General features: G+C 36.8%; 2 protein-coding genes, 1 long non-coding RNA gene and 1 other non-coding gene across 12 annotated transcripts; 2 read left to right on the forward strand and 2 right to left on the reverse strand.

Annotated features, from left to right (window-relative positions):
• Positions 1-383: 383 nt before the first annotated feature.
• MTF2 (metal response element binding transcription factor 2) lies at positions 384-60504 on the forward strand. Its single transcript, XM_056819092.1, has 16 exons — positions 384-590; positions 713-742; positions 20304-20502; positions 21217-21298; positions 24768-24863; positions 25261-25361; positions 25789-25937; positions 36430-36525; positions 37573-37641; positions 40474-40597; positions 50176-50243; positions 50669-50839; positions 54427-54535; positions 54647-54699; positions 54796-54900; positions 55833-60504. Exons 2-16 carry the CDS (start codon positions 738-740, stop codon positions 56188-56190), a joined length of 1785 nt encoding a protein of 594 aa, XP_056675070.1. The 5' UTR covers positions 384-590; positions 713-737; the 3' UTR covers positions 56191-60504.
• A 14907-nt stretch (positions 60505-75411) lies between these two features.
• Positions 75412-99054, reverse strand: LOC107650989 (uncharacterized). The gene is made up of 3 exons (XR_008916734.1): positions 81211-99054; positions 80978-81075; positions 75412-75448 (listed from the first exon to the last, which is right to left on the reverse strand). It is a non-coding gene; the product is annotated as an uncharacterized LOC107650989 (transcript).
• Positions 99020-219069, forward strand: CCDC18 (coiled-coil domain containing 18). Of its 9 annotated transcripts, XR_008916731.1 has the most exons (30): positions 99020-99700; positions 102409-102546; positions 103856-104015; positions 105049-105219; positions 105740-105846; positions 108864-108992; positions 118115-118211; positions 125339-125460; positions 126619-126910; positions 129694-129818; positions 129943-130103; positions 134388-134611; positions 136349-136459; positions 136982-137113; positions 153050-153184; positions 153333-153410; positions 163347-163463; positions 170577-170744; positions 175074-175216; positions 186008-186171; positions 187688-187901; positions 189889-189988; positions 190632-190748; positions 192567-192710; positions 194727-194930; positions 196060-196197; positions 203337-203537; positions 208337-208804; positions 209206-209335; positions 218538-219069. XR_008916731.1 is itself a non-coding variant. In XM_056819088.1 (29 exons), exons 1-29 carry the CDS (start codon positions 99279-99281, stop codon positions 218550-218552), a joined length of 4797 nt encoding a protein of 1598 aa, XP_056675066.1. In that variant the 5' UTR covers positions 99020-99278; the 3' UTR covers positions 218553-219069. The 9 variants fall into 9 exon arrangements, 6 of the variants coding, with proteins under 6 accessions (XP_056675066.1, XP_056675064.1, XP_056675065.1 ...); XR_008916732.1 differs by lacking the exons at positions 209206-209335; positions 218538-219069 and adding an exon at positions 207943-208078 and having other exon boundaries at positions 208337-208472; XM_056819088.1 differs by lacking the exon at positions 209206-209335.
• On the reverse strand, positions 185958-186718 carry LOC130457491 (uncharacterized). The gene is made up of 2 exons (XR_008916735.1): positions 186313-186718; positions 185958-186074 (listed from the first exon to the last, which is right to left on the reverse strand). It is a non-coding gene; the product is annotated as an uncharacterized LOC130457491 (long non-coding RNA).
• Positions 219070-288358: the final 69289 nt, after the last annotated feature.

The following is a 288358-nucleotide window of genomic DNA, read 5'->3' on the forward strand; positions in this document are numbered from 1 at the left end:
CGGTGAGCAGGCCTGGGGTCCTAACCCTAGGCAAGGGAAGTAGGGGAAGGCCTCCAGTCTTTTGTAAAACTCTGAGAGTTTGCCTTCGAGGAATGAGGGATGAGGCTTTAGGAAATTGGGTCTGTGGATGCTGTTCCGAAAAGAACCACAACAAAAAGAAAGGCTTGACCGAGAGGTCGGAGGAGATTGCTATTCCATATCACCGGCCCCGGGACCGCCCGGTAACAACTGCACGAGCTTCCCTGACTGCACTATTGTGTTAGTGCCGGCGGCGGAGGAATCCTATTCTTGTCGACCGAGTACTTAAAAGAGTCCTTCTTTGTTCACCCACGGCCAGAGCCGAAGGGCGCCGCGTCCTTCCGCGGCCGCCTCGAACACCCGCCCCCCCTGCGGCCCTGGAGAGCTGCCATTCGGCGCAAGGACTCCTTCGCGCTCCCACAATGCACCGGCACTCCGCGGGAAACCAAAATGGCGAAGGGCTGTAGCGAAGTGGGGTCGTGTTGGAGGCGGGTGTGAGCACCCCAGTCCACGTCCCCCTCAACCTTCTTCTCAAACCCCAGTCCTCAGGACGTTGGCCTGTGTTTACTTGTGTGTGTAGCCCGGTGGGGCGGGTGCCCGGCGAGGGCTCGGAATCTGAGGGGGGGGAAACGCCCAGGGGGACGCGATTTTGTTTTATTTTATTTTATTTTATTTTTATTTTTCCTGTATGAAGCGGTTGGCACCACTGAAGTGACCGAATGAGGTGAGAGACCCTGGACTGGGACCCGCTGCTTCCGGAGCACGGAGGACTAGGAGAAGGGAAGGGGGGGAGGGCAGGATAAAGGGGAAAGATGGACGCTGGGGTGGGGGTGGGGGAGATGGTGCGTTGAGTATGAGGGGTGCGATGAGGGTGGGTGGAAAAGAGCTAGGGGAGACGGGGGGGATCTGGAGAAAACCTTGACGGGTGGGGGCAGTTAGGGTCGAGAGAGTGGAGGGGCAGGAAGGAACCTGGGGGCGGGAGACGGTTGGAGGGGCAGGATGAAACCTAGTGACGAGGAGGTGGGGAGCCCTATTGGGGGAGGGGTAGTTTGCTACCCCAGGTGGGGGTGGTGTGGGAGAACAGCGAACGGACAGGAAGGGACCTTAGGAGGGCGCAAAGTGAAGAGACAGGCAAGAGAAGCAAGAAAGAATTGGGGTTTTGGAGGTGGGAGAAAGGAGGCAGCAAAAACTGTCGGGGAAATGGAAAGAGCAGTTAGGTCTCAAGAGGAATGGGGATGGGCTAGGACGCCCGATTAAGTGAGAAAAAGCAGAATTGGATCTTGTGAAGTTTTATTGACTTTATTTCCTTAAATGTGGTTTTCCATACATGCTTGGTAGGCAGTATTATGTATTACTGCCCAGATGGGGCTTGGGAATGTTTTTTAAAAATTGTTTTTGCAACTGAGGATGTTGTTAAGGAATTTCAGTCATAAATTCCAAGTCCTTATGTAAATTATTGACAGAACCAGGCAGAGAAGATTCAGACCTCCCGATTTCCAGTCTACTGTTCTTGTAGGTTTGGCTTTTGTAGTTGGAAGGGACATTCTGGAATATTGGGGGTAATTAGAAAAAGAATGAGGTGGGAACAATAGGAACGAGTATGTGTGGGTTTGAGAAATTTTGCTTTGGTTATTCCTGTTAGAAGTCATCTGACTAAAATGGAAAAAATACTGATATTCTTTATGCATAATATAGCATAAAATGTGGTCAATACTTAGCTAGAAATATGTAAATATTGTCTAATATTACTTTACTCCATATCCTTAGTAGCAGCAGCTTTTCCCTTTAGATTAATTCCATGTGAATTTCTTATTTAGCTTACTCTAATAGACTGGTTTTAATTTTCGGAATACTTTATTAGCAGAATGCAAAGAAAATTACATTAAAAATGTCTTTTCATTCTGATAAAATGCATATTATGTATTGTGAACTTTTTTTAAAAAAGGTTCCACTATTCTTTAAAGGGAACTGAAGTGACAACTTCGAACCCTGTAGTTGTGAATAGGAAACAGTTTTACATTTCTGAATATAAAGTATTCTATTTTCTGCTTGAGACTTGGAACATTGTTTGCATTGTAAACACTTGGAATGATAGCCTAAAAACAGTGCAAGGTGAAAATTTCAGAATATTAAAGTAAAAATGCTTGAAGTTATATAATGATTCCTTTGCCTAAAGAGTTTTTTTTCAAAGTACTGAAAGCTACCCAAAATAATTTATTTGGTTACTCACCTGCTTCTTGACCTGTATTCATAAATGCTTTTAACATTAAAGGAAATAAGTAATATGAACTTGAGTTCTGATCCTGCTTCTGATATACACTGATGATGTGACCCTAGTCAAGTCACTTCTCAGTGTCTCTAGAAACTATTTCTAAGCTACTAAGTTGCAAAACAGTTGCAGATCTATTTTGGTAGAGGGAACACTGGAAATACCTGTACCAGTGAAATTGCAGATCTAGACACTCCTTTTCCCACCTTACATACCCCCCAACCATATCTGTATAGACACAGATATAAATGTAGGGCTAATGAGAACTTTAGGTGCATTGTCTAGTTCAACTCACTTATTTTACAGATTTGGAAAGCTGAATAAACTTAACAGTCTTCACTAAGATAATATATTAAAAACCACATGGACCTCCCTCTCTCCCCCAAGAATTGCTCTTCCTTTCTATTCGCCTTGCCCCACCTCCCCAGGTCTTTCAATTTTTCTATGAACTCTATTCTTTGGGTTTTTTTAAATTCTTAATTTTTAAATTTAAGGATGTGGTCTTTGTCATGCTTTGTATTTCTCCATGATGAATTTTTGATAATATATCTACCCAAATATTTATGGACTGAAAGGACTGCTTTTATTCATATTTTTAAGACAGGATCTCTTAGAATTGATTTAATTTGACTTGACCATACAACTTTCATTTGAGGTAGAAAGGGAACAGATAGTGATAATTCAGTTTAAAGAGACAAATTTAAATTTTGAGAAACTGATTTTGTCAAACTCTTTAGGTAGTAGTGCTCGAAATAAGACCTCCTGAAAATGATCTTTGTTTAACTAAGCTAGAATACTTTCCCTAAAACTAATATACTAATGAATTTCTTTCTACTTGATTTTAGGATAGATACTTTTTGAAGTAGAATAGACTATAAAAATGTCTGGAACATACTGCTGAAGAAAGATATTTATCTATGGACTTGACACATATAGTAAAGTACATCCATTTAATGTTTTTAATTAGCCATTTTTTCTCTTTTCCATAGTCTGTGCTTTCTGTTATATCTATGAAAATTAACAGTAGACTGATGAGTAGCCACTTACGGACCAGCAGAAAATTATTGATAAAATCTGTTGTGAGATTTTTCCTTTAGCAGAAAATGATTTTAAACTTGATTTTCCATTTCTATAATTTTTTCTTTTTCTTTTGTTAGTTTTAAAACAAAAAACCCAAGACAGTGATCAACTTGAAATTCATAGGTTTAAAGAGACATAACAGTAACTGACTGATTTACCTAAAACTCGGATTTGCCCAAGTTATTAATAGAGTGATCATGGTAGTCCACTATTCAATAAAGTTTCTTCATCACTACTACTTTTTATTTTAGAATGGATACTAAATATTGAATGTAAAGTAAAAGCAGTATGGGTTAGGCAGTTGAAGTTAAATGACTTGCCCAAGGTCACACAGCTAGAATATTCTGAAGTCACAGGTCCTCTAGCTGCATTTTCTCCAATACTTCTAAGATCAAAAGTAATAACAAATGTAAATTATTCTATTTGGAATTTGAATCCTTAAAAAACCCAACTTGTCTCAATTTGTTCTTTCTAGCCTGTTGACCTGCTTCTAGAGGGGAATAATACCATTCTTCAGCTCCCGGCCCTTGTTCCCTACCCTGAAATGCCTATGGTCCTGGCCTACCTTGAGGCCAAATCCCTTTGGACAATGACAACTTACCAAAACTCATTCCTTAAAAATGAATAAACTCTCATTTGGTCATATCTTCCCCACCTTAGTGATTCTAAATAACTAGGTGTGTCATCATTCAAACCTCTGGTACTTTATTTCCTTTACCCTCAACCCAGAATGCTTCTCCATAACCAGCAAATTTATTTTCATCTTACCTTTTCTTTTCCCACTTCCATCTTCTAGTTCTCACTGAGACCTTACTCCCTTCTCATGACAGTCACCTTAACCTCTTGTTCAGCATTAGCTTTACTTTCACTCATACCATCTCCAACCCCTTTACTTTCTAGAGGTGGAGGGATTGGGACCCTTATTGTTCTCCATTGCCACTTTGAGGTTCTCCCTCTACTACGGTCATTCAGGGACTTCTCCTTTGATGTTCACTAGTTCCATATATACCACCTATTGCCAACTGACCTCCAGCACATTTCCCTTCTTAATGAATTCAGTGCTTGATTTATAGTTTCTCCCTCCTCAACTCCTACTCCTCTTACTAGGGGATGTATACACACACTTCTTCAAACATCCCAGCCTTGTAGTTCCTCAATTTATTTTATATGATCTACTTCACCCTCATCTCGGCTACACAAACTTGTTTATATCTTTGATCACCTACAGATGCACCACTTATATTTTCATGAACTCTTAAATTTCATCTGTTTACAGTCTAGTTCATTATACTTCTCTGCCTTGTAACTCCAAACCCTGTTCTTCATCCATACCATGACTTCCAGTCCTTTCACTTCTCAGTCCCTTCTCAAATTATCACCCTTTTGATAGCAAAAGTCTCCTTTCCCATCTTATTCCCTTGGCACACTAGTTTAACTCTGTACTGTCTCATGAGTCACTTGCCCTGTCAAGCCTCAACTTTGGATCTCTCCCAGTATCTTCTCCCTTTGTAGCTTCAGAATCAAACTGGAGAAAATCATGAAATTTTCGACTGTCTACATTTGTTACATTATCTCAACTGGACCCACATTGCTACTACATCTTCCTAATCAACTCATATCCCAGTGACCACATCAGCCCTGTTAAATCTTATTTCTCCACAAACCTCCCATGCCTTCACCTTCTCCCAATGATCTGAAAAGCTTACCTAATATTTTACTGAAAATTGAAACCATTTGCTGAGAGCTTCCTCTTTTCCCTTCTCATTTCTCATCTCCTAGATGCCTTCTGCCAGTCTCCTCTTTCATTCCTGTATTACATAATGAGGTGGTCCCTTTATGCTTGTGAAATCACCTTCTCCAGCAATTTACCTCATCTTATTTCTACTCTCTCACAGATCTTGTGTCTCTATCCACTATTTTCCTACTGAATTATGCCCATGCCTTCCCCATCCTTAAAAAATCGTTACTGATCTGACCATCCCCATCCACTATCTTTCACATTAGGTCCCTCCATTTCCTTAACTTACTCTCTTTAAGCTTTTACACTCTGCTCTTGGACTTCATCATTCAACTGAAAGTACTCTCCACAAAGTTAACGGTGATCTCTTAATTGCAAAAATCTAATGACCTTTTCTCAATCCTCATTCTTCTTGATCTCTCTGTAACCTTAGACATTGTCAATCAATCTTTTCTCCTTTCTAGTTTTTTTTTGGTGGTGGTGGTGGTTGTAACACCATTCTCTTCTGGTTCTCCCACCAGCCTGACTATTCCTTCAGAGTCTCATTTGTAGTTTCTTCACGTCACATGGATGTTCCTCAAAGTTCTTGTTCTGGGCCTCCTTTTCTTTTCTATCTGATTTCATTTGGCTTTCTTTCACAGACTGAATTGTCATGTTTATGCTAATGATTCTCGGATCTACCTATCTAGCTCTAACATCTTTACTGATTTCTAGTCTCACATTTCCAATTGCCTATTAGACATCTCAAACTGAATATCCTTCAGACATCTTAAACTCAACATGCCCACAATTGAATTCATTTTTCTGTCTCCATACTTTTTCCTATTTCTTTCCTTCCCTATTACAATTGAGGGCAGCATTATCCATTCTCTAATTTCTCCAGGTTTGCAACCCTCTTCCTCAACTCTTCATTCCTACCTCTTCAAACTCAATCTGCTTGTTGATTTAACCTTTCCTAGCATCTCTCATATATGCTCACTTCTCTTCTCTGATACTGGCACTAACCTGGTGCAGGCCTTCATTTCTTTCCTGGATTATTGTAATAACCTGCTAGTTGGTCTTTTCACTACAAGTCTCTATCCATTTGAGTCCATCCCTTAGCTATCAGTGATCTTTCTAAAATCTAGTTTTGATCAGATCAGCTTCTCACTCTCTCTCATCCCAATTCAAGAAATTGCAACAGTTCCTTATCATCTCTAGGATCAAATATAAAATCCTCTGTTTGGCATTCAAAACCCTTCATAGTCTGCTTCTTATACCCTCAACCCCTCCTCACTTCCACTGTCCAGTGACATGGGTTTCTTTGCCATTACTTGAACTCTTGACATAATCCCACTGATCCATTGGTTGTTTCCTGTGCCTGAAAGCTTTCCTTCATCTCTGCTTTCTGGCTTTCTTTTAAGTCCAAGCTAAAATTTCACCTTTATACAGAAATTATTTCCCAGTCTCTCTTAATTCTAGTGACTTCACTCTGTTTATCATCTCTAATTTATCCTGTGTCTGTTTGTATATAGTTGTAATGTCTCCTTTGTTATGCTATGAACTAATAAATATTTATTAACTGACAGGTTTCTTCATACATTTTAAGCCAAAGCTGGACACTTCCTACTGTTCTTCACATACAGCTTTCCATTTCAGGTCTCTGTGCTTTTGCAGTGGTTATCCTTCATGCTTGGAATATATTCCCTCCTCTCCTTTGCCTCTAAACATGCCCATTTTCTTTTCAGGTGCAATTCAAGTGCCACCTAAATGAAGCCTTTCTGTATCTACCCCTTTCTACCATGGCAGCTATTTCCTACCCCCAAAAAGAATTAATTACTTTGCCACAGGATGTCCCTCAGAAGTCTCAATGCAGTTTTGTTTGATGTTAGTTTTCTTTTTTTGTTTCTATTTATTTTCAGTTTTAAGCTTTAATAACAAGATTTGTGTACACCTATATATGTAGTACATGACTGGTGATAAGAGGGTAAGTTCCTTGAGGATAGGTTCCATATCCCCTTTCTCCTTGGGTCTTCAGTGTTTGGAATAGTCCCTAGAGAATGGTAGGGACTCAATAAATACTTGTTGATTGATTGGGATTGTTAAGTGTGTTATGTGAGGAGTTTCTTTACATGATTGATAAAGATAGGGAAAATATTTTTATTGGGAAAATTGAGTAACAACAGTACAGATATTGCCTTAAGAGTATAAGAAGTTCAAAGGAGCAGAGGTTGATAGAATCAGTTTGTCAACCTTCTGTCATTTAGTAGCAGAAAGGTTAAAGTTTTGCCTCTTGTTTCTTCCATTTCACCATTGTTGGTGTTACTTATGATGAAGAATTGGTAACAATAATCTTTCAGGGTTTCTCTTTTAGACCAAAGGAGTAAAAGAGGAACATGGAAAATGAGAGTAGTGTAGTGGCCATAGTTTGCCAGGGTGCATAAATTGTTCTTTACCACTGGAAGCTTGTTTGCCCTATATCTGGAGAAGTCCTTTAGCTAAAATACCAAAGGTTAGACTGTAGCTAAATTGGTACAGCAGAAACCCTAGGTATATCCTGGGGTTATGACAAGATCCTATTTTGAGAACCAGAGTATTAGGGGCTGACTTGGAATTTTGGAAGGCCTAAAAACAGTAGGAATCTTTCTTTTCTCAACTTCAGGTAGAGAGAATATCACATTGGAATTAGCGGAGTAATTTGGTCCTTATTCTACTACTTACTGTCATTGAACTAGTCATTGAAACTTGGGAGCTGAGACAAGTCATTTAATCACTCTTTTCCTTAGTCTCCTTCTTTGTCAATTGGGGTAATAATTCTTCCTACCTCACAGAATTGTGAAGGTAACATGAGATAAGAAACTGCTTTGGAAACTTGAGTAGAACCCTCCTTTGTTGATCTTCAGTGTTAGATAGAATGACGCTCATCTTTTTTTTGTTGTTGTTGTTCCCAGTTGTATGTAATCTTGGGATTGATGCAGTGGCTTGCCAGAAATGATAGGGTGGTTTATCTTTTTTTCCCTCCTACCATCAGGATTGTAATAAATGCCTTTGAAGTTTTCAAACAATTAATTAAAATTTTTTTCTGACAGAACTTGTGACTATCAGGTTTAGAGTATTGTTGGGGTCTTAGAGTTAAAAATATAACTTATAAAATTTCCTCAGAACCTAATAGTTATTTAGTGAAGAATGTAATTGATTGGTATTAATTGTTCTTTTAGTTTCTTATATTTGTTTGTAAATGTTTTAAAATTTTTTCTAAAACCATGAAACTTAAAAGATTTGATAAAATAACATTCATTTCAACAGGACTAGAAGAAATAAACCTAAATTGGAGATTATTTTCATACTTGGATATTTCATTTGTGTTTATAATTTGGTATTGGAACTTGTTTCCTAGATATTTGTTTTATAATTTATCTTGGTGTAGTTATTTTTTTTTATTATTTCACACTTCTTAATTATCCATAATGAGTATTGACAAAAGGAAAAAAACTCAGAGGGATATTATTTTACTCATGTTCTGTTGAGATGATGATAATCAACTGATTCTGTATCATCGCAGTGTTTATCGATAAATTGATGCCAAATTTTCAGTTATATGATCATTTTTGACTGTCGGTTCTTTGTGGTAGAATTGCATACATTATACACTACTGAAAGATGTCTTGGATTAGTTGTGTATGTTTGTTCAGTTTTTTTCTTCTAACCTCTTAGTTACATTTCTATTCCGTACAAAGAATTCAATTATAGCTAAAATTATGAAATAAAAATTTAGCCAGTCATTATGCCTTTAAATTACCTTACAAATGCTTACAAGTATTTCTGTCAAACTGTTAAATATTTAACAGTTTACCTTTAATAGCTCAAAATTGATGGTTTTATACAGTTAGAGTACTCAGGGTATAACAAAATTATAAAATAAATGGATTTCTGAGTTCAAAACATAATCTTAAGTTATTAGTTTTATGTATTATTTTAAACTTTCCATAAACATTTACTTAAAACCTACTGGTTTTATATCTTTAAAGCCTGTGTTCAAAGTATGTTATATATAGCCTTTGCAAAGGTTCTTTGGATCCATTCCTGTTACATGGAGCCAAAAGGTTACACATCTGAACTTTCTATCTTTTCCCCCCACAACCTCCTCCTTTCCTATATCTTCCCAGTCACCCAGGCTTTCAGCCTAGGTATCATCCCTCCACTCCTTGATCTTTCTTGCACATCCCCCTCCTGCAATATCCAGTCTGTTCAATTCTACCGTCTTAATATCTCTTGTATGTGCCCCCTTCTCCAAAACTATCACCAAACCTAGTACAGGCCCTCATCACCTCATCCCTGGATTATGGCTCTTGTTTACTGGTTGATATCCCTACCATAAGTGTCATCCAGTTTGTCTTTTATGATACAAAAGTGATCATAGAGTAAAAGTCTGACCATATCAGCTCCTAGTCAGTAATAGAAGGCTGTGACTCTACAGTAATCTAGTGGCTTCTTATTCTTCCAGAATCAAATATTAGATCACTCTGTTAGGCCATGACAACCTAGCTCCTTCCTATCTTTCCAGTCTATCTTACACCTGACTCTTCTCCATATAGTCTACAGTGTCACTGGCCTTGTTGCTGCTTCTTAAACACGACACTTCATCTCCTGACTGCCTTTTTGCCTGCCATTTCCATGCTTAGAATCTATTCTTTCCTCATCTCTTGTCTTCTCTGACTTCATTCAAGCCCCTACTAAAATCCCATCACCTGTAATAAGGCTTTCAAGATCTACTTCAGTGCTAGTGCATTTCCTCTGAAAATGCCTCAAATTTTACTTATTTTACTTATATAGTCATTTCCATATTTTTCCTCTATTAAATTATAAATTCCTTGATGGCAGGGAGTTTGCCCCACCCTCTTTTTTTTTTTTGTATCCATGGTGCTTATCACCTTGCCTGACTCAGAATAAGGGTTTAATTAACTCTTGTTAACTTGATCTTATCTACATATTTCTTCCTTTAGAGTTTTTCTTTTTGTTCCCAGCAATTTCTCAAAGATACTGGTAAATATAAACTATAATGTGCAAGTGGTTTTCTTATTGAATGTTCCATTATTTGCTGCATAAGCATGTTTTAATTGTGGCAAGTTTTTTAAACAATGTGTTTATAGGTTTGGAAGTTTTTGTGGCAACAATTTTAAGCAAAAGTATCATTTAAAAATTACTTTTTAATAAAATAATGGAACATCCTGTGTTTGCTACCACTGTTTGTTTGCTTTTTTAATCTGAACTTTAAGCACTTCAAAGTTATATGTAATGTTCTGAAATGTGTGAAAGCCACTGGAACTAAAACTGAAAATAACTTGGTCATTGTTTAATAAAATGGCAGTTCTCATGCTGTATTTGATCCTTTGGGTTTCTGGATCCTGATGTGTCTGAGAAGGAAATGTAACTCTACTGGGTAAAATTTATCTCTGGCTTGGGTTTCAGCCCAAAGCGGAAGTTCACTTTTTGAAGTAAAAAGAAATGTCACATCATTAAGAACTACGTTTAGCCTAATAGTCAAAGACTGAACTCAGTAAGAACAAAATACATTTGATGTGAAGAAACTCAGTTACCATTCTGCCATTATGATGCATATTAAAGTTTAATGGAGGATAAGATTTACATTAAACTTAAATTGTCCTAGCTTCCCTTTTTGTGAAGAAGAAATTCCTACTCTTTACACAAACTAACTTAGTAAGAGATTATTGGGTGTCTTTACTGAAAATATAATCATATATACTAATATTTAAACTTCATGATTGTACTTAAGAATAGATTTTGTTCCAAAAAATCATTTGTTAATTTGAATAGATATATCTAGTTTCTCCATGGAGAAACTAGAGAATTTTTTTTTGCATCGTTTAAAGAATTCCATAACATTCCACTCACATGACCCTTAGTTTTCTTCTCATTAGAAAAAAAAAAAAGCACTATTGTTTGAGTTGATAGTGATGGGTAGGGGAGTCAATACATATATATCCCCTAATTGTGGGGGTAAGGGTGGAACCTTGGGGTAAAGCTGACTCCAGAGCAAGTGTAGATAAGAAGTACAATTTTGTCTTCCACTTTCCCCTGACCTTTAGCCAAAAATAAGGAGGGGTTGGTTTTGGAACTGTCCTAGTGGGGATACTCAACCAATAATAGAAAATGGTTATGTCTCCTGGGCACTAAAAACTTGTTTCCTGGGTTGAGTTCTGGGTTACCAGTTATTGAAGATGAGTCCCCTGACCAAGGCCTCCTTATTACTATTGAAGTAATTGTGTCTATTTTAATGGGATTTGGTAGTGTTTTTAGCATAAATGAGTCTTAATTTGGGGGCTCAGGGACACATAAAATTTTTTCCATTAATCTTTAGAGTATTTGTGTTTTCAGCTTCTGAGAACTGGACCTAGATGACATTTTTCAGAAATGAATATTGCAAGGGGGCAACTGGGTGGTTCAGTGGATTGAGAGTCATGGGAGATGGGAGAGATGGGAGGTTCTAATCTGGCCTCAGACACTTGGAGAAGGGATAGTGGTGATGTAGAGAAAGAGGGAATGGGGTTAAGAGAGTGAAGAGATCTTTCTTCTCCATCCTTCTGTGGGAAGATAGCCAAATTCTGTCCTTGAAAAGGGAGTATGTCTCCCCAGAGAATGTTTTCTGGGAGGTGGAGGAAAGAAGACTAGAGAGGGAAATGCCTTAGTGAGATGACAAGATGCCCCCCCTCAGAGGAGCCCAGGGCCTCTGAGGTCCAATTTATCCTTGAGAGGCAAGATGATTTCTTAAGCCTCTGCTTCCCCCAGGGGCATCAACTGCCAAGGAAAGATGTCAGTTCCTTGGGTCAGGCAATCTTGAATCCCTAGGTTCTAGAAGTCAATCCCCTTTTGGGGAGAGGTGTGACCTCCCAAAGTCTTCAATCCTCTCAACTATATTGTTTAGAGTCTGACTTAGATCTAAATCTTGAATATCAGTTAATTTATTGGGATTCAAGCAGGGAAGGGGTGGCAAGGATGTCAGGTAGGAAAGTGGGTAAACAGGAAAGCCCTACAATTACCCCTTCTAGCCCTCCAAAGTCTAGGGGTTCAAGGCTTCTCAGCCTTGATCCCTCTTTTTTGCTGCCTTTTAGTCCCTACTCTTAAGCTAACTAAAACTTGAATATAGGAGTCCAGGGACAGGTAAGGTAGAGACAAGAGAGAGAAATCCTTGGAAGGGATCTGTGGATGACTCCCTTCAAAAGTTTCAATCCACAACCCACCGAGGACTTTAGACTGCTGTCACTGAGAGTTGAGTGGAGGTATTCAGGGGTTCAAAAAGGACAGTAGATCTCCAAAGAAATAGGTTTCTCCTTAGCTTCAGGGAATCCACCTCTCTTCTTCCCCAAGCTAGAAGTGATTTGCCAGTTGGATCTCCAAGTCTCTGTTCCTTCTTTAGAACTCTCAGCTTTTTTTCTTCCCCTTCCTGTGCTTTTCTTTCAGCAGGTCTCTTCAAGAGATGATCTCTTGTCCATGTAAAATCTTCTCTTACACAATTCATTTAACCCCCACTTCCTAGCCCCTACTGCTCTTCTGCCTTGAAACCAATACACACAGCGTTAATTCTAAGACAGAAGGTAAGGATTAAAAAAAATATTACATTGTTAGGCAGAGGAAGATTGTAGTGGCAACTGTACCCTATTTCACACAGCCATAATGCTCCCCACCCCAGAAAAGGAAAGAAAACAAATCCAAACTACTAACCAGCACTGGTAAGTGGCAACAAAGTGTGTATGTGGGTAGGTTTTAAAAACATTACGTCACAGTAATATTTGAGACTAGCTATTGATGTCAACATATAGCAATAGAATATACTTATTGAGTATTGAAAATTTAACAAACATCTTAGGCAGAAGCTGGCTCCAGCATCCTCTTGATGAGGAGGTAGTACAACCCGCAAAGGATAGAGCAGATGCTGAAGCCAATAGCCCAGTGAGAGTGCTTTCCTCCCACCATTCAAATCTCTTATCAAATATACCATACCTCAGGGAAATGGTGGACAAAGATGTCCCTCAGGCAGGAAGCCACCTGGGCCAGGAACAAGCTTGCTTCTAATATCTATTATGACCATTTCTCTTACTGTGGAATGGTTATAACAGTTCACATCTCCTAATAGTGTCCTAGTGAGTTTTCCTTTCCTCTTGGAATGGACTTTAGAGGTCATCAAGTTTAACCTATATCTTAACAAAAATTCATTCTATAATAAACATATTTGACAAATAATCAAGGCCTTTTTTTTCTTGTCTCTAACAAAAGCAACACACTACTTCCCAAGCTGGCAATTAGAATATTTGAAAAGTTATGTGAAAGAGTATTAGACTTAACTCTATATCTGGAGCAGGTGGGAGTTATAGGGAGAGAAATTTCACCCAACTTTGAGGGGAAAGCGGAAAAATTAAAGCCATCCTATAATGTAATAGGCTACACATTTTTTGTTGGTAGTGAGTTTCCGGTTATTGGAGATCTTAAAACAGGCTAGATTGCATTTGGGGATGCTGTAAAGGTGATTCATGCTGCATGTGGGTTTTTGGACAAGGTCAGTTCTAAGGTATCATCTAGTACTCAAAATTCTACATTTCTAATTAATATAAAGGGTTATCTCGGCATTTGAGACCCTGAAGCAGATTTTTCTTGCAAAAAAAAATGGCTTTCCATCTTAATTTGAGACCTTAATTTTCTCTTTAATTGTTGATTGTTAAATTGATTGTTATATCTCATCACTAAAGTCTTTTCTTAATCCATCAGTATTGATAAAAAATTGGTGATGACCTAATAAATTCTGTGTGAAATAATCTCCTTGCTGTAGATGTAAATATTTACAGCCAAAACATAGATTAAAAAGTGATAACATACATTTTTTGTTCACAGAAGAGAAATCAATAAAATAAAATATTTATTCAAATTCACATATTAAGAAATGTCAGTTTAATTTCCTTTGGAAAATTGAATGGGAAACTAATAATCCATAAAGCAATCCTATCAACTTGTCTTGCTTTGAAACCAAGTTCCACTAGATCATACCTCTCCTAATCAATTAGTACTAATGAATTTAATCAAATTAATATTTGGTCTCAATGGATTGTCATTTCTGTTTCTTCTAATGGGTTTTCAATACTTGTAGTTATCTATTAATAGTAATTATTTTTCATTACCCCATATGAAGCAATGTGGTGCAGTGGAAAAACCATTAATTTTTTAATTGTCATCCTTTCTATATCTGTAGTTCCTTGTTTGTAAAATAAGTATAACTTCTGTAGCACATAACCCATAGGATTCTGAAGATCAGATGAGATAAAGCACTTTTGAAAATTTAGAGGATTATGCAAATGTCATTATGATATGTAAACAACATTTCTTATTTTTTGAGAGAATTCATTAGAAGTAAAACTTTTATTGTTTTAGTTGTCCAATTCTATGTTCATGCAGAGGGTTTCAATTTTTGTGAAGATGTCTCTAGCCAGTTTCTCCCAGTGCTATGACAATGACTGGTTTTTCTTTTTCTTTTTTCTTTCTTTTTTTTTAAAAGGCCTTACTTGCTGTCTTAGAATTGATACTAATTATTAGTTTCAAGGCAGAAGAGTGGTAAGGGCTAGGCAATTGAGTTCAAGTGAGTTACCCAGGGTCACACAGCTGATTCTGATATTTCTAACGAGCAATTTTAATTCTATTTTCAACCCAACTTGAAATAAAAAGAGGTAATACTCTTCTTTTTTTTTTTTTAAACCCTTACCTTCCATCTTGGAGTCAATACTGTGTATTGGCTCCAAGGCAGAAGAGTGGTAAGGGCTAGGCAATGGGGGTCAAGTGACTTGCCCAGGGTCACACAGCTGGGAAGTGTCTGAGGCCAAATTTGAACCTAGGACCTCCCATCTCTAGGCCTAGCTCTCAACACACTGAGCTACCCAGCTGCCCCCAATACTCTTCTTTTTACAAATCAGTGTGATAGTTTTACATGAATACAACCCAACCCAGTTTATCATAGGCTTTTGTGGACAGAAATGCCATTCATCATTTAAAAGGCAATAATAAGTATTTTGATCTAATACCATTACTTTTGTGCTGCCAATAACAATATACAATTAATGGCAATTAATTAGTGGTTGACAAAGTTTTTTGAAATTATATTTAACTCATTACCCAACATCTATCTTTAGTTATTAGTTGAAATAAAGGTCAAAGTATGTATCATAATTTGTATAGATGAAAACTACAGATTATTTGTTCTTTTAAATGCAATATACTGAGAAAATCCAAGGAAGAAGAAACTCTAGGAGAAAAAGAGTATTTGTTTAACATCATCATACTCTTAGGAAGGTCAAGAAGAATGAGAACTAATTAAAAGCCATTGAATTTAGCTATTAAGAGAGTGTTGGTAGCCTGAGAAATAATAGTTTAAATTGAATAATGAAATTAGGTTGCAAGAGATTGACAAGTGATTGGAAGGTTAGGAAATGGTAACAATGAATATAAATATCTTTTTTTTCCAGGAGTTTGTGCAAGGAGAGGAGAGATGTGAGGGGATGACAAGAACAAATGAAAAAAAATTAAGATTTAGGGAAACCTGACCATGTTTACAGGTGGTAGGAAAGGAGCCAGGTGGATAAGGAGACATTGTACAGAAAGAGAAGGAATGATTGAACTGCCATTAGAAAAAGGAGGGAAGGGAATCAAATTGCAGATGTTTTGGGATGAGAAGTTATTCTTGACCAGAAGGCCCCACTCATTCTCAGACTAAAGCCAGAGAGAGAGAGAGAGAGAGAGAGAAAGAGAGAAAGAGAACACATCAGATGGCAAAGAAGGGCTTTGATGTGGAGTTACAGAACAGCTTATAATGGATGGCCTTTATTTTCCTAGTAAAGTATGAAGTGAGATCCTTTTTCTGAAAAAGAGAACTCTGGTTATGTTGGTGGTATGAGGAGAAAGGAGGTTTGGAATACTTATTGTCAAGAGTGATATAGTCAAATCATAAAAGAGCAAAAGGATTGCTATACAGTAGTAAAAGCTCTGTTAAGATTAGATAAAGCCATATAACTGTTGTATTATGAAATAGCCCATCTTGTCCATAAAATTATTGTGAGACTTTGTCAAAAGCCTTTCTGAAATCTGGCTACAATATCTCACATTGTGCTTCTAGCAGTCTAGCAACTTTATTTATTTATTTTTTAAGGAAATTAGTCTAACAAGTTATTTTTTAATTTCAGCTTTGTAGTTCTAAAACTGCCCTATCTATTCTTGGTGAAACCATATTGTCTTTTAATATTTACTGCTTTTCTTTCTAAAGGCTCACAAATGCTTTTTAAAAATAGTATGTTCAAGAATTTTGCCCAGAAATTAAGCTATACTAGAGTTGTAGATTTCCATCATCTACGCTCTTGGAAAATTGGAATAGATCTTGGGTATTCCTGTCCCATTCTCTGTTTTTTAAGAGATTACTAATTATGATTGTAATGTAATTACTGCACTGTAAGAATTATTTTTTTCCATTTGAATTAGTTTATTTAGTTAATTTAGAACATTATTCCTTGGTTACAATAATTACAGTATTTCCCTCCCTCCCCTCTATCCATCCTTCCCTCAGCCAACGCACAATTTCATTCGGTATTACTTGTGTCCTTGATCAGAATGTATTTTTTTGTGTTGTTGATATTTGCACTAGAATGTTCATTTAGTCTACATCCCCAACCATATCACTTCTATCCATATATTCAAACAGTTGTTTTCCTTCGGTGTTTTTACTCCCACAGTGTTTCTTCTGAATGTGGATAGTGGTTTTTCTCGGAGATTCCTCCTAGTTGTTCAGGATCTCTGCATTGCCACTAATGGAGAAGTCCATTACATTTGATTGTACCACAGTGTATCAATCTCTGTGTACAAGGATCTCCTGGTTCTGCTCCTCTCACTCTGCATCAATTCCTGGAGGTTGCTCCAGTCCCCATGGAATCCCTCCACTTTATTATTCCTTTGAGCAGAGTAGTATTCCATCACCAACAGATACCACAATTTATTCAGCCATTCCCCAATTGAAGGGCATCCCCTCATTTTCCAATTTTTTGCCACCACAAAGAGCGCAGCTATGAATATTTTTTTATATGTCTTTTTCCTTATTATCTATTTGGGGTACAAACCCAGCATGCACTGTAAAAATTATAAGCAGGTTAAAAGATTAATTCCCTTTTTTTAAATTAAATTAATTTTTTTTTAAATTTTAAATTAAAGATTAATTCCCATTTAAAAAATGGGAAAACTTGCATGAAATTATGATGAAACAAGCAGAACCCAGAGAACATTATCTTCAGCAGAAATGTTGTTTGAAGATTGATGTATCTACCTCCAGAGAAAGAACTGATAAATAGAAACAAGACATAGTTTTATATATACAAATATCATTTTGTCAAATAATGCCTTCTCTAATATGGGGAGGAGAGGGAGACATCTGGGAATTTTAATAGAACAAACTAGTAAAAATTATTATTTTCTTCCCTGGGATGAAGTTCATCTGGTCTTGGGGTCAGTTTTATAATATCTCTTCATTCTAATCTTATCACATTCCCAACAATATTACAGGACCATATCACTTTTATATCTGTCCTCCATTATTTGCTTATGCTCCCATCTCTTATAAATGTCTTATAAAATTTGTATTATTAATAACACTAAAAAGAATCTGAATGCAGATTAAATGCAATGATCAATCTTAATTCCAGAGGATAAATAATGAGACATACTTCTTATCTTATCTCTTAATAGAGAGGTGCAAGAATCACAGATATAGATTATTGTGTAAGCTCTAGATATGCTTACTCTGTTGGTTGTTTATGCTTAACTCATTATTACAAGGTAAGTTTGGTAGTGACAGCAGTATGTTAAAGAAATGATGATGGCAGAAATGGAAGAAATTAATAAAACTTTCTAATGGAATCTGTTAATAATGGTTTATGTTCTGTAATACATAGAGAAATTAGCAATATCTTTTATGAGAGATGATTTTGAGTGGTTGAATCAGGGCCAGCCCTCTACAAAATCAGAAGAGACAAGTTTATTTTGGCACTAACCCATGTCCCCTTATAGTGCTGCTTTTCCCCCTTAAATTCTTCTAATCCTTTGTTCCATTCTTCCTCTCAGCTGGTTGTTAAATCCTGCTGTGATATTAACTTTTCATGGCATATTTGCATCTTAGAAGTAAGGTTAGCATTGGGTGGGCAGACTTGTAAAGAGAAAGGCTTACATTAAATGAGGGAATCCAAGGTTCAAGGGAAAGGTGAAAGCATTTATTAAACCCTATTATGTGCTAGGCACTATACTAAGTACCTCACAGATTCAAATTTGACCCTTTCAACAGTCCTTTGAGGTAGGTGCAATTGTGATCCCTTTTTTACATTTGGGGAAACCAAGGCAGACAGCAGTGAAGATGACTTGCCCAGGATTATACAGCTAGAAAATATCTGAGAGGCACATCCTTCATAACAGGTCCACCTCTTTATCTAGTGTCACCTTGTTGTTTTGAAAAGTCATGACCCCATTACACAGTTTTCTTGGCAAACACACGAATGATTTGCCATTTCATTCTCTAGAAGATTAAGGCATATAGGTTAACTGACTTGCCTACTGTTACACAATTAGAAAGAGTCTGAGGTCATATTTGAACTCAGGTCTTCTGACTCCATAACCAGTACTCTATTAAGTGAGCCAACTTACTACTTTTGTCACCTGCAATCATCTTTCTGTATAAAGAATGACCTCTGTCTATGCCACCATGATTTTGCAGGGACCAAAGGATAGTTGGCATGTATGTCTTTCTCAGTTATCTCCCCATCCTTTTTCCCCCATACCTATTGTGGCCAAAGTGAATACATAAATATATATGATTAATGAATGATCCCTGATTCTTATTCTACCTGGAGGGTAGATAAAAATAAGAGAAGTGGGGAAGGGAATAAGCATATTATGTGCTAGATACTGTGCTAAGGAATTTACTTATTTGGACTTCATAACAATCCTGGAAGGTAATTATTTATTAGCATCCTCCTTTTACAGTTGAGGAAATTTGGGCAAACAGAAGTTAAATGCCTTGCTCAGAGTCATGGAGCTAGTAGGTGTCTGAGGTCACATTTGAACCTAGGTTTTCTGGATTCCAGGCTATGTTCTATATCTGCCACCTAGTTGCCTCAGGTACCTAGGCAGATAAGTATTCTGTTTTGCTTTTTTTTTCACCTGTTTGTTTGTAGATCTGAGTCTCCTTCTACCATTTGGGTGGTATTTTTATTTATATATTTTTCCCTTTTAAACCCTTACCTTCTGTCTTAGAAGCCACACTATGTATTAGTTCCAAGGCAGAAGAAGGGTAAGGGTTAGGCAATGAGGGTTAAGTGTCTTGTCCAGGGTCACACAGCCAGGAAGTGTCTGAGGCCAGATTTGAACCTAGGACTTCTGTCTCTAAGCCTGGCTCTCAATCCTCTGAGCCACCCAGCTGCCCCCAGTAGTATTTTTATTGATCATTTTAGAACATCAGATTGTGGGCCCTGAGCCTGGTCATTTAGGTTGTTTATGTAGTTGAGCCTATGACAGAGCTGGTTGTAAATCTCAAATACATTTGTTAGTATAAATATACATAGAAGATATACTATATAGGAGATACACTACATATTGTTTTTTCCTTTGGCAATGTAGTATAATCATAACTCACAACAGCATGTTCAAAAAACATAGTATGCATTGTTCAAATAAGGACAACCTGATTTGACACAGGGTATACTGCTGGGCTGGTGGTCAGAAACCCTATATTTGACCTTGGCCTCACTACTAACTAGCTAGGTATTTCTTGAGCAAGTCACTTAGTTTGCCACCTATAAAATGGATATAATTCTTTTTTTTTTTTAAACCCTTACCTTCCATCTTGGAGTCAATACTGTGTATTGGCTCCAAGTCAGAAGAGTGGTAAGGGCTAGGCAATGGGGGGTCAAGTGACTTGCCCAGGGTCACACAGCTGGGAAGTGTCTGAGGCCAAATTTGAACTTAGGACCTCCCGTCTCTAGGCCTGGCTCTCAATCCACTGAGCTACCCAGCTGCCCCCTGGATATAATTCTTGTACTATTTGCCTCAGAATTATTGTGAGTGCTTTGTATCTGTAGGATGTGGCTATTTATTGGTGTTTTTTTTTTTTCATGGCTTTTGTTTCCTAAACAGAGACTCTACAGGGGCGTGTAATTCATTGGTCCATAAGCGGTCTCCTTTACGTCGAAACCAAAAGACACCAACATCCTTGACCAAACTGTCTTTACAGGATGGACAAAAAACCAAAAAGCCAGCATGTAAATTTGAAGAAGGTCAGGATGTCCTAGCTAGATGGTCAGATGGCTTATTTTATCTTGGAACTATCAAAAAGGCAAGTTATTTAAGATAGTCCTCTGTTATCACAACTTAAATTTTAACAAAATTATATCCTAGATTTGTCTTTGTGGTTATAATTTGTTTTTGTTTTATTTGTTTTTTTTTTAATTGAAAAATTTTATTTAGTTAATTTAGAATATTTTCCCATGGTTGCATGATTCATATGTGCGCCCCCCCCCCCCCCAGCAATTTCACTGGGTTTTACATGTGTCATTGATCAAGACCTATTTCCATATTATCAGTGATCAAGCAGTTGTTTTTCTTCTGTGTTTCTACTTTCACTGTTCTTTCTCTGGTTGTGAATAGAATTCTTTCTCATAAGTCCCTCAGAGTTGTCCTGGATTATTGCATTGCTGCTAGTTGAGAAGTCCATCACATTCTCTTGTGCCACAGTGTATCAGTCTCTGTGTACAATGTTCTCCTGGTTCTGCTCCTCTCACTGCGTCAATTCCTGGAGGTCTTTCCAGTTCACATGGAATTTTTCCAGTTCACTATTCCTTTCAGCACAATAGTATTCCATTACCAACAGATATCACAATTTGTTCCACCATTCCCCAATCAAAGGGCATCCCCTCTTTTTCCATTTTTTTTTGCCACCACAAAGATCACAGCTATAAATATTTTTGTACAAGTCTTTTTCCTTATTTCTTTGGGGTATAAATTGTGGTTGTAATTTTTAAAGAGGCCATCTTAAATTTTTTTTTTACAGATAAACATATTGAAACAGAGCTGCTTCATCATATTTGAAGATAGTTCTAAATCCTGGGTTCTCTGGAAGGACATACAAACAGGCAGGTGTTACTTTCCTTGAAAGTAACTTATGTTGAAATTTTTTTATATTGATGTTTTTTGAAATTCTCTCTGTCCCTCAAATGTGGATATTAAAAACCATAACCTAGTTTTGGATGCTGTCATATCTCATTGGTGTTGAAAGATCATTTGTATCATAAAAATTGGATCTTTGTCAGTGGAGTCATCATGTGATAGAGATTGGAAGCATTCCTGACATAAGAGGGAAAATGCTGTTAGATAAAAAAGTGGACATTTACATGAACTGTCATAAATGTTTTTATAGACTATTATATCCTATTAATCATATTTAGAACTTCTTGAGGCTTGGAAATATAGGATTTCTCTGTTTTATAATAGAAAATATATAGAAATAAAATTATGGTAGAATATTATTTTTGTTACTTTTTGATGAAATTAACAATTAGATTTGGATTGGTGTCAGAATAAACTCAGGGTATCCCTTGCTTTAATATAATATAAAAAAAAAGTTTTCCCCATTAACATGCATTTTAATAGCAAATACTTCTTTCATGGATGTTGGCATCCTTCTTTCAGCTACCCTTGAAATCTGGCTAGTAGACCTTTATAGGGTTTATTCTCTGGAAAGTCTTTTAAATGTAAAAACAATGTTGAAACCTCCTTATCAAAATTCTAAGTCTCCTAATAGCTTAATGAAGCTTCATTTCTGGATTTTTTAATCAGATAACTTAATAAAAAAAGACTCAAGAATCAAAGGTGTTAGTTTATTTAGAACTTTGATATAGAGCTTTCTTCTATTAAAATACTTTCTATAGAGAGTCAAAAGCTGATTGATTTGAAACATTGCTTCTGCTATCTTGCTTCCAGGGTCTATTTCACCAGTTCTTTTAAAAGTTTAACAACTAGCACTATAGGGAATAATTTTCCCTGCATAATGGTTTCTTTATTAGAAAAATAAACTTAGCTTTTGAGCTCTGTTTTTGGGGCCCCAAGTCATAATTGCATAAGTTACTAGAGCCTTCCATTTCTTGGTTTCTTGGGACATTTCCCTGCACTGAGCACAGTTACAGTAAATGTTAGATGTTTAATAAATGCTTGTTAAGTGATTAAAGAAAATATAAAAGTTCAGTCACCTTCTATGTAATTGGATTACTTATTTATCAGATACTCAAAAGCTTAAATTCTAAAGAAGTAACCATTCTGTAATTAATCTTTTCAGAGGGATGGTGGCAGACTTTGAAGGTGGGACTGAGGAGGCAGTAAGAACAGGCTAAGCCAAAGGATTTAAAAGAACAGCAGAGCTCCAACAACAATGACTTTAGTAGGCCAAATCATCTCTAATCCCAAAAGATTAATGATTAGATTTAGGCTTGCAAATTTGGATTTTGAACTGTCTTTCTTCAGTTTACTTATACTTCAGAACAGAAATTCTCAAACTTTTGGATTTAGGACTCTTTTACACTCTTAAAAATTGAAGACCTAAAAGAACTTCACTCATGTAGGTTATGTAAGTGTTGCTGTATTAGAAATTAAAACACATTTTTAAAATGTCATTTAATTTAAAAATAACTAATAAATGCATTACATATTAACATAAAGGACAGTTTTATAAAGATTTTATTTTACCAATTACACATAATAATTTTCCACATAAGTTTTCTCAAGTTATATGATCCAAATTGTCTCCTTCCCTCCCAGAGTTCCCCAGAGGTGGTTAGCAATTTGATCTGGGTTATACATGTATTCTCATGTGAAACACATTTCTGTATTGCTCATTTTTTAAAGAGAATACTCACATAAAACCATAATCTCCAAATGAAAACCGAAATTAAAGTGAAAATCACATGTTTTGATGTGCATTCCAACTCCCAACAGTTGAAAGAAAATGTTTTTTAATGAAAATATATTTTACAAAATTATTGAGAAGTAGCATCAAGAACTTTTTGCCATTTAAAAAATGTCTGGTTTAAAGAAGACAAATGGATTCTCATACTTGCTTTTTTATTCAGTTTGTTGCAGTATGTTGTTTTAGTTGAAGTATGTAAAGAAAATCTGGCCTTTGCATAGATATGTAATTGGAAAAGGAAAGAGCATTTTACTAGCCAAGTAATGTCTTAGTATTCTGACAATAGTTTTGGTCTTGTGGACCCTCTGAAAGATTTTGGGAAGTTCCAGGAGCTCCCCTGAGAACCACTACCCCAGAAACCTACTATCACATGTGACTTGCTTTTAGATTGTGCTGTCAAATGTGATTCTTATCTCGATTCATTCCTTTGAATTTGGTGACTCCTCCTTACTACTACCCAGACAGTAAAAGAGTATAATTGTCTAGTGTTTAAGTAGTAGTGGTAAGTAGCAAGAAAAGGAGGAAAGCTCCTTTCCAATAGAACCCCATTGACAAGAAGGCCCTGTTTAACAGCCAATTCTATGGTATTTTGTTCATCTCCTCTGCTTAGCTTCACTGCTATTGCTACCACCAAAAATGTCAAAGGATGTGTGTATAATTGTGGTTCAAGTTTTTGGTGCTCATGGTAGCCCCCAGAACCGGAAGGTGTGAAATTAATGATCAGGAATAAAGATGGATACATTTTAATGAATAGAGACTGAAACTATAGGTTCCCACAAGCCATGGATCTATCTTCTGATGCCAACATAAAACTTAAAAGAATAATTAGGACATATAAAAAAGTTCCTTTGAGATGATTTACCTAATAAGAGCTTATGAAGGTTAGGTATCATGATGATGATGACCTTTCCTCTTATATACCCTCTAGACATTTTCTGTTTGGTTTGGTGATTAGTTTTGGAGTTTAGGCATACTCATCTCTGGAGGGTGTATATAACATGATTGAGAAATGTCATGATTAAGAGAAATGAAAACACCCATATGTAAAGCTCCTGATATGAGCAGAGGATTGTGCTAGGCACTGGGTAGGTAGATAAAAGATTTAGGTAAGAGATCATTTCTGTTCTCATTGAGTTTTAGACAGTTATAGTCCAGTAAGGAGATAGATCATAAAACAAATGACAAAGATACATAATATACATGTTAAGTACATTTTAAAAGTTGCAATTCAAGGTCTTATTGAGGTCCATGGGAAAAGGTACAGAATTAGAAGAGGAGGCATCATTTGAACTAGGCTTTTAAAGATTGTGCAGGAATTCAGTAGGTAAAAAAGGAAGCATATTTATGGCATAGGAAACAATGTGAGCAAGGCACAAAAGTGAGAACATAATTGCTGCTTCATAGCAGAATAAGGAAAAGTATGAAGATCTTGACTTTAACTGTTGACTTCTCTTTCTGACATGCTGATGTGATATAAGACCCTGCAGTTAAAGAAAGCCATTTTCCTACAGTATTATGTAATGCAAATTTACTCTATCAAAAAAACATTCTCACTACAAGCCATTCTCTGGAATGGAAATGACTTAGATGAAGCCTTTATGTATCACAGTTTTTAATTAAAGAATATTTTCAATTATCTTCAGGAGCCACTGGAAGTGGGGAAATGGTCTGTACAATATGTCAGGAAGAGTATTCAGAAGCTCCTAATGAAATGGTTATATGTGATAAGTGTGGGCAAGGTAAGTAGGATATAATTTCCTTCTTAGTCTTAAGACATTTCTCTGTATATAAGGAATAGTAAATACTTTGATGCATTGATAATTTGAGGTCCTATAGAATTTACATTACAGCTAACATTAAATTATAATATGAAATATTATGAATAAATTTAATTTTATAATTTCATTTATTAGCTCTTGAAATATAGAATATATTTTGACAAGAAACTGAATTCTGTATTCATCTTATTTAAGAACCATTTTGACATTTATAGTATGCTTTTATAGAAAAAAGAAAAGTATTATTGAGGAATATAAACATTGTTAGCGAGATAATTTTATTTTGAAATGTATCCTTGAAATTTTGGTGAATCACTTGTCCATATTTGGACATCTAATTTGTTTTTTCAAAATTTAGGGTATCATCAGTTATGCCATACACCTAATATTGATTCCAGTGTGATAGACTCTGATGAAAAATGGCTCTGTCGACAATGTGTTTTTGCAACAACAACAAAGGTATATTTTTAAGATTTTTGTCTTATGACCCTAAATAAAATTTGTAAATTTTTCTACCTTAATTTTTGTCTATATGTGACTTGTTGTGGAAAGTGATGAATAACCAAAGCGTTTAGAAACAAGATGTATTCCTTATAATTTTTATAAGTATTACTAGACTATATCAGCCCTACTATTTTTGATAGTGATTTTGAAGTTAAGTTAGTAATAAAAAAAAAAGAAGAAAGAAGAACTTAATGAATGTTGGAACTGAATTTTTAATGGCAAGAAGCAACAAGGAAAATTTTTTAATAATAGTTCTAAAACTATTTAAAATAGAAACTTTTGAGACATATTGCAGGTCATTGATTGTAAATGGTGTTTAAAATTTAGCCTTCCTTGTTAGTTAATTGTCTCTCTCTTTTTTTCCCCCCCAAACTTCACATAGAGGGGTGGTGCGCTTAAGAAAGGACCAAATGCCAAAGCGTTACAAGTCATGAAGCAGACTTTACCCTACAGTGTGGCAGACCTAGAATGGGATCCAGGTCATAAAACCAATGCTCAGCAATGCTACTGCTACTGTGGAGGCCCTGGAGAGTAAGTAGATAACATTTTCTATTCATTTAGTTGACATGTCCCATAAATCCTTATTTAGTGGAAATTTAAAGGGCTTACAAATAATAGTAATGTTGACTTAATAAGATAACTTTAAGGGGAGGAATTTACTGTCTCCAATTAGATCTAAGATTTTCCTGGTCCTCAAGTTCTTGGTGAATGTCAACCTCATTGTTGTTGGCCCTCTAGCAACTAATAGTGTTAGGATGGGTAAAAAACAGTTATTAGTGTGGATATGTGGGAATAAGGTGAACTTGTTACAAATCAAATTAAATTTTACTACTCTTAACAGATGGTGGTGGAGGAGGGATTAGTCATGTTTTATAAGTAATTAAATTAAACATTTATTTGAGCACCTAATATGCTCAAGATACTGCAATAGCAGTGCAAGGTGAGTTGAATAAAATCATATTCAGGTATAAATCATTAAGAAGTTGTCTTTCTGCATTTTAACTGAAAGAATTTTCTAGCCAGGTGTTTGATAATAGAAAGAGGAGTTAACTTTTAAAATCAGGTTTGTTAATAAATGAACACATGATATCTAAATCTTAGCATTAGATCAGGATTCTGAACTCCAAATTGCTGGTTTTACTTCTAATCCCCACATATTTAGGATATTCACTAAGTTATTATAAGAGGTACTTGATCAGGTAGAATTTTGAAGGAAAGGAGAGAAGCTATTCCAATTTCTGAACAACTAGATTATAAACTGATAGTAGGATGGAGATTCTATGCTGTATTCTCATAGTGCCTATTTTTAAATGATCTGAAGCCAACAGATAAATATAAGAAGACATTGTGTTTATTGATCTTTTCTATATCTAACTTAAACTGTCTTCCACCTTTCATATAGGGTTTATCAAAGGCAGACTGATAGGTAGTTAATAACCCTCATCTGAGTATGGCAGAAATTAGGACGTTTGAACTAAACAGAACATTTATCCAAGGAAACATACCATTAAAATGAACAAAACATAGTATCATTTACTATACATAGAGGTAATGGTATAATAGAGAAAGGTCTGTAATGTATTCTTGACTAGGGATCAGAATACTTGGATTCCTTAGTTCAGGTCTAACCATGTTGCTTTTGCTCTAGTGACTCCCTAATATCTCCAGCATAGAATATGAAACCCCCCTGTTTGGTGTTAAAAACCATTAACAACTCAGTCCCTACTTACCTTTCCATCCTCATAATTATTCTCCATTCACTATGGACCTTCTATATTGACCTTTCTGTTATTCCTTATACACAACAATTCCCATCTCCATTCCTTGGTATTGAGTATCCCCACTTCCTCTTCATATCATCCCTGATTTTCTCCTAAGATTCACCTTAAACAGAGTCAGCTAGGTGGCTCAGTGGATTGATAGCCAGATCTACAGATGGGAGGTTCTGGGTACAGATTTGGCCTCAGACACTTCCTAGCTGTGTAACTCGGGCAAGTCATTTAACCCCAATTACCTATCCCTTACCAGTTTTCTGTTTTGAAACAGGTACTTAGTATCAATTCTAAGATAGAAGACAAGGATTTAAAAAAAGGATCCATTTTAAGCACCATCCTCTGTCCAAAGTCTTCATTGGTTCCCAACTCACTTCCACCACCCCCAGAAGTTAGTGCCCTCTCTCTCTAAAGTACTTTACATTTGTTTTATATATACTTACATATGTACATCTCCCCCGGGGAGAATGAATGCTCTTTGAAATCAGAGGTGTTTTTATTTTATCATTGTATCTCAGCACCTAATATGTAATGCTTTTACATTGATTAATTACTGGTTTTGACTCCACCATTTATCACGTGTATGACCTTGAGCAAATAACTTCTGAAATACAGCTTTCTCATCTATCTTTAAGGATCATTACAATCAAGTCAGATGTACATGTAAACATTTGAAAACTTTAAAAGACCATGCAAATCTTAAATGATATTTTAAATGATAACACCAAGGTCTCATGGGCAGGTAATTTTTAAGGGAGTAAAAGCTACATACAAGACTATAATACCAAATAGAAGCAGCAAACTCTGTTTCACCTTAATATCTAAATTATCCTTGACTGAAAACTAGACATAGAACCATGAAATATTTTCATAGAAGAGATATTTCAGGAGTTAGAAGTATTGTTCATCTGAGTACAATCTTCCTTCAAATGAAAAAATTATTTCTACATCATCTTTGATTATCATCTAGCTATTGCTTAAATACCTGAAATGAGGAATTCACAAGATAGTCTATTTCATTTTTGAGTGTCATTGTTAGAAATCTCTTTCTTATATTAAAACCTAGCCTTTCTCTAACATTTGTTAATTGTTCCCCGTTCTGCATTTTAAATTTATAAAAAAATCTAATCTCTATTAGAGTAAAAAAACCCTTCTGGTATTTAAAGATAGTTGTAATTCATCTTATAATTTTATGTTTTCTGAATTGAACATTATCTATTCCTTATTTGTCATGTGTCAGAGTTTTTAGATGATCATCCCTTTTCTTTTCCAGTTTTTAATGTCCTTTTAGATTGAAGTATATAGAATGCAACACTCTGAATTGGTCTGACTGATAATTGATTTTGCCTTTCTTGCTTAGACTTTGTTTTTATTAATGCAACCAGAAATTTGTTATGTTTATCATATAATATAGGCTTTTATTAGAGTGAAAACAACTGAATCCCTAAGCATTTTTTCCTATGACCTACTGTTAAGTCAGATCTCCCCAGCTTATACTGTATAGTTGATTTGTTTTTAGAAAATCAAGATGTAGGAGATATATTTATTCCTCTTAAATTCCATTCCTTTTTTTTAGTTCACCATTGTTATTTTTATTTACTGGATAATTTAATGCCATCACCAAATTATTAGTAAAATTTTGGATAGAATAAGGCCAAAGTACTAAGCAAACTATGCTAACCTACCACTAATCTTGGTTTGAAACTACCAGTAAAAGAAATTATAAAAATAAATAAACCTATTTAGAATAGTTCTAAAAAACAAACTTCTAAAGCCAAAGTTCATATGTCAACTAATTTGATAACAATTATTTTGAACATTTAAATGCATGTGCACAGTAATTTCTAATCTTCAAATGGAGCTCTCTCTCATTAGTTTGTAATCCAGTCCATCAGTGTCTGCCATCTGTGTGAGTTTTTTGCATTTCCTCCAAAAATTCCCAACATATTGGATGCCCTCCTAACTTTCTCCTGCATCATAAAGATGCCAGTAGAACACTGTATTTGTCCTACCTTGACCTTCCACAGTACCAGCCTCTCTCCTTTTTCTGTTGTACACTTCCCTATTGGCCCTTACTGCTAGTTTTTTTTTAAGGAACAAAGCAGCCCACTTGCTGCCAGTAAGGAAAAGCAGCCAGCTTACTGCCTGCAAGGTAATTTTCAGCTGTTTTTTTTTTTTAATTTATTTTAAGGAGAAAGAGAAAAAAAAAATTGAACTTATATTGTCAGCAACTGTGAATTATAGACTTAAAACAAACTATTAAAAAGCTGACTTGAGGATAGTAACAAAAATAAAGGAAAAGTAAAGAAAATTTAGGAAGATTGAGGGTACTTGGCACAATCTTTGTGGTCAGCCAGAATGTAAGGGGTTAATATAAAAGGTTGGACTAGATTATTTAAGAGTAGGATCGCCAGGATTTTAATCAATTCAAAAATGATTGTTTTTAGCAATTTATTTATAAAATGTAGAAAGTGAAAGTAAAATCAGAGAGAGGATAGGGTAAGATATCTAAGCTAACACACTTAAGTATTTTGCTCGGACCCCTGGCTCATCCTAGGCAGGGTTAATTAATCCTTAGCTGGAGGGATGAGGACCTGGGGATGCACAAAGCCTCTCTCAAGATGGGAGGCCTCTCCTGAGGCTAGTCCCTTCAGAAAATCCAGGAAAGGAGTCAGCCTTTTTCATTCATCCCACATGGTAGTTCTAAGGGAAAAATCCAAGAGCAGTCTGAGGTCCCTAGCTGGACCTCCTTCAAGATCAAGTTCAGTGTGAAAGACACCTTCACAAGGAAGTTCTTGGCATTTTTAGGCAATTCCTTTTTGTCACTTCCTGTGACTTCCTTCCATTTTACATGTACTAATTACAGCTAAAGTTTTGCTAGGGGGCAGTCAGTCAATTCTGATTTGTCACCCACTATTACACATGTGGGTCACAGACCTCCCCCACTCAAGTGTAAAAGGGGTCTATATGCTTCTGGTGATTAAATCTAAAAATGGGCAGGGGAGAGTTAATCCCATCTTCACATATATGTCAGTGATGGCAAACCTTTTAGAGACCAGTGCTGTGCCCCACCCCCAGACTGCCTATAGTGTCTCATCCCCATCTCCTTACCCCAGACAGGAGAGAGAAATGAAGGGGAGTGGTCTGAGTGTTTCACTCAGGGGTGGTAGTAAGCACAGAGTGGTGGGGAAGCATGATGGAGAGGGGGAGGAAAGCAACTCTGCCAGAGTCTCTCTGCCTTTCTAGTAACTAACTCTGCTGGGGACAGTGCATGTGCCCACAGAGAGGTCTCTGGGTGCATGCCATTCAATAGGTTTGCCGTAATGGATATATGTTATACCTTCTCTTTGAAGTTACTTGTTTTAATTATGTTATAATCTGTTCCCCCTCACCACGTGCCTCTCCATTACCCTCCCTAGAATACTCATTTGTTATATTTAGTGACTGGTATTCCATAGTGTTACAGCCATACAATAACACTGGTAGAATGTTTCCTTAAAAAAAGGTTGACCTTAGTTTCTTGGAGAAGCTTGGGGTCATGAAAACATAATTTTCTAAAGGCAGTCTCTTCAGCTTGTAAAGGTTAAAATTTTGGGGAAACTGAGGCAGGTAGAAATTAGTTTCTCTCTGCAAGGAGTATTATATTTTTAGAGGTTTATTAAAGGTTAAGGATTAAAGAAAATACAGAATAAGAAAACACGTGTCTAGTCCCAGAGAGGCCTAGACACAACCTCATCTACATTATCAAAAGAGCCGTGCCTGCTTGCAAGTGGAAACAGGAAAGAAGACCGCAAAAGCCTTTCCAATCAGGTTAAATACCCCTTCTCGATCTCGACCCAGGTGAGAATTCAGTGATATTACAAAGCATTCTGGGGAAGTGGAGCAAGGACTTCTGGGGACTGAAGTCCTGGATTCAAGTCCATTTTTACATCCCCCCCCCCTTTTGATACTCTTGGGAAGAAGGAATTCCCCAAAGGATCATAAAAACATAATCAATTTAAAGATTACAATGATTTGAGGATAAGAGAAAAAAACCCCCAATAATTGCTGGATGCATTGACAAAAAGCCAGTTAGGGGGCAGTCCCCTTTGGCATGAAAGTATACATACAAATAAATGTTCAATCAACCTACACCCAAAGTTCAATGTGGATTTCTTGTGGTCTGGAGGCTTCTTCATGGTGTCTTCTCCAACAGTTCAGTTTCTGGATTCAGAGAGGTAGCATCTTTCTTTACCTAAAATTATTCTCAAAAGGAATTTAAACTTTGCAATTTAAATAATGATATTTTTTACATTCCCCGTTAAGAGGGTGATTGAAAAATACAGGCTCACTTAGGGATGCATGGCTGAGGGATGAGGTATATAAATCAATTGGCAAGAGAAATTAAAAAAATCAGAAAAATGCAAATAAAAAAGAAAAATTTCTGGGTGAAAATATAGACTATCAAAGTCTTATATGTGTAAAAATTCCAAGTAAAAAGAAAAATAAATCCTTGAATCAGGGCCCAATTAAAATGATCTAAGCAATGATGCATTTACCCAGTCAGTAGCCAGGACTACAGAAAGTTACCACACTATGAAAGGCAGAAAAGGGGACCAGATTATATGAGCCAAGGTTTCGGGGCTTTTCAGAGTGAGAGTGGACACAAGGAAAGCCTATGTTGTAAGAAATGTTAAACACAGTAACCTCGAGTCTTCACACTAGGTTCAAAATCTTTGCATTGGCCTAGAAGTGCATCAATTCATCCTGGATTGGCTTTTCTTTGGCTCCGTGCAATGGCTCTTTTGTGTATATCTTGTCATGGAATCAGACAGAATCATTAAGCAAAGTCCCATAGTTTTTAAAAAAATAATTAGTGGCATCATTTTTATAGTCACAAGCTTTTGGGGCATGCATTAGCAAATATATCTTAAACTTATAGTACTTCAAAATCAAAAGGTTAAAGAAAATCTTAATGCTGGTGACATGTACTTCAAATATAAAAAGGAGAGAAAAAATAAACTGAAAAAGTATATTGCACATGCGAGAAAAATATAATAAAAGAGTTTTAAAAATTAAAAAATGTAGCTTATAATCATTGACACTGTGTCAGCTAAGGGAATATAGAATGCAAGGCTTTCTCACCAAAAATGAGATCCATTTCCTCTTCATATCTGGCCATGCTCCACTGTAACTATGGCAAATGAATTGAACAAGGTAACATTTTTCATTTTTAAAGAACAGTATTACAAATATGTAGATATCAATATCCCCAAAATTCTCAATAGCCCAATTACAATAGCAAACAAACACACTATCATATTTCACATAAGTTGCTGTATGGCATTTTTAAAAAACCTATGAATTGATGGATATTTGTCACAAGTTTTTACAATCATAGCAAATCTTTCAACCTTGGTATTTAACATATTTTTAAACAAAGTAAAACTCATCTTGGGTTAAGAACATAATCAAGAAATCTATATATCATTCTGGTGGAAGTAGTGAGCTGAAGAGTATAAATGAAAGGTGCTCCTTTTTTGGAGGCTTTTTTAGGGGTACAAATGCCCTGAGATTAACTGCCCCAACTTCATTCACATATTTAGAAATGCGGGAAGGTTGGGGGTTATAAAATGTATTTCACTTCAGCTAGAATTGGCCTTACACCTCGTGTTAGGGGCAGGCAAAAATAACCAGAGATTGTTTAAAAAATTCCAAAAATCATATTAAAAAAACCCCTTAAAATCAGTTGAGATATTTAGCACATTAAATTTTCCAAAGGTTGTTATACAATTATAACCAGTTCTGAAGTCCATCTATCCTCTATGTGACAATTTACAAAGTCAAAAATAGAAAGGCTGTTTTTTCATATATGGGCTTAATTACAATGATCTCAATATGGTTATAGGGAAAAGCAACAGAATTTTAAAACTCAGTACATTAAATGAACAGTATAACAGAATAATATTGAATCCAGTAATATATGAACTTAAAATCACAAAGTTATATCTTAAACAAAACAATCAGGAAAATGCAATAGAAATACAGAGATTTTTTTTAAATATACCATTGGAGTCTGAAATGCCTTAAAATATATAACCTCTAGTCTCTTCAAAGTTCCTTGGGTTTTGTTTTTTTTTTGTTTTTAATTATCCATTTAGGTGCCTATTGTCGGAAGGCAGATTGATAAAGGATAGGCAATGGAGGTTAAGGGACCCATCCAGGGCCCCACAGCTGGGGAGTATCTGAGGCCAGATTTTAACCCAGGGCCACCTGTCTTTAGGCCTGGCTCTCAGTTTGCTGAGCCACCCAGTTGCCCCTTCAAAGTTAAAGTTGAATCTTTGAGCTGAATCTTTCTTCTGGCATGCAGGTGAAATCAATGAAATTACCAGAACAGTCAAAAGGTATCCTTTTAAATAGCCCATTGCTTTTAAGTTCCTGTTTGGAAAAGTCTGTTTCTTCTCCTCTCCCTTTTCTCTATCCCCTCCTACATGACTATCTGCCCACGTGGAGCCAATTCCCCCCCCCCCCCCCCCCCCCCCCCCCCCCCCCGTTTGTTACCAGCTGGTAGAAATGAGTCCTGCTTGATGAGCGGATCTGCTCCAAGGCTAGAGTTTGCTGGGGCCTGTGGTGGGTCACCAGGTGATAGAGATCTGGGTTGAATCAGGTGGGCCAGGTGAGCAAAAGATCAGGCGAGGCAGCCGCCAGAGAAATAGGCAGGCAGAACAAAGCAGCAGGGAACCAGGTGAGCGGCAAACATCTGGAGCAGGGGCTGCAGGCAGGAACTGATCAAGATGGTTTTCTTAAAAAGCATCTTGGAGAAATGTGGAATTAAAGATCAGTAAACAAAAGAATCAGAAGATTGAGAGTATTTTGTTTTCCCGTTAGGTCGCCAACTGTAAAGATACTACCCAAGCGATTGTCTGTGCTGTCTGATGATGAAGTCTTATATTTGTCTTTCCAACTGTATGTTGTAATGTGGACAATACAGTCATATCCGTTGCTGCAATGTAGAATCCATTGATAAAATGGAAGAGAAGGAGAGTTAAAAAAGGAGAAGATGCTTTTTCTTGTACAATAGCACCTTCTAGGTATGGAGTAGTTCTTTAGAATAAGGATGATAGGACTTAGAAGTTTTTAGTAAGAAAGTACAAGGTTGTGAGAGTTCATTAACATAATTATACCAACCAGAGTATTTCTATAAAATGTCAAACAGAAAAAAATCTTGTCACAAAGGTTATATGCTTTACTCTTACAAAGGAATGCAGAACCAGACAGGGACTTAGAATTATAAATAAGCTATTGATTTAATTGCTTTAGTTTTTACTTTTTCTTAGGTTATGGTAGGCAACAGATTAGAAGTAGGTGTGTCAACTCTCAAGCAGTCTGGGACCACCTGATAATGTAGGGTCTGAGGAATAGAAAGCTATATACTTCAGTAGCTCCTGAGGGCAGAGTAATCTCTTAAGTACAGTGATTTGGGATGATAACCTTGGTCTTTGTGCTCTGGAATAGTATGTTCCTGTAGGAACCAAAAGATTGGTAGATGATTAGTCACTTAAAGAGTCATCTAATAAGAGAGAAAACCAGAGGCTCACTCCATGTGAAACACGGTATTCATTTGATTGAATGCTTACAAAAACATACAGCATACAAGCTCATATGTGCACACTCACACACGTGCACACACTCCCTCCCTCTGCCATTTTTCTCTAAGGCCAAGTAATGGGATTGCTTCAACAAGTCAAGTGTCCTTCCTTCCTCTTTCCTTTTCTTTTTTTCTTTCCTTTACCTTCTATCTTAGAGTCAATAATGAGTGTTGGTTCCAAAGCAGAAGAGTGGCGAGGACTAAGCAATGAGAGAGTTCAATGATTTGCCTAGGGTCACACAGCTAGGAAGTATCTGAGGTCAGATTTGAACCTGGGACTTCCTGTTTTTCAATCCATTGAGCCACCTACCTGCCCCCAGATATTCTATTTTGCTGTGCTGATGGAAGAACCTGAAGTGATAAGGGAGTACAACTAGTCTCCAACTTACATGAGAATTTGTTCCTGGAGAAAAAAGGCTGTGTAGCTAGGTTCTAATGAATGCAAATAATCCCTTGAAGTGGTCACATGTATTCAAGTTCACAAATATGTTACGTTATAATAAAATACAGTAATTGATTCTAGCCCATTGGAAATATACAGTGCAAATTTGAATAATGCAACCTTTTCAAGGGATTCTTTAGGTGTTCCAATCTTAATTTAGTTGTAAATGGTCATTTGATTGCCAAACTAGTCCATACAGATGCTTTAAATTCTCAACCTACACTGTAGTAGAAATATAGAACTGACTTAAGTTTTGGGCCAGTCAAAGTACCTTCGAGTAAAAAGAAAAAAGTGTGTGCAAGAAGAAGGAAGAGGAGGAGACAGATCTCTTAGCCTTTCTTAGGTCTAGGGAAACCTTTAAAGTAGTTTTCTATCTTTGTCACTCTTTTTGTGTATTCTAAACTTCTAGTGCCTTATTCCCTCAAGATACTAGCTCATTTATGCTACCCTAACTCCCAAAGTGCTTTGTGTTTCAAAATTGCAAATCTTCTCTACCTAGATAGAAATTCTTAGTTCTTTAGTGATATTGGGGGAAGGAAGAGAATGTCAAACTAATTTATACTAATTTGGAAATGGCAAGATACCCCACTATCACCACCACTAGCATTTAAGAGGCACCACCTATATTTTAAAAATAGGAGGCTTCTAAATGGTGAGTACACTTGGGAAGTTATTAAAGATACCCTTGTTATAGGTCAGCTCTTTCAGGGAATCTATATAAAATATTATTACATTTTCATGTTTTTTTTTAAAAAGCTGCTTACCTTTCTTTACATGTAACCCTGCATCTAAAAGCTTTATATTTTTTATAATTCTTCCATAACTGCCAAAGCTCATATACACTGCTTAGGCAGTGGCTAAAATTTGTATGCACTGGTGTTTTAAGTTTTTCTGAAGTTGAAGATTACTTAATAGTTACATAGTTAGGAGAACCTTACATGTCACCGGTAGAAAAGGGAAAGGAAGAATTTTTAAAAATCTTCAGTATTAACAAAAATTCAAGAATTTTATGGCAAGTGCTAAGTTGAATACAGAAATAAAAAATGTACTTTGTTTTCACTGACAGATCCAAAAAATGGATTTTTTTCTAAAATCAACAAAATCTTTTATGGTTTATGAAGAATTTTTTAAAAAGATATTAATATAAGGGTAATAATTTCAATGTATCCTTTTCTTTTGAAGCTGGTATTTAAAAATGTTGCAGTGCTGCAAATGTAAGCAGTGGTTTCATGAGGCTTGTGTGCAATGCCTTCAAAAGCCAATGTTATTTGGTGACAGGTAAGGCATTCAAACTTTACTGCTTTTCCTTATTTTTAAAACATTTTAATATGCTTAATATTTGTGCTATTTTAGATTCCTACAATTAACTCAGAATATTGACTTTTAAGAATTGGAATTTAACATGTTTAAATTTGTCTGGAATTTAACATTTAAAATCATGTATGTAAGATCTTTATCATATTGCTTACCATCTCAGGAAGTGGGGAAAGAGGGAGAGAATTTTCAACTCAAAGATTTTTTTAAATGACTGTTAAAAGGGCAGCTACATGGCTCAGGAAATTGGAAGCCAGGCCTAGAGACATGAGGTTCTGGGTTCAAATTTGATCTCAGACATTTTCTAGCTGTGTGATGCTGGGAAAATCACTTAAATCTTATTGCCTAGCTCTTAATTCTCTTCTACCTTGGAACCAATACGCAATATTGATTCTAAGATGGAAGTTAGGAGTTATAAAAAAGAATATTTAAAATTGTTTTTACATATAATTGGGGAAAAATAAAATGTTACTTAAAAATTGAAAGAGGAGATCTATGCTATGCTTTAAAATTTGAAACATTTTACTTTGATAGATATTGTTGAAGATGTAAGTAGAATTTGGTTCATCATAACTTGGGGAACTTTTTAGTGTTCAGTTAAAACTCATATACACATAAATTATAGGATATTCGATTCTCAGAACTGAACACCTCATTTTAGCTAAACTTCATTTTATATGTAATCAAAGTGAGGCCTATGGATGTGAAATGACTTGTCTGAGGGCACAGGAACAGAACTGGGGCCAAGTCTGAAGTTTCCCAATTCTAAAGTCGGGAGACATTTTTACTCCATCCTGTTGTGGGCTTCTCTCTTCCTATTTCTTCCCATGGGGTGTGATCAGTTTAAATTTTCCAGATCAATCATATACATTCATTTAACCAAAGGTGTGTTTTCACAACAAGTGAGTCTTCTTGATTATATTGGTTTACCTTAATGAAATATTGGAGTATTGTGTATGTGTGCATACATGTGCCTTGTTTATCTAGAGTATATTTGATTTTTTTTCTTAGATTTTATACATTCATTTGCTCTGTCTGTAGTTCTGGACCGGAATACCTCAAACGTCTGCCCTTACAATGGTAAGTTCCGGCATTTCAAAAAACTTTTTACCTCCTATGCATTTAAATGAAATATTTAATGTATTTAAATAAAAATTAGCTTCTTTAGAAACCTCTCTTCCTCCTACTTCCTTATAGATAGTTTCACCATTAATATTCACCAATAATATAATATTCATTTTCTTTTGATCAGAGAACTCACTTTATTATGTAGTTATCTTCTACGTGCTTTATTTTCTAAAAGTTTTCATATTCAAATGACCTTTTTTTTCCTTGGGATAACAGGTAGTACAATATAAACAATTCTATATTTAAAATATCCCCTCATAACTTTTATTTAGCATTCACTTTCTACTATAATTCCTGGGGAATGGAAAGGAAGAATAATTTTGGGAATTATCACTCCATTTATAGATTAGTTTACTAATTCAGTCATAAAAAATTTTTTTTAAACCTGTATCTTCTGTCTTGGAATCAATACTTTGTATTGGTTCCAAGGCAGAAGAGTAGTAATGGCTAGGCAATGGGGGTTAAGTGACTTGCCCAGGGCCACACAGCTGGGAAGTGTCTAAGGCCAGATTTTAACCTAGGATCTTCTGTCTCTAGGTTTGGCTCTCAATCTACTGAGCCACACAGATGGCCCCCTTCACAAAAATTTTAAGTGCCTACTGTGTACAGGGTTAGCTAGGTGGCACAGTAAAGTGCTGGACCTGGAGTCAAGAAGACTAATCCTCCTGAATTCAGATATGATTTCAAACCCTGGGCAAGTCACTTAATCCCTTTTTGTCTTCGTTTCCTCATCTATAAAATGAATTGGAGAAGGAAATGGCAAACCACTCCTATATCTTTGCTATGAAAACACCAAATGAGGTCACAAAAAGTTGAACACAATTGAAAATGACTGAATAACATGTACCAGGAACTGCTAAGCTTTGGAAACATAAAGAGGCCAAAGATAGTCCCTGTTCTTGAGGAGTTTACAATCTAATAGGGGAGACAAAAAGCAAACAAATATGTACAAATTAAATAAACGATAAATAGTAAATATAATTTATTGAGAGAAAGCACTAAAATTAAGTGTCAAGAAATGCTTCCTCAACGAGGTGGGATTTTAATTGGGACTTGAAGGAAAACAGGAACTGGAATGAGGAGAAAGAGTATTCTAAGCATGACAGACAAGAGAAAATGTCTTTAACCAAAAAATGGGGTGTCTTGTTTTAGTAACAGCAAGGAGACTCTTGTTACTTGGTCAGAGAATACCTGTGTTTAAGGTGTATGAAGACTTAAAAAGGAGCAAGTTAAGGGTAGGTTATAAAGCACTTTGGACACCAAATGAAGTAGTTTGTATTTCATCCTGGAGGTGATAGGGAGCCACTGACGTTTATTAATGAGGACAGATGGGTGATATGGTCAGACCTGTACTTAAGGAAAATTACTTTGATTCCTCAATGGAGGATGGTTTGGTGTGGAAAGAGACTTGAGGCAGGTGGCCCTATCTGCAGACTATTACAGTAGTACAGACAGGAGGTGATAAGAGTTTTCACCAGTGATTGTAGTGTCAGAGGAGAGAAGGGAGCACATTTGAGAAATATTATAAAGGTGAATTCAACAGGCCTTGGCATCTGATTGGATATTGGGGTGGAGGAGGCAGGGGAAGTGGAGATGGTAAGGACAGGGGAAGTGGAGATGGTAAGGATATGTGGATGACACCTAAGTTAAAAGACTAGGAGAATGTGGTGCCCTTGACAACAATAGGAAAATTTGTAAGAGAAGAGGGTTTAGGGAGAGAGATAATAACTTTCATGTTGAGTTTAAGATGTTTATTGGATATTCAGTTTGAGATGTCAGGAATGCAGTTGGAGATGAAAGATTGAAGGTCAACAGAAGGGTGAGGGCTTGATAGGTTTGAAAATCATCATGGAGAGATGAAAATTAAATCCAGGGGAGCTGATAAGATCATAGGAGGGCCTAGGCCAAAGCCATCTCATAAGGACATCACATCCACAGTTAGTGATGAAGATCCAGGAAAGGAGACTGAGAAGGAGGCATCAGATAGAGGAAGAGAGCCAGGGAAGAGTGGTGTCTTGTATACCTAGAAATAAGAGAGAATTGATCAACAGTGTTAAAGGCTGCAGTGAGATCAAGAAGAATCAAGATTGAAAAAAAGGATTTAGCAATTAGATCATTGGTAACTTTGGAGAGGAAAATTTTGGTAAAATGATGAGGTCAGAAGTTGAATTGTAGGAAGAAAAAAAAGAGGAGAGGAGGTGTGATACCTATTGTAGACAGACTTTTCAAGGAGAGAAACTAACTATATTTATAGCAAATAGCCAACAAACCTGCTTGTACCAAAAACTTTTAAGAGATTTGATTACTTTGTAGTAATATTAGCATTCCAAAATCAGTCTGGTACCTGGTCTCCGTGGATTAAGGATGTTAAAAAAATCTTTGGCTGTACTTTTTATATAGGGCAAATTTTCTTAAACTGAATTGCAAGCATCACCCAAATTCTTTTTTATCATATAAAAATTCCATTTTATAGTAAATTGTTTGATATAAGTTTAATTTTCCACTAGAACTCCACAATCTTTTTGTTCTGTATTAATTTTTGTGTTACTGGCCTTTGTTTTGATGAATTACAGAATTTCAGCATTGAAAGGGACCTCAGATCAAAGGCCATCTCATCCAATTCATGAAAGAGGATATCCTATACAATATACCTGGCAAATCATGACACTTGACCTTTTTATGTCATCCTATGATTTTTAATTACTTGTTTGTGAAAGAAGATGTATGCAATTTCTGAGAACCAAAAGTTTGTCTTCATATGTTTTGACAATTTCTGAATTACAGGGTAGATATAGCACACCTTTGCCTTTATAACCTAAGTGTTATTCACAAGAAGAAATATTTTGATTCTGAACTTGAACTTATGACGTACATTAATGAAAACTGGGATAGATTGCACCCTGGAGAGGTAGGTGGCATTATTCTCTCTTTGTGCTGTTTTGGTTAATTAAAGCAACTCTGACATAGTTATAAGTATATAAGCTTGTTTGAGACCTCTGTGCCTTTAGAGTCTGCAAACCTAAAGTAAAACCTATTTTTGAATCTGGGGAGAAACCACTCTGGTAAGAATGCAAGTGGTCCTGTTTGTCTGCTATTGCTTGTTTATTATAAAAGGTAGGTACAGTGTTCAAAGAAACTGGAGCAATTTAGAAGCGAGAAAGCCTTCCTAGTTCCATTTTATACACCAAAGGCTGAAAATAGTGGTTGTAAAGGATGGACTTGGGGAAATTTTTAGTTTGGGATAATAACTGAAATTTATATAGTGGTTTTAAAATTTGCAAGTACAATCCTCACAATAACTAAGTTAGGTGGGGCAATTTTTACTATTCCTCACATTATAGTTGAGGAAATAACTCCGGAAAATTGAAGAGATTTGCCATAGCTCTCATAGGTAGTGAGATGATAGACTTTGAACCCAGACCTCTTGACTCTAAGTTCATGAGTTCTCTTGTGCCAGCTTGTCTCCAAATAGTATATATACTCTTGGCCTTGCCCCTTTTTTCTTCCAGTATAATAATTTTTCAAATTTAATTTGAGCAAGCAAAACTACAAATTAGGCTTTACTTCTTACCGTGACCCCCTAGTAGATTTGACCAGAATGAAAAAACACTGTTTACAGGTCAGAATAAGACATGTTAGTGAAGTTGACAGAAGTGAAGATTGTCAGAAATTCTTACATTTTTATTTGTCTCTTTCATTTGGGGGCAGAGTATGATGTTTAAGGATATTAAATTAATTTTAGCTTATTTTTTCCAGATCAAGGAATAGAATATTATTCCTCATTGCTAAGTGATTTAGCTTAATGTAAAGTATCTAGAAATTTATTTGTTCACTTTAGCCTTGCATCATTTGAAATTTTAAGATGTAAATTAATGTGTACTAATTTAAAAGGAATGAAAAATGTATTATTTATTGATGGTCTGTAGATAATTGGAAAAATTTAAAGGTAAATCCAAATCATACCATATAGAGTAATGTGTTAAAGCAAATGTTTGAAAATGGGTTTTTAATATGAAATTTGAATACAAAAAGTAGTTTATTTGAAAAAAACGATCTTTAAATAGCTTGATGGTTAAAAAGAGCCAAGTAGATTAAATTTCACTTAATTCTCTTTTGATCACGTGTGTAATGTTTTATGTAGGTATAATGTTTACTCTTGTGTTCCATTTTATATTTCATGTGAGCGTCTTCATATATGTTTTCACAAACATTTTTTCATATTTCATTCTGTTATTTGCTTAGTCACTTTATAGTTGAGTGGTTCAGTTTTCTGTTTTTTAACTGTTAAGAAGTGTTCATGTGAGTATCTTTATATAGATTACTTTTTTATCTTTAGATTTTTTCCTTTTTGGGTTAGACTTTGAAATTTTTATATTGTTTGATATATTGCCAGATTCTTCTCCACAAAGTTTAACCCAGTCTACTGTACCACCAGTAAAGTATAAGAATAGAAATTTTGCCACATTGCCACAAACAGTAGTTTTTATATTTTAAGGGAGACAATGCAGGTTGCGGCAGTTTAGCAGGTATTTTTTGTGTTATCTTCAAGTTTTTCTTCATTCATTTTATTCAGTGGCTAGTGGGGTAGATTTTTCATGAGGTGATAAACTCTGCATTTCCTCAGGTGTATTGTCCACTGATGTTTTGTTAATCTACTACAATAAGTAACATTATTAGTAGTAAAAAAAAAAAAGGATATGAATCACCTTTAATGTTGCTTCCTTCATTGGATAAAATTTGAGGGAACAATTTAGAGTAATTCATCTGATATTTTAAATAATAATTATTAAAATAGAAAAAAGATTACAATGATAATTATGATCTCTTCTTTCATTAGAATTTTGTATATCTAGAAAACAGTGTAATATGTTCATTTAAAAATACTTTGCTTCTTCTAGGGGCTGGTACTTTTCAGCACTACTGCAGATACATCTAGATTTGACCTACATAGGATCTACCTGTTAGTACTCTTATTCTTTAAAGTGATAAATTTCTTCAGTGATAACTTGCATTACCACTACAACCTCAGATTTAAGACTGAGCTTTTCAACTGATTTTAGTTGTTATGTTATAGATATTATGGATTAGATTTCATTCTGTGATAAAGAGTATAAAATTAATTTAAGTTGGATGATAGTCTATAGAAAGTTGTGTGAATTTCTGTAAGTTAATTTTCTAGTTAAGGGCTATCAAACTATTTTGTCTTTTGTTTCAGCTTTGCTTTTAATATATATGCATTTTGCTTCTTCAATGAGATTATATTTTCTGTTTTTGTAATTTTCAAATATCAGTTTCTTTTTGATCATTAAATAATGTATGGTAAAATGTTTAAAAAGTATTTAGAGCAGTGACCAAAGCTCTTTCGAGACAGAAAATTTTTGGCATCTTAAATGTTTCATTTAATTGAGCCACTGCATTTTGGGTATATAATGTTTCAGATCTTAGTCTAATCAAAGACTAAGCAAAAAACCTTTTATTTTACATCTTGATATTGAAGATCATTCTAAAATCTGTCAATATACTTTATTACATTAGCCATTATGGAATATCTTATAATGATCTAATTACCAAATAAATTGAAAGCCTCCAATTGTTTTTTCATGATGTCATGAATAGTTTAATATATATTTTAATGATAAGTGGTTTGATAGCTATAGAAGAGTATTGTCTTAGGTACTTTAAATATTTTCATATACTGATTATGGACATTAATTGTTGTTAGGTTGAATTGTAGGTGGCATAGGAGATAGGACTGAATGTATACTACTCCAGGACATATCCAGAATTCCCTTTTAAAAACAAACCCTGCAAAACTTGAATCTCTGATGTTATTTTTGTTATGGTTTTACTTAAACACTAAATTTATTCCCCTTCTCTCTCTCTTAAAAACCCTAAAGCAAGCAATCAGTTAATTGGTTTAACATAGGACTTGCCTCTTTCTGGCTTTAGAGTACGGTAAAGAGACATACATAAATTGATTGGTACATATCCTGAAGTAGCTTGATGTAGAGGATTTGGGTTCAAATTCTAATTTCTTACTCAAATTCAAATTTTTTACTCAAGTTCTAACTCTTATCTTTATGACTTTAGGTAAGTCACTTTTATCTCACATCCCAAATACCTAAAACCTAGATAATTACTAAAATTTAATAACTTACAATAGCATAATTTCTCTCATTTTTAAAATTCCTGGCTTCAAAGCTGTTTAAATATGTGGGATAATATAATTTCCAAATCATGTTTAACATTTATGGCTGGAGGAGACCCAGGGGTCACCTAGACTAAGTACCAAACTTTATTAATGAGAAAATATCAAAGAGGAGATGTGACTGAATCAAGGCCAAAGGCAGGATTTAAATTCAGGTTATATAATTCCAAATTTTGTGGGTTTTTCTTACTATCATGCTACCTCTCTTAATTGGTTTCATCTAAATGAATTTTTAATGTATTAAAAATTCTTTAAGGAGTTTTTGTTTTGTCACAAAACAAAATGAATGCATAGTTTACATAGTATGTGTAGCCTCTTAAATAGCTGAGGAAAATCTAAAAATTACTATAGAATAATAACCCTTATCGAAACAAATCATGTAGAATTTATACATAAACTATTTTTCTCTTATTTTTAATATTTAATATTTTTTAAAAAATTAATTTGTATTTGTAAAGTTAAATATAAATGAAGTACTTTGAGCAGAATTCTAGCCATATTTTAGGGTAGGGATAGTTGATACAATATCCTTTACCATCATGAATCTAATATTTTGGCTCATGGCTTGGTGTCAGAATGAGAGATTGTTTTATGATCTAAATAGGGACATAATCAGGCATCCAGAGTTGGAAGGAACCATCTAGTCCTATTCTTCTTATAAATTCTTTGCTAAAGTAGTTTGCTTCTGTAATGAACAGGTTATCAAATAAACTAAGGATGTTTAGTCAATAAATTAAAATCATTAAAAACTGAAGCCTGTTGGCAGGTATAAAGCATTAGTTTTTTTTTTAAGCCCTTACCTTCCATTTTAATGCTGTGTATGCATTCCAAGGTAGAAAGAGTGGTACAGGCCAGGCAGTGATGGTGTTGGGGGGGTAATAAGGGGTGGGAGGTTAGTGACTTGCAATGGGTCATATCACTAGGAATTATCTGAGGCCAGAGGGTAGGAGGTTAGTGACTTGCCAAAGGTCACATCACTAGGAAGTATCTGAGATTAGTTTTGAACCCAAGACCTCCCATCTTTAGGCCTAGCTATCTATCCTCTGAGCTACATAGCTACCCTAAGTATCAATTTTTAAAAAACAGTAATACAAAAGCAATCCCCTAAACAGCCTTTTCAGCTTTATTTGTACAAGAAGAATACAGAGTTTCTAAGATTTGTGCAAGTCATTGATAAATTTTGATGAATCAGAGAGAACACTGAAATTATCAAAATGATGGAGGTAGAGAACATATTTCAGTTTCTCGACTATGTGATTCTTCATTCATGGTGGCTTCAGCAACTTTATAAAAGAGAAGGTGCTTTTAATAGACAAAATAACTTTTTGACTAAAACTATAAAATGAACTACATTCTATAGTCAAGCTATATTTAATATAGGAATAGATGCATGGAACATAGTCCCTCATTGCCATCCAAAACTTTTAGGACATTGTGCCATCATTTAGTATCATCAGGCAGTTATTTCAAAGTAAAAAGCAGTGCTCAAAAATAATTCTCTTTCTACCATCTGGTATTAATTTATAAGACCTTAAAGTATCACATAGATGAAAAATAAATTATCTGTAAATTTTTGAAGAAGAAGAAAACCATAATAAAACTGCAAAACCAAGTACTGAGAGAAGTAAAGTAAGCATTGTGGAGCTATCATTCGATAACTTTCAAGTGAAAATAATATGAAATCTGGTAGGAAATATCTAGCCTTAGATATCAAAATATTAACTCATTAAGTGTGTATAACAGAGTGAATTGGAGATAGCACTAAAATTTTATGGGATAGGAATTAAGGAGTTAATCAGTATGGTTTCTTATTTTAAAGAAGATGAGAGAGAATAGAATTGAATTTAAAGAAGATATACCTATATAGGGATACACAAACTTTAAAGTAATTGAATATACATGTGGACAGGTTATACTTGGGTTAGAATAATGGATGAAAGAAACAAAATGATATTGTTGCAGGATTATACTATAGAATGCTTAGCTAAACTGTTGAAGATGCTTTCTTGATATAGATGAGAAAATGCGAAGGAGAGAAAGCTATAATAATGATGAAGAGACCTCACCTGTAATATCAATTTACTTTTGCATAGCGTGTGTAAAATGCTTTCATGTATATTTTCTTATTTGACCCTCACTACAAAAGCATAAGTTAGACAAGTTGAGTGGTAGTGTTCCCATTTCATAGATGAATAGTTGGAAGGCCAGAAAATTAAATGTCTTATCCAAGGTTTTACATAGCAATTAAATGAGACTTGGGAAGTAGAAGTAAAGATTTAATATTTTTAATCTAAGACCTATCCCATGAAACTATGCTACTTTTATTCTGACATTTATAAGAAATCTGATTCTTCTAAATTCAGAGTATTTGACAAATTCTTGATTTGCCCTGTTTGCCACTCTGATCTCTGAAAAGAAACTGCTATTCTGAATTTACTTCTCACTGACCAGTAAAAAGAAAATGGCCATAGCATTATGAAAATGACAGAAAGCTTGGATGAAAAGGACCATATTACTCTGATTTCATATTGACAAGCACATATGTAAATGTCAAAGAAAAAAATAAATATGATCCTGTTAATTACATGACTAGGACCATGTAAAAAGGGAACATTGATAGAAAGGACTAAAAATAGAAATTAATCATATATCAAGCCAGTGGAAAAGGTTGGAGGTGGGAGGGTCAAGGAATAGAGTAGCTAAAGAAATCAGTGTAGCTGCATTGGGAGATATTTTGAATGCAAATTTTTAAAAGACATATACAGAAAGTAGGAGGATGGGCAACCACAAGGCTTATATAAAAGTAAATATCAGCTTGGTAGGAAAATGGCAAAAGTTAAGATGTTAAGTTGAGCCTTAAATTCTAAAGACCATCAGAAAAGCATTTGAAGTCATGTTTGGATCAAGAAAATACAGAAGAAATGCAGAACTATTGCAGAAGGCAAAACTCTTCTGTTATTTCTGTTTGTCTTTTCTAGCAAGAATAGCCTTTGTGGGAACAACATAAAAAATTAGGAGCCTTCCATTCCAGTAAGGCTGTGGAATGCTCAATGCACTCCAGTTTGCAAGGTCTCTGAGAAATCATAACTTAGAAATTCCCAGATACATAGCAAGCTCCCTAGCATGAGAAAAGCAAACTTTTCCCCCTCCCCCAATACTAGACGTCCTGCCAAGAAAACTACTGATGCAGGAGTTCTGAGAGAAGAACATACAGTATTGGGTCATACATTGATATGCTGACATGTATTTTATTATCCTGCAGAAAACATTGCTTAGAGTCACTAAGGCAATCTACATCCATTGTTTCCATCTTGTAAATCATTATTGACCATTGTTCCTGCAAAAGGCTTACCTAATCCAGTCTATGTCATTTTCCTTATAAATTGTGCCCCCAAATCAATAAACTTTGTCATCGACCAACAAGAGGATGTCTGCATGTCAGATCTGTCAGTCTGGCAGCTCAATCCTCCAGTAACCCCAAAAATCATTTTTCTCATCCCAGTTTGATGACCCACAAATAATTTGTTGAGCAGGACTTAACAAGCCTTCAGACTGGAAAGTATAGAACAATTCTGCAGTTTAGTCTTAAATAATGGATGGAGTATTATGAGACTTAGTCCATGATATTTCAGGCCTATTTCTCCATCATCACTTCTATATGATTTCAACTTCTACCCTTTTGGAGAAAGAAATTATTATTCTAGAGTGTTTTAAGTGATGATATTACGGAGCATTTAATCATTTTCTATCTAAGCCTAATGAAATAACTTCTTATGGAGGTGAGAAAACTTGTAGATATAATTTTAGAGCTAATGTTCATCTTTGAGAAACCTTGGGAAATAGAAGAGGTACCAGAAAACCAGAAACAAATGCCACAATTTCCAAAAAGATGAGCTAAAAATTGAGGATTATAGGCAAATATGCTTAATTTTGATACCCCACAAACATTTTGTACTGATTTTTAAACATGTGAATGTTGAAATAGTTATGAGAGTCAACGTGATTTCAGTAAGAACAAGCCATGACAAATAAACCTTACTATCCTTTTCATTAAAAATACCAGTTGATACATCCTGTAAATAAAGTATATCTTGATTTCAATAAAGTCAATCAGTGTTTCTCGTGAAAGTTCTGTGGGTAGTGAAATGTGGCCTGGAAGACAGATGCTAGGAGAATGGAGAGCTTAGTGAATGCTCCAAGAATATTGTTTAATGCCTGGGTGTTCACTAAGACAGTGGTTTCTAAGACATAGCTGCAGGACAGTGGCCTCTCACCTGACCTATTCACTGTTTTTATCAGCACTTAAGTGAAGATAAAAGCATGCTTATTGTGCTTATTACAGAACCCAGAAGAATAGTTGATTAGATAGATAACAATCACAATTTTAAATGCTACCTACAAGCTGGAATGTTAAGCTGAACACAAAATGATGACATTTAACAAGAATAAATAAAAAATTCTGCATTTAATCTTAATTTCAGTTCTTCAAGTATGATACTTGGGAAATGTGCTTTGGCAAATTCATATGAAATTGGCCGTAAGTTTAATATGAATGTTTGATGCAGCAGCTAAATATGATTACTCAAATATGTTAGTTTCCAAATATCTGAAGGGCTTTTCCTTTTGAGAGTAAGCTCATTTTGCATTGCTTCTGAAGGTAAATTAAGAACCAGTGCATGTAAATCTCAAGAAGACAGATTTTGATTCATCAGAAGGGGGGAAAACCCTAATAACTAGAGCTGTAGCACATTAGAAAAGTCAGTGCTTGATAGATGGATGTGGACTCAACGCACACACCATTCATTGAATTTGTTGAATAGTGCAATTAATTCTTTTCCTCCTTGGAGTTGATATCGATATTCCTAAAGTACAATTTTGACCACACTATCCCCCTACTCAGGAAGTTTATTTTCTCTTTATATTTGGCATGTAAGTCACTGCAATTTATCTTTAGCTTGAACCTTATAGTGATTTCACATTATTCTATCCCATGTATACTCTACGACTCAAGCCAAACTGCCCTACTTTATATTTTCTATACATGCTATTCTATTTTCCACCTGCATACTTTTGAAAAGGCTGTCCCTTATGCCAGGAACACATCTATCTCTGCCTCTGGAAATACCTAACTTCTCAGATCAACTTCCTAAATAAGAGTTCTTTAGCATTTCCAACAATTTTTTTCCTCAACCTCAAGATTATTTTGTATTTGTCATACATTACTGTACATTTTGCTTACCCCCCCCCCCCCTCCCCACACACACACACTGCGTCCAGTAAAAACCATAAGCTCCATCCAGCAGGAACTGTTGTTTTTGGCTTTGTAGCCCTGGTATCTAACACAATATCTTCTAGGCTTTTAAAACATGTTTGAATTGATTTTGATCCTAACATCATCTGCCGAAGATTCTTCTAGTTAGAAGTTGGACTAGATGACCTAAGATCTTATCCCTTTTATCCCCCGCTTAAGAAGATAACACCTCTCCACTGATCTTTCACACATCAGTATCAGTTTATTTCACTCTTGGGAATTTCTAACTTATGTCAAATGAAATACTTGAAAGTTTTGATGTAGATTGAACTACATGATGTAAATATAGCAGCTTTATTGAACACTGATGTACTTTTTCTGTGTTTTTCGGAATGATACTTCTATAAGACTTTATACTTAAAATATGTGCTTGGTTACATCAGTTTGAATCTATGCATTGGCTTAGCAACTAAGAGTTCTTTGGTGGGCCCCAACACTAAAACACTGAGAAAGAGGCAGTAAATGATCTTTTGAGAGTCCAAGTCAAGCTATATATTCAGCCTTTTCCAGAATGAAACATTCAAGTTTTTTTTTTTTAACTTTTCACTTTAAGAATTTTTCTGTAATTCTTCAGTAGGAGCCACATTTGTCTGTGGTTTGAAATAGCCTCAAAACTTCTACATCTGAAGACATTTTCAAAAATTATAGAGGCTAATATTTCTTATCAGTGTATTCAAGAGATGTTGAATAATAAAATGGTATCAATATTTGTCTACTTTTCCCATTTAGTTGCTTTTCTTCTGGTATTCTAAGGTTATTTCTATTAAAGTCCATAACTAAAGGCAAGGCAGTAAAATACATAGTCAGACATTTTCATGATAGGCACTAAAATAATTTTTATAAGAACTCTTTTCCTCTGACTATAGGACTGTTTTTAAAACCATAAATCTAATTAATATCCAAAGCACCTGTATATTCTTAGATGCTGAAATTGTAGTATGTTAAATTGTTTCTTGATACTTCACAGCTGGCAGACACACCAAAATCTGAAAGATATGAGCATGTTCTGGAGGCATTAAATGATTACAAGACCATGTAAGTTGATTTATTTTATGTATCCCCATGTGGGACACACTTAGTAAGTATAAGGATTGAGGGCATTGGTTTAAGAGCTGTGGGGTTTAGAAGCATTATTTAAAGTAGAGGTACATTCCATTTTGAACTTTTGTCAGCCCTATTCTTTCCAGGTATCCTAAGCCTTAAGGCAAAAGTGATGGCCTTTAATGACATTAGTATTAGAATAGAATTAGAATAGAATAGAATAGAAATTAGTAGCAGTGGATAAAGTTATTAATATTAACTATTAGGTGGTGATATGGATACTGTATATTCTTGCAAAGATATCAAAATTTCATCATTTTCTCAGGATGGTGACATTTCTTGAAAAGTTTTCAAAATGTCACTTGAAATGATTTTTAAAACTCTATAAATTTTTTAAATTTCCTTTTTAATTAATGTAGGTTTATGTCAGGAAAAGAAATAAAGAAGAAGAAACATTTATTTGGGTTGAGAATTCGTGTTCCTCCTGTGCCACCAAATGTGGCTTTTAAAGCAGAGAAAGAGCCTGAAGGAACATCTCATGAATTCAAAATTAAAGGCAGAAAAGCATCTAAACCTATACCTGATCCAAGGTAAAATTTTTTCTTTGATCTAAACTTTTTCCTTTACTCATACACATTATTAACTCATTAACAAGTTTAGTTGGTAAATAAATAAGGTCTGGCATGTTTTGTACATTAAAATGGGTATTATCTTCATAGACTATTTTTGGCTTTTTGATATCATAATTTAGTCCTTTAAAAAAACTTATGAAGCCATTTCTAGAGCCTCAGTTATTTGGTTTGAGTTAATGTTACTTGGGAAGCCCCTTTACAGAAGCTTCTTCTGTAAAGACAACACTATTTTATTACTTATTTTAACCTAATCTATTTTACTGCTGTCCTATTCCCAGTCTCTTCCTTCTTACCCCACAACCCCTCCAATTTGTTATTCTCTCTCCTTAATTTTGGAATCTTGTTTAATTTCTTTTTATTTAATTTTCTAAATTTTCTCTTTTCCCCCTTTAGTTCCTCTCTTCCCCATAAATTTATTTTTTCTCTTATTTTCTGCATTTTTTGTAAAAAGGATTTCCTTTCCTTTTTTCCTTAGTTATTTTTCTTCCCTTTCTGTTTAGTCTATTTTTTTTTATTCTTAGCCCTTATCCTTTTTTTTCTTTAGTCTGTATTCTTTATGGAGTTAAAACTTCTAAGGTACATATTTATTGCCTTGTAGAGATTGCCTCCTGCTTCCCCTTTTTTTGATTGTACACTACTCTCAGAAATATCAATATCAGCATGTGATGGAGAAGATAAAAAGTTGCCCGATGGGAGGAATTTTTCTATCTCTAATAGATTATGTTTTTCCCCTATTCCAAGAAATGTCTGAATCTTTGCCTTCCAATTCTGGGAGTCAGTTGCCCCCCAGAAGCTCTAATTCTCCTCTTGTTTTAGGAGTGGTTTCCCTAAGTACCAAATCTCTGGAGTCTGTAAGGTCCCTATCTCCATTTATAAAATACTTTCTTTTTCCTGTGGTAGCATTCTTCAATTAGACTCCCACTTCTGAAACCAAATTTCCCTCTTGGTCAACCTTTCAATTTCAGTCCTCGATTTTGAATTCTTAACCATTCACCTGTAGACCTTCTTCCTAAAAGGCTAAATGAGTTATTTTCCCCTTTTACTTTTGATTTGGTTGGGCTATAACACATAATCATCACCTGACTTTTTCCTCCCTCTCATGCACACTCCCATTCTGTAAGTTAGTCTCACCAAAAAACCCCACAAAAAACATTGGTTCATTTTTATGATGGAGTTTTGTGAGATTTAGTCCATGATGTTTCAGTCCTTTTTCACCATTAGAACTTCTTTGATTTCTGCTTTTACTCTGACTCCTTGTTTACTTTTATTTTTTTGTTTTTTTTTGTTTTTATTTCTTCCTTGTTTACTTTTAGAAGAGTATTATTTTACTGTTCTTATTATGAACCCATAACTGTCTTTATCATTTTAGTTTTCCCTTTTTTCTGATGTAATTTTATCTGGGCCTTTCTTGGTTGCTATATTTTGTTTACCTTTTGTGTATGTATACTGTCTGTGGGGTTTTCCTTAATGGACTTCCCTGATTAGCAGGGTCCCACAAGGGAAGGGGCTCACCTTTGTGATGGGACTCTAGGAGAGGTAGGAACCGAGAACCAGGGTGGAGAATGAAAGACACAGACAAGTCAGTGGTTGGATAGGGCAGGCAATCCCTATGATACTCCCTCTGATAGGAGAGTATGAGTACAAAGGAACAGGAGGTGGAGGAGGAGATTAAGGTAGGAAATGCAGGCCGAGATGGTTACAGCCTCAGGGAAGGAGAAGGTTAAGAGGAGAGAGAGACAGTCATCAAGGAGCCAAGTAGAGCTCCATGAAGGGGAGAAAGGCCAAGAGGCAAGAGGAAGTTCATGGGTTTGCCTCTGAATTTATTCCTGTCCTGCCTGGGCGGTACTCCCAAGGACGTAGTACCCACATCACAAAGTGTAGACAATTAAGATTGGGTGGCAAGGTAGAGGGAACACCTTTGGGCGTGTAGATTGCAAACCTCGATTTCCTGGGGAATTGAGTCCGAGCATGTTAATGAGTTTGTCTTAGCCAAGGGCCGCATGGCCAGTTCAAGGTTACATTCACAAGCCTCATTGGTATAACCTTATGCTTGGAGACACAGTAGCCATACAGTCATTTATATTTCATAGATGTGAATATGCTTGGGATGCTACACTGTCTGTGATGATGGCAAAACAGTTCGTTTCATGTCTGGTTTTCCTTGTAGGAATGTTTCAAAAACTTCTTTTTTATAGGTTATCTATCTTTTATTCCATTAATAATTAGGCTTAGGTTTGAAGGGTTTGTCAACTTAGTTTGCATTTTACTTCAAAGAAAAGAGTTTCCTTTGCTTTTTGGAGCACATTATTCCATTCCTTTATTTAGTTTCTGATAGGTGTTATATACATTTCAGTTACTATAATGTTATTTTCTCAAGCATCAGTCTTATTCTCCTTTTGTCCGTAACATAACAAAAATACTTTTTCATTGTCTTTAGTGATCCTTTCAGGTTATCATGAATTTTAATATTCATATAACACTACTGTGTCATGTTCATTCTCTATTACTTCCCATACTTCATCTCTGTGTCTCTTTTAAAAATTAGACTTTGTTTTTTGAGTTCCCTGTGCTTATGTACCATTGTTTCTTTCAATTACTTTTTTTTCTCTTCATGAAAATTGTTTCTATTTGTGTCTTAAAATTTTAATTCTTGAAAGCTTCCAATCTTTGCTGGGCTGACTTACTCTTTAGAATTTTAGTTCAACCTTATATATCCTTCCTGTAGATCTTTTGAAATCTTTTTTCACAAAACCAGTAGTGCATGTTATACTATATACCTGGTTTTCCCCTCCTCTCTCACAAATTCTGAGAGGGAGAAGTGGTCACTTTCTCTTAGGGTTTCCATCATTTCCACCAAGTTTCTCTTTGAACCAATGATCAATCCAGAATAGAATTTTCCCTTCTCTACGTTTTGAAGGGTAAAATTATATTTTAGGGACGCCAAGGAATTATTAGATGCTTTTATTTTGGCAAAACGAAAGATAACCTTTGTGCCTGGTTCCTTCTTAGTCTTCTTTGCTGGAACTCTTCTCTTCATGTAATGTTTCACTAGATGATCTCTTCAGTTCCCATGTTTCCATTTTTCATCTATTCAGCCATAACCTCTGTGCTGACCCTCAGTCTTATACCTCCAGTTGCCTGTTGGATATTGTGAATTGGATTTTTCATAGAAATCTTAAACCTACCATACCCAAACTACTTATCTTTTCCCTGTAAATCCTTCCTTCTTCTTGACTTTTCTGATATTCCTAGGGATACCACCATCCTCCTGTAGATGTAGACTTTCAATCTAAGTGTGCTACTTTTCTCTCTCCTATCCTCTTTTATATTTAATCTGTTGCCAATTCTTATTGATTCTGCTCTTGCAACATCTACCTTATATGACCCTTTCTCTTCTCTGATAGTGCTCCAGTTCTTTTGTAGATTGCACAATTGCAATAACTTTCTAGTTGTTACAAGAATGTTTTTAAAAATATTAAAACAAAAGATATTTCACTCAATAAAATTCCATTTGATAATGTATGCTACATTTTTTTTCTTTGCAGGGATATAAGTAATGGTATAGAAAAGAAAGGAAAGAAAAAATCTGTAGGTCGTCCACCTGGCCCATATACAAGAAAGATGATTCAAAAGACTTCGGAACCATCCTCTTTGGTAAGTATATTAGTGATTATATCTTCTCAGAGTGATGTTTAGTAGGGAAAAGGCAGAGAATTTTTTTAGGGTTTTAGGGTTCATGCTTCAATAATGTTCTTATTTTTGAAGGAAAAGGAATCAGTTCCAGAGAATCCTACCTTGGATTTGCCTTCCTCACTAGGGTAAATAGAACACTGTTTGTATTTTTGAATATTTAGTTTACTTATGATATGAACTATTTATTTATAAACATCCTTCTCACTTTTGGATTGTTTTAGGAAACCTGATGGAACTGCACATTCATCCAATACCTCAGATGTGGACTTAACGGGTGCTGCCAGTACAAAAGAAACTACCTCATCTACCATTTCCAGGCATTATGGGTAACAACTAACTGTGATTTATTCTTATGTTTCACGCAGTAATTTTCTGTACGGATTTTCTTCTAGATTTTAAAGATAATAGCAGAACATTTCAGCAATTTTCAAAGCAGGACAGTATGTCTTTGCTGAGAGATCTTCCATGGTTTGTGTTAACTTGTCAGGTTTCCACTTTTCAAAACATTAAATATTCTAAATATCTTAATAATTTTATAGTATAAATCCCATATATTAGCCTCTTCCAGCCCTGACCCATTCTGTAGATTTTTATGACTCTGGCATGAGGTATAGATGTACTTTGATTTATGGAAATAGTATTTCACAAGAATAAAAACAAATACTTATTAAGCACCTACTGTTTTCAACCACTGTTAAGCTTTAGGGGATAAAATGTTTAGATAACATATGGCCTCTTGCCTGTAGGAGCTTAACTATCTCTTATACAAATTCAATGTGAAATAGATAATGAGGAAAACAAACACTTTTTGCTTTGTGTAAGAGTTCAGTTCCAGAGTTGGGATGCTTTGGTGCCATAGTCAGATGTGTACTTTTAAACAAGAAAAAATTGAAGATGAACCTCCAGGTGGGCAAAAAATACCCAAAATAGCTGCACTGATAACTAAATAGAAAACTAGAAAGTAGAGGCTTGAAAGAGGCCCCTTCTCAGTAAAAGGTGAGAGGATAAAGGACCCTTTGAGTAGAGAATTCTCTTGAGTACAGGTTGGACTAGCTAATTGCTAACATTAATTTCAACTCTGAGACATTATGTTTGATGGGCCCTTTTGACTTTTTTTTTCATTGAATGTATTCACATTAATGATAGACTTTTGTAGCACCTAGATTTGTAAGGTACCTTAGAGAGCACTATATGAGCAGAAGAGAGAACCTCAAGTTCTTAATCTTTTATGTCATGTTGCCTCCTTATTATCCTCTAGTTTATCTGACTCCAGAAAGAGAACTCGGACAGGAAGATCGTGGCCTGCTGCAATACCACACCTGCGGAGGAGAAGGGGACGCCTTCCTCGGAAAGCACTCCAGACGCAGAATTCTGAAATTGTGAAAGATGATGAAGGCAAAGAAGATTATCAGTTTGATGAACTTAACACAGAGATTCTTAATAATTTAGCAGATCAGGAATTACAGCTTAATCATCTAAAGAACTCTATTACCAGTTATTTTGGTGCTGCAGGTAGAATAGCATGTGGTGAAAAATATAGAGTATTGGCTCGTCGGGTGACGCTTGATGGAAAGGTGCAGTATCTGGTGGAGTGGGAAGGAGCAACTGCCTCCTGACTGTAGGACTGAGGGAACATTATGTTCACTGCACTCTCATCTTCTGTAGGCACAGTTCAGAGCCCTGAAGGAGCTGGCTTTGACTCTCTTTCTGACAACACACACACGCACACACATGCACGCAACCACACAATTATACACATACACCAAACACACATTATAGGGAAATATTAGCCTTAACATGTACCTGTTAACAAAATGGATATTGTCATAAAAGCTATCTTTTAAAATCAGAACAGAGACTTAATTTTTTAATCTTAAGATTTGTAGATTGTTTCTAGGATAGGCTATTAAAATGATTCAAACTCATGCATGGTGTTAGATAATTTTTCTAGATATTCCATTGAGTCAGTTCTTGTGATTAGTGGTTTTCAGCGCAAACAGATCATGTAGATAGCACAAGTCTTTGGAGAAACGTTGTCTGTTTTGTTACCAAAATGTTTGCAGAAATGAATTTCTATTTCAATACCTTTTAGATTTCATAAAGTGCAGTGTATATAATGCCTACTGAAAGACTGTAAAATATTGAAATTTTTCTTTCAAGCAAAGTGTAAAAAATATATTGAGCCTGTAAATTGCTCCATGACTAGACTTCATTGTCGTCTTAATATATTCTTTGCATGTGCATATATATATACATAATATGTGTATATGTATATGTGTGTGATTATGTGACCTATGCAATACAAATTATGGGAATGGGCAGCTTTGGAGTATATATATCCCATAATTCTTTTTTCAGGAATAGTTGCAGTATTTACACAGCAGCATTTCTTCTCAGGCTTTATCAGGTGCTGTTGCTTGCTATGTATGAAGAGAAATATGTCAAACCAGTGCAGTGTGTTCTGATGGAAGGGTATGAACAACTGTTCATGGGCTTCTTGTAATGCTTTTTAGTTCTGGTCCTTGTAACTCAGCTGTTCAGAACCTAAAACAAAAGTCAGATATGAACATTATCTCCTGCTAGAAGTAACGTGTTCAAGTTTTTGTGGCACATTATGATTGTAAATGTCTCCCAGTTTTAACAAGTCTGTAGGGATTCCCCAAAAGATTCCTACAATGTCTGTAGAAATGTTAGTCATGTTTGATAAATGTAGTATGAACAAAGTATTTTATTGCACAGGGTTCACAAACAGTATGTTGCCTGTTGAGGCTACCACTGTTTTTATTACAACATTACCTCTTGTTTTTATAAAATGTACCAAGTTTTAAATTGATAACTTTATTTTACATGTAAAAAGACAATTCCTTTTATCACCAGTGTTAGATGTATTTTCTTAGTCTTTTTCCTTTTTTGTTTTGTTTTGTTTTGATTTTTTTTTTTAGCCAAAGAGTAAACAGAAGAACATTCATATTTTGGTGGCTATTCATTTTACTCTTAAAAAAAATGACTGGTGTTTAGCTTAAAAATTGGAAATTTGCCACCAAAATGAAAAAAAACAACAACATTGTAAGATGTCAAAGAAGATTGGTTAAAAATGTGGGTTAGTGCTTATTTATTTCATTGATTGCTTATTTGACTGTTTATAAAGAAAGTTGCTTTATTTCCTTAAGCATCTTCAAAAGATGACTTCTTCCTGTCACATCATAGCCAAAAGAAGCAGAGAATGTGGTTGTCCTGCACCTGGTTCCTGGTCAGCCACATATAAAGGAGCTTTACAAAAGGGCAAACTAAAAACTCACCTCTGTTTGCCACCACCAGAACCTGATTTTTCCCCTAGCTATTCATTTAAAGTTGCCTTTCCTGCAGCTGCAATATTTTGATAACACAGATTTTGTGTTGATTTTTGAATGTTTGTTTAAATCTAGGGGTAATGGAAAAGTGTAAATCCCATGTAACATAATTCACTCCTCTTGTATTCACATTATTTCGTTCTCCCAAAGTCCTTTAATTCTAACTGAACACCAGCAGTATTTATAGTAAAGCTTTCTATGATATGCTTGGAAGACAATTTATCCAGCTATACTGTTTTTAGATTTAATAATTGTGAATGTCTCTTTGATTTTATCTTGGTGGTTCATATGGCTCTGATGTTCAGTTTGTATTTTTGGAATTGCTTTACTTAGAATTAAAACAGACCAACATTAAATGTGTGTATTTTTAAGAGATAATGAGTTTTGCTTTTGTATTTGTTTGAAAATACACACTGGTGCAGTAATTGACAACTTTTAGCATGGAGTTAAGGATTTTCCCACTCCACTGCTAATATGTCTAATTCTGATTAATAGTGGAAAACTTTTACTGCCCTCATTCTCCCCTTGATCTCCAAAGCAAAAAAGTAATCATTTCAAGTCCATCTTAAATTGCCTGTTTGACAAGTAGTAAACATTTAGCCATCCTAAATATTTAGATACCTTAAAAATAGGTATTTCCCCTCAGAATAACTCAGCGAAATTATCAGCCAATTTTTCAACTTCTGCTCATAAAGAGATGTCTACAGGACAGGATGAATCAAGGTTTATTTGTTAGGGTGCTCCAAAGTTAGATTTAAAATTTGCTAACTACTGAAAAAAATTCATTGTGTCCAAGTTAAGTTATCCTATAAGAGAGTTTATTTTTAGCCATGGCTTTCTTTACTCTGCTACTGAGAAATTACTAATCTTTAAAATCTCAGATTAATGTGACCAGAATAACAAACATCAAAATAATGCAAGTAAATACCCATGTCTTTTGTAAAATGTAATGCATTTAATAAGGTCTTCTATATTTGTGTATCAAACTTTGCCAAGAAGTGAGATCAAACTAGAAGTGTGAGAGACCATTTTTGTATTTTGTGTGTTATGTATAGATAAATTTGGTAATGTAAAATGTACAACAGAACTCATTCTTGCTGAGGCTTTTACTGTATACTGTAGGGTTTGGGTGGAGGAGACATGATCTGATTTAAATAAATAATAATAGGCTGTCATATAATTGGGTGGTTATATAGATTGGGAGTGGTCTTGTGATTGATTGGAAAGGAAATGTCTCTATGTAATTTTGGAAAGTAATTTTTAAATGACTATTCTAGGCATATTCTCCTTATTGGTGCTTATTTGTACCAGGGAAACACAATATTAGGTGAAACAATATACAGGTAGCAGTTAGTTCCATAGGAACTATCTTTAAAATGTTAGAAATGCAACAGTGTTAAGTGGGATTTAGTTGTAAGGCATAATGAATTTATGACAAAACTGTATTGGTTGGAGTATATTTATATGAGTTCTGCCTTAAATGTGGGAATTTTTTTTTCCAAATTTTATATGAATGCTTTCCTAAGTATACACGCCTGAAAAATTTCTTCTGATTCTTTTGTGGTAATTGATCAGGCATGCTTTTTGGAAGAAAAAAAAAACCAAAAAATTAAACATATCTAAAGTAGAGATTTTAATGTGATTTAAGTGAGTGTTTTTCCATGGGGGCAGTTAATCTGAGTCACTCTTTATGTGGTATAAACAGATGGTGTGGGAAGAACCATATATGAGCTATGGTTATTAGAATATAAATTGTTTTTCTTAAAGCAGTGAACTCTATCTTAAAAAACTTTGGACTATAGTCTAAAGTTTAAACAAATTTTTAAGCAAACAAAAAACCATTTTATTTCACAAACTCTTCCTTCCTACCCTATTGAGAAAAACTGAAAGAACCAATGTCATAAAAATATGCACAGCCAAACAAGACAAATTCCTACATTGGCTATGTCCAAAAAATAATCTATCTTATTCTCAATGTTGAGTCCATCACCTTCATCAGGAAGTTGGGTAGCATGTTTTATCAAGGGTTCTTTGAGATGGTGACTGGTCATTTTATTGATCTGAGTTCTTAAAGCCCTTGGAGCTTATTTGTTTTTATAATATGGTTGTCATTGTATAAATTGTTCTTGCTCTGTTAACTAACTTCACTTTGCATTATTAGTTCATGCACCAGGGTTCTCTGACTTTTCCCTTCATTATTTCTCATAGCACAAAAACATTTCGTGATATTTGTCTGCTGTGGTTTGTTAAATGATGGGTTTTCCCTTAGTTTGTAGTTCTTTTAAATGTGGATCTTTTCTCTCTTGGATCTTTTTGGAATATAAACCAAATGGTATTGCTGGGCCAAAAGCTTGCACAAGTTAGGGCTTCTTTTTTTGAGCATAGCTCCAGATTTGCATCTTTCTGCAGCTCTTCCAGCATTTGCTATTTTCCTTTTTTGTTAGTTCTATCAGTCTGATGATTTTAAGAGAGTTGGATTTTTAAAAATTGCTCTAATTTGTCATTTCTCTAATTACTAGTCATTTGGAACATTTTCATAAGGGAAGGAAAAGGGAATAAACATTTACATACTATGCGCCAGTCACTGTGCTGAGCATTTTTTAAACCCTTTCTTTCTGTCTTTAGAATTGGTAATAAGTATGATTGCCGAGTCAGAAGAGCAGTAAGGGCTGGGCAATTGGAGTTAAGTGACTTGCCCAGGATCACACAGCTAAGGAAGTGTCTGAGACAAGATATGAACCTAAGGCCTCTCCCTCCATCAAGCCCAATCCACTGAACTACCTAGTTGCTCCTGCCATCTAACTGCCCCACTAAGTACTTTTTACAAATAATCTTATTTTGATTCTCACAACAATCCTTGGAAGTAGGTGCTATTTTATTTCCATTTTACAGTTGAGAAGACTGAGACAATTTAAGCAGCTTGCCTAGGATCATCTAGCTAGCAAATGTCTGGCTAGATTTATAGATTTGGATCTTTTGGATTCTAGGCCCAGTTTTATCTACTGTACCTTTGCCAATGTGGCTATTAGTAAATTATTTCTTCTTTATAAAGTTGCCTGTTTAATATCCTTTGGCTGTTTACAATTAGAAGGTGACTCTTCCTATAAATCTGAATCCACTTCTTGTACATCTTGGAAATGAAACTTGTCAGAGAAACTTTCTGCAACCCCCCACTGCTGATGCTCCCAATGGCATGTTTGTCTTCTAATTTTAGCTGCATTAATTATTGTACTTTTAAGTAAATTATCCAGGAGAATGACCTGTCATCTGTTTTAATTTTAAAGTTTTCAAATGAGCAAAACTAACTCCATCCATCAAGTAATTGCTTATGTGTCTGATGGACCAGACCCTGTGCAAAGACATAAAAATAAAGGTATCCTTTGAAAACCAAAGAGCTTATATTCTGCTAGGAGTGTGTAACATGTAAGTAAAAGCATATCAAAATATCCGGTATATGGTGATATTTAAGAGGGAAGCCCAGGTAGCTGGTGGAGAAAGATCAGGAAAGACTTACCATGTAGGAAGTAGAACACAAACTGAGCTTTGAAGGAAAGTAGAGATTCCAAGAGATAGGGACGAGGAGGAAGCACTCTTTCTAGATATCAGGGCATTCTGTACAAGAGGGTAGGAGGGGAGAGGAAATGTATGGGAGCAACAGAAAACAGGCTAGAACATGTAGAATGTGTGAAGGGAGTAATCTGCAAGAAGACTGCAAAGGCAGGTTAGGCGGGTGGTAAAAGCCTTTAAATGCCCAACCAGAAAATTGTAATCAGAGAAATGATAGGAAGCTCCTGGAGTTTATTATTGTGGGGAACAATGTAATCAGACCTCTGCTTTAGCAATGTCATGTTGGCAACCATGTAAAAGATGGATTAGAAAGAAGCCAATTGTAACACCTCATTTGGGCCACTTGACTACTTGAAGGAAGGACTTCCACATTAGTGAGTTTTGCAAACATGCTATTTTGATTCTCATGGAACTGATAACTCCAGCACCCTGTATCATTAGACATGTACAATGAATAGGTTTTTACCAAATTGTCTTTTCCCCATTTTCTTTTTTAAAATATCAGTTGTAAGTGTTGGTTCACCAAGAAAAGGATAGAGAATGGATATACTTCGAAATGATTATAATGTAAAAACAAAAAGGCAACAATATTTTGAAAAATAACAACACTCCACCACTACCACAAATTTTAGGAGATAGACCTCAGATTTTTGGTTGCAGTTCCATGACAATGCTTCAATGCATACCTCAGTTGGCACAGATGGTTGGACTTGGAGTAAGGAAGATGTGGGTTTGAGCTCTGCTTCTGACATGGGTCATAGATTTGGTGATGGAAAGTGTCTTAGAGGTTATCTAGTCCAACCCCTTTTCAGAGGAGGAAACGGATCAAGGCAGTTAAGTGATTTGTCCAGTCACAAAAACTAGGTAGCAGAACCAGGATCTGAATTCAATTCACGTCTTTTGATTTCCAGTCCAATGAAAACTACCCACATTACTGATACGTTCATGGGGAAGGAATCTGACCTTTTGGTGTTCTGGAGAACATCAGTTATGCAGGAGTTGCTTCTCTACATTGGGGAAGGAATTCTCTTACTCAGTTCCCTACTCTAATGGAATCACAAATCTGTACCAACAAATAGGGATGATCCTGGGCAAAACCATGAGCTCTGAAGTGGTTTTGTCACATGCATCACCAGCTTCCCTTTTGTGGCTAATTGCTACTATAGGTGCCTCCTGCCAACCTTTTTAACCTCATTCTTCCTTGTTGTTGGGTTTGTGTTCTTATCCTAGACATGTTATTCATACCTTTAGATAGGAAGTTTCTGAAATAGAAATATAGTATACATGCCCTTGGTTGGTAGAATCTTACCGTACTATAATTTGCCCATTATGCTTTAAAAGAGGTTTTTTTTGTTGTTGGAGATCTTTTAATAATATATACTACTTTGATTCTTTAGAATATATTGGTTTTCTTGATGAATCAGGGTTATTAATTGTGAACATCAATGATTACACTGTAGTAAAATGTAACATTCTCAGGGATTCTTGAGATACATAGTACCTGCCTAAAATGGCTCTTAGCATGTACTATCATAATCTTTCCTTTTATTAGAATTCTTCCTCATTCTTTGTTGATATTTTCGTAGTTTTCACAGATAGTAATCTATTGTATCTGTTTTGAAACTTTGTCTTAACCAAAAAGAATTTGTTTGCTCCAGAAAATTGAACTCATTAAATGTTACCTTGCTTTAAAAATAATTTTTAGTCAGACTAGAGGAAGCTGTATACAATTTTTTTGAAGGAAAGTATTTGGACAGCTGATTTCCTCAATGCTTATTGGCTTTTTAAATTGTCAAATACACACACACATCATCATCATCACCTTCTTAGAAGCGATAGTACATATCAATTCTAGGGCAGAAGAGTGGTAAGGGCTAGGTAACTGGAGTTGTGACTTGCCCCCAGTCACACAGCTAGAAAGTATTTGAAGAACTCCCATCTCCAGGCCTGGATCTCTCCACTGAGTCACCTAGCATCCCAATCACACCAATGTTTGATGATGAACAATTTGACAGTGCCAAAGACTTCAGTGACGGACTATCAGGGTCTTCAATAGATATGACAGTAGTACCTGTAGGAGCAGTTGCCAGCATATAAAGTGGGATGCTGGCCATGATTTGGAAGCATTGACATTCTCAAGACTTGGGTTCAAGGTCCTGGCTATCTCCATCGGGATCTGCTTCTCAAGCTCCTCTGGCTTGCTCAGTGAGTAGCATTTAGTTGGCGGCTGATGAACTTCTCAGTCACAGGAGCTGCTAGTGGTGATAAGGAAAGTGGATCCCTATGCCATGATAACTTTTCTCCTCCAGCTGTAGGGACTAGGCTGGAAGCAGGTCGCATGGTTTGGGGGACACTGCTATTATTCCCAAGGCTCTCGGGAGCTCATGGACCTAGGTTGTCTCTGTAGTGGTTGTTGGATTTGCCTGGCATATGCTGCCTCCTGTCTCCCACTCAGGATGCCTTATTGCTTCAGCTAGGCCAGCTTGACTGTCCCATGAATAGCAAATTGCCATGAGTAATTGTAGGATGCTACAGAAAGTAATCTGGGCAAAACAAGGAAGATGAGGCCCTTAAAGATTCAAGCTTAGCTCCCCAGGAGACTGACAGAATTTAGAATTATACAGAGTGCTGCCCTACACACAAATTACAACAAGGCAGTTGGCATTATCTCAGGCCTAGCTACAACCCATGGCTTATGATGATTTTGGATTCTTGGAACAAGATATACCTCTGGTTTTGTTGGAAATGATCGAGGTAGCTAGATGGAGAGCCAGGCCTGCAGATGGGAGGTCCGGGGTTCATATCTGGCCTCCGACTCTAGTTGTGTGATTCTGGGTGAGTCACTTAATCTCAATTGCCTAATCCTTACCTCTGCCTTGGAGCCAATATTTGGTATCAACAGAAGATAAGGGTTTTTTTTTTTAAAGGAAAAAATGAAGTGATAGCAGATGCATGTCCAGTGTGAACTCATGATTGGTGTGTTCAAGAAAAGAGCTCCTAATTGCTCACCCTCAAGAGCAGAAGCACCAGTGCATCCCTGAAGCTGGTGTGCCCACATAACTTAGTCCAGGTAAAGATAAGAGAATCTAAGCAACATCTGTGGAAATAGAACATTGGGTCTACATAAGCTTGTGCAATTGGCAACCACTGTGGTATGGGAGAAGTCAGTCTGTGTATTCCTTTTTCCTGAATTTGACTATCTTCAAGGAAGTCGAGCCAGAATATTTTAATCACATCACCGAGCACAGGGAATCCTTGCTGTCCAGAGGATAAAGTTCTGTGGAGCCAGTGTGTGGCCTTTCTAGTTGCATGACACCAAGAACAATGACACAGACTTTGCTTTATACCTGCAGATAATTAGGCAAGAGTCTTATCAGTTTATGCTTTGGAATCTCAAAAGATCAAAAAGCATTAAGTGCCAACATCCTAGGATGATACTTTTAGAGCTAGAAAGGGCCTTGGGATCATCTAGGCCAATCCCCTCATTTCAAAGAGGAGGAGATTAGGGTCCAGAGCAGTTAAGGAATTTGCCCTAGGTCAATCCTATTTACTAGATCTTTCATGAGAGAGAGATCCTTTAACATCAATTGATAAATGTTTGAAAGAGGCCCGCCACTTAACTTAGAGGTATAAGCAACAGGATCCAGCTTGAATTTGCTAATCTGGGACTCTAAGGGCATGCTTTGAAATCAGTGTCTGGGAAAACACAAGATGGGCCATGTCATACTAAGCTAAAGCATTAAGTAACCAGGACATGGTTGGGGCCTTGCAACAATGATCTGCTAGCCATAGTAAGTTGGATGGGCAATTAACACTCAGAAAGTGGTCTCCAAGAAGAGCTTAGTGTTCATCAGTTGTCCTGGAAACTTGTGAGAGAGGACCTGGATGAAAAGGGACTTGTGGTGTTAGTACCCTTGAGGGCTAGAGAAGCCCCCAAACTGTTAACATCTGTAGCATTTGGTGTTTAATATCCAAAAGTTGTGAGGAATCCTGTCATTCTTGGGAAGATTCTTCTCCCCCCCTTTTAAAATTTGGAATATTTTTCCATGGTTCCATCATTTATAATCCCTCCCGAAGCCGACAAGCAATTCTACTGGGTTATACATGTATCATTGTTCAAAACCTATTTCCATGTTATTCCTATCTGCAGTAGAGCGATCCTTTAACCAGAACCCCAGTCATATCCCTAATGTACCATATGATTGATCATGGGTTTTTCTTTTATCTCTTTATTTAGAATATTTTCCATGGATGATTAATGGTTCTCCACCCCCCCCCCCAACTCTTCCCTCCCCCCTTACCCCCCTCCCCGGTCTTCCCTTCTCACTCCTAAATCTGACAAGCAGTTCCACTGGGTTATACATGTATCACTTCCTTGCTAAGATTTTTAAAAGATCTCAATGAGGTGTGAATTTTAAAACTACTCCACCCTACTCAGACCATATTTTAGAAGATCTGATTTAGCTATCTCCTGATTAGTAACAGTGGAGATACTTGGTTTAACAGAATCAAGTCTTGGGAACTCTGCATTGCTCTACCCTACATAGTTTAACAAAGTCAGGAATGTCTGCACCATACTCAAGGATTAAGTATTTGAGAAAATGGCCTTCAACAGATATGTGCAGAAACAGCTGACAGACCCCTGGGCTGTCCCAAGTCAAGCTAAGCTAACATTGGTACAGATGAGACGCAGGAAAGTGATGTAAAACCATCTATATAGGGCAAGTCACTCGCTCTCTTCGGGCTCTTTTACCGGAGAGGCATCTCTGGCTGGCAGCGTGCTAAGTGTTATGACATCTTGGCGTGGTGGCAGCTATTTGTCCGGGTTTTGGCAGTGTTTGTCCTTGAACTAATTCAGGTTCAGGCATCTTGGCTGATTCCTTCCTTTCACACTCTAAACCCTTACTTTCTAGATCCCTTAATCTTCCTGCCTGGTACAAGTCAGGCGGGAGAAAATCCTACACCTTTTCCTTCTCCCTTCTTAATTTCTTTCCACTAAATTAAATCACCATAAAATTTCAGACTGACTTGGGTATTTTTATTTTATTATTTGGGATATCCATGGTGATCAATAATATGATTTAGGTCACAATGCTAAAATTATCCTTTACAGAGGTAAGAATAGTGAAGTGTAAAGAGGGCAATCTGACTTGAATTATAAGGCATCAATTGAAGGTAGATGACCCAAGAAATGTGCCCAGGCCTTCAAAGATTTAATGGTGCCCCTACCGGGTGGCATGGGATAAAGATGGCGGGGGGGGGGGTAGTGAGGTTTGATCTGAGGTTCACTTGATATAAATTCTCATCCAACAGGAAAAGACTATCCTTATCTCTGGCCTTAAGTGAGATTACATTTCACCCATATCAATTTGCCTTTGAATAATATGAACTCAGCCTTGTTGCTGTTCTCTGTATACTTGCATGCAAATGAAAGACTGGCATGTGAAAATCTGCTGAGAAAAGTATCTGGTATCGAGTCAAATATGTGTTATGTGGTGTTTAAAAGAAAGATACAACCAGGTTGTTTACAGTGACTTTTCACTCATTTTATTTGGCAGACAATATTGACAACTTTTAACAGCTGAAAGTGTGAAAATAGCAAAACTTTTAAAACAGCATGAAAAGTATATCATCTTGAAACTTGGTGTTGGATGTGTTTTTAAAACATAAAATAATAGGCAATGTAATAGTATGAAAATGCAGCCATAGATTTCATACTTTCCAGCTCAAGTTCCTTCCAATTAAAAGAACCATGAGAATTGAGTGTACTCCTCAAGCAATGGTTTTCTTAGAATAGTTGACTAAAATCAATGGCAGAAATTCATACTAAGTATTGGCCAGAGCAAATTCAGTGTTAGGTCCAGATTAAAAGTACAGTAGTAGCCAGCTATTTGTAAGAGGTAGACTAAAGTCTTCATCACAGTTTCACAGAAAAGATGCAATGGTTCACACCTATACCATGGTTTACTACTTGTGGTTTTATAATTAAGGTTGCATCTTAGCTTTTCTAGCAAGTAACTTAATTGAATTAAAGTACATGGGGCTGCTCTATAAGCAATACTTATATGTCCCAGAGGGATACCTTTTCTTTTTCCTTCAGATGTGATAGAGGCCACATCTAGATACCTGGAGAAGAAGTGGGCCAAATAATAATGCATAGCAATTACTCTTTTGGTTAATTATGGAAGAATTCATGATTCCATATGATATTTCACCAGTGGCAAAATTAGATCTGAACATCTCAGGTTTAGGAATTAAAGACTCTATTGTCATCCTTGGACCTAAGGGTCTCGTAGGGCAAATTGGTTTCCATCCATTTGGAAGCTCAATATTAGAAACATAGATTGCATAAATACATCTATAGTCAAGTCTGGCTTGATAACAATTAATTGAGGTGGAAAGTAGAAGGGGCCAATTAAGGTAAATGCCTCATTTCCTTTGTCAGAGGCAATACAAGCATGTTCCAAAAGTATGAAAGTCGTTTGTAACATAGGGCACATTTTCCTTTAAAAACAATGTTAAAAATGCCTGAGAAATTTCTAAAAAATCTACTTGGCACTTAATGCAGCTGAATAGTAATTGCCAAGTAACAGCGATGAATCCCTTCAAGTTCTCTCATGATTTTAGCCCTGACCATAGGATGACCCAGACTGATGAACTGCTGCTAGAAACCTATATGGACCACTATGGTCAGTTATGTCTGTAGTCTTCCTGTAACATTCAACTTTAATGTGACTGATTTCTCCATATAATTTTAAGTGACCAAAAAATCTATTAAATACTATTGGTTATCATAACTATAATAAAGCATTTTCATAATGTCAGAGGGTTATTTTAAGTTCCACACAAAAGATGCAGCAGAGAGCTTATAAAATACTGCAATGAAGGAAAGAGAAACATGTCAATGTTAAAAACAATGCATATAGTTATTACCCTGTTCTTCTCTATGATTTTTTTTCCCTATTGCCCTGCCATTAGTTAACTGCTAATTATTTTCCCGTGGGGATTTACATTATGATTGGATCATTGTTCTGACCTAATCAAATTCCACATAATTTTGTACAAAAATAATTTACATCTCCCAAAGTTTAATTTTCACTATAATAGCTAATTAAATGTACATTAATACAAATGGTCACACAGGGACAGTAATAAGCAAAAAAGGGGTACTTTTTGCCCATTTGGGGGAAGAAATGTTCACTTGTATGTTAATTTTTATTTACTTTTTAAAAAGTGTCATTGAAAAATAGTTCTGCATTTAAATGATTAAAAAAGTTCCTTTTGAACCATTTTAGTTATAAAAAGGAAGCTATTTATGATAGGTCTAGATACTTTGCTGAGCACACCTGCTGGTAAAAACATTTTTCTTAAGCTAGTAATTATGAGAACAAAAGTTTTAAGACATTTAAAAACTCTTGGCATACATTTAGCATACAAAGATTTATAACAGAGTACTTACAGTTAATATAAAAACATACTCCCCCGTCCAGGGCTAGGAAAGAACATTTATTTCCTTAGGGGGAACTGGCAATATTTAACTATGTTCTTCTAAAGAATAGAGTAAAATGCTTTAATTTAGTAAACTACTATGGTGTGTCTCCCTTTTAAAAGCAATTACCAATTATAAATATTTCAGGATGAAGGCAAATGAGTATGTAAAACTAATAGTTCACTGAACCTTGCTATGGTCATGGCAGCAAAACAATTTTATTTAGCTGAGAAAACCTTAAAAAGTTTATGCTAAGTAAAAAAGAGATTTCTATGTATGAGCAGGAAAATTAGGCTCTTCTAATTCCTCAAACAATTGGCATAAGTGATTATGATTTATGATAAAGGCTGATGAAGATATAGATGTAAATCTGGATATTAGAGAAAATATCAAGTATGACCAAGAACAATGAAGAGGAGAAGAGAAGGAAGCTGGGGCAATGTTTGAGAACACAATTTATGGCCCCAGATGTACAGTTAACCAATTCAAACTCTGGAAAATATGGCCTTATTACCAAGACTTGGTAGGATAGGATTTACACTTAGAAGACTGCAATGAAAGGGTGAATGCTGCAAAAAAGAGAGCTCTTAATGTAAAAATCCATAAACATGAGAAAAAATGCATTTTGGAAAACATTGGAGGGGATGGAGATAAGGGGGAAAAGGATTGATCTGGGAATAAAACTACATGTTGTTTGATTAGTAGAATGTTATGGTCCTTGAGACCCAAAGATTAACATTTTTGTCACTATTTCCCTAGAACCTTGCATATAGCATACTGTTCATCAATGTTGGTAGAACTGTTTAATGGAGGAAATAAGTTCCTAATAAGGACATAAAATGAGCAGAGAGAAAAGATATTAGCAGTCCTGGAGGTGAACTACCCAGATGTCTGGAAGTTTCATTCTGTTCAAAGTAGTGGATGACCTGTAGTCCATTTCTAGAAGTGTTGCTACTCTGGTAATGTATACAGATCAGCAGGTAGACAGGCAGAAAAATGAAGGAAAATCTGCACAAGATTGAGGTTCAAACTCTGGGCGGAACTTCTTTAAGTCATGACAATATCTGCACTCTCTTCTTTAAGAGGACTGTTTTGAAAAAAATATCTTAAACCATCTCATATCATAAAACATCAGCTCTTACAAAGAATGATGACTTGTGGAGGGGAACTTGGGGGAAAAGTAGCCATATCTTATACACTTCCATGACTGCCAAGGAGGAGAACGCTGGTCAAAGTCAGATACTAACTGGAGATGATTTTTAGGAGGAAAGATTTTTTAAAATTCAGAAAAAACAATTCTAATCATCACTCCTGATCCTATCCCAAAAAAGTAAATAAAATGACATTAATTCATGAATTTTCAATGATTCCCAACTTTAAATGGACACGTAAAAAGGAAATAATTAGAATACAATCATGGAAGAATCCAAAGGAGTGGCATATTTTTGAGAAGGGGTCAGGAAGGCTACATACTAACTGAACTAAGGCTTAGGAAAGAGGCTTTTGCCTCAAGTTGGGTAAAAAGAGGAAGACAAAAAAAAACCTAGGCTGTGTAGGATACATGGCTCAATGGGAAAGGATACAAAGGAGAACAATGGCTCCTATTTTGCTTCCTATTGTGTGGTCTGAAGATCTTAAAAAATAGAAAACTAGTTATGAGGAAATTAAAGCCCAAGTTGAGTGAAGAAATATTCTAAGAGAAATTACTTGTCCTTTTCAGTTTTTTCTGATGTGGACAAATTCTACCAAAGGATACCAAAAGGATTTTGAAATTTTGGTTCCTCAACCACACTCAGTGATGTTTAAGGAAGGGAAAAAGATAAGGGATCCACATTTTCAAAAATCAACCAATAGACTTATAAACTGGATATTAATACCAGGAAAAATTGTATAAGAATTTGCTCAGTCATACATAGTCAGATACTTCGGAAGCAGAATTTGAACTTAATTTTTTCTGATGCCATGCCTGGTGCTCTAGCTGTTGCATTAGGTAGCTATTTAGATGGGAGACATGGTTAAGAAAAGCAGCTCAAAGAAAGTGGACTACAAGTTCAATATTAGTCAGTAGTATGGTATGGCAGTCCAAAAAAGTGAATGTGATCTTGGACTGAATAAAGAGAGCTTCCAGGAAGAAAGAAATGAGTCTGTCTCTATACTCTACCCTGGTTTTAATACTGTGTTCAGTTCTGTGTTCCACAGTTTAAGCAGCACACTGATATGAGTCCAGAGAAAGTTCTTGATTCCATCTCACTCAAAGATGAATGGTTGAAGAAACTAAGAATGTTTAAAGCCAAAGAACAGTTTGAGATTCAGGAGGATCATGATTTCTGCATGTAAATATATGAAGGGCTATCAGGTAGATAAGAATTTAGGCTTGCTCTGCTTAGTCCTAAAAGGCAAAATCAGGAGCAGGAGGTAAAAGTTGCAAAAAGGAATTTAGGTCTGCAAGGAAAACTTCCTAACAACTAGAAAAAATCAAAAAGAGGAGTGTCTTGGGAGGTGGCTTGTCCCCTCTCCTTGGAGGTCTTCAAGCTCAGCGAAACGGATGACCATTTGTCAGTGATGCTAAAGAAGGGATTCTTTTATAAATCAACACTGATATGGCTGCCAAAAACTCAATGTAATTTTAGGTTACGTTTATAGAAAAACCATACCCAGGTCAAATGAAGTAATAATTCCTTTTTAAACTTGTCTTGCTGTCAGGCTATATTGGACATAGAGCTTCTTTCCAGTATAGAATTACCAGTCACTGGCAAGCTGCAATGTACCCAGAGGAGGATAAGAACAGTGAGGAAAGTCTAAACTATTTCTTATGAGGATTGGTTATGAAAAGAACTGGGGATGTCTTTACCCTGAAAAAGAAAAGATTTCAACAAGACATAATGTCTAAATTTGATATCTGAAAAACTGTTATGTCAAAGAGGAATTAAATTTATCCTATGTGGCTTCTGAAGATGACATTTTCTAATAATTCAAACTGTCTGAAAATGTAACAGGTTGCCTTGAGAGCTAGATTCTAAGTTAAACTTTGAAGGACAGTGTAACATTATTAGAATATATTTGTGTAATTATCATAAGTGGGACCTGCAATAATCTTTAAGATCCTCTCTAAGTTTTTAACAATATTTTATAATTACAAAATTTAGGAAGTAACTTCTAAAGGCAATGTAACTGGATGGTTAAACCACACAAGACATTGGAATGATTTTTCAATCTAGTGAGGACTGATTTTTAAAAACCCTGCTGTATACATTATGGTTTACCGTCTGTTTGTCTCAGTTTAACATCAAATGCAAAATAGTTCTGTAATAAACCCAGTGATAAATAGAAATGTTTATGGTATCAGTAACAGCACTTGCCAAATGAAGAGAAAGACATTCTTTTTTATATCAACTTTGTGTCACTTATCAATAACAGCATTAAAGCAATTACCAATTATAAATATTTCAGGATGAAGGATTTACTTAAGGAAGATAGAAAAGAAAATGAATGGCCCTTATTGTATAATTTATTGCATGATTTTCTTCTCTTTTATCATGAAGTAGATTAGAATTTTAAGTTCTATTTTTCCTTTTGTCTTCAAAAAGACTTTTCAGCATATATACTTGAATGGCTGATACTACCACCATGACTCCCAAATTAACCATTGACCAAAAATTTACTCTGTCAAAGTTGCTTTCTTGTATATTTCGATCACGAGCTTCAAATGCTCTTAGCATTGTCTGGATATGTCCACTTTTGCTTAACCTGGCCTTGATGCTGTCGATGGATTCCTGGTAATAAATAAAGCAATTCCACAATGAAGAATTAGTTTTCAGTCAGTTACAAAATACTTCAATGCTCTGATTATTTTCACATCCAAACACACACCTAAAAGTAAGTTTTTCACTATCCACAAGCAGAAGATAAACTGTGGGAGTAAAAATACCGATGAAAAGCAACTGTTTGACTACAGGGGTTGAGGGGATATGACTGAGGAGAGACTCTAAATTAACACTCTAATGCAGATACCAACAACATGGAAATGGGTTTGAATCAAGAACACATGTGATACCCAGTGGAATTGTGCATCGGCTGTGGTAGAGGTGGTGGGAGGGGGGGAGGGAAGAAAAGAAAATGATCTTTATTTCCAATGAAAAATGTTTGGAAATGACCAAATAAAAATTAAAAAAAAATAAAAGTAAGTTTTTCAGGGCAGATAGATGAGGGAGTGCTTCACAATTAGGAGATATTTGCTCATTATGAAAGAGATACACCACAGGGATTGCTTTAAATAACTCCCCCAATGTATTTAAGTACATGTTTATAAAGAGAATTATTTAACAAAGGCTGTATGGATGAAGAAAATAGAGGTAGTGATGATGCCCTATTAGGTTTAATTGGTTGTACTTAGGCCCTCATTTAGAGAAATCTAAGATGGAAACAGAAAATTCATTGCTGCTAATTGAATATCATTCAGAAATAGAGGAAATAGTTTTGTAGTCACAGTGATAAGCCAATGAGAAAGCTATTTAATTACATAATTTTTGATTTATGGACAACTCTTTAGGAACTAACTTGTTATATTGTATAAGCTCTGTCGCAGAAACACTGTTTCATCAGTTTTAGGCTGGCGCACAATGGTGTCTAGCAACATAGCTCTGAGCAAAAGGGATGGGTTGAAAAAAATATATCCTTTGATATATTTTAAACAGCATATTTCATGAGATTGCCAAAGAATACATTTAAACAAGGTTGTAAAATATACTTATGGGAAAGTTATTTTTGAAAGTATAACACATAGTCCATAGAGTCATGCCAGTACATGAAGGTTACAAAGCACTATGAAAATGCAGGGTAAATGAAGTACTTAAGGAAAATGGATCAGGTGGTTACAGGTCACAATTTTTCCTAAATGGTAGGATCCCTTAAGTATTTAAGATGCTTCACTCAAGATTTGTAAGGTTTGGCTAATTTTCAAAAAATTAAGCATAATGTTTGCATGCAGCAATAGGTGAATTCTACTGAAAAAATATTCCTGGTAGAAATAGAACTTGATTCAGATTTTTAAGTAAAATGTAGCGATTAAGTTTATGATCCAATTTCTCCCATTAGATCACCAAAATGATGCACTAATTATGCTATATAAGTCATAACATGGGAGAGAATGATCTCGGAAATAGATGTATTTCCCTCAAAATATATAATTTTAAAAGCATATCTAAATCAGAATTTTAAGAAGAAAATGGTAACTATATTTGGTAGAATGTTTCAAGAAACTGTATGGAGTAATGCTCCAATAGATTTGATCAGCTGGCATTTGAATTTTCAGTGAAGGAACACATTTGAGATGGGGGGAAAATTACCAAAAAAATCAAGCCATCTATCAAAGCAAATCAAAGATTTTAATTTACTGCCTAAGCCAGAATATGAACAAATAATGTTTATTATAATATCCTTGTCTAATATGTATTAATTTTATATGATTTTTCAATAAGTCACTTTAATTTCCCTGGGTCTCATCTATGAGAGTCTGATTCAGTTTTCTTTTCAGCTCTGCAATTTTATGATTGCAAAATACTAGAGCTGCAATTTAACTCAAGGATGAAGGTGAGTATTACATGTTGGCATTTAAGAATCAGAATGATGGAAATAAGGTTGGTCAACAATATAACATGTAGCAGTTATGAATGGGCTAACCACACACACATATGCACAACTATTTTATTATTGTTATTCAGTTGTGCCCAATTCTTCATGACCTGATTTGGGGTTTTCTTGGCAAAGATACTAGAGTGGTTTGGCATTTCCTTCTCCAGCCCATTTTACAGATAAGGAAACTGAGACAAGAGTTAAATGACTTGTCTGGGATCATATAGCTAGAAAGTCTGAGGTCAGATTTGAATTCAGAAAGATGAGTCTTCTGACTATATAGGCTCTGCACTCTATTCACTGCACTATCTAGCTGCCTCCCCACCCAACCATACACACACACACACACACACACACACGTAATTGGAATCATTTAGTATTCTAGCTTGATCTCTATCTTTCTGAATATAACTTTAATTAATCTTGCAATTCTAATGCTAAAGGATATCACATAATCGTGTCCTTTCTACAAAATTAAAGTGCTATGCATAGTTAAATTAAAATGATCGTGTTTGGAAATTAGTAAAATTCATTGTGGCTTCTCTATGTAGAAGAGTCCTGGGCTTAGAAATTGGGAACCTGATTTAAAGGTCCAGTTCAGAAATTTCTTAGCTGTGTGGTCATGCTATAAAAGAATATGCTGTTATACTTACCAGAATGTCTTCCAGTTTCATATCCAACATATCTGTGCCTGTCACATATTTCTTCCAGTCTTCTTGTTCTTCTTCCTCTTCACCCATATTGTCTAGGATCAATTCAAAGAAAATTACCTTCTCTGAAATGGTGCTGAAGGTATTGTCAAAGCAGAACATATAGTCCCCGGCTTCTGTCTCCACACTGCATAAAAACACATCTCGAGTTAGATTCTTTTCCTAGATTGATGCTATAGTATAATAAGAAGGTACATCAATAACAGTAACATATGTAACTGGAGTTAATAGTAACTGGAGAAACAACTTTAAATGATTCATGGTCTCATACTGAAAAACAAGAAAAATATGTTTAAATAAAGATTAAACCAGAGCTGGTTACCATTTATCCTGTGAATTTTGAGAAATATCAGTCAGTGCATGATAAAGACAATAATTTTCCTTAACTCAATCTTTTTTTTTGGGAGGAAAAAAGGTAAAAACTCAAAAGTTACTTTAAAAACACAATATTTCTGTGACCTCTGATGCTGTGCAATTTTGGATGATTTTCACTCAGTTCAATCTGAATGTGAATAAGCTACTAATTTATAGAACTACCTGAGTTAACAATTGGTGTAAACTATTTTTTCCAATAGGAGGGATATTTTACACTGAAAACTATTAGCCTTTTTGTATCATGGAAGCCCTCTATGATGTCTGGTGAAGCCTATGTACTTTTTTGAAAAATAATGTTTTTAAATAAATAAAATACATAGGATTTCAAAAAGAAACCCATTATTCTGAAATCCAGTTTTAAAAATTAAAAAAAAAAAGTCACAGACCCCCAGGTTAAGAATGCTGCCTTCTTTTTAAAAATAATTTGCCCCCAATTACCTATAAAAACGATTTTTAACATTCAATTTTTGAAAGTTTTGAGTTCCAAATTCTCTCCCTTTTTTCCATCCTCCCTCATCCTCTGCCACTCGTCCCTCTCCCTGAGATGATAAGCAATCTGATCCAGACTTTATATGTGCAATCATGTAAAATATTTTTCCATATTGGTCATTTCTGGAAGAGATCTCAAAAAAGATAGAAAGAGTGAAATAGAGTATGTTTCAGACTACATTTAGACTCAGTTATTTCTTGGAGGGCAGATGGTATTTTTCATTATGAGTCACTGGATCATTGCATTCTGAGAATAACTAGGCCATTCATAGTTGTTCATTAAAAAATATTGCTGTCACTATGTAAAATGTTCTTCTGGTTCTACTCATTTCACTTTGCATCAGTTTGTGTCTTTCTAGATTTTTCCAAAAAGAGAATCCCTTCTTTATAGAATGTTCACACATAATTTCTTAGAACTCCATACAATGAGGAAATTAGAGTTAGAAAGGTCCTTAGAGCTTACCTAACCTAACCCCCTCATTTTACAGTTGAGGAAATTGAAGTCCAGAGAATCAAAGGTTCTCCTCATTTCATTCCACATGCATCAGCTCATGTAGGTCTCTCCAGTTCTTAATAGAAATCCATCAATTCATCATTCCTTATAGCAAAATAGTATTACATCACCATCATATACCACAATTTGTTCAGCCAGTCCCCAACTGAGGGACATTTATATATATGTTTATATAAATTTTCCAAATTTTTGCCACCACAAAAAGGTACAGCTATAAATATTTTTGTACAAATAGGTCCATCTCCATTTTTTAAAAATCTCTTTGAGGGTACAAACCCAGTAGTAGTATTGCTGGATCCAAAGGCATGCAATCTTTTAAGGTTTTTGAAGTTAGAGAAGGAAAAAAAGATTATTGTTTAGTTTTGCTAAGCTTTAAACTAAACTTTATCATTTCTTTCAATTGTTTAAAAACAGTATTCTGAGTAAACAACAGGCTTCACCAGACTGCCAAAGACGACCATGATACAAAAAGACAAATTCCTGGTGTAAAAGTATCACCACTATTAGATTTATGCCAAATGCCAAACTAAGATAAGGATATATTTAGTACCTAGTCACATTTGGAATGATTTGAATAGAAATCATTTAAAATAGCATAAAAATCTAGTCTATAGCCAAGAAGGTTAGGGGTGTCTATGTATGCATATATGTGTGTGCGCACTCATGAACCTGAAGGTCTGGGTGAATACTGATCCTGTCACCTTGGGTTCATAAGCATCTTGCTCTAGGACAATAAGATCATACATCTAGAAGGAAATTCAGAGACCCCAAAGTAATTGGTCAAAGAAGCAGACTAAGGTTCAGAGAGGTTCAGTGCCAGGTTGGTCATAAGGTAAAGTAGTTTTTGGCTGCAGGGGTTGGTAATCTATGCTGGTAGAGGGAATGCCTACATCAAAGTTGTAGAGGTTTGAAACACTGAAATATTTGCCTAGCATATTTAATTTTTAAATGTATCTCCAGTTTCAGCCCATTACAAATCTCTCTTAAATATCATTCTTATTAAATACTTTTCTCAACACATTAAATTCACAATTGTTTAAAGACAGATTTTTTTTTGTCAACCTAAACCTTCTGTTTCTTTTTTTCTCCTACTGTTTCAGAGTTCATTTGGCCATGTAGTAATTTCCAAATTCTATTGTCCTGCTTCTGTCTTCAAGTGGTAGTCTCTCACCGAGAATGACAATTGTCTTTGTGCATTATCATCTGTTGATGTATCCTCATGTGGCTTTGAAGTCCAAAGGCTGAGGCTCAGAGTTTGTGGCACATGGGGCATGGGACGCCAGTTATTACCGGAGGTGCAGTTGTGGCCTGGTGTCGGCGTTCACGCGCAGCGGCAAGATGTCGACGTCGCTCATCTTCAAAGGTGGTGGCGGCCTGGTTAATGTGGGTTTGCCAGCTGCTTCTGTCAGAGGCAGTGAGTTCTAGTTGCTTTGGTGTAATGCCAGCCCACTTCAAGTTGGACTTTAGCTGGTCCCTGAATCTTTACTTTGGTCGGCCTTGTTTCCTGAGTCCAGCTGACAGTTCACCATAGAATACCTGTCTTGGTATTCGCTGTGAGTCCATGCGGATGACGTGTCCAGACCATCGTAGCTGGGTTTTGAGGACCATGACTTTGATGGTGGTGGAGTTGGCTCTGTTGAGGACTTCCTGATTGGTGATTCGGTCCTGCCATTGGATCCTCATGATTGACCGGAGAGAGCGTTGGTGGAATTGCTCCAGCTGCTTCATGTGCTTCCGGTACAGTGTCCATGTCTCACAACCGTACAGGAGCGAGCTGAGGACTACTGCGTTGTACACTTTGAGCTTCGTCACAGTGCTTACACCTCTATGTTGGAGGACTTTGCAGCGCAGCTGCCCAAGTGCCTGGCTGGCCTTTTGGATCCTGGCATTAATCTCGTGGTCTAGGGACCCGTCGTTGGCGATGGTGCTGCCCAGGTACTTGAAAGTGTTGATGTTAGAAAGCTGCGTGCTGTCGATTGTAATGCATGGCTGGTTCGTTGGCCTCCCTGGTGCAGGTTGGGACAGCACCTGTGTTTTGCTGAGGCTGATAGTCAGGCCAAACAGTTTTGTTGCGGTGGAGAACCTGTCCACAATGGTTTGGAGATGATTTTCTTGGTGGGCCATGAGAGCACAGTCATCTGCAAAGAGAGCTTCCAGGATGAGTCTCTCTGTTGTCTTTGTTTTTGCAGTCAGGTGGCGAAGGTTGAATAGTGAGTCATCCAGTCAGTATTTGATGTAGATGCCCAGGTCTAGATCCATCACAGCATGTTGTAATACCTGGTTGAAAAATAGGTTGAATAGAACCGGAGCAAGGACACAGCCTTTTTTCATGCCACTGGAGATGTTGAAGCGATCGGAAGTCTCTCCACCAGATAGGACTTCCCCTGTCATGTCGACATGAAAGAGCTGGATCAGTTTGACGAATTTTTCTGGGCAACCGAGCTTGCTGAGTATCACCCACAATGCGTCCCTGTTCACTGTGTTGAACACTTTTGTCAGGTCTATGAAAACAATGTAGAGACTCAGGTTCTGCTCAAGGCATTTTTCCTGCATTTGCCTCACTGTGAAGACCATGTCGATGGTGCTACGATCTGGTTGGAAGCCACACTGTGATTCAGGCAGGTTCTGTTCTGAAACAGATGACAGGAGTCTGTTGAGTATAACATGGGCGAGGATCTTTCCAGCAGTGGAGAGTAGTGAGACGCCTTTGTTCTTGTATAGGGCTACCATGGAGACATCTCTGAGTTCTGGGGGCATGTCTTCCTCTTCCCATATGCTGGTCAACACTATGTGGAATGCCTGGAGTGCCTTTCCATTTAAGGCCTTGTACACCTCGGTTGGGATCCCGTCTTTACCATTTAAGGCCTTGCCTGCACTCATTTGTTGAATGGCTTTTTGGACTTCCTCTATTGAAGGAGGGACATCAAGTTGTTCAATGGTGCGGTGGGGGGGGTGTGTGTGTGTGTGTGTGCTTCTGTCTAGTAACTGAAATAACCTATATCTTTCCCTCAGATATTCAATACTTTTATTTATGATTATCACCATATTGTGACTATTGGCTTGGCAGCCCACATCTCTTCAATTATTTAAATTCATCTTTTCTGGGACTTTTGTAGCTCTGAATATATTCACTTAAAGAATCCTTCTAACTCCAGTATTTTGTGACTTTTGTTCTCTCTTTCAGTCTTATAGGGTTCTCAATACTCTTCTCAATGCTCTTCTCATTCCTATTTTCTAAGATTAAATCCATACCTTTATCTTTTTAAAACTTCCCAGTTATTAACTTTGTGCAAGTATAATGAGGTATAATTATAAAATAACAATTTATTTTAAAAATCCAAATGAGTACAGTCCTCTTTGACAGGAACCAATAGAAGTCTTGCTCTAATGATTCTATGATGGCTCAGAAAATTTTTTGAATTGTCTCAGAACTTGTGGCATTCTTCTGTACATGCTTTATGGTGGTATGTCATCATTCTTTGAGGGGATATTGGGCTTTTTGGAAATAACCAACTGTTGGGGCAGCTGGGTGGCTTGATGGATTGAGAACCAGGTCTAGAGTTGGGAGGTCCTGGGTTCAAATCTTGCCTCAGACACTTCCTAGATGTGTGATCCTGTGCAAGTCATTTAACCCCCATTGCCTAGCCCTTCTTGCTCTTCTGCCTTGGAACCAATATACAGTATTGCTTCTAAGACAGTAAGGTAAGGGTTAGAAAAAAAAGAAATTACCAATTGTTATACCTAGCATTTACATAGCATTTCAAGACTTGCAAAGAGCTTAATGTATATGAGCTCATCTTAATCCCCACAAAACCTTTTTATTGTGAAGACGGTGCTATTAGTATTCCTCATTTTATAGATAAGGAAACCTGATGCTGAGAAAGGGTAAGTAATTTGTCCAGGGTCACTCAGCTGGTAAGTGTATATGGAAGTATATGAGGAAGGATTCAAATTCAAATCTTTCTGACTCCTGTGTCACCTAGCTGCTTAACTACTGAAAAGGGTAAGGGGTCAAGTTGGCCATCACTGTTTCTGCTTAAAATACAAAACTCTCCAATAACATGTAACAATAAAATGAGATAAAGATTGATTTCTCTGCATCACAAGCTGACTTTGGATATACTGACAATAAATGTCTAGATGAATAAATCATCTCTGTGTAAATTGCATCACATGTATATGTAATCTGTCAAAAGGAAAATCAGCTTATTAACTGTATTGAATCACCATTCACTCTTATCTTGCTTATCTAATCACCAATCTAGACAGCTTACTTACCTATGAACACCATCTGATTTTCTTTGTTCAAAAATGAGGGTTTTACCTTCTGGAGACATAAGGTGGAAATCAATGTCTAATCCTGCTCCATCTAAAACCTGTGATGAGAAAAAAAGAAAAAGGAAAGACTCATTTAAAATGCTGAGAAAAATTTTTATAAAGTAGTTTTTATATGAAGGCTAATTCATTTAATTAAAATTTTTCATAATCCACAGGAATATTCATGTCCCAACCTGGGGAAAATTCTGGCCACTCTGCTGTTTCTGAAACTATCTTTCCCTTTTCTTATTTTGTCAATAATTCATCCATTAATATGCTCATGTTAGTATAAATGGGATCATACTACTGCTTTATTATCTTCTTGAATTTTCTTATAATTATGATAGGATTCTCTTCAAAGGAGGGAGTATGTTTCTTAAAACTATTGAGATCCATTTGAATGAAGCTTTTCTTTTGTTTGACAGTAACCAGCTTTTTGTTATTCATCACCATGGGAACCTCTTGCAGTGGGAATGCACTCCCCTCCCCCCCAACACATACAGAGTTTTCTAGCTCTGCTATATCCTGCTCAAGTTTTGTTTGTACAGGTGACTGTTGGTGGTCATATTCAATTTCTTCCTCATCTCTTCACTTAATTTTCCTTGTCAATTTATGACCCCTTCCAGATATCACATCTTCAAATCCCTGATCTGTTTTAGTTTCGATGATATGAACCAATTTAGGATGTAAATAACAGACATCCTACAGAGGGAAGGCACCAACATCCCCAGACATCCTAACAGAAACCAGTATAGGATGTCCAAAAATGATAAACACAATATCTGGTATGGAGGGTTGGGCAGAGGTATCCCCCTAATGTACCCTCGAATTGTTTTGTTAACCATTTGGGTAAGATTTCCCATATTCAGATATTTTAATCTGAACCACATTGTTGTCAATGTTTGAGTCACTGCAGACCCCGCTTCTGTGACAATTTGTGCTGGAAGTGGGAGAAACACTGCTATTTTGAATCTCCATGGTGCTGAAGGGGAGCTGAGGACCTAGGCAGTCTATATCTGACTTTTGAAATATAAATAGTATTTTTCTTGTTAACAGGTTCTTTTGGTCCCAAAATTGGCTCGCCAAATGTAATAAGGGTTATTGACCCTTATTGATTGTTGGTATTGGTATAGGTATTTCCAATACCTGTGTTCTGAGTGGACAGGCTGTTGGTTTTGACTGTTAAGAAAGATTGCTTCTCTAAACAATACCTCAAGAATTCTGGCTCAGGCCTATTATATAAAAATATATTTATTGTAGATTGTATATGTATTGTATTTAGAGGAAGGGATAATAAAAGGAAAACAGGTAGAAAGGCAATTCTTATATTTTGAAGGTCCCTATGCTAATAAATCTTACTATAACCACCCAACAAATCTGGTCTGCAAAGACCTGCTTCTTCTTTGGCAAAGTCAAAGTTTTTCTCTCTTCCTAGTTTATCTAAAACCCCCAAATCCTTATCTAACTATCCTAATCTAAATATAAACTTATAAACAAGAAGATTAAGTCAGGTTTCTCTTTCTTGCTGCTCAGATGTGATTTCCAGCTGGTTAGAGATTTCACTGCCTTCTCCACTCAACAGGTCAGACTTTACTGCCACCTATTAGGGCAGTCACAAGTACTGCACCCAACAAACTCCTCTTCTCTGGCTGGATAAGATGGGTTATTCTTGGTATAAATTCACCAAGATTTTCCAACCTCGAAGAGCTGCTCTCTTTGGATCATCTAACCTTGATCAGGTCAGCCCAAAAAGTGAGAGCATTTAGATCAACTGCCTTTCTCAAAGCTCCCTGAGAAAATTCTCTCCCATCAATCATTCCTGAGATTCCATTCATATTTAAAGAAACTCAACTTGTTAATCTCTCATGTATCTAACAATAAATTATGCTACTTAACTCTATTTCTGAATGAACTCTTAATTAATATTTCTCTACAGCGTTGAATGGCATGAATCATGTAATTATTCCATGATTTCAAAATGTGAATTATAGAAATGTTCCATAACGTAAATTAATCCAGTACAATGGATGACTTCGGGAGCAGCAGAAAAGACAAGTCAGAAATATCTGTTGGAATTGGTTGTAATAGTTCAGGCACGTAGTAATGAGGCCTGTACAAGAGTGATGGTCATGGAAACAGAGGGGACAAACCTTGGCAAGAGACTGACCACAAGAGGTATGGAAAAAAATAAAGGCTGAAGATAATAAAACCAAGGTTTAAAACAGAGCCATGAGGAAGAGCAGGTTTGGGAGAAACTCAAATAAATAGGATTCTGGGAATGTTGAGTTAGAGGTGCCAGTAGAGAATCTACTGTCTTGATGATGCCTTATAGAAAGGTAGGGATGTAGGTATGGGCTAGTTAGGACTAGAAATATAGATCTGGGAGTCAACAGGAAGAATAATATTTACGGTGAAGATGGTGGCCAACTACTGAATAATATGCAATACCAATATTAAAGGATTAGGAAGATAAAGAGTGGCCAACAAAGGAGAACGGTGGGAGAGAACTATGATAGAATGTTGCTTCATAATCCAAGTGAGAAGAAGAAAAAAGAAAGAAGGTATTCGAGTGTTCAATACTACAGAGAAGTTATGGATGAAGACTAACAAAAGTTGACTAGGTTTAATGAAAGAAGAAACCACTAATGACCTCTGACAGAACAGTCATTATATTAGAGAGATATGGGGAAAGCAGCTAAATTGTGAAGTTCTGATGACAGGATGAGAATATGAAATAAAAATCCTTCTTAGATGGATGAGAGATGATAAAACCCACTTAGGAACTCCCCAGGGCCAGTAAAGCACAACCTTTAAAAGTAGTAAAAACAAGTTTATTAAGGGTAGGGAAATGATAAATACAGACCTAAATCTATCCAGCTATATCTCCTCCCCTCCAATCTATACGCCGTCTCGAGGGGTTCATTCTTCTGTTTTTCTCAAGCCCTTCTTATATCTTCCTGCTCTTATCTAAAAATCCCCAAAGCTATCTGATTATAAACCTACCTAATACGGATGAACAAAAAAGAGGAATAGGAAAGGACTCAGAGGTGAATTTGAGCCCTTACCTAAAGCCTGGGGTTGGCTTCACTAGATAACTCGAAGTCCCAAGTCTTTGGGATTACCTTGACCAAGTGGATTTTTGACATATGGATCACAGCCAGATGGTCTCTGTACCTCAGGGCAAACAGTCCACTCCAAAGCAGATTCTCAAACCAAGGATCACTAATCACTCCACGAGATTAGGACTGCCAAGGAAAAACCTGCCAGAGCAAAACCTCCTTCCAGCTCAGTCAGAGAGTGAATGACCATTATTAATGCCAGTAAAATTTTCACAATCCTTCTCTCCTCAGAATCTTCTCCCAGGGCTGGTATCCAAATTCTCCTCTTCCTCTTCAAACAAATCCATGAAATTTACTCTATCCCTTACTTCCTACAAGTAAACAACTATTCACCCACCTAGTACATTATTGCTAGATGAAACTTTCTAAAATGGTATCCTATCATGTCACTTCTCTGCTCAAAATTCTTCAACAGTTCCCCATTGCCTATGGAATAAAACCCCATTATTTGGGATGGGCTTCAAGCCGTCCAATGTCTGTCCCTATCTACTTGTGACCCTACTTGTCCATTTTTATCTCCCATCATTCTCTAATATGTACACTCCTGTTAAGACTGCATCTTTCATTTCTGATCTTATGTATGCTGGATTGTTATCATGAAATATCACTATTTCACCACCTTTCCAAAGCCAACCCATTCTTACCAGCTTAAGGTGTTTCTTCATAAATATTTTCTTGACCACTATAGCTTGGAGTGATTGTTTCTTCCTCTCAGTTCTTACTGAATTACCCTCATCCTCTCATCCCATTCAACATATTCAATCAATCAAAGTTTTTTTTTAAACTTTTATTCTGAAAGTACTATATGTTGCTGATGGTATGATTTTTAAGTCTGTTGTCTTTAAAAAGATTTTCTACAGTGTCTTAATTTTTTTTTCCTGTTCAAATTAATCCAAATGGCTACACACATTTTATAACTAGATGGGAATCTATTTTGCTAGCATTTATATGTTTTTGAAAAGTTGAAGCACCAAACAGAACAACTCTATTTTTTCTACTATGTGTAGATGTATAAGACTAAATCATGATTTGCTTATAAATTTTCCTGTAAATTCTCCAGAAGAAAAAAGTGGCTTTTGTAGTCTTGAAAAAAAATTTCTGATTATTCAGTTCACTACGCATTTTCTCTTTATGTACAAGGGACTTTGGGACTTGTAATTGAGACAAAACATAAAAGATCAATCCCTCAGGTTCCCTCTCAAACCTGCAAGAACATATGCTCTAAAGAAAGTCCCACCTCACTGTTCTGATTAGTGTTTGCTTTGCTTCTCTGATTAGCTGCAGGCTGGGCCCCCTTCAATGGCACAGCCCTAGAAAATATATTTTCTTCCACCAATTCTTGGACCTACGGCTTATTCTACATCATGTTTATGTTTCATGTATGTGTCTGTCTAATTAAAAGATTTCTAAGCTCAGTCACAGTCCTAACCCTGTGTTCACTCCCACATAAAAGAAAGCCAGGTAACATGAGGAAGTTTGAAAGAGAACTGCTTAGGCTAGCTTTTGTGGAAAGGAAAACTGAATCAAGTTTTGGCATTTTTGCCCAGTGAGGTGGAGCAGACAGCGGTTGGAATGTGATCAGGATGGGGAGTGACAGGTGGAGAGAAAGAGGATTGTAGGGAAAATGGCTAACTGAAGGGTCTGGCTGACTGAAGAGTCTTTGCCCTCTGAACTCAGCTGAGTGTGGAGCATAGACCAGGAACTCTATATCCCAACCTGTGGAATACCTTGCCTCCATTCCCTTACTCTGGAGAAGAAGGTTCCTGTGAGAGCATCCATTAGAGAAAGAACTAGACAAAAGTAAGCTGTTGAAAGTTGATCCTTAACTTCAGGGGGCCACCATGAAGATCCTTTCTATCCCTTGACCTTCCCAAGAAAGACACTTGCCTTTTGTTTAGTAAGACAGAGATAGTGACTAGTTAGGAAGGAAACAAAGAAAATGGAAGCTGAGCCATCTTGGCTCAGCTGAAGAAGCAGCAAGGGTCTCCTATTCCCACTTACCTATTCCCTTTATTGATCTACGCTAATTAAACTACTTAAAAAATAGAAGATCGAAGTCAGATTCATATTGAAGGGAGAACAAAGAAAGAGAGACCGGTGGCTGTTAAATTTTATGTGGTTGGACTTAGTATTTAATTGGTGGTCGTCAGGGATTTAATTTCTAAATCCCAAAATGAATTACTAAAAATAAAATGTAATTTATGGTAGTTTATTTTATAATAGAGGGAAGATATGAGAGAGAGAGAGAGAGAGAGAGAGAGAGAGAGAGAGAGAGAGAGAGAGAGAGAGAGAGAGAGAGAGAGAGAGAGAGAGAGAGAGAGAGAGAGAGAGAGAGAGAACGAACTTTGGCTTCCTCTGAATCAGTTAGAAAATTCTAAGGCACCAGTCAGGGGAAAGGAGTCTCAAGATGATGAGCCTTTCTTGGAGATTCACACTTCCAGAAAGGGCAAGGAAAGAAGTCCGCCTTTACACTCACCACGGTCGAAAAGGAAAGCAGTCTAATGTCTCCTGCACAAACTCCTCCAGGGGTCCAGTTCCACAGCCAAGTGTATTCACTCCAAGTCTGAGTGTCTGTCTTCCAGTCCAACTCTGAGTGACTGATGAATCCAGTGTGTCTCAGTTTTCCACTATTTAAAGACCTTTTTCTCTTGTGTCACCTCCCCTAAATTTTATGTCTACCAATCACAGCAGATGCTTTTCTCCAGGACTTCCCATTCTTTCACACATGGGTCATAGACCTCCCACTCAAATGTATGAAATGGGTGTTCACACCTTTTGGTGGTTAAAATGGGTAGATCTACTTTAAATACTGGGTTTACACTTTTGGGGATTTAAATCTAAAAATAGACAGGGGATTACAATTTAATCTTTACAATAAAGAAAGAGCTAAGTACCTTCATTGTTACAATCAGGGGAGAGACAAATCCAATCTTCATATGGCTAAGTTAGCCTTTAGCCTAGCATAAAACAATGAAAGCCAACAGTGACAGTCTGCCTGCTGGACAAGGGAGACTTCTGGGGTTAACTATCAGTCAAGCCTTGAGGAGTAAACTCCACTATTTCCCAGAAGTCACTCAAAACACTGGTACTGTCATCCTTAACCTAACCTTACCTTACCCAGGGGTACCTCTCTTGTGGGTTGAGAGAAAAGAGGAAATTTCACAGTCTCTCAGCAGGGTACCTCTCTCCTTTTACCTCACCAGCAACCATATTTCCTCTGTCCTTTCAACTCCTCCATTCCCTGTTACAAACCCTTTCTTATTCCCCATACCTCTTCAATCCTCTTCAATATATTCATCTATTACTCTTTGCTGTTCCTAGAAGGTTTGGAAGACTGTTTTAGGAAGTCATTCCTGGGGGCAGCTAGGTGGCTCCGTGAATAGAGTCAGACCTAGAGACAAGAGGTCCTGGGTTGAAATTTGACCTCAGAGACTTCCCAACTATGTGACCAAAGGACAAGTCACTTAACCCCAATTCTTAGCCCTTTCTGTTTTCTGCTTTGAACTAATACTTCAGAGCATGAATTCTAAGATGAAAGGTAAGGGTTAAAAAAAAAATGTCATTCCTGGAAGCCAATAGGTGACTGGAGCCTGAGTTAGCATCAGAATTATGAGAAGGACTGCGAAGAGCCGAAACTTCAGAGGTTTCCAAAGGTACAAAAAGCCAGGAAGCCTTCTAGAAATTTGGCTCCAGGAACTGTGCTAAATTTGTGTTTCTACCCAAAGCAGGCAAAAAAGAAAAGTAGGATGAAAGTGATTCTGAGAAAGGGGGCATTTTAAATCAGCATCTAAAGGTTCTTACATGTTTTCCTGAGGCAATTTTGGATATAGCACTTATGATAAAGAGCCATCCTATGGTTAAATAAAAATTATTCGATGCTTACATATTTCTGGTGATTAATGTTGGCATGAATGATAATGGCAGGGAAAACATGGAAATAATATCTAGAGACTATAAAATCTCAGGAGTGAACTGAAAAAAAGTACAGGTAAAGTTTTAATCAATCTTTGTAAATGAAACTTGAACTTTTGAAGGGAAAGAATGATACAGAATGTTGATTGTTGGTTAAGAAGATGGCATTGGAATATGGAATTTGATTTTCTGGACCATGGCTTAAGATACTAGAAAAACAGATTCTTAGTTGGAGTTGGAGTATATGTAATATGGAATGGGAAGAATATATTTGTTTAGAGACAGGATTGAATTAAGAAAGCTTTAAACTAAAAATTGAAGGGGAGATCAGATTAGCCCCAAACGGACAATTTTGAGGTAGAATCATAACCTCTATCTACTCATTATTTGTCTAATCTTGCATATTCTCTAACCTAGCAAACAATCTCCTATACTAAATCCTGAGCTACCTAAGAGTAAACCAACTCCCATTCCCCTTCCTAAACCCTAAACACATTCTTTCAATCTCAATCCCAACCACTTCAACCTAATCCCTCCAATATACCACTCCCTCTCCTGGTCTCCTGTACTTCCTGGAACTTCTGTTCTATAATTCTATAATTAACAAAGTTCCTTTAATTTTATATTCCATTATCTCCTGATTCTTCCATCTTTTGGCCCTCATAGAGGCATATTCTGGAAATCTGAGAAGTCTGAAGAATATTTTTTCTTACTAAAAGAAGAATAACTCAAATTCTTGCCTTGTCTTTGCTAATAAATTCACTTCAAAAGGCAGAAGAAATAATTAGCAGAGCTGGTAATTAAGGCCTCATTCTGATCAAGTAGGAAGAATTGTTAAGTGAAGTGAAAAAAAAGAAATGACTGGTATATTTATAATCATCTTATGTCTACTCTAGACTTTAAACCATTTTTCAAAAGGTTCAAAGAAAAAATAGTATGAGCTATTGATCTAATTAGAAAGAACAGTTTAAAAAAATTTTGATGAGAAAATTGATTGAGCCTGAAGAATCAAGAGGAAGTAGCCTAAAGATATTGATTTGATTACAGTCTTATCATTTAATTCAATTTTAAAATGAATATATATACAATAGAGAGAAGCAGGTACATGTGGTTGAAGATCAGACCATGTGATTTCCCTTTTCAATTAAATTTTCTATTGCCTTTATGATCAAATAGCAATCCTTTTGTTCAGTTATTTTTTTTAAACCCTTATCTTCCATCATAGTCAATACTATGTATTGGCTCCAAGGCAGAAGAGTGGTAAGGGCTAGGAAATGGGGGTTAAGTAACTTGCTCATGGTTCCCCCAGCTGGGAAGTGTCTGAGGCCAGATTTGAACCTAGAACCTCATCCCCTGAGCCACCCAGCTGCCCCTCCTCTGTTTAGTTTTTAAAGCCTATCAGGACCTTTCTCCAACCAGTCTTTCCAGCTTTAATGGACATTATTCTTCTCCCATGAACTTTGAGATATACACAAACTTCCATGCTCCTCCATTCCTAGCTCTATGCCTTTGAAAATGTTGGTTCCATATGCCTGGAATGAATCTCCCAAATTACTAGTATCCTTTCTTCCAAATTCTCTTTATATATTTATATCTATTTTATATTTATGTTGTATATATGTACTTGACATATACTCCTTTTGAATGTAAGTCCTTGTGAGTAGGCATTCTTTCATTTTTTAAATACTTCCATCCCAAGTGCTTAGCACAATGGCTGGCACATTGTGGGGGTTTACTGGATGCTTGCTGACTGACTGACTGAGTGAGAAGTTAGGTCACTTGTTTCAGATCACATAAGTCAGCACTCATCCAAGAAAACTTAAGCCCAGATTCTCCTCTATTTATATCATCTTCCCTTTCAGATAGTTAGAAACACTAAAACAGAATAAGCTGAGACTTGTAAAAATGCTAGCAAAAAACAAAAGGAATTTTTAAAGCTATGCGAGGAGTAGGAAGAACAAAAAATCAGTCTTCTGCTTAGGGTGTGTAGTACATCATGAACTACAAAGAAAACTATTCAAACATTTGCTTCATTCAGTTCCCTATAAAGAAAACAATCTTCAGATTGGAAAAGAATTGAATAAATGGCGAATCAATGATGAAGAGGAGCTACAGCTCAAAATAAGTGAAGAGATGATGACAGCTCCCTAATGCCCTAACGTTCAATTCATATGTGGCAATGTACTATCTGATCCAGTTTTTTGTTTGAAACTTTCCTACAAATAATGGCTGAGAGTATAATTAGTTTACATTAGGACTTAGCAGGCAACTGCTAATTTCCAATCAAAGGCAAGTGAGCAAACTAGTATAATATTAAGAGGAAAAGACTGGAAGACTAACACAAATTAAAGCTTACTCTGGAGTACCAAAACATCATAATTATTGCACTTCAAAATGAAGGTTGGTCATAAGAGAACTACTAACAACAAAAAAAAGAGGCTATTACAGATATGGTGAAATAATAATAACATTATCAAGGTGTTACTTTGGGGAAAGTATATAACATTAGAGTCTTGTATTACAAGATATTAAATAATATGTGTCAAGGCCTAAAGTTCTCGTGCTTTCTTGAATTAAAGACCTCCTTGGCCTCTCTTGAACGGAAGACTTAATCAGTTTCTACAATTCAGTTAAATTTGTCTCATAGTAGATGTTATGGACAAATGAGAGTTTGCTCTGTTTATGGTAACCAAATGAAAAATGGGAACATTTTCAGTTAGAAATAGTAGTTTGATTCTGGAAGATATTTTCTTAAAGGGTATATGGCATGAATATTATTCTTTTTCTACTTGAAAATTTGAAAAACCTTACATTGTGTATCCTAGGTTTTACTTTGACAAGGAATTTTGTCTTCTATGTCACAATCACTGATCTAGAAGCTGAAAGTTGTTTGGATGAAGAAGGGTATTGTGATCAGGAGAAGGACTTTCCCTTCTGAATTTCTCTTGAATAAGAATTGCATATATAGTCATCAAATGGGCTCTGATAGACTTTAGCTAAAATGTAGAGTTTTAGACTCTTAAACACTTTTATATAACTAGACAAAATTCAATGGAGAAACAAAAGACCCCAAGTCTCAAGGTAAATGATTGAGGGTGGGAATGAAGGGAATGTGTAGTGCTATTAAAACTCAAACTACACTAATAATAAACACTACTTATTATTAATTTTTAAAAAGTTGATGAATAGAACAAATTAGGAAAACAAGACCCAGAAGTAAATGAACATAATAGCACAGTAATCAATAACACTAAGAACATTAAATTAGTGAGATAATGACCTTCTATGTTACAAAAAAATGCTAGGAAAATTGGTAACAAGACTAGGAAAAAAAGTTTAGATCAACAACTCTCATCATAAGCTTCAATAAGTTCCAATGGATTTGTTGTTGCAGAATTGTTTTTTTAGTCATATTTAACTTTTCATGGCCTTGGTTAGGGTTTTCTTGGCAGAGATCCTGAACTGGTATGTCACTGCCGCTTCCAGCTCATTTTACAGATGAAGAAACCAAGGCAAAAAGGGTTAAGTGACTTGCCTAGCCTCTGACACATTTAATTAAGTATCTGAGGGCAAATCTGAATTGAGGAAATTAAGTCTTCCTAAATGTAGGCCTGGTACTCTATCCACTTCACCACATAACTGTCCATCCAATGGATAGAGATCCAAATAAAAAAAGGTCATATTATAGACAAATTACAGGAGATGGGAAGGGGTTACTTTTTACAGTTATGGATAGAAGAAACAGATTAAAGAAAACGATCACTATATTTTCCTCTGGCTTCCTCCCTACTTTTTCCCAGAGAGTGTAAACAAGGAATTTTCCAAGAACAAGGGAGACCTGCAAAGGTTGAAGAAAATGTGTTTGGAAGGGCTATGGAACATTCAGGAGCCCGTGGGGGAAGGGAGAATTCCATGGAAGATTCTGGGCAGTCTCTTACCTAAGACTCTGGAAAGAGCTGGTTAGGAGATTATCTCTTCTAATACCCTTTTTGCCCGCCTGAGCTGAAGGAAAAAGTTTGCCCTAAACTGAAGATCACCCTGGATCACAATTTCCCCGAGGGGAACTATATCCCTTGAAAGACAGTTTTGATCCTACCATCAAACGTAGCCATACAGAACAGCTGGCAGGGTCTCCTTGGTCCCTCTGCCTGCTCTCTCTCTCTTCAAGAAATAAATTAGATAATTTAGATTAAAGAAGAACTGTCTCAAAGTTTGTGTAACAGGAGGGAGGATTTTCAAATCAAGAAGAAGGGTGGGAGGGGTTGCCTCACCCTCTGGTCAGGTACGGATTGACTCCATTAAAAGTAGTCCAGCTTAGTGGAGGAAGAGAGAAGGTGCTACCCAGAAATCAGTTCCCAACAGCAGCTGGTTTTCTGGTTCCAGCATCTTTCAAGCCCTGCCTGCTTTTCTCTCTCTATTACAAGAGTCATCAAATATAGTTATCACATATAATAATTAGTATTTTTGAAAACAAAATAAGGGGGAAAATTCCCAGCATAACTTACTGAAAAAGTTAAAATATGTGCAGTGTGGCACATCTTTGCAAAGGGGTAAGTTGAGAGTTTTTTGTCCTTTTTTCTTCTTTTGAGCCATGTTTATAATTTTTTCAATATTCATTTTTGAAAACACCCCCATTTCTATGGTGGCCACTACCATTCTCTCAGTTAGCCAGGTTTATTAAGTTGGAACCACCCTTGATATTTGATGTTTGCCTCTTACTTCATATGCTTCATGTCCCATCAGATATCAAGTCTACCTATATAGACTTTTCATGTGTTTTCCATTTATATAGCCATCATTATGATTAAGGTCTTATCCTCCCCACAGAGCCTCCTATTTGTTCATCCTGCTTCCAGGTCTCACCATCTAATAATCCATCCTCTACATAAATTGTGACTATTGTCACTTGCCTGATCAAAACCAGACTTCCTCAGAGACATTTCTCTATAAAACCTCCAGGAGAGAGAGAGGTTAACTTGGGGTCTAATGGAATTACCCAAGTTGTCTGTGTTAAGATTTCAGGGCATCTGTAAACTTGGATGGGGAAAACATTATGTTTAATTTTCATTAATCTCTAACTGAAATGTAGCATTTCTGGCAATTATGGCTCTTTTTGTTGTTGTTAATCACCCTTATTAGGGGCAGCTAGGTGGATCTAAAGACAGGGAATCCTGGGTTCAAATCTGACCTCAGACACTTACTAGTTGTATAATCCTGTGCAAATCACTTAATCCCAATTATCTAACCCCTTGCCACTTTTATGCCTTGGAACCAATACTTAGTATTGATTCTTAGGTAAGGGTTTAAAAAAATCATTATTCTAAGAAAGTCATTATTCTAAGAAAAGTTCCATAGGATTGACCAGACTGCCAGAAAAAAGTAAAGATGCAACCTGGATACAATCCACAATTCTTAGCTCAGATTTTAAGGCCTTCCACAATCTGGCCAACCTACCTTTCTAGACTATTTTGCATTGTATTCATACTCTTTATTCACTTTATATTCCAACCAAACTGAACTACTTTTCTGAACTTGACACTCCATTTCCTGCCTTTCTGAAATTACAAAAAGATACTCCCTCCCATCCTAGGATGCACTATTCTCATTTCTGCCTCTCAGAATTCTTACCTTTTTTTTCCAAGGCTAAGTTCTTTTTAGTCTCTGATCCCCTAATAGTGCTCTCTTCTACCAACTTAACTTATATTTCACAACAAAAAGATAAGGAAGTCTAAGTTCCTTGAGGGAAAAGGCAATTTTTTCTCTTTTTTTAGTCCAACACCTGGCACAGTGACAGGTACACAAAGATTTACTGATAAATGCTTTATTGTAATAAATACAAGTTTCAGGGAGGGAGATTTTGACTGCTGTTTTGTAAGGTAGTGAGTTCCACTGGCTTTAAGTCACTTAGTGATACTGAAGAGGGTTTTCATATATTGATTCTAGATTGAATTAAATGATTTCTGAAGTCTCTTCAAACTTTGAAAGTTTTTAGTTATATAATTTTATATCCCTTATATGTATGTACCCATACATACCCATACCCATGTACTATGTACCCAACAGACACTACAAATCATTCTTTAGTTAAGTATATCTAAGATATGAAAGCCTGGTTAAGAAATAGAGAACCCTTGCCTTTAAAAAAATACATTAAAAGAAAAAATGGTAGCTTTAAGGTAACTTAAAAATATTGAAACAGGAAGTATGAGAAATTGCCCAAATTGTAAAGAGGAGAATGGGAAAGGCAAGAATCTGATACAGAGACATTCATTAGTATGAACTATATAAATTACCATTAGGTTTAGACTGTTATCAGCAAAAGGACAGGTTGACTTAAGAAGGATTTTGGTCTTCTTAAGGTTTGAAAAATTTGAGGTCATATCACTCCACTGTTGGTGTCTTCTAAAATTTCTAGTTTGATGCTTTTACCCTTTTCTGTCCAAGTCCTTTCCCATGTAAAATGGGTTGATGTGTAGGTTGGACTTGAAAGTCTCTTTAAAAGTCTATTGAAGGGGCAAAGATCAGTTTCAAATCTGGCCTCAGGCACTTCTTAGCTCTGTGATCTGGACCAACTCCCTTAAACCCAATTGCCTAGTCCTTGCTGCTTTTCTGTTTTAAAAATGACTCTCAGAAAGTAAAGGTTATGGGGGGCAGGGTGAAAAGTCTGTTGAGATGGTATAGAAAAATCACTTCCCACTGATCTGGCTCAGCCTCCAAGCTCTACTCAAGAGTTCTAAGGAATCCACCAAGTTGCCTTCATCATTCAAAACTAAATACAAAGGGAACTGAAAATTACTGAAATTAATTTAAAGCAACAGTTCCTCCCATAACTTACAAAATTGTTTACTATACTGATTTATTCTATAGAACAAGGCATACCTGTAATACTAGTGCTATGTGAGATAAAAGTTCAAAATGTTGGACTAAACTGTACAAGGAGCAGTCTAGTTAAGCTTAGACAAACTCATTACCAAAGCATTGATGATCTAGTAATTATTTCTTTCCAACTACAGCATCAGAAATAAAAAGGAATAGCCTTACTGATAAAACCAAAGATCTTTGAAATAATGAATTAAGAACTATAATAATAGCTTAAATGGTAAAGAGTTTTAAGGTTTACCAAGCACTTTGCATACATTATCTCATTTGTTTCTCATAAATTATTATATTTATATATATAAACCTGTATATGACCAAAGAGGAAACTAAGGCTTCAAAAGGGGAAGAGACATGCCCAGAATCTCAAGATTTTATACTAAAATATGATCTTCACATTTCCATTATGCTTGGAATGGGAAAATATAATGTGCTAAGTTTAACTTTATAAATATTAGTGGAATGAGCATTTCTCCCAACTTATTTAATGTATGAAAATTTAGGTTCAATTCTGATAATCCAACCCAATAAATCAAGCCAGTATCTGTGATAAATCTATTAGTCCTATAGGTTTTTGGTTAGAGGTCAAAGCAAAGAGAAAACATCATAACTAAACCTTCCTAAGAAGAGATTATAATAGTAAGTCTTAATAAATTCATGTATTTACATAGAATATTTTTTTGCTCTTATTGTATCATATTTTTATTTATTTTGTTAAATACTTCCCAATTACATTTTAATCTGGTTTGGGCAAAGCAACAATTTTGACACTTTTGGCTTTAAGTCATTCTTGTTATTTCTAGAATTAGGATAGAAACATCTGAAAATAAAACAAAAGAATCTAAAAAATCTACTTTGCTACAGGTCACTAAGTGAGAACAATTTAATCTATGTAGGATATTTTAAGAAGTGCTAATATAAGTTTTTTCCATGTTACTACCACCATACTTTGATAAACTACTGGAATCCTTCTTTAGTATACCCCTAACACAGTAATCTGGGACATGGAATTGGCATACTTCTTATTCCCCACTATCAAGTCTGGCCAATAGGTCTAGACCCATACCACTTCCGCTACCATCCCTCATTAGGCTCTTCTTTTCTGAGGTTTATCCTCCCCATTCCATCCCAGTTGTATTCCCCAAATAGATCCTGGTTGCTATGATCTACTAGCCTCCAGATTATACTGCTTCCAATGCCTGTATCATAGATTTTGTCTCTACTCCTATCTCTGATCTCATGCTCAAGGACTTAGATATGTATAATGGTGTTCCTGGCTGCCCAACTATGTTCATTAACCTCAATTCCCATGATCTACACTTTAATACACCTCCACTAACCACAAGGATGGTAATTTATTAGATCTCAAAAGCTAGATCAGATTTAACTATAGTACCACCATGTTTTTCTACTCTAAAATTATCCTGAAACTTTCAGAATACCTCTATTTCTCTTTATTTGCTTAGTCATAGAATCTCGAAGTTGGGAGGGACTCCAGAGGTCACCTAGTCTATCCTATACCCCCAGCTTTGGCTTCACTTTACTCTCTTTACAACCTTTGAACTTAATCAGCTTAACTAGAAACATACATATTGTTCTCCACCCTTGATGTACTTGCCCCTTTATCCTCCCTCCCAGTCCTCAAGTCTGGATCATCCCATCTGCCTTCTCCCAAGCAGATATATACCAATGGAGAGAGTCATATCACTTTGCCACTTAACTTTCACTACTCACTCACTGCTCTGCAAAGCCTAGGTTGATTCAACTCCATTCTCAAGGTGGATCTAAACTGTTTCTTTTCACCTAACACACCCAATGCCACTACACACACCACTTTCTCCCAATAAATGCCTTTCCTTTCTACTTTTCTGGGAAAAATATAAGCCATCAAAAATAATATACCCCCAATATCCTCTAATCATATTCAATCTCCCCATTCACTTGATCCTTCTTTACTTTCTGCAAACATTCTCAGGGGCATTTCTTTAAAAGCCTTCACAATGATTATGCATCTCAAGCTATTCTCTTTTTCTCTTCCCTTTCACTGTCAACTTCTTCAAAAGGAACATCTCCAATCTGTTCTGACTTCTTCATCAGGCACCACTTAATCCCTAGCAACGATTTAGACCTTACTTTCCCTAAGAATCCAATTGCTAAACCCAATGCTTTTCTTTAGGCTCTCTGATCTCTCTGCTCCTTCAGACCCTGAGACTCAGTCCTCCTCTGGTTTTTCAGTGACACTACTCTTTCCTCAATCTTTTTCTGTTTCACTGACTCCTCATTTTCTAAACTTTGTTGGGTCATCATCTATTTTCTATCCCCTGGAAAGCTAAGTGATACAGTGGACAGAGTGCTGAGCCTTAAGTTCAAATCCAGTCCCAGATATATTGTAGGCAAGTAAACCTTGTCTACATGAGGTACCTTTATATTATAAAATGGAAATATTTTTCATGTACTGCCAAAATAATCTTAAGGTGAAGGTCTCATGCCATCTACTTGCTTAAAAAACCTCCAAAATGACATGGGGATAAAATACAAATTCCTTCTTTGGCCACTGAGGTCCTCATCCAATCAGGGTTCTGACCACCTTTCCAACCTTATCTTAAATTAGTTCCAGTTAAACCATTGTACTAGTTATTCTTGGAACTAGACATTCCACCTCCACCACTCAAAATCCTTATCTTTCAGGGCTTGGTTATGCAATTTCCCTTTTGTGAAGTCTTCCTTGAATCACAGCTCTTTTCTCCCCCCACCCGAGTGCCTTTTCACCCTTTCTCAATTTGCCATTCATTATACTGTTTGCACACCTTTTTGTCTACAATATTGTAGAATAAATATGCTTAGAGTAGAATATAAACCCTTTGAGGGCAGGAACTATTGTGTTCCTAACTTTTTCCCAGCAAAGTGGCTTCCCTTCTTGTTATAGGGGCTTAGCAACTTAATGTTTGGTCAAAGTGAACAATTAGCCCCTAGAAAAAGAAATTTAGAGTTGTTAATTCATAATTCCTTTACAAGCTCATTTTGGTAATGCCCATTCCATGAGAAAACAGGTATAAAATTTTTTTCCAACCTGTTCTAAACATAAAATTGTTTTTATTTTTTGCACTATTTTGTTTGATTTTTTTTTTCTAATGTGTTTAGTTAAAATTGAAGGACTCTGCTTTTACAAACTTATGACTGGAAGGAAGCCTACAAGCATCATTGGATTCTGTTAGCAAGTGCTTTGATTCAGTTTACTTTTCTGTCACTCGCCTTGAAAATAAAGATATATATATATATATATATATATATATATATATATATATGAAGAAAAGAAAAGCAGAAAAGTATGCCCATTTTCAGGTGTGGACCAAGAAACTAGGTGATATTTTCTCCTTCAATATGTTCTAAATATAATTCTGAGCAGAATTTGTAGAAAAGGTCAAAAAGAGGTAGGGGGCAAAGACAAAACTCCACAGGAGCTAAATCATTTTAAAGCTTGGCACTAACAAAGAGAATAAAGGCCTGACATTTGTAAGAATTTACAAATTTTAATTAAAATCTTGATTTAATTTCTTCAAATTCCAGATTTACTTTTCCCTTTCCCCTATTCTGCTGCAGTGAATAAAACTTAAGTGGAAGCTGTTGACACTCTGAAAACAGGAAACAAGTGAAGGAGGGAAGAAGGGTTCTTACTGTTAACCCAAACCTACTGTAGTTAAAAGAAAAAAAAGGACAACTTTCCAAAATGTTGGATTTTACAGCAGAGATAATCACCACATGGTCCCAAGGGAAGAATGCTTTACTGAAGCAAAAGACTTTAGCGAAGTGAGTGGGAGAATTTCAGGCGAATGCCAACACCCTCGTCCCAGTGACAACGTGTCTTCCGCGTGGTCACCATCCTGCTACTCTCAGCCCAGCCTGAACATCCAGGCACGCAGATATGAGCTGGCCAGAAAAGAGACGGGCATGTTATGAAACAAAGGGAAAAGTCACCGACATCACCGGTTCCAGCCTGGTTCCTACTGGGGCAAAGAGGAGCGGGCGGATGGTTTAACCCGGGTCACGCCCACTTGGCTTCCCCCCAGCCCGATGACGCGGTGACAGGCCCTGTGTCGCCCGCCAGGGGGGTGGGGGGCGGCGGCTGCATTTTAGCGGCGGCCCCTCTTTTCCCCAGAATGTAGTCTGCTGACCCATTAGTGAAGGTGGTCGTCCCAGAAGTGCGGGGGGGTGGGGGTGGGGTCATCCGCCTGCGGGCGGCGGGAGGCGGCAGGCGGCAGGGTGGTCTGCGGCCGCTTACCTGGTACTCGATCTCCAGCGTGGCCTTGACGGGCATGGGCTGATAGAAGCACTCCTTCAGGCCAGCGGGAAGGGTGATGGTGAAGTCGCTGTCCAGCGAAGGCGAAAAGCCCGACACAGAGGGAGGCGGCAGCGCCACCGCGGCCCAGATTAGAGATAAGGGTATCCAGACCCCAGGCTCGTCCATCTCGACCGGAATGGTCAGTAACTGGACAGATTCGGGACCTTCGGGCTACTTGCGGCGGTGTCCGTCTTCTGTTCACTGCAGGGTCCCGATGTCCGTCCAGAGGTCGCCTCCTGCCCCCGCTTCGAAGACCCCACCCGCCCCGCTGCAGGTTTCAGCCCTAGACCTAGCAGTTCCTCTCACCGAAGGCCGCGCCCCGTCCGCACTTGGGTGGGGAATAGAAGGCGGAGCCACCGCCCCTTTCTACTGGGAGCCCAATATCTTTTCGCCGCCGCCGCCGCCGCCTCCTCAGTCGCCTCCAGCCAAAGCCAACTGGTGAGTAAAAAAGAACACGGACTTTCTCTAAGTTACGCCCCTTTGAAAGGGACTTTTTAAGAAAGTTCCCCCTTCCGCCGCCATCCTCTTCGGAGAATTGTGGGAAATGTAGTTCCTGGGGTCGCTGAAAGACGCAACTTGGTCGCGCTCCATGGACTACAATACCCGAAAGGCCACAGACGCCTAAGGGCATCCCGGTCGTTTTTTGCGCTTGCGCGGGAATAGGAGCGTCGGGAAGGGGGTGTTTTTAACGGCTTTCGCGGCTGTTACAAACCAGAGAGGTGATCTTGGAGGCATGCTCTTTATGCTGTACCTCCAACCTTTTCTCCTGGGGGCCTGATAGAGAGGCCTTAGGCCGTGGCAGCTGTGGACCAGAAGAGAAACGGAGGTGTTGGATGCGACAGGGTTTGGTTCTGTCACCAAATACTGCTCCGGTGGTGGGATTTGTTCTGGTCCAGGAGAGACTGAAGTCTGGAGGCGGGCCGAAGGAGAGCGGCTAGTCCGGCTCGCTACTGCAGCACTCTGTCAACTAGAAAGAAACCATGAACTCCAGTTGCCATCGGTTTGTCACCGCCCTAGGGTGGTCGGATTCCGATAGGATTAGCGGGGTTGGCTCCCTTTCCCCGCGAAAAGGGAGAAACCAGATTCTCTCCCTTTTCTCGTCAAGACCAATCTTTGGACCTGGTTCAGATCTTAATTGGAGATTGAAGGAGAATTTCCCATCTCCTTCTTCCCCAACTCTTAGCAGCTTCCATCCGAGAACTGCTTTAAGGTGCGTGTCTGATTCTGCCCTGGGAAAAAAGCTAAAGCACTTAATCAGAAAGAGCAGAGCGTAAAGAATATTGCCTGGAAGAGGGGAAAAACAAAAACAAAAAACTTAGTTATTACTGTCAACCAATTATATCAAGTTCTGCCAGGTGTGGGTTGAGATAGAGATGAATGTTCTCGAGGATGTGAAGGGGCAGGAAGGACTTCTCAGCCACTGGTGGGTGTGGGAGACAACGTCATCTTGAATAAATTCATTGTTCGTGGGCTTTGAGAATGACGTAGGTGAGTGAGAGGAAAATACTGATTCCTTAGCAATGAACTTATTTGTATTTAATTATACTGGAAACTGCTTTAGGAGTAGAACTTTTAATGATTATATGAGGAGAAAAAGTAACCTATTCACCAGTAAACGACTCACTAAGAATTTATGGGTGCACATATGTACACAATCACATACTCTATATATGTAGACATGCCAGTAGGTTTCAGATTTATTAGTTGATAATTCAGGAGAAGCGGAGAGTTTTACAGTGAATATAGGCATGTGTTCAAATGTAGTAAGATAGCTACCAAATTTTTGTTAGTGTTCCATTCCAATAGCCTTTCCCATCTTTTACTTTTCCCCTACTCTTCCTAGTATTTCCCTTTTTTCTCCCACAAGGAACTAGAAACTATGTTAAAGGTAAGATAGGGATGGATAAGGGACCTTTGGGCAACTGCTCTGGAAAAGTTCACTCATTAAAGCCAAAAGCAAATTTGGGGAATCAAGAGTCTAATCAGTTCATATATTTAAAACAAACAAACAAGCAAAAAAAAAACAATGCCAGCTTATTCATTGCCAGATTTTCTTATCTGATTGAAGTTACTTTGAAAATTTCTAATGAAAAGTGATTTTGGGTCAGTTACTAGTCTAGGATTGTAAACTGTTGGGTTCCCCACTTTTATTCAATAGGTACACTGTCTCCGTTTTGTTTGTTTGTTTGTTTGTTTGGTTTTTGTGGAGAATCAAAGGAAGGGATGTTAGTCTCTGGATGAATTTTTTGAGAGTTTACAGATTGGAGAGATGTTTAATGATGTGCTGAAGTTAAAGGTCCTAAGTGAACAATTTCAAGATTAGGAAGGGATATCTGCAAGAAGGAAAAGTTAATCTTAAATTAACACAACTTTTTTTTTTTTATCATTCAGATATTATGTTGTAGGAAATGGTATTTTATGGGAGATGGAGTTAGGGAAAGTGCTCTTAAAAGTATAATAAGATTAACTTTTTCTAATTCAGATAGAAATTCTTTAAATAAAAACAATATTTACCTGAACAGTCTTTAGGAGAGGTTGGCAGTGATGATGATTCATGGGACTTTATTTTGTAGCTCTTTATCATGACATTTTATTACACATAAACACTCTCAGTCCTTTTTCTATATAAATGAGTAATAAAGATCAAGTTTTCTTGTATGGGGAGTGTTTTGAACTAGTTTTGAAAAAAAATTCAGGAAGCTTCTGCTGAAATGGGTATTTATGTAATACAAATATACAATAACACAGACTGTTAAAGGCAAATAAGAAATTAGATTAGATAGTAAATTAGTTTTTTGGATGATTATGTCTTTCAGATTTTTCATTGACTTGTGCTTTTAAGTAATATAGAAAGTCCACTAATTTTTATATTATGAAAGATTATAAAGTAATGAAATTAAAAATAGATTAGATTAGTTTGAATTTAATTGATATTACATATTAGAAGAACAGCTAATGTTGAACAATAGGATTTTTCATTTATGTAGTATATGTAATTTAGAGGATAATAGGTTTAGAAGTAGAAGGGACTTTAGAGGTAATCTAGTCTAACCCTTTCATTTTACAGATGAGGAACTTCAGTACAGAGAGGTTAAGTGACTTATCAAGAAAGCTAACAGAAGAATGTGGCTTTTTTTCCCCTCCAGCCAAGTGGACCCAGCTTCACTGGAATACTATAAAAAAGAAAATGAAGAAGAAAATCTGTTAGCAAATGTTACTTCATTAAGAAATGAATTGAACAGAACAGAATGGAGTTTGCAGAATTTAGGAGAAGAGCTTTCTATGTGAGTGATAATTTCAAGAATTGTGTGTTATGCCTAAATTTATTGTCCAGGAATATTAAACTTTTTGAATATTTTTTCTTCCCAATTTAGGAAAAAATAGAAATATTTGAAAAGCATCCAAATAAAGAGAAAATTACAGCATGGAATCAAATAATTTTAGATCCAGAAATTCCTTAGAGATGATATTTTTCCTTATAGATGAGAAAACTAAGATTTGGACATGTGGAGTCCTCATCATATCTCCCTTGAACTATTCTGATAGCCTTCTAATTGGTCTCTCAGCCTCCATGTTTTCTCCTTTTCAATCTATCCTTCATATAGTTGCTTAATAATCTTCCTAAGACTAATATGACCATGAAATTCCTCTACTTAAAAACAAAACAATCTCTTTAGTCAACTTTCATTGTAAGATGTAAACTTTGTAACCTGGCATTTAAGGCCATTTATAATCTGGCTCTAGTCTAGTTTTTTGAACTATTTTCCCATTTCTCTTAAAATATTCTATCATGAATAATATGGAAATAGGTTTTGAACAATGACACATGTATAACCCAATGGAATTGCTTATCAGCTGGGGGGGGAGGGAAAAATCATGAGTCATGTAACCACGGAAAAATATTCTAAAATATTCTTTGTTTCATCCAAACTAGGCTGTGAGGTGTTCCCTTTACAAATTAATCTGTCTTCTGTGTCCATGCCCAAACTATTTTCTCAGTTCTGCCTTTTGGAATCCCTATCACATTAGGCACCTCCTCTTTTCTTTGTAGCTTTCCTGGATCTCTGAAACTCCAAGTATTGTCCCTTTAAACTTTCTGCATCAATCTCCAAACATCCCCTCTTGCCTTTTCCTTTCCACATGCTTTGACAGAATCTGTTCTTAAATAAATATTAAAATTATGATCTAAAGTTTTAAAGCAGGTGTTTTAATACTCCAGGAGGCAAATCTCAGCTGTTGTGTAACAAGGAGGTTGAGTGACTTACCTGTGGTCACACAGAGAAGTAAGCTTTGGACACCAGTGTTGCCTTCTAACTGTTATGCAGTACTATCTCTATTTCAACAGACTTATTACTGTTATTTGGATCCTCAGCAACATGAATATACATTCTAAAAAATACTTAGGGTTTAGTATTTCAAAACAAATTTTAATTTTTAAAAAGATCTAGTTTCAATAAGAAAAACAATAACTTCATTATGTGAATCTAACATTTCCTTTTGTTTTCCATTTATGTTTCTGTAAACTTGAGAGCTTTTTTCATATTTTTATTTAAGGATTAGATGAATATTTTTTCTTTTTCTTCCTACTAATAGTCCAGCTGACAATTCTGAGAGTAGCATCCATCTAACAAGGTTTGAGAGACTCTCAGTGGATGATCTTGTTCAACCTCTCTACTCTGGACCTGGACCTCATAAAACTGTTGGTAAAATAACTTACAGCAATAGTGATCTCCAAAGAAAATCAAGAGACAAGGTTATTATTATTTTTAGCATTTTTGAATAAAACATTTCTTCTTGGAATTTGTTATGGTTTTTCTAAAGAGACTGTCATTATCTATGAGAATTTAGGTTTGGGTACATAGATACTCCAATGCTTGTTATTTTCTTACCAAAAAACATCTATTTTAGTGAAGTTAGTAATAGTTTCTAACTTCTGTACACTGTTAATGAATTTCTCTTGTATAGGCATAGTTTTATTTGCAGAACTAAATTTTAGCTTCAACAGGGCATGAACCTTATCATCTCTTTCCTTGTTTTCCAACTCCACTCTTCTTTACTTCCTCATTGTCTAGACCTTGTGATGCTGGGTGCTTAGGTTTTGAGTTTAGATTTTGCTGACAGTTATCAGGAGTAATCTTTCTTACTAGCAAACCCTATTATTACTTCATTTACTATCCTTAGGCTTCAGAAATTATTGGACTCTAATGGCTTACTTTTTCTTCATAATTTTTTCAATTCTGAGAACAACAGTGGACAATTTTGTTTTTTAAGGAATGTATGTGACTATAGTATAATGAAGAGATTCAAAGAAGGAGGTGGAAGTAACTTTGTTCACCACTTTAATTCCTATTTATGCTATGAAGGATCATAGGATTTAAGACAAGAAGTCACATTAGAGATGAAATCTAGTTTAATGCTCTCAATTTACGTATAAGGAAACGAAAGCACCAGAAGTCAAGTAGTTTAGCCAAGGTTGCACACAGGTAGTGAGGAGCACCAATAGCCATATCTAGTATTCTTTTCTAGTATCCTGTGTGCTTCAGGAAACTCTTAAATACTCTCCTAGTTAAATACCTTTCCTAGCTCATATTTATTTATTTGTTAATGTAATTTGAAAAAACCAAATCCACCCACACCAACTTCATCTTCTGACCTAGTTGTAAATGAATGGTTAAGACTCATTAACAAAACTGTTGTTAATATTTATTTTTCATTTAAAATATATAATACCTTTGATTTTTTAAAGTAAGATGATTCAAAATACATGACTCTCTTTCTTACTCTAGTCTTATGTTGCATCTTCTGTCACTAACCCAAGTGTGGATCAGGAAAATAGAGGCCTTCGGGAGAAACTGAATAAACTTCGGCAACATAATGCTTCTTTGATCTCTCAGAATCATGCCTTAATGAACAAAATAGAATCTCTTAATTTTGAGCTGACACAATCAAGAACAAAAGTATGTATCTTAAAATGGGAGTGCTTATGATTAGGGCAAAAGGTAACTAATCCTTTTTACATTTGCTGATTAAAGGAAAATATTATTCCCGTGTTTAGCTTAGTGTTGCTTGCTTCTTGATCAATTTTATTTATAGCAATTATACCAATTAGAGCATTTTAGAGTAGTACAACTGTTGGCATCATATACTCTTGGGAAATGGAAAGTGGATTCCCTTCCTTTGTATGTATTTCCACTCCATGATCTCTCCCTACACAATTGGAGATCTTTGAAGTCTTAAGATTACTGGTAAGTAAATATGACCTTCAAGTCAAGGAGAGGGGGGCAGGGTTATTTCTTTTGTTACTTAAGTCATTGAAGAAAAGGAATTGGTGGTTACCCTAAAACTTAGTGAATTTATAAGTTTTATAATCCATCTGGAAGGTGGGGCAGGGAGGTCTGGATCTCTGACCTAGCTCATACTCATTTTACAGATAAGGAAACCAAGGCTTAGAGAGGCTAAATATGTTTTGTATTTCAGATCTGTGTTCTTGAAGCTACTCAGTCACAGAATTTTAGCATCCCAATTTTGGAAGAACAAATTATAAATTTGGAAGCAGAGGTTTCAGCCCAAGATCAAGTTTTGAGGTAGAAAAGAAATACACTCTATATTTTTATCTTTCTTAAAAGTATGGGCATGTTCAACCTTGTTTTTTCTAGTTTATTCTTAATGGTCAGTGGCATTCAGTTTTCTTAGAAATAGTACCCAGTGTTCACTGAATCTAATCTTAAGAGTCTTCCTTTCCCTTTTGCTGTACTTTGTATGTGTGATATATATTTGTATCTTGTGCCACTTCATTAAAATAAATACATATCTAATAATTAGAGACATATGATATATATATATATTTAATTCTATATCTTATTTTTGCCACATTTTATGCCATCATATAATGGATAACACTAATCTTCAAAGATTCTACCTCCCATTCATTCCCCTACCCTATGGCAAAAAAAAAAATTCCACAAATGAGGAGATGTCCTGAGACTTCTCATTCTTCATATCTTGCCCCAATCCTGCTGAATTCTCCAATATAGAGGAACAATAGACTAAGAACAAAAAGAGATCAGATTAATAGAATTTGAAGAAGTAGGGAGGCATCTGGGTGAGTTGACTTGTGAGCTATAGAAATTAGAAAAACCTATGTGCATGAAGTTCAGTAAACATTTACTAAGTATGCTAATATTAAAAAAGTAAAACATTTCATGATGGGGAGCCTGTATAGTCTGCAGATTTAAAAAAATCAATAGCTCCACTTTTGTGTCTTGAGAGCTTGGAAGTTTATATAAAATAATGAAAATATATGTGGTAACTTAAAAGGCTTCTGGACTGCTATCCCTGTTGTTCATCTCTTAGCTTCCTATTAAATACTTGGTTTAACAAACCTCTTAAACAAAAGGTGGGAACCTCTACCTTTTTGGAAGCAAATTAGTTATAATTCTGAATAGATTTTTTTTTCTTCTTAAGTTTACTGTCATTATGGTTTTCATTTGTGTTAGGGGTAGTGGGAAGGTAGTTTAAATATTTTCTTATTTTTTGATGGAAATTGAGGAAAGAGATATTTCGTGTTCATTTGGAAAAAGACTTTTTTCCCTGTAACCCAAGATGAAACTGTGGGTGTCTTGTAGAGAAAGTTGAGAGAGGATGTAAAATTAGCAGTAGTTGAAAACAGTTCTTTGTTCTCCAGGTTCTCCATAATTCAAATTAGTGGTGAAGAGTTAATACCTTCCACAAAGAGTTAATTGAATACTATTAGTCACATATGACAGAATTCTGTAATTGAGCTAAAAAGAAATGAAACCTGTTTCATAGTTTATATATTCTGTCAAAAGTTTTAGCCAGCCAATTTTCTTATCCATTTTATAACAATAGTCAGTTCTTCGTGGGTAGGTTGAGAGCTAGGTGCTTAAAACACAATATCATAGATTTTAATGTGGAAGGGACCTCAGAAATGATGTAGTTTATGTCTCCAATTTTATGGAAGAGACTGAGACCCAGAGAGGCTAATGGACTTGCCCTAAGGTACATAGGTTATTAGTTGATTGCAGAGGTGGGATTTGAACTTGAGTCTTATACCTCCAAACCACTGCTATTTCAAACACTATAAACGCTATATTTCTCTTCCTAATAAAAGAATAAAAGACAGGTAATCACATATAATGATAATTTATCAAAAGTTGTTTAAGCTCCTTCATAATTCTAAATTACCACTGTGTCTTTGCTGCTTTCATTCCTTTATTCAGTCAGCAGATAATCATTGAACCTACTATATACCTCAGACTTTGTTAAGAGACAAGGAAGACCAGTATAGGGTCTTTGATCTCAGCCAACTTGTCCTCTCTCTCTCTCTAGGGGTCAGGATGATTATTTACCAAGGGGGCACTGGGTAGGATGTCTATTTTACTGTTCCAGAACCTGTGTTCAGACTGGGGGCTGGATAGTAGAGAACATGAGAGTGAATGAAGCTGAACTGGATAGGTAGTATTTGCTCCTGCTGTCATTTCTCTTACCAGCCATCCCATTCTGATTCACATAATAAACTATTTCCTAATATATGAATAAGCACCAAAATCTGGCTAATGAACACAGGAAAGGCTAGGAAGCAAATTCCCAAGCATCCAAACCTTACTCTGGCTAATATTTAGTCCCAGAGTACAAGGTATGGCTAATATTTAGTCCCAGAGTATAAGTTTTTGATCCTGAGTACCTTGTACTTATTTGGCATTAATAACTGCCTGTCGAATTAAAGTAATAGCTAGGATTGATACAGTGCTCCACAATTTGCAAAACACCTTACAAATATCTCATTTTATCCTCACAATAACCCCAGGAGATATGTGCTATTACTATCTCCATTTTATAGATCAGGAGACTAAGGGTTACATGAATTGCCCAGATCACACAGCCTAATAAGTGCTTGAGTTTGCATTTAAACCAAGGTCTTCCTGATTACAGATCCAGTGCTCTATCTATAGTACTACCTATCTGTCTTAAAACAATTTGTTATGGGTTGAATTAAATAGATATTAAGCTTATGAAAATATTATCTAAACTTTATTTTCTGTGCTGGACGTCAAACTTTTGTAAAGTTTAAACATACTTGTGAAACTCAAACACAACAGCCTTAAACTGAATATAGTCCTGTATCTGTTTATAAATATTACTGGTACAATCACAGATCTGAACAAAAATATTAATATATTACTATTTTCAAAATATATAGATTCTTTTGTATTGAATAAAATGTAAACTCATTAAAATTTATTAAGTTTTTTGTTGTGCATTTTCCTAATCACTGCATTCTAATACAACTACTATCATGGAGTCATTAAAGTTTCATGGAATCATTACCATATTATTTCTCATTTAAAATACTTATTAATGAATTGAATTAATGAATTGAAGTCAAGGGACACTTACTAACTTTGAGTAATCAATAAGAAAATAGGTTAATTTGAAAGATAACCGTTTTAGATTCTTCTCTGCAATGTTTTTGGAGACAACTTTATAATTTCCATTTAAGTGAATGTATATAAAATATCGGAATTCTAAAATAATTCATCTTTGACTTATCTTAAAATTTAATCCTCATTTCTTTTCATAGGGAAGCAGAAGATAAATTAGAACAGAGCCAGAAAACAGTGATTGAAAAGGAACAAAGTTTACAGAAGACTAAAGAGGAATGTTCAAAACTGAAATTGGACTTGCTTGAACAGAACAAACAAGGAAAGAGGTATTTTTAAGATGAAATCATTTTTAGTTCTGAAAAATGTAAAGGAATGCCGTATCTATATATTCTTATAATTAAGTCACTAAGAAATGAGTAATTGAATTTGGAATTCTGAAATCAACTGATTCAAAATATTTTAATGAGAATTCTTTAATGTCAGCAGTTTTGTTTTGTTTTTACATTTGAAAATGTCATCTTTGTGTTTTATTTGAAATTAATCTCGTGGCATGCCTTAAATAAAATAAAAAAATACTGTAAAATTAAAAATAATAATTTTAGTTTTATATCTGATTTGTGGTGATGCTAGAAAAAAAGAAAAAAGTTTTTAGAATATAAATTTATGTGGTACTAAGGCTGCTAATTAATTTTTCAGCTCCTAATCTCTTCTGCTTTAGCCCATTCTTTATACCAGAGGTGTCTAACACCTGGGCCATATTCAGCTCATAACATTCTCTAGTGTAACACAAATTAAATTAAAATGTAATTAGTAAATATTTAACAAAATAAAGAAAAATAGAATAGATAATAACATAAATAATGTTACATATTAAAACTAAGTCATATGAGCATTATGGAAATATGTATTGCATAAAAGTACTAATATAACCTATATCAGATTATTTACCACCTCGGGGAGTAGGAGGAGTGAGAAAATCTGAATCCTAAAATGTCAGAAAACAATTGTCAAAAATTATTTCTATGTGAAGCTGAAAAAACAAATAAGCCACTAAGTCAATATTCAATGTGCTGGGATCCTTATAGTCCCATTTCTTTTTGAATTTGATATCATTGCTCTATTCGATTGCCAAAGTGATTCTCCTAAAGCAGTCAATAAACATTTATTAAATACCTACAATGGGACAGGGCCTATGAGAATACAAAGAAAGACAAAAGAGTTCCTTCTTTCAGGGACCTAACAGTCTAATGGAGAAGACAATAGGTAAATAATGATGTACAAATTATGTGTGTGTGTATAAAATTAGAATTATTGACTGAGGGAAGGGACTAGCATTAAAAGACATTAGGAAAGACCAGAGTATCTTGTTTGAGAAACAGAAAAGAGGCCAATATCACTGGATTTGAAGGGTCTGAGGGAGGCAAGTGAAGGGGGAAGGGACACATTACAAAGGGTTTTGAATACCAAATTTTGTATTTGATCTTGATGGTGTTAGCCACTAGAGTTTATGGAATAGAAAAGGTTGGTGATGTGGTTAGATCTGTGATCAATTTGACAGCCAAATGGAGAATGGATTGGAATGGAAAGAGACTTATAGCAGGCAGACCAATTAGCAGGCTATATAGTGGTCCTACTATCAAACAATGAAGTCCTCCATTACCTTACCAGGTAGTAATAGTATCAGAGGAGAGAAAAGGATATATATATATAAATAAATAAATAAATATATGTATATGTGTATATATATGTGTGTGTGTGTGTGTGTGTGTGTGTGTGTGTGTGTGTGTGTATACATATATACACACACATATATATATATAAAAGAAATGTTAGTAAATTGACAGACCTTGGCAGCAGATAGATTATTGGGGGTGGGGAGTGGAATAGGAGAGAATGAATATAGTCAAACATGATACCTAGATTGTGAGCTAGGATGACTGTAAGGATGGTAGGACCCTTAATAATTGAGAAGTTAGGAAGAAGGAAGAGTCTGAGGGAAAGTCTAATGATTTCTAGTTTTGGATATATTGACTATGAGATGATGATGAGACATCCAGTTCAAGATGTCCAGTAGGCAAATAGAGGTGTGGGACTGGAGGTCAGTAGAGAGATTAGGGCTGGATTGGCAAATTTGAGAATTATCAGCATAGAGAGGACAAGTAAATCCATGGGAACTGATGAGATCACTAAGTGAAGTATAGAGAGAGAATAAAAGAGGATCCATTAATAAGCCCTGTGGGACACCCACAGTTATTGAACGTGGCTTGGATGAAGACCCAACAAAAGAACCTGAGAAAGGGTGATCACAAAACTATGTGATCCAAACTAGGAGGAGAACTGAGAAAGTGATGTCCTAAAAACCTAGAGAGAAGAGAGTGTTAAGGAGAAGAAGCTGATAGTGTCAGAAAGCTTGAGAGAGGTCAAGAAGGCTGAAGATTAAGAAGCCTTTCTATTTGGCAAGTTAGATAGAGGTGATTGGGAATTTTGGGAAGAGCTATTTTAGTAGAATAATGAGGTTGAAAACCAGATTGGAAAATGTGAGAAAAAAAGAAGTAAAGATATTAATTGTAGTTGGTTTTCTCCAGAAGTTTAGCTATGAAAGAAAAAGATATAGGACAATAGCCTAGCAGAGATGGATGGATCAAAATGAAGAGTTTTTGAGAATGGGGGAAACATGAGCATATTTGTTAGGGAATAGGGAAGCATCCAGTAGACTGGGAGAGACTGAAGATAAATGAGAAAGCAGGGATGACATTAGGGGTAATCTGGAGAAGAAAGAATAGAATGGAATCATTTATGCATGTAGAGGGGTTAGCTTTGGCAAAGATAAGGAAAGGAATATTCTCTTCCAGTGAGGTTAGAGGTCATGACACAAGACAGTCTGGATGAGAAGGGAAGAAAAGGAAGCTCTCATTACATGAACTCAATTTTTTCAGTGACATAAGAGGCAAGGTTCTCATAAGAGAGTGTGAGCAGGAAAAACTATGGGAGGTTTAAGGAGTGAAAAGATATGGAAAAGCCTTTGTGTTGAATGACATAGTGAGACATTTGGGAAATGTGTCAAAGGATTCCCTTACTGTAGTGAGAACCTAGTCTCATGAGATTATAACATAAATTTGTAGAAGATTCAGTCTGCACAGTTTCATAATTTTTTTCCAGCTTTGTTCAGCAGTATGTGTATAAGAGCAAAGGCAGTGAATGTTTACAGTAATCTAGGACTGATGTTTGGCAGAGCAAGATTTGGCTGTTAGATAAGATGTCAAGGGACTAGAGAGAAGAAGACAATATAGAATTGAAGAATTGAAGTGATTGAGCAAGGGGGTCAAGACAGGGAAGGGAAGAGAACATGGCCCATGAAGGAATGATGGTCTGGGAAAGAAAAAAAGAGTTGAGGGCCTGGGATTCACATTGAGGATGAAGAACAGGGTTTGGGGTTGCAAAGAAGAGAAAGAGGGAAGATATCAATAGATTATAATCTGGCCCCAGTTTGTCTCTGTGTCTTCTTATTCATTAATCCTTTTCATGCACTCTTATCCACCCAAACTGACCTTCTCCCTGCTTCCATATAGGTGCTTTTGCATTTTACCCCTTTGCTTGGAATACATTTCTTCCTTCCCTCTTCCTCTTATCCTTAATTTCCTTTAAAACAGCTTACAGGCCAATAGGAGACTTTTCCTGAATCTTCCATATACTAGTTCATTCTCTGCCAGAAAATAGCTTTCATCTGTTTTGTATATGTCTACATAATGTATATTGCTGGGGGCCATCAGTCCACGATGCCTTGACGGAGTCACGCGTAGTAGCCAGGGAGACCACAGAGTGGTCCTTGGCGAGATGTGACTGCCCACTCTATCCCCCTTGCATGACTTCTTTCATCAATGCCCCTTACCTAGGAATTGACATGATTATTATTACCCCTAGTCTCAAAAGGAATAATTCAAGAGCAAAACACATGTACCCTTATTCCCCAAAACATCACCAAAAGATCAGACCCTCAAACCCAATCCCAAAAGACTATCATGGGTTAACTTTTATTTAGGTGCATAATTCCCAGTGAAACCGAAGCTACAGACCAAGCCCAAAACTTTCTCATGAAACCAGCACACAAATCAATCATAGAGGCCCATACAATAGGTACAGGTACAGTACAGGTACACTAAGCTTCAATATGCCTCAGTGACTCAATTACATAAATCAGTAACTCAAACTCCCTAGTAAGCCACCTGTGACGAAATCATTTATTGAAGTAAACATTTAGGGATATAAAACTCCTTAGCATTGCTTTTGTTACATCCCACACATTTTGGTATCTTTAATAAAGTTATTGCTTATGTAATTTGTTCTTTGACCCATCCATTCTTTAGTATTAAGTAATTTAGTTTCTAATATTTGATCTGTGCTTTAAAAGCCCCTTATTGAATGTAATTTTTAATATGTTATAGCTAAAATGCACTTAATATTTCTATTTTTCTGCATTTGTGAGTTTTTTTTGTGCCTAATAAGTGATTAGTTTTTGTGAAGGTGACATTTACATCTGAGAATAGGTATACTTCCTTTTTCCATTCAGTATTCTGTAGATGTCTATCATATCTAGCTTTTCTAAACTCTTCAACTCCTTAACTTCTTGTTTATTTTATGCATGGTCTGGGTTTGGGTTTTAAGATTTTTAATGCCATAGTATTTGATGAATATATTTTCTGTATTGATAATTAACTCTTTATCTGTACTTTTAAGCAAATATAGTTTCCCTGATTATCTCTTTTAATTACATCTATTTTTGTTTTTGCTTTGTCTGAGATCATGATTACCACTCTGCCTCTCTTGTGTTAGCTAAAGCATAATGGATTCTGCCCTTGTCCCTTACTTTTTAATTCAGTGTTTAGATTTCATCTTCAAATGTGCTTCTTGTAAACAACAATATCTTAATCTGGAACTTCTCTTTTACTACCGTTGCTCTTTATGACCCGATTATCATTATTATTATTATTATTTGCTTATTCTTTCAGCCTGTTTCTTGCCTATTCTAGGCTCTGTTCACTTCTAGGGTTGGAAACAGGGGAACATCTGGCCTGAGTTTCTATTCTTTTATGTCTTTTACTGTTTTCATAGCTCATTCTGGGGGTCCTGCAAATTATCAGTGATTCCAAAGTGGTGTGATATGAGAAGAGGACTGTTCGTTGCCTTCTTAGTCTACATTTTGCAAATTGAGTCTGTTGGCTTGTGTGTGATTGAGCATAGACTGTTGCTAGATTCAGCTACTATTAGTCAGCTTAGAGATTCTACAGTTTCAGAGCAACTGAACTGTTGCCTCCTCTGGTTTTTGTCTTTTTCTGGCTATTCCACTGCATGCTTATGTGACAGGCTAAAGGTTAGAACTGATTTTCCACCCTGCTCCTGGGCTTAGCCATAAAACATTTCTAGAATTTGTTCTGTGCTCAGTACTTAGACTTAACTAAGGCTCTGCACATTCTTCCTCTCTATACTGTGTCTGTTACCTAGAATGGGTAATGGTACTTAGCAGATAGCATTTATTCTTGCACTCAGCACTAGCTCATGAGTCCCCTAGACTGACTTTCTGCCCTTTGTAATTCCTGTTCTAGCATGCTGTTTTGGCTTCCTTTAGCTAGAATGCTACCCACCACTGCCATCTTGTCACCATCTACTCTTAGCTTGGAAATATGACTCACTGTGACTTTTCCTAAGCTTGGATTGGACATATCATTGGTTTGGAAATGTAACTATGACTTTTTCTTGGTTTGCCTATTTAGAATTTGGTCTGGCATGTTTTCTAGGTTGTTGTGAGGAAAGTATGCTGGGGAGCTAAAGCAGAAATGCTACTTCTCCACCATTTTGACCCTGCCTTTGAAATATAGCTTTATTATGCCTGTACCTTTCCCCAGAATAATTTTTTTAAAACCCTTACTTTCTGCCTTGGAATCAATACTATGTATTGTGTATGTACTTTGTATTGATTCCAATGCAGAAGAATGATAAGGGCTAGGCAATGCGGGTTAAGTGACTTGCCCAGAGTTGCACAGCTAGGAAGTGGTCACACTTGAACTTTGGACCTTCTCTCAATCCACTGAACCACCTACCTGCTCCCCCCTCCCAATAATTTGTTTATTTTAATAATTTCATTGTTGAGAGCTTCCTATCTGTCTTGAGCCAACCTTCTTTGTAGACTTAGGCCACGAGTTTCCATCTAATCTTTTCCCAAATCCTTTTCAGTCTTATTTCTAAAATCTTAGGTATATGTCAAAAGATTATTCCTTAATGTCCTTTTTAATCACAAATTTGAATATAAGAGTGATAACTTTCCTCTGCGATTTCCCTTATATGTAACCAATATAGAACTTGAGCCTTTGGTTCCTCAATCAGAATTAGTAGCATTTTCTCTTTGTACCACTTCCATTTTTTAAAGGATGAAATTATCATTGGGACTCTTAACAGTTTTTTGCTACCCATGAATACTATATTGGGCCTTTGTGTCAAGTTTATGATCTTATTCCTAACTTCTCATATCTCTATTCAGGTGCTCTGTTGATATTGTAATAACAGTATCAATTCTTTCTTTGTCTTTCCTTTTTCTTCAAAAACAGTTTTATGTTCCTTTGCAGAGTGTAGGAAATTATAAGCATGGAATACTGCATTTCATGTCAGACTTTTTTAGTTTGTTAACTAATTTTGCTTTCTGGGTATAGGAGGAGAGAAAAAATATTGGGGAAAGTATGTATATAAACAAAAATCAATACACTTCTGCAAAAATATTTTTGTTTTTAGAAAGTCAGTCCTTTATTGTATCTTTATGTAAAAGTTCAAGTGTTCTAATGTTTGTAATCAATACATATAACTAAGAGGTAAGTTGACATCAGGGACTTTTTTCGAAAAGTAAGTTTCATAGTATTTCTAGGTTCAGTATACATTCAGACCTTTGCTATACAGCTACTCTATTTACCATACCTATTCATACTGCGGAGTCAAAAAAGAAGCTTAAATTATATTTAGTATATTATTATAGTAACATGACTAATACAGAAATATGTTTTTCATGACCTCGCATCACTTGCTTTCTCAACAGATGGGAGAGGGTTGGGAGGGAGGAAGAGAATTTGGAACTCACATTTTTTAAAAGAATGTTAAAAATAATTTTTAAAGTATATTATTATGTTATAAGAAATGATGAGGGAGATGGTTTAAGAAAAACCTATATAAATTGATGCTGAGTTAATCAGGCAGAACCAAGAGATCATTGTACACAGAAATAACAACGTTGTTTAATGATGATCAACTGTGAAAGATTTAGCTATTCTGATCAATATAGTAATCTAAGACAATTATCAATACAGTAATCTAAGACAATTCCAAAGGACTCATGATGAAAAATGTCATCTCTAGAAAGAGATCGAATGAACCCATTTTCCCTTTTATTATATTATTATTTTATTTATTTTTATTTTTATTTTATATTATTATTTATTTATTTATTACATTTATTTATTTTAAACCCTTACTCTCCATCTTAGAATCAATACTGGAAGGGCTAGGCAGTAGGTAAAGTGACTTGTCTAGGGTCACACAACTAGGAAATGTTTGAGGCTTGATTTTAACCCAGGACCTCCCATCTCTAAGCCTGGCTCTCAATCCACTGGGCCACCTAGCTACCCCTTTTTACTTTAAAAACATTTTATTTTCTTCCAATTACATGTAAAAACAATCTCTAACTTTCATTTTTAAAAAAGTTTTTGAGTTCCAAATTCTTTACCTCCTTCCCGTCCTCTCACTTCCTTGTCTTTCCTTACTATCTTATCTTGTCCTGCCTGAGATGATAAGCAAACTTATACTGATTTTACATGTGTAATCATATAAGACATTTTTCTATATTAGTTATTTTGTGCAGGAGATCTCAGACTAAAAAGAAAGAAAATGTAATAATTTAAACTTTTATCAGAGAACTGATGAATTTTTGAGTGCAAATTGAAGTATAATTCTTTTTCTTGCTTTTTTTTTTGCAACATGACTAATAAGGAAATACATTTTGCATGATATCACATGTATAACTGATGTATTGCTTGCCTACTCAGTGGGTGAGGGAGGGGCAGGAGGAAGGAGAGAATTTGGAATTCAAAGAATTGCTTAATATAATACATTTAAAAAATTTCAAACAATTAAAGACTCTAGAATGTGAAATAACAAATTATATTCAATATTGTGTAACAGATCTAATCAAAGAGATGTAATAACTATGAAAGAAAGTTTGAGAAATAACCATTGAACAGCCCACATGTATTTATATAGTATATGAACCTGGCTTGTTTGATAAACCCTCTAATTCAAAATTGTATAGATTGGGAAGAAATGAATCAGTTGAGGGACTATCCATCTTGATATGGTGTACGGGTATATCCTTAGTTCACTAAGGTGGTAATATTTTATTTATTCATTTTTTTAAATCCTTACTTTACATCTTAGAATCAGTACTGTGTTTTAGTTTTAAGAGAATGGTAAAAGCTCGGCAATGAAGGTTAAGTGACTTGCCCAGGGTCACACAACTAGGAAGTATCTGAGGTCAGAATTGAGCCCAGGACTCTCCTGTTTTTGGGCCAGGCTCTCAATCCACTGTGCCACCTAGTTGTCCCCAAGGCGATAATATTTTAAAGAATGATTTCCATTGAAATGAAAAAGTTTTACTTTCCTAAACACTTAAACTTAGATTATTTGGGGGAAATTTCCTTATCTAGAACACTTTCCTATAAATTAGCTATTATTATTATTATTATTAGCTATTATTTGTTTACCTTTTATGCAGAAGTTCAAATGTTATAATGCTTGTTCTAATTGAATAACTAAAAAACAAGCTGAAACCAGGGACTTTTTCAGGGAAGTAAGTTCCAAGGTATACTGCTTCTCAGATTACACACTGTACATGGTATTGATAGTAGAATTAGCATAGTTCAAAAATAACACCATCCCTGGAATTGGAGATATGTATTTAAATCTCAACTCAGATGCTTTTAGTTTGTGTAACATTGGGCAAGTCTCTTAATATCCCCAACCTCCAGTTTTCTCATCCATAAAAAATGAGAAGTTTGAACTAAATGGCCTCAGAGGGACCTTTCCAGAATATAATAATATTAAAGTGTTGGGTTGTTTTGTTTTGTTTTTAGCAATTGATAAAGAATAATCATTTTGCATTTGATTTAATTAGTTTTTGTACATTTGAATTCTGAAATTGTTATTAATTTTAATCATGATCATCTTTGCCATTTAATTTGATATTGTAAATTTAAAAATTTTAATTAAGTTGAAAACATTTTCATGGGCTATTAAATTGTAAAGCAAAGTTTTATTGTTTAGTGGTTTGTCAATTTATGACATTTTGAAAAGTTGTCTTATTCAAATATTTAATGCTCTTTAACCCTTTAACCATGGCCAAATATTTATATTGTAGAGTTGAACAACAAAGAAATGAAGCAATGCATAATGCTGAAGGATTGAGCAAAGCTTTCAAACAGTATAAAGAAAAAGTAGCAGAAAAGTTGGAAAGGGTAAGAGATAATATAGATTCTGGGGGCCTTTTATCATTATTGTCCAAACTAAAATTACAACATTATGGTAAACTAAATGTCATCAATATCGGAGGACGTATTTGGCATGAAAAAACAATGATTACGACAAATTATTTTTAAGTCTGAAGAGAAGTTGTAACATACTCTTGAAAATATAATAAACTTTTGAGTTTCCTCCAGGAATGTTTCTTGATCTGTTTGCTTTTGGTAAATATTTGCTGAATGACTGAATATAGACAATTTTCACTTAACTTTGACTCCCTTGGACAGGCCACTCTGGCTTCCAGCCCCTAGGGATCTTCTGCTCTTGGCACTGAGGTTGAGCTTAGGCTTCTGGTTGGGAGAGGCACACCCTGAAGCTGCTCTGGCTTGCTGCAGGACTGCAGGACCAAGGAGGTGGCAAGGCCCCATGGAGGCCCACTGAATGTCCACTTGGGTTAATCGAGTACTGACTATACTTCTGGTTGTAATTTTAACATCATTAGTATGTAAATTATAAGAAAGAGACAGAAATGACTGGGCTAGAAGCTACCTGTTATGGAGAGAAAGTAGTGGTAGGCTCATATAATACTTATCCTTTGTCATTAGATTGGCGAGAGAGACATCGGTATCATCCTTTTAGGATTCTATTTATCCTGCTCAATCTTGCTCTTTCTTTTCTAGCTCTTTCCCATTTTTTTCTCTTTTCTCTTTCCATCTTTCCCTAGTCTTCATTTCATTCTCTTTTCTTTCCTCCTTTATAACTTTTCTCCTCCTTTTTACCCTCATTCATATTCTGAATGGCTTCAAGAGACATATATATATATGTTAAAAAAAATTAGCAGATTGACTGATGATAAAATGTAGACTTCTCATTAATTATACTAATTCCACTTAGATTAAGCACTTTTTCTTAAACCTTCTAAAACCTTCTGTTTTAGATTTGATACTATGTATTGGTTCCAAAGTAGAAAATTGGTAAGGACTAGGCAATTGGGGTTAAGCAACTTGTCTAGAGTCACACAGCTAGGAAGTGTTTGAAGTAAAATTTGAACCCAGGACCTCCTATATCTCCAGGCCTAGCTCTCTATCTAAGGAGCCACCTAGCTGCCCCCACATTAAGTACTTTTCAAAGAATCTAGAGTCAATTATAGGAAGTTAAATAAACAAAAACTAGTTCCCTGTTGTGGAATAAGTTAGAGAATTCTTTCCCATAGAAATAGGAGTCTGCAATACATAAATTTATACTTGTCTATGACATTTCCTTATTTTATCACCATAAGCTTTTAAAAAAAAATTTTTTTAAGCAACCATGTATTTAATTAACTCCTAGGTGCTTCCACATCTTCTCCTTTTAGTCTCTTCTTAACCCTTTACAATCTGACTTCTGACATTTTTATTTTACCAAAGATGGTGAATTTGAGGTGGATCTTGAAATATTGGGTAGGACCTTACAAAGTAGAGTTGGATATAGGGATAAGCTAGAAGCACAGTGGGTAGAATACTAGATATGTAGTCCAGAAGACCTCACAGTTTAGATCTGGCCTCAGCCACTTGTAAGCTGTTTAACATTGAACAAGTTACTTAATCTCTGACTACCTTTATTTCTTCAACTGTAAAATGTGGAGTATAATAGCATCTCTCTCCCAGGATTATTATGAAGATAAAATGAGATATTTGTAGATCATTTTGGAAACATTAAAGCACTGTTATTATTATTCCTAAGCAGTAAGACCAGAAGGGGAAGGGGGCTTTGAATGACAAGATAAGGACTTTGTTTTTGAGCAAAACATTGCTTTGCTTTTGAGCAGAGTGACAAAACCAGATCTTTTTATAAAGGGAGACTTATATCATAGTAGTATGGAAAATAGGTTAGAGAAGGAAGGTATTGAAGACCCAAAGACCAATTAGGGGACTATTGAAATAGGAGGGAAAGCAAAATTGTTCAATTCAGTAGATATTTATTACGTGCTTACCATGGCACTAAGTCCTGAGGATACAAAGACAGGCCAAAAAAAGCCAAATAAAAACCCAGTCCCAATTGTGAAGTGATGAATGCCTGCACCAGGATGATGGCAGAGACAGGAGAGAAAAAGATATAAAAGAGATGATGTGAAGGTAGGAATGGGAGATGAGACAGAGTGAGGAGTTGAAGACCTCTTACTTGCATACCTAGATGGTTGGAAGGATAGGAAAGTTAGGAACCTGAGAGGAAAGATAATGAATTCAGTGTTATTTAGTAAGATGTCTACAAGACATCCTGGTTTCTCTGCCAAACAAAGAGGATAGATCATAAAAAAGTCAGGGTAACAATATCTAATAGTAAATTGGTATCCAAGATAAGTAATGAGATACTGTATAAGATTCCTTTGTTGAATTGAAGTCACCAGGTCTACATGATCCACATCCCAAGATAATGAAAATGCTATCTATCATGACCAAACCACTCTAAATGGTCTTTAAAAGAAAATAGAGGATGGAAGAGGTACTGTAGTTTTAGGGAAGGGCAAACGTTTGGATTTTCAAAAAAGGAGGGAGAATGGAATCTATGAACTATAGAAATTGATACCTACACAATTCTAAAATGTATTATTAAAAAGGATGGTTGGTGCAGGGTAGGTAGCACAGTGGATAAATAAATAGAGTGCCAGGCCTGGAGACAGAAGGTCTTAGGTTCAAATCTGGCCTCAGACGCTTCCTAACTGTATGACCCTGGGCAAGTCACTTAACCCCAATTACCTAACCCTTATTGTTCTTCTGCCTTGGAACCAATATTTATCAATTCTAAGAAAGAAAGGAAGGGTTAAAAAAAAAGCTGGTTAATGAATATCTAGCAAATTAAGTAGTGATCACATAAAGCATGCATGACTTTATCAATAAAAGATGCCTCCTCTTAAATACTAAAGATCATACCTTAAAAAATGAGAAGAGAACCAGATCCTGTTTCTTTCACAGCTATGGCTAAGGAGAATTTTTAGCCAAACAAGGAATAAATATGATCATGAAAGATAAAATATTTCATTTACATGAAATTCAAAAACTCTTGTAGCAACAAAATCAATGCAAGTAGCATAAAAAGGGAAGTTATTAACTATAGGGGAACACATTTATATTAGATATTTTTTAATTAGTCTCATATTGAAGGTTTTTTGGGAAATAATACAAATCTCTTAGTCCTGAAACCATACCACAATGGATAAATGGCCAAGGAATAGGAATAGTTCTCAAAAGAAAAATTACAGATTATTAAGTCATATGAAAGATTGTTCCAAATCATTAATAAGAAAATGTAAATAGGAACAACTGAAGTTTGATCTTAGTCCCACTTAATGCCATTTGACTTTGTGTTGTCTGACACTGGTATCAGAATCTTAGAATATATTGCTTATATGTTAAATTGTCAAAGATGATAAAAGATAGAAGTAGTCAGTATTAGAGAGGTTGCAGAAATACAAGTGCACAGTTATATTACATTGTTGCTAGAGCTGTGGATTGATTTGACCATTTTGGACAGCAAGCTAGAATTATGCCAAGCTATAATAATAATAATGCATTTAATAGCATTTAAATGTTTACATGCTTTACAAATATTATCTCATTTGAGTCTCACAACAACCCCAGGAGATGGGTACTATTATTATCCCCATTTTGCAGATGAGGAAACTGAGGCAAATAGGTTAAGTGACTTGCCCAGGATCTCATAGCTCATAAGTTTCTGAGTCATATTTGAACTTGGCTGTTTCTGATCTAAGCCAGAGCTCTGTCCAGTTTGCCACCTAGCTACCAGTAACTGAAGTATTCATACACTTTGACCCAGAGATCACACTGTTAGACATAAAAATCTAAATAGTAAAAAACAGAGTTTCACATATATACCAAAATAATTTATAGTAGAACTTTCTTTTGTAGTAGCAAAGAATTGAAAATAGATATCTCTCAATTGAGGAATGACAGATTGTGATACACATACATAATAAAATATTATTGTACCATAATAAATGATGAATTCAGAGAAGCATTAGGTAGATTTATGTAATCTGATAAAGAATGAAGTTGGCAGAACCCAGAAAACAATATACACAATAACTACAACAATACAAATGAAAAGAGCAAAAAATTCCAAACTACAAAACACATGCAATTATAACTTCCTTTGGCCCCTAAAAAGAGATGAGAAAACAAACCTCCCTCCTTTTGCAAAATGGGGGAGCTATCAGTACAGAATATTGACTATATTGTTAGACTTGGTTAATAAAATGGTTAGTTTTGCTGACCTATTTGTTTTTTAAAATTCTTGATTTGTTGGGTAGGGAAAGGAAGAAATTTAGAAATGAATATGTGGGGCCACAAGATGCCCTAATGAATAGAGAGCCAGGCCTAAAGACAGGAGATTCTGGGTTCAAATGTGGCCTTAGATACTTGTTAGCTGTGTGACCTTGAGCAAGCCACTCAGCCCCCATTGCCTACCTCTTATCACTCTTCTGCTTTAGAACCCATACTTATTATTGATTCCAAGAGAGAAGCTAAAGGTCAAAAAAAAAATGAATGTGATATGAAAGGAATATGTTAAATAGACATTAGAAATGAAATAAAGACCATCCTATCTAACTAACTTTGCTTCCCTTATTGACACAGTTATTAGACAAGCAGAGCAGAAGAATGCTTTAGATGTAATTTATTGAGAATTCGGCAAAACATGTTAACAAAATGGAGAGATGTGGGGCTAGATGAAATCCTGATTGGGTAGATTCAAAACTAGTGAATGGCTTAAACCCAAAGAATAGTCATTTCATGTGTTAACATCTACTTGGTAAATGATCTCCAGTAAAATACCTTAGGAACCTGTGTTTGTTGGTCCTATACTTATATAACATGTTTATCAATGATTTAATTAAAAGTATAGATGGCATTTTTATTATGGATTATCCATAATGTAGAGAGAATGCTATCACATTAGATATCAGAAGGGATTCAGAATCTTGACAGGCAGGATCAATGGGTCAGCTTCCTGATTTGTAGACAATTCTTTTGCTACAGGTCAAATATAAAAGATTTAACATTATGTCTAGGTTCAAAAAATCATCTCCACAAATGCAAGATCAGAAAGGCATGGCTAGAAAAATAGTTTGAAAAAGATCCAGGAATTTCAGTGGACTTTTGAGCTCAATATGTCAAAGTGTGATATAGCAACTAAAATGTTACTGTGACCTTAGCTAGCAGTAAGTGAAGCAATGTCTAGAACTAAGGTGGTGACCATTTTACTTTTGCTTAAGGTTAGATTACATCTGTAGTATTCTCCTTTGTTCTAAGCAGCACATTTCAGGGAAAAGATCAATTAGCTAGAGAAGAGGTCAACCAGAATGATGATATTGCTAGAACTGGTTGAGGAAACTAGGACCAAACTCACCAAATCTGATCCTTGATTGTTAGAACATACCTTCAGATACTTGAAAATAACTATGTCTCCCCTGAGCCCTTTCCTTTGTATATAACATTCCTAGTTCCCTCAACTAATCCTACTTCTACCGTTGTGGTGCTATGGAAGAAAAAGAATTATAAAAATTAAATTCGCTTATAATGAGTATAGGATAATTAACTTTCTTCCCTCAATACAGAGGGGGAAATGAGCAAATAATGTAAAACAGAATACCTAATTATGTGGTATAGTCAAAGTGCTTTATCAGTTCAGAGAGGAAAGATTTTTGAGGGCTAGAGTCATCAGAGAAGGTTTCAAGTTGCAACTGGGACTATCAGTCAGAACATCAGTAAACATTAAGTGCTAACTGCTAAGGCATTAAGGATATAAAGATAAAATGGGACAGTTCCTGCTCTCAAGGAGCTTACATTCTGTTGGATGAAACAATATGTACACATAAAAGTATATACTGAATGAAGTAGCCTTGGGAGGAATGGCACTAGAAATTGAGAGGAGCAAGAGAGGCTTCTTGTAGAAGATAATGCTTAAGCTGAGTCATAAAAGAAGAGATTCTCTTTGGTAAAGGTGAGATAGGATTTGGTTAAGACATGAATGGAGATGGGAGAATTAATTGTGATTTACTCCTAGGATGGTGAGCAAACTGGTCTAAATAGTGCAGCTAGGAGGGCATGTATTGGGTAGTCATCAGGTTGGTTATTGGCAAATTATGAAGGGAACTGAAAACCAGACAGGGCAATTTAGACTTTTATGTAATAGGCAATGGAGAACTGTGGAAGGTTTTTGAACAGAGGAATGACATGAAGGACATGATGCATTTAAGGGAAAAGTCATATGGGCAATGAGGTGGTGAAGAGGATTGATAGAGTGCCAGGCCTGGAGCTGGGATGATTCATCTCCCTGATTTCAGTTCTGATCTCAGACACTACCTATGTGACAGTGGGCAAGTCACTTAAATTTTTTTTTTTTATCAGTTTGCCCATCTGTAAAATGAGCTGGAGAAGGAAATGGCAAAGCACTTTAGTATCTTTGCCAAGATAACTCCAAATGGGGTTGTGGAAAGTTGGAAACAACTAAACAACAGCAATGATAATGTAGGAAGAATTGGAGGAGGCAAGGATTTGGAGGCAAGGGTCGAGCTATGACAAGATTATAATCCAGACATGAAGGAACAAAGGCCTTTTTGATAGTGTCATTCAAAATGGAGAGGAAGTAGTGGGTGCAAGAGACAATTTGAAGGAAGGTTGTGTGGTTTGTACCTTCTGTTGATGATTATCTCAAATTTATTCTGAATATAGCTTTTTGTCCATAGTTGTTTGTATGTTATCTCCTGCTATTAGGCTATGATCCCCAAAAGCAAGGAATATGTTTTATAAAACTTCCTTTGTATTCCCAGGGCCCAGCACAGTGCTTGGCGCCTAGTAGGAATTTCATAAATGTTTATTGACTGACTTACTAGAACTTGGTGATTACTTATAGAGATATTGAGAGAAATGAGTCAAAGGTGACTTCAAAGTTTTTTAGCATGAATAAATGGGAAAATGATGGTATCATTGACAATGTCTTATTTTGGTGGACACTCAGAACACCCCAGGCTTCTTGAAACAGATTATTACCTAAGCTGTGACTGAGATCTTTAAAGCATGCCACAATTTTAACATAAGTGTTTTCATTTTAACTTACCATTTCTCAGGTTCAAGCTGAAGAAGCACTATTAGAGAAAAATCTAGTCAACTGTGAAAAAGAAAATAAAAGGCTCCAGGAAAAATGTGTTATGTACAGGGGGGAACTGGAATCCATGAAAGAAAAGCTGAGGTATGCTGTGAGCCTGTGATGGGCACAAGGGGGTTCTGTGATGGGAAAGCAAAGAAAGCCCTGTGCACAAAATAAAGGTGGCTTTAATTCATTAAAGAATGGCAAATTTCCCAGCATTTTACTATATGTAAATAAAAAATTTTCAAGAATAAAGATGGATGAAATAAAAGTAAAATAATTTGTTAGCACAGATTAATGTATATTGACAAAAATTTAGAATTTTCTTTATTACATATTTAGAAAAAGACTAGAAATACTTTTGTACTTAGATTTTTAACTGTTTCAGTATAGAGAGGAAAATTTTTATTGAAATTATGTCAGTTGACCAATTGGCTAAATTGTGTTTTGTATTTATTTCTGACTTAAAAACAAAAACCCCACAGTATCCAAGTAATTCCACTAAGGAACTTGGTCTCTATAAACAATTTCCCCCTCAACACTTAGCTGTCATTATGCCAGAATTAAAGCTTGTTAAAAATAAGATATTTATATAGATTAGCTAGTGAAAGAAGGTTGTAATCATAGTGTTTTATTAGTTAGCATACTTTATACACATTTACATTTTTCTGTTACAAATACCTATATGTTATGAAGTTGTTTTATTTAATTTCAGATGCTAGCTTAACGTGTTGATAACTTTTTAATATCTGCTTGTTTTTTGCTTATAGGACTGGATTGTCATAATAATTTGAAGTAAAAATAATCTGTGTTGCTCAATAAAACTATTAGCTTGTATATAAGTATCAGATTTCTGTTTGTGATCCCTTGTACATTTTAGAGAGTATGAATTCTCATTCCCTTTTTTGAATCAAGTTCTTTAATAATCATTTGAACATTATCTGATGTAAAAAGTGTTTTATAGTTGAGAACAGTAATCTGTAGTTTTCCCTCTGGTGCTTTGATTCTTAGCATGGGAAATTAAAATATCCTTTGTGTTCCAAAAAATGTGTTGCAGTCAGTTTTCCTGGCCTGCACTTTAAAATAAAAACAAGATCATTAAAATAGTAGGTTGTTTAATTATACCAAGTAATTATATAATTAAATTTTAAAATATTTTTATTATTTTAAAAAGTTAAGGATGGTGCTAAGTATTGTTATAGAAAAAGAGAACATCCTCATCCTGAGTTCTGTTTTTCCTGTTGTTGTTTTTCTTCATAGGGAATTAAAGGATGAAAATAATAATGGAAAAGAAAGAATAAGGGGTATGATTTTGAAAAACTCTGAGATCATGTCACAACTAAGTGAGTCTAAACAAAACATCCTAAAGTTAGAGAGTGCATTAGAGGACAAAGAAGAAATTCTTAGAGAAAAACTTGCTCTAGTGAATGAGAACAGAGAATTAAAAGCTCTTATTGCAAAACAAAATGAGCGACTCATTTTGTGTCAGAGAGAAATTGAAGATTCAAGGCAAGAACTAAGCAGTTTGGAGATAATTATTTCCCAGTTGCCAGTAAGTGTGTTTGAAAATATAGCATATATCGATCTAGATTTTTGTAAAAATAGAAAAAAAATTCTCTTTGGGTGTTATATAAGAAACTTTTTTTGTTTTGTATTGTGTTTCCTTTGCTTAGTTGATCTCTTTTTCCTTCCTTCCTTCCTTCCTTCCTTCCTTCCTTCCTTCCTTCCTTCCTTCCTTCCTTCCTTCCTTCCTTCCTTCCTTCCTTCCTTCCTTCCTTCCTTCCTTCCTTCCTTCCTTCCTTCCTTCCTTCCTTCCTTCCTTCCTTCCTTCCTTCCTTCCTTCCTTCCTTCCTTCCTTCCTTCTTTCCCTCCCTTATTTGCCTTCCCTCTCTCCCTCCCTTCCTTCCTTCCTTTGCTCCTTTCCTTCCCTTCCTTCTGTCTTATATAATTTCTAAGACAGAAGAGTGGTAAGGGCTAGGCAATTGGGGTTAAGGGACTTGCCCAGGGTCACACAGCTAGAAAGTATCTGAGGTAAAATTAGAACCCAAGCCCTCCCAACTCCAGGCCACTATCCATCCTGCTATCTAGCTGCCCTCTGATTCTTTTTCTGTCCTGTCCCCTTCTCTTGAATCTCTCAACTATTTATTCACCCACTCTTCTTTCTATCATGAAAAGATCTGTATCTTAACTTTTTCATTTCACCACATCTTAGCTGGTTTCATCACACCTCTCTACATCTGCTTTCTCACTTTAAGGTTGTTTGGGTGGTTTGTGAAGGGAGTATTAAGGGTAGAGAGAAATAAACTTTTAAACTTTACTAGTATCTGTGATTGCACAAAGAACAATTGTGGAGTTGGGAGGCTACTGTGAATAGTGATTTGTAATTGACTTCTACTTACCTAATTATATGCTCTTTGTAGAACAGGGGTAACAATTTCAATATAATTGTTTTTCCATATAATCCTACATATTTCATGTATCTTAAAGCATTACTCTGAAGTCTGTATATTCCATCTGACTACCAAAGGTCATGGTCCCCAAAAAGTGAAGAACCACTAAATAAAGAAGCACAGAATTTTAGAGCTAGAATGGATCCTAGAGATAATGGTTTTATTATTATAATAAATGCCAAGGAATTTGAGGTTACATAGATAATTGGTGGTAGAACTGGGTATGCCTGGCATATACCTGTCATCCCAACTCTCCTGGAAGCTGAGTCTGGTGGACCTCTGAAGCCAGGGCACTCTGAGCTGCAATAAATTAGGTCAACCATGGGTCAGCAGGAATATGGTATGGCTCCACCACAGGGACATGGAACAGGTCAGGGGTCCATGGGATTTTCAGCAGCTCTGCATGCTCAAAAAAGAAAAGAAAAAGGTAATAGTATAAAGAACCTTACATGCAGAGTCAGAAGACTTTATCACCTTGGACAAGTCACTTCATCTCTTTGACCCTGTGTTACTCAAAACTTAGCACTTTCTGCCTTAAATTGTGGTACCTTGCACTAAACATAATTCTCCAAACACAGTCTGACCCGGGCAGAGTGCTAGAGATTGTCAGCTCCCTAGTTCTGGACTCCATGGTTTTATTTATTTATTTTTTCACTTAGAAAACCACATGATGTATTTCTTTTTTTAATTAATACATCAAAAAGCATAGTAAAATTGGAGAGGAACTACATTTTAATATGGTTTTGGATGTACTCTCAAGTGTGGTGGCCTACATGCAAGCTGCATGTTGACATGTCTTTTAAGTGACCTTTCCAGATTGCTTTCAGCTAAAAAATGATGAACCTTTAGCCAATCCTCATACCTGGAGATATAGCAAAGGCATTACAAAGAAAAATGCTAAGCTAGTTAAAAATTGAAGTAACCTTTTCTAGCAATATAACAATAAGCAAGAGCTATGCTTAGAATTGTTGTCACCTAACTCTTGTTCCATTTTATTCACTGGATATATAATGTTTTAGCTATAATTTTAGTGCATAATGGAACACTTTAAAACTAAATCGGAGAATTAGAATTTTGAAACCTCTCTTGAGTTTGTAGTAGTTTAAGCAGTTGGATTATAAAATACTTGAAGATTATTTTATTTGGTTATTTACAAACATTATTCATTGGAAGCAATGATCATTATCTTTTCCTCTCCCCGCCCACCACCTCTCCCATAGCCGGCGCACAATTCCACTGGGTTTCACATGTGTTCTTGACTTGAACCCATTTCCATGTTGTTGGTATTTGCTCTAGAGTGTTCATTTAGAGTCTCTCCTCAGTCACATTCCCTCCACCCCTGTAGTTGCTTTTCATCGGTGTTTTTACTCCCACAGTTTATCCTCTGCTTGTGGATAGTGTTTTTTAGATTCCTGCAGATTGTTCAGGGACATTACACCGCCACTAATGGAAAAGTCCATTACCTTCGATTGTACCACAGTGTATCAGTCTCTGTGTACAATGTTCTCCTGGCTCTGCTCCTTTCGCTCTGCATCACTTCCAGGAGGTTGTTCCAGTCTCCATGGAACTCCTCCACTTTATTATTCCTTTTAGCACAATAGTCCATGGTTTTATTAATGGAGTTTATAATCATAATAGATTTTTCTGGTTGCCATGTGACACGGTTAACTCAGAATAAACTTTTTTATGTCCTATCATCTCACCCCCTTAGTTCTTTTTCAAATTATTTGTTTATATAGATAGAACTTTCAGGGTAGTGTTTTGGAAATACACATGTGTGAATGTATATGTGTGTGTATATATATGTATGTATTGATATATATATATATATATATATTTCAACATGATGTATAAATTTAACCATGTTTATTTTTTAAACTTGCAGTTTAACAGAGAAATGCTTAATTCTAAGACATGTATCTGTAAGCAGCAAGAAGAAATGTTCTCAACCAAGGAAGAATTCTGTGTTTCTTGCTGTGAGCTAAATAAATCAGTGATTTCAAACCTTAGGTATAGTATTTAAGATATTAGAATGATGACAAGAATTAAAATGCCCTTTATTATTGGTAATTATATAGAATCTTTTCTACAAATGCACTTCTCAATTCTTTTATCTTCCTTTCTTTTGTACCAGGATTAAGCTTGCAATGAAAGAGGCAGAAATTAATAAACTTCAAACAAGCCTGTCTACCTGTCAGTTTTCTGGTCATTTTTTTGGTGATGATGAGATGCAGGAATGTGGGAAATTAAGTGGCTTAGAAACAGAACCTGTAAAATTAAGTGGAAATCAAGCAAGTATGTGAAATTACAATTGACCTATAATAATTATAGATTTTATTGTGATGGTTCCTTTGGGGGAAACATTTGTATCTCAAGATCTATTAATGCCTAATGGAGTAACAAAATTCTTTTAGTTTTTTTAGTTTTGTTTTTTTCCAATCAGATAATATAAGGTATAATGTCATTGCTTTCTTTTGCTGTTATTCAAAAATTTTTTTTGTACATTGTAACCCCACATCTGTTGTCCTATGATTTGGTTCGCTCTCCAAGTTATACCTCTAAGCCACTGTAAGATACCTGTTTACCTATGGTGAAATCTTGGTTATTCTGAATACAGTCTACCAGGATGGAAATCTTTAATTTTCTGAAATGGATCTGGAGCCAGAAACAGGCTAAAAAGAACAACTTTAAAAGAACAAGCCCTTTTTGTCTGTAAAGAAGCAGACCTTAAATATCCACCGACAAATGAATCAAGATGCAAAGAAACAAAGACCTAACACATTGGAATTTGCTGGTTCCCTGAAAGTGGTATCCAAAATCAATAACTACACTTGTATAAAACAACATTCTTTTCACAAGAAAATTGAGGAACCTAGAAACTGTGACTCTTGGAAAAGCAAAGAGAACAAAAAAAGTGTGGCAGTTATTATTGACAGCACAGATTGAGCATGACAGAATCCTCAGTCAGTCAGAAAGCATTTATTAAGTGACTACTGTGTACCAGGCCAGGCACTGTGTTGTGCACTAAGAATATAAGGAAAAGCAAAAGATAGCCCCTGCTCTCAAGGGGCTTACAGTCTAATAGGGAAACAAACAACATAACCAACTATAATAAAAAATACTACATACAGAATAAATCAGAGAGAATCTCAGAGGCACCAACATTAAGAGAGATCAGAGAAAGCTGCCTGTAGAAGATGGAATTTTTGCTGAGATTTAAAGGAAGCCAGAGGACAGAGATGAGGAAGTAGAGTTATAGGCATGGAGAACAGTGAAGATGCCTGAAATATAAGGATAGTATTTTGTGCTAGGAACAGCATATCAAAGAGCCCAGTGTCACAGAGATGGGGGGAAGGTCGGTGAGTAAGTATAAGAAGACTATAAAGATAGGAAAGGAGTGATCAGTGGTTAGAGTCAGGCCTAGAGAACAGGAGGTCTTCAGTTCAAATTTGGGCTCACACACTCCCTAGCTTTGGGACCCCAGGCAAGTCACTTAACCCCAATTGCCTAGCCCTTACCACTCTTCTGCCTTAGAACCAATACTTAGTATCCATTATAAGACAGAAGGTAAGGATTTTTTTTTTTTTAAGTAGGAAAGGGCCACATGGTAAAGGGCTTTGAATGTCAAGTTAAAGATTTTTATATTTGATCCTGCAGATGATAGATAACCAGTGGAGTTGCAGTTTATTGAGTAGGAGTTGGATGACAGTCAGATCTATGCTTTAGGAAAATTACTTTGGCAGCTGCATGGGGGATGGACTGGAATGGGGGAGATATGTGTTAGGCTAACCCAACAGCAGGCTATTACAGTAGTTCAAGTATTAGGTGATAAAGACCTCCCTTACCTCACCACAGGTGGGAATAGTATCAGAAGTGAAATAGATAAGATTTAATTAATAGTTGATATTGATTACTTTGATAATTTACTTTAGTGAGAATTAGTCCCAGCTAATAGCTGGCTGAGTCAATAGCTGAGTCAAACCAAAATCTACTATAAGATTTAGTTACTCCGAATCAATAAGAAGCTAATCATTTGGATACAGGAAATTCTGAAGTGAGAAATTTGTTTTATAAGAATAGGAATAGTTAATAAGTTAGAAATTATAAGTATAAACACCCTTTCTATTAACTGAAAACTCTTATGGCTTCTTTAACCACAAAACCACATGACTCCTGACATTGTTGACAGAATGGTGGTAAAGCTCACATAAGCCATATTGCAAACTGTGACAAAGTTGTATGTAATTACATTCTTTTAATGGAATACCCTAATATAATTGTCAATAACATCCCCTTCCCATTATAAATTCTCCCACTCTCTGTTCCTCTTTTAAACTATAAAATGTTCCTCTTTTTTCCTCTATAAAAAGTTCCTCTTTCAGTGTACAGCTGGGTAGCTCAGTGGAATGAGAGCCAGACCTAGAGCTGGGAGGTCCTAGGTTCAAATCTGGCCTCAGACACTTCCTAGCTGTGTGGCCCTGAGCAAGTCACTTAATTCCCATTGCCTAGCTCTTACCACTCTTCTACTTTGGAACCAATACACAGTATTGATTCCAAGATGGAAGGTAAGGGTTAAAAAAAAAAGTTCCTCTTTTAGTCTATAAAATGAGCTCTGTGAATCATTCGTTTGTCCCTGATCTAACCAAGAGATCAGATGACCATTGATTTATTATAACAGTTGGACTTAGGTTAAATCAGTTATGTTCAGAATCTTATCTTTCTTAGTCTTTTATAAGTAAAGAAATTTTTTTTAACAGAAGAGAGAAAAGGGTGAATGCAGGAAGGTAAAATTGACAGGTCTTGGCAACAAATTTGATATGGGAGGTGAAAAAAAAAGTAAGGAATCAAGGATTCTACCCATATTTTGAGTCTCAGTGGAGTAGGGGGATGGATGGTACCCTTGACAGTGATAGGAAAACTTTTGAGTTAAGATGTCTACAGGATACCAATTTGGGATGTTTAATAGGTAGGTGGAACTTTACATCTGGAGGTTAAGAGAGAGAATAGAGCTGGACTAACTTCTGAGATCTGAAGTAGATCTAAGAATCAGCATAGAGATGATTGAAACCATGGGAGCTGATGAGGTCACCAAGTGAAATAGTATAGAAGGAGAGGAGAAGAGAGCCTCAGATAGAGCCCTATGAGAGAACCACCAATTGTGGGCATGACCTAGATGAAGATGCAGTGAAGGAAACTGAAGAATGGTCAGATAAGAGAACTAGGAGAGATGCTATCATCATACTTAGAGAAGAGAGTATTAAAGAAAAGAGGATAATTGATGATGTCAGTTTGCTAAGGTAAAGAAGGATCAGGTTTTTTAAAAAGGCTATTTAGATTTGGTTATTAAGAGGTCATCAGTAACTTTGGAAAGAACAACTTCAATTCAATATTGAAGTTGAAAGCTAGATTTTAGGAGTTAAAAAGACATGAGAGGAAAGGAAGTGGAGATATAAATTATCCATGATCTCTTCAAGGAATTTAGCCACAAAGGGAGAAGAGATAGATTACTGGGGATGGGTGGATCAAATGATAGTTTTTGGAGGATGAAGGAGACATTGACATGTTTGTAGGCAGTAGGTGAGTAATGAGCAGCAGGAGAAGCAATATGGAATAGTTGATAGAAAGATGGCCTCAGAGTTCAGAAACACTGGGTTAAAATTTCATACTGATTGTGACTTGAGCAAGTTACTTAATCTCTTAGTTCACCAAGGAATTCCTAAGACTAAAAATTGAAAAGAAGGCATTTTGATAGAGGAAATCCCCCTCTGGGCTGTCACCACCCTGATAAAATCACAGACCTGGAGGGAAAAATACAGTAGGTATTCCGAGGCAGAGAAGAGCACCAGTGATGAAGGGGCAACAGAATCTTTTTGCAACTTGGGAAGAGGTAGACATAGTTATGTAAACATCAGTACTATAGTCCTTGATGGTAGAGGAGATTTTGAAGTGGGAAGGGAAGGGTATTTGAAAGTGTAGTCAACAGTCTTTTATAGTACATCTAAAAACACTCAGAAGACATACCAAAAGTATAGTTTTATAGTCTTGGAATGTTCTCATTGTACATAGTACGGCATCTGTGTCTTCAGTGAAGTTTTCTGTTCATTATGATCATCCTGAGAAAGCCAAAGAAGTTGTATTTTATTCATATATCCTTTTTATTTTTTAAACCTTTACTTTCTGTCTTAGTACCAATTCTAAGACAGAAAAGCGACAAGGACTAGGCCATCAAAGTTGTGCCCTACCCAGTGTTATACAGGTAGGCTGTAAATTCTTTTAAAAAGATGTGTATGATTACCTTTTAGAGTTTTCCATTAAATGTTTACAGTTTTAAAAATCTCATTAGAAGGCCAACCCTTTAATATTTATTTGGATAAAATAATTATCTGGAACAGCTCTTTACTGGGATTTTACATGATAGGAATTGCTTCTTTCATAGTGGATTCCACCTTTTTTCCAGTTCTTGTGCCCAAGTGTAGAATTGTTTTGTGGCATTCATCTGAACTACTTGCCTAAGGCTGTTTGTTTATGCACATTTTTAATATTAGACAGTAAGTATAAGTTATATTTTTGGTGTCTTAGCAGACCATATCCAATGCCAGAAGCTACATACGGTGAGCAAGCATTTTGAGAGAGAAAAGCAGAGGCTTGCTGCTGGCATAGAAGAGTTACGTGCCAAGTTGGCAAAAACAGAATCTGAGAATTCTGAATTAAAGGCTGACATGGCTCACAGGACCAGTCAATTTCAAGTGATACAAGAAGAATTATTGGAGAAAGTAACCAGCTTTAGCAAAATGGAATCTGAAGTAAGTGGATTTAATCAGTTAATTTAGGTCTAATGCAGAGGAAATATGGGAGGGGAGATGTCTGTGTTTTAACCTATAGATTAAATTTGGCTTTGATTCTGAAGATTATGCTTTATAGTGGTTGAAAGATACTGTAATTGTGGGAGCAATAATACTAATATTATATTTGAAATGAAATTGCATATTATGCTTCCCTTTGAAATAATGGAAGTACAGGTAGAGCCTTACCAACAGTGTTTTTAATATTACTTATTTATTGTAGATATTTTAAAATGCTTCTCTCGCTAAGGGAAAAGGAGAGAGCTACAGAACTGATATTATCTAGTTGGAAGGAGAGAAATGTGTGGTAGAGAATGATTAAAAGATTTTTACAAATTTTATTTTTTCCCCAATTACATGTAAAAACAATTTCCAATATTTTTCAAATTATATTGAGTCTCATATTCTCTCCTCTCCCTCTCCCCCAACATGCCACCCCCTTTGAGATGGTAAGAAATTTCACATAGATTTTACACAATCATATAAAATATTTTTCCATATTAATCCTTTTGTGGAAGGAAATACAAATAGAAAGAAAAAGAAAGTGAAAAAATGTTGCTTTGGAATGGATTCATATTCAGTTCTTTTTCTCTGGAAGTATCATTTTTTTTATCATGAGTCTGTTGAGATAGTTTTAAATCATTGTTTTACTGAGAATAGCTATTATTCACAGTTGTTCATTGTAAAGTATTCCTGTCACTGTACAAATGTTCTCCTGGTTCTGCTTATTTGACTATGCTTCAGTTTGTGCAAGTCTTTAAATATTTTTGTACATATAGATCCTTCCCCTTTTAATTTTTTTATAGAGATTGAGTTTTTAACATTCTTCAGCTATATGTAAAGGAAATGATAAGCTATTAGAAATAGGCAACTTAAGCTATATTTTCTTCAATTTTCTTATCTGGAAAATGGGGGATAATAGCACCTACCTCCCAGGATTATTATAAGTGTTTTATCATGAATTAAGTATTTAAAATGCTTGTTTCCTTCCTTGATTCCTTTAAGTTAGGGCTACATAAGGCCTTGCCTAGAGTGGCTGATTCTTTTTTTTCCCCTTCAGCTCCCTTACCTAGGATAGAGAGAAAGGCCTGTGGGTAATGGATGTGTGAATAGTGACAAAGATGATTTAAATACAACATAAGCAATCAGATCTCCCCAGAATATTTTAGGCATTGAGGTAGCATGTTTTTAAATTTCAGTTTTTTAATTGATTTAGTTAAAATCCTATGTGGACACAAAGGTATGGATTAGATTACCTCCACTTTTCTTATTCTGTAATTGTTTCTGATTCCCACCTCTGCTCTTGTTTAGTGATTACTAATTTAAAAACATCTCATGATTATATGGAATCCAAAACTAATTACAAAATATATTAGATATTCCCATAAATAAAGGTCTTCAGAGAGTGAGTCCAGTTTCTTTATTTTCATCAGAGAGGAAACTAAAATTCAAGAGTGAGATGATGTGCTCAATTACACAGCTGGGAAGTAGTACTCCAAATTATTTAAATCTAGGTCTTTGACTTCAAATATACTACATTCTGACATTACATTTTGCAGTATGTGTGATAGTTCTGATATGAGGGAAAAGGCCTTTACATTTTAAAATGAGAAAAATTACATAAGTTTTTAAAAAAAATAAATTTTATTTTCTGCTTATTAACTACACTCATCCCAAAGTGTATATTAATTTTTTCAGATGACAAGAAAATGTTCTCAGATTCTCACCCTAGAGAAACAACTAGAAGAAAAGACAATTGCTTATTCTTCAGTTGCTGCAAAAAATTCTGAACTGGAACAGGAACTTGTGGTATAGCCTTTTAACTGAGAATACTTTGATCTTGTACTTTGTAAGAGCATGGTTTAAGAGTTAGAACTGTTAATTGTAGCTATGACTACTACAAATTTTGCCGTGTGTTTTAGATCATCTTGTATTTATTTCTCCTTATATATGTACATGCTATTATTACAATATTTTCATGTTTCATTCTGTTGTAATCATTATTAGCAGCTATATGCTATGTTCTACTCAAAACTTGTTTGTTTTTTAAATTTTTACTTCCCATTTAATGTTATCTCCCATTTAAAAAATTCTTATCTATTTAAAGTAAATTAACTGATTTTGACATTTCAAAGGCATTAAATATTATTCTCTAGGATAAAACATTAACAAAAATATTATTCTCTAGGATAAAACATTAACAAAAACCCATGATCCTTGACCTGCAAATTTTACAAAATTTTATGCTTATACATTGGTTACATAATTAATATACTCTTGATAAAAAATTTACTAGTCATATTTCCTTAAAAGTTTTATCGTGTTTTCTAGGAAAAAAATGAAAAGATACAGAGTTTGGAATCAGATATGAATTCAAAACATGAGAAAATTTGTTTAGCCTTTGAAAAGGCAAAGAAAATTCATTTTGAACAGCACAAAGAAATGGAACATCAGATTGAACTAGTAAGAATTTATTAAAATTATTTCCATCTTACCTATAATCACTTAAAGTCATTTTAATAATTTCAAATTAGAGCTATTCAGCAGATTCTCCATCTGCTTTATTAGATAATATAATTTTGATGAAAATCAGGGGAAAGAATTGAGATAGCAGCAAACTTTGATTAAAGGACGGGAGAAAGGTCGGGTGGAATGTTGATCCAGGCAAAGAGCTCTAGAGAATAGAGTAAGTCCTTTGCTGTTTGAAAGCACATTTAACCAGTATGGCTAGAAGAGAAACTTAAAAAAGAGATTTCATTATAATTTTAGAAAGTAACTTTCATTATTGTCAAAAGGGTTCAAAAACAACTTAAAGTTTTATGATGAGTGTTGGAATTAAAATTGCTATGTGCCCTTCTATGTAGTCCACATTTTCTAGACAATTTTACCCAAAATTCATTTACTTTCCAAGCCTCAGAGTACTATTCACATCTAGTCAAAGTATTTTTTTGGCCTAAATACATGGCTAGCAGAGACTTTAGTCTCACCCCTTCTCCCCAACTCTTCAAGTCTTTCTTTGTGCCTCCTTGTCTTCACGTCTCATTTCTGCAGGGATTGGGGCCTTTCTTGGAGTTGGAGCAGATTTCTAAGTTTCTAAGAAACCACAGCATACAATGTGGAAGTCTCCATTTTTTCCTGAATTAAATAACTGCTTAGTTAATTAAACTTCTTTTCAGATCATTATTGATAATAAAATGTGAAATTCCACAAGCAGGAAGAATGAAGTATACTTGTTTTCACTAATGTTACCTAATATTGTGACAAATAACTAGATATCAAGAAGTAAAAAACTAAATGGGTTCTGGTATTCTGGTACATTAACTATGCAGAATACAGTAAAGCAATGCCAACTAGAGTCTAAATACCAGCTAAGACCATGATATCCTCTTCAAAAAATTAATTGGTTTAGTATTATTGCTCCCTAATGAGGTGATTTATTTTAAATTGTTCTTAACTATGGAAAAGGTTATCCTTTAGCTCAGAAATTGACATAATGGACAATGTTCTATATTTTTAAGAGGAACACATTTAAGCTTGAAGAAATGATAATAATATTAACAGATTTAGGGAACAGAACCATGTGAAGAATTGAAAAAAAAATGGTTATTTTGTGCTTTTGCTTAGAAAAAAGACTTTAAAAAAATATAGAAATTGAAGTGCCTTTGCATGGATGAGGGAAGATAAATGAATAAACTCTTAGGGGTTAGATCTGGATTATTAACTGAACTCTTTTTTTTTTTAGTAAGTAAATATTTATTGCATTTTTTAAAAACTTATGTGTTATTTGATGTTTGCTTAAAACAAAACTTTTACAAATATAAAAACATTAGCTAGATTGCCATTGCTATAGTCAGATTGTTTAGAGACAAATAGAGTATTTATAGGCACAGAACACCATTAAATTATAGATTAAAGAAAAATATAAAAGAGTGAAAACCCTTCCTCCCACCAATTTAATATCTACTAATTAGGGGAAAGGGAGAAGACCCATAAGTCTAACTGAACTCTTGAGGAAGCTCTGAGTTCTTGATAATGTACTGCTTGCTTTTTCCTGATATCAATTATAATGTGCAGCAAGGGGCAGAGGGTGTGTTTTTCTCCTCTCTCCTCTCTTCTTTTTTTGTCCTCAGACTTAAATGTATATTTTTTCTTTTCCTTCGTTATTTTCCATTTTAATTAAGTGCTCTTTGCATTGAATCAATGTGTTATTTGAACACGTTAAGCATAAACTACATTGACAAGGAGCTCCTAGGTGTAGAAATGAAAAGGTGCTGACCCAATCAACATCTTCAACTTGAGAAGGAACAAAGTACCCTAGTCATGCAGGGGGGACTTAAGGGGCTAAGCTATACTAGGAGTTTTAATTTTCTGAACTTTGCTACCATGCTATAGAAAGCTTTCTCCTCCCTCACCCCTCTTGTTTACAGCTGGTTTATTCTTTGATTTAATTGATTAACTTAATGTAGAGTCCAGATAAGCTTATCTCATACATAAAGGGGGACACTGAGTCCAGGAAAAAGAAGGCTTTCTTTTTACCCCAAAAGGACACACAGTGGCACTCAAGCCTAGAGTTTAGGTCTTTTGGATCAATACTCTGCATAGTATGCTATTAGGTTAGGCAACCCAGCAAAAATCTTTCCTGGGCCAGGGAAAGATGGATAGTTAGATGTTGATGTTGTTGATGGCGATGTTGTTAATGACAATAATGCTGCTGCTGAAGTTGTTGCTGATGATGTTGCTGTCGATGATGATGATGATTGGATTTGGAGTTGGAGGTTTTCCTTCCCACTATAATGATTAAAATTTAAAAAAAGACTGTCTCCAGTCTCTTCTCCCCACCTCCCCCCATGCACTTCTTTATGCGATATATATTTACCCCATTTTATCTCTTTTCCCATTTCTCTTAGTATTATCCTCTTTTTTTACCCCTAGTTTTTTATATATATATATTTTGACATATCATTCTATACAGTTTGTCACCATACCCTCTAAGTATACTTCTTTTAGCTACCCTGAAGATAATAACAATTTTTAAGAGTTACCAATATCATCTTTTCTTATAGGAATATAAATCATTTAAGCTTAATGGGTCCCTTAAATTTTTCCCCACTTTTTAAATTACCTTTTGGTGATTTTCTTTAAGTTCTGGGTGTGGGCATCAAATTTTCTATTTAAGTCAGGTCTTTTCTTTAGGAATGCTTGGAAGTCTTATATTTTAATAAATGACCATACTTTCCCCTGTAAGAATATAGTCAGTTTTGCTGAGTAGTTGATTCTTGGTTATAGACCCAATTCCCTTGCTTTCCGGAATATCATATTCCATGCTTTCTGGTCCCTGCAGTGTGGATGCAGCCAAGGTCCTATGTTATGCTAAGTGGTTCCATGATATCTCAATGGTTTCTTCTTAGCAGCTTATACTATCTTTTCCTTGGTCTGGTAGTTCTTGAATTTGACTGTAATATTCCTGGGCATTGTCAATTGGGGATTAAATGCAGGAAGTGGTTTGTGGATTCTTTCAATCTCCACTTTTACCTCTTGTTCAAGAATGTCAGGGCAATTTTCTTAGATAATTTCCTGTAGAATGATGTCCAGGCTTTTTCTTGTCATGATTTTCTGGTAGTCCAGTAATTCTCAAATTGTCTCTTCTAGATCTGTTATCTAGGTCTGTAGTTTTATCAATGAGGTGTTTCATATTTTCCTCAATTTGTCATTCTTTTGATTTTGTTTTATAGACTCTTGCTACTTGGTTAAGTCATTTGCTTCTAGTTGTTGGATTCTAGTTTTTAAAGACTAAATTTCATTCCTGACTTTTTGGTCATCCTTCTCTTTCTGGTCTGTTTTTCTTTGTAGGTCATCTTTTACTTTCTTTGCCTTGTTTTCAGGCTGGTTAATTCTGGCTTTCAAGACACTATTTTCTTGTTTTAGTTTGTGTGCCTCTGTTTCCAAATGACTTATTTTGCTTTTTAAGTTCTTTCCCCAATTGTCTTCAGCCTCTCTTAATTGTTTTTTTAATTGTTTTTTGAGTTCTTCCAAAGCCTGAGTCCAATTCACTGGAGTTTCTGTGTTTTGCTTGGTGTTCCTTGGTCCTCCTCTGTTCCATCCATTCTTTGTTCTTTACCTGGATTGAAGCTGTCAATTGTAATTTCTTTTTTCTTTTTCTGTTGTTTACTCAGATTTTTCCTTCTTTGCCTCCTGTCATTGGCTGTAATCTTGCTCCTCTGATTATTTGCTGGATCTGTGGGTTTGGACTATTCTGTCCTGAAGGGACTTCTTCTCTGCTCTGCCGATTGACTAGATTAGGCTGATGGACTATTAATGAGCCCTGAGATCAGATCTTCCCCAGCTGGCAGTAAAAGCTGAAGGTGAAGGTGAATGTGAAGGTGTAGGAATGGAGGCTGATGGGAGCTGTGCTTCCCACTCTGTTATCAAGGTATTCTGTCCCTATTGCAGCCTTTGCCCTGGGATCCAAGTCAGCAGGATTCTTACTGTGGCTTTCAGGGCAGTTGGTGGGGGAAGGGTGTTGGAGACTGAACTTCCCTGCTCTCTGAAGGCTTCTTATCTGCCCTATTGATGTAAGCCAAAGTGGATGTGGAACTGGATGTACCCTGAGGTCAAAACCTTGAGAAGCAGAGGCCCAAGATGGAGAGTAGTGGCTGCGATTAGGTTGTACTTCCCTCTGTACCTCAACTTCAGCTGCCTCCCTGCCAGCTACGGTTAGAGCCCTGAGCCTAGAACAGCTGTGGCAGCAAGGCACTCCCTCCCGGCTAGAGCCCTCACCCCAAGTTTCCAGCAACTGCAGAAGACTCAGAACAGTAGGTGGGGGAGGGATCCTGGGACCTCCCTTCTTCCTTTTCCTTAAACCTGAGAATTCAGCCCTCTCTGTGTACATTTTAAGTTGAATCAAGCAGGAGGGTACCTGACTCTGTCCTGCTGTTAGATTTGGTTTTCTGTCCCCTTGAAGCACTTTGTTTTTGATTGGTGTTTGCTGCTTCTAAGCAGCTATCTTGACTCTACCCCACTCTCTTTTCTCTTCTGATCCACAAAGGAGTCTGACAGGAGAAATATGAATTTATAGGAGACCTTTGTTTGCACACACATTATGATTAAAATTCTCTGGATATTGTATACTAATTTATAATTATTTATTAAATAGTAAAGGTTGAAGTAAGAGAAAGAGGTATAGTCTTGTAATCACCTGGCCATGCCCAAATAATTTGAATTTGCCACACTTGTTTCCATGTGTGAGCCCCAAACTGCCAAACTAGGAAAAATCTCCAGCCCAAGAGCTCCAAGAGCTAAAAAGCCCTTCTCATGCCTCAGTCCCCCTCTCATAAAAACATTGGTCTTACCCCTTCTGGGACTCCTCTGGTTGGAAAGACTTGACCCTAGTCTGAGTCAGAGGCAAGCCTCTTCTTTGGATGCCAAGAGCCATGAGGCCTCTGGCATCCTCCCATAGTACTCATGTGTGTCCAATCAATGAGTGATGCTGATATCAACCAAAATTTTGGGTTTTCAAAACCTTACTTTTTTTAAAAGAGTGGTCTAATTTATAGTAAATTTACAGAATCTTCCTCTCAGATTCTTTGAGAGACAATATGTTAGTCTCTTCACCCTAATTTTTTTTTTAATTTTCTTCTTTAAACATTATTTTATTTAGTCATTTCCAAACATTAATCATTGGAAACAAAGATCATTCTCTTTTCCTGCCCTCCACCCTCTACCCACCACCTCTCCCATAGCCAACGCACGACTCCACTGGGTATCTCATGTGTTCCTGGTTCGAACCCATTTCCATGCTGTTGTTGGTATTTGCACTAGAGTGCTCAATCAGAGTCTCTCCTCAGTCGTATCCCCTTCCCCCCTGTAGTCATGCTGTTGCTTTTCATCGGTGTTTCTACTCCCATAGTTTATCCTCTGCTTGTAGATAGTGGGTTTTTTTGGTCCCTGAAGATTGTCTTCACCCTAATTCTTTGGGAGATTAACATGCTAGTCTCCCCAGTGAATCAGTCTATATATAATATCTGTACATTTCAAGATTGTCTCACCAGGATACATAAGGACCCAAAGATATTATACATTTAATGGAGGGTCTTACTATATTTTGGCTGTTTCTTAACATATTAAAAAATCATTGATAGACACATTAACAAGGAATCATTAGAGGGAATTTCCATTTTCTGGCACAGGGTTTTTGCAATGAAGATAAAATAATGGTACATTGAAAGAACTAAACTATATGAAGGGCCCAACCTCCCATAATTCAGTTCATTATATCCAAAGACTCCCTCAGAGGCTCATGATATAGTGTTTCATTTTTTTTATCAGCACTGATCATTGGCTTTTTAGCAGTACCTTTGTAGTTTTCCTGGAATCAGTCTCAAACATCAGATATAGTCCCATAAGAATAATTAATACAGGTTTCAATAGTTTAAGCTTTAGGGTATATAATGTTGTCATGGCTTTTAGACACTATAAACTGATTCTTCAATGCCAAATATCAGGTATAACTCCATAAACTCAAGTTTTAAAAAAATGCATACTTACAGGAGGAGAAAAAAAATTAAAAAGATGATAATTTCTTAAACCTCATTTAACAATGCATCAGTTAAACATTTGCATTAAAAATACGGATTGATTACTTAAAAGTTAAATCTATTCTATACCTAACATGACCATGATTTTCAGTACACCTATATGTAAAATTTTCTCTTGGTAAAAACTTGGAATAGACTTTTAGCATAGATTTTAATATAACAACTAAGGCAAAGTCTAAAAAGGACAAAAATTCCTAGGATTAAAAAGGCCCATTTGGTCACAATTGTCAACAAACTTGTTCCCTGTAGCCATGAAAGGTTAATAAGAGCACAGGCACCCCCTGTAATGGTCATAAGTGTGCAATATAAGACTCTCATGAAGTGCAAGTTGTGGCAAAATCTCCTTCATATGGACTGGAATTGTTGTCCATGATAAAACAGAGCCCCAATAGAGCTGGTGATAGACCAAGCATCCATAAGGTCCAATGTCCTTGCCTTGGTGTAGGTATGTCCTATTTGCTTGTGGACCTTAATAAATAACATTATCCTCAGTTCAGTCATCAGAAGAAAGAACAAAAGAGGAAAATGTAATATGGCTTAATGCTGAGAACAAAATAGTACCAAATGAGAGTAGCATTTTTTTAAACAGAGTAAACGAAATTAGGTTTACCTATAAACTCCCTAATCACAAAAAAGATAAGAATAAAAATCCAAAACCAAATAAGCAATAATGTACGATGGATACAGTTAATCGGTGTCAGTATATCAATTTTACATGAGAACAACGAATCCAAATCTTTTTCTCCAATTTAATGGCTGTCAGAGTAGTTAGAAAAATTTGTAAAGGGCCTTCCCCAGCAGAATGAGTCCAGTTTGCTGAAAATTCTTTATATACACTTTGTCTCCTGGCTATAGATTATGGAATGAGAAGTCCAAGGGTCTAGACTATACTGTTGCTCCAGATATGTGAAATCCATAATTTTGCCTGTAATTCCTGCATATAAGAAGCAATAGAAATATCTCCTCTCATAATGATGTATATGCAGGAGGAAAATGTTTGGCCTTTATAGAGGAGTGTCCAAAAAGCATTTTATATGATGAGACATATAGATCCCACTAGGTCCGCTATGTAGGTAAAATAGGGATAAAAAGAGAATTTCAGACCACTTAAAATGAGACTTCATATACAATTTGGCAATCATGTTTTCAAGTTCTTTATTTTTATGTTCAATTTGACCTGAGCTCTGGGGATAGTAGGATGCATATAATTTGTGAGTAATTCCCAAACAGTAATAGGGCTACAGTAAAGTAATCAGTAAAATGAATTTCCCTCTCTGAATCAATACATGCTGGTGGGCCAAATTGGGGAAAAATCTCCCTCGTTAACATAGCAACAAAAGCAGCTGTGGCACTAGTACCAGGGAAGTCTTTTATCCATCTAGTGAGTTGGTATACTATAACAAGATTAAATTTATAATACCTAGCTTTAGATATACTGACAAAAACAATTTACAAATGTTCAGAAGTCAAGAAAGTCAGGGAATGCCCACCAAAAGCTTGGCACAGAGAGCATACTGATTACATGCCTGTCAAGACAAGAGGCACACATATAGGAGGCTATATTGGTAATAAACCCAGGACCACCCAGACTCTTTAATGGGAGTCCATTATCCCCAGAATATCAGAGTGGCCACTCCTGTGAATAGATAAGCTTATTTGTTCTTGATCATAGAAGCTTCTGAGAAGTAGGGTTTTTCCTTCTGATGACACCTAAACTGCATTAATTTACTTTGCTTTAAATCAGTGCTTCTACTTCTCCACTTCCTGTTCACTATAAGAGAGAGAAAAATTTGGTTCATTATTAGATGTCAAAGTTAAAATTAATTCAGGGCAATGTCTGCCCTTATTTCTCCTAAATACAGGGTCATTCCCTCCCAAATCAGCAGAACAATGAACAATAGCCAATACTGTGGGTAGAGAGCAAAATGAGGTTTTTTGCATTTTCAATGGTCTTGCCAGCAGAAGTCAGAAATCTTCTCCAAATCCACAGCATTCCAACAGCATGACAGATTCCAAAAAGCTTACCTAGAGTCTGTTAAATTGTTTCTTTCTTTCCCTTAGCAAATACACAGCTTTTTTGGATGACATCAATTCTACTCCCAGAGCACTAAAATTGGAAGGTAACAAAGCTGCCCCAATGGTATCATGGTCTGTTACAGTGCAGCATCATTGTGGCATGTGCCATCCCTTTTAGAATAAGAACCATCAGTGTATTGAATTAAATCAGGGTTTTCTAAAGGTGTGGATCCCTGAGACTGGTAAATAAGGAAACAGTGTTGTAGGATTAAGAACCATACAGTGCTTAAGAGTAATATTTTCATTCCTAACAAAGTTTTTTCATTTCTAGTGTTGTGGTGAAAATTTCACCTTTTAAGATTGTTATAATATTGAACAATAGCTGCCAAGGTATTTACTTATGAAATTCCTAAAATGAAACACTCAAGTCAGAATGGAGTTAATGGAGGTTTAATCACAATGGGAGTAGGGAAAAGGAGAGGGAGAGAAGGAGAGAGGAGAAAAGGGAAAGGGGCTACTCAACCTCTGACCAAGGCAGAGGGAGTTTAGGCCCAAAGGGCCAAGGTGGAAGGAATCAGTCCTTGACTCACGTGATCGATCTGAAGGGAAGCTGTCTGCGGGCCTCCTCCCTGTCCAAGCTCCTCACACCAACTGGCATCTAGCTCTCTCTACAGGAAGTCAGCGAATTCCAGAGGCTGTTCCCTACCTCACTTCCTGTGCCTCACAAGTGCCAATGGTGGCTCTAGCTTGGCTTAGGACAGCCCAGGTGGGCAGTTAGTTATTTCTGATTTGTCATTGACTAGCACATGCCCGTGTAGTGTGGGTGTGCCCAATTTTTGGGTGCTAGACCAAGATGGAGACTTTTAAAATTCACACTAGTAAGCCTTTGATCTGAGAATGCCAGTGTTCTATGCTAGAGCAAAGAACAATTAAATGAGAATCCAGGACTACCTCTAAGGTTTTTCCCACTATAGGGCTGTGGCGGCAAACACCCAAAGGCAGGGTGGTACTCCAGTGGCCACTGCACCTAGCTGAGCAGAATAGTAAGATACTGGATGCTGTGTGGGTCCCAAGACTTGAGTAAGGACCCCAGAAGCTATTCTTTTCTCTTCATATACATAAAGAATAAATGGCTTTTTATAGTATGGAATTCCTAGAGCAGGGGAAAGACAGAATGGCTTGTTCTAATTCTGTGAGAACTGACAAGTGTTGGGAATCTAATTGAAGTGGTTCAGGAACTGAATTTTTAGTCAGAGCTACAAGAGGCCTAGTAATTTCCCCATAATAGATAATTCATTGTCTATAGATCCCTGTTGCCCCCTTGATTGCTCTCAGCTGTCTCTTAGAAGTGGGAGCTATCATTTCCCAAATAGCTTCAATGTGCTTGGGGGAAATAGAGCGGGTTCCAGCAGTTAAAATAAAGCCTAAATAGTCCACTTTTGAAAGGTAACACTGAATCTTTGACCCAGGAACCTTATGGCCTCCCTTGTGAAGCTTTAGGAGTAGATGCCTACTATATTCCTGATGTGTTGGTGCATCTGGTGCTGCTAAAAGTAAATCAACATATTAAACTAGAGTAGAATCTGTAAAAATTATAGTTGTAATGTCTTATGAAATTTGAGAAAATAAAGTTGGACTTGCTTCATATTCTTGAAATAAATTTGTCCATGTCCACTCAGAACCTTTCCAGGTGGAAGAAAATGTTTTCCTATAATTTATATGGATAGGAGTGAGAAAAAATGCAGAACAGAGGTCCACAACTATAAAATATGTAGTTTCACTAGGAATTGAGATGATAGTTACAAGATTTGGAACCACTGGATTCTTAGATATAGCATGTGAATTAACTGCATGAAGATCTTGTACAAACTGATAAACATCCTGGGCCTGGCTTAGGCTTTTTTTTACTGGGAGAATTTGTGAGTTATATTCAGATTTATATGAAATTATTATTATCCCTTGCTCAATTAATGGATCAGTTTTGGGGGATATTCCTTCAGTAGCTTCCTTGGTTAAAAGGAACTGGGGAATGGAAGGTTGGAGGGGGCGCACCTTTTGTCTTAATCTGGATAGGAACAGCTGATTTAAGTAGGCCTGCATCAGAAGAGAATGAAGCCCAGACAGTCAGAGATATTCTCCTGGAATTTGAAAGAGGGAGATACTATCTCCTAAGTATTAGGAAGAATGATGGGGAACAAAGTTAGATAGTTTTCAGGCAATTGAAGGATCAAAGAGCTAACTGAAGAGCCATGATATCCTGGCCCTTAGTTTACAAACGAGATCTCTCCCTAATAGATTTTTATGAGAATCAAGCATTAAGAGGAATGAATTTCATTCTACCAATAAAGAGCCCTTGGAGACAATGTGAGGAGAAAATTACTAATATTTTGAGCCTTCCCAGATACTCCAACCACATTAAAAGAACCAATGGAATTACATTGAGAATTGGATTTGTTCCCTAAAACCAGTCTGGAAGCCCTGGTGTCCAGGAGACAATGGTAATAATTGTTCCCAACCTTAAGGATGACATGAGGATCTTTCCTAGGGGAGGGAAACAGACTAGAATAATTGATATCAAAACATTGGGTCTGGAAAGGAGTAGATATCACCTTCAGACTCAAAGGTCTCTTCCTCTCCCTCACACTATCACAAATTGTGATTCCTGTGGCTATTTTTCTGATGTCCCCTACACTGACTACAGTTCCCTTGAAAGGGAAGGGGTACTAGGATTTGCCTTCTAAGAATTACAAATCCTGTTGGAGTCAACTATTTCTCACGTTTTTGTTTCTGAATTCCTGATTTTTCCTTTTACAATTTATCACTACATAAACTGGCCTGCTATAGAAATAATACTGTATTGAACTTCTATCTGTTAGAGTCTTAGCTTCTTTCAAAGGATCTATGAGTTCCTCAAGTGCAAATGTTAGACTAGGAGCCAAAATAGATGTCTCCCTTTCCTTATCCTATTTAATTCTGTTCAGTTTTTCCTTTTTGGCTTTTTTTTCCTTTTCCTCTCTCTCAAACCCTTAAAAAAATATACAGCTATCCTCTTCATCTGTTCTATATCTATACTAGCCCAGTGTGGACAATGATTTTGAAAACATTCTTTTATTTTGGGGGAAGAATGGTACACAAAATGATACTGTATGATTCAGGCATCATTGGGCTTAATTAGATCCAAACCAGCATATCTTTTTGCTGCCCCACATATGCAATCATAAAGCTGGTTTGGATGCTCATTTTCTTGCTTATTAAAAATATTCAAATTTTTGTCATTTTCTGGGTGAGTAGATCAGTCCCTCATTCCTTTTAGCAATGCTTCCCTGGTATCACATAATCTCACATAGACCTCAGGATTATTGGGGGTCCCATTGTGGGTTCTATAATGACCAGTGTTTTACTTCCTCATTTTGAGAATTATTAGTGGCCTCAAAAATTGCCTATCTTTCTCCCTAAGTGAATAAGTCATGCATTAGATCCGTTATATCACCCCAGCTTATATAAAAATTCTGAAAAATGGCCTCAAACCTCCTGAGGACACTCAGGGGTTTGAGATCATAGCTGAATGTGTTCTTTACCCCATGTTGAGATATGAGGGAGAGAACAAGACATGATTTCTTAATGTCACCAAGTGACCTCTTTGTGTGGCAGCAACTTCCCTCAGAGGAAACATGCCCTGAGGGGAGTCATCATTTGCCACTATTGAGTCTAAAGTGTCAGTGGAGACTGAGGAGAGAAGATGAGGAGGAGGAGGAAGAGGAGGGTTGGGTGCAGAGTAGGTGGGGAAGTGGAGGCAGGAACAGAGAGTGTGGATGGAGGAGAGGAGCAGGATCAGAATGAAGGGCTGTGGTCAGAGAAGGTCAGTCACACCTTGGGGTGGGGGCAGAAATAGGTTGTGTAGGGTTGGAAGGTAGTGAATGGCAAGTGAGGAGGAGTGAGGGCCAGAATAGTGTGGCAAAAAGAAATCAAGAACAGGTCTGGCCATGGTCTAAAAGAATGTGTAGAGGAAAGACAGGTAAAGGAAATTTTGGGACAGGTTCCTGAAAAGAGGGAAGGAGGAGCAGGGAGGGTCCCTGAAAAAGGGGGAAAGAGAAATAGAAGGCTGAATAGACTCAGATACTGGCAGAGAGGCCAGATGAGTGAAAAAGGAAGAAGACTGGTTAAAAAATTGGCTCCTTGATTGAAATTAGTAGGTTTGTTAAGGAACAAGGCCCAAATGTGCCAATAATCTAATTCTTTGGGGTTATTATTTCTAATAGCTAATTTTAACTTTTATTGTATTAAAATTAAAAGATTTATATTGAGGCCAGATGAAAACAGTCTTAGACCAATATTCACAAAAGGTTTCTTTTCTAGCCATGCCTCACTTAAATGGCAATCCTTTTGTTTTACTTGGCATAAGTAATTTATGTAAAGAGCTTTCACTTGGGATGCTCTGAGCATTCCCCATTTTCAAACCGAGACCCTCTCCAAAAAAGAAGGGGGGGGGTCAGGTTATAAACTATTTAAGTCTCCACCTTATTCCTCTCCCTAGAGGCTACATGGTTCTGTTGAACCACTTAAGCACAGTTTAAGTTTAAAGAAAGAGTCTGGAGATAAAACTGAAGCTTGTCTCTTTCTTATTCCTATATCTTTAAGGCTAGACTAAAGACCTTTCACTTTTCTGAGTTTAGTGTTCAATGTTCTCTCTGCCTATTTTTTTTTAAACATTATTTTATTTGGTCTTTTTCATACATTATTCACTGGAAACAAAGATCATCCCCTCCCCCCCCCCCCCCCCCCCCCCCCCCCGCCTTTCCCTCTCCCATAGCCGGTTATCCACTGGTTATCACATGTGTTCTTGACTCGAACCCATTTAGTGTTCATTTAGAGTCTCTCCTCAGTCTTATCTCCTCCAACCCTGTAGTCAAGCAGTTGCTTTTCATCGGTATTTTTACTCCCACAGTTTATCCTCTGCTTGTGGGTAGTATTTTTTTTAGATCCCTGCAGATTGTTCAGGGAAATCTCTCTGCCTATTATTGAAACACTCCCCAAGCACCAAAAAAAAAAAGTAAACAATAACTGGCAAATACACATAAAAAAAATAGTCATCTTACCCACAGATTCTCCTTGACAATCTTGGCTTCTCAGAAACTTTGAATTTGTTTAAAACAAAATTTCTGTTCTTAAGCAAGAGAAATTCAGAATACTAAGTAGTTGCCAAATTGTTATGATTAGAATGCTCTAGAGACTGAATATTATTTAATAAATAATTATTAAATAATAAAGGTTGGGGTATAGTCACATAATCACCTGGCCATGCCTAACTAATCTGAGTTTGCCATGTGCTAGCCAAAAACCACCACACTAAGGAAAAATCTCTAGCCCTTCTTGCTTCCTCAGTCCCCTCTCTTATAAAGCCATTGATGTCACCCCTTCTGGGTCTCTCAGGTTGGAGAGACTTGAGCCTAGTTTGGGTCAGAGACAAGCCTCTTCTGGGATGCCAGGGAGCTACAAGGCCTCTGCAGTCTCTCAGAGTATTGATGCATGTCCAATCAATGGGCGGTGATGCTATCAGCCAAAATGGGTTTTCAAAATTTTACTTTATTAAAAAGGTGGTTATAATTTATATTAAATTCACACGAGGAATTCAAGGATATGACTTCCTGAACCCCAACCTTCTGTGCAGTATGTGGGGGTTTCTGAATTGCCTGTACTGAATGATCTTATAATCTAGCTTTCTACTAGATAAAAGATCTCTCTTTCTAAAGATTGTGGTATAGTGAACTGTGTGTTTTGTTCATGTAGACCATGTATGTCCACATCAGATGTTGCTTAGAGGGGTGGCAAGAATAGGTCTAGTCTCTTCTGCCCACTCTTCTCCAAGGGAGACTTTGATTCTTTCTAGGAGAGGAAGCAGAAGATTGAGGCAAGAGATTAGCTATTCTGCTCCCTCAGAGACAGGAGCTAGCATTATATTTCTCTGTTCCCTTAAATATTATTAACCTAGAGGAAATAATTTTTAGGTCCAAACTATATTCTTGATAACTATCCACCAATAGTGAAGGAGTGCCCCAAGTCATACAACCAAGACCTGAATCTACACCAAGGTCAGTTCCCCAATATGTATGCATTGTGAAGAGCAATAAGCTCATTTTTTCCAACACTTAACAAATGTAAATTAGATAAAATATGTGCAAGAGGATATATTAGAGAATATGGAGGGAATAAACAGTTCAACTAAGAGAGAAAGTCTCAGATCTTATCTAAGGGGAAATTCCTTGAAATCTGTAGTTATTTGGGAATGGGGATATGATTGAAGTTGGTGACTCTTCTACACATCAGCTTCTTTTCAGTCTTTACCTTCAGGAAGACAAGAATTTCTAGTCTAGAATCTCTTCTCTCAAGCTCTCACAAACTCTGACTGGCTGTCAATCCTTGAGCCATCTAGCTGCCTCCAAAAGGAAGCATGTTCAATAGCGTTCTGTTATATGAAAAAGACATCACCCTGAGACTCACGATATAGCTTTATTATTATAATAACAATACTCTTAAAAATATTTCCTTGATTCCTTTTATTCTCATATCATTATCAGTGCTGAATATCACACTATAACAACTCTTTGCCCTCCTCCCATCTCAATGATATTTTTCATAACCCCCCTCAAAAAAAGAAAAGAAAGAAAAGCCTAACCTAAATCAAAACTAACAGTTATTAACCAGGATCCTATATTCAACTGCATGAATAACATCCCACACCCACCTTTACCATGAAAAGTGGAAGAAACATTTTCTTATCTCTTCTCCAGGAACAAATTTGCTATTATAATCACATAGCATTTTATTTTGTTTTGTTGTTCTTTTCATTTATTACTGTAAATGTAAATGAAAGAGTAGAGATGATCATTATTAACACTAAAACTTCATTGCATAGAACTGGTTTTTGCTCCTTTTGGGAGCCACTTGGCCATTGTTCAGATTCCCATGAGGAACTGTAGCTAGAATTTTAGCTTTCTGGTGTTTATATGAATTAATCATCAACATATTTCTGGAAATTAAATGCATAGATGTTTTCAGGATAATTCTCCAAATAATAATTTTTTATGTTTTATATAAAATATGTTCTCTAGTCAGTAATATTACCTATTTTCTTAATAGAAATACCTTTATAATATTTACTTTTGTAGTGTCTAGTAGGAACATTTTCTTTCAAGTGAATTTTTTTCTTGAATATTTTAGTTCCAAGCCCTCTAAAATTCCCGATATGATTTATTATTTATTATGCTTATTGTATAGTGGTAAAATGATGTAAATGGAAAGAAAGAAAAAAGTACAAAACCCCTACTATGTGTCAAATTAGTACTTTACAAATATCATCTCATTTAATCCTCATAACATTCCTGAGAGGTAAGTACTATTATGTTATCCTCTCCATTTTATAGTTAAGGAAACTGAGGCAGATAACATTAAATGGCTTTTCCAAGATCACAGAGATAGTAAATACCTAGCACTTTATGCACTATCTAGCTGCTCCACTCACTTAACCTCCCTTGGCCTTAGTTTCCTCATCTGTTAGATGAGATGATTGAACTAGATGATCTCTGATGCTCCTAACTCTAATTGCTATGATCAAGTATATCATAGAAAACACATTTTTTATTATGTATATGTATTCCTCTGTTTCTTGAGAATGTATTTTCTCTTAAATACTGCTAATATGTTTTGTGCTCATGATTTTTAATTGCATTATACATGTTGGATCCTGGAAAAAGATCATGTCTAAATCAGTTAATTGTGTTTTTATGTACAGTTTCAAATTCAGCTAGAAAAGAAAGACCAACAATTTAAAGAACAGGAGAAGACTGTGTCAATTTTGCAACAGGATATAGTATGTAAGCAACATCATGTTGAATCACTGGATAGACTCTTGCTGGAAAAAAGAGGGGTAAAATCATGTTTATAAAATATTTTAAAGTAAAATAGATTTTCAGTTATTGTCTTGGGTTGCATGGGTATTTGTAGCCAAACCATTATTTATTGTTTTCCTAGTGTATAGAATGTTTTATATACATGTTTCATTTTTGCATTTTTAGGAAATGGAGAAACAAAATATCAAGAAAGATGAATCTTTGAAAATGCTACAGAACCAAGTATCTGAGGAAGCAATGAAAGTTAGTACATTGTCATTTAAGAAATTCTCTTGTTTTAATGGAAGAGTTTCCAGTACTTATTGTTTTCCTGAATAAATTTTAGAAAAGCTCCTTTATACAGAAAGGAATAAATTAGAGTTATGTTCTACAAATGCAGGCTTACCTATTATTGAACATATTCTCTTTAAGTACAATTTCTTCATTATTTACTGTGAATAACTCTTGCTTATTTAGTAGTTAATACTCTAGCTCAGTGATGGCAAACCTATGGCATGGGTGCCAAAGATGGCATACAGAGTGCTTTGTGGGCACATGGCCACTCTCCCCTCCCAGAATTCATTACTAGAAAGGCAGAGGGACTCAGGCAGAGCTGCTCCCCTCCCCCTCTCCACAGTTCCTGAGAACACTTTTTCCTATCCCCCGCCCCTCTATCCAGCAGCCCAATGGGAGTGTACAGGAGGTAAGGGAGGCAGCTCTTAGGTGGCAGAGCTGGAGGGGAGCAGAGTGCTCAGGCCACTCCCCTCTCCCTCTCTACATGCGCTGAGGACATTCCTCACTTCACCCACCCTCCACCCAGCAGCCCAATGGGAGCACTTTCTCCCTCCCCTCTGTGGGGTAAGTGGGGGGGCAGAACTTGCCTGGCACTTGGTGGTGGGGAGGGACAACATGGAGTGAGGGGCAGGGCCTAGCACTCCTGTCTCTAAAAGGTCGCAATCACTGCTCTGGCTTATACAGGTCAATAAAGCACCTTCCTTGCCATTTTCCTTCCAGGTTCTCACTTTTCCTCTATTTCACTGTGCATTAGAACCTCCAGTTAAAGGCTAAGAGCAGAAATGACTAGAGATGAAAAATCAAAGCAGCCTATTCTACTTACTTGTTAGTAATTCTAATTAAAGACATAGTATATAGGTGGTATTTGAAATTCCTAGCTAACTTGAAGATTTTATATTAGATGTAGATTTCAGTTAAATAATTTCTCTTTACTCTCTGGTTAGTCTTTGTTTTACTTACATTTTTTAAAGGCAGCAACATGGGCAAAGTGGATAGTATTGGTTACAGAACTAGGAAGATTTCGGTTCAAGTCTCACCTTGAACATATACTGGCCTTTTAGTGTTCCAACAGTTCAGTAAGACTATAAATTGCAGAGCTAGTGCTCATCAGCATTTGTATAGTGAATTCTTCATTAAATATTTCCTATCCCAATGAAATTATAGATAAAAAAGTTTTACATTAAAAATGTCATCTTTCATTTTTCTCTTATACATGGGTTTAAAAGTATCAAGTAAGCATCTAATTTTTTGAATAATTTTTAACTTTTTGCATAATCATTCTCTTTTTTCAAATTCTTTTTTGATTATGTATGAAAGGTAATCTTTTGACTTAATGTTTATCTCTATACTTTGTTAAAAATTATCTAAGCTTGTTGATTTGTATATAATATGTTTGTTCTCTCTCCACCCAAATAAACATGTAGGATTGAAAAAAAATTTGTAATATAAAGATTATAAAATAATGCCTCTGGTAAAATATATGTATTATTGTTGCATGCCCACTTTTCTTTTTTTTTTAACATTATTTTATTTGGTCATTTCCAAACATTATTCATTGGAAACAAAGATCATTTTCTTTTCTCCCCCCCCCCCCCCCCCATAGCCGATGCGTGATTCCATGGGGTATCACATGTGTTTTTGATTCGAACCCATTTCCATGTTGTTGGTTTTGCATTAGAGTGTTCATTTAGAGTCTCTCCTCAGTCATATCCCCTCCACCCCTGTAGTCAAGCAGTTGCTTTTCATCGGTGTTTTTTACTCCCACAGTTTATCTCCTCTGCTTGTGGATAGTGTTTTTTAGATCCCTGCAGATTGTTCAGGGACATTACATTGACACTAATGGAGAAGTCCATTACCTTCAATTGTACCACAGTGTATCAGTCTCTGTGTACAATGTTTTCCTGGTTCTGCTCCTTTCGCTCTGCATCACTTCCTGGAGGTTGTTCCAGTCTCCATAGAATTCCTCCACTTTATTATTCCTTCTAGCACAATAGTATTCCATCACCAACATATACCACAATTTGCTCAGCCATTCCCTAATTGAAGGGCATCCCCTCATTTTCCAATTTTTGGCCACCACAAAGAGAGCAGCTATGAATATTCTTGTGCAAGTCTTTTTCCTTATTATCTCTTTGGGGTACAAACCCAGCAGTGCTATGGCTGGATCAAAGGGCAGACAGTCTTTTATTGCCCTTTGGGCATAGTTCCAAATTGCCCTCCAGAATGGTTGGATCAATTCACAACTCCACCAGCAATGAATTAGTGTTCCTACTTTGTTTGCCACATCCCCTCCATATGCCCACTTTTCATTAAATTCATCCATTCATCCAGTGAGAGTCTTATTTGGAAAGTGATTTCTATTAGTAAAAAAAGCTAAATAATATTAAACTAGACAGGAGTCCTAAGAGGCACACATTAAGTCAAGTACCAGTATTGAGAATACAATGATTGTTTCCACTTATTTAATATCCAAATAAAACATTACTGAGGGTAGGAGGGGAGAGAAAAATAGAAAAGGAATATAGAAAGTCAAGTCCTTATGAAATTCAGTTGTGAAGAAAGTAGTATGTAGACATAAAATGTAAATGCAAGTTATCATTTTTATTGTCATGAAGTATAAAGCAAGTATTGAATGCTGAGAATTTGTGACATGTAGCAGCAAAACAGGAAGTATAAATCACAGAATTTTAGATTTGGAAGAGATTTTAGAAACTTTCTGGGCCTGAAAAAAATGAAGTCCCTTCATTTTAGAGATGAGGAAACACTGAGAATTTCGGTGACTTTCTTGAGGTTGCACAGCTATGATTTGAACTCACATTTTCTGCTTCTAAGTCTAGTGCTTTTCACTCTGCCACAGATAGGAGAACCCTGTGTATTCTGTTTGTGGTTATACCATATGCATGTAACTTGGATCATGCCAATTAGCTTTTACATACAAAACAAGTTAATATTATCTGCTTCCAATCTAAAAGAATATTGCAGCATTGAAGTCAAAAAAGCTCATTGGAAATGAGGCTATTGCTTCAAGATACCAGGTTAAAATTCAAGGATCTCCAAACTCTGTGTAGGTTTTAGCAAACTATTAGTTGAGAAAGATACACATTGTAGATAGGCATTGTACTGAGCCCTGAGGATTCAAAGGCAAAGGACAGTCCCTGCTCTCCACTTCATGTCATCATGGAGCTCCTAATCTAATGAGAAGGCAACATGCAAACCATAATGTACAAATATGTTCTACACAAGATGAACCAGAGATAATACATAGAAGATATTTGCATTAAGGGAGAATTGAAAAGGCTTTTTCCAGAAAGGGGGATTTTAGCTGGGATTGGAAAAAAGCTAGGAAAGTCAGGAGGCAGAAGTGAGAGGGAGGAGAGGGTTCCAGGCCCAGAAGACATCAAATAACGATTCTTGAAGTCAGGATAGGGTATGTCTAGTGTTTGGAACAGCAAAGAAGCTAGTCACAGGATCAGGTAAGAAGACTGGAAAGGTAGGAAAAAGTTGTGTTAGAGAGGACTTTAAAAGCCAGATAGGGTATTAAATTTGATCTTGGAAGCATTAGGAAGCCACTGGAGTTGTTTGAATGGTGGAAGAGCAAGGGTGACATGGTCAAACTTGTGATTTAGGAAGATTTGACAGTTTGACAACTGAGTAGATGATAGAGTAGAGTGGATACAGACAAGAGACTTGTGGTAGAAAGATTATTTTATAAATATGTGCCTATTGCAATAGTCCAGACATGAGATGAGGAGGGCATGGACAAGGATGATGCCAGGGTCAGAGGAGAGAAGGAAGCATATAGAGTCAATCAACAACTCAAACCAACAAGCATTTATTAAGTACTTTCTGTGTACCAGGCACTCTGCTAAATGTTGGGGATCGAAAGAAACACAAAAATCAGTCCGTACTTTCAAGGAACATACATTTAAATGGAAGATACATCATATAAATAGGTACAGGAGGTATGGATAAGGGTGATCTGAAAGGAAAAGGCATTTGTAGCAGGAGAAGCCACTTAGACAAGATGGGATTTGAATTGAGTCTTGAAGGAAGCCAAGGGTAGCCAGGAGGTGAGGGGGCAGAAACACCTTAAGCACTGAGGATAGCCATTGCAAAGGCAGAGAGACAAGAGATGGAGTATTGTGTTTGAGTAGCAGTAAGTAGGTCAGGTTTTTTTTTAAACCCTTACCTTCCCCTTTAGAATCAATACTGTATTGGTTCTAAGGCAGAAGAGTGGTAAGGTCTAGGCAATGGGGGTCAAGTGACTTTCCCAGGGTCACACAGCTGAGAAGTCTCTGGGCCTGGCTCTCAATCTACTGAGCCAACCAGATCCCCTTGTAAGTAAGTCAGTTTAAAGGAACTATAGAATTTGGGTAGGGAGTAAAGCATAAGAAGAATAGAAATGAAGAAAAGGGGACAGCTTGGTGGCTTAGTGGATAGAAGGCCAGGCCTGGACACATGAAGTCCTGGGTTCAAATGTGGCCTCAGACACTTCCAAGCTATGGGACCCTGGGCAAGTCACTTTACCCCATTGTCTAGCCATTACTGTTCTTCTGCCTTGGAACCAATTATTGGTATTGATTCTAGGACAGAAGGTAAAGATTTAACTTTAAAAATTTTTTAAAGAAAGAAATGAAGGAAGAAGCCAGGTTGTGAAGAGAATTCTGCAATGTGAAGAACATTATATTTAATCCTATAGATAATAGGATGTCAGTGGATTTTATTGAGTTTCCTAGTAAATCTACTAATTTCCTATGACCTACTTCCCTATCCCTCCCCACCTCACTTATACACAGAGATGGACATATTCTTGATCTTGCCATCACTAATACATACTTTACATTCACATTCATGAACTCTCCAATTCCCATATCTGTCACAATCTATTGTCATTACATCTTTTGCTCTGCCTTATGACTCTTAATCATATTCTTTATCCTCATCCTGACCTCCAGTCCCTCCAGCCCTCAGTTCTTTTCACAAGTCAGCATCCATGCATTATCTACATTCTCCTTCCCCTTTACCCTGAGTCCTTAATTAAACCAATTTAACTTTAATTTTCCTCTATTTTTTAGTCCCTTGCTAAGCCCAAACCTTGGATCACTTGCACCTATCATTGCCTTCACTTTTATTTGTATGCTACTGAACAGAGCTAGAGAAAATCACAAAATTGCTGCCTGGTCCACTAGAAATTTATGTTACATAATCTTAACTGGACTCTTAACTAGCTAGCAAGGCAATGCTTTTATATCTCGTTAATCAACTTATTGTCTCACCTCAGTTACTATTTCCTATCTTTTCATCCCTTCTTTCTGCCCATCTAGTTGAGGATGTTGCCCCATACTTTCCTGAAAAAATTGAAAGCAATTCACTTCTTAGCTCCTACTTCTTTCATCCTCCTCATCTCCATCACTCTTATCTCCTTTTTCAACCCCATCTTATGTGAAGAGGTAGCCTTTCTCTTTGTCAAGACAAATCCCTCTTCATGAACTCTTGATATCTCATTTCACCTTGTCTTTTCCAGAAGATTGCTGACTGTCATCCCCATTCTCACTCATTAATTTGGCCCTATCTATTGGCTCCTGCTTGTTTCTTCCCCATTCCTTAACAACAACAACAACAAAAACAAAAACAAAGAAACAACAAAAAAAAAACTTGATTGGACCATCTCCTCTTGCTAATACCTTTATTCTCTCTGTTTTGTAGCTAAACTGGAAAAAGTTGCTTACATTTGGTATCTTCTCTTCTCATTCTCTTATATATCCTCTGTTTTGCTTTTTGACCTCATCACTCAAATGAAACTGCCTAATCTGAAGTTATCATTGATCTCTTAATTGCCAGATCTAATGATCTTTTCTCAATCCTCATCTTTCTTGACCATTCTACAGCCTTTGATACTATTGATCATCTTCTCCTAGATAATCTTTCCTAAGTTTTCTTGTTTTCCTTTCTTGTTAAATTATTCCTTCTCCATCTCTGTTCCTGGATCTTTATCCAGGTCATGCCTGAGAACTGTGGTTGTCCTGGAAGGCTCTGTCCATCCAGTCTTCTCCCTTTATACTAATTCGCTTGCTGAATTTATCAGCTTCCATGGATTCAATCATAATCTCTATGCCAATGATTCTCATGGGCATTTATCCAGCCATAACTAATCTTCTGACCTCCTGGATCCATGTCTTGCTGCTCTTTGGGTATCTAGAACTGGATCAACTCCTTTTTCATCTCTACTTGTATGACCCTTTTAAGTCTCCTTTGCTGAATCTTCAGGTCATTACTACACACCCTGGCTGTCTCTCACAGTGGTGTGTCCTGGGTTCTCTTTTTCTTCTCCCTTTGTGTTATTTCATTTGCTCTATTTATCAGCTCCCATGGATTAAATTATCATCTTTATTCAGATGATTCTCAGACCAATTTATTCTTCTCTGATCTAGATCTCCATTGATCTCTAGTCTTATATCTTCTGCTTCTTGGACATCTTAAACTGGAAGTCCATAGACATCCCAAATTCAACATGTCCAAAACCAAACTTATTTTTCTCCCCCAAAACCTTTCCTCTTCCTCAGTTCCTTATTACTGCCAAGGGCACCACTATTCTTTTTATCACCAACCAGTCTTTCAACCTAAGTTTCACCCTTGACTTCTCTCTTCTACCTCCCATATCCAGTTACCAAATCTTATCAATTCTACCTTCATAATGTCTCTTAGATATGCCCCCTTCTCAGCTTTTAACTCTAGTCTGGTGCAGGCACTCATCACTCTCATAAGACATTCTGTCTCCTGACTTTTTGTCTTTTTATTGGTTCTTCCCCAATCTGGAATGCTTTCTCTCCTTCCTTCTGTTTTCTGACTTAGCTTCATGTCTCAACTCCATAGCCATCTTCTGCAAAAAGCCTTTCCTGGACTCCCTTATTGCTAGTCCCTTCTCTCTGAAATTATCTCATTTTACTTAACTATCTCATATGTATATTTTTATTTCATCTTGTTTCCATTATTAGAATGCAAGCACTTTGAGGACAGGGACCATGATTTCACCCTTTTTATCCACAGTGCTTAGTTTAGCAATGTGCCAGGCTTGTTGATCAATTAGCTTTTGAGTAGAAGGAGTGGCATGGCTAGACCTATAACTTTAGAAAAAAAGAAGAATGGATTTGACTGGAGAGATATTGAGACCAGTTAAAAGTCTATTGTAGTGATCTAGGAGAGAAGTGATGAAGGCCTGAACTAGATTTGTTATGCTATGAGTAGTGAGAGATAGTGTTAGGGTAGAAATGGCAAGATTTAGCAATGGTTTGGATATATGGGATAAGAGAGTAAGAAGCAGAGAATGATACTGAGATTTGAGCTTGAATGACTAGGAGAATGATCATGCCCTTAATAGTAATAGGGAGATTGGGCAAATGGGAGTGGGTTTTGAGGAAAAGACAATGAGTTTGCTTTTGTTTTGGAGCATATTGAATTTATGATGCCTATTGGACATCTAGTTTAGGATGTTGAAGAGGTAGTTGGAGATACATGACTAAAGCCAAGCATAGAGACTAGGGTTGAGTTACATGGAGATAACAATTGAACCTCTGGGAACTGATGAAATCGCCAAATGCAATAGTGTAGAGTAAAAAGAGGAGACCCAGAATAGAGCCTTGTGATACATGACCTGGGTGAAGAACCAGCAACAGAGGAGGGGTGATTGCACAGACGGGAAAATCTGTATTATAAACACCTACAGAGGAGAAAGAATACAAAATGAAAAGATCATCAATGGTGGAACATGCTGCAGAGAGGTCAAAAAGGATCAGGATTGAGCAATAGGCATTTAAGAGGAATAATTTTAATTTTTTTTAAAAAAAGTTACATGTAATAAACTTCCACACAAGTTTTCCTAACTTATATGATCAAACTTATCTCCTTCTCTCGTTTCTTTTCCCCACTTCCTACTGCTGACAGGCTATTCTATCTGGGTTATACATGTCTTATATTTTCATATATATTTTTTCATACTGTTCATTTTTGTGAGTACTCTTATAAGGCCAAAATCTCCAAATATAAACCCAAATAAATGATTGAAAAATTGTATGCATTTATCTGCATTCTGACTCCAACAGCTCTTTTCTCTGGAGGTAGATAGTATTCGTTGTTATAAGTCCCTCAGAATTGTCCTGGATCATTGTATTGCCAATAATAACTAAGTCCAACATATCTGGTCATTCCACAATATTGCTCTCACTGTGTACAATGTTCTCCTGGTTTTGTTTATTTCACTCTGCATCAGTTCACGTGGGTCTTTTTAGCTCTTTCTGAAATTCTCCTGTTCATCATTTCTTACAGCATAATAGTATTCCATCACCATCATATTCCACAGTTTGTTCAGCTATTGATGTTGGATTATATAAGATATATGATACCAGGTATATAAAATATATGAGGTATATAAAAGATACCAGGACCAATTTGATCTTATAGTTTGTCTAGTCCCCTCCAAATAACTCTTAGGAGAACTCAGGTCTATCTTTGTCATTTTAATTTTTAATCTTTTACTTTCAGCTTATCCCTCTTGTGATTAAAAAAAGAAAGTGTGTATATATAGTTCTTCATGGTTCAGTCTATATACAAATAACCCACTAATTGGGTTATTTGTGTTCATGGTCTTAATTATAATTCAAGATTCTTATGGGGGCAGGAATTACCTTAAAGAGAAAAATCTTGGATATCTATAACTTTGAGGGTTAATTTTTCTGAATAAGTTTTAGGATACATGAGAGTTATCTCCATAAATTCTGGGACTTCGAATTTTTATCATTTAAAAAGCATTTTTAAAAAAATTTTCTTAAATTGTATTTTATGCTTTCCTACTTCCTTAAATAGAACATTCTGTACACATAATGTTTTCATAATAGTTAAGGTCATCATTTTGAACATCTTTTTTTTTTAATGCAGTGCTATAGATATAGCTTTAAGTGCAGATGTAGTTGATGGTACAGAGATGGGAAGGACTGAGCAAACATATGAGATTAATTGCCCTTGGGACCTTATCAGAACCCAGGCCAAACAGAGAATTACCTATCAAGCTAGTAACTGAAAAACAAAACAAAACAAAAAGATAGTGATTAAAAACGGATACATGTGGGACCCTGGGCAAGTCACTTGACCCCCATTGCCTAACCCTTACCACTCTTCTGCCTTGGAGCCAATATACAGTATTGACTCCAAGATGGAAGGTAAGGGTTTTTATAAAAAAAACAAAACAAAACAAAAAACGGATACATTTCTAGAAGAAAAAAAAAAGATAGGCAGGAGTGGTGCTCAGTGGGTAGAGTCAGGCCTAGAGATGGAAAGTCCTGGGTTCAAATTTGGATTCAGATATTGTCTAGCTGTGTGACCCTGGGCAAGTCACTTAACTTCCATTGCCTTGCCCTTGTGCTTTGCCTTGGAACCAATGTACAGGATAAGTATCTAACATGGAAGGGTAAGGGTTTTTTAAAAAGAAGAAAAAAAAAGATAGGTGTAGAGGAAGAGTCACCACAAAAAGAGTAGCTATAAATATTTTTGTACAAGTAGGTCCACCTCTCCCTGCATCCTGTGTTATAGGACACCTTTCTAAATTTTTCATTGTTGATTTTCTTTGTACCTGTTGTCAGACGGATGCTTAATAACCTCTCCTTGTTGTTTTGATTCATTGTCACTGCTGCTTCCCCTCTGTTTTTGTTTGTTTGTTGTTTTTAATCTCCTGAAGCATTCCTGAGGCTGTTCCGAAAGGTAAGTTTCCTGTAGTCAAGATTTCATTTACTGTGTCAGGCATGGACAAGCATTGACTAAACACTTGTTGGTTGGGGGCTGGGGATAGTAGCTTCCTTTTATTGATTTTATCTCTCTAGGTATTGCTCATTTGACTTTTTCATTACCTGTGACTAGGTTAGACAGTTAGAGTCAGCCCTGGATATTTGTAAAGAAGAACTTGCTGTGCATTTGAACCAACTGGAAGGAAACAAGGAAAAGTTTGAAAAACAAATAAAGAAGAAATCCGAAGAGGTAATTTTCCAGCTATGTGTGAAATTTGTGGTCATTTTTGTGAGATTAGTCTAGGTGACTAATAGGGTTTTATCAAAGCAATTTCCAGAATTATGTATTGCAACTAATGTAAAAGACTGGAAGAAAAAAATTAAGACAAAACACCAATCTGCTTCAGATTCCAGTTTTTAAAGATTTGACAGTAAAACAGATTGATTAACCAGGAAGCTTTATTACTCCATGTGCATATGGTCCAGGTACTCATATACATACATATATACAAACACAAAGACTTGGGTGTATTTAAATATTTGTGTATAGTACACACACAGGAGTGTGTTGGAGCCAGCTTGAACCAGAAATCCAATTGTTATATTTTCACTGTGAACATTTGCACCTCAGAAATGGGAAAACTTTACAAATCAGGGCTTAATTTATTATGTTATTGATTGTCTAGACTTAAGAAATTGTTAAAAATTTAGATTAAGCTTAAAAGAACAAGTGTTAGTTTCACAGTTGATTTCTAGCTAGTATGGAAACATAGGAGTTAAAAAGGCACTCTTCTATCTACTTTTCATTTTTTTACTTTCAGTCCCTATATGGAAAGAGAAAACAGTTGCTTGATAACTGGAAATATTTCCCAGAAATAATTATGTATTTAGCAATATTTCAATGCATTGAAAAATCCAGTTTGAAATGACTGTTCTGATAGTGACTTTTTTCTAAAGTTGGTTTTTTGTGTTAAAAATGAAAATATTTTAAAACTTTCTCTTAGTTGGTTCTCAACTGTAGTTCATCATCATAAACCCCAAGAAACAATTCTTTTTTGTTTTGTTATTAAAGTTTTTTATTTTTTAAAAATTTAATTCATTAAATACGAATATTTTCCCATGGTTACATGATTTGTGTTCTTTCCCTCCCCTCTTCCCTACCCCTTCCCACAACTCATCAGCAATTCCACTGGGTTTTACAAGTAGTATTGATATAGACTTATTTCCATATTATTAATATTTGCATTGGAGTGATCATTTAGAGTCTACATCCCCAATCATATCCCCATCACCATGTGATCAAGCAAATGTTTTTCTTCTGTGTTTCTACTCCCACAGTTTCTTCTCTGGATGTGGATAGTGCTCTTTCTCATAAGTCCCTCAGGATTATCTTGGGTCATTGCATCGCTGTTAGTAGAAAAGTCAATTGTACCATAATGTATCAAGACTCTGTGTACAATGTTCTCCTGGTTCTCTCCTTTCACTCTGCATCAATTCCTGGAGGTCATTCTAGTTTACACAGAATTCCTCCAGTTCATTATTCCTTTTAGCACAATAGTATTTCATCACCAACAGATACCACAATTTGTCCAGTCATTCCCCAATCAAAGGGCATCCCCTCATTTTCCAGTTTTTTGCCATCAAAAAGAGTACAGCTATAAATATTTTTGTACACATATTTTCCCCTATTATTTCATTGAGGTACAAACCTAGCAATGGTATGACTGGATCAAAGGGCAGGAAGTCTTTTAAAGCCCTTTGGGCATAGTTCCAAATTGCTTTCCAGAATGGGTGGATCAATTCACAACTCCACCAGCAATGTATTAGTGTCCCAATTTTGATATATTTCCTCCAACATTTATTACTTTCCTTTGCTTTCATATTAGCCAATCTGCTAGATGTGAGGTGGTACCTCAGAGTTGTTTTAATTTGCATTTCTTTAATTATAAGGGATTTAGAACACTTTTCCATGTGCTTATTGATAGTTTTGATTTCTTTATCTGAAAACTGCATATTTGTGTACCTTGCCCATTTATCAATTGGGGAATGGCTTGATATTTTTGTATAATTGATTTAGCCCCTTATAAATTTTAGAAATTAGACCTTCGTCATAGGTTTTTATTATAAAGATTTTTTCCCAATTTGTTGCTTCCCTTCTAATTTTGGTTGCATTGGTTTTGTTTTTACAAAACCTTTTTAAGTTAATGTAATCAAAATTATTCATTTTACATTTTGTAATACTCTCTCTCTCTCTCTTCTCTCTCTTTCCTGTCCTATAGATCTGATAGGTATACCATTCTATGTTCACCTAATTTACTTATAGTTTCCTCTTTATATTTAATTTGTTTACCCATTCTGAATTTATCTTGGTATAGGTATAGAGTGTGAGATGCTGATCTAAATCTAATTTCTCATACTGCTTTCCAATTTTTCCACAGTTTTTGTCAAATAATGAGTTCTTGTTCCAAAAGCTGGGATTGGGGGGTTATCATACACTATCTTGCCAAGGACAATTACCCCAAGTCTATTCCATTGATCCTCCCTTCTGTCTCTTAGCCAGTACCATATTGTTTTGATGACCACTGCTTTATAGTACATTTTAAGATCGGGTACTGCTAGGCCCACATCCTTCACATTTTTTTTTCATTAGTTCCCTTGATATTCTTGATCTTTTTTTCTTCCAAATGAACTTTGTTATAAATTTTTCTAATTTAATAAAAAACATTTCTTGGTAGTTTGATGGGTATGGCATTGAATAAGTAAATTAATTTGGATAGGATTTTCATTTTTATTATATTAGCTCATCCTACCCATGAGCAATTAATGTTTTTCCAATTATTTAGATCTAATTTTAATTGTTTTGAAAGTGTTTTGTAGTTGTGTTCATATAATTCCTGTGTTTGTCTTGTCAAAAAGATTCCTAAATATTTTATATTGTCAAAGGTGATTTTAAATGGAATTTCTCTTTCTAACTCTTGCTGCTGAGTTGTGCTGGAAATATATAGAAATGCTGATGATTTATATGGGTTTATTTTGTATCCTGCAACTTTGCTAAAGTTGTTGATTATTTCCACTAGCTTTTTAGTTAATTCTCTAGGATTCTTTAAGTAGACTATCATATTGTCTGCAAAGAGTGATAGTTTAGTCTCCTCATTGCCAATTTTAATACCTTCAATTTCTTTTTCTTCCCTAATTGCTACTGCTAGTGTTTCTAGTACAATGTTAAATAATAGAGATGATAATGGGCATCCCTGCTTCACTTCTGATCTTATTGGGAAGGCTTCTAACTTATCTCCATTGCAAATGATACTTGCTGATTGTTTCAAATATATACTGTTTATTATTTTTAGGAAAGGCCCATCTATTCCTATACTTTCTAGTGTTTTCAATAGGAATGAGTGTTGGATTTTGTCAAAGGCTTCTTCTGCATCTATTGAGATAATCATGTGATTTTTATTGGTTTGGTTGTTGATATGGTCAATGATGTGGATGGTTTCCCTAATATTAAACCATCTTTTCATTCCTGGTATAAATCTCACCTGATCATAGTGAATAATCCTCATGATCACTTACTGGAGTCTAGAGTCTTTTTTGCTAGTATTCTATTTAAGATTTTTGCATCTATGTTCATTAAGGAGATTGGTCTGTAGTTTTATTTCTCTGTTTTTGGTCTACCTGGCCTTGGAAATAAGTACTATATTTGTGTCATAAAAGGAATTTGATAGAACTCCTTCTTTGCTTATTTTGTCAAATAGTTTGTATAGTAGTGGGATTAATTGTCTTTTAAATGTCTGATAGAATTCTCTTGTGAATCCATCTGGCCCTAGGGATTTTTTCTTAGGGAGTTCCTTTTCTTTTTCTGAGATGGAATTTCCTCTTTTGTTAATCTAGGCAATTTGTATTTTTGTACATATTCACCCATTTCACCTAGATTGTCATATTTATTGCCATATAATTGGGCAAAATGGTTCTTAATAAGTACTTTAATTTCCTCTTCATGGGAGATGAGATTGCTCTTTTCATCTTTGATGCTGTTAATTTGATTTTCTTCTTTCCTTTTTTAAATTAGATTAACTAGTACTTTATTTTATTTTTTTTTTCAAAATACCAGCTCCTAGTCTTATTTATTAATTCAATAGTTCTTTCACTTTCAATTTTATTAATTTCTCCTTTGATTTCCAGAATTTCCAATTTAGTTTTTATCTGGGGATTTTTGATTTGTTCTCTATTTTTTAAATTTGCCAGCCCAATCCATTGACTTCTTCCTTCTCTGATTTGTTGATATATGTAACTAGGGATAGAAAATTTCCCCTGAGTACTTCTTTGGCTGCATCCAATAGATTTTGATATGTTGTTTCCTCATTGTTACTCTCTTCAATGAAATCATTAATTGCTTATATGATGTGTTTTTTAAACAACCAATTTTGGAGAATCATATTTAATTTCCAATTAATTTTTGATTTGCCTCTCCATGTACCCTTACTAATGGAATTTTTTTTGCATTATCTGAAAAAGTTGCACTTATTATTTCTGCTTCTTTGCATTTGTTTGCCATGTTTTTATTCCCTAGTGCTGCTGAAAAGAAGGTATATTCCTTTTTGTTACTATTTATTTTTCTCCATATATCCATTAACTTTAATTTTTCATTTTCATTTTCGTTTCATTCAGATTTCATTCACATCTCTTACCTCTTATTTATTTTTTGGTTTGATTTATCTAGATCTGATAGAGGAAGGTTCAGGTCTTTCACTAGTGGAGTTTTACTATCTATTTCTTCCTCAGGCTCCAATAGTTTCTCCTTTAAAAATCTGGATGCTATACCATTTGGTGCATACATGTTGAATACTGCTATTTCCTTATTGTCTATATTGCTTTCATCAGGATGTAATTACCTTCCCTATCTTTTTTAATCAGATCTATTTTTACTTTGGCTTCGTCAGATATCATGATTGCAACTCCTGCCTTCTTTTTCTCCAAGAAACAATTCTTATATTAAATCACCAGCATTCAAATTAGCTCTTTGGTTTTGAAGAGTTTCAAAAACCTTCACCACTCTTCTTTTTTTTAAACTCCTGTTATAGCTATAGAATGATGTGATTTAGAGCATGTTCTTAACCTGAGCCAATCTAGATTTCAGAGGACACATGAACTCAGATATGAAATACATCTATATTTCAACAAAATTGGTTTCTTTTTTAATCCTGTGTATTTTATTTCATGCACTTATAAACATTCTTAGGCGTATGTAGGCACCATTAGAATACCATAGGAGTCCATTGAACATAAATGATTAAGAACCCCCAGCTTTTTCTTAAAATAAATCTGTATGCATCAATTTGCTTTTTAAAGCTGATCTTATTTTTATTTAGAGTGACAAATCTTTTGATTTGTTTTTGTACACTGAAAGTAAGTTTCTCTTTAGGAATTTTTATCATTTTTTAGTATCTTAATTTGTTTCTTAGGACCATCTTGAAATCTTTTTTTTTTTTTAAACATAGAGTATGTTCCCTCTGTCAAAAATGAATTTCAGAGAGAAAAAAATTTTATACATATTGGTAAAGATTTCATTTTCCCCAGAACACTTAAATTACGAATATTTGAGTTTTGAATTGATTTTATTTTTAATTACTTTTCCCAATTATCAAAAATCTGCCTTTTCACCTTCCTACTACAACCTCTCCAGCCTGAGAACTAAAAAAAAGCAAACTTGTTACAAACATGTTTAGTCAATCAAAACAAATTTATGTATCACTCTTTGCAGGTGATATGATAATATACTAAGAGAACCTTAAAGAATCAACTAAAAAATTAGTTGAAACAATTAACAACTTCAGGAAAGTTGCAGGATACAAAACCCACACAAATCATCAGAATCTCTATATATTACTGATAAAACTGACCATAATAGATAGAAAGAGGAATAGATAACTGAAGACAACAAAAAATACTTGGGAGTCTACCTAATAAGACAAACTCAGTGAGTCTATGGAATCAATTATGCAACACTTTTCATACAAATAAAGACAGGTCTAAGGGGCAGCTAGGTGGATCAGTAGATAGAGAGCTAGGCTGGAGATAGGAGGTCCTGGGTTCAAATTTGACCTCAGACATTTCCTAGCTGTGTGACCCTGGGCAAGCTTAATCCCAATTGCCTAGCCCTTACTGCTCTTCTGTGTTAAAATTGATACTATGGCAGAAAGTAAGGATTTAAAAAATAAAAGATCTTAAACAACTGGAGAAATATTAATTACTCATGGTATGCCAAGCTAATATAATAAAAATGACAATTCTGCCTAAGTTAATTCATCTTTTTAATATTGTACCTGTCAAACTGCCAAAGAATTAATTTGTAAAGCTAGGAAAATAATAGTAAATTTCACTTGGAAGAACAAAAGGTCAATAATATCAAGAGAAAAAATGAAAAAATTGTGAATAAAGGTGGTCTAGCAGTATTAGATCTCAAATTATTACAAAGAGGTCATCATGAAAAAACAATGTAATATACTTGCTAAGAAATAGAATGATGTACCAGTGAAATAGATAACATCCACAATACATAGTAATAAATGACCATAGTGATCTAGTGTTACCCAAATCTAAGCTTTTGGGGCAAGAACTCACTATGTGACAAAAATTACTGGGAAAATTGGAAAGCAGTTTGACAGGAATTAGACCAACATCTCACAAAGATTCAAAAAGAAAAAGGAGGGGAAAACAGTAGTTCATGATACTAACCAGCAGCAACCAAGTCTGATGATGCATGCAATATTCTATGTCTGTAGTCTTCCACCTTTTTATAAAGAAGGGAAGGAGGTATATTTTCTCCACCCTTCTATGGTCAATCTTGGATTACATCCAACATTCAGATTTTGCTTTTTCTCACCTTATTTTTGAAAAGATACTATATTTTTCTTGTCCAGAATTTATAAATACTACTTTCCTTTTAAACAGGGGAAAGTTTATTTTATTTTATTTTATTTTTGGAAAGTTTATTTTATATAAATTTTTTCAGAAATTTTGCCAGCACACTTAAGTTTCTAATGAATATGTTTTCTTATTCTTTTCTCATGTAGTTGCTATTCTTCTCCTCTGAATATTTAAAGAATGATGATGATGGAGCACTGCTTCAGCTCTTGTCATTCTTTCACATTAATTATTATTCCCTGTTTCTGGTAAAGGTAGTAGAAGAAGCAGACCCACTGAGATAAGAACAGGTGGAAATTCTGTTGGGTGGGTGAGAACTTTTTTATTGAAGGTATTTTTTTCAAGTATAACTTTATAATTGTGTAAGGTAAGTAAATTAGCTTTTATAGGTCCAACTCTGAAATTATATTGCCTTCTAATGCATTTTTATACTTTTTAGGTGTATTGCTTGCAGAAAGAGCTAAAATTAAAAACTCACAGCCTTCAAGAGACTGCCAAACAAAATGTTATCTTGCAGCACACTTTGCAACAACAGCAGCAGATGTTACAAGATGAGACCCTAAGAAATGGAGAGTTAGAAGATGTTCAAGCTAAGCTTGAAAAACAGGTAACTTTCATGTCAAATCAAATGTTACAAAATTATCTTCTTCATTTTGCCTTTTCAATTATTTAGTGGTACTTTGGTCTTTTTGATGTGGGTATTCCCACTGAAGATTCAAATTACAGCCCATACTTTCTTATCCTATGTGCCTCTTGTTCACTTACTGGCTGTATTACTTACGGTGAAACCACCTAACTTCTCTGAGCCTTAACTTTTTCATTTTAAAAATCAGAACAATATATAACTTTTAAATAAGAACCTATGTCCCAGGATTGTGTTAAATTTCAAATGGTTTCATGTTTAAAAAGCACTTCGGAAACCTTGAAGGCATGTCAGTTGTTATATTTTTTTCCTTTGGTAAATTTTACACCATTGACCCACCTCATAGTTCTGTTGATATTGTGTGGACTTCTGTGTAGCACATGGTCTGTCCATTTGTTAATGCTTGCCCTCACTCTAACCAGTCCACCGTTTCTAGTCACAAATCACTTCGATTCTGTATTTTGCAGTATTCTATGCCATGATTTTTAATTATGCAATATCACTGCAAGACCATAGAAGTTAAAGAGATGGGCTTTTGTTTCAGCAACCAATCATTCAACAAGCATGAACTAGAAGGTTCCATTTAAAGGCTGTTCTGTTCCTCAGCCTCCTTATATCCTGTGAACTGTTCCTTCACTTCACCTCAGCCACCAGCAGAAATGCACACATTCTTCATTACTCAAAATTGTTCTGCTTCCTAATGAAAAACTTGTGCGTTCCCATCTGACCATAATCTCCTACCACTCCACTGTATCTTTTGTCTCTCCCTGTTTCGTCCTATTCTTTTCCTCAGTGAGATGTGGAATCATTGTAGCTACCGCTTAGAAATTCCTTTTCTTCCTTTTCTACTTTCAGTCTAATAGTTCACCATTTCAAACCTGCCCTCTTCTCTCCTCTGAAATTACCTGGCCCTTTGTCCTAATGCTGCTTATCCATTGCCAAATCTCAGCTGTGGATTCTCCTCTACCATCCATCTTCTCTGCTCATATTCATGTTCTCCACCTTACAGGGGTGTTCTTGTTCCAGCAAGGCAGCTTCTTCTTAATTGTTCCTTCTTAATTGGTGCCCTATCTCCTTCATAACCAAACCTATTCTAAACCTTCCCTTCCCTCCTTAAAGTGTCCTATGCCCCAACTGAGAACCTTTCCTTTTATTTTACTGAGGAAGTTGAGGCAGTTAGATAAAAACTCCTTATCCACTTATCCACTTTTATTCATTTTGAAACACTTCAACATTACCTTCCACTAGTTTATTCCTGCCCCCTCACCCTTCCCCCCCTCTTTCTCATTCTCCTTCTATGTGTGTACGTGTCTCTCTCTCCCTCTCTTTTCAGCTTTTCCTGGTCTACTGATTTCTTCCTGACTACCTTCAAACATGCCTAAATCTCCCCATCCCTATAAAAACTTTCACTAAATTCTGCAAAACTTTCAAGATATTATCCTGTATCTTTCCTCTCTATTTTCATTGAAAAAACTGTCAATTTTCAGTGCTACCACTTTCTCTTCTTATCCCTCAACTTTGTAGTCTCCTCTCAGCCTCATCAATCAGATGAAATAAGATCCTCCAAAGTTCCAGTGAACTTTTTTTTTTTAAACCCTTACCACTTTCCGTCTTGGAGTCAATACTGTGGTTTGGCTCCAAGACAGAAGAGTGGTAAGGGCTAGGCAATGGGGGTAAAGTGACTTGCCCAGGATCACACAGCTGGGAAGTGTCTGAGGCCATATTTGAACCTAGGACCTCCCGTCTCTAGGACTGGCTCTCAATCCACTGATGTCCCCATCAGTGAACTTTTAATTACAAAATCTGATGGTGTTTTCTCAAGCCTCACCCTTTCTGACCTTTTTGTAGCATTTTGTACTGTTGACCAATTTCTCTCTACTTCTGGCTAATCTGTTCTCTGAATTTTAATGGCACTGATGTCTCCTGTTTCTCCTATTTTTCAGATCACTTGGTGCCTCACAAATGTGTGTATGTATGGTGTCCAGACAGCTATGTAGAGAGTTGTAGATACACATGTATATGAAGATATACATATAGATAAAGGAGGTAGATAGATAAAAGTATCTCTCCTCTATCTTGGCTTTTGATCCCATTCCTTCATGCCTGTTCTTTTTTTTTTTTTAAAACCCTTACCTTCCATCTTGGAATCAATACAATGTATTGGTTCCAAGGCAGAAGAGTAGTAATGACTAGGCAATGGGGGTTCGGTGACTTGCCCAGGGTCACACAGCTGGGAAGTGTCTGAGGCCATATTTGAACCCAGAACCTCCCATCTCTAGGCCTGACTCTCAACCTACACAGTCACCTAGATCCCCTCCCCCCTTTTCAGGCTTCTTCTTGAACCTCATTTCATAAATTATTACAGCTCTCAGATATTTCAGACTCCTTTGCCTCTTCCTACAAATCTGCTCATTTATCACCCAGTTGCTCTCCCAGACATCATTGTGTCCAGAAACTCATCAGCTTGCAATATCCTATCAGCTCTGAAATTCACACCTCCTCAGTACCTCCTGTCCTCTTATTGAAGCTGCCCAGAGGTCCTCTACCTAAGGAGGGTGCCCAGGGCAAGCCACATCATAATTTCCTATCCAGTTTCAGGTCTTCAAGAAACCATCATACCCCTACACTAGATACCCTCCTGTCTTCCCCATTCCTTTCATCTTCTTTTTATGTGCTGTATTCTTTCAAAATTTACCTTGAGTCAGCCCACTCCATTTTGGGGAGATATAATTGTTTAGGAAACTTTTTCTTAGGTTGAGCTGACATTTGTCTCCCACCAATTTCTGCTAATTGCTCCTATTTTGTAGGGTCGAACAGGAAAAATTGAATCTCTTTTCCATGTGATAACCCTTCAGATACCCAAAGAATTCTTCCTTGTCTACTATCTCCCAGTCCCTTTTACTCTCCCTTTTTTGAGCTCTTATCTTTTGCCTTAGAATTGATACTAAGTATTGGTTCCAAGGCAAAAGAGCAAAAAAGGCTAGGCCAGTGATGGCAAACCTATGGCACAGGTGCCAAAGATGGCACACAGAGTGCTCTCTGTGGGCACTTGGCCACACACCACTCCCCTCTCCTCCCCCCTCCCAAGTTTGTTACTAGAAAGGCAGAAGGACTTGGGCGGAGCTGCTCCACACTCCCTCTCTGCCATGCCTGATAACATTTTTTCACATCACCCCACCCCTCTGCTTAGAAGCCCAATGGGAGTATTTTTTTCCCTCCCCTATGTGTGTGTTGGGGCATGCTCAGCACTCATTGCAGGGAGGGGCATGGCCCTTGGTCACTGAGGGGACTGGTACAGCACTTGGTCTGGGGGTGGAGCCTGGCACTCCATCTCTAAAAGGTTCGCCATCACCAGAGGGGGATAAGTGACTTGCCCAGGATCACACAGCTAGGAAATGTCTGGGGCCAGATTTGAATCCAGGACCTCTCATCTCTAGACTTGATTCTGTCTACTGAGCCACCTGCCTGCCCATTCCTTTACTCTTTTAAGAAACCTTTTCTTCTTCAGTATAAACATCAGTTCCTTCAAATGATCCTTTTATGGCATATTTTTATTCTCTTTCTCCAGGTTCACTCTAGCTTATCAGTGTTTTTTTAAAATACTGTGCCTAGAACAATATTTACAATACTCAAGATATCTGCATTACTATCATGAAGTGTATAGTGGGATAATTACATTCATTTTGAATACTACACTTTTAGCCTAAGGATTTAATAGAGTTTGGGGCTACCATGTCACAGCACTGATTCATATTGAGTTTGCAGGCTCCTAGAACCCCTTAGGGTCTTTTTCACATTAACTGTTTCTAGCCATGTCTTCCCCTTTATGTTGACATGCAGTTGACTTTTAAAAATACAAATGTCCGAATTAGTAGGGATGTGTAATACTATTAAATTTCATCTTGTTAGGTATAGCTTGCTATTTTAGCATGTTAAGATATTTCTGGGAACTGATTCTTTTATCTATTATCCATATTAATTATCCTTCTTAGCTTCATGTCATCCAGAAATTTGATAAGCATGCCTTCTCTTCTTTCCAAGTTACTAATAAAAAATATTGAGTAGAACTGGGCTAAAGAATAGAGCCTCTTATTAATATTGTAATTATATTAACAGAATCATGTCAATCTTTTAAAGATTTGTATTTTTCTCATATCCTGGTTTGATTTGGGGGGAGTCCATTTTAAATTAGTATTGTTAAGTAGTATCATAATGCTTTTCTTCTAAATACTAGTGTAAGAAGCCTTAACTTTAACTTGAGTTTAAGACACTGAATTGAAAATTGCTCATAAGGTATCAAAACTGGAACAAGAACTTGAAAAACAAAAAGAAATTTCTACAGAAAAGTTGAGAAAAATGGAGGAGAAACTCGACTTAGCCTCTCGTGAAGCAGATTCAAAAAGACAGAAAGTTATTGAGCTTACTAGCACTGCCAGGTACACTTCTAATTTTATCTTATTTCTAAATATATTAATTTCAAAATTTAGGCTATATGTTGATAAAAAGTAGTAGATAAATATATATGCTTATAACTTTAACATTGCTTATTAATTTAAAGGATAATTTTACTGACTTGCCACTGTGCATCTTAACAGAATTATAAAGCCATTGTGTTTTTACTTGTTTGGCAATTATGCTTAGTATCATTTCCTTACAGCTGTTCCCTTCCCAATAGCTTCTTAATTCCCCTAAAATGTTTATTGAATATACTTTGAAAAAAATTGTATTTTATCATGTTTTAGTGGCTACAATTTAACTGTGCATATCACTGGGTGGCTGTGGGTACATTTTGATCCAGGCCTGTGATATTTCTAAAGTGGAGGGAAATCCTGGTTATGAGACCCTGGGCTCTGTTGATGTAGATCAGCAACTTGTAGCTTGTCTGGAGGCCTGAGGAAGCTAATCTAGGATGCTGGCATCTGTGAGTAGTAGGGCACTACTAACTGACATTAGGTAATGAGCCAAATTCCAGAGGTATAATTTGAATACAAGTCTCACTGGTTCCAAGCCAGCTCTCCATTTACCCTTGTAAAAATTTAAATTATATCTCTACTAATAAAAATATTATATTTTATGAGGATTTATTTATTTATTTTATATTTATTCTTTATTTATTTTTCTTTATTATATATATTATTTATTAAGGATTATTAGAAATCAAGGATACAAAATAAAAACCATGTGCCCCTGGCTGATTAGCCCATTCAAAACCCCCACGCTTAGCTTACCACTAATCTTACTACATCATTGCAATGTTAGAAATCAAGGAATAAAAAAGATACAAATTAAAAACCACATGCCCATGGCTGATTAGCCTATTTAAATCCCTGCGCTTAGCTTACTTGCTACACTTGCTCCATCATTGCAATGGCAGAGAAGAGAAGTGGGAGGCTTTACAGCCAGTTAAATACCAATTGTGATCTTGCCTATGTGGGGACTCAGGTGAGATTATAGGGAATTCTGGGAAATCCCAAGGACTTCTGGGGATTTAAGTCTAGGGTTCAAAATCTCCATTTTTACACCCTACCACACTGCTGCTTATATTTTTATATCACTTAAATCATGCATATGGAGGGTTAGAGGCTTAAGTGTGAATCAAGTGATTGAAAATGACAGTGTCAGATTTAGAGGGCGCATATAGTAGAAGTGTTTGTAAGTGAATCTCTATAGTTCTCTTTTCATGATGTATATTAAGGGACAAGCAAAATTTTTGTAAAACTTTGATAACCAATACTAAAAAACATTTATTAAGTGTTCACAGTTTTCCAGACATAGCTAAGTACATACAGGATCCAAAGGACATAGAAAGGGGCAGAAAGTGGAACCAACATTATGGTAACTTTCCCAGATTCTCCTCCAAACAACTTTAAAATAATATCTCAAATTGAATTGTGGAGCAACAGAACCAACAAAGAGTCAGAGTGAAGCAGTTTTCCTTTCCAGGACAATTTAGGAGGTTGTCAAGAAAGGTCTGTCTCAACAAGATGGTAGTTGGCTTGGAGGCCTGCACAGATGAACCTTATTAGACATTTCATCAGCAGGAGCCTTAGCTTTGGAAGCTATTGACCCATAAAGGACCAGATAATCAGACAAATGGTCAGAAGGAGATTACAAGGGATCCTTTGCTGGCACTGAGTGTTGCGGGACTCTGTTACAATGTCCATATGCAATTCCTGATCTCAGCCCCTAAACTAAAAGGAACAATAGCTCACTAGCACTTGTAACCTCAGGGGGGTGTAGGGGCCCAGGTTATAGTTCTAAGACAGAAAAGTGCTTATAATCATTCACAAACCTGAGCTCAGGCCAGGATAGCAGTGATAAGTCATAAGACCTAGGAAGAGCTGAAAACCTAAAGACCTTCAAGGCCAGCTAACACCAAAAACCTAAAGCTTGGAACACTGCCTCCTCTCTCCTGGGAGCAGAGCCCAAAATTATGTTAAGAAATGGGAGGGGGGGATAAGTGGCTCAGTGGATAAAGAGCTAGGCCTGAAGACAGGAGGTCCTAGGTTCAAATCTGGCCGTAGACACTTTCTGTTTATATGACTCTTAATCCCAATTTTCTAACCTTACCATTCTTCTACCTTAGAACCAATACTCAGTATTAATTTAAGGGTTTTGAGGTTTGTTTTAAGTTAAGAAATGGGCTAGAAAAATGAGAAAACAAGAACAACAAAAAAGCCTGACCATGGAAAGTTATTATGGTGACAGGGATGATCAAGCCACAAACTCAGAAAGAAAACAATGTCAAAACAGTTACAAAGCCTCAAAGGAAAATGTGAATTGGTCACAGGCCCAATTCCTCTTGGAAGAGCTCATAAAATGTTTTAGTAATTGAACAAGAGAAGTAGAAGAAAAATCTGGAAAATAAATGAGAATGATGCAAGAAACTTTTGAAAAAAGAGTCAATAGCTTGGTGAAGAAGGCACTAAAATATTGAAGAAAATAACATCTTAAAGAATAGAAATAGTCAAATGGTAAAAGAAGCATAAACATTCATTCAAGAGATCTATTTAAAAAGCAGAATCATCTAAATGCAAAAAGAAGCACAAAAACTCAAGGAAGAAAATAATTTTTAAAAAATTAGAATTGGTCAAGTGGAAGTTAATGACTCTATTAGACATCAAGAAACAATAAACAAAATTAAAATAATAAAAAATAAAAGAAACTGTTAAATATCACATTGGAAAAAGACCTGGAAAACAGGAGGAGGGACAACTTAAGAATTATTAGACTTCCTGAAAGCCATGATCAGAAAAAGAGCCTAGATGTCATCTTTCAAGGAAAGATCCAGGAAAATTTCCCTGATAATCTAGAAATAATAAAGGGTAAAATAAAAATTAAAATAATCTACTTATCACCTCCTGAAAGAGATCCCCAAAAGAAAACCTCCAGAATATTATAGCCAAATTCTAGAGCTCCCAAGTTAAGAAGAAAATATTACAAGCATCCAGAAAGAAACAAATCAAATATTGTGAACCCATGGTCAAGATAACGCAAGATTCGTATAAAAGTCTCTATATTAAAAATTGAGGCTTAAGAATGTGATATTCCAGAAGGGAAAGGAGCTAGGATTACTATCAAGAATAGCTTATCCAGCAAAACTGTATATAATACTTCAGAGAAAAATGTATATTCAATGAAATAGATGAATTTTGAGCATTCCTGATAAAAAAGACCAGAGCTGAATAGAAAATTTGACTTTCAAATATAAGACTTAAAAGGAGGATAAAAAAGTAAACATGAAATAGAAATCATATGGAATTCTATAAGGTCAAATCATTTATATTCCTACTTGTGAAGATAATAGAAGTAACTCCTAAGAGCTGTATCATTATTAGGACACTTAGAAGTGGGGTATACATAGACCAAGGGCCTGGTGAATTGATTATGATGGGAATATTTTTTTTTTCAAATAGCACTAAGGGGTAAAAAAGAGGGATGCACTGGGAGAAGGGGGGCAGGAAGAGGTAGACTAGGGTAAATTATCTCATAAAAAGGTGTGGGGAAAAAGAGTTTTTGCACCAAAGGGGATAATAGATAATGCTTGAGTCTTGCTTTCATCAAAATTGAATCCCAGAGGGGATAACATACACATACAAATCTATATTACCTTACAAGGAAGTAGAAAGGGTTGAAAATAAGAGAAGGATAGGGGGCTGAGGTGAGAGAGAGGACCCAGAAATAGAAAGGAAGGCAGTTAAAAAATAGGTCAGAAGCTGTTAGGGGTAAAATTAGGGTTGTTGACTGAATTTACTATTTTAGTGGTTGCCAGGGATTTAAATTCAATCCCAATAAAATACTCAAGTCAGTTTGGGATTTTTATGGTGGTTTAATTACAAAAGTAGGAAGAAATTAAGAAGAAGAAGAGAGAGGAAAGGGTGCAAGATTTCTCCAGCCTAACCCAAGCCAAGGGAAGTTCAGAGGCCTCAGCCATGAGGCCTCCTCAGAAGATTAAATCTAACTTGGCTTCCAGCCACGAGGTCTACTCCGAGATAAGGGGTCTCCTAAGAGGATAGTGCTTTAGGAGGTAAAGGAAAGGAGGAATCAACTTCACCTAAACCATGCTATAAAGCTTCTCCCAGTAACCTCACCACAGAAAGAGAGAGAGAGAGAGAGAGAGAGAGAGAGAGAGAGAGAGAGAGAGAGAGAGAGAGAGAGAGAGAGAGAGAGAGAGAGAGAAAAGTGACATAAAATATATAGACAGTTCTTTACATCACTTCCTGTGTCTCACATGTACCTATGGTGGCTTAAACTTGGCTTTGGACAGGCCATGGTGTCAGTCAGTTGTTTCTGATTTGTCACTTGCTAGCACATGTTGGTGATAGGCCATCCTCCTCACAATTAATCCTTAAGTAGGGGTGTATACATTCCTGGTTGCTAGAATTCTAAAGACTAAGCAGGGTGGAGTAAAACTGAAATTCACAAAACAAAACAATTTATTTTTAGGTTCTATTAATTACTTTTTAAAATTCAAAGATATTTTATTTTCCTAATTATTTGTGAAAAATAATTTTCAACATGCTTTTCCAAAATTTAATATGCAAACCATATCTCCCTCCCTTCCCTCCCCCCACTCAGAGATGGTAAACAATTTGATCTGGGTCATACATATATTATCATGCAAAACACTTCCATATTGGACATAGTTATAAGAGTACACTCATACAAAACCAAAACCCCCAAATAAAGTCATAAATAAACTCATGTGAAAGATAATAAGTATGCTTTGATATGCATCTGACTTCAAAAGTTCTCTCTTTGGAGATGAATAGCATTCCCTATCGTAATTCCTTCATAATTGTCCCAGGTCATTATTACATTACTGAGAGTAACCAAATTTTCACAGTTGATTATTATACAATATTGCTGTTACTGTGTACAATGTTCTCCCTGTTTCTGCTTGTTTCACTCTGTATCAATTCCCAAAGATCTTTCCAGATTGTTCTGAAATCATCTTGCTTAACATTTCTTATAGCACAATAGTATTCCATGCTCAACATGTACCACAATTTGTTCAACCATTCCCCAACTGATGGACAAACCTTCAATTTCCAAATATTTGCCACCACAAAAAGAGCTGCTATAAATATTTTTGTACAAGTAGGCCCTTGCCCCATTTTTAATTATCTCTTTGGGATACAGACCTAGTAATAGTATTATAGGATCAAATGGTATGCTCAATTTTATGGGCCTTTGGACATAGTTCCAAATTGCCCTCTAGAATGGTTGGATCAATTCACAACTCCACCAACAATGCATTAGTGTTCAATTTTGCCACATCCCCTCCAACATTTACCCCTTTCCTTTTTTGTCATATTGGCCAATCTGATAGGTGTGAAGTGGTACTTCCAGAGTTATTTTAATTTGCATTTCTCTAATCAAGAGGGATTATGAACATTTTATATGATTATTAATAACTTTGATTTCTTCATCTGAAAATTGCTGGTTCAGATCATTTGGCTATTTGCCAATTGGAGAATGGCTTATATTCTTATAAATTTGACTTAGTTCTCTATAGATTTGAGAAATTAGACTTTCATTAGAGAAAATTTTTCCTACTTTGTTTCCCCTCTAAATTTGTTTACATTGGTTTTGTTTATATGAAAGGCTTTTAATTTAATATAATCAAAATTATTTGTTTTGCGTCTTATAATGCTATCTTTCTTTTGTTAGGTCATAAATTCTCTCCCTTTCCATAGATCTACCAGGCAAACTATTCTATATTCCCCTAATTTATTTGTGGCATCACTATATCTAATTCATATACTCATTTTGACCATATCTTGGTATTGTAAAAATTAAAATTAAATCTCAGATATTAAAATGTTACATTTTAGGAGATTTATTAATGATCATTAAAAATAAAGGAATAAGAGGGATACAAAATAAAAACCACATGCCCATGGCTGATTAGCCATTTTAAAATCTCCAGTCACCACTGCCATGCTCACCAACAGGGTGAAAAAGAGGGCGGGACCCTCCAGGTTTCCGCTTAATATCCCCTGTCTACAGGAAGTCAGTGGGCTCCCAGAAAATGTAGTTCTTTTTTAGAGTAACAGATTTTCAATTATACATTCCCGCTGAGATCCGTGGAAGACTAGTTTCTCCAATGGATCCTGTAACCATAACCAACTTTTAAATTACAGTAATTTGGGGATAAAAAGAAAAAAGAACAAAACTCATGATTGCTAAGCGCATTGATAAAAAGCCAGTTGGGGGCAGTCCCCTTCTGCATAAGAACATACATACAAAACAAATGCATTCAATCCCACACAGTTCAAATCAACACATCCCAAAATTCACTCTGGATCTTCTGGTGCAGTGTGTGGTCTGTGGAGGCATCTTCATGGTGCCTTCTCCAAACAGTTCACTTTCTGGATTTGGAGAGGTAGCATGTTTCTTAACTTAAAATTACACTTAAAAGAATTTAAACTTTGCATTTTAGAATAATTATACATCCCCCCCTGAAGAGGGTATTGAAAAACACAGGGATCACTTAGGTATGCATGGCTGAGTTATGAGATATATGAATCAATTGACAAGAGAAATAAAAAACATCAAAAAAATCCGAATAAAAGAGAAACGATAACTTCTGGATAAAGTATAGACTATCCAAGTCTTATGTGAAAAAATTCTATGTAAAGGAAAATAAACCTATAACAGCTCCTTGAATTAGGACCCAATTAAAATGATTTCTATCCCACAAGTCTGTAGGACAAAATGCAGTTATTTCACTTACCCATTTGCAGCCAAGACTACAGGAAATTGCCATACTATAAGGGAGAAAAAAGGACTAGATTTTTGTGTGATAGGGAAGTGTCATTCCCTGGTCTGATTTTACCTTCACTCTCAGGGTTAGGGAGAGGCAGGATAATAGCCAAACTTCCGTACTTTTCTGTACCATAAAAATGGTCAAATCAACAAGCATTTATTTAACACTTATGTATGTCAGACACCTTGCTAAATCTTTGAGTTATAAAACTAAAGGAGTTTTACATTCTTTTAGAGGAAATAATGTATGTGTATATAAATATGTAGATAAGGAATGGTCTTAAGAGTTGAGCCCTTAAGTAGAATACAGATTCTAGGAAGTGGAAATTAAAAAGGAACGCATGAAGAAGGAAGGGCAACCCAAGAATTGGAGATAGGAGGTGGAACAAAGAACTTGAGGAATAGCAATTAGGCACATTTGGGGCATAGTAGGAGGGAGTAATGTGTATCATATCTGGGTAATAGTAAGTTTTCTAAGTCTACCCTATAAAAACTTTTAAACTTATAATGAAGCTGACCTTTTTAGATTGTAAGTTCCTTAAGGGCAGGGTCTATGGCTTTGGGTTTTTTAAATCTTACCCCTCACCTACTTTATATACACTCAATAAATGTTTGTTGAATTAGTGAATAAGCCCCATAGAACTCTAAGGAGTTAGTGGTTGGATGGAAATTTGCATGGGAATAATTTGAACAATCTACATGTGAATTTAGTATTTAACAGTTGACAATTTTATTTAGAGCAGCTCTTTTTGTGGTGACAAAGCAGAAATTGAGATGTCCATTAATAGGGAATGACTGAACAAGTTGTGGTATGTGATTTTGATGGGTTACTATTATGCTAAGAAATGATAAGCAGGATAGTTTCAGAAAAACTTGGAAAGTTTATATGAATTGATGCAAAGAATCAGGAGAACTTTATATACAATAATAGCAATATTTAAGGATGATCAGTTGTGAAAGACTTATTAGGTACTCTAATCAAGACAATAGTCCAAACAATTCCAAAAGACCTATTATAATAAATAAAGTTGTATACCACCAGAGAGAACTGATAAACACTGTGTGCAGATTGAAGCATGCTTTTTTCACTTTCTTCATTTTTCTAAGTTTTTGTGTGTGTTTTCTTTTGCAACATGACTAATATGGAAATATGTTTTGCATGACTTCATATATATATAATTGATATCATATTACTTGCCTCCTCAAGGGGTGGGAGAAGGATTGGAAGGAGGGAGGAAGAGTTGGAAACTCAAAATTTTTTAAATTGAATGTTTTTAAAAATATAATTTGTAAATATTTAATGAAATAAATAAAAATGATTTTTAAAAGGCAATTTCTAACCCCATAGTTTTGATAAAAGAATGAAATAAAATCATTTTTTCTTATGAAAATTTCTCATTTTTCTTCATAATAACATCCCCAAAGGGAAGATGGTTTCACAATTAAAACTACTTAAAGCAGCAAGTTTTCTTTTTTCTCTACCTATTCTTACTTTATCTCCATAGTTTTCTTTATAAACACGGCTGCTCCTTTTTCAGCTCTTCAACAAGTTTTGAATAATTAAAATTTTTTCATTAAATGGTTTTAATTTTTTTTAACCTCATGTTTTAGGAAATCTTCTCTTGTCCAAAACAGACCTTGTATGACTACTGTTTTCAGCATTGTCATAAGGACTTCAGCTAATATAAATTCCACTTTTCCCTAGAATGTACCATTTTCAGTTAAAATAAAGTTGTATAATGATCCTACCAACTGTTTTAGAAAGTATACCACCTTAAAGGAAGAGGACAGATTTTCTTTTCTTCTTTGGTTTTAAGTATTTTAAGGGATGTTTTAAATTTGGTTCGTGAGACATGAGAAACTGGCACAGAACCATCCAGCATGGCATGTCCACGTCAAAAAAGACACTGCCCTGTTAACAAAGCAAAATTGCAGTAGCTCTAAAGAAACATGAGATGCACAAATTAAGAGACTTCTCCATCCAAAATGTTCATACAGCTATTTGTGCCCAACTGTGGTAGGACCTTTCAAACTCTTCTTTGTGTGGTCAGCCTAGTTGGATGACCTGTACATTGGTCCCAACAAAGGAGTGTCTTTTTGGTCCTCTTCAAGTACAAAGGACAACAACCAACCAACCAATCTTTTAGACATCTAAAATTTCACTATTCTGGCAACACTGTTCTACAAAGTATAAAATCACTCAGTCTCTTATTTTTCAGCAATCACCATCAGGGCTCTAAAAATTTGCCTACTGCTTCCTTTAGCCCTGTTTCTCAAATAAATATGGTATCAAAAGACTAGATTGTTGTGGAATCACACAACCTGACATAAGACTTTGAAAATTAACAGAATAAAATATTCCATTTTCATACAAGTCTTGAATTGAATCTTTTTTCCAAGTCTTAATATAGTTATCATCTAATCATAATGTCTCTTTTATCTGACATGGCCAAAGAACAAGGTATTCCACATAAAATTTTAGTTATCTTCCTTTTTTCATCAGATGTCAAAACTTGATTATTTTTAAGGAAAGTCTTCATCAGATGTATTACATATTTCTCATTATGGGGAAAACAACTAAACCGGTGAATTTCATTGATATGGAAACTCAGTGAGAAAATCCCATGTACAATTGCAGTTTTCACATCTTTTCTGCAACTTAGTCTTATAGTGCTTATATTATGAAGAGGCATCTAGACAGTGCAATGGATAGAGCACTAGGCCTGAGTTGGGAAGACTCATCTTCCCGAGTTCAAATCCAGCCTCAGATACTTACTGGCTCTAGAACACTAGACAAGTCACTTAACTGTGTCTGCTTTAGTTTTCTTCTGTACAGTGAGCTGGGAGGGAAATGGAAAACTACTCTAGTATTTTTGCCAAGAAAATCAGAAATGACTGGAAAACAACAGATAACTGAGGAGCATGTGCTAAAATGTGTCAGAGTCAGGGCTCTTGTGGCTTCAAGGTCAACTCTGCATATAGTAGGACATCATACAAAAATATTAAATTTGTCCTGACTCCATGACTGAGGGGCACTTTTGAAATATAGGGTTATTGGGGCAGGTAGGTGAAACAGTGGATAGAGAGCCAGACCTGAAGATAGGAGGTCCTAGGTTCATCTGGCCTCAGATACTATCTGTGTGACCCTGGGCAAGTCACTTAACCCCTATTGCCTCACTCTTACCACTTTTCTGCCTCAGAACCAATATTTAGTATTGATTCTAAAACAGAAGGTAAAGGGTTTAAAATATATGTAGGGTTGTTTGTCTTTATACTGAATGGCACCAGAATATCATATTTTAAAAGTTATTTGTCTTTAATGATGAGTTTTCTTCACCTATCTTTAGCAACCTCCCGGTTTCCTTTCTAATTTACTATTCCTTATCAGCTTTGGGTTGGAACACTGGATAGCTAAGTTTATCATTAGAAAATTTTAGAGCTGGAGGAAACTCTAGTATTCATGTAATGTATTCTTATTGGGATTGAGTCCGAAGGGTGTTAGTATAGGGACTTTGAAATGTCTGTTTTGGCTATTCAGAGGCCTTTTCCCCCTCTAATGGATTCTCAGTTGTATACTTTGTATTTGAGGTTGCTAAATAAATGGTTTCCAGATATGCAATATGGTAACTCCTTAGTCCATAAAAATAGTTGTATAAAATTTTAAAACAAAAGTTGCTCTAGAAGGAATGCTTGGCCTTGTTAAATCAAAACCACATGTTACTTACTACTAGTATCGTTAGATGTTGCATATTTCCTTTGTTAATAGATAATTATGTCAGGAATAAATGTAAAAAGGTTTTTTTATATCTTAAGTTATGATTAAAATATTTTTAGTATTATTTGTCATTTAGCATCTTAGAATCTTGCTTAGTCAAAAGATATCATAAAAATTCAGTAAAATTTAAGTATTTGAATTAGTTTTCATTTGTTACTTGCTTTATTTCCTTTTTGAACAGGCACATAAAATTAGAGATGGATCAGTGCAAGGATGAGTTGATCCAAATGGAGAAAGAAATACTTCACCTAAGGCGGGATGGAGATAATAAAGCAGTCCAGTTAAATCATTTAGATATGACCTTAGAACAAACACAGACAGAACTAGATAAAAAAGTGAAAGCTGGTAAGCAATAGCTTAGCTGAGCTTAACTGTCAGCTCATATTTTGTTCAATTTTTTTATTGTTAAATTCAGTGACCTTTTCTCAATTCTAATGCTTCTTGGTCTCTTTTGTCTATTCTTTCTTTATATATACTTTCTCCTACCTAGGTTTTATGATGCTTATCTGTCATGATTCTCTTCCTCCCTGTCCATTTAATGTTTTTCAGTCTTCTTTGCAGGTTCATCATCCATGTCCGGTACCCTGTGTGGGGGTGTGTGTGGCCCAGGGTTCTGTTCTGGATGTTTTTCTCTCTCTGCACTCTCTCTTGATGACTTCATCCGTTCCCATGGATTCAACTATCATCTCTCTTCTGAGCTCCAGTCCCACATCTACAAATGACTGCTGTTGAACATCTCTACCTAGATGTTCCATAGGCCCCTCAAACTCAACTTGTCCAAAAACAACTCGTGATCTTTCCCCCTAAATCCACCCCTCCTCATAACTTCCCAATTTCTGTTGAATTACCAATCTTCACATTACCCAGGTTATAGCAGAGAGGAATATTCCACTCTTCCCTCAACTCCTTCACCTCCCACATCCAGTCATTTATCAATCCTTCCTGATTCTTCCTCATCCACATAGCTCATATTCATCTCCTTCTCTCTCCTCCCACTACAAGTTCCCTAATGCAGACCAATATATTATCTTCTTCATTGGCCTCTAATCTCTCTCCCTCTATAATCCATTGTCTATACATCTGCCAATGCAATATGCCTAAAATGCAAATCTGACCTGTTACTCCTCTAGAAACACAAGAAACTGTTGTGACTCCCCATGGCCTTTAGGATTAAGTCTAAACACCTCTGAATGGCATCTACAGCCCTTCATACTCTTTCTCCAACTTATTGTTCCAGGCTGATCAGATATGGCTTTCTCTCATGCATTCTGTGCTGCAGTCAGACTGGTCCACTTACTATTATCTTTAAATGATGTTTTAACTCCCGCCTCCGCACCTTTGCAGAATCTGCCCCCCATCCTGGAATGTACTCCCTTCTCAGCTCTACCACTTGCAACTCCTAGCTTTCTTCAAGGCTCAACTCAAATGCCATCTCCATCAAGAAGCCTTTCCTGATTCCCTCAGTTTTTAGTGCACATCCTCATCACTGTGTATTTATTTTGTTTATATCCTGTATTTACTTAACTGTAAACATGTTGTACATCCCAGTAGAATGTAAGCTCATTGAGGGCAGGGGCTGTCTCACTTTTGTATTTGTGTCCCCAGCACCTAGCCCCAAACCTGGCATATAGTAGGTCCTTAATAAATGAATGTCAATTGGATTGATTTTTGAAACGTAATAAAGTGAGAATTTAGGATTATGAGATTAGAAGGGACTGTGAGTGTCCAGTGTTTTCCTCTTTTTTTTCTTATAATCACTTGAAGGTGATTTAAATTTGGTTGTTCATAATTATGATTATTACAGAGATCTCAATACTGAAATGTTAGATTATGGTTTTAAAATTACTCTCCCTCATAACAGTGAAAGAGTTAGAAAAACTACAGCATCAATATCAAAAAGATCTAAAGGAAGCCTTGCAGAAACGAGAAGAGCTAGAGTCTGAACTACAAAATGCTCACATTGAATTGAAAAATACTTTAAAACAGCTACAAGAATTGCGAGGTGTACTACAGAATGCTCAAATATCTCTAGAGGAAAAATATTCCACTATAAAGGATCTCACAGCTGAACTCAGGTTAGTTCAATCATTTTAAGTGATACTATAATCAAATTGTCTCATGTTAGAACATCGCCTTTTCAAATTACTTAAATTCAGGTAGGATCCAGATACACTAGTGTGTCCCCTTCTCCACCGGTTCATTTTCTGTGGTTTCAGTTATCCACGGTCAATCTAAAGCACTGGAATGCTCACAAGGGCCAAAAATCCATCTGGATCCGGAATCGGCCCCAGCTGAGCTCTCTTCTGCTTCCACTTTCGCTTTTTTGGTTGTTTTTGAGAGGTTTGGGGTAGAGCCTAAGAGTGCCCAGCTCAGGGGCAGGAGCAGGGAGAGAGAGAAAGCACATCTAGATGGAGGGCAGCAGGTGTGCGCTCATAGCCATCCACAGTAAGTCTTGGGGTGTGTTTCCTGTGGCTAGAGAGGCCCTATTGTATATGAAATTATGATTAGCTCGTGGTTCTCAGACTATCCATCTCCTGGACTGATAAACTCCCCTGATACTGTGCCGTGCTGATGACAGCTTAGGCTCTTTTCATGCCAAGGATCACCTGAGCCCTATTTGTCACCATCAGGTTAGAGCTATTGGCACTAGATGCTGGGGCTCCATAACAGGAAGTGCTAGGCTAGTGTTTGGCAGAAGTGAGAGGCTAGGGGGAGCTAGTTGGCTCAGTGGATAGAAAACCATATCCATGGAGTGAGGCTAAGAAACTTCATCAGAAGTAGCTGGAGGGCTGAGCTCAAGTTAATTCTTTCATGTGGGATCTGGGAGTAGGAGTGATATTGGTGAGCAGCTCCAACATTTACTATGTATATATGACCCAGAGAAAAAAATCACTTAATATTTCTTGGCCTCAATTTCCTTATTTATAAAATAGTGATGATAATACTTATAGCACTTAACTCACAAGGTTGTTATGAGGATCAAGTGAGATAATGTATAAAACCTTAATGTACTTTTTACAAAGTGAGTTTTTATTATTAAGCTTTCAAAATATCAACTTTTCATCATAACTCAGGTATAACATATTTTGTCATTGTATGAAGAACACATTGTAAACTTTAAAATTGTTAGTGAATATATTCTTATTAACAATATTGCTCAGGAACTCCCAACTTCAAGGCCAGGCCCAAGATAATCCATTTAACCTAGAGTTCTAAAAAAGCCAAGGCCCGCATAGGTGTGAAGCCTCTCATCTCTACCTTAGAGAATTCTGAATACCTTTTCCCAAGCAGTATGAATAGTTACCTTTGTTGTTTGTTTTTTTAAGAAGAGTTCTAAATAGGTGTTTTTTTTCCCCAAGTTAAGCTGATTTTTAAAAAGTTGGCATGTATACCTTTAAGACATTTCAATATAAAACTTTGTCTTAGTTGCCATAAAGTCCTGAAGATAGGAGTTATTTCTCAGGCCATTATGAGCTTAGGTAATTTCAAAGATTTTTGGAAAGAGAGAAATACATTTTACAAATATTTTTTTTACCTGTGTTGCAATTCCGAATTTGGCTGCTTTATTTAGTAAGGAACAAGCTTCAGAAACAAGAAAAATGTATTACCAGTTTTGAAACAAAAAATATTAATATTAATAATTTCATATTTTCAGAATTATTCTTAAAAGAAGGTTCTATCATATACATTAAATCTATATATTCTTCCATGCCTAAAAACCAAAGTCTGTTAAAAAAAACTACTGGCTTTGATTAGCAAAGAAATATGAACATAATTTCTAATTTTTTATCCCAATCCAATCTTCAGCTTGTAATTGTGCTTTGACGAGTAACTTCAAATAATTCATCTTAAAATGATCAAAATGTAAAATAACATTATTTTGCCTTTGAGGATGCTGTAATTAAGTATTAATATTTATGGAATTTCAAAAGACCCTTTGATATGGAAATGACATTTTCATAGCTTCTAGGAAAAATTACTAATTGAATTGTGTTTATTAATAAAATAACAATATCTTCAGTGTTCCTTTTGTTCTTTGTATTTCCCTTTGTCAAATTGTAGGGAGTGCAAGCTTGATATTGAGGACAAAAAGCAAGAACTTCTTAGCATGGACCAGGCACTGAAAGACAGAAATTGGGAACTGAAGCAAAGAGCAGCTCAAGTAAGTTTCTTTATTGGTACCTTATAGATTTGTGTATTATAACACACTTAAACATCATTTGCTGAGTTGATATGTGAATTCTATTCTTAAAAGTTATAAGATGGGGTATCTGTCCTCTTGGGCTAGCTAATGTAATAAAACAGAGGAATTAAAGGTTTTGGTTACCTAGTTATTAGAAGGGAACAGAAATGATAAGATTTTGGGCAGCTTTTAAAGTAGTAATCTTGTAAAACCCAGTGGAATTGCGCGTCAGCCACGGGAAGGGGTGGGGGAAGGGAAGGGAAAGAATATGATTCTTGTAACCAAGGAATAATGCTCTAAACTGACTAATTAAATAAATTTTCAAAAAATAAATAAAGTAGTCATCTTTGTGGGGCAGGAGTTTATTTTGTGTAACTAGTAATCTTATATGCAAACAATCTGAGTAATCTTATCTGAGACTATATTAGATTTCTGCTCTTTAGATTCATAATATATGTGTACTATAATTCTGAAAATTCTAAATTCTTTACATTTTCCATGAATACTTTACAGTATGCTTTGTACTAACTTTATTAAAAACAGGAATATTCTTAATAATGGTATTGTTGCAGTAGGAAAGAATCCTTAACAATTTCATACATTTATTTGCCTTCATATTTAGGTTTCACAGTTGGATGTTACTATTCGCGAACATAGGGGAGAAATGGAACAAAAAATAATTAAATTAGAAAGTAGTTTGGAGAAAACAAAACTAGAACTTAAAGAATCTAATAAACAGGTAACTAGATTACACAAATTCTTCATAAAGCCATCTCATGCAATTAAATTTAAGTAATTTAGGTTATAGGTGTAATAAAAAATTCTTAACTTGTATTGTAAAACAGAGACAGATGACAAGGTAATTTATAATACATTATTACAAATATTGTGACCTAAAACAGCTATCATAGACAACAACTCACATTTCTACAGTACTTTTTCGTTTGGGTTGAAGATTAGAAGTCTGTATTACCAAAAAAGAAATTCACCACTTGTTACCCCCAAAATGCAAAATGTTTACATAGAATCTGTAATTTCAGCTTTAAAATGTTTTTATTTTAAAACTATACAAGTGATTTACGGACTTTACAAGTCATGACCTGAAAAAAAATTGAATTTACAATGGGAAGCTATTTTAAAACTCTTTTTGGAGGATTTTTAGAAGGGAAGTGATGTAATCATGATACACTAGGAAATTTAAACTTGTAATAATGTATATGGGTCAGATTGGGGTGGGAAGAGAATGGAGATGAGTTAACTAGTTAGGAGTTTATTTAAGTCATTAAAGAAATAGCTAATGAAGACCTAAATTAAAATAATGAAATGGTCATGAGGCAGCACAATTGAGAATTATTTCAGAAGTTTAATTTATTATAGAACTTAGCAACTGGTAAGCTATGGGGAGTGGGGAAGCCAAGTAATACAGTAGATAGAGCACTGGACCCAGAATCAGGAAGACCTCAGTTAAAATTCAGCCTCATAAACTTAGTGGGTGAATGTGGGCAAGTCACTTAACCTTGTTTACCTTAGTTGGCTTCATCTGAACAATGATTTAGAGAAGGAAATAGCAAACCACTCCAATATATATTTGCCCAGAAAATCCCACATGGGCAACCCACCCCTACCAACAACAAAAGATACAGAGGCTGAAGAAGGGAAGAAAAGTCAAAAATGACTTCAGAATTTCAACTTTCTTGAAGGGAAAATATTGGCATAATTAATAGAAATGGGAAAGTCAGAAAGAGAAAAGTGAAGGATCTAATGAATTTTTAAAATTGTATTAAGTCTGGGGTGCTATGGAATATTCAAATAGAAATTCCATGTAAGGAATTTCAGGTCTGTAACTCAAAAAATGGTCATTAATGGAAAAGTCAGCCCCATAAAATTGACCCAAGGGACTGAACTGGATGAGCTTGCCATAAAAGTAAGAGAAAGGCAGGTGCTTAAGTTAGTGCAGGTGAAAAACTTAAGAAGGTTGAAAAACAGCAAACAATATTGAGAGTACCTATAATGTAAACTTCAGAAGGGAAGGCCACTGACAGTCATTTTTTCAGATTAAATTTTATAAATAAAATAAGTAAATAACTTAGTTTTGTAAAACATTTCTTTATGTGGACCAAATAAGTAACTAAGAAAAGATGACCACAATTTGTGAGCGAAAAACTACAGTTGGAAACGGAAACTATCGATGGAAAACTACAGATGGAAAAAAGTACAGTTTAATTATTTTGCTAATAAAATAGAAATATTCATTAATATTTTATAGCATTCATATAAGTCTATATGACATACTTTGTATTACTTCCTCAAGTGTAATGGGAGCTTTTCCTTTTATAAAAGAAACTAAATAGTGCTAAAAGCAGCAAGAACCTTTTCTTATTGGTTATAGAGATTTTAAGTTTTAGCATTTTATTTATTATAGGCTTAAAAATAATATATTGCTTTCTTATTTAGAATCTTGAAATCTTATGGAATTGTCTCTCATTGTCTCTCATTGTGTGAATTTTAGATTTAGCAATTAAGATCTGTTTTAACCTTACTTTTCTTTAACATACAGAAAGAAGTTTTAGAAGAAGATTTACATATTAGTAAAGACCAGCTTCGTGAAAAAGAATTTGAAATACTACAAAATGAACAGGAGATTAGTCAACTGAAAAAGGAAACAGAAAGAAAACAACAGAAAATATCAGAGATTGAAAATGTAAGTTATTCTTCTGAATGATTTTCCCCCATAAGGAATGAAAACTGACCTCTTTGTTTAGTCATTCACCCTCACATGAGTATTATTGCTCAATTCTTTAAGGTTTATTGACTAAATTTCTTTTTTTCAAAGTCCATTTTTTCCCTAAACTCTTAACTTCCATCTTAGAATCAATACTGTGTATGGGTTCCAAGGCAGAAGAGTAGTAAGGGCTAGGCAGTAGGGTTTAAGTGACTTGCCCAGGGTCAAACAGCTAGGAAGTATCTTGAGGCAAGATTTGAAACCAGAGCCTCCCATCTCTGGGCCTGACTCTTAATCTACTGAGTTGCCCAGCTACCCCCTCAAAGTCAATTCTTAAGAAATATCAAGCATTTGCTCTCATTTAACCATTATTTGTTCCATAGTGACCATTTATACTGGATTACTTTATGTAATATATATGTGTGTGTGTGTGTGTGTGTGTGTGTGTGTGTGTGTGTGTGTGTGTGTGTGCCTAAAAACATTATTTAAATAAAATTTTTGAATATTCATTTTTAATGTACTTGAGGAAAGTCATCTCTAAAAGGATACTGTACTTAATTTTTGCAAAATGAAGAATAAGCTCTTTATTTATCTTCTTTAGAAGGTTGTTTTGTTTAAAAGTGAGGTGCAATAGATGTACAGTTAAGTATATCTCTAGTTCTTAATTTGCTGTCATTATTTTAGTATGTTTATGTGTGACATTCCCGTAACTATTGCCAAAACAGAATTAAACAAATGCAATCCTTTACCTTTGCAAAGTTTTATTTGAAGAGTAATGTGGGGGTGAGACAAGTGCCTGAGTTCCATCATTAAGAAAGGAGGTTGAGAAAGGTAAAGAGTGAGATGAGTTACCTTGGCATTATCTTTGTCTCCCTAGTTTCTGGCATCTTATATGTCCAATCAGTTAATAAATCTTACTTTTTCTACTTCCACAGCTTCACTCACCTCCTGCTCTTATTGTCTACTCACATAGTACTATGTTATTTCAGTCTGTGTACATATTAGATAACACATACATTGTAAATGGAAGGTAAGGACTAGCAGAAGAGGAGCTGTCCTGGAAAGACTTCTTATAAAAGGCAGAGTAGAAGGCAGGGCTTTGAAGCTGATTTTTCTGGTTAATAGGAATCACTGATTCCAATTAAAATATTTTCCTATAACAAATAGTGGTGTTATGGCTCCGATACCATAAGGCAGAACATGTGTAAATTTGTGTATTTTTATAAGTATCAGTGATATCAGCATGAGAAATTGAGATAGCTTCATCTGATTTCTTCTATATTCTGACATAAATATTTATATAATTATAATAACATAGGATTATAATCTGTTATGTAGTTTGTATATACCAGGATATTGTAGGGACATGCAAAAGTTATATTAGACCTGCCTAAATTGACTTTATTTATATTTGATAAAATGTGCTTCTAATAAAGGAATTCTTATATGTTGCTAAGTATTTTCTGAAGCCCTATAGGTGACACTTTCACAATAGATGAGGTGTCCCAATATATATATATATAGAATTTTAGAAGAAAGAAATCAGAAAAAAATATATGTAGTATCATAGACCTAGAGCTGGAAAGGAGGGGACTTCTGAAATGTATTGGTCCAAATCCCTCATTTTAAAAATAAGGAAATTGAGGCCTAGAGAGATTAATGATACTAGCAAGGTAGCACAGTAATGCTGGATCTAGAATCAGAAAGATGGGAGTTCAAGTCTTGCCTCAGACACCTGTTGATTGCAAATCACTTGATTCCTATTTTCATCTGTAGAATGAGAATAACACATAAAGTTGCTGAGATTCAAAAGAGATAATATCTGTGAAGTGCTTTATAAATGCTAGCTATTATTAGGAATTTACTCTGGGACATAAAGTAATGAGTAACCCATTTGGAATGTTCACTATATACACTCTTTCAGGTGTCTCAGGGGGAAAAAATGAGAGCTTTCATCCTTTTGCATGAGACCTAAGAATGCTTTTTACTTTTCAGATTGTGAAAGAGCAGGAACAATGTATTGCAGCCCAATACAAAGAAGCGTTGGATTTAGGGAAGCAGGTGAGATTGGCAGAGGAGCAGATACAGCAAACTCAGCAGGAGCTGTTGGAGACTCGCCGGCAGCAAATCCAAGCACAGAGAGAAACTGAAAGACTTGCAAATGAGCTAGAAGAAACAAAACATCTTTCTAGAGAGAAGGTTTCTATTAAAAATATTTTTCTTTCATTAAAATTATTAAATTATAACATCTCTTTTCTGGATTTATGAAACCTGTTCAATGAATAAGCAAAATGACTACATTATTTGCCTAGATTTTTGCAATAAATTATACATTTTTAAACAGATTTGATTCAACTTTTAAAATTTAAAAGTGAAGTAATTTTGCTTAGGGCAACATGGAAATAGCCTTCTTATTACAAGCCTACTTATTAGAGGGGATCACTGATAAACTCCTTTGATCCTTTATTCTCTACATTGCTTAGATGTTAATTCAGTTGAGGGGTCATTTAAATCATTTTGATCCAGCATTTTGACTGAGTTGATTAAAAGTATACCTACCATATATGTATTCTGCATGGCAATACCATGAAACAGTACATGCAAGGAATATATATGATGGTCATTAGGTATTATGTTTTTGTACTCCTGAATAAAAAGAAAATCTTCTAGAATGTTATTGTTTTTATCTAACCTCAGCCCTGACTGGGTTATAATAAATGATACTAATGCCAAAAAGTACCTAAGTGTTATATAATGTAGGTATCATGCAAAGACACAGATATAGTTACTATGATGCTGGACCTAGAGTCAAGAAGTTGGGAATTTAAGTCTTGCCTTGGACCCTTACTGATTATAAGGCCTCTAATTCTTATTTTATTTATTCCTCCATTCTTACTTTCTCCATCCATAGGATGTAGATGTAGTGACAGGCATTTGCCCATATGGTTGTTATACCCTGAAATAATTACGTGAACAATCAAATATTTTTACTTCAACAAATATTGGTTTTCTTTATTATACTGATTTTATAATATTTCTGTCTCTCCCCCACTGTGATGCATGTTACCATTGCCATAAACAATTCAGATGCCCTTCAGAAGATATTCGTAGCATACCCAATCTTCAAATTTGAAAGGACCTGGTCAAGAAAGTCCTGCTTATCTCTGTACCTTTCACAATATCCAATACAGTGTCTTATACTGAGTAACCACTCAGTAAACATTTATTTTGAAAATTACATTTCAGTTCATTTTCTGAATTAGTTTAGATTTAATAAAAATTAAAATAAGATAACTGAATTGTCTTGTATTCAATGTATATTTTAAAGGAAGTACATGCAAACCATTTGGCTGAAGAACTGGGAGCTTCACAAGTACGTGAAACTCAAATGGAAGCTAGACTACAAACAGAAGTGAAGAAACTGTTATCAGAAATAGAATCACTGAAAGAAGTTTATCATCTAGAGGTAAAAAAAAAGTTGAATTAGACTGAGTAAACTTGTAGTAATGTTAATTGAATTATATCTTGGTCTTTTTGCTAATATCAGTCACCAAGCATTTATTAAACACCTACCATGTGGGATTTTTTAAATTTGTTCTTTTCCTAGTGTTTTAAGTTGCATGCCCAATTCATTGATCTTTTCCCTATTTTGTTAATATAAGCATTCAGAGTTATACATTTTCCCCAAGTACTGCTTTGGCTGTATCCCATAGATTTTGATATGTTGTCTCCTTGTTGTCATTCTTTTGAATGAAATCAGTAATTGTTTCTTTGATTTGTTCTTTGACCCACCAGTTTTGAAGAATTAGATCATTTAGTTTCCAAATAATTTTACATATGCTTCTCCATGAACCCTTATTAATTATCATTTTATCCCATTATGATCTGAAAAAGTTGAAATTATTATTTCTGCTTTTCTGCATTTATTTGCTATGTTTTTAATGCCCTAGTACAAGGTCATTCTTTGTATATGTACCATGTGCTCCTGATAAGAAGGTATATTCCTTTTTTTCCCTATTCAGTTTTTGCCAGATATCTATTAACTTTAATTTTTCTAACATTTCATTCACTTCTTTTCTTTCTTATTTATTTTTTTGGTTTGATTTGTTTAGCTCTGCTAGGGGAAAGTTGAAGGTCCCTCACTAATATGTTTTACCATTTTCTTATTAAAGCTCCTTTAGTTTCTTCTTTAAAAATCTGCATGCTAAACCATGTGGTGCATATATGTCAAGTATTGATATTTCTTCATTATTTATACTGCCTTTTATCAAGATGTAATTACCTTACCTCTTTAACTCAAATCTATTTTTACTTTAGCTTTGTCTGAGATCATGATTACTATTCCTGCCTTCTTTGTCTTAGTTGAAGCTCAGTAAATTCTGCTTACCTTTTCCCTGTAAGTGTCTACCTATCTCAAGTGTATTTCTTGTAGACAACAAATGGTAAGATTCTGGTTTTTAATCCATTCTTCTATATACTTCTGTTTTATGGGTGAGTTCATCACATTCATATTTATAGTTATGATTACTATCTGTGTATTCCCTTCCATTTTGACTTCCTCCTTTAAACCTGACCTTTCTCCTTTCCTTCTTTCCCTAACCTCCAGTGTTTTGCTTTTAGTCAGACTTCCCCCTTCCAATATATTACTCCCCTTCCCACTACCACCCTTCTTATTCCCCTCTTACTATAGGGCCTTTTAAATGCCCCCCCCACAACTTCTTCCTCCCTTGTATTACTCCCCTCCCTACCACCCCATTTCTTATTCCCTTTCAACTCCTCTATAGGGTGAGATACAATTCTATACCCCTGTGGCTCAGACTGTTCTTCCCTCTCTGAGCCAATTCCAGTAAGAGTAAGGTTTAAAGATTACCCCACCTCCATTGTATTGGTCTTCTCCCCTCTTACCCTTCCAAGACTTTATGTGATATATTTTACCCCATTTTACTTCTTTTTTCCCATTTCTCTTAGTATTATCCTCTTTTTCACCCCTAGTTTTATATATTTTTAACATATCATCCTAAACAATTTACTACCACACCCTTTATGTATATTTCTTCTAAGTACTGTGATAATGATAACAGTTTTTGGAGTTACAGATATCATCTTTCCGTATGGGAATATAAGCCATCTGACTTTATTGAAGCCTTTACATTTTTTTCTCTTTCTTATTTGCCTTTTTATGCTTCTCTTGAATTTTGTATTTGGGCATCAGATTTTCAGTTTAAGTCTGGTTTTCAGGAATTTTTGGAAGCATTCTATTTTATTAAATGACCATACTTTCTGTTACTGCCAGCACAGTCCAGCTCAGGCAGGGTTCTTTTGACTGAGGAGGAACAACTGACATGAAGTGGCAGGAATTACAGAAAGTGAGAAAAAGAAAGAGGAAGAAAAATATGAGGAGCCAGAATAGAGGTTGGAAAAGTACTCTTGCTGGTGGTCCAGCTTGCAGTGTTTATTAGGAAAATCAATACACATTGATTACATGATTGATATCACTAGTAGACAGAAGAAACAATGCAGGTGGTTACATCAAAGATACAAGGTCTGGTTTTACACAGGTTAGTCAAATTCTTTTTACAGTGATTTAAAAAAATATAACCTTTGATAAGGATGTATAAAAGAAGTAAGAACAAAGATTCTTGGAGACTGTGTCTGGGAAATCCTAAGTCAATAGTAAAAGATTCTACCTTGAGAGGTCTTTTTTTGTGGCTGGGAATGTTTGATATGCTGATTCCAAGGATGCTTGTAATACTATTTAGGAAAGCTCAGATAAGCACCTTCAGAAGAGGCCAAATTTTGATTGCATATTCAGTCAGTTTACCAAGGAATAGACTTTTTTAGGAATTTAGAATAGTCCCCCAAAACATTTCCTTATTTGAAGGTTTAGGAGTTGTTAACTCATGAGAATTTCTGATATGACCACAATAAGAAAAATGCCTTTGCAATAATATCTTGTTTTTAGAGAATCCTGGCTTTTGCCATAAGACTCAGTATATGAACATCATTTCTTTCATGGTTCTTCAGTCCTTGCAATCCCTTCACTTTCCCCTAAAAGAATATAGTCAGTTTTCCTGGATAGTTGATTCTTGGTTATAAACCCAGCCCCCTCGCCTTCTGGAATATCATATTCCAAGACTTGTGGTCCTTCTTCAATGTGGAGCCTGCCAGATCCTGTGTGATCCTGACTGGGGTCCATGATATCTGAGTTGTTTTTTTCTGGCTGCTTGTAGTATTTTCTCCTTGGTCTGGGAGCTCTTGAAATTGACTATAACATTCCTGGGAGTTGTCATTTGGGGATTTAATGCAGGAGGTGATCTGTGGATTCTTTCAATCTCTATTTTACCCTCTTTTTCAAGAATATCAGGGAAGTTTTCATACTACAGGATAATTTTCTGTAGTATGATGTCTGGGCTTTTTTTTGGTCATGACTTTTGTGGTGTAATTTCTAACCACAGGTAAGCAAATGATAAACAAAGTCTCCAAGCTATAAAGAAATAGTGTTATTTGGAGAGGACTGGTCTTCCAATAAAGCCAGACTTCTGGTCAAGACCAAAAGAACCCCCAGCACTGTGCGAGACCTGATATACCCCAAAATATCACAATTTATATACCAAGTTAAAAATACCATGTTAAAAATAGATCAGGACATACTTCTCATTGGCAAAAGTCACTTGATGATGACTTAGAAGTCACTTGATGGAAAAGGAGGGAATTGGGGAGCCTAGAGTAGTGATGAAAATGGGCAAGAGGGGAATAGTAGAGCCTGGACTAGTGATGTAAAGGTAAGAGTAGGTTGTATTGGGTAGTACCAGACTTCGAACCCCCAGTCAGACCTAGTAATGTATACTAGATCACAAGTTCAAGACCATAGTTATTGCTGAGGGTGCATGATATAGCAAATTTGAAGGGTGGGATTGACTCTAAGTCCTATGCTAAAGCAGTTATTTACTTAATTCAAAACCTTAATGCTTTTACTAAAATAATTACAAAAAGCCTTCTAAAATCATGGCTTATGCTATCTTAGAATTACAATTATGATTATCTCAAGACTACTGCTAACATTAAAATCTAATCCTCATATAAGGGGATAGGGGATTTTTCATTCTTAAACATTCTTTTTATGTTTTATAAACATATGTTTTATGTTTTATGTCTTATAAAGACAATTCTTAAATTGTCTCTCCTAGATCTATTTTCCAGGTTAGTTGTTTTTTTCAATGAAGTATTTCACATTCTCATCAATTTATTCATTCTTTTGATTTGTTTTGTTATTTCTTGATGTCTCATGAAGTCATTAGCTTCTAATCGCCCAATTCTAAGTTTTAAAGACTGAATTTCTTCCATGACCTTTTGATCCTCCTTTTCTAATTGGTTCATTCTTCTCTTCAAGTCATTCTTTTTTTCTTTGACTTTTTTGTCTCATTTCCCAGTTGGTTAATTCTGGCTTTTAAAATACTATTTTCTTGTTTTAATTCATGTGCCTCTGTTTCCAGATGACCAATTTTTCTTTTTAAGCTGTTGTTTTCCTTTTCCCATTTTTCTTCAACCTGTCTTATTTGATTTTTTAAATTCCTTTTTTAGTTCTTCCAGAACCTGAGTCCAGTTTCCTGGATTTTTTTTTTTTTGAGGTTTTGCTTGAAGTTCCTTGGATTTCTTCAACCTCTGTTGGTTCTGTTCTTTGGTCTTTATCCCTGTAGAAACTTTTCAGTTGTTACCTCCCTCCTTTTTTTTGATTCATTCCCCCCTCCACCACCACCACCACCCTGTGGACTGAAAACTGTTGGTTACTGGAACAGGGCATTTGAAATGCTCTGCCCTGGAGGGAATCTTCAGTCTTCTCTCTCCTCTGCTGGTATACTAGATTAGACCGGTTGTGCTGACCTGCCGTGCTACTCGGTAGCCTGCTGCCACAGAGGCCGAGGGTGCCCAACCAGATGGCCCTCCCCAAGTTCCTCCCTGCCAGCCGCTGTCAGAGCCTTGGACCTCGCATGGTGGATCTGAGGTGCTCCGTCGCAGTTGCAGTCCCCGCCTGGGATTCCCACAGTCAGCCCCATCTGATTGCAGGTCTCAGTGCAGTGGGTGGGGAAAGGGTGTTGGGTCTCTTCCTTATACCATGGAAATCGACTCTGCTTGCTTTTCAGTTGTGTTCAACAAGAGAGTACTGTGGCTCCATCTTGTTTTTGGGTTTGGATTTCTGTCTTTTTTGAAGGGCTTTTTAGAGATTGGTATTGAAGGAGAGTCAGAGGTTGTGGCTTTTGCTGCTACTAAGCTGCCATCTTGACTCTGCCCCCTAAATCCTTACTATGTATGTGGCAGTCACTGTGATAGGTGCTGGGGGGTAGTAAGGCATCCTTGCCTTCAAAGACCTTCCATGCAGTTGGAAGAAGAGAGTGTGTATTTTGGGGAGTGGGAATTGGTAACCAGAGGAAGGAGGAAAGACTTATTCTAGAAGGTGGTGGGTGCTTAGGCTGAGTTTCAGAGAAACAAGGGACACTGGGAGGTGACAGAGTTAAGTGTGTCTCGGCATGAGGGACAGCAAAGGCAGTATCATTTATAAGGAACAGCAAGAAGGAGAAGGCCAGTTGTGTACTATAAAGTTCAAAAGGTAGCTTGGGGCCAGGTTGTAAAGGACTTTAGTGGAGGAATTTATATTTCATTCTAGGGGCAATAGGACTTGAACAAGATTGTGATATGGTCACATCTGCACTTTAGAAAAAGAACAGTCTAGCTGGGAGGTACTCATGACCTAAACCAGACAGATAAATGGAGAGGAGCAGGCATGTGCCTGGATCTCTGGGGGGAGGGAGAGTAAGGAGGTAGGGATGACGTTGATGTTGTATACCTGGCTGGCTGAAAGGATGATGACATATTTCTTGACAGAAATACAGAAATTCATATGAGTTCAGAAGAGAGAGGTGGGTTTGCAGAGGAAGGTTTTACTTACACTTTGAAAAGCCTGTGGGACATATAGTGTGAAATGTCTAGAAGGCAATTGGAGGTCAAGATCTGGAGAGATCAAGGCTGTATGTAGCCATCTGGTAGTCATCTGCATGGAAATGATCATTAAGCCTTTGGAGGAGGTCACCAAGTTAGTGTGGTGAAGGATCAGAATAGTAACATGCTGAATAAGAGGTCATTCATTAATTAATTGATTGATGAAATTCTTCCATCCAAAGTGGCTTATGCACACCTATAATCTCTGCTACCAAAGAAGGCTGAGGCTGACAAATCTCTTAAACTCAGAAGGGCTGAGCTTTGGTGGACCAGGCTAGTTGGGAATCTGCCCCAACTTTGGCATTAAAATGGCAAGTCCCCAGAAGCTGGGGGTCGGGGGGGTTTGGGGGGCACATGGTTGCTTAAAACAGCCACCTGGCCCTGGCCAGAACAGCAATTCAAAGCTCCTGGCGGCCAGTCTGAGTGACACTGGGTCCATTGTGAACCCTTGAACTTCCAGCTTAGGAGAGAAGGAGAACCCATCTTAAGTAAAAATAGTAATAAAAGTGGCTTATGTGCAACAAGAATGTAATTCCAGATCTTGAGCTTTCATAACAGTGTAATAGCTTTGCCTTCTTCACATTTGGTAGGCCAAGCTATATGTCTCTTATGTTAATCTCTCTGTTAACATTGTTTATGTTTACATAATATTTAATATGATAAACTCTAAGCTACAAGTACTTACTAGAGAATTCAGTTATGAACTGGCATTGATATCCAGAACCTTTCAAAGACTCCTGTAACAGAACTCCTGTTTTAAAGTCAGTCTTTTGGGAGATAATGAATTATCCCTTTTACAGATATGCTCTCACTGTTGTATTTGTGTGCCTGTTGACCATAATAGTGCCTAACACATAGTAGGTGTTTTATAAATGTTTGTGTATTCATTCAAATAGATTTTCCAATTTCTATAATTGCTTTACTGTCAACTGAAAGTAAACTACATGACAGTTATTTCAGCATTCCCACAGAAATGTGCATTATGTGCACAGCTTTTATACAGGGTTGATATTTGAGGTATTTTCTGTTTGAATAATGTTTGTCTTATATAAAAATGTAATTGAAGACATTCTGTTTTGCAGTATCTCTTATACAAACACCCTGTACAATAAATTCCTCTTTTAATTTAGTTCCAAAAAAAATATTTTGTCCCTGCAAACTAATGTTTGCTGTTTCTTTTGCTCTAGCTTTCTTGAAAGTTAGAGCCAAATTAAATGTCTAACTCTAATAAAACCTGAAATCTTTTTTGAATAATAATGACATAAACAATGTAAAATTCATCCCTAATGGTATCATTTTATTGCTCAGAATAACATTTTTAAAATAGTCTTTCTCTTTGGATGGTTATTGATGGTTAACTAAGTACAAGTTTAGTTCATTATAAAAATGAGAGGTGGTATACAGATTTCAAAACTACCCACTCACACAGAAGTAGTTTGAATAATAAGGTTTGTGGAAAAGCTAACTTTGGACATAAGAGAAATAAGACATTTCTGGTTATAAGAAGAGCTAGGTGATTTTATTGCTCATATTTTAAGTTAGACTGAATAAAGTATTAAGGAAGAATCAAATCAAATCTATAACACTTTCTTTTTGTCCTAAAATACTTAGATGCTTACACATCGAGAGAATCGAACAAAGTGGAAGGTATCCTCAGATAGCCAGAAGTCTTCAGTTCATCAACTAAATATTCAATTAGAGAAGGCAAAACAGGAATTAGAAGAGACTCAGGATACTTTAAGCAATCTTCATAAACAAGTGCAGGATAAGAACGAAGTGATTCAAGCTGCTAACGAAGCATTGCTTGTTAAAGTAAGTGGAAAAGAAATATAGAAAACTAAAACTCAGACTTTGTAGAAATATATTTCTTATACACAATATTTTAATTCATTAATCACTTATGTTTCTTACACATTTTGCTTGGATAAAGACTATGATAGGGGCAGCTAGGTGGCATCGTGTATAGAGTTCTGGGCTTGGAGTCAGGAAGACTCATCTCCCTGAGTTCAAATCTATCCTCAGACACTAGCTGTGTGACTTTGGACAAGTCACTTAATCCTGTTTGCCTCCGTTTCCTTATCTATAAAATGAGGTAGAGAAGGAAATGATGGCAAACCACTCTAGTATCTTTGCTAAGAAAATCCCAAAAGGAGCCGTGAATAGTTCAACACAGCTGAAAATGACTGAACAGCAACAACAAAGATTGATATGATTAGTTGTTTACCTATTTAAGAAAAAAATTACCCAATTGAGGTAATAATATATTGTGTTTATTAATATGGCATTACTACAGAGAAAATATTCTGTGAACCTTAAGTATAAATTCACCAAATCCTAACCTACTTACTTTAGGGTTCATATTGTTTTACTGTTTGATGCCAGTAAAAAGCTGGGAAATTTTTTCAGAATTAATAATTATTAAACTGTTGAAAAATTACAAAATTTCATTATTTTTATTAGATTTGAGTATAGGCACTCATATGTAAACATCCATAAATATATACATTTACATGTTCACTTTTATTTTTCTTTAATTGTAAAGTTTTGGGAATTCAAAATCAATATTCATACATAAAGATAAGACATGAAATAGAACTACAATACTGCTGGTATGTGTGTGTTAAATTTGTCAGTTAAGACCTAAGAAGGAAGAATAGGAACTGACTATTTGAAAATCAGGATGCCATTAAAAAAACAAACAATAATTTTTAAGTGCAGTAAAATGTGAGGTTATCAAAAATCCAAAATCTCTGCTAAAAAGATTACTTTTTTAAAAAATTAGGGATGCTGAACTAAGTATTTAAATGCCTTTTCCATTGTGGTTCTGTTATCCAAAATAATGGAAGATATTCTGAACATATTTTTTGTATTATAACTGTGTCTTGTGTTCTGAGAATTTACATTTTAAACAAAACATTGAAGCTAAGAAATGGCAGGAAAAGCTAGAAGGTTGTCTAGCTTCTCTATTTCTCTATTTCATTTCCCAAAATTTCCCTTATTCCCCCAAATCATGTTGAGATGAGTACAGTCAAGTCAATACATGAAGACCCTACTTATCAGCCATCATATATCTGGTATCGCTGATTGTTTAAAATAGGTCAGACATGCCAGGAAACAAAAATACCTTGTATTTATTTATTTTAAAATAAATTTAAATTCTTATCTTCCATCTTAAAATCAATACTGTGCTTTAGTTCTAAGGCAGAAGAGTGTTTATAAAGGCTAGACAATGGGGGGTAAGTGACTTGCTCAGAGTCACCCAGCTAGGAAGTGTCTGAGGCCAGATTTGAACGCAGGGCCTCCCATCTCTAGGCCTTGCTCTCAATCCACTGAGCCACCCAACTGCTCCCCAAAATACCTTGTATTTATGAAAGGAGAAACTGCTAGAAGACATGACAGTTGCTCAAGGAATGATCCTAAAGGAAAGAGCTTTTTATCTTGTCAGAGACAAACCTAGAAACTAGAGGAGAGAAAGAGGCCAGCAGCAAAGGAGTGGAGATGATCAGAAACCAACCAGCAGCCTCTTAGTCAGAGCGACTGACAGTCAAACATGGAAATCATCACAAAGGAGCTAGAGAAGTTCCCACTAGAAAAGCAAAGGGTGGGAAGCAGTAAGAGGACTCACCTAACCACGTCAGGACCCTCTGAAGGCATCACTGGATTATAGCACCATCCAGAAGAACTGTTCCAGATCATGACCCTGGGCCATCAAGAAACACTTACATTCATAATGAATAGAATGCCAGGTCTGGAGTCTGGAGGACCTAGATTCAAATCTGGCCTCATAAACTTCTTAGCTCTCTGACCCTACTTAACCTCAATTGTCTAACTCATGCCTTCCTGCCCTATAGTTGTTGCTAGAACAGAAAGTATTGAAAGAAAGAAAAGAGGAAGAAAGAGTTATTTTTTATTCCGTATAACTTGTCCTTACACTGGAACAAAGTAATACATTTTAGATTTCTGTCAAAGAACTGTTTAAATTTAAAAGTTAAAGGTAAGACTTTGAATTACAGAATCCTCACTTACTTAAGATAACTCCAACTAAGCCAAATAACTGAAAGAATACTGTATAATAGACTAGTACAAGATAAGCTTGTTTCCATACTGTCCAGTCAGATTAGGAGAGGTTATAATGAATCACTTTTTGGTTTAAAAGACAAACTCTCTGTCTACCTGTCTAGTGTCAGCAAAAGTTTGTGTAAGCTACTTTGTTAAAATATGCTAATAAGAACCTGAAAGAAAGATTTGCCATGGAAAAAACTGGTGCGAAGAATATCCAGTTGCAAGTAATTTGAATTTAGATAGATTTCAAGGATATTGAAAGGGGGATGGAAAAATCATAGAAAAAAATTTATTTGCCTCATACCTTTTGGGTGCTAAATTTCAGAAACTAATAGAATAGAATAGATTGCCAGATTGATTTAATAAAGAATAATAATCTTTTGGGGCCAGCTGGGAAGGCTCAGTGAATTGAGAGTCAGACCTAGAGACGGGAGGTCCTAGGTTCAAATCTGGCCTCAGACATTTCCCAGCTGTTTGACCCTGGGCAAGTCACTTAACCCCCATTGCCTAGCCCTTACCACTCTTCTGCCTTGGAGCCAATACACAGTATTGACTCCAAGATGGAAGGTAAGGGTTTAAAAAAAAATAAAGAATAATAATCTTTTTTTTTTCTCATAGCTTTCCCTATCAAGAGAGCATGATGATTTTTAATGATATAAAATATATTTGGGAAGGCAGTAGTATTACCTACTACACATTTAATTTGATTTGAAAGTTCTGAAGGGAAGAATAATTTTAGTAGTTTCCATTCTGTTCACTTTATCTAAAGTGATGCCTGTCAATATAAAGTTAATTGTTTTCTTTTCATACTTTCCCTTGGGTTGAGTGAGGTAATAGAAATATTTTTAAAGGACCTTCTGCTTAGCTGCCTAAGTACGCTGCCTAAGAAGGTAAAAGTAAATGAGAGGTAATGTGAGTAGTATCAACATGATCTTGTAGTCTATCAAGCCAGGAAAAACTTGAAAGCTGAATATATCAACAGAGGGCTTTGGAACTATGAAGATCGGGATTCAAAGCTAACCTCTAACATGTACTGACTCTGTTACCAAGGGCAAACTTCTCAGCACTCTAGGCAGCTCTCTAAGACTTAAGTTGTAAAGAAAGTGCCATCCTGCATTGGTAGAGGATTTTCCCACTCAGGATTTCCCAGTACTAATGAAATCACAGGTTCAGTCCCTACACTATTTAGCAATTCAGTCCTGAATAGAAGTTAGTACTAACAAATAAGATATATAAAAGATAAACTAGAGATAATCTTAGAGGAAAGGTACTCCTTGATTAAGGGGTACTAGGAAAAACTTGTTTTAGAAAATGAAGTTTTAGCTGAGACTTGAAGGAAGCCAAGAGGCAGAGGTGATAAAGGAGAGAATTCCAAGCCTAAGAGGGACAACCATTAAAAATTCATCAAGTTGGGGGCAGCTGGGTAGCTCAGTGGATTGAGAGCCAGGCCTACAGATGGGAGGTCACAGGTTCAAATCTGACCTCAGACACTTCCCAGCCGTGTGACCCTGAGCAAGTCACTTAACCCCCATTGCCTAGCCCTTACCACTCTTCAGCCTTGGAACCAATATACAGTATTGATTCCAAGATGGAAGGTAAGGGTTTTTATTTTAAAAAAAATTCATGGAGTCCCTTTTGACCCAGAAATACCACTACTAACTCTACACCACAAAGAAATCAAAGAAAGAAGAATGAACCCATGTGTATAAAAACAGTTATAGCAGCTCTTTTCATGGCAGCAAAGAATTGGAACTTAAGAGATGCCATCTGTTGGGGAATGGTTGAACAAATTGTGGCATATGTATGTAATCACATACTGTTGTGCTATAAGAAATGGTGAAGGGGGGATGGTTGTAGAAAAACCTGGATAGACTAATATGAACTGATTGAGAGTGAAGTCAGCAGTACCATGGGAACAACCTATTACATAAAACAAAAATACCATTAAGACAAAGAACTTTGAAAGACTTGGGAACAATGCAGTGGAACCAACTACAGTTCTCACAGTGAAATGTACTTTCCATTTCCAGATAGAGAGGTGATAGACTCAGAGTGCAGATTGAAGCATGTGTTTAAAATGGGGTGGGGCTAACATGGTAATTTATTTGGTTTGAATATATTTTTAATACATTTTGTTTTTCTTGCTTTCTCATAGGGTTGGAGGCAGGGAGGTGGGAGGGAGAGGATTCAGAACTGAAAATACAATAAAATTGAATTTAGAAAAAAGAAAGAAAGAAAGAAAATGCATGGAATCAAGAAATGGAGTGTCTTGTTTGAGGAAAAGCAACCAGGTCAGTGTCATGGAATCATGGAGTACATAGAGGAGAGAGTAAGGTGTAAAAAGATGAAAGGTAGGAAGGATCTAGGTTATGAAGAACTTAAACCCAAATTAATGCCTAGAACAGTCTGAAATGATATTGGTTGCCTTAAAAAGTAGTGAATTCTTTTCTATGGATATTTGTAGAAAGTAGTGCTGCCCTGGATAAAAGTGAATTACTTTCTTGCCTCTGAATTCATGATTGTTTAACAAGTTTTTTATTTTTATATAGGAATCTGAGGTAACTAGATTGCAAGCCAAACTTTCTGGACGTGAAAGGAGTGAAGGCCTTAAGCATCTACCAGCCTCCTTTTTGTCTCCTACTGAAATTATGTATAATATTCAAGATGCGAGGGTTTTCAAACATCCTCATCCATCACTTTACAAATCTAGGAAATTACGGCGCTCTATTAGCGCCAGTGACCTAAGTTTTAAGACTATTGACAATGAAGATCTTTCTGAAGAGCTCATAGACGACCTAAAACAAGCACTCATTCAAAATCCTTTGCCAACAGAAGAAAATAAAAAAGATGCACTTTATACTCCATCAGACTTACTTGTCTCACTGACATATGATGCAGATGAAGATGAAGCTTCTCAGAGTAATGACTTCAGTACCCTTAGTGGAATGCTAAAATACATAAACAAAGAAGTGAAACTGTCAAAAAGGTCTTCTGTATCAGCATTTGGTACAAATCAGGTATTATGCCTATATGAAAAGTACACTTGTTTAATAGTGGTTTGGTTCTATATTGGGGAAAATGTTATCAGATAGAATTCTTTGTACTTTGAAATCCTTTTGCATTTTACTTAAAGTTAATATTTGGGAGAAAAATTGGTGTTTGGAAAGTAATAGAAGATTTTTTCCTTTTACAATAGGGGAATTTTAATAGAAAGACTAAAATAATAACCATTTTAAAGCATGGTTGAGAGTCTTCTATGGAGGGCAGATGATACACAGGAAAAAAGGGCTATGCACAAGTTAAAACAAATGTATTTTTTGTTAGAGAAATATGAAACATTTAAAATTTTTTAAAATTAAGAACAGGGAATATATAGTTTTATTCAGTAAGTATACAAATACTAAAAAATGCACTTCAGTTCCACAGGGGAAGAGTTAAGAAGATGGCAAAAAGCCAGAGACACAGAAGAGAAATGGAAGGGTGAAGCACACAGAGAGGGAAAGACAGAAAGGCCCAGTAGGTTCTGAGGTGAATTGTAGTGAATAGAGGTAATTGCCCTCATCAATACCTTGTTTATACAGTTGGGCTATGGGCATCAGAATAAATTATTGGTTGTCACTGACTTTTGAAGAGTTGATTGGATTATTAATCACTTCATATCTTTTTAGTCATGCCCAATTCATCGATCTGTTCTTTCACTATTTTATTAATGAAAGCATTTAGATATATAAATTTTCCCCTTAGTACTGCTTTGTCTCCTCATAAATTTTGCTGTTATCTCATTGTTGTCAATTTCTTTAATGAAATTATTGATTTTTTCCATGATTTTTTCTTTGACCCATTCATTCTTTAAGATTAGATTACTTAGTTTACAATTTATTTTTAGCCCATGTTTTCACAGCCCCTTTATTCAATGTAATTTTTATTACATTTTGATCTGAAAAGGATTCATTTAATATTTCTGCTTTTCTATATTTGGCTGTGAGATTTTTTTACCCTATTATATGTCAGTTTTTATGTAGATGCCATGCATCACTGAGAAAACAGAATATTCTTTTCTATTCCCACTCAGTTTTTTCCAGAGGTTTATCATATCTAACTTTTCTAAAATTCTGTTTATCTCCTTAACTCCTTTCTTGTTTATTTTTTTAAATTTTTTTTCTTGTTTATTTTTTAGTTAGATTTTTTTAGTGGTGAGGAGGGGAAGTTTAGGTTTCCCACTAGTTAGTATAGTTTTACTGTTTAATTCCTCCTATAACATATTTAACTTTATCTTTAAGCATTTGGATGCAATACCTTTTGGTGCATATATGTTTAATATTGTTATTTTATTGTCTATAGTATGAATGAGTCCATCCCATTTACATTCACAGTTATGATTACTAACTGTGTATTTCTTGCCATCCTTTTTTTTCCTCCTGTTTATCCTTCTCTTTCCTTTCATCCTTTCCCTCCTTAGAAGTATTTTATTTCTGACTACCACCTTCCCTAATACCCCTGCCATGAGTACTTCTCCTCTTATCTCCTTCCCCTCCTACTTTTCTATAGAGTAAGATAGATTTCTATGGTCAACTGAGTATATATATTATTCCCTCTTGAAGCCAATTCTGATGAATGTAAGGATCAAGCATTGCCAGCTACCACCCCACTACCCCCGCCTCATCTTTCTCTCCACTGCAAAAACTCTTCCACACCTCTTTTATGTGTCATCATTTACCCCATTCTGCATCTTCCTTCTCTTTCTTCTAGCACATCCCTGTTTCTCATCCTGTCATTTTATTTTTTTTGGATATCATCCCACCCATGTCCTCTGTCTATGTACACTCCTTCTAAATGTCCTACTAATGATAAAGTTCTTAGGAATTATAATTATTATCTTCCCATGTAGGAATGTAAACAACTTAACCTTGTTTACCTTTTTATGCCTCATTGGAATCTTGTATTTTTTTTTAACCTTTACCTGCTACCTTAGAAACAATATTGTGTATTGGCTCCAAGGCAGAAGAGTGGTAAGGGCTAGGCAATGTAGGTTAAGTGACTTGCCCAGGGTCACACAGCTGGGAAATGTCCGAGGCCAGATTTGAACCCAGGACCTCCTATCTCTGGGACTGGCTTTCAATCCACTGAACTACTCAGATTCCCCTTGAGTCTTGTGTTTGAGAGTCAGATTTTCTACTCAACTCTGGTCTTTACATCAGTAATGCTTAGAAATCCTCTTTCATTTCCTATTTCATTAAATGTACTTCCCCCCCCCAATCCCCATTTATATTCAGTTTTGATGAGTAGGTAGTTCTTGGTTGTAATCCTAACTCCTTTTCCCTCTGGACTATCATATCCCAATTCTTCTAATCCTTTAGTGCAGAGGCTGCTAACTCTTGTGTTATTCTGACTGTGGTTCCACAATATTTGAATTTGTTTCTTTCTGGCTGCTTCGCAATATTTTCTCCTTGACCTGGGAATTCTGGAATTTGGCTATAAATTAATTCCTGGAAGTTTTCATTTGGGCATGTTTCAGGAAGTAATTGGTAGGTTCTTTTGATTTCTATTTTATCTGGTTGTAGGTTATCAGGGCAATTTTCCTTGCTAATTTCTTGAAAGATAATGTCTATGCTCTTTTTTTGTTCATGGACTTCAGGTAGCCTAATAATTCTTAAATTATCTCTCCTAGATCTATTTTCTAGGTCAGTTGTTTTTCCAGTAAGATATTTGACATTTTATTCTTTTTCATTCTTTTGACTTTGATTGTTCCTTGATGTCTTATGGAGTCATTAGCTTCTTCAGCCCAATTCTGATTTTTAAAGCATTATTCTCTTCACTGAGCTTTTGTACCTACTTTTCCATTTGGCCAATTTTAACTTTCAAAGGAGTTCTTTTGTGAGTTTTTATGCCTTTTTTACCATTTGGCCTGGTCTTTTATTTTCTTCACTATTTTTTGTGCCTCCTTTACCAAGCTATTGACTCTTGTTTCACCATTTTCTTGCTTCACTCTCAGTTCTTTTCCCAATTTTTCATCTATCTCTCTTATTGATTTTTAAAATCCTTTTTGAGCTCTTCTAGGAATTTGGGGGGGGGGTAAGATAAAATCCCATTTTTCTTTTAGCCTTTGAATATAGCTGTTTTGACATTGCTGTCTTTCTGACATTGTTCAGGTTCTTTTTTTGTTGTGTGCTCATTTTCCAACCTATTTCTTGATTTTTAGCTTTATGTTAAATTGACCTCTGCTCCCCAGGGTTGAAGATACATTGTCCCAAACTTTAGGGGGGAGGTGGGGTTTATGCTGTTATTTTCAGAGATAGCTGTGGGGATCTGTAAGTTTTCAGTTCTAATAAGGTGGTATAATTTAAGGAGAAATGTGGTCACTTCTCTTCTGGCCTATTCTATGTTCTATAAGGGACCACAAGCACTCTTTTCTTCCCTAGAACTGTGATTAAAATCCCCCTTGCCCTGTACCTACATACTCTGGTGTGCTATCTCCTCCTCACCTTGGGACTGATACACAGATCCATGTTTGGGCAAAGTAACAGAATCCAGTGCCATCAGAGGGTCCCTGTAATTTTCTGACCAGTTGTCCAACTTCTTTACCATCTATTGACTGAGAGCTCCAAAATCTGCCATTGTGGATTCTGTTGCCTCCTTGCCAACCTTCTAAGTTGTCTTTTGCTGGAAAATTGTTTATCATAGTCCTTTTGTCAGTTCTGTTGCTTTAGAAGTTGTTTTCAGGTATTATTTTAAAGTTATTTGGAAGGAGATTTGGGAGATCTTAGGTGAATGCCTGCCTTTATGCAACCATATTGGCTCTGCCTCTATTATAGCTTTTAAATTTTACTAAGATAGAATTATAGGATTTAGAGCTAGAAGGACCTTTAGGGTTCAGAAGCCAGGGTATTAGTTGTGAGCTCTAATTCCTTCCTCCTCTCTACCTAAAAATATATTTATTTCTCTTTGTGCTTTTCTTTTCAAGGACTCATACTTTCCATCCTATAATATTCCCACTATTATAGAACCTTGTTATCCCATTTAAGGAGGCTTATGCATCAAGAAAATATTTTCCTATATATGGAAATCTGTAAACCTAAAAAGAACTAAAAGAGACAAGAGTGGGAAGATTGATTAAAAAGTATTTAGTTGGGTACAAAAGGAGAGAGTAGTAGGGGTAATATTTTGGAAGAAATATATTATAAACTATAATATACTTAATGAAATATTAAGAAAATATCATACAAGGGGAAGCTCGGTGGCTTAGTGGTTCAAATCTAACCTCAGACACTTCCTGGCTGTGTGACCCTGGTCAACTGATTTAATCCCAGTTGCCTAGCCCATAATACTATTCTGCCTTGAAATTGATACTTGATGTTGATTTTAAGATGGAAGATGAGGTTTTTTAAAGAAGAAGAAAAATATACTACAGATTAGTAGAAGAAACATGTGGTGAATTCCAGTAGCATATTAACTTCTTGAAAACAAACTTTTTTTTTTATTTTTATGTTCTCAGAACAATGCTTTTACCCATAGTACTTACTTAATAAATATTTGTTGAATTGAACTGGTGCCGATTATAAGTGTCACACAGTCATAGGATATAGTTGTGATGGGAGACATCTCCTTTCCAGGCATCTGTGAGAGAGGTTGTTTTCTCTGCTAAAAGCAGAAGAGCTGATAAATTCTTGCATATCTTGATGGTAATTTCATTTTTCAGAAGCTAGAGGAAGCCCTCGGGGGAACTGCTATTCTGGACCTGATCCTGACCAAATAAAGAGGAACTTACTAGCTACTGAAGTAGAAATGATGGGAATCTTGGGAGGAAATAATTATTCTATCTTAGAGTTTGAAATAAGGAAGCATTGGGCACAATCTGACATGTTTCCTAGACTTTAGGAAAGTAGATATCTGAGAGTTCAAGAAAATAATTAAGTTAAAATTCTAAAATGGAAGGTTGGATTATGGGGTCTGAAAGGATTTCAAGAAGGAAATTCTGATAGGCTACCTAAGATAATTTTGATGAGAAAGAAATAGAGGTATCATCCAGAAAGACATATCTCTACAGAGAACTTGTCAGAAAGCTTGTATTTGAAAAGGACATGATGCCAAAAAGTATATGTGATGTCAGGTTATTAAACATGAATACAGAAGAGTGGAAAAGTCCTGGCAATTCAGCCTCAGGAAAGGTCAAGCCCAGGATCAGCTATTATGGATAACAGAAATGTGGGGTTTGGTTATTTAGGATTATCATCATCATCATTATTATTATTACTTTAGCTCTCATAACAATGAAGGAAAAGTTAGGACCCTGATCCTGCAGAAAAAAATTCTTGCTTCAGGTGTTGGTCAGACAAGCTGACCTCTGAAATTTCTTCCAGGTCTAAAGCTCTATGACTCTTAGACTGCTTAGAATGGATAAAAAGATAAATAGACAATGAAAAGAAATCAGTTCAATTCAGCTAGCATTTATTAAGTACCTATCATGTTCCAGGCATGATGCTAAGAACTGGGAATACAAAGATATAAACAAAATGTTCCTTGTAGTCAGAGAACTTAATGTCCTCTGAAGGGAAATAACATGTACACAGATAAGTAAAAACAAAATACATTTAGAGTTAGTACACAGTAATTTCAGGGATAGGCGAAAATTCTGTTAATTGGAGAGGATCAGGAAAGGCCCTCCATGGAGGAAGGGAATGGCCTAGGACCTGAGGCTTGAAGGAAGCTAGGTATTTCAGAGCACAGTTCATGCAAAGGCACTGAGGCTGGAGTGTGACAGTGAGTTGGCCATTATGACTGGCCTGGAACAAAGAGAGGAATGCCCGTGATGAATACGCTATTTGGCTCAAATCAAAGAAATTCCACAAATTATTGAATGTAATGACTGAATCTACTATTGATAATCTTGGAGGTATAAGAAATAGGAAAGGTGAGAGAAGAATAAAATTGGGCAGATGTGATTAAAAAAAAAACTACAAGTTGTTTTTATGTAGAGAAAGTCATATCCAGTCGGGGAAATTGGAAAATACTTTATAAAGGAAGTGGCACCTGGATTGATCATTGAGGGGAGAGATTTTTACAACTAGAAATGAGGAGGATTCCATTCTAGGTATGAGAGGACAACATGAGCAAAAATAAGGAATGCTAAATGATGTGGGAAAAAATTTTTTTTAAGTAGGGCAATTTTTTTGGATCATAATAGGATAGTTAAAGGAATGAGAAAGGCAGAAAAGTCAGATGTAGCCAAGTTATCAAATACATGATAATGAATAACTTTCTTCAAAAGACGAGGTAAAAAGTAAGAGCCAGAATGGGTTCATGCAGGGGAAGGGAGAGGGAAGCTGTGTGGCTTGTGGATTTAACACCAGGTATGGAGAAAAGAGCACTTAGATCCAAATTTAATCTCAGACACTTCCCAGCTGTGTGACCCTGGACAAGTCACTTGACCCCCATTGTCTAGCCCTCACCACTCTTCTGCCTTGGAACCAATTCGTAGTATCGATTCTAAAACAGAAGGTAAGGGTTAAAAAAAATTTTTTTTAAAGAATAAATTGTGGGGCAGGTAGGTAGCACAGTGGATAGAGCACCAGGCCTGGAATTGGGAAGACCTAGGTTCAAATCTGGCCTCAGACACCTCTAGTTTTGTGACCCGAGGGAAGTCACTTAACCTTGTTTGCCTAGCCCTTGCCTATATGTCTTAGAGTTATTAATAAGATAGAGGGTAAGAGTTTTTTAAAAAGAAAACATGGTATCAAAGTTGTGACATTTCCATTTATGATGTTTCTAGGTTAGAATCATATAAAATGATACAGAAGAAAGCAAAGTCAAGATAGATATCAAGGAAATTTATGACCAATAAGGAAGTGGATCAGTCATGTAGCATAAGGGGGAGGGCCAGACCATGTTGTAATTCTCTCATTGTGGACACCTTATAGAGGATTTAGATTTATTGGAAAGCATGTGTAAGAATTGTACAGGATAAAAAAGCATAGATGGGTTAAAGTTATCTAGATCAAGGAAATCCTATATTAGTCAATCTACCAGTATTTAAGTGTTTCTGGCACTGTACTAAACCATGGATACAAGAAATGTAAAAACAGAGTCCTTGCCCTCACACAGGGTGGGGGGAGCCGCGTACCTACGGGATATATAGACTGCAAATGGAAGGTACTAACAGCCAGGAGGCTATGTGGAAGAGGATGAGGGACACAACCAGGAAATGTCTCAAGTCACAGGAAACCAGAAAAGGCTAGGAATTGGGGGTGGGGAGATAGAATGTTCTGCAATTGGGGGTAATGGCCTCTGAATTAAGGATGAGAGATATGTCTGTGAGGAATAGCAAGTAGGCTAGTGTGGCCAGATTGTGACTATATAGATGCCCCCATATAGATGGGGGCAGGTTATGAAAACCTTTAAATACCAAAGGACGTTTAAATAGCAAAGGACGTTTGATCTACTTGATATTTGAAGGCATAGACCTTGAGGTAATTGGGAGCCACCAGTTTTGTTTTTTTTTTTAAGTAGTGGGGATGACATGGTCAGACCTGTACTTAAAAATCACTTTGGCAGTTGAGTACAGGGGTGGATTAAGATGGGGAGAATTGTGAGGATGGGAGAGCAATCAGAAGGATAGTCGAGGTAAGAGGTGATGAGAACCTATACAGAGTGAGTAGACAAAAGGAAAAATATATAAAGGATATTGTGAAGCTTAAAACAAGATCATTTGACAACAAATTGGACCTCCAAGTGAGAGAATATGGAGGCTAAAGGCAAAAGGACAGAGCCTTGGGAAATACTCACTATCAAAATAGTAAAGACTGGAGTCTAGCAAATATGACTCCCTTGAGAAGTGAACTCAGAACTGATTGGAGGATAGTGTCCAAATGAGGTTGGCTTTTGATCCATTTGTCCATATTCTTTGGGTCCTGTCTGTCCTTCATTCAGATCTGAATCTACCTAACTCATCTTTGTCTCCCTAAACCCTAGAAAGTGGCACCATATTGTTCTAGCTGTTTAATAAATCTTTATTGGATGTCATAGTGCAAATGTTCAAGATGGCTCTGTTTAAAGCAGCATTTTGAGTTTGGGAAATATTGTTAGCCCTCCTATAGTATGCTAAGGGCTACTACTATAACTACATTCATACCAGTAAGACCTTTGAACTTTAATTATATTGTTGGCTGGTAAAGCATTTTGGGATTCAGGACATTAGAAATAACTGAATCTCGGGGGCAGCTGGGTAGCTCAGTGGATTGAGAGCCAGGCCTAGAGATGGGAGGTCCTAGGTTCAAATCTGGCCTCAGACACTTCCCAGCTGTGTGACCCTGGGCAAGTCACTTGACCCCCATTGCCTAGCCCTTACCACTCTTCTGCCTTGGAGCCAATACACAGTATTGACTCCAAGACGGAAGGTAAGGGTTTAAAAAAAAAAAAAGAAATAACAATCTCCATAATTATTTATATGTTAAATCTATCAGAAGTAAATTATTGGTATTTTTATACCATTAGGTAGAATTTGATTTCTTTAAAATCAAAGCTAAAGTACCTTTAGTCCATGGTCTGCCAAATGACCTTCAGCTTGATTTCCTACCACTCTTAATTGCTTTGATCATTGTTGTAGTAGCCCAGAGAATAAATTTGCCTGAGTGGCCCATGGCTATCCTATTCAAAATGGGGCTTGTGAAATGTTTTGGATTAGAAAAATAGAAAAGCTGGGTCACCTGAAGGCTTAGAAAGAAGTCGTAATATCCCAAAGCCCAGGACCTCAATGTCACACCCCAATGTACAAAAATAGTTTACTAACACTTAAAATTGTACTAAAATTCTTCTTCTGTCTCCCATTTTCTTACCTCTACTCATCTTTCTCTATGTTTCTCTTTATGTTTGTCTTTGTTTCTCTTTCTTCTTTCCTCTTCTCCCTTTAGCTTTTTTTCTTCTCTTTCCTCTTTTCCTCTCTTCCCTTTCAAGGATCAAGGCAAGAGCTCAGTTACTGGAACCAAGGTAAAAGTCAGAACAAGACCAGCAAGCAAGGCTGACTTAATGACAAACCAATGAACTAGGTATTCCAGGGCCAGATTGGTCCCTGAGTCTATAGGGGGAGGACTAAGTGGGCCCAACTTCAGGGAGTGAAGGAATCTGGAGGCAGAGAGCTGAGCTAGGTTATAAAAAGAAGATGGATTTGAAATGCATTTGAAATGTTTCTATTAATTTAATAAAAACACTATATGTTCCCTATGCTTAATTTTAAAAATCCAAGCGAGTTTAACTTTGATGCATATTTTTCTCAAAAAAAATCTACTAATATGAATTCAGGTCCCTCTTGAATGCTTCCTCATGTGTGGTGGTGATACTGAGCTCTGGACAGTTATGTTATCAGAGCCCGCTGCCTGGTCTTACCAAAGTTTAGACTATATGGGGTTAGCAACAAATTCAGAAATTGGTTCAACACCAGACTGAGTACATAGCGATGAATTTTTCAGCTAAAGGAGCATTCAAAGCTCAGCTGGATCCAGATTGTGGAAGGTTTGCAATCCTCATGGAGGGAGTGCCCATACCCATGAAATCACAGACCTCAGAAGTGTTGCTTTTTACTTCCTAGTCGCCCTCTGGTGATTTTTTCCCTCTGTGATTCAGCAGACCTTTATAGGAAAAAATGTTCCCCATTTAAATGAAGTTAAATTGTGGTCTTAATTATTATAGTAGACTCTCAAATGATAATCAAAAGGGATAATTTTTCAAATATATTAACCTATGCATTTCACATTATTCCAGGAAGAAGATTTGTGATTAAATGAAGATACTGGTATGATGAGAAAATTGAACTAGCATTCTCTTATATTTAAGTACCATATATAGTTTATATTTGATATTGACTATTTTTATCACTGAATAAATTTTATATTTATATTTAATGTTTTATTATCTTTTGAAGGAAGTATTTTTAAAACCTTAATTTGAATTTCAGGTGGTAATTTAAAAATTTTACTTATTAGCTCTTTTGTTAAACTTAATATTTTTGGCTGTTTGACTTTAACTAAATGCTTTGTTTATTTGTTAGTTCTTTTAAAAATACTCAAAAGTGTTTTTTAAATTTCTAGTCAAATTGCTAACCCATTTTATTTAACATATTTGTATATTAGTACTTGATTTTTTTAAAAAATTGGTTATTAATTGGTAAAAGACCATTCTGTTATCGTTTTTGTGGTGGTTGCCAGTTATCCCCTTGTTCGTTCACCACAATTGGAATCAAATAGAATCTTAGTAGTTGTGGTATTGAAAAGTAAAAAGTAATATGTAAACTTTATCACCAGCCTGTGCTCTAATTTTATAATATGGTCCACTAGTATAATAAAGTGACTGACTTTCCTACTCTAGAAGTTCCAGCAGAGAAATAAGGTCCACCAGGGAATCATCCTCTTCCAGCCTAACAAGTTGGAGCAATTTTGCCCACTTCACCTGACACAGTTCCTGACAAAGGTCACACAGCATTCACATACGCACAGGGAGCAGGATGGGGCAGTAGACACTTGAGAGGGAAGAGCTAGACAATTTGGTAATTAATCCTGGAAAGAAGCCAAACTATACCAAGGGATTACTTGCTGGAAACAGTCCCGAAATCAGTGCTTTTTCACTAGAAGAATTAATATTGGATGTAATAATTAGCAGAAAGGACCAACTTTGTTTTTTTATATCACTTGCTACCAGAAAGACAGTGGTTTTAACTGATCTATAGCATTAGACAATCCTTATTTATCTGGAATTTTAGAGAGTTTTACTATTATGTAAATTACTTTGTTGAACATTACAAATTCTTTAGCTTCGAGAAAAATATGTTTTTGGTGATAAATATTAAAGAGGGTTTGGAGCTGTATCTACTAGGGACTCAAGCTATGTGATATGCTTTTTTGTACTTTGTTCTACAAAAGTAACTTAAGGGTAGCATATTCAAATATCACAGGATTTCTAATCTTTAAATCAATATCTTATTTTACTATGGGGTCAAAGAACCTAAAAATTGCACCTTTAGAGAAGGAATGATAGGAAATTCCCAGCCACTTGTGCCTTCCCCTCCAAGGTTATCTCTTGTCTGTTTTGTATGTGTCTTGAATATATACTTATATATGCCCATGTTGTCTCCCCAGGTAGAGTGTAAGCCCTTGTGGGCTGAGGCTTTTGATTTTCTTTTTGTCTCCAACATTTCTCTCACTGCCTGGCACATTGCAGGTACTTAATTGTCAGTTGATTAGTTGGATGATTGAATAGAAAAGAAGGGAGAGAGTAAGAAAGAGGGAAGGTTTAACTACTGACTCTTTGAAAATGTATCCTGTGGTTTCCATCATAAGAGCTTTTAAGGGGCAGTGAGATCTAGGCCTGGAGAGGGGAGGTTCTAGTTTCAAATGTGTCCTGAGACACTTCCGAGCTGTGTGACCCTGGATAAGTCACTTCACTCAAATTGCCTAACCCTTACCACAGAAGAAAAAGCAGCTTTAATCAGTTATCTTCAGCTCACGATCCCACTTGGGATTCCTCTCTCAGATTGTCCCATTTAATTTTGAATTTTTACCAGCAGACCCCCAAGGTAGGGAAAGAACTGAGATTTGCCAGAGTTAGGGAGTCTCTTCTCTGGTTAGTACTCTTAGGAACCCAAGGGGCCAAGGACAGGCAAGGTCTTGGTTTGCTTCCTATAGTTAGTCCTTGGGCTTGACCCATTGACTGACTGCCTTTCAGCTCTTTCTAGGGCTGGGATCTCCTCTTCCAGGTGGGTTAGGGGAAATAGCTCCTAGGAGGAGTTGCATATTTGTCCAGGTCTCATTAAGCCTTTGCCTCTATATGAAGGCCCCTCAGCCTTATTATTCCTTCTAGTGCTACAGAGCTGAAACTGGGACAAACCAGGGACTTTGAAGGCCCCTAACACCCAGAAACCCAAAGATCCAGGAGTTGAAACTCCAGGTGATGGTATGCTCCCTAAAATCTGTGATCTTTTGTTAAAAGGCTAGACACTGTTTCAAGCAATCATAAATGGGAACTGCCCGGACATATTAGAACCAAAATAAAGATAGAACTAATGCATTAAGCATTTCCTTAAAAAAAAAGTCAAAAAGGAAAAGTTCCCAAAATGTCATAGCCAAATTTCTAGAACCCCCATGTCAAGGGAAAAAAAAAATACAAGGATCCAGAAAGAAGACGTTTAAGGACCAGGGAACTTCAGTAAGAGTCACATGAAACCTGGTCACTTCTTTCAAGCATTTCTGATGAAAAGATCAGAGCTGAGGAGAAACTTTGGAATATAAACACAATAGTCCAGAAAAATCTAGGAAAGTAAATTTATTTGAGCAACCAGAAGGAACTGTGTGATGATAGAGTGCTAACATTCAAGTGGAAGAGGAGAAACCAGGGTCTTCAGAACCTTAATCCTGGGTACATAGTTTGGTTTTGTTCTGAGGTTTGAAGAGAAGAAAATGGAGAAAGAGGATACAATAGTGTGGAAGAGAGGTAGAAGGTGGTGAACTTTCTACTTATTATTGGAGTTCATGGGAAGAATAACATTCAGACATGGAGGAAGCAGGCATTGGATGAACCTTACTGTCATCTAAAACAGGACAAAGAAAGCTTGAACACACACACATACACACATACATGCTCCAAATATTTATTATAGAAATACATCAGATTCAACTGACAAAAATGGGGAGTGAGGCAGAGGAAAACAAACTTGCTGATCCTGAAGGAGCTGGATGTTGTGATAAAGGATGGAAAGGTTTGCAATTTGCAAAACTGAAAAAAACTGAAAAGTGAAAACCTAGTATGATTGACAGTAGCATGTGACCAAGGGTTACACGGAGGATCTGGGAAGACTCCATCTTGCCCCAGCGGACTTTTCTTCTGGACTCCTGAGGAAGTCAAGAGGAAGGTCTGAAGAGGATTTCCTGGTGTTGAACTGAGGAAGGAAGGGTTCCTGTATCTAGCTGCTGGCAGCATTCAGTCTCACTTGGACATCGGAACTTGCTTGGACATCTACTAACAACAGATCCTGGCTCTAACTGGTTTTGGCTCTAACTGCTGTGATATTTGGGTATTTTGTTAAGTTCTTGTAGTTTAGTAACCTAGTTAGCATAGTTAGATAGTTTTTAAAATAAGAATAAGCATAAGTAAATCCCTAAGCCCTTATTCCTTTCCCTTCCAAAACAAAGTAGATTTTTAAGTTTTTTCTCTTCTGTTTCCCTTATCAAAAATCCTATCCTAACTATGTTAAAATAGACAAAAGAGATACTTCCGGTCAAGATGGCGGCTTAGAGAAAGCTAAAGTTCAGATCTCCTGTAACCCTTCCCTACCAAACTCAAACTATATGCTCCTAGGGCACCGAAATTCAAAACGATCAACAGCATAGACCCCGGGAGTCCTCCTCCTGGACCTGGATCAAAAGGTACGACCCCCCCAAAAGCCAGAACCCAAGACCACTCGGACCTAAGGGGTAGGCAGAAGGAAGGTCCTAGGACCCATCACCCCCAACCCAGAGCACCAAGTCTGAGGCAGCAGAGGCAACCTCAGAACCCCACGGCCGGCTAATCTGAAGGCCGCTTCCTGAAAACAACCTGACCCAGTCAAGGGGGCACCCAGACAGCAGGGAAACAGAGAGAGACAGGGGAGCTTGTAACCCCCTAGGAGGAGCCCTCAGAGCTCCGGGAAGCTGTGGCCCCTCCCCCTCCGAGAGCAGGGTCATCTGGAACAACAGCAACCCTCAGGGCTGGCAAAAGGGCCTTGGGAGCCGGCTATTCTGAAGGCCACATCCTGAAAACAACCTGACCCAATTGAGGGGCACCCAGACAGCAGGGAAACAGAGATGGGGGAGCTTGTAACCCCCGGCTGGATCCTTCCATCTGAGTCTCATGAAAAAAGTCCCTGCCTCAAGGCATACTCGGTTCAACCCAGGGAAAAGCTAATCTCATCAGGAGCCCTCGGAGCTCTGGGAAGCCTAGGCCCTTCCCCCCGCAGAGTGCTGGTGCTGGCCGGCTAAGGCACAGAAACAAGGGCCAAGCCAGGCTTAGACCGTGGAAGTAAGGCAACGGAGAAACATCTGGAGGGTGCCGAGGAGAAGAGGGCAGTAACAGGGTCACACCAGCAATTCCTGGCTTCCCCGGGAAGACAGAACAACAACTGCATAGAACGGACAATTTGCCTAGGGCTAAAGCCTCTGCACACCAGACAGAGATAAGAAAAGCTAGTCCTCCCCACTCAGAGATGGCAAACAGCACAGAAGCACAAAAGTCTCAAAACTCCAAGAAAAACAAGAAGAAGGGGGCGACTTTGGACACATTTTATGGAGCAAAAATACAAAACACAGAGGAGATAGAAGAGGAAACACAAGCAAATGCTCCGAAACCTTCCAAAGGAAATGGAAACTCTCCACAAACCCATGAAGAATTTGAATCTGAAATGATCAAAAAGATGGAAGCCTTCTGGGAGGAAAAGTGGGAAACAATGCAAAAGAAATTCACGCATCTACAAAACCAGTTTGACCAAACTGAAAAAGAAAACCAGGCTTTAAAGCAAGAACTAATAAAGCAAAGCCAAAAGACCAAGAAATTAGAAGAGAACATAAAATATCTCACTGACAAAGTGACAGATTTGGAAAATAGAGGGAGAAGAGATAATTTAAGAATAATTGGACTTCCAGGAAAGCCAGAAATAAACAGCAAACTCGACATCGTAATACAAGATATAATCAAAGAAAATTGCCCAGAGATTCTAGAACAAGGGGGCAATACAGCCACTGACAGAGCTCACAGAACACCCTCTACACTAAACCCCCAAAAGACAACTCCCAGGAATGTAATTGCCAAATTCCAAAGCTCTCAAACAAAAGAAAAAATCCTACAAGAAGCCAGAAAAAGACAATTTAGATATAAAGAAATGCCAATCAGGGTCACACAAGACCTTGCAAGTTCTACTCTAAATGATCATAAGGCATGGAACATGATCTTCAGAAAGGCAAGAGAGTTGGGTCTTCAACCAAGAATCAGCTACCCAGCAAAACTGACTATATACTTCCAAGGGAAAGTATGGGCATTCAACAAAATAGAAGATTTCCAACTTTTTGCAATGAAAAGACCAGAGCTCTGTGGAAAGTTCGATATCGAAAATCAAAGAGCATGGAATATACCTGAAAAGGTAAATATGAAGGAAAGGGAAAAGGAGAAAAATGTTATCTTCTTCTTTTACTCAAACTCTCTTCTATAAGGACTACATTTATATCAATCTATGTATACGAATATGGGGAAAATGTAATGTGTAAATAGGGGGAAAAGAAAGACCAAATAGAATAATCGTTCTCCCACAAAGATTCACATGGGAAGGGGAGGGGAAGAAAACTCCTATAAGAAGGAGAGGAAGAGAGTTTTTACTTAAACCTTACTCTCAGGGAAATCAACTCTGAGAGGGAAAAACAACCAGATCCTTTGGGATCTTGAATTCTATCTTACCCAACAAGGGTAGGGAGAAGGGAAAACCAAGGGGGGAGGGGGAGAGGGAAAGCAAAAGGGAAGGGAAAGAGAGGGGGGGAAGGGGAGAGAACAAAAAGGGAGGGACTAAAAAAGGAAACATATCAAGGGAGGGGACAAGGGGGACCAATTTAAAGTAAATCACTGGACTAAAAGGTAGAGCCGAAGAAGAAAAGGTTAGAACCAGGGAAGGATATCAAAATGCCAGGGAGTCCACAAATGACAGTCATAACTTTGAACGTGAATGGGATGAACTCACCCATATTTTAGACGAATAGCAGAATGGATTAGAATTCAAAACCCTACCATATGTTGTCTTCAAGAAACACACATGAGGCGGGTTGACACCCACAAGGTCAGAATTAAAGGATGGAGTAAGACCTTCTGGGCCTCAACTGATAGAAAGAAGGCAGGAGTGGTAATCATGATATCTGATAAAGCCAAAGCAAAAATAGACCTGATCAAAAGGGATAGGGAAGGTAATTATATTTTGTTAAAAGGGACTTTAGATAATGAGGAAATATCACTAATCAACATGTATGCACCAAATAATATAGCACCCAAATTTCTAATGGAGAAACTAGGAGAATTGAAGGAAGAAATAGACAGTAAAACCATATTAGTGGGAGACTTAAACCAACCATTATCAAATTTAGATAAATCAAAAAATAAATAAGAAAGAGAAAGAGGTAAAAGAAGTGAATGAAATCTTAGAAAAATTAGAATTAATAGACATATGGAGAAAAATAAATAGGGATAAAAAGGAATACACCTTCTTCTCAGTACCACATGGCACATTCACAAAAATTGACCATACATTAGGTCACAGAAACATAGCACACAAATGCAGAAAAGCAGAAATAATAAATGCAGCCTTCTCAGATCACAAGGCAATAAAAATAATGATCAGTAAAGGTACATGGGAAACCAAATCAAAAACTAATTGGAAATTAAACAATATGATACTCCAAAATCGTTTAGTTAGAGAAGAAATCATAGAAACAATTTTATCAAGGAAAATGACAATGGCGAGACATCCTTTCAAACCTTCTGGGATGCAGCCAAAGCGGTCATCAGAAGTAAATTCATATCCCTGAGTGCATATATTAACAAACTAGGGAGAGCAGAGATTAATCAATTGGAAATGCAAATAAAAAAACTCGAAAGCGATCAAATTAAAAACACCCAGCAGAAAACCAAACTAGAAATCCTAAAAATTAAGGGAGAAATTAATAAAATCGAAAGTGATAGAACTATTGATTTAATAAATAAGACAAGAAGCTGGTACTTTGAAAAAACAAACAAAATAGACAAAGTACTGGTCAATCTAATTTAAAAAAGGAAGAAAAGCAAATCAACAGCATCAACGATGAAAAGGGGGACAGCACCTCCGATGAAGAGGAAATTAAGGCAATCATTAGAAATTACTTTGCCCAATTATATGGCAATAAATACACCAATTTAGGTGATATGGATGAATATATACAAAAATACAAACTGCCTAGACTAACAGAAGAAGAAAAAGAATTCTTAAATAATCCCATATCAGAAAATGAAATCCAACAAGCCATCAAAGAACTTCCTAAGAAAAAATCCCCAGGGCCTGATGGATTCACCAGTGAATTCTGTCAAACATTCAGAGAACAGTTAATCCCAATACTATACAAATTATTTGACATAATAAGCAAAGAGGGAATTCTACCAAACTCCTTTTATGACACAAACATGGTACTGATTCCAAAACCAGGCAGGTCAAAAACAGAGAAAGAAAACTATAGACCAATCTCCCTAATGAATATAGATGCATAAATCTTAAATAGGATACTAGCAAAAAGACTCCAGCAAGTGATCAGAAGGGTCATCCACCATGATCAAGTAGGATTTATACCAGGGATGCAGGGCTGGTTCAATATTAGGAAAACCATCCACATAATTGACCACATCAATAAACAAACCAACAAGAATTACATGATTATCTCAATAGGCACAGAAAAAGCCTTTGATAAAATACAACACCCATTCCTATTAAAAACACTAGAAAGCATAGGAATAGAAGGGTCGTTCCTAAAAATAATAAACAGTATATATCTAAACCCATCAGCTAATATCATCTGCAATAGGGATAAACTAGATGCATTCCCAATAAGATCAGGAGTGAAACAAGGATGCCCATTATCACCTCTACTATTTGACATTGTACTAGAAACACTAGCAGTAGCAATTAGAGAAGAAAAAGAAATTGAAGGCATCAAAATAGGCAAGGAGGAGACCAAGTTATCACTCTTTGCAGATGACATGATGGTCTACTTAAAGAATCCTAGAGATTCAACCAAAAAGCTAATTGAAATAATCAACAACTTTAGCAAAGTTGCAGGATACAAAATAAACCCACATAAGTCATCAGCTCCAACACAACTCAGCAGCAAAAACTAGAAAGAGAAATCCCATTCAAAACCACCTTAGACAAAATAAAATACCTAGGAATCTACCTCCCGAGACAAACACAGGAACTATATGAACACAACTACAAAACACTCTCCACACAACTAAAACTAGACTTGAACAATTGGAAAAACATTAACTGCTCATGGATAGGACGAGCCAACATAATAAAAATGACCATCCTACCCAAACTTATTTATTTAGTGCCATACCCATTGAACTCCCAAAATATTTCTTTACTGATTTAGAAAAAAACCATAACAAAATTCATTTGGAATAACAAAAGATCAAGGATATCCAGGGAAATAATGAAAAAAAAAACACATATGATGGGGGCCTTGCAGTCCCAGTCCTTAAACTATATTACAAAGCAGCAGTCATCAAAACAATTTGGTACTGGCTAAGAGACAGAAAGGAAGATCAGTGGAATAGACTGGGGGAAAGCGACCTCAGCAAGACAGTATACGATAAACCCAAAGATCCCAGCTTTTGGGACAAAAATCCACTATTCGATAAAAACTTCTGGGAAAATTGGAAGACAATGTGGGAGAGACTAGGAATAGATCAACACCTCACACCCTACACCAAGATAAATTCAAAATGGGTGAATGACTTAAACATAAAGAAGGAAACCATAAGTAAATTGGGTAAACACAGAATAGTATACATGTCAGACCTTTGGGAGGGGAAAGACTTTAAAACCAAGCAAGACATAGAAAGAATCACAAAATGTAAAATAATTTTGACTACATCAAATTAAAAAGCTTTTGTATAAACAAAACCAATGTAACTAAAATCAGAAGGAAAACAAATTGGGAAAAAATCTTCATAGAAACCTCTGACAAAGGTTTAATTACTCAAATTTATAAAGAGCTGAATCTACTGTACAAAAAATCAAGCCATTCTCCAATTGATAAATGGGCAAGGGACATGGATAGGCAGTTCTCAGATAAAGAAATCAAAACTATTAACAAGCACATGAAGAAGTGTTCTAAATCTCTTATAATCAGAGAGATGCAAATCAAAACAACTTTGAGGTATCACCTCACACCCAGCAGATTGGCTAACATGATAGCAAAGGAAAGTAATGAATGCTGGAGGGGATGTGGAAAAGTAGGGACACTAATTCATTGCTGGTGGAGTTGTGAATTGATCCAACCATTCTGGAGGGCAATTTGGAACTATGCCCTAAGGGTGACAAAAGAATGTCTACCCTTTGATCCAGCCATAGCACTGCTGGGTCTGTACCCCAAAGAGATAATGGACAAAAAGACTTGTACAAAAATATTCATAGCTGCGCTCTTTGTGGTGGCCAAAAACTGGAAAACAAGGGGATGCCCATCAATTGGGGAATGGCTGAACAAATTGTGGTATATGTTGGTGATGGAATATTATTGTGCTAAAAGGAATAATAAAGTGGAGGAATTCCATGGAGATTGGAACAACCTCCAGGAAGTGATGCAGAGCGAGAGGAGCAGAACCAGGAGAACATTGTACACAGAGACTAATACACTGTGGTATAATCGAATGTAATGGACTTCTCCATTAGTGGCGGTGTAATGTCCCGGAACAATCTGCAGGGATCTAGGAGAAAAAACACCATTCATAAGCAGAGGATAAACTGTGGGAGTAGAAACACGGAGGAAAAACAACTGCCTGACTACAGCGGTTGAGGGGACATGACTGAGGAGAGACTCTAAACGAAACTCTAATGCAAATATTAACAACATGGCAATGGGTTCGAATCAAGAACACATGTGACACCCAGTGGAATCACGCGTCGGCTATGGGGGGTGGGGGGGAGGAAAAGAAAATGATCTTTGTCTTTAATGAATAATGCTTGGAAATGATCAAATAAAATATTATTTTAAAAAATAGACAAAAGAACTAGAGTCTAAAAAGATGCCTTCAGGGGATGCAGCAGAGTCTGGACATTAATGCATTGCTGGTGGAGTTGTGAATTGATCCAACCATTCTGAAGGGCAATTTGGAACTATGTGCAAAGAGTTTTAAAAGAATGCCTGCCATTTGCTCCAGCCATAGCACTGCTGAGTTTATATCCCCCAAAGAAAATAAGGAAAAAGACCTACACAAGAATATTCATAGCTGCGCTCTTTGTGGTGACAAAAAATTGGAAAATGAGGGGATGCCCTCCAATTGGGGAATGGCTGAACAAATTGTGGTATATGTTGGTGATGGAATACTATTGTGTTAAAAGGAATAATAAAGTGGAGGAATTCCATGGAGACTGGAACAACCTCCAGGAAGTGATGCAGAATGAGAGGAGCAGAACCAGGAGAACATTGTACACAGAGACTAATACACTGTGGTACAATGGAAGTTAATGGACTTTTCTACTAGCAGCAATGCAGTGATCCAGGACAATTCTGAGGGACTTAGTAGAAAGAACACTATCCACATCCAGAGAAAGAACTGTGGGAGTAGAAACACAGAAGAAAAGCAACTGCTTGATCACATGGTTCGATGGGGATATAACTGGGGATGTAGATTCTAAATTATCACCTTAGTGCAAATATCAATAATATGGAAATAGGTCTTACTCAAGGACACATGTAAAACCCTGAGGAATTGCATATCAGCTACAGGAGGGGTGTGTGTTGAGGGGCAGGAAAGAACATGATTCATGTAACCATTGAAAAATTTTCTCAATAAAATAAAATTTTAAAAATAAAAATAAAAAGATGCCTTCAGTAATTGGGAAATAGCAAAACAAATTGTTTCATAGGAGTGTAATGACATACTTTTGTACCATAAGGAATATGAAAGAGGGCAGTTTCAGATAATGCTGGGTGGTATGAACTGATAACAGCGAAGTGAGCAAAACTGGAACAGTGGATGCAGCTTGGAAGGCTGGCACGCTAATCAAAGTAATGACCAAACATATCTCCAGAGAACCAACCTATGATAAGCCTGTGAGGAAGCATGTAACCCAAGGTACAGAGGCATCCATTTTTGAACAGAGCCACTGTATGGATTCACTTTACTTGACTGTGTTACACAGTTGTGTTTGTTGGTGGTGTGTATGTATATGTATTTTTATATATGTGTGTGTAAATAAGTATTTTCATGTAAAAATTTTAAAACAAGCTTTTTGACATGGGGATTTGCTGATTCACATAATAGTCTCTCTGCATATGGAAATCTTTTTTATGTATTTTTATATATGTGTGCGTAAATAAGTATTTTCGTGTAAAATTTTTAAAACAAGCTTTTTGACATGGGGATTTGCTGATTCACAAAATAGTCTCTTTGTGTTCTGCATATGGAAATCTTTTATGTTTTAAGAATTTAAAAAAATAAAACACTGAAAAAATATTAAGAAACAAATCAGACAGCGAGGAATCAAGGAGGATTCTATTTTATGGAGTGAATTCTATCAAGCATATGATTCAATCGAAATGAAGTAAAAATTGGGTACAGCATAGGATCTTGAATTAGATGAAAAATAGAATGGTTAAGCTTGGTCCACCTCCATTATCTTGCCATTGAGGACAATCCCAGAGAAGTTAAATCATGTGGCCAAGTTCATGCAGGTAATTAGTAGTAGAGCTGGGATTTTTATATCGTATTCTATTACCCAATTTTCATCCCAATAAAGCCAGAGGGAATGTAAAGAACTGAATTTTGTTTGATTTTAGAGCATGAAGGGAGAGGAAAGCGAAGTGGGACTGAAGGCAGTTCCTGGATGAACACGGTTCCTCTCATCAGTTCTATGTGCTAAGGTCTGCCATCAGAGAGAAAGAATCCCCAGTCAAGTTTTAATAGCTTAAAACTGCTCTAGGATTGCGGGGACACCCTGTATAAACAATGAATACAAATCTATGAGACGGAGAGGAACCGCCCCCCCAACTCCCGAGCTCTTGGTGGGCTTCTCTTTGGAGGGGGGGGGGGGGACCATGATTCATTTATGAACATTCCTTTTAGCTGATTGAGGGCTGTGGCTGCCGCCCTCCGCAGAGGTAAGGAGAGCGCCGGAAGACGCAGGGAGTCTGGCATGCGCAGGCTCCCTGCAGGACACCGACAGGCCCGCTAGATGGCCTCAGTTAGATGGGCCGTGAGTGGAGAACAAACCCTCCCCAGCCTGGGAGTGCTGCGGCAAGGCCTCCGGGAGTCGTGCCCATTCCGGTCAAGTCAAGCGCGCGCCAGCGGAGAGAAGAGCGCCCCAAAGAGCCCATCCGAAGCCAAGTTCTAGAGGCCGCGCTTCCTCGTTGCTCGAATAATGAATCGGCGTCGATGCACGACTGGGGTGGGAAGCCGGAGCACACGGGTCTGGGGCCTGTGTCTGTCTGTCCCTATAGAAGGAGCCTTTCTGGTCTTGGGAGGAATCGCTAGGTATCAAAGGAAAACTGCTCTCTCAGCACTTCTTTCCACCCTTCCCCGCCTTTTTTTACATGCTTTCAATCGAAAATCTGACCCAAGATCCTAAATCGAAGGCCGGATCCCTTCCTTTAGAGATGGCATAACGGGCCCCGGGGAGATGGGGCGTCTCGTCAGGACGACCCAAGGATGGCTTGGCAAGCAGCGCTCTTCCTCCTTGACCACAGCTCCAATCATGTTCCCTAACTTTTACGGGGCCCTGCTCTCTCCACACTGGCCTCCAGCTCGCTTCTTCTGCTCTCTCTTTTTCCCATCTTCACAGATCCCAGCCTGCGCAAGAGAAGAGTGAAGCATCCTCCCTCCGTTCCTCTTCTGAGCCGGGGCCTGCCTGAGACACAGTGTGCAGTACTCTTGAGGAGAAGCGGGGCGGGACGGGAGGCAGAGAGCGGGCCTGGGGCTCACCATCCGCAGGTTCGGGCGCTCGAACCCCTCCCCAAACCCCCAGCCTTACTTAGCCAGTCCCCACACTCGGAGGCCAAGCCACGCACATCTCCTGGACTGAACAGCAGATTCCAAATGGCAGACCCGCGCGTGGAAGGACGGCTTCTCTGTCTAGGGGGAAAGTGGTTCACAGGACGGTCAGGGAAGGCTTCCTGGTAGAGCCCGACCTGGGCTTGGAACGACAGGCAGAACTTGAACGAGCAAAGCAAAGAAAGGCGGGCAGTTCAGGAACTGGGAATAAACTCCTTGTTAGACGTGCCCATTCCTGGTCCAAAGACCCTTTTTGATCAAGAAGAGAAGCCAAGCCAGAGGTGAATGCGCACAAACGGCTCACCATCCCATCCACCCCAAGCAGCGAGCCTGGCCCTTCCCTGGAGGACTGTCAGCCGATTTTGGCACAGGATTCCTCATTTGGGAAGAGGATGCCCAGAAGACGGCTGAAGTCCACTCCAACTTGGTCTGAGACAGGCCAATTCCCTCACGTGGAGATTCTTCTCACTTGTTTCTTTTCCAACTTGTTTCTGCCTATATATACCCTTAGTGCAGATCAGACTGCCGATGATGATGATTTCTTAGCTTCTCTTTTTTGTCTCTCCTTTTGGCTCTTATTTTAAAATATTTTTTAATATTCAGAGTACATATTAAATTTCTCTAGTTTGATAAGTCAAGGCTAATAAATCTGCCAGTTAGGTAATAAAGACATGAATTAGAATCCTTGAGGAAGCTAAGTAAAGAGGGAAACAGAAGGGAAAAGATGGTTTAAAAAATAGGAATGGACTTGATAGTGATGTGAGACACGGGAGGAAAAGGGTCGGGTCAAGGGTCACTCTGAGGTTTTGAAACAGGAAATGGCAGGCAGTGCCATTAATAGGAATAGAAATTGGGAAGAGGTTTTTTAACTGGTGGAAACAATGAGTCTCCTTGTAGACAGAGGCATTCACAGACTGGCACACCCAAAGGAAACCACCAGGCCTTCCTCTTTTCCTTTTCCCTCAAGGAAGGATAGATGGAGTTTCCCTCCCTAACTCCTGCTCCTGAATTTTGTTGGAAATACACAGAAATGCTAATGATTTGTGTGGGTTTATCTTGTATCCTGCAACTTTGCTAGAGTTGTTGATCATTTCCACTAGCCTTTTAGTTGATTTTCTAGGATTCTTTAAGTAGACCATCATATCATCTGCAAAGAGTGATCCTTTCGTTTCCTCCTTGCCTACTTTAATCCCATTTATTTTTTTTCTCTAATTGCTGTCACTAGCATTTCTAGTCCAATGTTAAGAAATAGAGGTGGTAATGGGCAACCCAAGGAAGGATAGAGAATACTACCCACTGGGGTGTGCCTGCGCATCCAGGTCGGCTCACCTGTGTTTTAGTTCCGCTAAGTTTGACGTGTTAACGGGGCATCTAAGTGCAAAAGTACTTTAAACAGAAATACTAAACCTAAGGTCAACGCTGCAGTCTGATTTAGATTCCCATCAATATGGCAGCAGTCACTGTGGAGATGGTTGAAATCTCTTAAGAGTGAGCATATCTAAAGAGAGCTAAGGGGAATGTATCGGGGAGGACGTCCATTTAGGGACTATTAAGTAGAAGAAGATCCAATAATGTCTTAGAAGGTGAGAAGACCAAGAGTTGCAAAGGAAGTAAATCAGAAGCTAGGTCAAAGAGAACTGAGAAAAGGCCATTGAATCAGACCAAGAGGAGGTATCTGGTGGCCTTTGATGAGAGCTCCATAAGTAGAGGGAAATGGAGGTGGAAGGAGATAATGGGTGAGGATTTTTGATTGCAAAAAGCCTTAAAAGGAGGGAATTAAGATGGTAACTAGAAGGGGCAACAGTAAAAGGTAAGAGGAGGCCCTGTCACCCATGTACACAATTATACAATAACAACAACATTGTAAAGACAACAAAAGAGTTAAGGATTTTGATTAATGCAATTCCCAACTCTAATTCCAGAGGACCCACAGTGAAACATATTACCTTTTTCCTGACAGGTGATGAGACACATAGTGCAGAATGAAATATTTATTTCTGCACATGCCCAATGGGGGAATTTGTTTTGCTTGACTATGTAGATTTATTGCAGGGTTTTGTTTTTCTCTATAGTTTAAAGGGAGGAGAGAAGTTAGAAGGAAAAGAAAATATTGTAAATATTTGATTTTTTTTTCAAAATTTGAAGTTTGAAAAACTGATCTGATAAGCTATATTTTTGTGCAAAATGCAAGTCCTCTACTGGAAAAAAAAATGTCAAGGCACAGAATGGTGGATAGAAGTGCAACATTTTCTTTAAATAATATATTTTTATGGGTCTGATGTCAGATTTACTCACCAATATGTGCTGACCTATCCCCTACAGTGTGTGTGGCATTTGAATAACTATTGACAATCATCTTAAGGAGCCAAATATTGTTAAACCCTGATCAATTAGCATGTCCCAGCACTAGGGTGCTGGGATTATTAGAATTTCCTGGTCACTTCAGAATTAGTCCAACCATTTTGTCTCAACCTTCATTGTTTGGGAAATCTTTGTGACATGCTTTAGCTTTTTGCCTCAGCCCTCTAACTGGACTCTCTGCAGTCAGAAGCTCCTCCTCTGCTAATTTATCCTGTGCCCAAGAATAAATTAATCTAAATGCTGCTTAAATCATGTCTTTCCTTGTTCAAAATTATTCAATGGCCCTTCATGGCCTATAGGATAAAGTTAAAGACTGGAATTCAGGGTTTTTCTCCATCTGATTCTAATCTACATTTCAAGAATTATCTCACACTATTTCCATATATGAAGTTTATTTTAAATAATATTTTATTCTTTTCCTCAATTACATGTAAAAAAATTTAGTCCCCCTTTTTTAAATTTGAGGGTAATTCTTCTCCTCCCTATCTCCTCCCCTTCCCCTTCCTGAAAAGACAAGCAATCTGATAGAGATTTGACATGCAATAATATAAAAACATTTTCCCACATATATTTTGTAATCAGATTCTTTGCTCCTCACTTAGAGCTAATATTTCCATCTTTGCAACCTTTAAAAAAAAGGTTGCTTTCATTTGACTACATAAATAATTTCTTACACAATTTTTGTTTTCTTTTGTGTAGAGAAACGCTCACCTTCACTGATGTTTGCCAAGTTCATAACAAAATAAAAATTTTAAAGTCCAACGAGCCCTTTCCAGTTCTTGTCTTTGTTCTATGCCATTGGCTTTGGTATGCTCTTCCTCTTCCTGTCTGAATCCCACCATCCTAAAAGCCCAGCTGAACTCTCCCTGCTTCATAAAACCTTCTCTCAACACCCAAGCTAGATGGGATCTCTTCCCTTCTCCAAAGTCCTAGAGCACTATCCATACCACTCATTGGGCATTTATCATAATGGCTCTTTGGCTATTCTGGTTTTTTTGAGCTGGCATTAGCATTGGAGGATATCAGAGTTGGAAGGGCTTTCAAAGGGCCAAATACAGTTCATACATTTAAAAAATCCCCAAGATTTCCTCTATCATGTAGCTGAAAACTGATGGACCAGTCTCTAAGTTTAAAGACTAAGAAAAGGGGCAGCCAGGTGGCTCAGTGGATAGAGAGCCAGACCTGGAGTCAGAATGTCCTGGGTTCTAATGTAGCTTCAGATACTCTTAGGTGTATGACTGAGCAAATCACTGAACCCCAATTGCATGTTTTACAATGGATGATTCTAAGAAAGTAATCTTAGCCTCAAATGTACCTCAAATGAGGGGGTAACATGCCAACTCTTTGGACAGCTCACGTCACCCTGGATAAATAGTGCCAGGAAGTTCCTCCATCAAGCCCAGATTTATACACACACACACACACATAGAGCCCAGTACCCTATTCCTCACTTTAAACTCTGCCTTCTAGGGGGCAGCTGGATGGCTTAGTGGATTGAGAGCCAGGCCAAGAGATGGGAGGTCCTGGGTTCAAATCTGACCTCAGACACTTCCCAGCTGTGTGACCCTGGGCAAGTCACTTAACCCCCATCGTTTAACCCTTACTGCTCTTCTGCCTTCGAACCAATACACAGTATTGACTCCAAGATGAAAGGTAAGGGTTTAAAAAAAAAACAACTCTGCCTTCTAGGTCCATGTTCTCTTCCCAATTAGATGATAAACACTTGGCTGGACCTTTGTATGCAATGCATCTCTCCCAAAATGTCCATCACTGTATTTTGTACATAATGGTAGCTGGATTTATTGAATGAGGGACAGAATGTAATCTTTGAAAGATGGTGGAAAATCTTGCTTTTAACTCACATTCTTGAAGCCTTCCCCATTGGCTCGGGTCCCCTCAATCCCCATGCCCACCCCTGTGACCTTGTTTATATTTCATGTTTTTATCTGTATACATGTTCTTCTCTCATTGGCTGAAAACTCTGCCCCCTACCCAGAGATTCCCATTTTCTGAAGGTGGGTTTTGCTGCAATTTGATCAAATAAAGAATGCCTGACCCTGACTTCTTTCCATCTCCCAGCCTCAAAGACAATGTTAACCTCAGAAGAGATTCTTAGATCATTTTACTTCTTGGCCTGGGATCCATTTTTCCTTCATTTTTCCCCTCCCCTGCTTTTAAGTGTTTACTGAGTAGAAGCTCGGGAAAGTCAGTATTCTTCATCTTTTCCCCATAGCCTCTCAGTGTTACCTTCACTAAATGCTTTCATCCCAGTTCTCATTTAGTTGCCAATATGGAAAAGAAATGGACACTGAACTTTAAAGACAGAGTAGCAAGATTTAAGTAACATTGGCAAAAGAACAGTTTTCTTTTTTATTATAAACTGTCCTCAAATTCTTAGTGCATTTTAAGCAAAGTTGGGGGGTACACTGAGGACACCCTAAAGTATTAGGGGATTGTATAATCCCCTAAAGAAAAAGAAAAAATATGCTTTGGCAACATTACTTAAATATTAAGTTATTAAAGCTTAGAAGGGGGCAGCTGGGTGGCTCAGTGGATTGAGAATCAGGTCTAGAGATGTGAAGTCCCGAGTTCAAACCTGACCTCAGACACTTCCTAGCTGTGTGACCCTGGGCAAGTCACTTAACCCCCATTGCCTAGCCCTTACCACTCTTCTGCCTTGGAGTCAATTGACTCCAGACACAGTATTGACTCCAAGATGGAAGGTAAGGGTTTTTAAAAACAAAAACAAAACAAAAAAAAAAACAAAAAAAACCAGTGGCCCAGAACTTTCAAGATACACCTATTTGAGTGATTTCTGAATTGGAACCAAATACCCTTTTGGACCTCCTGAAATATGTCTTCTTAACCAGTGCCTTGAAACGCTAGGACCTAGAATGTAAGGCACTCTGGGGGTCCAAACGCCCTGACACAGCACCCCAGACCCCAAAGACCATCCTTTACAGTCTTCTCCCTCCCGTGTAATGCCTTTATGCAGGTGATGAAAAAGGCAATAAACCCAAACACTGTGTGGAGTCTGATGAGCAACAGCCTTGGGGGCTTTTTTTTTTTTTTCTTGAGGGAAGAACACATCCCCAGAGCCGAGCAATGTTCCGACGCCTGGCTGGCCAGCCTGACCAGTTCTGTTGCTATGCTAAACGTGGGAGACCAACTACTGTGATTCATTGCTGAAAAATGTCGGAGGGCCAAATATGTTTACACCTGGAACTTGGTTTTTATAACTATGTACACGCTGCAGGGGCTGGTCTCCGCAAAACTACCTCTGCTGTGTGTCCAGCTTGCTTAGCACAGTGACGTCAGAGACAGGATGTCGGGAAGAGCTTAATTCAATCCGAATCGTTAAAGCGGAAACGTGGACCGAGACTTTGGGGCTGTGCTGGCCGTGGTAGAACCAGAAAGAACAAGTGCCGCTCTTTCCAGAAGGAAGTTCAAGCTTTGGGCAAACTAGTGTATTTTCATGGTTTGTAGCCAGGGGGACATTCGAAGACCTCTTGAATGCTCAGGCAAACCTGAACATCAGATGCGAAGAACTCTCTAAGCACTCCAAAGATGCTTCTCATGAAGGAGATTTAAAGTGTTCCTTCTGTGGTTCTGAATTTTGTAAGAGAGAGAGTTCAAAAATTAATGGAGACTTGTAAGAGTTTCTAGACTCAGTTCTAAAGAGTAAACATGATTTAAAATTAACTTTGATGGACTCTGATCTGGAATTTGTTTTCAGTTTATTTTTAGCATTTTACATGCCCATTATCCACATAACTAGATGGAAGGATAACAATCATGTGGTTGTGTATTCCCCCCCCCTCCTCTCTCTCTCTCCCTCACTCCCCCCCTCCCCTTCTCCCTTTCCTCCTTCCTCTCCTTCCCTCCCATTTGGTTTCTCTCTGTCTTCTCTCCATCTCTCTGTCTCTCTGTCTCTGATTCTGTCTCAGTCTCTCTTCTCCTCTCATTTCCTCTCTCTGTCTCTCTCACCTTTCTCTGTCTCTTTCACCTTCTCTTCCTTCTCAGTGTATCTTTGTCTCCCCCTCTCTCACCTACCTTCCTTCCTCTTTCTCCTCTACTGCTTTTTCTTCTTCAGAATGTGCCCTGGGTTTATGGGGGAAATGTTCTACTATTACTTTTCCTATAATGCCCTTTCATTAAAAAACTTTTCTTTGAGCCAGTGCTGTCCTCTGGCTGACAAATGAAATGAAATACATAATTAGGGGCTTGTAACACACAGAACAGTTAAACTTGGGGCAGCTTGTCTGGAGGGATCTACATATGAGTAAAACCCTGATTACAGAATTTAGGGTCGAAAAGGACTTTGGAGATCAGTTAGTTCAACCTCCCCATTTTAAACCTGGGGGGCTGGCCAGTGAGAGCAGTACATGCAGGGTACTTCTCAGATGGAGTCCTCGTGTGGACTTTGGAGCCTGTGCAGACAGCTGGAACTGGTTTTGGTCCATGAACCACATAGTAAAGAGGAGGATTCTTTGGCTATAGAACTGGAGTTGGGGTTTATTCAAAAGATTCTAATTGACCTAAGCCTACCCTTTCTCTTTTAGCGTGATTCTCCTGCCTGAGCCATTTTGTTGAGAAAGAGAGGGAGAGACAGAGAGCTGATAGATATTAATTAATTAATGGAACTGGGGAGTTAATACGGTGGAGGGAAATACACTGGAGAATTTGTACCAATAGCTTTAGAAAATAGATACCCTAAGCATTCACAGATATCTCTAGAACCCTGAAGCAGAGCAAGCAGAACAAGTAACCACCCTTGTTCTGGAGGACTGAGGACAAAGCAATCAAGACAGAGTTCTTCAAGAAGTGGGCACATCTGGCCAAAAACTGGAAAACGAGGGGATGCCCATCAATTGGGGAATGGCTGAACAAATTGTGGTATATGTTGGTGATGGAATACTATTGTGCTCAAAGGGATAACAAAGTGGAGGAATTCCATGGAGACTGGACCAACCTCCAGGAAGTGATGCAGAATGAGAGGAGCAGAACCAGGAGAACATTGTACACAGAGACTGATACACTGTGGTACAATCGAAGGTAATGGACTTCTCCATTAGTGGCAGTGCAGAGATCCTGAACAGTCTGCAGGGATCTAGGAGAAAAAACACTATCCATAAGCAGAGGACAAACTGTGGGAGTAGAAACACCGAGGAAAAGCAACTGCCTGACTACAGCGGTTGAGGGGACATGACTGAGGAGAGACTCTAAATGAACACTCTAATGCAAATACCAACAACATGGAAATGAGTTCGAATCAAGGACACATGTGATACCCAGTGGAATCACATGTCAGCTATGGGAGAGGTGGGGGGGAGGAAAAGAAAATGATCTTTGTTTCCAATGAATAATGTTTGGAAATGACCAAATAAAATAATGTTTTTTAAAAAAAAAAAGAAGTGGGCACATCTAAGAGAATTTGAAGATTTAGTTGAAGGTGATGTAATAGCTAATAATAATAATATAGTACTTACTGTGCACCAGGCACTGTGCTAAGTACTTTATAATGATTATCTCATTTGATCCTCATAACAACTTCAGGAGGTAGGTGTCATTATTATCTCCATTTTACAGTAGAGGGAATTGAGGCAGACAGAGGTTAGGTGACTTGCCCTGAGTCTCATTCAGTTAGTAAGTATCAAAGGCCAAATTTGAACTCAGATCTTCATGACTCCAGATAGGCCCAGAGCCCTATCTACAATAGTTATATTAAATTAAATTAAATATAGTCATATGAGAAAATGCTCCAAATCACTTTTGATTGGAGAAATAAAAATTAAAGTTACTCTTAGATACCACTTCACACCTATCAGAGAGGCTAATGACCATAGCCCTATCCACTGAATTTCAATTAATGTTTTTAGAGGCCCAAACATTTTTAAAGAATTTTTTTCTTAATTAAATATTAAAATTGTTAACATTTTAAACATAATTTTTGAGTTCCAAATCCCCTCTTTCCTCTTCTCCTCTGTCCCTTCCTTGAGAAGACAAGCACTTTGATATGGATTATAGATATTCAATCACAAAAAAAATTTCCATATTAGCCATGTTGCAAAAGAGAACACACACAAATTCTCACCCCTATGGAGACTGGGGAGAGGTGAGAAAGAATGGACTAGAGAAGGATGTTTTTGAAGGCAAGGAGAAAAATTAGAAGATTACTGGGAAAATCACTTAACCTACCTTGGCCTCGGTTTCCTCCTCTGTAAAATGAGGGGGTTGACCTCACTGGTCTTTGAGGGACCTTCCAGCTCTAAATCTATGATCTCAATTGTTGTTGTTGTTGTTTGGGCCCTTCAGTTGTATCCAACTCCCATTTGGAGTTTTCTTGGCAAAGATACTAAGGGTTGTTTTTTAGTTTTTTGCCATTCCCTTCTCTAACTCATTTTACAGATGAGGAAACTGAGGTAGAATTAGGTGACTTGCCCAGTGTTACACAGCTAGTAAGTGAGGCTGGATTTGAATTTAGGAAGATAAGTTTTCCTGACTCCAGGCATGACACTCTATTTACTTTGCCAATGAGTTGCCCATCATCCCAGTGAGAGGGTTCTATTTAGAGTGGTGATGATGTGAAAAGATAGGAATCACAGGATCATGTATTGCCCAGGGTCATATAACTATAGGATTTGAATTTATGCTTCCTTGCCACCAACTGGGAATATTTTCACCCAGGGCAATAGAATCCTAAGGTGAAGAGTGGTTTTGGAGGGGATGGTCAGAGAAAAGGTGACAATTCTCGCCCCTGTGGAGACTGGGGAGAGGTGACTTCTTTTTAATTAATTAATTAGTTTGTTTCATAAAATATCCAATTAACTCCTTCCCTCCCTTCTATCCCTCCATCCCATCCCAACATTTGACAAAAAGACATATGTATATATAAAACTATGTCTTACTTATTTCTGTTTATTAGTTCTTTCTCTGGAGGCGAACTTACACAAGTCATTCTTCAAACAATATTTCTGTTACTATATGTAATGTTCTCTTGGTTCTGCTCGTTTCACTCTTTATAATTTCATATAGCTCTTTTCATGTTTTTCTGAACTTAACTTGTTTATTTCTTATGGCATAGTAGTATTTCATCACAAACATATGCTACAACTTATTTAGCTATTCCCCAATTGATGGGCACCCCCTCAATTTCCAGTTCTTTGCTACCATAAAGAGAGCTGCTACAATATGTTAGAAAATACAGGATCTTTTCCTCTTTTCCTGATCACATTAGGAATTAAACCAAACAGTGATATTGCTGGAGCAAAAGATATGCATAGTTTTAGACTCTTTGAGCATAATTCCAGATTGCTCTCCCAAATGGTTGAACTAGAAAAAATTATAAAATTCATTTGAAGAGGTGACTTCTTGAAAGGATCACAAGAAGAAAGGATTGCAAATCAAGGGAAGAGGATAAAAGTCACTATAGAGAGGAAGCTAGTCCTTGGTTGTATGTCCCTTGATAGACATGACCATGAAGAGACAAGCTTTGTTTGCCTCCAAATTCATTACAGTTTTTTAGGGAGTGAAGAGAAGAGAACCAAGAACATAACTTTGAGAGATAATTGACACTTAAGAGATAGATAGACAGACAGACGTAGACAGATGAATGGATAGAGAGACAGATGGACAGACAGATGGATAAACAGACAGACAGACAGACAGATAGATAGATAGATAGATAGATAGATAGATAGATAGATAGATAGATGAATGGATAGAGAGACAGATGGATGGATGGATGGATGGATGGATGGATGGATGGATGGATGGATGGAGAGAGAGAGGGGGGAGGGAGGGAGGGAGGGAGGGAGAGAGAGATCATGGATGGATGGATGGATTTCTTCTCTGATATGAAGGTAGGCCAAAAATTTTTTCCTGGGATTTTCCAAATCTTGGGGTCAATGAGCCCCTAACCCACTCTCTTCCTGGGTGTGGAAGGTACAACTGGATATGGTAACCATTAGTTATTTGGCTAAAATGGGTGTGGAGCGGAAGTGCTCTAAGGGCTAAGAAGATCTGGTTTGTATGAAGATGAGTTACTGTTAATGAAACAATCCATAAGAGGCAGTGAGGTGTAATAGATAGAATCAGGGGAATACTAGGACCAACTCCAACCTACAAAGTTAAATTTTCAACCTGAGCATTTACACCTTGGAGATCAGCAAACTGGCCTTGATTTATTGTTCTGTTGATTATCTAGACTGAAGAAATAGATAGGGGAAATGTAAATTATGCTGAGTGAACTTTAAAATATCAGTTGTTAAATTGTTATCAGTGTCCCCCTGGGAGCCAGAAAGCCACCAGACACAGGTTTACAAAACGTTAACATTTACGAAGTGCTTTTCTCACAACCTGGGGGAGTAGGGGGGCTCAGAATAGCTAAGTGTTTTGCTCAGGATCACTCTATATCACAAGAGCAATATATTAACATCGCACTCCCTCATACAAATTGGGCTACTTTCTCTGGGGAGGGGGCGGGGGCGAAGGGGCAATATGACTGATAAGGATGAGAAAAGGAAATCTGGAGAGTTCAAAATAGACCTGTTAGCCTGGACAAGTCACCTGCCTCGGATGCTCAGAGGCTCAGTGTGAAAGGATTTCCCACCCTGAAGAAATCACACATCAGGATGAGTAAAGCAAAAACAGCAGCCCACAACTGTCAAGAGTCTCTCAGCCTTGGGTTTTTCATAAGCCCAGGAAAGATTGGCTTCCTATCAGAATTTTTATGGTGCATCAAAGGGGAGAGGATTGTTTCTCCAGGGATTTTCATCATTAATATCATGCAGATCCCTTTCATCCCTTGTCAAGTTAGGGCTGGTTTTTCGACCTTTTTGCTAACCTCGATCACTCAAAAACCCGACGTCACCAAGGGGCCCCTTCCCTGGGGGTTGGGGGTGGAGTGGCACTGGGCCAAGGGCAGGAGCACCGGTTCCCTGCTTCACCAGCCTGACAATGCTGAGTGCATTGAATGTGAGACAAGAGCTAATCTGCCCGGCTACAGAGACTGAATGCTAACACATGGAATTTTTCCACGAGGTGGGACAAAGGGATTTGTCCCTGGCAGGGATTTGAGGTGCTGCCTTATTGAAATTCAAATCATATGCAAAATGGATTTTTCTCGCAGTGAGCTCTGGAGCCAAAGTCCATGGGGCCCAGAGAGAGAACCTCTCCCAGCCTGCTCTCGGGCTCTTTGAAAAGCAGCCAGGTCCAGATCAGTGTTAATTACACCTGCTGCATTTTAACCAGACTTAACAAAGAGCCAAGGGTTTCTTGGCAGAATTTGGTCTTTCTGCCAGGGATTCTTCACCTTTTTGTGTGTGTCTTGGATCCTTCTGGCAGCGGGGTGAAGTCTATGGACCCCTTCGCAGAATGCTGCTTTTAAATGCGTAAAATAGAAAACATAGCATTACAAAAGGAATCTTTTCTATTGAACTAACCTTTTTTTTTTTGAATCTACAAATTCATGGATGCCATGAAATCAATCCAAGAATCCCTGCTTTAGATGGAAGCCACAATAATCCCTGTGTGAAGAAGCCCTTACAGACTCCCTGTACCAGAAAGATCTGAGATGGCAGAGTTGTTGAATGAACAAGGAAGGGACCAAGGAATATTTTCTTTAGTTGCAGTGGGATATTAAGCACAGAGCCCCCAGATCACTCTGGAATATTATAGGATCCTCTATCTAGAGCTCAATTTCTTCTTATTTTGTCATTTAGTCATTTCTCAGTCCTGTCCAACTCTCCAGAACCCCATTTGGAGCTTTCTTGGCAAAGATACTGGGGTGGTTTGCCATTTTCTTCTCCAGCTCATTTGACAGATGAGGAAACTGAGACAAACAGGGTTCAGGGACTTGCCCAGAAACATACAGGTAGTAAGAATCTGAGATCATATTTGAAATCAGGAAGAAAAGTCTTCCTAACTCTACATCTGGCACTCTATATCCTGTACCACCTAGCCATTATCTATCACATAACATCCTACATGATATATAAATAATAGGAGCATATGGGTGTTCAAGAAGGGCCAAAACCTCCGGGGTGAGGGCTTGCCCAGTCCTTTTCAGGACTGCTCACCCACCTTGGTGCCCACCTAGCACTCAACTCTCACTAGGGGTTCCAAGAAGCTGTAGCATGGGCAGGGGCCACTGTGGCACAGTAAAACTGTCTCTGAAGATGAGCTAAACCAGGTTGAAGGGAACGTGTCAGGGAGGAAGGGGGTGTCTCCCCCACGCAAGAGAAGATATCTTGGCTACATGGGTAGATGAGAACAATTCATTCTGCAGGTCATGAAGGAGACTCAAGCAAGTGCTCTGGAATGCTTAGAGTTTGATCAGGCATCAGAGATGCTGAAGTTATCCACAGCATCCCGGGCCACTGTCAGTCATCCTGATTTTTGTCTTGCCACTGAACTTCCATAACTCTGGAAGAGAGAATGCAGGAAGTCCTTTGGGTAACTCTACCTTACTTCAGTTCGATTCATTCCTGAGTCAAAACATCACCAGTGACGTCATTGATCCTCTTTGAACACGAAGGGCAAACAACAACTTATTTAATACCACTGTTAGCACAGAATAAATGTTTACTGATGGAGAGGGGCCTCAGAGGCCATGGGGTACAATCCTGTCCTTTTATGGACGAGGATATTAAGACCCTTGTGGGTTAAGGACCTGAGCTCAAGGTCATAAATTTAGTCATGTTCAGGCAGAGGCAGGATTCAAATCCAGATCCTCTGACTCCAGAAGGAGGTTCTTTCCACTGTATCAGTCACAAGATTTTTCCAATATCTTTATTATCTGATTTTCTCCTTCTGACAATCTCCTCCATAAAGGTGACAGAAGGAAAAACTTCCATTTTGACATTAAGAGAATATAGTCTCCTCTCTGGGTCATTTTACAGAAATAGTCATTTGGCTGACATAATATTTCCCAGATTTTGGCTGAGTGTCTCCATCCTCTTACTCCACCCCCAAATCAGGAAGGGAGGATGCAAGAAAATACTATTGGTGGCCTCTAAGAAAACACTGGTATTGAAGTTAAGGGAATGGCAGGGCCCCTTGCTTCCATAGCCCTCCTTTCGGGGAATTTCATTTTCTTCTTGAATTTTCTTGGGAGAATCTTTTGTGTGTGTGTGTGTTTTTAACCCTTACTAGAACTGATACAAGTATCGGTTCCAAGATAGAAGAGCAATAAGGGCTAGGCAATTGGGGTGAAGTGACTTGCCCAGGGTCACGAAACTAAGAAATGTCTGAGGTCAAATTTGAACCCTGGCTCCAAGCCTCACCTAGCTGCCCCTAGAATAATATTAACTGACCAAGATATCTTTGAAAAAGAAAGCTCTCACATGTAACATGTTTTCAGTGAAGGCAACAGGCCTTTCAGATACAAATAACCTTTGTTATCACTCCCGTGATATGTTGTATACTCAGCTAAGACAGAGTCTACACAACATCAGGGTAACTGGATCAGAAGTGAAACTGTCAGCTCTAGAAACAATCTTACAATCATAATTTACATCTGCAAGAGACTTTTCAGGTAAAAATAAAAAGCCTTCAGAATATCTTATCTGGCTTGCGTTAGCAACCCTGTGAGGGAGGCTGTGGGCAGGACAGGGCAGGCAGTATAATTCCCATATTTCATGGGATGAAACAAGTTCAGAGAGATTTAATTATGGTCATACAGCTCGTATAACAACGCAAAGCTATGGCTAGACTCAGATGGGTTGGGCACTCACTTCTCCTAGCAAAGGGTCTCCTAACTTGGAACACCTACATACAAACCAGGTTTGCTCTCATCCTGGTAGAGCCTGGCTTTTCTCCAAACTCTCAATTCTTTCTGCTGCCATCTTAGAGCCCCAGGGGTAATCTCTTAAAGTTTAGCTGTCTTTTAAGTCTTTCAAAAGGGAATAGAAAGGAAATCTTGTACCAGGTAGATCCATCTAGGAAAGCTACTTATTTCCCTGCTCATTTACTTAAAACACAGGAGACTCACCAGCATAAATAGACAAACATTTAAATCTGAAACAATGACTTATGAGTATTACTAAGGTGTCCTAGGAGGTTGATATTTAAAATGTTGAGACATGAAGCCCTAGGGGCAGCTGGGTAGCACAGTGACTTGCTGGGGTGCCAAGTCTGGAGTTGGGAAGTCTTGGGTTCAAATATGACCTCAAACATTTCCTATCTGTGTAACCCTGGGCAAATCACTTCCTTCTGAATGTTTAGCCCTTACTATTCACCTGTCTTGGATCAATATTTGATATCCATTCTAAGACAGAAGATAAGAGTGTTTTATAAAAAATGATTCTTTTCCCCTCTTGAAACCATCACCCCTCTGTTGGGAAGTGGGTGGCATGCATCAAGATAAGTCCTCTGGAATCGTGTTTGGTTATTGCTTTCATCAAAAATCTTACATCATTCAAAAATTCTTTTCTTTAGAGTGATGTAGTTAGGGTGTAAATTGTTTTCTTGGAACTACTCACGTCATTTCCTATCAAGTCATACAAATCTTCTCAAATTTCTCTGAACCCATTTTTTCACCATTTCTTGAGGAATAATAATTCCATTGCATAAATATACTATATTTTGCTCAGCCATCCCCCAGCTTATGGGCACCCTCTTTATTTTCAGTCCTTTGCCTCTACAATAAAGAACTGCTATAAATGTTTTTGTATATCTGGGTCCTTTTCCTCTTTCTTTAATCTCCTTGCAGCATAGATCAAGTAGAGAATATATGTATTAGAAGCTACCATAACTGCTGGAGTTGGAGGGATAGAGAATAAGAAATATTCTCCCCACTCTCAATGAAGTTCCAAAGAGGGATAATTACATGCCACATGCTCTGAAGAAAGGAAGAGAGAAGCCTCTTCCAGGAGATGGAATCACTCCTTTTGAGGTCTACTCAGTGGGCACCTCTCCCTAATGCTCCTTTGACATCTTCTCCTTCCCTCCCACCAGGTTGGGATGGGGGAAGCGGAACATGGAATTCAACCAGAAACCTCAGGTTGCACATTTATTTTTTTTTTTGAGGAGCCTATCAGAAAAGGCAACTACTTTGCTTTAAAGACAGAAAATCGGGGGCAGCTGGGTAGCTCAGTGGATTGAGAGCCAGGCCTAGAGATGGGAGGTCCTAGGTTCAAATCTGGCCTCAGACACTTCCCAGCTGTGTGACCCTGGGCAAGTCACTTCACTCCCATTGCCTAGCCCTTACCACTCTTCTGCCTTGGAGCCAATACACAGTATTGATTCCAAGACAGAAGATAAGGGTTAAAAAAAAAAAGACAGGAAATCTCTGATACCTGATTTCTCAGCTTAACTGATAAAATGAAAAAATTTAAAGGGACAAGTAACAGAGACAACAAAGTTAAGTTGTATTAAAATTAAATATAAAGAGTTGTCTAAACTTTATTATTCCTTAATGAATTGGAGGAATTCCATGTGAACTGGAGCAACCTCCAGGAATTGATGCAGAGCGAAGGGAGCAGAACCAGGAGAACATTGTACACAGAGACTGATACACTGTGGCACAATTGAATGTAATGACTTCTCTACTAGCAGCATTGAGCTATGAGTCACATTGTTCGGGTTCCCGAAGCATCCCAGAGCCAGACTTGGAGAGCTGGAAGGGACGTTAGAGACCATCGAGTCCAAACTAGACACTGAAGGAATCTCCAATCTATCCCACCTGAAAACAGATCATCCAGTCTTCAAGATCTCTCTAGGCAGCCCTTTCCACCTTGGGCTGCTTTCATTGTTGTTTTCCCTGATACCAAACCTAAATTGCTCCTTTGCAGGTACCACTCATTGCTCCTGATTCTCCAATGAGGGACTCAAGCAGAACAAGTCTAATCCCTTCTCTACAGGATACTTTTCAGAATACTTGAAGCCAGCCATTGTGGTCCCCACGAATTTTTTCTTCATGCTTTTAAGCAATGCCAAGTCCTTCCACAGATATTTATATGACATGGACTCAATTCCCTTCAAGAACATGGTTACTCTCTCCTGGAAATTCTCCAGCTTATCAATATGTGTGACTCTTTACTATCAGCCACTCTTCTTCCTGATAGCGTATGCATTTGTGGGAAAGTGTGGTCCAGGTTTATGGAGGGAATGTTTTCCCATAATTCTATTCTTCTGCATTAAGGTAAATGTATTCTCTGTCTATGGAAAGTTTACAAGCAAATTGTTTTAAAGGTTCAGAACCCTGGAAACAGTTAGGTAGTTCAGTGGATTGAAAACCAGGCCTAGGGATGAGAGGTCTTGGGTTCAAATCTGATATCATATGCTTCCTAGCTGTGTGATCCTGGGAAAGTCATTTAACCCCCATTGACTAGCCCTTACCACTCTCCTGCCTTGGAAAAAATGCACAGCATTTATTCTGAGATGGAAGGTAAGGGGCTTGGGTTTTTTTTTAAGGAGTTTAGACCAACCATCTTTGAACCTTGGCTAGTCAACCCTTGGAGGACGGACCTCTGAGTACAAGATGGGGAGGCAGCTCAGAGAAGATGCTACATATCAATTTTGTTTATACTTGTATAGGTACATGTCCTCTAAGTACCTTGAGGGCAAATACTGCTTCCTTCTGTCTTTGCATCCTCAGGGCTTGGCTTAGCACAATGCCCAGCCCTACACAGTCACTTACATTCTTGTTGATTGAGAAACATGAAGAAACTTCTGAAGAAAATCTGTTATATTCACTGACTATTTTAACTTCTTATTTAGTCTGTACAAGGATTCAGAGCTTTCACCCCTGCCAAGGTTTGACCCTTACCTTCCATCTTAGAATCAATACTGAGTATTGGTTCCAAGGCAGAAGAGTGGTAAGGACTAGGCAATGGGGATTAAGTGACTTGCCCAGGGTCACACAGTTGGGAAGTGTCTGAGGCCAGATTTGAACCTAGGACCTAGGTCTCTAGGCCTGGCTCTCAATCCACTTAGCTACCCAACTGCCCTCAGAGAAAAACATTTTTTAAGGAAGTGATACAGGGGATAGAGGGCCAGCCTGGAGTCAGGAAGACTTGAATTCAAATCGAGCCTCAGACACTTGACCCTGGGCAAGTCACTTAACCCTGTTTGTCTCAGATTCTTCATCTGTAAAATGTTCTGGAGGAGGAAATAGCCAACCACTCCAGTATCTTTGCCAAGACAACTCCCAGTGGCTTCACAAAGAGTCAGACACGACTGAAACAATAGCATAGCAATACCAAAGAGGGGATATGACATACAAAAACATACACACACACAAAACCATGATAAGAGAAAACAATAGAGACAAGATGAATTATTTAGTCAGAAAATCAGAGGAAAGAGAGATGTAAGACAGAAAAAAAGATGAGATAATTTATGAGACAGAACCATAAAGAGGAAGCATGCAAATACCTACATTGTAAATGCATTTCTGATATTCTTTGTATTAAGTAAATTTATGGCTGCTTGAGTAATATAAAATTCTAAAAATGCATCAGCAGCCCAGCTTCATAGTCAAGGAAAGGTTAGAAGAGTATATCTCCTACCACAAACTCTACATTCACAAAACATTGGTTGCAAAATATTTAGGCTCTTGCTTATTTCAAGTGAACTAAACAAACAAAAATAAAAACAAAACTGCAAAGATGTAAATAAAATCTCTTTCATCTCAGGGAAAACATCTTATCACTGCCACCTTAGCCACTGTATAAAGGGATCCACTAGGTAATAGGGAAGAATGAATACTGTTTTCTTGAGAAGAGTGTTTCCCTTCCTTCCTTCCTTCCTTCCTTCCTTCCTTCCTTCCTTCCTTCCTTCCTTCCTTCCTTCCTTCCTTCCTTCCTTCCTTCCTTCCTTCCTTCCTTCCTTCCTTCCTTCCTTCCTTCCTTCCTTCCTTCCTTCCTTCCTTCCTTCCTCCATCCCTCTCTTTACCTTTCTTCCTCCCTCTGTCTCTCTCTCCCCTACCTCTCTGTCTCTCTCTGTCCCTTTCTTTCTTCCATTATCACTTTAAAATGTAATGCTTCTTCCTTACAGAGGTGTATACGTATGTTATACAATTTCCTTGTTTGACTTGACAAGGATGGAGGAAGAGGTGGTGGGCTTTAAACCATTGTGTTACTATGGGAACTGCTGACTGCTGTACAGAAAATGAAAACCAGTCCTGGTAAATGCAGCAGTCTATGACTCACCAACTGGGAGGAAAAGTCAAATCAATATGATGTAATGGCCTACTGTGTGCGTAAGGCTGTTTAAATTGGTCTGCCACAAACACAGGCTCTCCAGAGAAATTAATTCACACTGCCGGAGTGGAGGATGGAGGGTCAGTGGGTATTAGATAGTCTCAATTTAGGAAGAGCTTGGAATTTAGAATCTTTTAAAATTCCTTGAAAATAAGTTTGTTGAGAACACACATTAGAAATGCGGCTCATGTCTGAAAGGTATCTTTTGAAAAATGTTCTTCCAGAACCCATTAGCTCCCCAAGGCTGGCCATTCCACGTTTCTATAGCACTAATTGTTAGGAAGGGTTTTTTTCCTACTGTCAGTCAAACCTTAAATCTGCCCTCTAGCATTCCCCCCCCCCCAATATATTCTTCTTAGTTTGATCCTTTGGGGCCAAGCAGAATAAACTAAACCCAATCCCTCCTCTGCATGACAGCCTCTCAAACATATCAAGCATTCCTCCTTCCTCCCCTCCCAGCCCCGTCTAGTCTTTTTTCTTCTGGCTAATTATTTTTAGTTCCTTCAACACCTCTTCATATGGCATATTTTTCTGTCCTTTTCTGTTCATCCTGTTCATCCTTCTCTGGACAAACGCCAGCTGGTCAGTGTCTTTCTGACACTGAATCAGAGGGTTTCACACATGGCCTAGGGACAACAACACAGGATGGCTAGTTCAGTTCCTTTTTCTGAAAGCCAGAACTCTATTAATTCAGCCTAAAATCTATCACCTTTCTAACAGCTTTCATGGCTGTTGTTGACTCAAAGAATCCACCCAACAAAACTGTTTCTTCAACATGTGTCTGATCTATTGCTGCTTTTTATTTTTGAGACAGATTTTCACAGAATAAGCAAACAAAGCAATAATAATAAAAACAACAGGCACATTTGACCTCACATAGGAGAAGACACTTAATTTTAGACTGGACTGGGGAATTGAGACAGAAGGAAGGCACAAAAGTAAAGGGAAGAAGAGACAAAGACCTTAGGGTCATTCTCACCTACAAGACAAAGACGCAAACATATCTTGGATATAATGCAAAGATCATTAATCTTATGTAGAGGAGCTCATTGGAAAGGCTGTGAGATTTGGCATCAGAGGACCTGATTTTGAAAGCCCAAGGTGCCACTTATGTATGACCTTGGGCACATCACTTCTTATTTCCATCTCAGTTTCCCCATCTATAAAATGAGGGAGATAACTAGATGCTGCTGAGGTCTTTTCCAAGTATTGGCTTTATCACCCTGTGAGGAAGAAGGAGAATCAATGAACTGCCCTGACACCCAGATTTTTCCACAATGTCTCTCTGTCTCTCTCTGTGTGTCTCTGTCTCTCTCTCTCTCTTAGCGATCTCCCATGCAACAGGATAAAGTCTTCATTCAGAAGAGGGACTATGCTAGCTATATGACCCTGGGCAAGTCACTTCACCCTTATTGCCTAGCTCTTATTGCTCTTCTGCCTCAGAACCACTAAGACAGAAGGTGAGAGTTTTTAAAACAGGAAGAAGAAGAAGAAGAAGAAGAAGAAGAAGAAGAAGAAGAAGAAGAAGAAGAAGAAGAAGAAGAAGAAGAAGAAGAAGAAGAAGAAGAAGAAGAAGAAGAAGAAGAAGAAGAACAAAGAAGAAGAAGAAGAAGAAGAACAAAGAAGAAGAAGAACAACAAAGAAGAAGAAGAAGAACAAAGAAGAAGAAGAAGAAGAAGAACAAAGAAGAAGAAGAAGAAGAAGAAGAAGAAGAAGAAGAAGAAGAAGAAGAAGAAGAAGAAGAAGAAGAAGAAGAAGAAGGAGAAGAAGGAGAAGAAGAAGAAGAAGAAGAAGAAGAAGAAGAAGAAGAAGAAGAAGAAGAAGAAGAAGAAGAAGAAGAAGAAGAAGAAGAAGAAGAAGAAGAAGGAGGAGGAGGAGGAGGAGGAGGAGGAGGAGGAGGAGGAGGAGGAGGAGGAGGAGGAGGAGGAGGAGGAGGAGGAGGAGGAGGAGGAGGAGGAGGAGGAGGAGGAGGAGGAGGAGGAGGAGGAGAAGGAGGTCTGCGTGCATCTCATGTGTGTCTGATTATTTCTTGCCCCTGATGTCACAGACAGGGATGTATCGATTTTCCAGTCTGTATGGAAATCAGTAGTGTCTAGCATAGAAGATTCCCAGCAGCTCCCAGAGGAGGAAGGGGATCTTGGACAGGAAGTAAGGGATAAGTAGCTAAGTCTGTGTTGTTGCAGTGCCCAGAGTAATCTTTTGATCACAGCAGACAGTCACCCAGCACCTGCTAGCTAAAGATTATTCCAGTATTGGTGAGAATACAAAGAAACTTAACTTCAAAAGCTTACATCTTCAGCCTGCCTTTTTGTCACTCACAGGCAGTACCTAAACTAGACAAAATTGTTTTGTAGGTTAAATTTGTATAAATATTGCCTTTCTTTCATTGCCCTCTTTCTTTGCCCTTCCCTCCCTGCCACCCCCCAATTCACCAAATTCCTAATGTTTTCATGCTTCTTTCTGCCATTCAAGGCTTTCCTGAACTTCCTACAACACTGGATTTATTTTAGAAGCTTCTGAGGCTAGAACCTCTTCCCATCCCCCTGAATTTCTTCACTAATTCTTAACTCCTGGAGATGTCAAAGTGAATTTCCTTAGGCACCTGTCTGACCATGTCACTCCCCTGATCCCCAAACCCCAATGGCTCCCCATTGCTTCCAGAATCAAACATGAACTCTTCTATCTGGCATTTAAAGCCTTTCACAGAGCCACTCCAAGATACGGTTCCAATTTTATTCACTGTAGACAATGTAGTGGATAGAAGGGGCCAGCCCGGGTCTCAGGAAGATCTGGGTTTGAATTCTGCTTCTGATACTAGTTTTGTGATCCAGTGCAAGTCATTTAATCCCCTTTAACCACACAGTTCCTCATCCATAAATAAAAAGAGGGCCTATAACATCGAGGTGTGTTTTTTTGTTTGGTTGGTTTTTTAGTAAACATTTATTTTATGAGTTGCCAGCTGTTTGCTGATATCCCTGTGCTAGGCTCTAGGGGGAAAGAGGAAGTTTAAAATATACAATCTCTGTTCTCATGGAGCTAGCAGTCTAATAAAGGGACCCAACCTGGGCACAAATGGCTCTGATTCATAGCCATAGAATACACAGACTGAGAGTAGACTGCGATTTTCCGTGGCAATTAGTACAAGCCTTTCATTTTATTGATGAGGAAAGGGGCCTCAGAGGTTCTAAGACTTGTTGACGTCTCTCAGCTGGCAAATGCACAGCTGTACATAGAGAGTGGGCCAAGGGTGCCTAGATGCGCTGGCACATTCCACATATACCAAGCAAGTCTTTGGCTTATGGACATTCCAAGCAAGTCTTTGGCTTATGGACAGCCAGGTCTTCTAACCTCAAGCCCAAGGCTCTTAACGCTTTTCCTTGTGAGTGCATTGGAGTGGTAAAAGTAATGATATATTTTTTTAAACCCTTACCTTCCATCTTGGAATCAATACTACATATTGGTTCCAAGGCAGAAGAGTGGTATGGGCTAGGGGGTTAAGTGACTTGCCCAGGGTCACACAGCTGGCAAGTGTCTGAGGCTAGATTTGAACCTAGGACCTCCCATCTCTAGGCCTGGCTCTCAATCCACTGATCCACCCAACTGCCCCCACCAATGATATTTTTGAAATCCTTTTTTGTTTCAAGGATCAATAAGATAATATGTCTGTTATCAATCAGATCAATGAGAAAACACATGCATAAAATAAGCATTTTATGAACCTCAAAGCACTATATAAGTGCTAGTTACTGTTAGTTATTAGTATTTCACATTCTCTCTGATTGAATCAGACCTGTCTTTTGGCTCTTCTGGCTACGTGACACTCTCTATGCTCCTCATTTCTCTTCACTCTCACCTCTTAGAATTCCCATAACTATGAGTGTCTGCTCCACCCCACTCCAATAATATTTTATTTGTGTTTTTTATATACTTATGTCACCCACTGGAGGGAAGTAGATGGAGACCCTTTCCACAAGGGGTTCCTGCTCTGTATGGACACCCAGGAAGTCTAGGAGAGTCAGGCACTTTCTTATACTCATTATGTCCTCATCTCATAAAAGAAACCCAAGGAAAATCTCTTTTAAAAGTTTAGGTAAGTTGGGTGAGTAGAGAGAGAGTCAGATCTAGAGTAAGGAAGTCCTGGGTTTAATTGTGGCCATCCTAGCTGTGTGACCCTGGGCAAGTCACTTACCCCTTGCCCTTCTGTCTTGGTGTTAATATTCTAAGATAAGCGGGTTTTTTTTAAAAAAGGTATCACCATCCTCAGAATGGCTCACCAATCAACCATCTTCCATATTGCCAAGTCGTATCATGTCTACCTTGATAACATTTCTTCCATATGCCTCCTTCTCTCCTCTGACACTGTAGCCACTCTGGAAAAGCCCTCATTCCCTCATACGTGCATAATTTCAATCGCTTTCTCAGTCTTCTTGCCTAAACTTTCTCCCCACTCCAGTCCATTCTCCACTCAGCTGTCAGATTACTCTTAATAAACATAGTTCTATTCATGTCACACACACTCAACAATTTTCTGTGGCTGTCACCTCCAGGATCAAATATAAAATCCACTCTTTGCCATTCAAATCCCTTCCTAATCTTGTCCCTCCTATTTGTCTCAGTCTTCCTATACCTTACCCCCATTATCTTTTTGATCTAGTAACTCTACTCTTTCACTACTCCTCCCAGAAGACGTTCTGTCTCCCAACTCCAGCTCTCGTTGCTGGTTGTCCCCTAGACCTGGAATTTTCTCCTTTCCCATCTTCACGCTTAGCTTCCCTGACTTCCTTCAAGCCCCACCTAAAATCTCGCTTTCTCCAACAAGCCTTTCCTGACATCCCTTACAACTCTCTGTTGATTGTCTCCAATTTATCCTGCATACATCTTGTTTGTATATAGTTGTTGGCATGTTGTCTCCCCAGTAGGATCATGGGCTCCTCCATGGACTATTTTTTGCTTTTTTTTCTGGCACATAGTAGGCATTTAATAAAGATTAAGCTTAGTTAGTGATTGATTGACTGATCCCATAGGGGTATCCCTAAAATCCTGAGGAAGCAAAACATCTGGCCTGGCCATCCTGGTCTTGGCTGAACTAAAGGAAAAAAAGATTTCTTCACTTCTAAGCCAAACTTAGAGACACGTGTATGTATATAGCAGTGGAATGGAATATCTTTGAGGGGACAACCTGGTTCCTTTCTGCCTTGGTTCTCCGGTGCCCAGTGCCCTGCATCTCCTGCATCTTACAAGCTTAACTAATGTGTATGGAATTAAACAGTCCTCAAGGTCAGATGTGGTGGTAGGAGTGACTGCCCTGTTTTCCTAGACAAAATGAGTAGCTGCTGAGGACCCAGAGAAGAAGAATATAGTTAGTTGTGTTCATTGAACCCTTCTTACCCGGGGTTGTTCTTCACAGTCATTCTTTCTGTGGTTACTTTTCTCTTTCCACTTCCTCTTTATAAAGCTTTGTTTCTTGTTGTTTTTTTTTTTTTAATTCTTCTTGCTCTTAGGCTCAGAATTCAGAACTAGAACCAACCAGTTAATGCTACAGAGAAGCAAATTTTGATCTCCTTAGAGCAGGTCCCCAAACCAGCCCATGGGCCACATATGGCCCCCTGAGGCCATTTGTCTGGCCTCCACCGCACTTCCAGAAGTGGCACTTCTTTCATTGGTGGTCAGTGAGAGGATCACTATATGTGGAGGCACCGCAAAGTGCAGCATCGCTCACGTACAGTACTATTTCCAGTGACATAATCCTTTGTGTGACGCCTTGTTCTGAGAGTAACTGAATGAGAACGAGGCATCGTGCAAAGGATTATGGGGCTGCACAATGGAAGACGTCAGCATGGTGAGCAGCGATTTGGGGAGGGGATTCCTCACTGTGTATACTGCTGCCTGGTACAGTGGTGGCAGTGATGGGCCTGTGCAAGGTATGACAGGCCTATCACAGCCAGCGCTGCAGCCTCTACTATCCCAGACAGAATTATACAGATTTGTTCATAGTTTTTTTTAATAGTCCAGCCCTCCAATGGCCTGAGGGACAGTGAACTGGCCCCCTGTGTAAAATGTTTGGGGTCCCCTGCCTTAGAAGGAAGGATTTCCTGACAAGATACTAGAATCTAAGCTCCATGAAGGCTCTGTCTTATGTAAATTTTGTTATCTCCCACAGTGTGCTGCATTGGAGATATTTAGCAAATGTTTCTTGAATTAAAAAAAAATTAATTTTAAGTGGAGCTATCCCAAAATGCAATGGGATATCTTGGAAGGTGATGATAATAGGAGCTGACAGTTACATAGCATTTTACACTCCCTTTCTCTTTTACAGTTCTGTCTCTGTGTGTGTGTGTGTCTCTCTCTCTCTCTCTCTCTCTCTCTCTCTCTCTCTCTGTGTCTCTGTCTCTGTCTCTCCCTCTTTTGGTTCCCTCTTGCCAACTTTTTTCTTTCCCCTTTCCTCCAATGCAAGGTGGATACAGACTTTGAGAGCTTTTCCTCACGTTTTATAATATTTTTTAAAAGTATGATACCATACTAACAATGTGATTTTAAAATGTTACATTTATAACAGAAAAATGTTTTCTCAGAGTTTTGGAAAGCATCTGTTTGCAAGGTGAGGTATCAGTACATCAGATGGTGTCATATGGTGCAGTATGCAAATTTTCTAGGTACAGGTAAAGAGTGATGAGTGAAAATCCCCCCCCTCCAAAATATACACACCCAAGGTATTTTGCATCAAATAATATCTTCTGACACAAGGGTAACATTTTCTATTACACTATTATTGTACCTTATGTTTTACTATTTTTAAAATTATCTTTATGTGTTGATTTTTAAAAATTATTTAAAAAATAATTTTAAAAAGATGAAAAAAACCTTACCTTCTGTCTTGGTTCTAAGGCAGAAGATCAGAAAGGGCTAGGCAATGGGGGTTAAGTGACTTGCCCAGGAACATGCACCTAAGAGGTGTCTGAGGCAAGATTTGAATCCAGGATCTTCCATCTCTGGACCTGGCTCTCAATCCAATGAGCTATCCAGCTGTCCCTTGATATAATTTTTAATAATCATTTTCTGACATTTTGCAATCTATGCTCTCTGCCTCTCTCCCAGCCCTCCTCCCTTACCCCCAAATGGTAGGTAACATGAAATATGTTGTACATGTGTTATTGTATGATACATATTTCATGTTTATCATGTCACAAAAGGTGACACGTATCACTTACACTACAGAAAAATTCATGGAGGAAATGAAGTGAAGAATGGTATGTTTCACACAATGATCTAGGACAATTCTGAGTGTCTTAGGACTAAGAAAACTATCTGCCTTTAGAAGAAGAACTATTGGAGTCAGAATGCAGATGAACGCATACTATTTTTTTAGTTGTTTACTTGGGTTTATGTTTTGGGGTTATAGGACTATTTTCTTGTCAAAATGAATAACCTGGGAATATATTTTGTGTGATAATACATATATAACCCAGATAAAATCACCTGCCAACCCCAGAAGGGAGAAGGGAAGGAAAGAGAGAAGATAAATTCGATCATGTAATTCTAGAAAACTTAGGTGGAAATTTGTTATTATATGTAATTGGCAAAAAAAAAAATAAAATAAAAAGCCTCAATCAGCATTCAGACTCTGCCAGTTCCTTCTATGGTGATGGATAACATTTTTCCTCATGAGTCCCTTGAGGTTGTCTTAGTATACTATTGTTTTATTTACACTTTGTTTTTTATATTTTAATTTATATTTCAGGATTGAACTATAAAAAGTCACAAAAACTGCAAAAGAAATAGACCCAGAAAATACACAAATTTTATTATCAATTTTAAATACATAAAACTCTAATTTAAATCTTTAACATTTCTGGTATCTGTGCTCTCCTCTGTATGGTTGCTCCCTCCACGAATGTAGGTCATAACCTCCAAATGGTCTTTGAGAGTTGCTATAGTTGACCAATCTGAGACCAGCTTGCTTATTCTCTGAAAGTAAGGAGCAGGTCCTTGGAAAACAGCCATATTTTCCATCCATAGCCCATATTCAAAGGCTTTCTACCTTGGCTAGATCTGCCCAAGCCTGTGAATTGCTGCCAAAGTGTTCAAGAGCCCTGAAATGTCTCCATGGAAGAGGCAACTTGTGGCCCAGGGCATGGGCCCAGCCTGGAATATGGGACCTGAGTTCAAATATGACCTCAGATACTTGTGTGACTAGTTATTTCACTTCTCTCTACCTCAGTTTCTCATCTGTGAAATGGGCTTTACAATAGCAATTACCTCTCTGGGCTGTTGTGAGGATAAATGAGATATTTGTAAAGCTCTTTACAACCTTAAAGCACTATATAAATGTTGACTATTATTAATAAAAGAGAGAAGAGCAAATATATGCCCCACCTTTAAAATAAGATCTCCTTGCAAAGAATTATATATACATGTTTGCTTTCATTAATAATAATTTGTGGATGGAGTCAAGATGGCAGCATAGAGGTAGCAAAAGTTCAGATCTCTGAAAACCCTTCCTCACCAATTAAAAACCAAATGCTCCTGGGGGTCTGAAAACTAAATCTAACAATAGGACAGAGCTAAGGAACCCTCCTGCTGGGCTCAACTTAAAAGGTATGCCTCCCAAAAGCCTGAATTCAAGAACACTCGGGTTTAAGGGGAAGGAAGAAGGAAGGTCCCAGGGCCCCTCCCCCAACTACAGTACTGAGCCTCCAGCAGTGGCTAGAATCTCTGGGCAGGCAAGGGTGCTAGTCTAGAGGGAGTACCTTGTGGGCAAAGCTGTGCCAGGCTCAGGGCCTTGATCACAGACTGTGGGGAGGCAGCTGGAGGAGAACCTCAAAGAAGGAAGCCCAATCACATCTGAGACACTCCATATCTCCCCCTTCCAAAGGTTTTGGCCTCAGGGAACATCCAAGTCTACAAGATCAGATTAAGATAAGACACTGGGCTTAATCTTCTCAAGCCTTCAGAGGGCAGGGAAGCTCAAGCTCCAACACCCCTTCCCCACAGACTGCTATGAGTGCTTTGATAAGCTCCAAGGGTGAAGGTTGATAGAAAAGCCCAAACCCACAGATCCAGCACATAATGAGAGGAGCAAGACTATAGGCAACTGGGGGGAAGGGGTAATAAGGGGCAAATATGAGCAAACAACAGAAAAAGAAAAAAGAAATTACAATCGACAGCTTCTATCCAGGCAATGAACAAAGAGCAAATGTAACAGAGGAGGATCAAGGAACACCAAGAAAAAACAGAAACTCCAGCAAATTTGACACAGGCTTTGGAAGAACTCAAAATACAATTCAAAACACAATTAAGAGAGGCTGAAGACAACTGGGGAAAGAACTTAAAAAGCAATATAAGTCACCTGGAAACAGGAAATAGTGTCTTGAAAGCCAAAATTAATTAATTTGAAAATGAGGCAAAGAAGATGAAAGATCAGAAGGAGAAGGGTGACCAAAAAGCCAGGGATTAAATTCAGTCTTTAAAAACCAGAATACAACAATTAGAAGCAATCAACTTCACAAGGCAGAAGGAAACTATAAAACAAAATCAAAATAATGAAAAAATTGAGGAAAATATGAAACACCTCATTCACAAAACAGAAGATTTAGAAAATCTTTCCAAGAGAGACAACTTAAGAATCTTGGTCTAACATAAGACCATGACAAAAGAAAAGGCCTGGACATCATCCTAAAGGAAATTATCCAAGAAAACTGCCCCAACATTCTAGAACAAGAGGGAAAAGTGGAGATTGAAAGAATCCACAGATCACCTCCTATTCTTAATCCCCAACTGACAACATCCAGGAATGTTATAACAAATTCAAGAACTACCAGACCAAGGAAAAAATATTACAAGCTACTAAGAAGAAGTCATTCAGATACCATGGAACTACAGTGAGGATAACACAGGATCTGGCTGCATCTACACTGAAGAACCAAAAGGCATGGAATTATGATATTCTAGAAAGCAAGGGAACTAGGTCTACAACCAAGAATTGGCTATCCAGAAAAATCAACTATATTCTTTCAGGAGAAAGTATGGCCATTTAATAAAATAGAAGGATTCCAAGCATTTGTAAAGAAAAGATCAGATCTGAACAGAAAATTTGATGCCCAAACACAGAACTCAAGAGAATCATCAAAAGGTACTTAAGAAAGGGGGTAGGGGGAAGAAAAACAAAACACTTTTTAAAAGGGACTCAATGGTTAAAATGATATGTATCCCTATAAGAAAAGAGGATATTAGTAACTCTTAAAAATTGTTATTATCACCAGGGTAGTTAGAAGAATTATACTTAGGGGGAATAGTGAGAAACTGTATAGGATGAAATGCCAAGACATAAATAAGTATATATATATATATACATATATATATAAAAATATATATATGTATATATACACAACTAGAGTTTTAAAAAAGAGGTTAATACTAAGAGAAATGGGAAAAGAAACAAAATGGGATAAATTTATGTCACAAAGAAGCGCATGGTGGGAGGGGGGGAGAACATCGATACCCTGGAAGGGTAAAGAGGTTGGAGATAGGAAATACTTAATTCTTATGTGCATTGAAATTGACTCAAAGAGGGAAGAACAATCAAATACATTAGGGCAGAGAATTGGTTTGTGCCCTATAGGGAAGTAGAAGGTAACAAAAGGACTGGTGGGGAGGGAATCAATACAAGGGAGGGAGACAGTGGGTGGGTGGGGTAGTTTTAAAAGACTTCAAAGAAAACAAGAGGGAAATAAGAAGGGGGTAGAAAGGGAACTAAAATAAAGGTGGGAATTAGGGGGACTGATTAAAAACAAAACGCTGATGTAGAAGGAAATAGTGAAAGAAGAAAGGGCAGGGCTAGGATTAGAAATCAAAATGCTGGGAAATACACAGCTGGTAATCATAACTCTGAATGTGAATGGAATGAAATCACCCATAAAACACAAGTGAATAGCAAAGTGGATTAGAAACCAAAACCCTACCATATGCTGTCTACAAGAAACACACATGAGGAAGGTAGACACACATAGGGTAAAAGTAAGAGGATGGAGCCAAATCTATTGGGCATCAACTGATAAAAAGAAGGCAGGAGTCGCAATCATGATATCTGATAAAGCCAAAGTAAAAATAGATCTAGTCAAAAAGTAATTACATCCTGATAAAAGGTTGTATAGACAATGATGAAATATCAGTACTCAATATGTATGCACCAAATGGCAAAGCATCCAAATTTCTAACAGAGAAACTAGTGGAGCTCAAGGATGAAATAGATAGAAAAACCATACTAGTGGGAGACCTAAACCTTCCTCTATCAGAACTAGATAAATCAAACCAAAAAATAAATAAGAAAGAGGTAAGAGAAGTGAATGAAATCTTAGAAAAATTAGAGTTAGTAGATTGACCATGTACTAGGGCATAAAAACATTGCAAACAAGTGCAAAAGAGCAGAAATAATAAATTAATAATAATTCATAATTATGTAGGGAGGGCTTTAGAGTTTGCAATGCCAGATCTTTACGAAATCTTGCAAGGAAGGGAAAGCAGGTAACTATTATTCCCATTTGACATATGTGGAGGTACAGAAACCAGAAAGGTTAATTATCTTGCTCAGGAAAACACAACCAGTAAGTGCCAAGGTCAGGACTTGGGAATCTAAATACCAAGAGCAATGGTCTTGTCATGGTCTCCCACCAAAAAGACCTAATTACCAGACTTCGATGGTAAAATTGGAACATGTAATGTTGATTTTTCACCAGATTTTGTAAGAAAATAATCATATAAAACCAAAACATAAGCCCAAATAAAGGCCGGTACTCATGTACTTTTCTGGAAAATCACAAATCAGTTGAGCATCCATACCGTTTATTATTTTTTAAGTACATTTCAAACAGAAAAGGTTCTAAAATGCTACAAATATTTTCCTTTTTGTCTTTCCAATCTCTTTATTTTTCAGAGATTGGTTGATAAATATCAAATTCTACCTGAATTAAGCCAGAAGCATTGCTGTCAAAGCTGTCTTGGACTTTTCCTGAGAAAGTACCAAGAGGAGACCAGAAAGCAATGAATGTTTCTTGAGAGGGCCAGAAGCAAAGCCCTTTTCAGTCTCAGGGGTTTTGTTGACTCCAGTTAAAAAAAAAATGAATCAAGGGGAATTGATGGGATGTATTGTGGGAGAAATAGGTGGAAAAGAAAGGAAGGAAAGCATCTTACAATATGGACAAGTATTATGGGCAAGAGCCAATGGAGCTTGGCATTTAATCACTTGCACAAAACTTGGGAGTCTCTGGCTTTGTGCCTAGTCTGCCAGTTGAGTAATAATAATAATAATAATAATAATAATAATAATAATAATAATAATAGTGATAATAAAAAGGAGAAGCAGGCAACAAATACTTTTGGAATAAACAGATATAATTTCATTGAGCAAAAAACGAACAAACCTCAAAACAAATATATCCTACAGAATTTGCTTAATGTGTCAAAGAAGGTTTGTCTTAGCCTGTGCAACAATTAAGATACGAAAATTAACTCAAAAGGCTTTCAGTATGGGCATCTTCACACACTCAGTCAATGATATGTTAAGAAAGAGTCACTGAAAAAATTGTTGAATTTGTTTATGGAAATGGAGGCATTTATGAAAGCAATTCAGGACAAGGTAATTGCCATCAGCTTTGAGAGCCAGCAGTCTCTCAGAGAGGAGGGTCCTTCTGTCTAGAGTATGGCAGTTCAGTCAGATAAATGATGAGAGGCACTGTATGCTCAATCCCATGTCAGGCATCACACAGTGCTCTGCCATGGCACAGAGGTTGGTTTATTTTATAGGTTCAGTGAGTATATACTTTTCTGGCACATAGTCATTTTTCAACAATCATGATCATTTACAGATAATTGGATATGGTATACATTAACAAATCACTTAATCAACATTTTATGATTGTTTATGATGTTGTTACAACAAAGATTGAGATAAATGACATGAGTAGGGTGATTTGGAAGTTAGTCCCTCCTGACCTAAGGAATGACCAGTTAGGAGAATCATTGTTGTTTTTGGTTAGCTTTCACAATCAATCACAATTACTTAGGAGATGGGCAACAAAACATTTTGTAGCTAGGTACTGGGTTAAAGGGTACTTTAAGACAGAGCAGAATTGGGAATTTCCTTAATTTACAAGTTGTGCATTTCTTGTGCTTGGTTCAGGCACCTAGCAAGGTTGCTTGGCTTTTATAAACATAACAAACCAATAGAGTGTATCTTTTCAAGGGAATGATTAATTTACCTGCCGTGCTTTGCTGCAATTGGGTGTGGAGTGTTTAAGTGTGCCTTTGCTTAAAGAGAGAAGGGAGGGGTAGTGGGTATTGGTCTTTAGGTTTTAATTCTGTGATTATAATCTTTGGGGGTAATAATCCGGGGGGATTATTCATAACAATTCCATTAGAGAGAGAAGTCATATAGAGGGGGGTTCAGTAGGTGCCTTATTTTCTGGGGACTGCTTTGCCATCTCCACTTTCCCAGGCTGTAACTTTGTCAGACAGCAGGGGTGTGATGGCTCTCCACATATCAGAAATTATAAAAGAATCATCTTTAAAAGAGAAGGCTACATGAACAATCTAAATTATAGAAGGAAGAGGTAGAAGCTATGGAATACAATACTATTGGCTGTAAAAAGTTAGCACCTGCCAAACCCCTAAAAAGGCATTGACTTGGTGCAAGAGTACTCTGTCATTTGGTTCAGTATATTTGAGAGCCAGGTCTAGAGACAGGAGGTCCTGGGTTCAGATCTGACCTCAGATATTTCCTAGCTGGGTGAGGCCAGGCAAGTCACTTAACCCCCATTACCTAGCCCTTATTACTCTTCTGCCTTGGAACCAATACACAGTATTGATGCTTTTTTAAAGTTTTTTTAAAAGATTTTAGATTTTTAAATTTTAATTTAAATTTATTATTATTATATATACATTTAAGAGTTAAGATTTTTTTTAAGTTCTTTTTTGGGGGCAACTGGGTAGCACAGTGGATAAAGTTGAGAGGATCTAGGTTCAAATTTGGCCTTAGACACTTTCTAATTGTATGGCCCTGGGCAATTTATTTATAACTCTGTTTGCCAAGCTCTTGCCTTTATGTTTTAGAGTTGTTACTAAAACAGAAAGTAAGGGTTTAAAGCAAGAAATGTTCTATTTTCCACGGACTGACATGATAGATGTCCATACTGCACAGAAAGAAATCAAAATATTCTGGAGAACTACACCAATAAACTGTGCCAGAACTGGACCAGAATCACAGACCAAACTGCTTCCCAGAATCTCTCTGATATAACCTTGATCCACTAAAAACTTAAAAATCATTTTAAAAATAAATTTTGCCATCCCTGATACTCACAGTTATTGAACATGGTCAGATACCTTCAATGAGGATGAAAGCAGCATTAAGGTCAGCACAGCTCTACTATTTAACTTGAAAAGACTACAAGATAAGACTCAAGTGGAGGGAGAGTTGGGACTTTTTGTTCACGGACAATTGTGTATTCAATGCAGCCTCTGAGACGGAGATGCAACTGAGTAGGAATCTGTTGTTTGTGCTAATTTTGGCCTGACAACATGAAGAAAACAGATGTTACCCACCAGCCCACACTGCACCATCCATTCGTGGAACCATGGTTACAGCAAATGCTATGAATAAATTCATTTCCCTTGGCAGTATACTTTCCAGGGATGTCCACATAGAGAATGAGATGGATGCATGCATTGCCAGAGTTAACTCGGCCTCTAGGAGGCTCAGAAGGAAAATGTGGGAGAGAAGTATCAGATTGCCTCCCAAACTGAAGATTCACAGTTACTTGCTGACCTCATTGTATGACTGAGAACAATGGAAAGTCTATCAGTTCCACAGCAGGTAACTGAACTGCTTCCATTAGAATTGTCTTGGGAAGATTCTGAAGATCCCAGACACTGAGGTCCTTTTTTGAGCTGAACTACCATGCATTCAAACTCTACTGCAGAGCATGTAATTCCATTGGACTGGCCACATACCCAGAATGCCAAACACACATTTACCTAAAACACTCATTTTAGAGAAATCACATAAGAAATCACTTGCTAACATGGAGGTTAGAAGAAGTGGTCTAAGGACCCTCTCCAGGTCTTTCTAAAGAACTTTTCTATCAATGGTGAGCTATAGGAGACAGTCTCAGGACCTCCCTCCCAGCATGGCGCTCCCACATCAAAGAGGGTGCTGGGCTCTATGAGCAAAGTAGAATCAAAGTAGTGCAAAAGAAACATGAGATGTATAAATCTAGAGACCTCTCCATCCCAGACATTCAAATGGATTATTTGTGCCTGACTTGTGGTAGAGCCTTCCAAGCTTGAGCTCATGTTGATCTGATGCTCTGATCTGACACAATAAAACACATTCCCTTGACCCTGACATATTGCTGGTCCTCTTTAAGTAGGAAGGGCAAACAACAGCCCATGATACTTTCAAGGGTGGCTGACCTAGGTAATTGGGAAAATTTAACAAAATAAATAAAAATACAATGGAACATAAGTAATGTTCATATGAGATTTTCTAAGTCAATATGCAGTTGCAGGGATCCTTATGTACCATTTTGTAGCCCTAATTTCTTTTAAGAGTTTGACACCACTGCATCCCCCCCATACTTATTTTTAAATCATTTATTTAATTAATTAATTTAGAATATTTTCCCATAGTTACATGACTCATGTTCTTTCCTTCCCCTCCTCCCAACCTCCCTCCCAAAGCTAATGAGCAATTACACTGGGTTTTACATGTATCATTGATCAAAACTTATTTCCATATTATTAATATTTGCAATAGAGTGATCATTTAGAGTCTATATCACCAATCACTATCCCCATCGAACCATATGATCAAGCAATTGTTTTTCTTCTGTGTTTTTACTTCCACAGTTCTTTCTCTGGATGTGGATAGCATCTCTTCTCATAAGTCATTCAGAATTGTCCTGGATCATTGTGTTGCTGCTAGTAGAGAAGTCCATTACATTCAATTGTGTCACAGTGTATCAGTCTCTGTTGTACAATGTTCTCCTGGTTCTGCTCCTTTCACTCTGCATCAATTCTTGGAGGCTGTTCCAGTTCACATGGAACTCCTCCAATTCATTATTCCTTTTAACACAATAGTATTCCATCAGTAATAGATACCACAATTTGTTCAGCCATTCCCCCATTGAAGGGCATACCCTCATTTTCCAATTTTTTGCCACCACAGAGAGAACAGCTATAAATATTTTCGTACAAATCTTTTTCCTCATTATCTCTTTGAGGTATAAACCTAGCAGTAGTATGGCTGTATTAAAAGACAGGCAGTCTTTTAAAGCCCTTTGGGCATAGTTCCAAATTGCCCTCCAGAATGGTTGGATCAATTCACAACTCCACCAGCAGTGCTTTAGTGTCCCAATTTTGCCACATCCCCTCCAACATTTATTACTTTTCTTTGTTGTCATAATAGCCAATCTGCTAATTGTGAGGTGATACCTCAGAGTTGTTTTAATTTGCATTTCTCTAATAATGAGAGATTTAGAACACTTTTTCATGTGCTTATTGATAGTTTTGCTTTCTTTATCTGAAAATTGCCTTTTCATGTCCTTTGTCCATTTATCAATTGGGGAATGGCTTAATTTTTTGTACAATTGATTTAGCTTCTTGTAAATTTGAGTAATTAGATCTTTGTCAGAGGTTTTTTTATAAAGATTTTTCCCAATTTGTTGCTTTCCTACTAATTTTGGTTGGATTGGTTTTGTTTATAAAAACCTTTTAAATTTAATGTAATCAAAATTAGTGTGAAGATTGGATTTATCTCTCCCCTGATTGTAATGATGAAGGTACTTAGCTCTTCCTTTATTTTGAAGATTAAATTGTAATCCCCTGTCTATTTTTAGATTTTAATACCCAAAGTGTAAACCTAGTATTTAAAGTAGATCTACCCATTTTAACCACAAAAAGGTAAGAACTAACAATAAAAAGGTGTGAACTAACCACAAAAGGTGTGAACTCCCATTTCATACACTGAATGGGAGGTCTGTGACCCACATGTGAAAGAGTGGGCAGTCCTGGTGTGGAGCACTGGCTATATGATTGGTAGACGCAAAATTTAGGGGAGATGCCACAAGAGAAAAAGGCCTTTAAATAGTGGAAAGACACAGATTTTTAGTCTCTTGGACTTGGAGTGAAGACAGTCACTCAGAGTTGGACTGGAAGACAGACACTTGAGGAGAGTCTGGAAGAGAGACACTCAGACTTCGAGTGAAGACACTTGGCTGTGGAACTGGACCCGTGGAGGAGTTCTCAGACTGCTTTCCTTTTAGACAGTCACCATGGTGAGTGTAAAGGATGACTTCTTTCCTTGCCCTTTCTGCATGTGTGAACCTCCAAGAAAGGCCCATTGACTTGAAACTCCTTTCCCCTGACTGGTGCCTTAGAATTCTAAACTGTTTCAGAGGAAACCAGAGATTTCTCTCTCTCTCCCCTTTTCTCTCTTCCTTAATATTTTCCCTCTATTGTAAAAATAAACTATCATGAATTCCATTTACTTTAGTAATTCATTTTGGGATTTAGTAATTAAGTCCCTGGCAACCACCAATTAAATATTCAGTTCAATAATAAATTTAACATTATTCATTTTACATTTTGTGATGTTCTCTATTTCTTGCTTGGCCTTAAATTCTTTTCTTTCCCATAGATCTGACAGGTATACTATTCTATGTGCACCTAATTTCCACCCACCCCATACTTATACTGTTTCTTAGCCCCTCTTTAGCCTATAATGTACTTTCTCCTCACCTCTACCTCTCAGAATCCCTAACTTTCTTCAAAGCAGAGGTCAAGTGCCACTTCCTATCTGAAGCCTTTTCTTACCCCCTCAGTGGGCAGTTCTCTCACCAAAATTACTTTGTCTTTATGTATATTACAAATTCCTTTCCCCTCTTACTCTCCCCAATTTTTTCGCCCTTATCTTCTGTCTTAGAATTGATATTGGGTTCCAAGGTAGAAGAGTATAAAGGAATAAGCAATTGGGGGTAAGTGAATTGTCCAGGGTCACAACTAGGAAGTGTCACAACTAGGTCACAACTAGGAGGTCAGATGTGAACCCAGGACCATCCATATCTAGGCCTGACTCTCAATCTACTGAACCACCTAGCTATCTTCACTCTCCCAACTTCTAACCCAGTGTTTTAAAGTCCACTACCTCATTCCACATCCTTGTTATGTATAACAAAGAAATTGATAAATGTTTCTCTATAAGGTACTGTAGGTACTCCCACTGACAGGCTGGCATTCCTAGAAATCTTAACTATTTGTTCCCTCAAGGTTCAAAGGGTAACCCTATGGGTTCTAGAACAATAAGTTACAACTCCCCATCCAACATGTACCTTATTAATGATCGATTTTTTGTTCAGTTGTTTTTCAATCATGTTTGACTCTTCATGATCCCATTTGGGGTTTTCTTGGCAGAGATGGTAGAGTGGTTTGCCATTTCCTTCTGCTCATTTTACAGATGGGGAAACTGAGGCCAACAGAATTGAGTGACCTTCCCAGAGTCACACACATAGTAAGTATCTGAGGCCAGATCTGAACTGAGTAAGATGAGTCTTCCCGGCTCCAGGTCCAGTATTCTATCCACGGCCCCAGTTAGCCAGCCAGAATTAGTTTTTAGTTAGTTATTTACTAAACAGGATGGCATACCATGTATAGAATATAGTACTTACTGACAATGCTGTAAGAAATGATGAGCAGGTTGATTTAGAAAAAAACATGGAAAGACTTGCAAGAAATAATGAAGAGTGAAACAAGCAGAACCAAGAGAATATTGTATACAGTAACAGCAATATTGTTTGAAGAATAACTGTGGATGTCCACTTCCTAAGAAAGAACTAACAAATAAACACATTGTGTGGTTTTACATATCTCTATCTATCTATCTATCTATCTATCTATCTATCTATCTATCTGTCTGTCTGTCTTTGTCAAATGATGGCCTTCTTTGGTTCAGGGTAAGGAGGGAGACAGCTCAGAACTTAAAATATAATAAAAAGTAAATTTAATTTAATTTAAAAAACAGGTAAAGTATGAAGAGTTGCCTCAAACCTCTCCTCTCACACACCCACAAATCTGAGACATATTCTCCCCAAAGCACATATATAGAGCCTGGGGGAAATGGACTCAAGCTAAGAAAGAATATATGGTATAACTCATAACTCCTGGTGATTACAGGGTTTTTTTTCCCTTTGCAGAGCCCTCATAAAGTTCTTTAGTGTGAGTAGGTCTCTGTTGGTCTGCAAGGGTCATGGCCTTTTTGGAGTCTTAAAGTAGCCTCTCTTTAGTGTTCCCTGCTTGTTCCCAGTGTAGATTATTATCATGAGATCCTTCTCTACTAGCAAGTGGAAAGTCCAAATCTGACCTTCTGAAGTTCACAAAGTTATCCTCTGGTGGATGCTCACACTGGGGAAGATGTAAGAAGTGGGAAGCCAGAAGAGAATGAGAATATGAGAATCAGTCTGAGCCCATTCTGAGATGGGTCTTGGTGAAGCTGGAGCTGGAGATCCAAGGAGCAGCTGAAAGCACAACCCACTCTACTGGGAAATGAGAGGGCAGAGCCCAGAGAAACTCCACCTATTAAACAATTTTGTATATGTCTAGCACTACAAATGAGACCCAAAATGGCAGTGTCAGAACAATATTCTACACCTTTCCTCTCCTAACTTAAATTGCAACTGATGAGGATGCAGACTCCATCATGCTTTTTCTATGTATGACCCCTGAGCCTAGGTGAATGCCCCGATGGATCAGTATTTGCCCTAAGAAGACAATAGCCTGGAAATGAAAAAATCCTGAATATGTTAGTCATAGAGAAACTGTCTTGGGCAATATTGAAAGAAAGAGTTAAATCTTTTTCAAGTACCCTAGTAACAACAAGGTTTAAATTGTTGCTTTGATAATAAATACAACAGAATGATTTTTAACTAGTTGGTTTTTTTTTTTACATTTCTAGAGTTCCTAAGATGCTTAAGGGCATTCTTGAAAGCAATTTATTCTCTCACTTTAAAAATAATTGTATAATTCACACTTTTAATTAATTCAAATATCCTCCTCATTCCCCTCCACTTCCCCACAAATGCCTCTCCATGTTACATTAGAAAGGTTTCATTGGAGGGCCCTGGATGCTGCAAATAAGGGTAGACAGGGCATAACACATATTGAGTTGGTTTTCAATAACAGGCTCTGCAGTGCTAGAGGAGTGTGGGTTTGCATCTGCACAGTAGTTAGTCGTTCCCATAGTAACCTAGTGTTCAAATGTCCATCACTTCTTTCCAGATCCTTCTTACATATAAAAAGGAAATTGATAAATGTGCCTCTATGTGGTACAATAGGCAGGATGTAGTTTTGTTTTGGTGTGAACATTAAAAAAAAAAAGATGTTCTTAAACCTAACTAAACATTTTCAGTTAATAAACATTTATTAAATAACCTACCATGTTCCAAGAACTGTTCTAAGCCCTAGAAATGCAAAGAAAAGTGAAGCACAGTCTTGATTGTCAAAGAAGCTCCTTTGCTTAGCTTCAGGGGTCCATTTCTGGAAGCAGGTTTCTAAACAATTATGATAGAGGTCATAATAATAATTATGCATGTATATATGTATATGGTTTATAAATACTTTTCTCAGGACAATCCCATGAGGTAGGCATTATTATCCTCTTTTACAGCTGAGGAAATGGAGGCTCAGAGGGGGTGAATGATTTGTTCATGAATTGTACACACCTGGTGAGTACTAAAGGTGGGATTTGTTATTTTTTTCTTAAACCCTTACCTTCCATCTTAGAATCAAGATTCTTGATTCTAATATATGAATCAATGTTGTGTATTGGTTCCAAGGCAGAAGAGTGGTAAGGGCTAGGCAATGGGGGTCAAGTGACTTGCCCAGGGTCACACAGCTAGGAAGTGTCTGAGGTCACATTTGAACCCAGGACCTCTGGGCCTGGCTCTCAATCCACTGAACCACCCAGCTGCCCCTAGAGGTGAGATTTAAACATAGATTCCTTTGACTCCAAGGTTAGACATAATGAGGTGCTGGCCCAGAAAAGGAAATCCTGTGTTTGCTTTTGTCTTTCTTTTTTCACTCACTTAATTTAAACAAATTGATATTTATAGTCATTTTTATGGCTAGTGTAGAACTCTCATTTTCTTATTGAATCTCATTTTCATATTGCTATGAAACAGTACAATAAAGTCATATCTCATATCATCATATGTTGCCCAATATACCCTAAATGCTAATATCTGAAATAGCACAATTGGGTTTATATATATGTATACACAAATATCTGTATGTTTATATGCTTCAATATTATTGTTGGTCAGTTGCCTTCAGTCATGTCTGACTCTTCATGACCCCATTTGGGGTTTTCTTGGCAAAGATACTAGAGTGATTTATCAAACCTTGTATATAAAAGTAATTAAACCACCAAATAAATTTCATAGAAATTAAAGCTTTGTAACCAATTGGCAGTCCTCAGAGCTAAACTGATTACTCAATTCTTCTCTCAAATAATGAACACAGGTATATAATAATTCAAAGAAGTGAATTTGATTTCCTGGGATCACTGAGATTTGGTTGCATGGGACTCATGACTGGAATGGAGTTTATTTAAAAGGAATGGGGAAGAGGAGAGGACAGATCAGCCTTGTGTGTGCTATTGATGGATTTGGATTCTGGAAGACCTGAATTTGAAACTTGTCTCAAATACAGGGTGTACCAAAAGTCTTCTTTTTATTTTTAAGCTAGTAACACTTAAAATAGCAACAAGATATTTGGAGATCCTTGATTTTATTAACTGCATGGCCCCGGTCAAATCATTTCATCTCAACCTACTGATCCTCAGATTCCTCATCTATAAAATGGTGAAAATGAAAATGCCTACCTCACAGGGTTGTTGGGAAAATAAAATGAGATTATGTGCTCAAGTGCCTTGCAAACCTTAAATACTCAAGGAATTTGATCTCAAGGATTTGGATGATGCCTCCATTTGAATGATCCATCTCTGTGAGCCCAGCTTGTATGATTCTTGTCCTTCCACAATTTCACTACAGAGAGCCCACCTGTTGTTCTCAAGTCTCTCTCATTTTCTGTTGACATTCTGAGGATACTAGAGAGTACTTAATCCACCTACTTTCCACCCCTCACTCTCACCAATTCATTTCCTCTTTCAAGCATACATTTCCCTAATAATATCATTTACTTCTCTTTTCAAAGTATTTTTTTTTAATGTTATACTTTGTAGCCTATAGACTTAGTACCTGGGAGATATCTTATGATGTAAAATCCCCATCCTTTAGGCTGTGGGATTTGGTGTGGGTTTTTATTTCCTGGTTTTTTAAATTTTGTTTTGTTTTCTCCAAATAAACCTTATCTTAAAAAAAAAAAAACAACCTGTATGCGATATGAGTCTTTTCTCTCCTAGTTTTGTTTTTAGAATGAATGTCAAAATTGGTATACTTCCATTCCTCTAGTATTATGCCCACTTGCTAATCACTAGATAAGGAACTCATGTCTGGAGCACAGTCAAGTCAAAGTTTAGAGACAGTTTAAAAATTGTGCAATTCTTAGCACTTTCTGCTCTATTTTCAGTCGTGTTGCCACCATGTCACTAAAGAAGTATAATGAGGAATTTTCAGATGAAGAAATCAAAGCTATCAAAAATCATATGAAAAGATGTTCTAAATCCCTTTTGATTAGAGAAATGGAAATTAAAGCAACTCTCAGGTACCACCTCACACATAGCAGATTGGCCAACATAACAGTAAAGGAAAATGATAAATGTTGGAGGTAGTGTGGCAAATGCATTGCTGGTGGAGCTGTGAACTGACCCAACCATTCTGGAGGGCAATTTGAAATTACACCCAAAGGGCTATAAAACAATGCACCTCCTGTGACACTGTAATGCCAGTATTTGGTCTCTATCCCAAAGAGTTTTTTTAAAAAGGGGGAAAGGATCTGCTTATACAAAATTATTTAGAGAAACTGTTTGTGCTGGCAAAGAATTGGAAATTAAAAGGATGTCCATAAATTGGGGAATGGCTGAACAAATTGTGGTATATGACAATGATGGAATACTGTTACTGTGCTTTAAGGAATGATGAATAGCTGATTTCAGAAAGAACTGGAAAGACCTTTAGGGACTGATACAGAATAAAATAAGTAGAACCAGGAGAATATTATGCACAGTCACTGCAATATTGTGAAATGTTCAACTGTCATGGACTTAGCTATTATTAGCAATACAATGATGCAGGATAATTCTGAAGGTCTTATGACAAAGAATGTTATCCACCTCTAGAGAAAGAACTGTTGGAGTCAGAATGAAGATGAAAGCATACAATTTTTCACTTCTTTATTTGGGATTATGTTTTGGAGTTTTGGTTTGATAAGATTACTCTTAAAAAAATGAACAATATGGAAATATGTTTTGCTTGATAATACATATATAACACATTTTAAATCACCTGGCAGCACTGGGAGGGAGAAGGGAAGGGAGAAAAGGAGATAAGTTCAATCACATTACTTATGAAAATGTGTGTGGAAATTTGTGATTACATGTAATTGGGTAAAAAAAAAATCAAAAATTTTTAATGTAAAAGTAAAACAAAATGAAGTCACAGAAGGGACATTTTGTAGTTTTAATTATTTCATAGGTTGCCATGGTCAAAGAATTCATCAGTAAGTGGCTAGACTACTAAAGGTGAGCCTTTCCATACTTAGGCAGTGTAAGGATAATTTTAGTGTTTCGACTTAAAAACTAAATAAGTGGTCACCATGGGAAATTCCCAAATATGAAAATATCCAAGTCAGCTGGGGATTATGGAGATTTTAATTAATAAAGGAGAGAGAGAGAGAGAGAGAGAGAGAGAGAGAGAGAGAGAGAGAGAGAGAGAGAGAGAGAGAGAGGGAGGGAGAGGGAGAGGGAGAGAGAGAATGAATTTAAACTGCTCTGGCTCAGGCTGAGCCAAGAAGTAGTTAAAGGCCTAGGCCAAAGTGGCCTCCCTGAGTCTACAAGAGAGAGGGAGTCAGTCTTATCACTCACCACAAGACCGTCTCCAAGCAAGCTCCAGTCCTCCACTGAATCTCCTGAACTGAGTTCAGAATCTAACTCAATTCAACTCTGAACTCAATTGCCCAACTGACTTTTTACCCCCTCCTTTTAAAGAAATTTTCTCTTATGTCACCTCCCCTAAATTTTCACATCTACCAATCACAGTAGACGCTTTTTTTCCAGGACTGCCCATTTTTAGTTCTCACCTTCTTTGGTTCTCACTTTCTCTAGTTAGATTATATCTTTTGAGTACTTCACACCTCTTTGTTAAGCTTGCCTTTTGTAAGTTACTTGACCTTTTTGTGATTAATTTAACCTTTACAGGTACTTAACATCTTTTTGTATTAGTACATTCTAGCTTTATTATAAGGTATGAGTTAGGGACTTTCATTGTTCAAATAGGAGTTTACAACTTTTATCTTCCCCTAAATTATGTCTAATTAGGGTGGAGTAATTTTAAAAGTTCCCAATACATTCCTGATTCTTGTTAGATCAAGTATCTCCATTGTTACAATAAGGAAATAGCTAAACCAAATCTTCTAAGGTACAGTCTGAGTAGTTTTTAAGATTCACAGCAGCCAGATTCAAAGTATGCTCAAAGCCCTAACAAAATGGTAAAACCACCTAATGTTTATACTCTGCTGGTATAGCCTTCAAGAATCATGGGTCACCTCTACATCATAATGAAGCATCAAAATAGCTCTTAAAGTGTTATGTAGGGGTCCAGCTGAGTGGCTCAGTGGATTGAGAGTCAGAGACAGGTAGTCCTGGGTTCAAATATGACCTTAGACACTTCCCAGCTGCGTGACCCTGGGCAAGTCACTTAACCCCCATTGCCTAACTCTTATCTTTAGCTCATGCCTTGGAACCAATACACATTATTGATTCTCAGATGGAAGGTACGGGTTTAAAAATGTTATGTAAATGCCAGCCAGTATTATTATTATGAAGGTACATGATAAAATCCAGTAATCACATGAGGGAAGCATGATGGAAAGCATTTGGGTAAAGATCAATAGAAACAAAAAGAGAAATTATATAGTTATCAGAATATGCTATAGACTTCATAGTAAGAAAAGAGGGACATGATAAACTCAGAAAGCAAATCATAAACCTCGCACAAATACATAATATAGTGGTTATGGGGGATTTCTGTTAACTAGATAGTTGTTAGAGCTCCTTTGATGTTGAAAGCAGAAAAGCTAATAACTTCTTGACTACGCCTTCCTTTTTTAAACCCTTACTTTTGGTCCTAGTAACAAGTCAGATAAAAAGATCAGGTCTAGGCAATTAGAGTTAAGTGATTTGACCAGGGTCACATAGCTAGGAAGTGTCTGAGGCCAGATTTGAACTCAGATTCTCTCAGTTCCATGCCTGGTGCTTTATCTGTTCTGCTACATAGTTGCTCCTATACATAATTTTTTTTTAAAGCCTCATGACTTTGTCTATTTTATAAGTGAACACTAAGATTCCAGCCTCACTGAAAAGGTACTGCACTGTAATTACTACAAAAGCATTTCAGGGAGCTGGTGAGACAAATTCCCTCAAGCCTGTTATTTTCCTGCCTCCCTATTAGAAATGAGAGTGTGAAGCAGGTGCCAGGTGTCAGGGGAAGCCAGCAAAAAAAGGTTTCCTTCTTTTTCCCTGAGAGATAAATTTGATCTTACCTCTTAGTTCATATTACAAAGAAGAGCTGTTCTCTAAATCTACACATCAGGATAAAATTTGACATTCTCTCTCTTTCTCTTTGGATTCTTTCCAAATTTTACAAATTCTTTCTATGGTACATTAAGAATATCTGCTGTTTCCTTTTTCATCTCCACAAGGACTCCTAGTGATCATTTTTCTTCTACACTAATCTCCCAGTCTATGAAATGAATCTCTTGTTCACTTCTCTCAACTCCCTTTGTTGTGGTTCAGCCATTTAAGCCATGTCTGACACTTCATGACCCCGTTTGGGGTTTTCTTGGCAAAGATACTGGAGTATGTGTGGCCATTTCCTTCTCCAGCTCATTTTATAGAAGAGAAAATTGAAGCAGGGTTAAGTGACACACAACTAGCAAGTGTCTGAGGTTGGATTTGAATTCAGGTCTTCCTGAGTCTGGGTCTAGCACTCTATCCAATGAGCTCCCTTTGCCAAAATATAATTTCAAATAATCTCCCATCTTGAATATTATTACAGTACTCTTTCTCCTTACAAAGGTTTCTCTGATATCATTCCTTGCTTCCTTTACTATTCTCCAAAGCTTTTCATAAAGTTGCAATTGATCAACCATGAGACTTAGCTATTCTCAGCAATACAATGATCCAAGATAGTTCTGAAGGACTTAATGATGAAAAATACTATCCACTTCCAGAGAGAGAACTGATGGAGTCTGAATGCAGATCAAAGCATACTTTTTTCCCTTTATTTTCTTGGCAGGTTTTTTTTTTTAATATATGTGTCTTCTTCTATAACATGACCAATATGGAAATATGTTTTGCATGAGATCACACATATAAGCTATGTAGAATTGCTTACCATTTCAGGAAGAGGCAAGGGGAGGGAGAGTATTTGAAATTCAAAAATTTTAAATGTTTTCACATGAAATTGGGAAATAATAAAATATTGTAAGGTTAAAAAAATAATAAAGTTGCAACTAGTTCCCTTTTTTCTTAATCCCAGGTCTACTTTTCTTCTCCTCATTTCTAGAAGGATTTTACCAGACTAAGGCTCTAATTTATTTCAGGTTTTACCTGAAAATTCACTTCCTCCATCAAGTCTATTGGTTATTGTACTATTAAAGGATTCCCTAAGGTTGTTAATTTGGATTTCAGACACAAATAACTCTAAAATAGCTTCTTGGCAGCATACTTCAGTTTGGATTGCTGGATAGTATAGTCATATGCTATAAATTGTTTAAGTAAGAGTCTTCTTTGCTAAACTGAAGCAAATATTCTGAGAAAATTATAGTAATGTGACATCACAATAAAGTTCTTAGAATAGAAATATTTATTATGCAAAAAGATGAACAAAATTGAATCACTTGACTCAAAGCAAGCAAGGACATCAGGAATAACAACTCAAATAATTGATGCACCCTAAAAAAATTGGGAAATTAAAATCAAGATATTATAAATTATTTCTTTATCTGTGAATTACTCTGTTAAGTAAAATGTCAAGAAAGTGAATATTTTCCACTTTACATAGAAAACCCTTTATGCAAAATTTATATATGTATACATAAATAATATATATATATATAAATATATACATTCCCTTTATATAGAAAACCAATAGATTTAAATTATTTTAAAAGAACCAATAAGCCAATTTTTCAGATTTTTAACACAAATTTTAAGAAAAGGCTGTATACATATATATATTAGTGTAAGTAATATTTTGAAACATTTGTTGAGTATTTAAAGATAAGCATCAGATATATTCTAATAAGGAAATGAAAAATTAAAATCAGTGTATTTCAAGTTCTTGATGCACTTTAAAAATAGGCTTAATTATAACTGAATTAGGCCTCATATTAATAGAATTTGAAATATTCCTAAACATTTTAGGCAAAGAAAATAACTGGAAACTAAGGGAGGTCTTCATTATTTGGGGAATGGTTGAACAAGTTATGTCATATGAATGTAATGAAATAGTGTTGTGCTATAAGAAATAACGAAGGAGGTTTCAGAGACACCTAGGAAGACTTGTATGCATTGGTGCAGAGTGAAATGAGCAGAACAATTTATACAACAGGAGCAATGTAAAAACATCATCACCTGTCAGAAAGATAATGGAATCAGAATACAAGTTGAGATATCTAATTTTTGTACATGGCTAAGGTGAGGATTTATTTTGCTTGATGATGTAATTCAGTAATAAGGATTTTGCTTTTTTTTTCAATGGGGAAATTGTTCATTAAAAAAATAATTTTAATTTAAAAATTAGAGGCAAATAGATCACATATTAGTTTATCTTGAAAATTTGAAGGAGGCTCAGTGGATTGAGAGCCAGGTCTAGAGATGGGAGGTCCTGGGTTCAAATATGGCCTCAGACACTTCCTACCTGTGTGACCCTGAGCAAGTCACTTGACCCCCATTGTCTAGCCCTTACCACTTTTCTGTCTTAGAACAGTACTTGATTCTAATATGGAAGGTAAGGGTTTAAAAAGAAAAAGGAAATTTGAAGAAAAATGTTCAAAATTTTATCATTTTGAGATGATAGCAAAGATAAACTAAATTTAAACAATATACCTAATTTATTTGGTTTAGTTGGATAAAATGAAAAAATAATTCTAAGATTTGAAGTATTCATATTATACTTGGATGGATCTCTGATTTCATTGGTATGGGTACTCATGAACTGATATAGATCTCAATTTCTTCAGAGTTCATCATATCTTAGATTGAGAAATGGAAGCAACCTTTGGAGTTATTTAGACCAACTTTTTCATTTTTTAGAGCAAGAAACTGAAAACCAAGGAAGCTGAGTGACTTGACAAGTATTAACAGAGGTAGAATCTGAATGCAAATTCTGACTCTATATCAAATGCTCTTTCCATTTTTTTGTCTTTTCATTCTATTTGATTTTTTTATATCTTTCTATATATCCTTCTTAGAGAATCTACCCAATGTACTAGAAATCTTCCCTTGGGTTCTTTTAATTTATTGGATGTAAAAATGTAGGATGTGGCTAACCATCTCATTTTCCTCATTCACAAGAAATGACTTGGCCCACTTCCTTTTCCATCATCCATGTCCTTTATAATGTCATTTATATGTGGAGGCAGCAACTTTCCATTGTCCTTTGGCTTGCTTGAAAATTTGAGGATTTTTTAGCTGACATTGTTAGGCTGCTGTAAAGTTTGTGAAGTATCTAATATATCATCTTCTTTGAGCCTCACAATAAACTGGTGATCTATAGGTATGATTGACACCATTAAGTGACTTGCTTATGGTTACATATCTGGTAAGTATCAGGGGCTGGATTTGAACCCAAGTTTCCCTTATTTCAAGTCCAACAAGAACTTATCTTTCATAAGGGGCTTCAGCTATGTTTACTTCACTTCTAGCTCAACTCACTCTTTGGACTGCTTCCACCTCCTCCTTAGCAGCCTTGGCCTCTTCAAAAAGGCTCTGATCTTGGGTCTCTTTTGATTGGTGAGTCCTTGGCAAGGAATACATTTCATGAAGGGCCCCATCCATGATCATTTTCCTCCTTTCCCCTTCCCCCACTTTCTGGCTCCCCTATATTGTGTTTTATCTTCCCCTATTATAATATTCTCTGCATGTATCTATCTATCTATCTATCTGTGGCATAATTAGGAAAATATTTTTTGTTAGTTATTCAGGCAGCTAGGTGGTTTAGTGGATAGGGTGAGGTTCTTAAAATCAGGACAGGACAAGGGTAGAGGATAAGGTAAGAGGAGTGGGATTTCCCTATTATCTACAGGGAGCTTTGGTTTGGAGGATATTGAGGGAAATGGCAATTCTGTAACAAGCATGAAATAGAGTCAGTCAGAGAGACATATAAGGACCACTGTCCTTCTTCTTTCTTCTGCCTTATAATCAACCAGGTCACCTCCAACTTGATTAACTCAAGTCCCAGAGATACAACTAACTTCTTTCTCCACCTCAGCCAGCCAGCAAAAGCCCTTCAGCTTCAGTCACCACCATCAGCCAAAAGCCAAAAGCCCCTTTTTGCCCAGTCCAACAGTTGGCTTGGCTCCAACTGCTTTTCCCGGTAACATTCCAAATGGAATTTTCATTTGACTGACAGATGATCCATCCTCAGCTTTCTGTCCTTTGCATGCATTGTAAATTCTCTCCTCCACATGACTGAAACAATACAACCATAGCAACAACATGAAGAATACCATACCATTCCACAAATAAGGCCTAGTCGAATCTTCTCCCACTCAATTCTGGGATTAGCTGATTTTGTATCTTGTATTCAAGATATGTATGTGTTGAGCATTGAGATAGCACAGTAGATAGAGCACCAGTCGAGAGGATCTGGTTCAACCTCATTGCCTAGCCCTTTCTACTCCTCTGTCTTAGAATTGGTACTAAGAAGAAGGTAAAAGCTTAAAAAAAAAGATACATACATGTTGTTAGATTAATTTAACAAGTTGGCCAAAGCTGAAGGTCAATAATTGGGACAGTAAGCATATGTCCCCCTTGTTTATACACAGTCTGATGTCAACATTTAGCAAATCATTAAACAAAGTTATCTCTATAGTCACATCTGTCATAGAGTCTGAAATGTTTCAATAAACTCATAAATCATAGGACCATTGATTGAGAAATAGGAAGAACCTCAGCTTCTTCATTTTCCACATGAGGAAATTAATGCCCAAAGTCGTATACCTGGTAAGTAAAAGAACCAAGGATAGAAACTTTGGTCCTGCCAACTTTAGCCTCTTTCCACTGTATCTTGCTGCTCCTTAAAAAAGAAGACACATTTTTAATTTTTGTCTTAAAAGTACATTTTTATCTATAGAGTTGGTTGCTTTTTACAAATCATTGAACAACAGATATTGAACAATAAACGTCCATCTCTTGGTTGTATGAGGAAGGATCTGTTGTACATTCAAAAACCTTGGATTTAGAGTCAAAAGATCTTGGTTCAAACCCTAGTTGTGCTACTGGTATGGCTTTGGGCAAATTGCTTACTTTTTTCATTTGTAAATTTTTTCATTTGTAAAATTCAGGGTTTAGACTAGATGATCTCTAGGGTCTTTTCTAGCACTAATTCCTCTTATAGGGTATGTTCTACAGAAAATTTGTCTGTGAAAGTCTCCTTTGTTCTTTTTTTCTTAAACCCTTGCCTTCAGTGTTAAGTATCCCTTCTAAGACAGAAGAGCAATAAGAACTAGGCAATAATTGGGGTGAAGTAACTTTCTCAGGGTCACATAGCTAGGAAGTGTCTGAGATCAGATTTGAACCAGGACTCTAGACCCAGAGCTCTATCTACTCTGCTACCTAGCTTCCCTCCACTATAAGTTCTTGAAGGCAAAGAATGTTTTGTTATTGCCTTTCTGTTTCTAACACCAGGCATAATGCCTTAATGTAGTGGGTGTTTAATAAATGTATTTTGAGTTGAACTGAAATATACTGCATGAATTTAACATAAATCTGTACTCCTCTTTCCTTTTTAAAAGGAAAGTTTCAAAAATCCATTTTGGTCTCATCACCACCCACCCTTTGATTGGGTTGGGAATGAGGCCAGAGGCTTATCTGTATAAGAAGAAGCCTCTGGCTTCATGGTGTCCTAGAGGACCCTTGCCTCCTGTCCCACATGAATCCTGGCATCCAGAAACTGACCTCTGGCCCAGACTGAGGTCAAGTCTGTCCAACCAGGGAGACTCAGAATAAGTGACATCACCAGGGGTCTAAGTTTTGGATAGGGGAAGTTTGTGGGCTCCTTTCTAGAAAGAAGCAGGAGTGAACAGAACATGTGGTTAGCTCTGTGTATAATGGGTAGAATGGTAAAATGCAAAGAGCCTTGGACTTGGCGGTAGAGGCATTAGAGGACTGAAATAGAAAGTGTTAATCTGTTGTAAATTATTTCTTATTGAAATAGAAAGATAATCTGTGTGACACTATTTCTTATTGCAATGGTACTCTGACAGACTAGAGAAAGCTGCTAGCTACTAAGTATGGGGACACACATGATTGTACTTATTTATAATGGAGGTAGAGGTACTACAGAGATAGAGACACTGAGAGATACTGATACAGGGGATTGCACTAGATAGATATTGGGGGATGCTCTGGACTGCCTATTGATCCCTGTATTGATCCCTATTGATCTAATGATGACTAGTGGATCAATATTTCTCTTAATTTCTTCCTACCTTCTCTCCCTCCCTCCTTTACCTCACCTCCCTGCCTCCCTCACCTCCCAGTTTTTCTTGAAGCCTTTGGCTTCTTCCCTCCCCCCTGAGTAGACTATAAAATACTCGTTTTCTTTCTCAGGTAAGGGGTTTATTGTGATAACAGGATGGGAAATTGAGGTAAGCAGGATGAGGGTTTCCCTAAACTATAAGGTGAATTTAGGAGGGTTATGGAAATAATCAGTCTTGTCACAAACTGTGACAGAGAGACAGTCAGAGACAGAGGACAACAATTAAAATCTTCTTTCTTCTTCACAAAGCCACCAAGAAAAGTCTCTCCTTCAGCCTGACTTTGCTCCAACTCTTGGTCAGTCAAATCTCAGAGAGAGCAGAGGTTTCTCCCTTGGTCAGAGAGCCTCAAAACCAAACCCTCCCCACCAGGGTCCTCAGCCAGCCTCAACTGCCTCTCCTCCTGAGAACATTCCATTTGGAACCTTCTTCTTGATTGACAGGCAGGTCAGGTCCTCAGCTTGTTTCTTGCATCTTGGCTTACAAGTCCTCTCTCTCTCCATGCCTCTACCACAGGACCTAGGTCAAAATACTTCCCTTGTCATTTGAGAATCTTAAAAATTCTCAACTCTACTAACCCTCCTAACCAACCCACCCCTCCCCCTGCCCATGCTTCGGATCCCACACCCTCCACTCTAAGTTCACACCCCACCCATGCTTCCAACCCTACCACTTCCATCCTGAGTTCACACCACACCCATACTGACCATCCTAACACCTCTGTATCTTTCCCCCCAGTTACTAACACTTCTTCCTTTGCCCCTCCTTCCCACCTTGCCCAATTCAATTCCTATATCCTTCCTACCTCTGATCTTTCTGGCACTATGGGACAACAACAAACCCTCTCCTTCAATGTACGCAACTCTTCTCTTTCTCATACCTACCCCATTGAGAATGGATTAAGAAGCCTAGAAATAGGAGTACCAAATAATTCAGATAGGTTATTTCCTTTAAGGGAAGTACCCACTTATAATAAAGATGAGAACTTGGTATCTGTAAGACATCATACACCTTTTATCCCTGAAGATTTAAATAAATTTAAGGAAGATCTTCCATCATTTGAGGAAGAACCAATATTAATTATAAAAAAATTAGAGAACATATTCAGAACTTTTGACCCCACTTGGATGGATGTTGAGAATTTGTTAGAGACATTTTTAACAAAAAGAGAAAAAAACAATATCGTCTCTCTGGCTAATCAAAAATGAGGTAGAAGAGGACATTATTGGCCAACTGAAGATCCACATTGGAACCCCAATGTTGAACTAGATCACACAAAACTAAACCAGGCTAGAGAAGCATTATTGACAGCTATGAGAACATGCTTGGATAGACCTGAAAAATGGTCAAAATGGTCAAAATTTGAAAGAACCCGACATGATATTGATGAAACACCCTCCCAGTTTATGGACAGACTTATTGACGTAGGAAATACATATATGGACCTTGATTTATCCAGAGAAAGGGACATTAGGCAAATATGTAGGCAATTTGTTGAGAATTGTTGTTCAGTGGTAAAAGACTAATTTAAAACTAGCTATCTTAATTGGACCTTGAAGAATTGAGGAAATTTGCAACCTATGTTTATAAAGGTCATGTAAAAAGACCTGAGGAACACAATACATTAGTGGAAGACTTAAAGAAAGAAATTGAAATGTGAAAAAGACAATTGAAAAATAAGGGAGAGACCATAGCCCCTTTGCAGGAATTAATGGATAAATCAGTAACCTGCCACTTCTGTGAGAAGAAGGGCCACAAAATGATAGAATGTAGAACCTTTCTCAAGATTATCGGAAGGAATACACAGTTTAATAACAATGTTAGAAATAATAACTATAGAAATGATGATAATAATCATAGAAACCAGAATTTTAGAAATTATGGTAATAACTATAATGACTATAGAAATGAGAACTTTAGAAACCAAAATTATAGAAATAGGAATTGGGAAAATAATGACAATGCTCCAAATGAAGAAAATTATAATACCCAACAACAATATATAGAAAATGGTGCTCATCCAAAAAATGCTCGAGGTGCTAATGCCCCTCAGGGAAGTGCCCTTCAGGGGAGTGCTGAAGAAACTTCCCAAATATAATGAAGACAGTTCTTCTTAGACTCTATTGATTTTGTTTATATTAATTAACCTTTTTCAGTTTTGTCTCCCCTCAAAAAGTGGAGAGGATGAACAAAGAACTTAAAACTATTATTGGAAAATTATGCACTGAGACACATTTAAAATGGCCTGAAATTCTCCCTCTGGCCCTATTTTATCTTAGAAGTAGGCCTAGAGGAGACCTAAACATCTCACAATTTGAGATGCTTTTTGGACATCCTCCTATACAGTCTAAACTTTTTCCCCTGCTTATACATCACTATTAGGGAGAGATACTACTATTGCTTCCTATATTCAGGAATTACAGCACAAACTACATGAACTTCATGAATCTGGAGCTGCAGTACAAGCCGGACCACTAGACTTTTCTCTTCATGACCTGAACCCAGGAGATAAAGTGTATATTAAGAATTTCAAGTGTACTGGAGCAACTCAGCTTTCCTGGGAAGGACCATTCCAAATATTGTTAACTACTCCAACATCAATAAAGGTTGGAGAGAAGGACTCTTGGATTCATTGCTCACATGTGAAGAAAGCATCTTCTGTTGAGACTGATTGACTGTACCCTATCATATGCATTGGAGATAATAATCTATAGATAAATGGATGCTGTTTTTCAAGAACACATTGAATTCCTGATTTTTTCCTTATTTTTATTATTGCTTTTCTTTTACTTTGATTAGAATATTTGATTTTTTCCTTTTTTCCTCATTTCTTGTTCTAAAGGTACATATAATTAATATTATTTTTCTGCAGTAATAGAAGTTTAATATACATATATTCTTACTATAATATCACTGCATGCCTAAAGGCTTTAAACTATGGGAACCTGCCATTTATTGATAAAATATTATGGGACTGTGATTAATGTTTGCATCTGATTCCAAAAATTGGGATAAAAAACAAGGAGCGCAGATTTAACCTGAATAGTGCCAAAAAGAGCACACATGAAATATTAATGTGGACTCAAGGTTGTGACGCTTGACATATGTTAAGTTGTAGGACTTCCTTGTATCTACACTCTTTGTGAAGTACTCAGACCAGTACAACATTTGACTATCATTCTGGCTCCCTATATCCCTGAGAATGACAAAAATCAGATGAGGGAATGACGATTCCCTATCAAAACAGTTCTAGTTCTTTTCCTTTCTTAAATTATGGCAACTTTCTGTAGTCTTGGTTGCAAATGGGTAAGTGAAATATTACTGCATTCTGTCCTACAGACTTGTGGGATAGAAATTACTTTAAATTGGACCTATACAAGGGCCTATTTTGAATTTTTTTTCCTTATGTTTTTGGTTGTGTTTTTCTCTTCTTTTGATGATTGACTCACACACCCCCATAACTCAACATTGCATCCTGAGCTGACCTGGATGTTTTTTTTAACACCTACTTCAGGGGGGATTGTATTTTAATTTAAAATCTGAGATTTTTTATCTTTTGTTTGAGATTGTATTTTTATAAAAATTCAAGATTTTGATTTTGTTCGAGAAGAAGATCTTCAAGGAAGAAGCTTGCTAACTTCTATATCCAGAGAATGAACTGTTGCAGAAAGATGCCAGAAAACCTACACTACAGCAAGAAGATCAAGAATGAACTTTGGATATGGTTGATTGAACTGAAATTTGATTGAACATTTATTATAAATGTACACATTTATGCCAAAAAGGACTGCCCTTAATTTGGCTTTCTGTCAATGCACCTAGCAAAATATTGGTTTTGCTTTCTTTCTTTTCTATTCCTCCCTCACTACTCTAATTTCCTCTTAGAAAATTGAATATTGTATGAATTAGTTAGTTAGAAGTAGTTAGAAGTGTGTTTAGGACTGTAGTTAGAAGTGTGTTTAGGACTACAAGATGATTATGTTAAATGATCAATGGGGAGACTAGTCTCCCAATGATCATCAGGGGGGATCGTGAATCTTAAAAATTCTCAACTTTACGTTGGAACATTATCTTAAGGTTAAGGTTAAAGTTATCCCCCTTTTTAAAACAATGAAGGTACTTGGTCAGGAATGTATTGAGAACTTAACCTTACTCCACCCATATTTAGGCATACCTTACGGGGAAGATAAAGTTGTAAAACTCCTTACTGAACAATGGAAAAAGTCCCCAACCCATACTTATAGTGAGGCAAAGCCCTTAAGCTAGGTCTATTTTTAGATCTAATACAAAAGGGTGCTAAGTACCTATGAAGGCTAAATTAATCACTAAAAGGGCAAGCTTAGCAAAGAGATGTGAATTACTCAGAAGTTTTAGTCTAGCCAGAGAAGGAGATAACAAGATGTGAATTAAGAAGGTGATAACAAGATGTGAATTAAGAATGGTCAGTCCTCTGGAAAACGTCTACTGTGATTGGTAGACATGAAAACTTAGAGGAGGTGACATAGAAAATTCTTTTTAAAAGGAGCTGTCTGAACCAGTTCAAGGTGGTTCAATTTAGTTCAGCTTAGGAAGCTGAATTGGAGTCTCTTGGTGGCTGAACTTAGTTGAGCACAGGAGCTGAACTGGAGGGTCTCTCTGAACACTAGAGTTTTGCTTGGAAAGATCTTGTGGTGAGTGATTAAAGACTGACTTAGGTTCTCTCTTAAAGAGAAAGGCCTAGGCCATTGGCCTAGGCCCTAGCCTTTCCCTATTATTTCCTCTTACTCTGTCTCTCTCCCTTCCCTTAATGCCTTTATTTATATTAATTAAATCTCCATAAAACCCAGCTGACTTGGGTATTTCATATTTGGAATTTTCCCATGGCAACCACTTATTTTTTATTTAATTCAAGACACTAAAATTATCTTTACAGTTTTGGCAATTCACAGTCTTGAAACCATATATTTGCAGTCACAGTTTATGGCAACCACTCTTTTGTCTGTAACACATTTACTACCCATATGGAATTGGGCAAGTAATTAACATCTTTTCTAGACCCACTCACAGGATACTATGATTTCTACCATTTGGGGAAATTTTTCACTGAGATCTTGAGAATTAATCCCTTTTGTAAAATTGGATGTGTATTTAAGCAACAAGCCTCCCTGAGGGAGGGATAGAAATATGGCACCACATGAATCAAATGCCATCATCATCTCACTCATCATTTCCACTCAGACCATGATAGACACAGCTCAACATCCTAAGTCCAAGACCCTAGAGAATAATAGTTTTCTAATATCATTTACTTTGCTTTCAGTATTATTCCCCCCCTCCCCCCCCCCCCCCCCCGCCATGGGTATCTTTGAGGGGAACAAGCACAAAAGATAGATCTGCTATTCTTGCCACCATCAATACCAACTGCTGTTCAACTGTCATTGACAGATAGGTAAACCCAAGAGCCCTTGGAATAAATAGTACCTCTCAGAACACTTGTATATAACCGAACTTCTACAGAGCAACCCCAAGAAGAAGGGGCCAGTCAACAGTCAAATAACTGCCATCCATAAGTTAGGCAAGCCAATATAGCTGAAGTAGCAGGGTATCGTGAGGGAGAAATAGGAGGTGGTATGTTCCAAGCAAGTCAAATCATTGCCACTACCTCTCCTTAGACCATGATAGAGAGACAAACCAGGATCCTAAGCCTAGGAGCCCAGGGAGTAGAAATCCCTCCCAGACTACCAGCTCTGCCTCCAACCCAGCTCCTAAAGTCATGAATTAACCCTTATGGAAATGTGACCTGGTAAATGCTTTTGCAGGTTGTGCAACCCCTAACTCCTCAATAGCCCCAGCTTGGAAAGAGCTATAACAGAAAATTTTTGGATACCGAAGCTCTGTCAAATAGTTCGATGTCAGAAGTGGAAATGGTTTTATTAATGGAAATAACATTAAATTGGATACATTACCATCTGCTTTGCAGCTGCACCCTAAGAACCCTGGGATCTTTCCATATGACTTGTAATTGAAACCTCCCATATGTTGTCTCTCCCTATTAAAATGTAAGCTCCTTGAGAAAAGCTCCTTGTCATGCTTTTCTTTTTGTGTTTTCAACACTTAGAACAATGTTTTAGGTGCATTGTAAATGCATAATAATGTTTTTTCATTCATTCATTGTATCATAAAGATAAAATAAAAACAATAGTCAATTTTTGAAGGGTTGTGGAAATGCAAACACATTAATCTACTCTTGGTGGA

Source organism: Monodelphis domestica, chromosome 2, assembly GCF_027887165.1.
Source record: "Monodelphis domestica isolate mMonDom1 chromosome 2, mMonDom1.pri, whole genome shotgun sequence".
Lineage (NCBI taxonomy): Eukaryota > Metazoa > Chordata > Mammalia > Didelphimorphia > Didelphidae > Monodelphis > Monodelphis domestica.

Bases quoted from the DNA above. Each gene is read 5' to 3' on its own strand.
- MTF2 (XM_056819092.1), top strand. The intron at 36,526-37,572 runs GTAAGGCATTCA...TTTTTTTCTTAG, and splicing joins CCAATGTTATTTGGTGACAG to ATTTTATACATTCATTTGCT. The intron at 50,840-54,426 runs GTAAAATTTTTT...TTTTCTTTGCAG, and splicing joins AAACCTATACCTGATCCAAG to GGATATAAGTAATGGTATAG.
- CCDC18 (XM_056819086.1), top strand. From the start codon at position 99,279: ATGGTGAAGTCGCTGTCCAGCGAAGGCGAAAAGCCCGACACAGAGGGA. The intron at 105,847-108,863 runs GTAGAAAAGAAA...TTCTTTTCATAG, and splicing joins GCCCAAGATCAAGTTTTGAG to GGAAGCAGAAGATAAATTAG. The intron at 196,198-203,336 runs GTAAAAAAAAAG...TAAAATACTTAG, and splicing joins AAGAAGTTTATCATCTAGAG to ATGCTTACACATCGAGAGAA.